At 39.7% G+C, this 249,108-nt stretch overlaps 7 protein-coding genes, 2 long non-coding RNA genes and 3 other non-coding genes across 26 annotated transcripts; 10 read left to right on the forward strand and 2 right to left on the reverse strand.

Moving 5' to 3' along the window:
• Positions 1 to 9,613: 9,613 nt before the first annotated feature.
• On the forward strand, positions 9,614 to 13,600 carry LOC131228093 (putative disease resistance protein RGA3). Its single transcript, XM_058223924.1, has one exon. The coding sequence runs from the start codon at positions 9,854 to 9,856 to the stop codon at positions 13,598 to 13,600; it is 3,747 nt and encodes a 1,248-aa protein (XP_058079907.1). The 5' UTR covers positions 9,614 to 9,853.
• On the forward strand, positions 13,601 to 18,798 carry LOC131226677 (uncharacterized). 3 transcript variants are annotated; one of them, XR_009161977.1, is made up of 6 exons: positions 13,605 to 13,680; positions 15,822 to 15,913; positions 16,045 to 16,212; positions 16,510 to 16,717; positions 16,852 to 17,415; positions 18,672 to 18,798. It is a non-coding gene; the product is annotated as an uncharacterized LOC131226677 (long non-coding RNA). The 3 variants fall into 3 exon arrangements; XR_009161979.1 differs by lacking the exon at positions 15,822 to 15,913 and having other exon boundaries at positions 13,601 to 13,680; XR_009161978.1 differs by lacking the exon at positions 16,510 to 16,717 and having other exon boundaries at positions 17,169 to 17,415.
• A 49,425-nt stretch (positions 18,799 to 68,223) lies between these two features.
• Positions 68,224 to 70,020, forward strand: LOC131226676 (uncharacterized). 3 transcript variants are annotated; one of them, XR_009161975.1, is made up of 4 exons: positions 68,224 to 69,145; positions 69,293 to 69,585; positions 69,724 to 69,825; positions 69,973 to 70,020. It is a non-coding gene; the product is annotated as an uncharacterized LOC131226676 (long non-coding RNA). The 3 variants fall into 3 exon arrangements; XR_009161976.1 differs by lacking the exon at positions 69,973 to 70,020 and having other exon boundaries at positions 69,297 to 69,585; positions 69,724 to 69,854; XR_009161974.1 differs by lacking the exon at positions 69,973 to 70,020 and having other exon boundaries at positions 68,225 to 69,145; positions 69,724 to 69,854.
• Positions 70,021 to 76,036: 6,016 nt separating this feature from the next.
• LOC131228094 (uncharacterized 38.1 kDa protein-like) lies at positions 76,037 to 188,445 on the forward strand. The gene is made up of 10 exons (XM_058223925.1): positions 76,037 to 76,174; positions 77,179 to 77,280; positions 78,849 to 79,036; positions 79,141 to 79,200; positions 79,277 to 79,436; positions 79,529 to 79,597; positions 79,677 to 80,067; positions 80,163 to 80,235; positions 90,066 to 90,369; positions 188,135 to 188,445. The coding sequence occupies exons 1-7, from the start codon at positions 76,037 to 76,039 to the stop codon at positions 79,785 to 79,787; spliced, it is 828 nt and encodes a 275-aa protein (XP_058079908.1). The 3' UTR covers positions 79,788 to 80,067; positions 80,163 to 80,235; positions 90,066 to 90,369; positions 188,135 to 188,445.
• On the forward strand, positions 96,357 to 120,386 carry LOC131228095 (uncharacterized). Its single transcript, XM_058223926.1, has 3 exons — positions 96,357 to 96,474; positions 119,752 to 119,894; positions 120,285 to 120,386. The coding sequence occupies exons 1-3, from the start codon at positions 96,357 to 96,359 to the stop codon at positions 120,384 to 120,386; spliced, it is 363 nt and encodes a 120-aa protein (XP_058079909.1).
• LOC131228477 (small nucleolar RNA R71) lies at positions 135,873 to 135,979 on the forward strand. Its single transcript, XR_009162980.1, has one exon. It is a non-coding gene; the product is annotated as a small nucleolar RNA R71 (small nucleolar RNA).
• Positions 144,373 to 144,479, forward strand: LOC131228406 (small nucleolar RNA R71). The gene has a single exon (XR_009162908.1). It is a non-coding gene; the product is annotated as a small nucleolar RNA R71 (small nucleolar RNA).
• LOC131228301 (small nucleolar RNA R71) lies at positions 154,602 to 154,708 on the forward strand. Its single transcript, XR_009162811.1, has one exon. It is a non-coding gene; the product is annotated as a small nucleolar RNA R71 (small nucleolar RNA).
• LOC131226672 (putative disease resistance protein RGA3) lies at positions 181,754 to 189,248 on the forward strand. 9 transcript variants are annotated; one of them, XM_058222296.1, is made up of 4 exons: positions 181,754 to 185,315; positions 187,242 to 187,521; positions 187,662 to 188,032; positions 188,789 to 189,248. In XM_058222296.1, exon 1 carries the CDS (start codon positions 181,776 to 181,778, stop codon positions 185,241 to 185,243), a length of 3,468 nt encoding a protein of 1,155 aa, XP_058078279.1. In that variant the 5' UTR covers positions 181,754 to 181,775; the 3' UTR covers positions 185,244 to 185,315; positions 187,242 to 187,521; positions 187,662 to 188,032; positions 188,789 to 189,248. The 9 variants fall into 9 exon arrangements, with proteins under 9 accessions (XP_058078279.1, XP_058078282.1, XP_058078277.1 ...); XM_058222299.1 differs by lacking the exon at positions 187,662 to 188,032 and having other exon boundaries at positions 187,242 to 187,413; positions 187,476 to 187,521; XM_058222294.1 differs by lacking the exon at positions 188,789 to 189,248 and having other exon boundaries at positions 187,242 to 187,413; positions 187,476 to 187,521; positions 187,662 to 188,445.
• Positions 187,641 to 208,825, forward strand: LOC131228096 (staphylococcal-like nuclease CAN1). Its single transcript, XM_058223927.1, has 9 exons — positions 187,641 to 188,032; positions 203,155 to 203,257; positions 204,839 to 205,026; positions 205,138 to 205,197; positions 205,274 to 205,433; positions 205,526 to 205,594; positions 205,674 to 206,064; positions 206,160 to 206,232; positions 208,448 to 208,825. The coding sequence occupies exons 1-7, from the start codon at positions 187,641 to 187,643 to the stop codon at positions 205,782 to 205,784; spliced, it is 1,083 nt and encodes a 360-aa protein (XP_058079910.1). The 3' UTR covers positions 205,785 to 206,064; positions 206,160 to 206,232; positions 208,448 to 208,825.
• On the reverse strand, positions 206,620 to 216,530 carry LOC131226675 (protein DETOXIFICATION 25-like). Of its 2 annotated transcripts, XM_058222305.1 has the most exons (4): positions 215,981 to 216,526; positions 212,252 to 212,338; positions 211,979 to 212,035; positions 206,620 to 206,942 (listed from the first exon to the last, which is right to left on the reverse strand). In XM_058222305.1, the coding sequence occupies exons 1-4, from the start codon at positions 216,074 to 216,076 to the stop codon at positions 206,931 to 206,933; spliced, it is 252 nt and encodes an 83-aa protein (XP_058078288.1). In that variant the 5' UTR covers positions 216,077 to 216,526; the 3' UTR covers positions 206,620 to 206,930. The 2 variants fall into 2 exon arrangements, with proteins under 2 accessions (XP_058078288.1, XP_058078287.1); XM_058222304.1 differs by lacking the exon at positions 206,620 to 206,942 and having other exon boundaries at positions 211,704 to 212,035; positions 215,981 to 216,530.
• A 2,395-nt stretch (positions 216,531 to 218,925) lies between these two features.
• LOC131226674 (protein DETOXIFICATION 20-like) lies at positions 218,926 to 230,051 on the reverse strand. 2 transcript variants are annotated; one of them, XM_058222302.1, is made up of 9 exons: positions 229,911 to 230,051; positions 228,650 to 228,899; positions 226,971 to 227,512; positions 225,490 to 225,576; positions 225,218 to 225,274; positions 223,995 to 224,233; positions 222,069 to 222,187; positions 220,844 to 220,930; positions 218,926 to 219,106 (listed from the first exon to the last, which is right to left on the reverse strand). In XM_058222302.1, the coding sequence occupies exons 2-9, from the start codon at positions 228,887 to 228,889 to the stop codon at positions 219,023 to 219,025; spliced, it is 1,455 nt and encodes a 484-aa protein (XP_058078285.1). In that variant the 5' UTR covers positions 228,890 to 228,899; positions 229,911 to 230,051; the 3' UTR covers positions 218,926 to 219,022. The 2 variants fall into 2 exon arrangements, with proteins under 2 accessions (XP_058078285.1, XP_058078286.1); XM_058222303.1 differs by lacking the exon at positions 229,911 to 230,051 and adding an exon at positions 229,656 to 229,824.
• Between the last annotated feature and the right edge of the window lie 19,057 nt (positions 230,052 to 249,108).

Raw genomic sequence — 249,108 nt, forward strand, 5'->3', positions numbered from 1 at the left:
TGCTTTGAATGATGTTTGGAAATGCCCTAGGAAGCCCTATTTATAAGTGGGGAACTCCAACTTTCACACCTAATTGGAAACTCTAAAAACTGCCTCAAATTTACGCAGTTTTTCAAAATAGACTTTAGAGTTTCAGAATATGCTTTTTCAGGATGATTTGAGGATTCCTTTTCTTCACTTCAAATCTTTGATTCTCATCATTCCTCACTTGATTTTCTTGGATCATTGGCATGTGAATTCTTCAATCTTGGTCTCCTAAGATCCATCCCTTGCCTTGATTCTTGATCATCAAATTATGCTTTTAGCACCCTTTTCCATCTAAGCTTTTAAATTCACCTTACAATATAAACATGAGTAAAATAAAATATTAAGCTGATTCATATTCATAAAACCAAGATATAAATAGGGAAATTATGCATTATTTGAGTCTCAACACCTGTCAGCAATCATTCCTTCTTTATAAGGACGGACGTTTCTCTCCGATCATAAAGAGAAAAACAAAAATGAAGAGAAAATATAAAAGGAGAGAGATTGGATAAAGTTGAAGAATGACTTGCAAGGTTAGTATTTATTTTATTTTTTATTTTAAATATGTTATTATGCTTTGGGTTTGCATGATGGACAGTGTAAATTTACCATGGGTGTAATGTGTATGCACATATATCAATAAGTGTGCATATGCACGATGCACCTTGGAGCACCTTACGCATGTAACTAAGAAAAAAAATGAAACACGTAAATACTTCCTTGTTTATTTTACTTGAACTAAGTGTTATGCTTATTTTGCATATGGGGCCCAATCAATTCGGTCCATTAGGTTCTAAGAACCAAAATATGGCAAACCTCCAAAAATTAGGCTAAATTAACATTTTGGTAGGCCATAATATACAAAATAGAAGTCATGATGCATTAGTCGTTGGAATATCCATCGGGGCCGCATGGACTTCCGATGGAGATACTAATTATTTTAACCATTAAAAAATAATTTGGTGAACTAATGAACAACTCAAATCTTATATATACAGTTAGGAGGGTCTAAAATAAGAAATGTATATATTTTAATGATGGAAGAACAGTCAGTGTTGTTCATGATGGTATGACCCACTAGAATCACAAATTTGGTTTAATTTTTTACCAGTGTCTTAAAACGAGTTTGGTAAATTGGTGAAGGGAATAGATTTAATGTACACACATTATGTGTAGACTATAAGGAAAAAATATAATAATAGAAAATAGGTATAAAAACACTATAGCGCGCAAAAGTGAAGTTCGTGTATTTACGGAACGGATTGGTGGGCCTTCTATACCGGGCTTTCTTGATATAAGTGGCAAATCCATACCGTCTATTAATCTTGTCAATTAATAAGAGACATGTGGTTGAAACTTTTATTTGAAAGAAAACTCATATGGACCACAATACCTTAAATAGTGAAAATTAAACGGTTACCTTTGAATATTCATGTGGGCCACAAAAGTGTTGTTTCGAGGAGATTTTTAGGGCTTGTCCTTTTTGAGGAGATTACCCATCTCACCCATGGTTTAGATTATCATGGGACCTATTCAATAAATAAATAAATACAAAAAATAAAGTTTGGTTCTAGTGTGGTTTCTAACGTTAGAGATCATCTTGGGCTATGAGATTGTGGACACAGTGATATATGTATTGTATCCACTCCATCCATTTGATTTGAAAGGCGACTTTGGGCTAGGATTGTAAATTTAGAAAATATCCCAAATTTGTGTGGCCTATACAGTATGAAAACTATAGTGGTTGTATGATAATCTTTTAGGTTATTACGGGTCCTACAAATTTCGGATTGGATTGAAATTTCTTTCTAATGGTTAATATAGTGGTGGTAACTATGTAATCAGTCCAGATCCTTATAGTAGGACCCACATAAAAACATGTGTTATATATATATATATAAAATATAATATATATATATATATATATATAATATGTTTATATGTATCTATATATATATATATATATATATATATATATATATATATATATATATATATATATATATGTATATATATATATATGAGAGAGAGAGAGAGAAATGCTCACACCAACTAATTAATGCTAATAAATTTGTTCCAAGGAAAGTTGTTTCTAAGAGGAAAAGGACTTAATGGCTTGGGTGGGATTCACGGTGGAGTTAATGTGAAATCCCACCAACCATTAGATGAGTCGTCCCATATTGGTCATAGGGGCAAAAATTCAGCTGCATCCATAAATAAGGTGGGCCACACGATAAAAAATAGTGCCCAGGAAAAGCTTATCCTCTTAAATTGTTTCCCTTCATATAGTCAACTTGAATTACAGATCAGTGTGATTTCTTGACTCTGGGTCTAATATGGAATTAGACATCTAATGATAGGAGTGAATCTCATGTAAACACCATGGTGGGCCACATCAAAAGATGAAAGATGTGTGTTGGTTCTAAGAAAAACTCGGATGGCAAGGCGAGGAACGCACAGCCGAATGTGTTGATGTGGCAAAGCTACATGGTCCTCACCATGATGTAAGTGTTATATCCACACCATCCATCTATTTTATCATAATGTTTTTAGGGCATGAGGCCAAAAATGAGAGAGATCTAAAGCTAAAGTAGACCACGCCACAGAAAACGATGAGGATTAAACTCCACTATTGAAAACTTGTTAGGGTGACGGAAGTTCTGGATCATGTTAATATTTGTGTTTTTTTTTTTCTAATCCAGGTCTACGTGACCTTATGAATAAGTTGGATGGAAAATAAACATCATGCTGGGTTTAGGGAGGTTTTAACGATGGGAGTTATTGTTCTGCTGCTTTTTGTGGTGTGGTCCACTTTAGCTATTGTCTTATGTCCTAAAATGATATGAGAAATTGGATGGAGGGTGTGGATATAATACATACATTATATTGGGCCTACAGAATTTGCCACACCGATATTATTGCTTGCCAGTTCACTATTCAACTGCAATTAAATGTACCCACGCCGATAATATCTCTAATATTGCCCATGCCTACAATGGTAGAAGCCTGCCGAGTGCAAATGCGGGTCATTGATATTCAACTCAAGCAAGTGGACGATTTCTATTTATACCCACTTGATTCATCATCAACATCATTGATCACAACATTCGCATTAATTATATTATTTACGTTATATTTCTGATTTTTATACTTGACTGTTATTCTTTACTTGTATGTATTATTTTAGTTGTATCGTGCACGAACTATGATGGGTTCACTCACCGGGCCTGACCAACTGATAATGTATTGATGTAAAAACCGTGCAGATAAAATTGAAGTAGATACAACGACTCAAGAGCAAGAATATGAAGCCAAACCATTGGATGACCCACATGAACAGTAGTCATATTTAACCGAAGACAAGCTTACCTTGCTGGATCAGTAGAATAACTAAATGGGACATCCGTTGCTTATTATTATTTTTATTTCTGTTTTAAAACGACTTCTAATTTAGATTTTATAAATTTTGAATAACTTGATGATTCTAATGACTTAATAAAAGTCTTAATTTGGTGAACAAAAATATTTTAACTTGTATTCTTAATTATTATGAATGCGTGGTGGGGAATGTTTGTAAATGAATTGGTGGTTGATATGAGTGTATTGATGGATGTTAATGAGAACATAGAATTCAGATTATATTATGCCTCTATTAAATAACGTGACTCATTGATTTACGTATACTAAGTGTATGAGTCATGGACCGTAACTTAAGTCTGAGAGTGCACACTTAGTACCTAAATTTCAGGGCATGACACTTAACCACGCTTCGACTTTTTAGCTGTAATTCACTTCTGGACACTCAACCATGCTTCAACCGCTCATTCTGCTTCAATACGCCTTTCGTCCGCTCGTTCTGCTTTTAGAGGCCTCTTTCTAATCAATCTACTTTTTGGACACCTCTTGACCACTTAGCCTGCTTTTGGACACCCCTCGACTACTCAATTTGCTTTTGACATTTCTCGACCGCCTTCTGAAGCTCTCTATCTTATCATCATGTCAACTATGATTCTATAAAAAAACTTCAAGTATTCTTGAAGATCTTTAACATGATATATCTTTTTTTTGCTATAACATGTCGTTTTTAATTAGGTTTTTCAAAATGATTAAATGGCCCACCTAGCTATGGGATCTGTTTCTCATTTTTGGAACCATGCACTAAAATGATTTGGAAGAAAAGGTTAGACGGCCTAGATACAGAATATATAGATCAAGGTGGGCCCCACAGTAAGGGACTAACCCTCTTGGGTAAAGTCGGACGTTGTTTGGCTAGTGACGCGACCACCAACCAGGTGGCCAGTGGTCAGTGCTATGTGGACCCCACCATGATGTATGTGTTTTATCCACGCCGTCCATCCATTTCGAAAGATAATTTTAGGTCTTGATACCAAACATGAGGTAGATCTAAATATCAGGTGGACCACACCATGGGAAAACAATAGTGATGGAATATCCACCATTAAAAACTTCCTAGGGCCCACTGTAATGGTTATTTGACATCTAACTTGTTAATTAGGTCATATTGGCTTGAATGAATGGAAATATATATATATATATATATATATATATATATATATATATATATGTGTGTGTGTGTGTGTGTGTGTGTGTGTGTGTGTGAGAGAGAGCTTGATCCAAAACTTTTGTGGCCCAAGAAGTTTTTAATGATAGGCGTTCAATCAACGCTGTGCAGTCCACTTGAGATTTTGATCAACCTCATTTTCAGTCTCATATTTTATGGAAGAATGGGCGGACGGCATGGATGAAACACATACATCATGACGGGGCTCACAGGGCAGGGACGATTAGTCATTGGCTAGTGGAAGGGGGAGTGGCGAAACCCTTCCCATTAAGTCAGGGTCTCACCTAACCCACTCCCCTCCAATAATGCCTGACATCATTTCAAATGTCTTGATTATAGCTTTATTATCGGCCATTGCGTGTAACAGCACATGGGATACTGTTTAAGCCCTTTTGCATGATTGAATGGTGCGCCTGAGGCATTTGTAAAGGTTGACTTGTTAGCGTATGCTTACTAGTCTGCTGCGGTTTGGCTAGCCAGGGTTAAAACTTTCGGAGCCTAACCATGATATATATGTTTAATCCACGCCGTCTATTTAGTTCTTCAGATAGGCATGAGCCCAAAAATGAGGCAAAATCTAATCTCAGGTGAACCATATTAGAGAAAACAATGGGGATTGGACTGTTGTAAACTTTTTGGTGGCTGTAGAGGTTTCGGATCATGCTGATATTTATTTATTTTTATATTTTTCCTGCATCTAAGTCCGCGTGACCTTATCAACAAGTTAGATGTACGGGTGGATTTTCAATTAAAAATATTTTCCTGTGGTGTGGCCCACGTGAGATTTAGATTTTCCCCATTTCTTGGATCATCCCCAAAATGAGCTAGCAAAATGGATGGATTGTATGGATAAAATATGTAAATCATGGTGGGGTGCAAAGAGCTTTCACACAACATCGCTGGCTAGTACTGTGGTCACTAGCCAAACCGCGTCCAAACCAATCCAAATAGTGGCAGCGAACTGGATATGGAATTTCGCACGAAAATCACACCAGTTAAATAATCCTAACTATCTGGCTGGTGATGGCCGTCAAATGAATGGTTAGATGAGGTGTCAGAGAGGTAGTACATGAACCCTAGCTCCATCACATATTCTTTACACATGGCGTAGAACGTCCAATCATATGGGCCACCATGTTGTAATTATAAAATCCTATCCATCCAGCAGGTTTTATACAGGGTTTTAATTCTGCGGATAAAAAATCAGTGATCCACAACCAACGTAGGCCCACCAAATGGAAAATTGGGAATAGATTCTAATAGTAGGTTTTTGCGGGGTACCATCAAAACCTGGTAGGAAATTCGTATGGAGGTTCATGCACACTGCTTTGATGCTGACTCAATAAAAGTGGAGTTAGTGCATTAAAAGAAGCGCTAGGAATGGAGTTCCTTCCAAGCCGTCCGTTTTAGTGTATATGGTACAGATTTTTCATATCGTGCGTGGGGTCATCCTTGCTGGACTTCTGCTGGGAGAAATCGGATTGCGTACTGAGTTACTCAGTACGCTCTTATCGTACTGAGTAAACTCTGTTGGGCCCACCGTGAATGCAAGTGGTTTATCCACGCCGTTCATTCGTTTTTCCAGATCATTTTAGGGGTTCAACCTAAAATTGATGCATATACAAAGCTCAAGTGGACCATACCACAGGAAAAAGTGGAAGTATTGATTTCCACCATTTGAAAACTTTCTAGGACCCCAGTGATGTTTATTTTTCATCCAACCTGTTCATAAGATCAGAAAGACATGGATGAAGGGAAAACACAAATATCAGCTTGATCTAAAACTTCGGTTGCCCACACGAAGTTTTCAACGTAGATGTTCAATTCACACTGTTTCCAGTGGTGTGGTCCACTTGAGTTTGGATATACTCCATTTTTGGTAGATAGCCCTAAAAGTATGTGATTAAAAAATATGGACGGAGTGGATACAATGTGTGAATGACAATGGGACCCACAGAGTTTACTCAGTACGCTTAGCGTACTGAGTTACTCAGTACGCAATCCGCTTCCCTGCTGGGACGTGGATTGGTTGCCACCTGTCCCTAGCTTGGCACCGACTGGGCCTATGACGGGGCGCAGTTTGCGGTGTAAACCCAAAAATAATGTAGATCCGAGGCTTCCCGTGAATTTTATTTGCCATCTAACGTATTCATATGGTTAACCTATATGAATAGAAATACAACTATCAGTTTGATACAAAGCTTCTTGACCCCAAAAAGGTTTTCAACCGTATGTGTTTAATCACCAATGTGTGGTCCACTTGAGCCTTGAATCCGTCTCATTTTTTTGGTTGATACTCTAAAATGATGCGTAAAAATGCATAGAGCATGTGGATAAAACCCATACATATTACGGTGACCCTTGGATCCCTCTCATATGCCGGGTGGGGACGGACTAGGTAGTAGTACCCAATCCTTGTTGGCCCGCGCACCTTTCAAAGGGACATGGATTGACTCAAGGTTGTGACAGGCAGGGGTCTAACCATGTATGGGTTTGTGCACGCCACCCATCCACTTTATATATCTTTTAGGATATTAGCCCAAAAATAAGCGGATCAAAGGCTCAAAATCACCAGACAACTGAAGCAGCGGTGATAATAACACCCACAGTTGAACCCTTTCTAGGGCTTGCGATGATTATTTTCCATCCAACCTATTCATAAGATCACATAGACTTGGATGAAGGCTCTCAGTTTATTTTTAATTATGTGGGTATGATAGAATCGACATAGCAGGTCGATTAAAACCGATCAGTTTTGACCCCAAGAACTAAAATAAGTAGATACATCCAATATGAAAATATATAACAAAAAAAATGAAAAGATCAATTACTTACTAAACTACTTGCAAAAGTTTATAATGATCAGGCGACAATTAAAAGGTGGAGTTCTTCCTTTGAAGGTGGGTTATTTTATGCTTTCCACAAGAAAAGACTTTCAAAATACTAATACAAATCCGTCAACAGAAAAAATTTACAATCGGTTACTGAGAGCGACTTCAAGAATGTGTCTCTTGAAAGAGCTGATTGAAATTGAATAGAGAACAAATCCAGCGTATGAATTTAGACTTAGATTACAATTAAAAATTATAGCTAAGGATTATCGCTACTTGATTACTACTACTCTTAGGATAAGCTAAAATGAAAGATAAATTTGATTGAATTATAATTTGATAGATTATTTGTTGGTTGTCTATCATATTCATCTGCTATTTATAGAGTTCTTTTTCATATTTTTCTTTCATTATTGCAATGTTACAATAGTAGAAAATCATTTTTTTAAGATCACTCTTTTATCTAAATTCTTCTTTTGTTACGTTTTCGTTTTGTGATTGTTCCTCTTTCATTAGCCAAACTTTGTTTCTACCAATCGCCTTGACCATGCTTTGGCTTCTCAATCGCAATCCACTTCTGGACGCTTGACTGAGCTTCGATCGTTCGTTTTGCTTCCATACACCTTTTGTCCACCCATTCCGATTCTAGACGCCTCTTGCCGCTCAATCTACTTTTTTGGACACCTCTTGACCACTCAGCCTACTTTTGGACATCCCTTGACCACTCAATCTACTTTCGACACTTCTTGGCAGCCTTCCGAAGTTCTCTATCTTATCATCATGTCAACTATGATTATATAAAAATCACTCCAAGTATTCTTAAAGATTTATAGCATGGTATATCTTTCTTTTGTTATAACATGTGTCATTTTTAATTAAGTTTTCTAAAAATAATTAGAAATAGGGTACAATAAGTATAAGCGAAAAAACAAGATAGATTCTCAAGGGGACCACATCACATGAAATATTGTTAATTGAACTCTCACTGTTAAAAGCTCTTTGGGTGTTACAAAAGCTTTCAAGTTTTCAATCACGCTGAATTTTTTGTTTATTTTTTTCTTCTTCTTGCACTCAGGACTGCATGACCTAATCAACATATTGGACGTCAAATAAACATTACAATGGGACCTAGGAGGATTTTAATGGTGGACATTCAATCAATATGTTTACTACACCTGATATTTAAATCTGCCTCATTTTTTGATCTGAAATAATTTGGAAAAATAAACGAAATGTGTAGGTAAAATACATTAACTATAGTGGGCCAAAGTGCACCTACAACTGCCCAATTGGCTAGTGTCACCCTCACCCGCAAAACCTTATCCCCACTGGCCAATTGGCTAGTGTCAGCTTCACCCGCAAAACCTTATCCCTATAAATTGTAAGGCAGGATTTGGGTACTACCAATAGCAGGGTATAGATAGAGACTAATGGTCCTGCAACTGATACTGCGGCCCACTGCAATATATGTGTCTTATCCACACTGTCCATTTATTTTGACAAATTGTTTTAGGGCATGAGCCCATAAAAGAGGCAGACTGGAGGCTTGAATAGACCACACCACGGTAAGTTTTGGTAATAGTAAGGCCCACTGTTGAAACCTTCCTCCTTGAGCCTATTAATGATGTTTACTTGCTATCCAACGGGTTCATAAGGTCACATAGACTTAGGATGAAGGGAAAACATAAATATCTGCTTGATCCATAACCTTCATGACTCCCAAAAGGTTTTGTAACTGTAGACTTTTAATTCTCACTGTTTCTTGTAGTGCGGTCCACGTAAACTTTTGATCTGACTCCTTTTTTGGCCCTCCTTAAAATGATTTATCAAAATATATGAACAGTGTGGATAAAAAGCATACATCAAGGTTGGCCAAAGAGCAACTACCAGGACTGTCCGTCTGTAGCTAGGTCCATGTAAGGGTAGTATCAATCACTACTATTTCTTATTTTGTGGCTCATTTGAATCATGGATCTGGTTCATTTTTCTGCTATAAATGAAGAATGAACTGGAGAAAATGATGTACGGTATGGATTTTACATGGACATCTCTGCGGGCTCCACAGGGTTTTGTTGGATGGTCTCTATTGATGCATCAATCCTCTCCTAAGCTGAAGCATTGGAAAATTCCTCTCAACTTCTTGCCATCTCATCTCTCTCTCTCTCTCTCTCTCTCTCTCTCTCTCCCCTCCAGGTTTCAGAACTAGCTGCAATCTGATCTCTTTCTCTCTCCCACCTTATCTTGTCTCATCTTATCTCTCACATCTCCATCTCTCCTCATTTCTTCTATCATTGCTCCCTCCCTCTCAATTTCCTGCGATCTGATCGCTCATCCTCAATTTCCTGCAATCTGATCTCTCTCTCTCTCTCTCTCTCTCTCTCTCTCTCTCTCTCTCTCTCACTCATCTGGAACAATGGCGCATGCGTTTGTTTCAATGGTTATAAAGAAACTTGAAGATGCGGCTGCTTTAAAGGTTATGAATGAACTTGGAGAAGAGGTTTATTTGGTTGGTAATGCCCGAGCAGAACTTGAAAAGCTATCTTCTACGTTCGAATCCATTCAATCAGTTCTTAATCATGCGGAGATTATGCAATTTAAAGACGAAAGCATCCGAGTTTGGTTTAAAGAGCTCAAAGGTGTGGCTTACGATGTGGAGGACATTCTAGATGAGATGATTCAATGGCCAGAACCTGGATCAGGGACCAACGACGGCGACCATCGACACATGGGAAACCAGGCATGGGCGTGCTTATTTTCACTCTTTTCGTGTTTCGGTCTACCAGATTGGATAAGGTTGGCCCACGAATCATGTACTGATAATGGCAGCATCGGACATAAGGTGCGGACTTTTATTAGCAAAGTCATGTCACAACGTGATTTTGCACATCGGATAAAAGAAGTAAGGGCGAAGCTGGATCAGATTGCAGCTAACAAAAGTACGTTCAGTTTTCCGCCGACGAATCACAGTTCCGGTGGAGCTAGTGAGCTTTACAAGACCGACTTTCAAACGAGTTCGCTCGTAGATGAATCGCACATGCGTGGGAGGGACGAAGATAAAAATATCATAGTAAGCAAGTTGATAAGCGGGAGCAGTTCTGAGGAGGGACGGATTCATGTCATTTCGATCGTTGGTGTTGGTGGGTTGGGCAAGACGACTCTTGCTCAATTGATCTGCAATGATGAAAGGGTGACGAGACATTTCGGTAAGCAGGTTCTATGGGTTTGTGTATCTGATGATTTTAATGTCATAAATCTTACAAAAGCAATTACAAAAGCAGCCGGAGGTACAAGTCCGCCGGATTCTCAGCTAGACTCATTGCAGAAGCAGCTTATGGAAACATTACAGGACAAGCTATTCTTGCTTGTCCTTGATGATGTGTGGAACGATGATAGGGAAAGGTGGAAGAAACTATGGCTTTCCTTGCAAACAGGTGCTCCCGGATGTAAGATTTTGGTCACCACTCGCAGCGAGAACGTTGCAATTACATGCAGATGCAGTGAATCCGCCTACATACATAAATTGAAAGGTTTATCCGATGATGATTGTTGGTCACTGTTCAGTAGCAGAGCTTTCGCTGAGAGGAAAATGGAAGATAGCTTGAAAGAGATTGGAAAAGAGATAGTTAACAAGTGTAAAGGAGTGCCTCTTTCAGTAAACGTAATTAGAGAAGTCATGCGTTCCAAGGAGACAGCAGAAGATTGGCGGGACATCTTGGAAAGTGAAATATGGGAAATACCGGAGATCGCGGAAGGTATCTTACCGGCTTTGTTGCTGAGCTATTATAATCTGCCTGTGCATTTGAAGCCGTGTTTTGCATATTGTTCGTTATTTCCGAAAGATCATGTGATGGAGAAAGATAAATTGGTCAAGTTGTGGTTAGCTCAGGGTTTCATCAAGCCGCAAGGAAGAAGAGAGATGGAAGCAATTGGCGAAGAGTACTTTAATGATCTTCTGAAGTGGTCTTTGCTCCAAGATGCGGATGTAGATAACGGAGTAACTAAGTATAAAATGCATGATGTCCTTCACGATCTCATCAAATTCATTACAAAGAATGAATGTTGCATCTTTGAGAATGGAAAGACGGACATCAGCTCTATTACAGTCCGTCATTCATCATTTATTGCCACCTGGGAAACCTCACACATTCCTGCCCCTCTATGTCATGCAAAAAAATTGCGAACACTGCTCCAAATCGGAAATTCAGTAATTAATACCATCCCTGATAATTTATTCCAATGCGCTAGGACCCTTAGGGCATTGGATCTCGGTGTTATTGGCACCAGCATGTTCAATTCTCTAACCTCCAAAGCCAGTATTAAAGAATTGCCAAGCTCAATTGGGTTGCTGAAGCATTTACGATATCTTGATTTGTCTTATTCAGACATTGTTGAGCTGCCCGAATCAGTGAGTAGTCTCCGCAATTTGCAGACCTTGAAGTTGAATGGGTGTGCATGCCTCCAAATACTGCCGAATGGGATGAGTGCAATGACCTGCTTGAGAGATCTGGAAATTAAAGATACAGGGGAACTAAAGTACTTACCCAAAGGGTTGGGGGGAATAAGTTCCCTTCGGACGTTGAGCAGGTTCATGGTGGGAGGTGATGGAGGATGTAAGATTGGAGAGCTTAAACTACTTAACTCTCTCCAAGGAAATCTAGTAATACAAAACTTGGAGAGAGTGGGTAGTGGGGAGGAGGCTATGAAAGCTAAACTGTACAAGAAGTTACACCTTCGTGTATTGTTTCTTCAAATGTCACGGGATGATAATTTTGAAATGTCAGTAGATGATGTGGAGAGGATGGACGATGTACTTGAAGCCCTCCAGCCGCCCCATATAAACTTAAAAAAGCTAGAAATTGAGAGATGCATTGGTTCAAAATTCCCAACTTGGATGGAAGATTTGCCTTTCTCAAATTTAGTTGACTTGAGATTAAAGGATTGCTATAAGTGTAAGCAGTTGCCTGGGCTCGGGAGACTACCTTCGCTCAAATTCCTTCTAATAGAGGGAGGTCTTATAAAACGTGTGGGCCATGAGTTTTACGGAAATAGCTGTGGTGGGGGCATAAACAGAGAGGCATTCCCAAAGCTGGAAGAGCTCGAATTCAGTGACATGTATGAATTGGAGGACTGGGAGTTGAGATTAGAAGACAAAGAGATAATGACGTCTCTGCAGTCATTAACAATCAGCAAATGCCCGAAATTGAAGGCACTGCCGACATACCTCCCGAAAAGTCTAACGTCCCTCAAGATTCAGGAGTGTTCTGAAATTAGTGGGATATTGTCGATGCCATTACCAAGCCTCCAAAGCCTCAAGACGTTTCAGATCAGTTATTTAGGGAACATGACATCACTTCCCGACGGATGGGAACAATTGGAGTCACTAGAGAGAGTTACTATCAGCCATTGCTCTAGATTGAGGTCTCTTCCTGGTAAATTGGGACAGCTCAAGTCGCTTAGGAGTCTCGAGATCAATGACTGCCCCGAGTTGCAGTCATTGCCTCAAGGGTTGCAAGGGCTTATTTCTCTTCTAATCTTAGACAGCAGCGGGATTTTGTCAAGGCCATTACCGAAACTGCCAAGCCTCAAGAAGTTTCAGATCAGTAATATCGATAACATAAGATCGCTTCCTGATGGATGGAAACAATTGGAGTCACTAGAGAGTCTTACTATCAAATATTGCTATAAATTGAGGTCTCTTCCTAATGATTTGGTACAACTCAAGTCGTTTAGGAGTCTCGAGATCAACTACTGCCCCGAGTTGCAGTCATTGCCTCAAGGGTTGCAAGCGCTTATTTCTCTTCGAATCCTCAGCAGCAGCGGGATTTTGTCAAGGCCGTTACCGAAACTCCCGAGCCTCAAGACGTTTGATGTCAGTAGTTTCGAAAACATGATATCGCTTCCCTACGGATGGAAACAATTGGAGTCACTAGAGACTCTTACTATCAGCGATTGCTATAAATTGAGGTCTCTTCCCGATGAATTGGGACAGCTCAAGTCGCTTAGGAGTCTCGAGATCCACCACTGCCCTGAGTTGTTGTCATTGCCTCGAGGGTTGCGAGGCCTTACCAGTCTCAAAATCAAGTACAGTCGAAAGTTGGCTGAGAAATGCAGAGAGGAGGATTGGAGCATATCAGACATCCAAAACATTGAGATATATTGATTTCAAAGAATCAAATGAGGCGCTGAAGATGAGAAGATCCAACAGGTAGACAAGGTTCAAAGAATATGGCGGGCAACCAGGTACTCTCTCTCTTTTTCTCATCAGATAAATTATTATAGTAGCTATGTAGTTGATTGGTTCATTCAGTTGCTGCTATTTTCATGCTTTCATATAATACAGTGAGGCCCACGCACATCTGGTTGTAGAGGTGGTTCTGAAACCAGCCTCACGTGTGTGCAAGGGACCCCATTTACATGCCACCCACATGTCCGCTTGAGCTTTGGATCTGCCTCATGTTTGGGCTCAGCTACCTAAATAAATGGATGGAGTGGATATAACAAATATTTCACAGTGGACCCCACAAAGCTTAGTTCTGTAGCAACCCCTGCCGTGTTCTGTGTTCCGGCTACAGCAATCCGCCCAGCTGGCAGTGGGCCAGGTCAAGCTAGGCACCACCCAATGTGAAACTAAAGGTTCTGGACCAAGCCCAGCATGTGGCACAAGCCCGACTCAAGAAAGTTTGTTGCGCCCACCACAGGCCAACCCAACCCCATCAGCCCAGCCTGAAATTGATAAAATTCCTATTTCCCACCTGATTGTTTTTAATTTGTCCATTGATCAAGTGGGCCTCACATATGTCTACATTCAATATGCATGAGTTGCCTAATCAAGGATTGGAATGGAGTATTTGTAGGATAAAAATTATACATGCGAAGATAGGTAAGGCCAAAATGACTTGAGCCCAAGGCTGGTCCAAAAATTTGATCGAGCTATGCATGGCAGGCCCAAACCCTGCCCATAGGCCATGCTGACAGTTCCAAGCCCATTCCAAAGCTGGGTTAAGTTTGTCGGGTGACCTGATGTAGAGCAGGTCGCAGACACTTTCATGATAAAGATGGACCAGAAAAGGCCTGATTAGAGGCAGAAGCGATCATGACTGTCATAACCTTAAATCAGCCATATCTCTCGCAAACTTGCAAACGTGATGAGTTTTTCAACATTTAGATATGATTTTGGGGTAGGACCTAGCTAAGAAAACAAACCCCACTATGCCAGTTTGCCCATGCCGGATTTGTGAGATTCCATCGATTGACGGTCAAAAGTCCCGTTTAGTTTCGCTTTTACTATGAATAGTAAGTTTTAGTTCGGGTATAATTTTTTATCTATTGAGCTGTAGAAGCCATGCCCAACATGAAAATGGCTTAGAAAAGTTTGAAAAATAACATGGTTAAGCCAAATTAGACACTATTTTTGGCCAAAAACCAAGAAGTCTAGTTGGAATAGAGGTCATCTAGATAGTAAGTTTACTATTTATAATGAGTCACATTTTTAGTATGTTTGAGTTGGAGTCGAGTCTAAGACTTTGTCCTAGGTTTGAGTTCCTTATTTAAAGAGTTGTAATTTCAGTTTTTTAAAATCATCAATCAAGTTATTTCAAATTTATTAGGAATTATTCCTACTTTTATCCCTCATGGATTCGAGGAAGCTCTCTGAAGAGTCCAAAAAACTGTATAGATTCGGAGTAGTTATCCCCCGAGGAAGATGGCGATTGACCTCATTAGGTCCCACCATGTTCCATGACCCTTAACAGAGGAAGATTCAAGCCATTTATTAATTGTGGCATCTCATCTACTATGCACATAGGTTTATATGTAAATCCAGACTGCCTAAGTTGTAGACCCCATTACATATGATACACAAACAATGCATAATCTTAACAATCCAACAATACCTACTGATTTTTGAAAAATAGACCATTTTCTTCTTAACAGTCCGTTCAATAGGACACCAAGTGCATGGTTAGGCTTGTCCGATCACTACAATTTTAAGGTGTTTTAAAAAACTATGAATTCATGAAGAAATGAAAATTGTTTTCCACTAACAACATTGTTCTCCTTTTCATATATATACATGTTTTATACACAGTAGTCATTTCTCCTGTCCACAGTCAAAAACCTTCTCCACAAAAAATATGGTGACCGTTGTCTAATACAAGATATCCAAACCAAGGTATCAAAAATGTACATGGTGCAATGGTACAGGGTGGTAAGGGCCCTTATTGAAAAATGGTTCTTAATTGTCCTTTATTCTTCACGATGTCGACCATTATGATTGTATCATATGGATAATGATGGTGATCGTAACATTACTTTTATTAAATATCTTCTTTTTTGTAAATTTTTTTTTTTTTTAACCAGGAGTTGTATATTTCATCTATTAGGCTACTTTACAGAGGAGATACAAGTAACGTATGTCCCTCCATAACAAAAAGGAGAGGGGGGACGAAAGAGCTGAAAGAAAGCTGAGATACAGGTAAGTATTTCATCCATTATAACAGTCAATTCCATTTTTGAAATATTATTTTCTATAGCAAGGATGAAAATTCTCATTAGTGGGTCGCTACCATGCACAAATGCTCATCCAGTCCTCGTTTCTTGCGGTAGGTACAACAATCAAGGATGAGCGCACACAAAAATTGATAATCGATGTTTAAAGATTTCATTATCAGCCAAAGTCTACTAATTGTGCAAAGATGCAGAAGGTAGCAGGAGGAGGATGGGCACAAGATAGCACATGTCTCCAATCTCTGAATTGAAAGAAGTCTGTCCAAGGTATAGATGACAGTTTCATTCTATTAGGTCAAAGCTAGCGTAACTCATGTAAACACGTGCAGGTGTGCCTACTGGATAATGTGAATGAGATCCACAACATCCATCAGGTACACTGCCTTACGCTCACCTTGAAAATTAAAAATTATGTTGGCTCAAAATTCAGTTATACCACATCATAGGGAATGGTTGGGATGTGGATGACCACTATTTTTTATTTTTTTTTTCTGCCAACAGAAATGCAACTCTTTATTAATCAGAAGGGAAGCATAAGCACTCTCAAAAGATACATTGGGGTAGCCTGAAAACACAAAAAGCAATCAAGGAGGATACCTAGGGTAGCTTTCTAGGAGACTGGAAATGCCTACTCGATTGGGACTCACTACCCAAGCAAGCCAAGCTGTCCGCAACCCCATTTACCTCAGGCATAAAAAGAGATGGTGACATCGACATTTCTCGCATGTGTGGCTACCTAGGCCCACCAGTACCACATATTCTAGCTCACCAGGTAGTCCTTATTTAAGAATATGAAAGCAAATCTTCCATTAAAAAATTCGCCTCTATTGCTTGTTGTATTCAGTGTCTTCAAAATAAACATGTTGGTTTTTTTTAAAGATCTTATGTTTGTTACACATTGAATAGGAAAAAGCTCAGAATCACCTTTATAAGAAAAAGGTTCTTCCTTAGGGACCTGAGCCCCTTCTAGCTAGAGACTATACATTGATGAGCATGGGATGGATGTGTCTTATTCAATTTTCCACACACACCGAGCCTGGGCTGTGATTGTGGCACAATGTGGTGTGGTGTAACGGTTTTCTCTTCAATCTTTGTAATGGTTTTCTCTTTAATTTTTCATTGTCCTAGAACATTATAGATATAAATTTTAATGAAGTTTAAATCAATGCAGGGAAAACGCCTGATCGCTCTGTCTCATTGTCAAATTTCAAATTATTTTGCAGCCAAAGTCCCCTGTAGTTTCTTGGCTTGATCTAGTAATGCAACCAGAGCCAAGTACACACATCTGAGGTGGGCCTGCTCATATCTTAGGGAAATTTTTGCCATTGATTCAGTGCACTCCTGTGGGGCAGAAAGTAGAACTAAAGACAGTGACCATGTTGTGTTCAGTATCTTCCAAACACACTGCTACTGCTCAAAAAAGCTAAGAGGACTACTGGAGACATACAAACAACCACCATTCTTATATAAGTAAGATCTCTCTAATTAGTCTTTTTACATTATATATAATAGAGAAAAAAAAAATAGTAGTAATAAAGTATGAGAAATAATTTGAATACCTTGTGAGGGATTTGTTTTGTTCATTTTTATTTGATTAGATGTTTACAATGGATCCTACAATATATTTGAGTCATTTGAGCACGGGTACGTGCCATGTTTCCAGTAAAAGGATTGAAGATTGATTTTGGCGATACTGTATCATTGTACTACCAATATGGGGTTGTATCACCCTGTATCATGTTGTGTGAGCGGATGCAGATGTGCAATCTTTTTTTTCTTTTTCTTTTTCTTTTTCTTTTTTTTTTTTTTTTGATGTGGAAAATGATTTACATCCATTTGGGTAGACCCCACAAAAAAAAAAAAAAAAAATTGCCTCACCTATCGTATAATCCACATAAAAAGGAAAACAAACGAGATTGCCTTGTTAAGGAAGTAGCTAAATACGGGGATATACATAGCCACTACAAAACATCTTTATACTATGTGACTCAATTTTTGAAAACAGGACAGCATAAAACCTACACCAAAATTCTGGCCTGCATTCATGAACCTTAGCATAGGCTTCTTCTCAGGTTACTCAAAACCGCTTCATCACCCGCCATAGCAGATCCCAGCAGGTAAACCAAACACCTACATAGAATGATCCCTGAAGTCCCTAACAACCCCTACTTTATTTTATTTTTTAAGTCACTATAAGGGGGCATGCTCTAATTTTTCATTGCAAACTGTGATTGGAGATAATCAACTATTTTCTTGTCAACTCGCAATGACTTGGCAAGAACATCATCTGAGAAGGGTGGATTCGATCCATACACAACATTTGCAATGGTGATGGTTCCAGGGTTCTCAGTCCTGCAATGGTTATGGCATTGGTGTCCCCGATGATGAACTGGAAGTGAATGAGGGCTACTAGGAAGACAAACACATCGCCTTTATGAAGGATCTTGTGGGGCCCTACCTTCAATATGTCCCACCTTTGATTTCAACTTTATATCATGTGGTCCCACCTTCAATGTCCACCATCCATCATGTGGGGCCACATTATGATGCAGGCCCTCCATCATGTGTGGCTTACCTTTGATGTGACTGTGCATTATGTGAGCTTTGATTATATGTTCTGTTCTTTATAGGAAGGGAGCTTTGATTTTTATTAAGCACCAATGTTGAGATACTTCACCCAAATTTGTAAAGCTTTTAATTCTCCATTTTCATTTTCGTCTTGCTAGGTTTTCCATGAAGAGATTGGATGTGATGTTGAAAAGGTGGATCCAGAATGGAAAATTATATTACTAACATACTTCAACCCTGTCAGAGCCCCACATCAGTGGTCAAATTGGTGAAGATTAAAAGGTTATTCCAACCAAGTTATAGGATACGCTATCCAAATCATAGGAAATGATTGAAATGTAATTATTATTATTATTATTATTTTTTGTTATCTTATCTAGCAAGTTGCTGGCAGAGACAGATAATGGTTGCATGGAGGAATTTTTTTATATGTATTCAGAACATTTTCAACTTATGGCGCTTTAATGGACTTATATCGGCACTTTGATATGTGTAAATGATGGTGCTTAAGTAAACGTTTACTGGCGCTTTGTCTGCTTTTACCAGTGCTTCTCCAGGCTTTACCTATAGCCAGCAAAGACTTATACCGGTGCTTTGATATGCCTAAACAATGTTTCGGCAACCTTTTTAAAGATTTTTTTCAGCATTTCTATAGATCTTTTTCGGTGTTTCTGAGGATCTTTTCCGGCGTTTCGACAACCTTTTTATAGCGCTTGCGTCTTTTTCCAGTGCTTTTCTAGATTTTATCAGCGCTTCTCCAGTCTTTATCCGCAACAAGCAAAAGCACCAGTAAATGATGATAAACACGTAAAAGTCTTATTTTTAACGGCGGCCATCAAAAGCGTCGGTAAAAGGACCCGACCGCAAGTAAAGGATTTAGCGACACACTCCTTTACCGGCACATGTTTGGACGCGGGTAAAATGTTTACCGGCAGTTTTTGGGAACTTTATCGTCAGTTTTGGCCGCCGGTAAAGATCTCTGTTCTTGTAGTGTTTGATGTGGAGCATTTATCATGTGGAGCCTCACTTTCAATATGGGTTGCTCATCATGTGGGTGTTGGGAATTTGTCCTGCAGAATTACACAGATCTAGATCTAGGATAGCAATCCAATGACACCAAGCACACGCAAGAGAACATAGATTTAACGTGGAAAACCCTTGCGGGAAAAAACCACGGCACAAAGCGACAGATCTCCACTATGAAAATAGAAATTACAAAGAGAGAGGACTTACCCGATTCGAACAACCTCAAATCTCACCCTTGCTACACCCTTTAGAAATCGTAAAATCCTTTTAGAAACCCTTAGAACTCTTTTAGAAAGCCTTTAGCATACCTCCCAATCCCGCATACACCTCTTTATATAAGTTTAGAAAAAAGTAGAATCGGAATAGGAAACAAAAAAAACGGAAAGTCTACATTTGCGTAGAAATTCTACGTAACATCGTCGATACCATCGAAGGTCCATCGATGTCATCGAAGACAGACCATAACTGTCCAGCGACCAAGGGTGAAAATTCTGTGAATTATCGATGGCATTGAGCAACCTTCGATGTCATCGACGACTACCTTCGATGGCATCGAAATACTGTCGATATCATTGACAGACCAACAGACAAATTTAAGACATCTGTCGATGTCATCGGAAACCCTGTCGATATCATCGATAGACCACCAGACAGATTTAAGATATCTGTCCATAACAGTGGGTCCACCTTAGAGAGATTGTAAAGTGAAAAGAGGATAGTAAGATAAGTATTAACTTAAAAAGTTTAAGAGTAAATTTATCAAAAAATTAATAAAAAATGTAAAGCTCTAAAAGAAAAAATGGCATTCCTATCACTGTGTGTTTTTTTTTTTTTTTTCTAAAGAAAATTTTAATTAGTTTCTAAAAAACTAAGCCTTAAAATTAGAGCTTGACCAAACAATTTATTTTGAAAATAAAAACTTATTTTTTTAGAATAACCCAATGAACTCTTATTAATAAAAATGTCAGACGGCCCTCAGTCACAACGACCTAACTGATTTTCTGACAGTCTCAGCTTGAGTTCTTGCCAAGTCAACTTAACTCACCCGTGTTTTGAGTATAATTAGCTAATTTTAGAACTTTGATGACAAATAAATGATGGGCCCTACTTGTTGAGCGCCTTGATGTTGCATAAACTTTCTACAAGGACACGTGTTGGCCATTTGTGCATCCACGCATGGCATGGTTCCCAACTAGTAAGGGAGAGAAAATGTTAGGACGTGTGACCCACTTTATGCATGGACTGGCATCATATTTGGGCCACTACATTTTAACAAGACAACTCACTTGATGAATGTACGGCACCTGATCTCGAACATCTACCATGTTGGAACATGTGCTGTTAACGTCTCTCTCTCTCTCTCTCTCTCTCTCTCTCTCTCTCTCTCTCTCTCTCTCTCTCTCTCTCTCTCTATATATATATATATATATATATGGCCCACCTGATAATTGGACCATCCTAATTATTGGGCCACAAAACATATAATTTAGGTTCCACGTGATGAATGAGTCCAGTCCAATCAGCTCAGCACCACGAGTCAGAACTGAAAATAGAGGTGACTAAGTGACTCGGTCGGACTCTGCGTGTCACCCTGCTTGTGACTCAGATAAAGATATAGGCAGTTTAACCTTAAGATCCCAGTCATGAATACCACGAAGCGTTTGTGCTGAATGCCAGGTGGACAGGCATTTTCAAATAGTGGGGGTTGGATAGGCAATTTCATATAAGTAGTTCACCACTATTTTAAATATAGTGGTCAATCCTCAACCATATGCGTGGCATAGTTAAACTGAATTCTAGACAGTCTAGAATCCCCTATATTAAAAATCCAGAGCCACACCCAACTGATGGCCTCTATTACAGGTCGGGCTTCAAAATCAGGCCCATAAACAAACCACGGGCCTCTATTAGAAAGATGGTTCGGACGTGCACCAGGCCAGCCCATCCTTCTGTTAACCTAAGTGCTTAGGCCTAACCATAGACCATAACATAATCTGAACATTTATACAATGCACCCCACCATGTGTTGGCCAAAATTTTCAGGTGAGACCGATCAAAGCGAGGCCCAGCAGTTGAATGGTCCAGATCATCTGAAAATTACATCGGCCTCCCAATTAAGTGGCCTTCAATTAATAATAATGGGCGTACATCTTCCAACTTCTAATCGGTTTTTGGGAATCTAACAATCACTTCAAAAAGCAGATTTTTAACATTCAGAAATTCACTCCAAAACCTGACATAAATTAGTCAGGACAGCAATTACAAGTTTCAAGCAGATGGTGTTATCATGAGCCCAATCCTAGACTCGAGTGGGCCGAAAATGTAAGGATTGAATGTCCACGGTTGAAATATTCTTGAGGCCATGGAGGTTTGGATCAGGATAATATTTATGTTTTCAATTCCCGTAAGTAGAAATTTGGTTATGAAAAATATGATGGCCATATAAACATTACTGTGGACCTAAGAAGCTTTCAACGGTACGAATTTCTTTTAGTGCAGCATGTCCTAAAAAGAGCTCAAAAAATAGATGAACGGGTGGATTTATCACAAACATTATAGTGGGCCCACCTAGGTTATCAGTACAAGACCTTCCTGCCAAGGTTTTTCAAGAAATCTATGCCTCTGTTTTTGATATATGCAACGTGGTGGACCCAGGAGTTTCCTTGGTTCATGCAAAATGCTTTGATGCTGACTGCATAAAGGTAGAGTAGTTGTATTAAAAGAAGCGCTTGGAATGAAGTTCAATCCAAGCCGTCCCTTTTTCGGCAGAATCTCAATCCAATCTTAACCCACCTTGTTAGGATGATTGCAAGACCACACAGCGCTGTATATGCTACAGATTTTTCATATAGTTAGTGGGGCCATCCTCGTAGGCTTCTACAGGGATTCTGATTGGGTGATGCCTGTCCCTAGCTCAGCACCGACTGGGCCTCTGAGGTGGCACAGTGAAGTGACGTATGGGTTTCATCCACACCGTCTATTCATTTTTTTCATATTAATTTAAATTATAAGCCAAAAAATGAAGTAGATCCAAGAATTGAGTTGACCACACCTTTAGCACAAGGTTGCTGCACTGGGAATATAGGTGGGACCCACCATGATATTTGTGAGAAATTCACTCCATCCATCTATTTTGTGAGCATATTTTGAGACATGAGATAAAAAAGGTGAGCCGAAACCAAGACTCAAGTGGGCCAAAATCTTAAGGATTGAACGTCCATGGTTGAAATATTCATGGGCCAATGGAAGTTTTGAATCCGTACAGTATTTGTGTTTTCAGTTCACCTCGGCAGAAATGTGGTTATGAAAAATATGATGGGATTATAAACGTCAGTGTTGACCTAAGGAGGTTTCAATGGCACGAATTTCCCTACTCACCTTTTCCTTAGTGCAACACGTCCTAAAAGAGCTCAAAAAATGGTTGGACGGGTGGATTTATCACAAACATTCTAATGGGCTCACTTAGGTTACCAGTGCAGGGACTTCCTGCCAAGGTTTTCCAAGAAACCCGCGTCTCTTTTTTGACATATCCAACGTAGGGTTTTTCAAGGAACTTCCTGCCAAGGTTTTCCAAGAAACCCGCGTCTCTTTTTTGACATATACAACGTAGGGTTTTCCAAGAAATCCGCGTTTCGTTTTTTTTGACATATGCAACGTTGGGTTTTTCAAGAAACCCGCGTCCCGTTTTTTGACATATACAACGTAGGGTTTTTCAAGAAATCCGCGTCTCTTTTTTTACATATGCAACGTGGTGGACCGCGGGGAGCTACCGTGGTTCATGCACATGCTTCGATGCTACCGCATAGAAGTGGAGTTGGTGTATTAAAAGAAGTGCTTGGAATAGAGTTCAATCCAAGCGGTCCTTTTTGAGCAGAATATCAATCCAATCTTAACCCACCATGTTAAGTATGATTGCAAGAGCACAAAATTTCAAAGCCACTCAGTGCTGTATAAGCTACAGATTATTCACATCGTAGGTGAGGCCATCCTCGGGGGCCTTCTGCAGGGACGCCGATTAAGTACGGCCTGTCCTTGGCTCAACACCGACTAGGTCTATTAGGTGGCACAGTGATGTATGGGTTTCATCCACACCGTTTATTCTCTCTTTTTTTTTTCTTTTTTTTTTGTTCATATTAATATTAATATTAATATAGGGTATAAGCCAAAAAATAAAATAGATCTAAGAATTACGTTGACCACATCATAGGAAGCAGTGGGATAATTATTTCCACTGTTGAAACCTTCTTTGGGCCTGCGGTGAAAGTTTATGTACCATCTAACCTATTTCATAGGGTTATATAGACCTGAATGAAGGGAAATCAGGATGCGAAACTTCCTTGGCCCCAAAAATTTTCAACGGTAAGTGTTTAATCTTCATGTGTGATCCACTTGAGCCCTGTATACGTCTTGTTTTTTGGATGACGCCGTAAAATGATATGTAAAAATGTATAAACGGTGTGGATAAAACCCATACACCATGCATGCACCGGGTGAGGATGGATGGGATAGTAGCCAATCCGTTTCAGCGCACTGCACCTTTCAAAGGGATGCAGATTGACCGGAGCTTGGGACAGGCAGGGATCTAACCCACCATGATGTATGGGCTTGTGCATGCCATCCATCGATTTTACATATTATTTTATATATTTTTAGGATATTAGCCCAAAAATGAAGCAGATCAAAGGTTCAAAATGTACCACGCCAACGAAGCAATGGTGATAATAACACTCACCATTAAAACCTTGCTAAAGCCCATCCATGTTTATTTTCCATCCAACATGTTCACAACGGCACATAGGCAACATACAAATATCAACTGGATCCTGATCCCAAGAAGTTTTTAATGGTGGGTCGTTAATCCCAACTGTGTGGTCCATTAAAGCTTTGGACCTTCTTCATTTTTGGGCTTATATCCGAAAATTAGGACATGAAAAAAAAAAAAAAAATATATATATATATATATATATATATATATATATATATATATATATAATATATATATATATATATATATATATATATATATATATAGAGGGACGGTATGGATAAACCCATCATTAATGGGTCGCAAAAGTTTTGGGTCAAGCTGATAATTGTCTTTTTGATGCAGTGGAGGACGTGAGGTCGAGCACCGTCTTCCTCAAGAGGATAACTATTCCGAATCCACGGAACTTCTCTGGACTCCTCACAGAGACTTCTCGAATCCACGAGGAAAGAAAGCAGAAAATAGAAATAAATTCTAATAAATTCGAAATTGATTGATGAATGATTAAAATCGAGTTCACAACCCTTTAAATAAGGGTATCAAGCAATGGGAAAGAAATCATAATCAAACTACAACTCAAACTCCTAGAATCCGCGACTTACTATAAATAGTAAACTTACTATTTATAGACGGTCGTGATGTCTACTAGTGCGCAAGGTTTTCGGCCAAAAATAGTAAGTGTCCTATTTGGCTTCACCAAACCGTTCCCCTAATTATTCTAAGCTCTTTTCACGTTGGGCGCAACTCCTAAAGCCCAACGGATGAAGAGTTATAATCAAACTAAAACTTACTATTTATAGTAAAAACGAAATTAAAACAGGGAAACGACCGTCAATCAAGGGGTTTTTCGCAATTCCGGGCAGCGCAACCCGGCGTAGCTGGGTTGGTTGGCTAAAGTAGCTCGTTCTACCCCCAAAATCATATATTTTACGTCAGCTAACTCATTCCAGATTGCGAGATACGCCCGATCTAAGGTCTGATGGTCCGGATCACTTCTATCGTCGATCGGGCCTTTTCTGATCCATCTTGGCCATGAAATTGTCCACGACCCGCTCTACATCAATTGTGATGCATGTACTTTATCACCATTTGTTCACGTGTTTTTCCAGCTCATTTTAGGGCATTGTTCTTGTGATTGTGATTGTAGGACGACACCCCAAAATTGTTGGGTGGGGATTGGGTATAGTGTTATATGGATAGCAAGGCTCTATGGGGCGTGGCCCACCATGATATATGTTTCTGATCCATGCAGTCAATCTATTTTGACCGATCATTTTGGGGCATGAGCTCATAAAGGAGGCAGGCCACACCACAAGAAGCATTGGTAACAGTAACATTTACCCTTGAAAAGGCCTACCATGATGTTTATTTGCCATCTAACTTATTCATGAAGTCATACAAACTTGGATGAAGGGAAAACATAAATATCGGCTTAATCAACAACTTTTGTAGCCCTGGGAGGTTTTTAATGATAGGTGTTCAATCTCTACTGTTTCTTGTAGTGTGGTACACTTGAGCCTTTGATTTGCCTTGTTTTCATCTCAAGGTTAGCTCAATAGAGCTCCTGCAATGCTCACCATCTCTAGCTAGCCGGATGCATGGGAGTACGGGTCAACCCCAAAATTGTAGCATATTCATTATTCAAAGCTATCGCGTGCACCACACCATAGGAGATAGTGTTTTGGATCGATGGAAGTTTTGGATTAAGTTGATATTTATTTTCCCATCATCCATGTCTGTGTGACCTTATAATGAAGATCTTGGATGACAAATAAACATCACTATGGGCCATTGGAAGGCTCCAACAATGGACACTATCATCGCCATTGTTTCCCATGATATGGTCATGAAAACCACAAAGCGTATGTGCTGCAATGCCAGTTGGACAGGCAATTTCAAATAGAGGGGGTTGGATAGAGAATTTCATATAAGTAGTTTACCACCATTTTAAATATAGTGGTCCTTCCTCAACCATACGCGTGGCATAGTTAAACTGAATTCTAGTATAGAATCCCCTATATTAAAAATCCAGGGCCATACCCAACTGAAGGCCTCTATTACAGGTCGGGCTTCAAAATCAGGCCCATACACAAACCACGACCCTCTATTAGAAGGATGGGCCGGACCTGTACCTGGCAAGCATTTTACCTACGAGCCCATCCTTCTGTTAACCCAAGTGCTTAGGCCTAACCATAGACCACAACATAATCTGAACATTTATACAATGCGGCCCACCATGGGTTGGTCAATCTTTTCATGCGAGACCAATCAAAGTGAGGCCCAGAAGATGAATTGTCCAGATCATTTGGAAATTTCAGGGGCCTCTCAATTTAGTGACCTTCAAGAAATAATAATGAGTGCACATGATCTTCCAACATCTAACCAGTTGGTGGGAATCTAATAATCACTTCAAATGCAGGTTTTTAACGTTCAAAAATTCACTCCAACACGTGACTTAAATTAGTCATGACAGCAATCACAAATCTCAAGAAGATGGTGTGATCATGACAGCAATCATGATGGAAATTATATGATGATGGGAAATGAAGTGACAACATTGGTAGATATGATTGCAATGGGCCACATTGAGTTAGCCCGACTCTGATCCACTTTTAATCGGGCCAAAAATCAAGCCCAATATAGGCCCAATGTATAGGTGGCAATAGCATAACTGTTGTTAGCCATAATCGAGCCCTTGATCCTCCAAAGAAAGACCCACACGACAGTCCCTGACAGGAAAAGAATGTGATAGGCTCAGCTTCAGTGGATCCCCATATTTACTTGGTGGATCCGTGATTGTGGGCCCCACCATGATGTACATTTTTATTTTTTATTTTTCACACACTCGCACACACAACCACACACTCAAACCGTAGTGGGGTTTCACCACCTATGTCCATGTCATTCATCCATTTGCCAGCTGACTTTAGGTCGTGAGCCAAAAAATAACCAGATCCAAATATCAGGTAGACCACACCACAGGAAACAATGCTAATTGAACACCCAACATAAAAAACTTCATGGGGTGCACCGCAGTGTTTATTGCCATCCAACCTTTTGATAAGGTTAAATATACTAGAAAATTACAAATATCATCTTGATCGAAAACTTTTGTGGTACATAACAAGTTTTTAATGGTAGAGACTACCTTAGATTTGAATCTGCTTTATTTTTGGGTCCTTACCATAAAATGATTTAACAAAATGGATAGACAGCCTACATATAAAATACATACATCACAACGGACCATACTCACCAATCCACCTAATCTGTGTCCATGAGAAATCTACTTTGCCCACCCCTTTTCCCAAGTTATTTCATGACATGAGATAAAAAATGGGGTAGATCCAAAACTAAAGGCCACACCACAGGATAGTGCGAATTGAATGCCCACTGTAGAAATATTCTAAGTTTCCATCTTTTCCATTCATAATCATAATGGACCTTATAAGGATCACACATAAACACTAAGGTGGACCAAGAAAGGTTTCACTGGTAAGCATTTCACTTTATTTTATTTTATTTTATTTTATTAATTGTGTGGTCCACTTGGGTTTTGGATGCACCTCATTTTTTTTGTCTCCAAACTTAAAATAATCCGAGCCAGCAAAATGGATAGACTCGCCTCAACTTCCAACGGCAGTAACATCTGGCTCTGAGGGTAGCAGGCAATTATTGTCCAGGGACTTCATGTCTGAACCTTTAAAAGGTGGAGCGGATTGCCGTGACCTGGGGTGTGTGGGCCACAGAGATGTCCAGGGCAAATCCACTCCGTCCATCTATTTTGAAACATCAAAATAGGACATGAGACTAAAAATCAGATAGATCCAAAAATCATGTGGATCCCACCAAATGAAAAGGTAGGAACTGAAACTTGCACAGTTGAAACCTTCTTGCAGCTGGCCATGATGTTTATATGCCAGCCAAACCATTCATAGAGTTATTACCACGCAGATAAACCGTGTGAACAAATATCATCCCGAGACAACTTCTATCATCTCAGGCATTCAATCTCCGCTGCTTCATCTCAGGCATTCAATACCCACTTCTTTGTGCGGTATGGCCCACATGAGTTTTGGATCTTCCTGAATTTTAGTCTACAGTTCTATTGTGGTGTCCCAAAACAGATGAAAGTTGATTTGTCACAAACATCTCTATGAGCCCCACAGAGCCATGGGCATCAGAATGGTTTTTCTTTCTGTTTGTTGTTTTTTAATCACGTGTTATGTGCGAGTGTGCTAAAACCGACTGTACAACTGGGTTCTACCCAAACAATTTGACCCCAAGTACTAACATAGGTAGATATATTGCAATATATATGAGAAGATGGGTTGCACTTTACCTTTTTGGACTAAAAGAATTTTCACTGCCCAACAATTGCCAAATACAAAGGGAATACTTGTAGTTGATTGCAGAGAGCATCTACAAAGCACTTTTCTGAAAAAAGAACCGCTTGTATTGAAAATGGATATAGCGCATTGTAGAAGTGTGGACTTGGATTACAACTAACAACTATTGCTAAAGGATTACCACTACTCCTAATTACGATAAGATAAGATAAATTTGATTAGATTTATTCAATTGGTGTAAGACGTCTTACTTTGGTGAATACCTTTGCTATTTATAAATCTTTGTTGCTACTTCCTTTTAAACGTTCCTTCTTCCTTATTGCATTGGTTATGTTATGAATCGTCGCCACATCAGTCTTTTAGATCCTTCTGTCTCTTTAGGTTCTTCTAACCGTTCGTTCCGCTCGAATGCTTTCCATCTTTTGAACTTCTCAGCTAGGACGATGTGTCTATCTATCTTAGCACCAACTATAGTTTCATAAAAAGCCATTTTCTCCACGCATATTAACATGCTGTGAGCCAATGATGTTTCTTTCCCATAAATTTTATGATTGCTTACTTTGATTTGGAGGTGGGCCACATAGCCGAGGAGAATCCCAAGAGGGACCCCAATCAGGTAGTAGCATCCGATGTTCATGTATGCCATCACGCTTTGCCAACGACCACCCACAGCTACCCTTGCTCACAAATTTCAAGCAGATGATGATGATAAGGACACCAACCATGACGAACATTATACAAAGAAAGAGGTGATGATGATGGGAAAAAAAAGAAAAGAAAAGAACATGGGTCAATATGGTTGCAATAATAGGCCACATCAAGCTAGCCTGAGCCTAAAACACTTTTAATTGGGCCTAAAAGTAAGGCTTATGATGGGCCCAATGTAATTGGACCATTGATTTCAAATTCAATCCCACCCATTAGCATCTAGCCAAGTTCCAAAATATATATGGTATCAGAGGAGGGGACAGGTTCGGGCGCTTCCAGCTCTAGGCCCAACCCTAGGTTGGGTCTAGACGTCAATCACCTACCAAGGGAAGAGGTTCCTTTGGTGGGGGAGGCCCATCCTGATCCTGATCCAGCAGAGAGGCCTGATTCGAATCCATCCATAAAGCCCCATCCATGTTCATAACCATAACCCAGAAACAGCGCAACCAGCTCGACCACCATGAGAGAAGTAGCTTGTGCCTTTCACTCGGTTACTGGGTTGAGTTTTCATTTTCATGCTGGGCTTCAATTAGAAAATTATGCAAAACCCCGGTGTAGGGCTGTCAATGGGCCAAGATCAGGCTAGAGCAAAATCAAAATTTTGAATAGGTCCAGACTAAACAGTTCAAAATCCAGGCCAAAGCTAAACCCATGCCTGGCCGATTGACAGCCCTACCTAGGAGCCATCTTCACCCATTTGTTAATTAGGTTACTAAATCAGACCAGTATCTGACCTGTGGTTATCATTGTTAAAAGACTTAGCGGCTTGGATCGACTTGTTCAGTCCTGAGTTGAGTCAGGACCCACCTAAGTTGGGTCTGAATGGGCTTGACTGATCACCCGAGCTGGGGTGACTAATGGTATCAAACTGGATCCAGTCCGACTCCAGAAGAGTGGCATTAGACTCATCCAAGTCTTAAAACTCCAGCACCGATACAATCAAATAAAAAAGGAATAAATTAGAGATGTATCCGTCAAGGTTCAAAATATTAGAACCGATCATCTAAAAAAGCATACACCAATGCAGGTGATCAGTCCTCTCAACCTCTACCAGCACACACCACTGCGGATGATCAGTTCTTTCTTAGAATATAAGAACTCATCACCTACATCCTACCTGCAACCCAAGATCAGTACAATCCATTTTCAGCTACAAAATCACTTCATGGTGGGAGACGAGAAAACTTTCCTTTTCTTTTCTTTTTGGCATTGAAAAAGCATTGCACAGCTCTTGCGATTCGACTAGCCCGGAGGTGAACAGTTCTCCAGAAGTAATTGGGCTGGGCCCAACTAATGAGTGGTCCTGCTTGACTTTTGAGCAAATGTCTTAGTTGATGAAGAGATAAAATGATCTCTAGGTGTGCATGTTGGCACTTGTAGAGCGATGTGTGCAGGATTAGCAAGCCTCTTATATTGTGTGATACTCATGCTTAGTTCAACACTTGTACCCGCTGGCAAATAACATTTTTCTGTCCTAATTCCTGCCCATCTCAATTTATGATTTCAACGAATGTGGAGGCCTCCCCCACATTCGAATCATAATATGCTATGTATACAATATTCAAATAATTTCTAAATGCTCGAGTGTCGTCCACCCTACTCTAGTAGGAGGAAGCGGATTGCATCCTACCCTGCCGGGACAGTAATCCGTCCGGGCAGAGCTCTGTGGAGTCCACCATGATGCAAACTCTTATCCACACCATCCATCCCTATTTTCAGATCATTATACTGTATTAACCCAAAATTGAGACAGAATCAAGGCTTAAGTAGGCCACAAAGTGACGATTGAAGGCCCACCATTAAAAACTTCTTGGGAGCTGCAGAAGTTTCGGATCAAGCTGATATTTTTGTTTTCACTTTATCTAGGTCTACATGACCTTATGAATAGGTTGGATGGTAAAAAAATATCACAGTGGCCCTTAGAGAGGTTTCAATGGTGGGTGTCATTATCACCATTGCTGCCTTTGGTGTGGTCCACTGGAGATCCGTGCCAACTTTAATTTTTAGATCATGCCATAAAATGATCTGTTAATAGGTATGGATGGCGTAGATAAGACATTTACATTACGATGTCCCCCACAGAACTCTGCCCGGACGGTGGTAGGAGGCACTCGGCTTCCCTACCACGAGCATCAAAGTTGTTTTCTCCGGCCATTTCCTACTTAAAAAATTAGAAGTATTATGACAATTTTACCCTTCCTTGACCAGTCTTGTGAAGACTCATGGCAATTAATGATCGCCCATTAGGTGCGGATCTAGATTAATGACCGCCCATAAGTCTTAGATCCAGATTAATGATCGCCCATTAGGTGTGGATCCACGTTTCCCACCGTGGTTAGACAATTGCCTGGCCTAAGGTGCTATTTGCAGGCCTACATCCATACATATCACCGTGATCCCACTAATGCCATTGTAGGACACATGTGGAACATCCGAGACCTTTATATCTCAAGATCCTTCTTGATGAATGTGAGGTCCACTCATCATGTCAAACGGACAAATGAACTGAATTTTCTCTTATGATCCCTTTTCTCATACATGTGTGGGCCACTTGATAATTGAATGTGAAATGTTTTTTTGTAAAAGAAACATTCACGATGGGGATTGTCTGATGAATGGCCTAGATCTTATGCACGTTATATATCAGTACATGTGAGATGCTTGTGTTTAGCTTAAACACGCGTGGAGTCGTGGGCAAACAGCATTTTTCTGTCCCACCAGCCAGCTGCCCGCGTCTAAGGTTAGGTCACATGGTTTCAAATTTTATTTAGAGAGTAATTTGGTATTCTCACTGACCACCTCGCTTTATACTCACACACTTGGAAGTGATAGATTGTGAAAGCTAAGGTCATTAAGTTACAGCCAAAAAACACATTGGTTGTAGAATCCTAGCCATTAACTGACAAACACTTATTTCTTGAAATAAGATGGGATATTTTTCATTTTCAACTGTCCAATATCTGTCCACCAATCTGAGAGTCAGGTGATTAAATAAGACTAATTTTTTTGTAAATGATAGCACTAAAGTAGTACACTAGAATTGGACACTTTAATTTGAATTAGAGTATGGTGTTTGTACAATCCCTGAGTAATTCCTAAATGCCTGTGTATCATAAGTCATTGTCTGTGAAGAGTACCGGAGTTTCTCGCCCTTTTTATTTTTGAGGATTTTTACCAGACAACTCCCTGAAATTTTGAAATTAGAAAATGATGTCCCACGAGTAAAACAAAATTACTTTCTTTTGTTTTTTTCCTAAGATTGATTAAATTAATAATTGTGGGGACTGCGTTTACTAATAAGACACCCATTCGGTCTAGTGGATGATCTTATGGTAAAGATTGAATGAACGAAGGATCCGCGCCATAAAGAATAACATAAGAACCAATCACCTACAAGCAACCTGCACAGTAAGAGTAGCGTAGTTCATTTACAGGCACAAAATCGATTTTTGTAGGGCCTGTTTGGATCATGGGATTAGGTAGTATGAAATTGCATTTGGTCTCGTGCAAATTTCATCTGGCCTTTAAAATGCCGAAAGGATTGGATTAATTCAAGTATCATATCATTCAATCATAAAGTAGATATTGTTGGATTTAAAATCTACCACATTTTGTGGACTCCATATTGATATATGTGTTTTATACACACCATCTATCCATATCCACTCTTTACACGTGACATCGTCCATCCATATGCACCCTTTACAAGTGACAATCTAGTTGCATATGCATATAAGTAACCGATATCAATTGTAAATTTGATTAATTGATTATATATAATTCCATGATGCACCATGCGTGGGTTTCACTTTTTTTTTCCTCTTTTTTTTTTAATTTTATTAGCTTGTTAGTACACCCCACTGTCAGTTCACAAATCACACTTCACTATTGGCCACCCCGACTAGGGATTGATACCATTTTTATTTTTTTTAACACACGCACACACACCCCACTTGTTATTTTATATTCTGGAACACACATGTATATTCATTTTGTCTATTTTGGAATTATACATGTAACTATTTAACCTGGTGACATGTTCATACTCTGGGGACTTACAACACGTATATGTTTTATATATCTATCACAGTCTTCCGCTTGCGTAATCTAATCGTCTCTGGAGTATGATATGCTATTTTGGTATAATCTCATTCATGTTTAATGCACTAATACGGATAACATTCAATCATCATTATCTATGTTGCATAAGTGATGCGTTGGAACTCAGGAGTTGAGCTTGTGCTTGACCCCCGATTTTCAGGGCGTTACAAGTTGGTATCAGAGCATGATTTGGATTAAACTAGACCTGGGTTATGGTCACACGACGCACACTGACGTACTTTGACTTAGGAGGGGGTGTTAAAACGTAGCAATGATCATAGGTTTCCCAGTTTCGCCGACAGGTGAAACTGACTGTTGAAATTGGGGCCCGTGCGCACTTGAGATCATGCGTGGTGACCCCAGATCTTTTCTAAATTGACAGTCGACGGGTTTAGATGAGAATCTAGCCTATTCCACACTCAAACAAACCCGAAAATCGTGAATATACGTGAGATGGGACTTGATGTGACTCAAACGGATTATGGGGCCCAAACGGAGCAAAACGGGGATCCAAAGTAGACCCCGCACACATACAGTACCCCGGGGGGGGATGTCATCGCCCATGGGGCGAGGGCTCGCCCAGATGTCCAGAGACCGGCGATAACATTGCCGGATCGGCGAGGCCTCGCTACTCGCTCGGTCCGGGCCTGTCGGGCCGGCTCATGTCCAAGGCTGTGGGGCCCACCAAAACGTGTGGGGACCCCTATAACTTCCCCATTTGCTCCCCTCTCTCCTAATACACCCTTCCAAGCTTTCCTTTTTCTCTAAAAGTCCTTTTTCTCATCTTAAATCCCCCCTTCATTCTCATATTTTCTCTCTTTTCTTCATCACATACATCCCTCCACCATCTTCATCAAAACCCATCTCCTATCTTTCTTATTTCCTCCCTTTTTTAGTACACAAAATCATATTTGTGTCTCATACATCTCCAAATTTACCAACCCGTTTCACTTCCCAAGTTTCCTTCATCCTCATGGCTCTTTTCAAGCTTATGGCAACAATATTTTCACTTTCCACACTTCTTTCTCTCATGGGGAAGAAGAAGGCTTCCATGGATGAGGCCGGGCCTAGCCGCCCTACTTGTTCGAGGAAGCAGAGGAGCGTCGGGGCAAGTATGAGCGTCGATCAGGAGATAAGGACAAAGTGGGACCTCGATCCCCAGGCTCCTCCCGAAAGAGCTCTACTAACGGACCTGTCACATGGAATATTTCAAGGCCGTAGGGTCCTCTTCGAAGCACATATAGATGAGAGGCTATTCAGGCTTTATCTGTTGCTGGAACGCCTATTTAATGTTGGATGGGGGCCCATATTTGAAGGCAGGTCACGAGTAACTGCGAAGACTGTTCGAGCCTTCTACACCCATATATGAGACCCATCGTTGGAGCCTCTATAATTCAAGATCCCTGTGGCAAGGTGGGAAGTGGTTGTAGACGTCCGTCTTATATATCGGCTCCTGGGAATACCGTGTGGTGAGGTACACGCCAGTAAGGATTATTTCAGGAGTGAGCATGAAAGGGACCGCCGCATGCGATTCCTTTGTGGCCGACTGGCCCACTGGAATCAAAATCGTACCCTCTTAGCGTCCAAGATAGCCGATGACTTCTGCCTCCTCCACCACATATTCACGTATAACGTGTATCCCAGGTGGAGCAATCGCAGCGACTATACGCGCTTGATGGTGGACTTCTTGTGCCGTACTGGGTAGGGAGACAAGCTGTGCCTGCTTACCTTCGTTCTACAAGAGATAGTCCTGACCGCCTATTCTACAAGAACAGTCAATTCACTTCCATTTGGTTGACTCATATGCAAGCTTGCTTATAAGTTTGGCTACAGACTTTGCCCTGATGTGGTGGTGCTAATTCACTATATAAATGACACCACACTCGCCAACATGAAGATTGGGACACTACAACGACGTGTTGGGTCCGAGGACGAGAAAGTAGTGACGGGGCTGAGGAGAGTGGAGAAGAAGAGGAAGAGAATGAGATAGAGGGAGAAGGAGAGCAGGAAGAGGAAGAGGAGGCCCATGACACTGATGAGGGCTCTCCTCTTGCTACACAAGTGTGTGACAGTGATCGGGCTACTATAAAAGCCCGCTTGGCTCAGATCGAGGAGGGTCAGGTTGTCATACGACAGGAGATCATAGAGACCCGAGCCAAGGTCGAAGAGCATCAGGCCTTCGCAAGGCGAAAATTTAGCAAAGTGTCTAGCACCTTAAGGGTTATCCTATGTTGCCTATAGGATAAGGGTGCACCTCCACCATCGCCAGATTCGGATGGCTAGACGTACATGTAGTTATCTTTTGATTGCCTTGTTGCTTGTTTTTCTTATTTCTATGTTTGGCCTTGATAGGCTTAGTTGTATGGTAGGGTTAGTTGTGTGTTTTAGTGTTTAAAGCTTGTTTAAATTAGCTCGCATGCATCTTCTATCATAATTCATGTAAAACTATATCACATGTATTGTGATAAATTTTGGTAAATGAAATGCATGTAGCTTCTTTTGAGTGGGAATGTGAATGATGTGTGGATAAGTGTGTGTCCTTATGCTGAATCTGACGCGGGTTGCACCCTATGTTGTATATATGGAATGCCACCTAAGGTCTCGCGGAGTACGACACGTCTTTCACTTGGCGAATCGTTTGACGGGGCAACTCCCCTAAGTGATAGCCATACGGACCTAAGTTTGGGCCTGACTCACGAGCTCATGCCGGATTCTCAGCCGGCCACTGGCCCCACCACTGGGCCGGCACCTGTGACACCACCTATTGTATCACCTGTTACTCCATCAGTTCCTGAGCAGAACCTTGCATCTTCCTCGACGTCGCATGTGCCTTAGTCGGCTCCTCCTACTGATAGGTTGGAGCAGTTGATGCTCTTGATGCAGCAGCAACAACAGTTTTTGGCCACCCTTGCAGACGATTGTAGGGGCCTTTGCCCATAACATGGGTGTGGTTCCACCTGTACCACTCGTGCACCCTGCTAGGAATGTGAGTGCTAACGGCCTTTTTGAGCGATTATAATGCTTTCGACCTCCTACTTTTGCGAGTACTCACAGACCCGAGGAGGCCGAGTATTGGCTAAACCGCATCTCTAAGATGCTGAAGCCGCTGCATTGCACTAAGGCAGAGCAAGTGGAGCTAGTCACCTATATGTTCAAGAAGGAGACCAGCCTTTGGTGGGACAGCTTCCTCCGGACTATTGCTGTCGGATATGTATGGACGTGGGTGGCTTTTAAGACCTGCTTCCACGAGAAGTATTTCTCTCTCACTTACCGTAATGAGAAGGAGAGTGAGTTTCTTCGCCTCCGTCGGGGAGGGATGTGAGTGACAGAGTATGAGAACAGATTCACAGACCTGGTTAGGTATGCTTCGTTGAAATTAGCTGATCAGCCGATGCGGATGGGGCGATTTTCTGAGGGTCTGCGACCCAAGATACGCTCAAAGATGTGTTGCGCTAGCATATCCACCTATATTGAGCTAGTAGGCATGTCTTTGCGAACGGAGCAGGATGGGGACAGATTATCCCGCAGTCGCATTCCTATGGTCCCTAGGCCGTGACCAGAGTTGCCGAGCAGGCCGTTCCTCGGCAAGAAGCCCCGTACAAACTCGCCTCCTATGCTTACGGCTCCACCGACACAGTCGAGGTGACCTGATATATGGTGCACCTACTGCCAAAGGTCGGGCTATTCTGACACCTACTGCTTCACCAGGATGAGGGATAACGGTTTCTCGCCGCCTCAGAGGATCAACCGTCAGATGCCACCAGCCATCTTAACCCCACTTCTACGGTCAGCACCAGCACATCCATCCTTTCGACCACCTGCACCTCGTTTTAGGCCGCCACAGCGACCTATGTTACCGCAACTAAACCGTTCTGGAGCGCCTGAGTCAACATCTACGATCCCTTTGGCTTTCGAGCTCACTGCCCACATACAAGGTACACCAGTATTTTTATTGGTGGACACCGGATCTACTATCTCGATGATTTCATGCTCAGCAGTTAAACATTTAGGGTTGAGTACGACCCCTATGGTAGGGGTGCAAGTGATCGCAGCAGCAGGGACATTTACAGATGCTACTAAGCTATGTAATGGGTGTTTGATAGACCTAGGGAGCAGAACCATACGCATTGACTTAATTGTCACTTCCTTATATTATTACGACGTCATCCTCAGCATGGATTGGCTTACCGAAATGAAAGCTGAGATCGACTGCGACACCAGACTAGTGACAGCTCATGGGCCTGAGTGCACAACTTTTACATTTCCCATGTAGGTCAGTTACCCTTTTTGAGTTCTTTGTTACGCTTCCTTGCTGAAGAATGTTGATGCTCTAACACTTAGGAACACGCCAGTAGTTCAGGATTTCTCGGACATGTTCAGGAAGATACCTGGATTGCCTCCTCAGAGCGAGATCAATTTTACTATTAATCTAGTGCCGGGTGCGACGCCCATTTCACTATTGACCTATAGCATGCCTCTATGTGAGATGGAGGAAATGAGGAAACAAATAGATGATTTGTTGGACGCGGGCTTTATACGGCCTAGCGTGTCTCTGTGAGGAGCACATGTGCTGCTTATGAAGAAGAATGATGGATCTCTGCAATTGTATATTGATTATCGCAGGTTGAATTAAGTGACGGTGAAGAACAAGTATCATTTGCCCAGGATAGATGACCTGTTTGATCAGTTGAAGGGGGTGCAGTATTTCACGAAGATCGACTTATAGTCAAGGTATCACCAGTTGCACATCAGGGATGAGGACGTGCAGAAGACAGCTTTCAGGACCAGTTTTGGGCACTACGAGTTCCTTGTAATGTCGTTTATACTCATAAACGCACCAGCCGTGTTCATGGACTTGATGAACCGGGTGTTTCGGCCATATCCGTTCCGATTCGTCATCGTGTTTATTGATGACATCCTGATATACTCCAAGAGTTGGGAAGAGCACGAGGAGCACCTACGAGCAGTCTTTGATACTCTCAGGAAGAACCAGTTGTTTGCGCAGTACAAGAAGTGCGACTTCTAAAGAAAAGAAGTCAAGTTCCTGGGACATGTGGTGTCCAAGGAAGGGATAACTGTAGACATTTCTACGGTAGCCGCAGTGCAGGACTGGGAGCAGCCCAGTTATGTTACTGAAGTGAGGAGTTTTCTTGGCCTGGCAGGTTACTATGGATGATTCATTTTAGATTTTTCCAAGACAGCCAGACCATTGTCTCAGCTGACTCGGAAAGATCTCAAGTTTGCCTGGAATGAGAAAGCAGAAGCAGCTTTTCAGGAACTGAAGGACAAGTTGACGTCCACTCCTGTGCTAGTATTATCAGAGTAAGGGGTCAAGTATACTATATACACCGACGCCTCTCTTGTGGGTTTGGGTTGCGTTCTGATGCAGAAGGACAGGGTTATTACGTATGCATCGCGACAGTTGAGGAAACACGAGGAAAACTACCCTACACATGACCTAAAGTTAGCGGTCATTTTACATTGAAGCTCTGGAGACATTACTTCTATGGAGAGGAGTTCGAGCTTTTTTGCGACCACAAGATCCTTAGGTACATATTCGCACAGAAGGACTTGAATATGAGGCAGCGATGATGGATGGAGACCTTGAAGGATTTCAAGTTCAAGGTCTCTTACTATCCTGGCAAGGATAACCTTGTGGCAGATGCGTTGAGCCGTAAGAAGACTATAACATTTGCAGCTCCGCTAATGATTGGCAAGTGGAACATGGTGGAATTCGTGCGAGACTTTGAGCAGAAGCTTACTGTAAATGAGTCGTTCGAGAGCGTTGCTCATGTTCGTGTGCAGCCACTTATCGATGATCGAATCATTGTGGCTTAGGGGGAAAATAAATGGTTAGTGAAGATAAGGAAACGAGCTAGTGACGAGGAAGACTTCGAATGAAAGGTTGGTTCGGATGAGGGTTTACGTTGTCGAGGCCGCCTATGCATTCCAAGTCTTCATGACTTGAGAAGGGAAGTTATCGAAACCGCTCACAATTCGAGGATGGCGATGCATCCTGGTAGTAAGAAGATGTACTGAGACATGAAGCGCTCGTACTGGTGGGACAATATGTAGGCCCACAAGCAAATTATATGTCCCGTTGTCTCACGTGTCAACAGGTCAAGACAGAGCATCGTCGACCTCCTGGACTATTTCAACCCATGCCCATTGCTGAATGGAAATGAGATTTTATTTCCATGGATTTTATCTCAGGGTTACTGAAGACGAGGAAGAGACACAATTCCATTTGGGTGATTGTGGACCTACTGACGAAATCGACTCACTTTCTCCTTATATGGGTTTCAAACTCGGCAGACGATTTAGCCAGACTGTATATTAAGGAGATAGTATGTCTGCATGGAGTTCTTATGGAGATCGTGTCGGACCGAGACACGCAGTTCACATCTATCTTCTAGACTCGTATTTAAGAAGTAATGGGTGTAAAACTGAAGTTCAGTACCGCGTTCCAGCCACAGACTGATGGGCAGACGGAACGGGTAAATCAAGTGTTGGAGGATATGCTGCGAGCTTGTGTGCTCGATTTCAAAGACAGCTGGGATGACTGTCTTCCTTATGTAGAGTTCGCTTATAACAACAGCTTTCAAGCGAGTATTGACATGGCCCCCTGTGTTCGATGAATCCGAGTCGTATGTTGTTTGTCGACAGTGGTTAGGCCACGCAGAATGCTTACGCACTCCATATCGATTAAGTCAACATACGCTCGTACCAGTCGAGCTTGTCAAGCAACTCGATTGGCCTAATGTATGTTAATCATGTATGGAAGCTACTGTTTGAATCTAAGGTACTAACTTACCAATGAAAAGCCCGTTTAACCTTGGTACCTCGATCCGTTAAGACTCATGAGCCGAACATGGTGGTGTATGGAACACCGTGGTTGAGCTGTCAGCCTACGCTGGGGTGACGAGCCTCCTCGTAGTGACCAGTGAGCAACCCAAACTCACGAGTCGAATATGGTAGTGTATGAGACAATGTATTCGAGCTGTCGGCCTACGATCAGGTGACGAGCCCGTAGTGACCGTAAGTATACCCTAGGACTACGCTAAGGTGACGAGCCTTTTCGTAGTGACCTCGAGTATAAAACAAGCTTGCACTGAGGTGACGAGCCGCTCCGTAGCGACCTGGAACTGTTCTTCGTATGTGATTAACTAGGATTGACGATCCTAGATGAATCAATGTTTAGGTCAATGATATAAAGGGAGGTACCTTAGCTTCTCAATCCTGCTATATGAATGTACTTAATTAAGAACTTGGTGAACCATGCACATGTATTGCAGTGCATGTGCCTTTGGCGTTGGAGTTGAGCACAGTGGGAGTGTTGCATGCCGCGATTGTGAGATGATATTGCAGAGGGAGTGCAGGCGAGCGCATGCATCATTATAGCATATCATTCATGCATTAATCAAAGTACCTAGGATTGCTTGTTATATTGCTTTATCATTACTGTTTAACTGAATTGATAACATGTTAACCTTTGCCTTATAGCTCCACTGAGTTGATCACTCACTCCTACTCTGGGACGGTATTTTAAAACATTAACTAGACTCTGTTTTAGATGCAGATATTGGCACGACGTATGAGGCCGAGCCAGACTTCTACGATGATGAGGAAGAGTTCTCATACATGCAGTTATCAGGCTGGCTTATGTAGACCGTTCTGATCAACGGGGTTTGCAGGGATGTTGACTAGATGCCCTTGCACTTGTTATTTTGTATTGTGGAATATACATGTATATTCATTTTGTCTATTTTGAAATTATACATGTAACTATTTAACCTGGTGACATGTTCATACTCTAGGGATTTACAACATGTATATGTTTTATATATCTATCACAGTCTTCCGCTTGCGTATACATGTCTCTAGAGTATGATATGCTGTTTTGGTATAATCTTATTCATGTTTAATGCACTAATACGGACAACATTCAATCATCATTATCTATGTTGTATAAGTAATGCGTTAGAACTCGGGAGTTGAGCTTGTGCTCGACCCCCGATTTTCAGGGCGTTATAATTAGCCTCGTGCGTAAAGCTTTACGTAGCAACAACAGCAACCGTTCTCCTTTTTCCAATGTTTTCGACCCATGGAGATCTTGCATGCGAGATCTGAGCCATTCAGTCATCTTGGCTTTGGTCGGCCACCCCATGGAGTGAATTTGGACGGTCAAGATCGGTCCCGATCCTGTCCATGGTCGTGGAACGACCTAGATCGTTCCGGGCTCTTCGGACGCGTGAAATAGAGCTAGCGCTTCTTACGTTGTGCTGACGGTGGGACCCATTATCAGATTTGCGTGAAAAATCCACCCCGTCCATCAACTTCATGGAGAAATTTTGGTAGTATGGATGGTGTTTAGACGTCTTTTGATGTTGCCCCCTTGATCTATCATTTGGTGATGATTCGACCCTTCGGCAAGTAAGAGAGCAGATTCTGACGTATCTTGGGCCAAGCTCTCCTAGGGTGCGGTTGATTCCTCCTCCTGAGTGCATTGGATGGCTTGGATCAGCCGTCTGGATGATGGAGGTGGGCCATGCATCCTCCCAGTAGCGCGTTGTGCGGACATTGAAAATGAAAATAGAGTTGTTTCTGTTTTCATCGGTCAAGGCAGTTTGACCGATTTAAATTCGTTTGGTGTAATGCGAGTGCACAGCTAGTGTGCACTCCCACTCACATGAAGTGGGTCCCACCTTGATGTTTCGGAGAAATCCGCTCTGTTCAATTGTTGTGTCACCTCATACAAGGGGTTGAAACCAATTTTGAAGCATATCCAGATCTCATGTGGGCCGCGAATCGGAGATTCATGGGCTGAACTATCCGTGGGGCCACTTCCACAAGGATCGAAGGGCTAAAATTTGACGTGTACGGTTAATTTATGGTCCTCAGGCCATATATAAAGTTTTGAGTCAAATGGATGTTGGGAATTCTGTCATCTTATATTTTGGACGATTTTCGGGCCCATTTAACGTGAGTGGCCTGATTTTCTCGGATCTCTAGCGTGTAAATTCTTCAATCTTGGGCCCCTGGGGTTCGTCCCTTGCCTTGGTGACTTATGAGCATTAAATCTATGTTTTTAGTACCATTTTTCAGTCCAGACTCCTAAATCCACCTTATAACATAAACACGATTAAAATAGATGTTGGGAATTCTGTCATCTTGTATTTTGGATGATTTTCGGGCCCATTTAACGTGAGTGGCCTGATTTTCTCGGATATCTAGCATGTAAATTCTTCAATCTTGGGCCCCTGGGGTTCGTCCCTTGCCTTGGTGATTTATGAGCATTAAATCTATATTTTTAGTACCATTTTTCAGTCCAGACTCTTAAATCCACCTTATAACATAAACACGATTAAAATAGGACGTTAAACAGTATCTTGAATTTTGATGACATCGAATGAGGCTCGATTACATTGAGCCGTCTCTCACCATCCTTCTAAAATGAGAGATTTCCCCGGAGATGTTCGAAGAACCAACTACGATATAGAAGATTCTGAAGCCCAAGGGGTCGAATTGACTTCCAAGCCAATGTAGATGTTATCTCAGACTCAGATCAAAATGGAGTTTCTGAATCTACATCAAGTCTTGTTCTATACAATGATTGAAATTAAGATAATAGAATATTTGGTATGTCCAAATGACATATAAGTATCGGGGGTCAAATCCCTCCAACACTCCCAACCATTACCATTTTGGAAGGAGTTAGTTTAATCTAGATGGTCCAACACCTTGAAGTTGACAAGGCAGAGCATTAATAGAGATGTTCACTGGTCTTGCTCGATAGAGATTAACCATTGAGGTTCTCGGACCAAAACCCAGTTGTCTTTATCAGAGGAAATTTGGTTGTCCTAGGCTTAGTCTTTAGTGGGCTATGAAAATCTCGACGATGGATCAGCTATGGAAGAATATTCGAGAAGCTAACGAGTTTGGAGTCATTTCTTTCCAAGGCAAGTCTCGATTTTCTAAGAAAATGATTACATATCCGGAAAACCCACATGAAGGATCTACAAGCTTGGCAAGGGGGCTCTCACTGCCTTGAGAGAACTATAAAAGGAGCACAAGAAAAAGAGCTCGATCAAGGCCCAATGCCAAACACATCTATATATTTTTACATTTATTTTTCTTTCATATCGAACTTTTCATAATTTAGTTCACTACTACCCAACGGCTCCCACCGTAGTACATTTATCTAAGGAGTAAGCTAAATATCTGTGACCATAAGTCGCTAGATCATCATGTCCATCTAAGTTTTAATTTAGTTGTTCGTACTCCATTCATTTCCTGGTGATCACCTTCCTCGATCGTCTATTTTGATAAGCGCATCAAGTAGTTATTTAGTTTCTCGCATTTGTTTATGTATATGGTTGTAAGACACAATGATTGTAGAAGGGCCAAGTCATTAATAAAATCGGTTGTATTTAACCTAGCTTATTTCTCTTTTATGCAAATATTCCATTCTGATTGATAAATATTATACTAAAGCGCCGGTGTAATAAAATCACTTTAAACCAGTTGATCATGCATCTACTGGCCCAAGGTGAAAAGAACTCATCCGTGAAGGCTAACCCATACCCTTACACAAATTAATTGGTGGTCGAGAGGACCTTGGATCCTGGTCTAGTCTTCAATTTGTCCATCTTAATATGGGGGGCAACAACAATTCGGTCAATCTAAGAGAACCCTTTAATCAAGTAGACTGGTATAACCAATCAAAGTCCTCGGTCATGCGAGTAGCCTTGACTAGCTTAATTGAGGGCAATGGGTTGGACTCAGCCCGACTTGACACTTAAAGTCCCACACTCCAGCTTGGCTCATGGGTGACATAGGCCTAGCGTAACACCCCAAGCCTGATCTAAAAAAAATAGTTGGACATAGACATGAGCCCAACTAAGTTTGGCTAGGAAATTGATAAATTCCTCACTTTATGCTTGAATGTGCCTCCTCGATACACTAACCAAGTCGATATCACACGTGAGAAAAAAAAAAAAAACACATTCTAAAAAAAATTTATTCTATCTTTTTTAATTGTTATAATTTTTTTTATAAAAAGTTAATGTTGTATTTTTATTTTTCGATCTTTAACTATAAATGGGTATCCAATAGGACTAAAAGTTAGGTGCGTTGAACTCGACCGACCCGACATTGGGTTGGGCTTGGGCAAGATGTATCAAGTTTGATCTCGGAGTTAGGCTCTACAAACACCAACTTGATAAAACTTGGGTCGGGCTCGAGTTGAGGTCCTGGGTTGCTCGACCCAACCTAAACCCGATCAATATATAAGTTACTTATAAATTATAATTGAGTGTGGATCATGTGTGCTGAAGACCGAAAATTCTGGTGCTATTGGGCATCATTGGTCCACATCATTTCACTACAAAAAAGTGGAGCTGGGGTGGTTTTAGCTACGGCTAAAATTCGTCGCCGAAACCCAATAATCCGTCGTTCAACCATCCAACATGTTCTCAATTTGTGGTTGAATTGAGAATTAATTAGAGGTAAATTTTGGAGATCAATTCCAAAATGATGTGGAGAAATGGATGGACGGCGTGGATGAATTAAATGGATCATGGTGGGGCCCATAGAGCCATACCAGGTCCAAAGCTAAATTTAACGTTTTCGTTGTTCCGGTTTTCACTGTGAGTTTTGCATTTGATGTAAACTAGTAGTGACTTGTTAATAACAATAGTGGCTAAGATATAGAGTTATCTAGACCATCCAAATAATCGGTATAGTTGTAAATGGTAAATATTTATAATTTTTATTATATAATACAATCTTAACCATCCAGAAACTGGTACCATTCGTGTACGGGCGTTAATAGAGTTTGTGTTATTATACAGTGTAAAACTCACAAGATACGGATTTGAAAATGCTATGTTATTTGAAAGACGATTTCCAAAATTCTCTTTTCCCTCTTTCATCTTCCATCGAGAAATCTTCCATCGAGCGTCATCTTCCATCCTGCAGTCTGATTAGAGGTAGATCTACTCGTCCAAACGCCTGTAATCAGATTTTCGGTCATTCAAACGGCCCCTTAGATTTCTCTCCTCTTTTTTCCTTTTCTTTCATGAGTCTCTTCTCTTCTTTTTTTAGATCACGAAACATTACAGAAAGTAGCAGTCTTCCTCTCTGCTACTGTGATGCTGTGGTGCTGCCGTTGCTGAGAAAAGCAATTCAAAATGGGACAAAGGCAGCATAGATGCATAAAAGAGGAAGGAATCTGATGTGGGTATATCTCTTTTTCCTTCTACTTTTAGTTGGGTTCTTTGGTTTCTAAGGCCTGACTGATTTTGGGGTCTTTGGAATGGGCTATTTTGGTATCTGAAATCAATGTGTTCTGAAATCAATGTGTTTCAATCCATCCGGATGCATGAGTAGATCACCTTATGAGATTACACTCCCAAGTATAATCGCTTGCATAGTCGCATGAGTTGGACGGTGAGATTGCTAGAACACGTGGAAATGTGCGAGACATATACGGGATGCTAGCCATTCAGCAGTCATTTCCCACTGTGAACAATCCAAGGCCCGAAAACGATGGCCTAATCCACTCCTAATCGTCCATTTTCTTACACAAGTGTGGCTTGCTTGATGAATGGGCTTGTTTATTTTTGGGCAATGGCATGTCAATGGTGGGGTGATGTAGAGCGGGTCGCGGACAGTTACATGCCCAAGATGGATCAGAAAAGGCCCGGTCGACGACAGAAGTGATCCAGACCATCGAACCATAAAATAGGCATATCTTGCAAACCGGAATGAGTTAATCGACGTACCATATATGATTTTGGGGTAGAACGAGCTAATTTAGCCAACCAACCTGGCTATGCCAGGTTGCCCATGCCGAAATTTGCGAGATTCCATCCTATTGACGGTGAAATTCCATGTTTAGTTCCGTTTTTACTATAAATAGTAAGTTTTAGTTTGATTATAACTCTTCATTCGTTGGGTTTTAGGAGTTGTGTCCAACATGAAAAGTGCTTAGAATAATTAGGAGAATAACGTGGTTAAGCCACATACGAAACTTACTATAAAAAGTAAATTTACTATTTATAGTAAGTTGCGAATTTATAAGAGTTTTAATTTTAGTTTGCTTCTGATTTCTTTCTTATTGCTTGGTACCCCTATTTAAAGGGTTGTGAACTCGTTTTTATTCATCAATTAATCGATTTCGAATTTATTAGAATTTATTTCTATTTTCTTGCTTTCTTTCTTCGTGGATTCGAGAAGTCTCTGTGAGGAGTCCAGAGAAGCTCCGTGGATTTGGAGTAGTTATCCTTGAGGAAGACGGTGATCGTCCTCATCACGTTCATCCCTGCGTCAATTGGTATCAAAGCGAGGATTTCCCTTGGGCCAATGGCAAACAACGAAGGTATGAATCAAAATCCTGTGGACGGTGATCCAGGGATTCGTTATCTTTCGGAAAGAATGAAAGCTTTCCACCGGGAGAGTCAGTTGACCATGCAAGGGCTGCTGGTAGAGCTGGGCATCGGACCGAGTCGAATCGGATTGGGCCCAACTCGACCAGATCCGAGTTCTGCATGGCCTGACCCGAACTCGGTCAGAACCGGGACCGAGTCCTGGTCCTCTGACCCAATCCGATCCTAACCCTTGTAGCCCTGGACCGATCCGAGTTCGACTCGGTCAGGAAAATCGAGTCGGATCAGATTGGCCCAGTTTCGGATCCGATCCAAGAAAAACCAAAAAGAGGAGAGAGAGAGAGAGAGAGAGAGAGAGAGAGAGAGAGAGAGAGAGAGAGAGAGAGAGAGAGAGATTTTGTACCTTGATATGTAGATCCATAAAAGATTCTCTGTTTCTTCAGAGAGATCCCTTTCATTTTGCTCATATGTGCCATTTGTTTCATCAGTCTGAACTCTCATCATCAGATAAATCGATATCCAACACTTCTGCTTGTGTCCCATCATCTTCTTCATCCTCGACATATGCTTTATCTGTGAGACAGTAATATTTCCCCCGAAGGCCTCTTCCTAAACAGTCCCCACTCCCCTTGCAAGTTTATGATGCTGTCTGTGTTGGTACTGTATCTTGAAGAGACCCCAGCTCAACCTTAAAGAATAAGAACTATGAATAGGAGATAAAAATTCATATTCATAAAAGTAAACTAAATTCTCCAAACATCAAACACATCACGAGTAAAGTAGATATGAATGTGCTAGGGATCCTTGTACAGATTCTATTCATGCGATTGCTATTAAATAATTATGCTCCAGTTGATAAGATCATAATATTCATCCATCTATGGTAGCTGCTGAAACCTCAGCGTCAAGCATTATGAGGCACCAAACAATTTCACAGTAAAAAAGGGATTTCTACCGGAAAATTCTGCAGGAATTCTGATCCCATTCCCACCACATAATGCCTCCATTAATGGAAATTCCTGGGCGGTGCTTTTTGACTGGAGCAATTACCAAAATGCTCTGATTTATCTTTAGAAAGTGGTGAAGACAAGAATTGTGGTGCCCATGTGGTCTGTGTATGATATTCAATCCATCCAACAGATGCACCCATGGGGATGGAACAAGCCAATGATCTAGATTATGAGACCATATTCACCACTCAGAATTGAAAAACTACATATAGCATGCATAGATGCAGGTTGTGTATCATATGATTCCCGGACAACACATATTAGTTAAATTTTGATGCATACAAATGCCAGGGGTCCAGTGGGTATAAACAGAACCACCATTTTTGAATTTTCCAAAAACACATGATGGTGATGGTGATGGTGATAACAGATAAGAGTAGTCGCATCATAACAACCATATTTTCCACATTGGATGTTGGTAGGAAAAAAAAAAAAAAATGGCTGCACAGCTGTACATGGTCATCTCCCCTTCTTCATTTATCCATGCCTCTCAACGTGTTTTTACTATTTCATGAACATTAGATAACCAAAAAAGAAAACAAGAATACTTAATTTCATTTATACCAATTTTACTGGATTAATTCATTACAAAGTTACGAGTCCAGGAGAATAAAAAAAGTCAGAAAATCCACGGCATCAACAAATATGTTCCCTGATGCAGATAAAAAAAGTCAGAAAATCCACGGCATCAACAAATATGTTTCTTGATGCAGATGATCTAGGAGGAATTGCCACTTCCAATAACAATTTCTACCTCTCTTTTCCTGGACTGGGGCCCACCCATCTCTTGTGGGAACCCATTGGTGAGACTCAGCATCTTGCAACCCCCTTTTCCCTGGTGTAACTGCAAGAAGCATTCATTGGATACAATTTCGACCGCAATTGGTGGGGGCACCAAAAAGGATAGCAGATCATTTAGTCAAACAAGCAGCATTTGGTCATCTGCACCCGCATCTGGCCATCCCTCAATAACCTCTCCTTAATCAATGGGCCATTCCTCAACAATCTCTCTGATTGGAAGCTCCTATCCATCCAATCTCAGGCCATTTCCCGTGATCCTTCTTGTGATATTTAATTTAACCATCTGTGTGCAACCCGTTGAAGGATCAAGATCGTTGCATCAAGGAGCACTTTGGGGCATGGTCCATCCACGGAAGGACCTCAAGGCCTGGAAGGATTTGTGAATTTCTTCAGGACAAGGATCATATAATTCCTCTCCAGCAAGGTTCTAAGACTAGGTGTGACTCGGACCGACTTGTTCACACCTGTGTCGAGTTGGCCAGAGTCACCTCCTATTTCTCAACCTGACTCAAAGTGCCGAACTGGATTGGAATCGACCAAATCCAATTCAACTCAAATGAGTTGCATCAAACTTGGACGAGCCGTCAATCCATGCTCTCCAGTTTCGAGGCTAAATAAATCTGCATTTGATGAAGAAGTAGAAAATGTGCAGAAAACGAGAACTTGTAGGAAATGGAATGATTCCCATGGAAAAAAAGAACATCACTAAACTGGATTCTAATTGAAATCCAAAATATTAACAGATTTAGCAGTGATGAATCAATCGACCAAGATAAGTACTGAAAAGAAGCTAAGCAAGAAAAGGCCATGCATTAAGGTGAAGCAAAAATGCTATAATGGAGCTCATTTGTCACTGAAGTTCAATTCAATCCTCCCTGTGGTACGCATGGCAAACATGTAGGGTCGGCACTGTTGATGTGGATGGGTTATAGGCCAAAAACGACAGTGGTCAAACAAAACTAGGACCACCAGTTGTGAGTTTTCAGGTTAAATGTGGGCCATTGCTCTAGTCATTCCTTTTAAAGGCCATTAATTGGATGGCTACCGCTGTAAGGATGGAGTTACATAGAACTTGGAGGACGCGAGCTGCATAAATATCATTTTCTGAGATGAAAGCAGACATTAGATGAAGGGACTTTAAGCTTTTAGGAATACCTGAGTATTAATCTGAGCCACTTTATGAACGTGCAGAAGGCCAACCATGTCCTGATAACCTGTGAGGAGCTTCGCCATCTCTTTGTCCTCATCTGATTCAAAAAGGTTTCCCCAAACAGATCCACAAATTAGCACAGATACAGTTGGGCTGTAGTGCAGATGAACAGATATGTAGAATAATCCCGGGATTGGCCAAGCGTGCCAAACAGACTGGATATAGCAATCCCGGGATATAGCAATCCCATGGATCTTAAGACAATCCACTGACAACACCATCATTACCTTGAAATCCATGCCATCCACCCTAATATCAGCTCGATCCATCATTTCCTAGAAGTTGATGGTGGCTACCTTGAAAATCACCATCAATAGCTCACAAAACAAAAGTTATTGAGACAACGTGTTAGATTGCACCATTATTTCATGTAAATATCATGATATTTTGTGTCACATTAGAAAGAAAGAAAGAAAGAAAAAGAAAAAGATTAGGTAACATGCACATACTAACATAAACCATGTCCAACATCATGTCCAAAATCAAAAGTAAAAAAACCTAACAAGTACATACTGACATATAGATTAGGTAAAACTTTCATACATTCAAAACCCTCTATATGATGAATGCCTTTGTGGCATGTAACTAAATGAACCTTGTCCATAATAGTAACCCCCTCCTCCACCTCCACCTTCGTTGCCAGATTCATCCTTCGGTTCTCTTTTTACTGATTCAACTGCAGGAGAACTCTTGGGCGACTCCGAGCTGGATGTGTCCAAAAAATGGTCGTTCACCTCTGCTGAATCGGATGGTGGGGATCCCTTCCCATCGTCGTCATTCACAGATGCAAGAACTTTTTTTAGACGCTTTTTATGATCCGATTTGTACGGGATTCCCAATAGCCTATAAAATGCTGCAAGACTTTTAACAAACTTTGATGGTCTACTTGTGCCTGCTTCAGCATCATGTTGTCTCGGAGGTGGATGTTGTTGTCTGGTACTTCTTGATCTGTATGCCATTTGCATGCTTTCTTTGATGGCCTCTTTATAATCTCGTTCTTCTTGCTCCCTTAAAATTTTATCTTGTTCCTCTTCTCTACTAATGGTGGTTGTGGAAGGCCTGGAACTAGAGCTAGAGCCAGTTGCAGTTCCTCTGCTAAACCCTTCTTCATTTATAAGAGGCCTACTTCTATATATTCTTTGGTTAGTTGTATTGGTTGTAGTTACAGGGTAAGGGTTGTGGGAAGTCTTTGTATTAGAATCGAGAATGACTCCAAATAAATCTCAGACCTCCTGAGAAGCTTTGCTACAAGGTGCGGCATCTCCTCCCCGACAAGCCAAATGTAATTTGAGTCGATTTGTTTTGTTGACAAACTGTTTTCCACACAACTTACATTTCAACTTTATCTTTCCATCCTGGGAGTAGGTTTGGACTCCATAATCCCAAATATCCGCCGATGCATCATCTTCCGATGACATATTTACTGTATATCTGGTTAGCTTAGGACAAAAAAAAAAGAGTTATGAATGAACGCAATTATCTAACAATATAATAAAAGATTTAAATAACATTATCTAATTGAATAGTATTAATGAAAAAAGTGAAATATTCATCCACCCATGAAACAAAACCATAAAACTTCAATGTAACTGTTTTAACAAAATTACAAATAACATGATATAACAAAATTACAAGACATTAAAATCATATTGCAGCTGCAGGCACTGTCTCTTCTATCTTGTCACTCTCCTCTTCATCGAACTCCTCATCAATAGAGGTCTCTTTCCCCCACATCGGACGTAGCCAATCCTGAGTACAAATGAGCGCTTCAACCGATTCAGGTGTAAGTGAGCTTCTATACTTGCTTACGACCCTACTCCCTGTACTAAAAGTGGATTCTGAAGCCACAGTTGAAATTGGAATTGATAATATATCGCGTGCCATTAACGAGAGCACAGGGTACTGCAACTTACCAGATCTCGTCCTCTACCACTCCAAAATGTCAAAATCATCGCCCTTGTTTAGAACTAGAATATCCTCCTTGAGATACTCTTCAAGTTCTGATCTATGCATCTGTGCTTGAGTCCCTTTCAACTGTGTATAGTAAGACATGAAATCATCTGTCGTGTCTTCTTGCAATTCATCAACAGCAGAACTAGAACCCACATGAGGAGATTGTTCTTTTGTGGCACACGCATACAAATTGTATAATTCACTGGCTGCACTAGAAATCTTTTCGGCCTCAGCAACACCCATCACACCATACAACCTATTACATATGAAGCCAACCATAAACATCTTATACCGAGGATCAAGAACAACCACAACACCCATTAACAGACTACACTCAGACCAATACTTATCAAACTTTACCTGCATACCTATGGTCATGAAGTGTAAAAAGTCTTGTCCACTACTACTTTTACGCAAGACATCTTTTACCTTCCAAAGTTCAGGCAGAAATATATTTGCTGTTGGATACTTGCAGCCTGAAAATTTCTTCGTGCTATTGTAAAAAATAGAAAGGAACTTACGAACTGATTCAGCTTTTGACCAGTCATCTTCAGAAGGTAGCCAAATATACGCACTATCACGCTCCGCATAGTGAGAGAAGGCAGGTCTCAAAGCTATCGCTGAATCCAACATTTCAAAAGTTGAATTCCAACGTGTCGTGACATCTAACTTCATTGTTCTCTGAGTTGACAAATTCAACCGCTTCACGATCTCATTCCATACATGTAATCGTGAAGGTGACTCCCGTATGTACTTCACACTCTCTCTTATATTTTCGATCGTGGGATCGATTGTTTTAAGGCCTTCTTGTACAATCAAGTTTAGGATGTGGGCACAACACCTAACATGAAATATCTTTCCACCAAAATACAAGTCACCAGTGGCCTTAAACTGGTTGCGCAAATTCATTATCACGCTATCATTTGCAGAGGCATTGTCTAGTGTAATTGTCGAAATCTTCTTCTCAATTCCCCACTCCATTAGACATCTGTGTATGCAGTCTGAAATCATCAAACCACTATGAGGAGGCGCAAGATAACGGAAGTTTATTATTCTCTTGCAAAGCCTCCATTCAGCATCAACGTAGTGAGCAGTTAGGGACATATATCCCTTTCGTTGATTGGATGCCGTCCACAAATCTGATGTCAGGCTAATTTGGGAAATCGTGGCTAACTCTCCTTTCAACTTGACCTTCTCACCTTCATACATCTTCATACACACCCTCTTGATTGTTGTACGAGAGACCTTCTCGTATCTGGGGTTAAGGCACTTGAGTAGTCCAACAAAAACAACACTCTCTACCATCTGAAATGGTCTTTCATCTGAAATAATTAACTTAGCCGTCCACTCATTCACTAACTCTTTGTCATACTTGTACAATGACACTGATGGACCCCCCGCAGATTGCGAAAATGAAAGTGTTTGTTGCCTTACCCCACTTCTTGCTTTTTTAAGACACTTTGCTAGATGTTTCTTCAATGTTGTGGTCGAACCATCTGCTTGCTTAGCGTACTGACTCTTGCAGTGTTTGCATTGTATCTTCACTTGGCCGTTCTTCAGGGTTACTTCTTCAAAATCTTCCCATACTGCCGACCTCTTTTTCGTATTTCCCGCAACATGTGACTGTGTGGTACTAGTATCAACCATGTCGACGGGCACCTCTTCATGTCCTAATCTTTCATCTTCAAGGATCATCGGTGATGTAATTGATCGACCACCAGGGGCCGGGGACAGGGTATTGGAAAGACCCTCGCTTTCCATCTGATAGTTGAAATATACTAAATCATATTAGCATTAGCAATCTAATGCTAACAGAGTTACACTAAATCCTAAATTAGTTACCCATCCAGGGTTAGATAGATTGTAATACTTTCATATTCTCATTTAAACATCCACGCCGAAAATCCGGCAGCATCTCCCCATGCCTCTCCAGATAAGTTAATCTTACGTTACATTCCGATGCCAAATATCTAAAGCAATGTAAAGATATTTGGCATTGAATATGAAACGAAAGAAACATATCTAGAGAGAAACGAGGAGATGAACTGCGGATCAGGCATGAACATTTAAATAGGTTATATGAAAGCATACTATCTATCTAACCTTGAACTGTCCAAAAAGGGACAATTTGAACGATTTCTATGTCACCAAAAACACACTATATCTATGTATGGTCACATAGAAATCGTCAAACGGATAACTAATTATCTAACTTACAAGTAACAATTAAATCCTAAATTAGTTACCCATTCAAGGTTAGATAGATTGCAATACTTTCATATTCCCATTTAAACATCCACGCCGAAAATCCGGCAGCATCTCCCCATGTCTCTCCAGATAAGTTGATCTTACGTTACATTCTAATGTCAAATATCTAAAGCAATGTAAAGATATTTGGCATTAGATACGAAACGAAAGAAACATATCTAGAGAGAAACGAGGAGATGGACCGCAAATTAGGATGAATATTTAAATAGGTTATATGAAAGCATACTATCCATTTAATCTTGAACTGTCCAAAAAACGGGACAATTTGAGCGATTTCTATGCCACCAAAAACACACCATATCTATGTATGGCCACATAGAAATCCTCAAACGGGTAACTAATTATCTAACTTACGAATAACAATCACAAGTCACAACTATAAACCAACAAGTCACAATAATAATTTAAGAAGAAAAAATGTAATACATATTAAGCTAACTATATAATGAGAAAAGTGAAGAAGTAATGTAATACAATTAGTTAATTATACAATTGTTAGCCCTACAAGCACCTTTAGACATGCAAGTTATACAATATTTTCATGATTTTGAAAATGATTTTGGATGGTCCATGCACCACATATAAGATAAATCCTAACGCTATATTTGGAACAAAATAAGACACTTAAGAAAGAAATGGATGGAATTGTAGTGAGTGGACGACCCCCAGTGGGACAACATATCATTGGTTGGATCATTGAACCATGAGCCCCACTTGTACAAACTGAAAACCCAAGTTGCTTCCCACTCTCGAGCAGCAGAGTGCTGCTTCTTACTCGAGTGATCGGGCAGGCCCATCTGCACTAGTACCTAAATACTAACCACCCATTTCAGAGCAGGATGAAATGGGAGAACAGGACAAAGACCTTGTCACTCTTTGGCAAGAGAGATTTAAAGAACTCAAAATTCTTGCAAACATCAGGTTCCTGAACACCAACAAAGAGTCATTCATAAAACAAATGTATGAGGCAATCAAGGTCGATAGTGAGACCCGTATTTACCTTATCATTTTTCTTAAAAATAAAAAAGATAAATAAGATGCAGTGTGAACTCTGGAGCTCCAAATCCAATGGGCAGTTTGCTGAAAAAAGACCTGCAAGAAGTTGATTCGCTAGAAGTAAAAGAGAAAGAAAGATTATATTTCCAAGCCAGGAGTGGAAGGGGATAAGGCACCATTGGATTTTCATTTTATATGACAAGCCGCTCTGAATTTGAGCATTGTATAATACCTCTTTATGTAAATACTTATAGAAAAACTCTCAAAGTGTGTTCTTCTTGAGCCACTTGACTCATTATTTCAGCAATGGCACAAGGGCTGTTGGGGCACAAGAAGGAAGGTCTTATGGAGGATGCTATGTTTGTTGGTAGAGCTATTGTCAGTATGGAAAGGAATGATTATCGTTCTGTAACTAGCTAGAGGGGCCAGAAGAGGCTGGTGTGAGTTTTGTGATCTTATCATGAGGTATGAGTAATATCCAAACCATCCCTCCACTCAGTGAACTCATCGTAAGGCTTGAGATGAAAAATAAGAAAGATCCAAAAAATCAAGTGGACCACACTGTAAACAGCAGTGGGGTATTGAACGCCTGCCATTGAAACCCTTTAGGGGGTCATAGAAATTTTGAATCAATATGATATTTGTTTTTTTTTTCAATCTTCATCCAGGTCTATGCGACCTTATGAACAGATTGAATGGAAAGTAAACATTACGGTGGGCCCTATGAATGTTTTAACGGTGAGAATCATTGTCCCCACTGTATTTGTGGTGTGGTACACTTGAGCATTGAAAATTACTCATTTTTCGCATCAAGATCTGAAATGAACTCGCCAAATGGATTAACAGTTTAGATATGATAAATACATCATTGTGGGGCCCATGTGAGTTTGATCTCCTTTGAACCGTTTGTATAGCACTCGTTTTCGCACGACAAGTAATCACACCAGCCAATATCATAAAGGTATTTTAACCGTACTAGCACTGTTGTATGGTCGATTGGAAGATTGGAAGATCAAGTTCAAGATCGAGCAAAGAAAACGAGATCTAATAATAAACTTGTTCATCTACTCTTCTACCAAGATTGTTTATGTTTCTAAAAAAAACACAGTACTGTAAAATGGATGGTCATTCTAATTAAAATAAATAAAATTTAAAAATTCTAGCATTCACAGTGATAGGATTCCTCCCCTTATATGGGATGATAAAGCAGCAGAAAGATGCATACCGGAGTGATTAGAGAGCTTGTAAAGAGAGTGATAAGGAAGATGGTTTTTGCAGACCAGTCTGAGGGCCTGTTTGGCCGGACCGATCCCACGGGCAGGTAGCAGATCGTCGGGCAGCGGGCAGGTAGCAGATCGTCGGGCAACGGGCAGGTAGCAGAACGAATGTTGAAGAAGAAGAGGAGAATGGAGAGGAAGACCGGAGAAGATTGTCCGTCGGGCAGGCAGCAGCGCTCGTCCGTCGTTCGGGTGCGCCGGTGCGGTTAGGGTAAGAAGAGGGGAAATGGAGAGGCAGTAAAAAACAAAGGGGTTAGGGTAAAAAAAAACAGAACGAATGTTGAAGAAGAAGAGGAGAATGGAGAGGAAGACCGGAGAAGATTGTCCGTCGGGCAGGCAGCAGCGCTCGTCCGTCGTTCGGGTGCGCCGGTGCGGTTAGGGTAAGAAGAGGGGAAATGGAGAGGCAGTAAAAAACAAAGGGGTTAGGGTAAAAAAAACTCAAAAGATATTTTATAGGACCCGCCCGCCGTCCGGGTCGGGTCTGTTCGGGTCGGGTCGGGTACATACGGGTCGGGTATACGGGTCGGGTCGGTCCGGACATAGGGCTATCCGGACCCGATCCGAAAATAAACGGATCTGGAAATTCTAACCCGATCAGGCCCGATCTTGACCGTCGGTTCTGTTCGGAACGGGCCTGATCGGGTCTGATCGGGTCGGATCCGGCGGATCGGGTCAAAAATGTGCACCTCTAGCTGCTGGCAACTCTCGACTGTCTTGCGGATGCGCTACTTCCGCCCCGAGCCCTAGGCGGTGCTCCACCACCCATGGTTGCTATACGACACAACCCGAATTTTCTTAGAGCACTACCAGTGGCAAACCGTAGGGCTACACCAGATGATTCAAGTTCTAGCGACGAGGACCTTAATGAGGGGTTTGCTCGACGAACAATCCATGGAGGTGATCATCTAGATCGTGCTGAAAGAGACTATTGAGGTAAGGCTGAACTTCCTAGTTTTAACGATTTATTACGTATAGAAGATTTTCTCAATTGGCTAGCCGAAGTAGAGAGATATTTTGATTACATGGACGTGCCGGATCACAAAAGAGTAAAATTGGTAGCGTTTAAATTAAAATCTGGTGCTTCTGCATGGTGGGAACAATTACAACTCTTACGAGCCCGCCAGAACAAGGCGCCCATCTCATCATGGCCACGAATGAGACGTCTTCTTCGATCACGATTTCTCCCCAGTGATTATGAGCAGATATTATTCCAGCAATATCAAAATTGCAGACAAGGAAATCGAACTGTTACAAATTACACTGAAGAATTTCAACGGTTGGCTACACGAAACGATCTGTCAGAATCTGAGTCACAGAAGGTGGCACGATTTATAGGTGGGTTGCGACCGATAATTCAGGATCGAGTTCAGATGTACCCAGTCGGGACCGTGGATGAAGCAGTTCAATTGGCGGGTAGGGCAGAAACACAACTTGCAAGAGCTCCTGCTCGTCCATATCCTTCAAATCGACCCCCCATGACGGGTCCCACGCAGGATCCAGTGCTGCCACGAGGAAAAGATCCAGTACCTCAACTTCCTACAACCGCAAACCGTGATACGGGGAGCGGCTCATCCAGACCTCAACGTGCAGCACCCACAACAGCAGGTCCGAGTAGGATTCCAAATCCTTATACTCGGCCAAGGTCGAACAATTGTTACCGCTGTGGCCAACCAGGCCACTTATCAAACACTTGTCCTCAACGTCCCGCAGCGCACTTGACTATAAACGAAGGGGGCACTGAAGATGAGGCCGCAGAAGAAGACCACTGCTTTGATGAACATGAACAAACCACTGAAGAAATAGCAGGTGGCGATGAAGTGACGGACGAGGATCGTGGCGAATTTCTAGTTGTGAGGCGATTACTGTATGCCCCACGAAAGGAATTACATCCACAGCGACACAATATATTTCGTACTCGGTGCACCGTCAACGGAAAGGTCTGTGATGTGATCATAGACAGTGGTAGTAGCGAAAACATCGTCTCGAGAGTAATGGTGGACAAGTTGCGGCTACCAACGATGAAACATCCTTCCCCATACTCAATTGGCTGGATAAAAAAGGTGAATGAGACCAAGGTAACTCAACAATGCACTATCTCATTTTCAATTGACAAAAATTATAAGGATCAAATACTTTGTGACGTGGTCGATATGGAAGCTTGTCATATGTTACTCGGTCGACCCTGGCAGTCGAACCGTGATGCGACCCATCGGGGACGAGATAATGTTTACATATTCGTCAAGGATAGTCGAAAAATAATCCTTGTCCCTATGGCACCAGGAACCACCCTGAAGTTTCTAAAGTGGAGGGGAGTTCTCTCTTGACCATTCGGGATTTTATGGAGGAATCCAAGGAAACCGGTGAGGTATACACTGTAGTGGTGAAGGGAGAGGAAGAGGAACCCTCAAACATCCCTCCAAGTTTAAAACTATTGCTAAACGAATTCAAAAAAGTCTGGCCTGAGGATTTACCTGATGGATTGCCCCCCATGAGGGACATCCAATATCACATAACCTCGTCCCTGGGGCTAGCCTGCCCAATCGCCCTCATTATCGGATGAGTCCAAAGGAGTGTGAGATACTTCAGGGGCAAGTGGAGGAATTGATCCGTAAGGGTCTCTTGAGAGAGAGCATGAGCATGTGCCGTACCAGCATTATTAACGCCAAAAAAAAAATGGAAGCTGGCGCATGTGTGTCGACAGCCGATCAATCAACAAAATTACCATCAAATATCGGTTTCCAATACCACGGTTGGATGACATGCTCGATATGTTAGAAGGGCCCAAGGTGTTCTCTAAACTAGATTTAAGGAGTGGGTACCATCAGATTCGTATTCGATCCGGTGATGAGTGGAAAACGGCATTCAAGACCAAGGAAGGGTTGTATGAGTGGCTAGTCATGCCCTTCGGCCTATCGAACGCACCAAGTACTTTTATGCGTTTAATGAATCAAGTGCTAAAACCGTTCACTGGCCGATTTGTGGTAGTATATTTTGATGACATATTGATATATAGCCAGGATGAGGCGTAGCACAGGAAACATCTCAGGCAGGTGCTACAGGTCCTACAACTTAACAAGTTGTACCTCAACTTGAAGAAGTGTAGTTTTTTAACTGACAGCCTATTGTTTCTAGGATTTGTTGTAACGTCCACAGGCATTCGTGTGGATGATGAAAAGGTGCGAGCTATTAGGGAATGGCCGATCCCGACAAACATTCATGAGGTGAGAAGTTTTCACGGGTTGGCGACTTTCTATCGTCAATTTGTGCGAGATTTTAGCACCATAGTCGCGCCTATAACAGATTGCATGAAAAAAGGACCGTTCCAGTGGACCGATAAAGCTGATAAGAGCTTTCATGAGATCAAGCATCGTTTGTCTACAACACCGGTCTTGGTGCTTCCTAATTTCGACAAATTGTTTGAGGTTGAGTGTGACGCTTCATACGTCGGAATTGGAGGAGTATTATCACAGGAAGGCAGGCCGGTAGCCACGAGAAGCTCAGCGAAGCCCGAAAGAAGTGGTCGACTTATGAACTTGAGTTGTACGCAGTTGTTCAGGCGCTGCGACATTGGCGGCATTATCTGATTCAAAGAGAATTTGTTTTGTACACTGACCATCAAGCATTAAAGTTTATTAATAGTCAGACTAACGTGAATCGTGTGCATGCTAGATGGGTTGCGTTTTTACAGGAATTCACGTTCGTTCTGAAGCACAAGTCAGGACAGCAGAACAAGGTAGCTGATGCACTTAGCCGTCGTGCATCACTACTAGTTACAATGAGCAACGAGGTAGTCGACTTCGACTGTCTCAAGGAGCTGTATGCCGAGGATTCAAAGATTCTTGAATGAAGTGTCAAGAGGGTCACCCAAGTGACCTTCATATACAGGACGATTTTCTCTTCAAAGGGAATCGATTGTGCATTCCCCAAAGTTCTCTGAGGGAGCAGATTATTCAGGAGCTACATAGAGGTGGCCTTGGTGGACACCTGGGGTGAGACAAGACGCGAGCTCTTGTAGAAGAGCGGTATTACTGGCCGCAGTTAGTACGCGATGTGGGAAAAGCCGTACAACGTTGTCATGTTTGTCAGACCTCCAAGGGGCAATGTCAGAATACGGGCCTCTACACCCCGCTACCTGTGCCTGACGGTCCTTGGGAGAATTTATCAATGGACTTCGTGCTTGGTCTCCCACGAACACAACGCGGTATGGATTCAATGTTCGTGGTGGTAGATCGTTTCTCAAAGATGGCGCACTTTATCTCATGTAAGAAAACCCTCGATGCAACACACGTGGCGAATTTATTTTTCAGAGAGGTCGTTCGGTTACACGGGGTCCCCAAGACCATTACTTCTGATCGTGACACGAAGTTTATTAGCCACTTTTGGCGGACTTTATGGAATCGATTCGATACACGACTTCAATTTAGCAGTGCTTACCACCCACAGACTGATGGGCAGACCGAAGTTGTGAATCGCACATTAGGAAACCTCCTTCGCTGTATTTCAGGAGAAAAACCGAAGCAGTGGGACTTGTCCTTGTCCCAAGCAGAGTTTGCATTCAACAACATGGTGAACCGCTCGACAGGGAGATCACCGTTCCAGATTATCTATGGACGAGTGCCTCGCCACACACTTGACTTGGTTCCTCTACCCAAGCACCCAGGCACGAGCATTGTAGCAGAACATATGGTAGACAAGATCATGGGCATCCATGCAGAAGTGCAGACCAAGCTACATGCCTCGAACGAGAAGTACAAGGAACAAGCGGACAAGCATTGGCAACAAAAAGTGTTCGAGGTGGGCGACCGCGTTATGGTCCATCTGCGCAAAGAGAGATTTCCGACCGGGACGTACAACAAGTTGAAAAATAAGAAGATTGGACCCGTCCCAATCATCCAAAAGATCAATGACAACGCTTATATTGTTGATCTTCCAGATGACATGGCAATCTCACAGACTTTCAATGTCGCGGACCTGACCGAGTATCATGAACCAGAGCATGACGAGAACTCGAGGACGAGTTCTTTTGAAGTGGAGGAGACTGATGTAGAGCGGGTCGCGGACAGTTACATGGCCAAGATGGATCAGAAAAGGCCCGGTCGACGACAGAAGTGATCCAGACCATCGAATTATAAAATAAGCATATCTCGCAAACCGGAATGAGTTAATCGACGTACCATATATGATTTTGGGGTAGAACGAGCTAATTTAGCCAACCAGCCAGGTTGCCCATGCCGAAATTTGCGAGATTCCATCCTATTGACGGTGAAATTCCATGTTTAGTTCCGTTTTTACTATAAATAGTAAGTTTTAGTTTGATTATAACTCTTCATTCGTTGGGTTTTAGGAGTTGTGTCCAATATGAAAAGTGCTTAGAATAATTAGGAGAATAACGTGGTTAAGCCACATACGAAACTTACTATAAAAAGTAAATTTACTATTTATAGTAAGTTGCGAATTTATAGGAGTTTTAATTTTAGTTTGCTTTTGATTTCTTTCTTATTGCTTGGTACCCCTATTTAAAGGGTTGTGAACTCGTTTTTATTCATCAATTAATCAATTTCGAATTTATTAGAATTTATTTCTATTTTCTTGCTTTCTTTCCTTGTGGATTCGAGAAGTCTCTGTGAGGAGTCCAGGGAAGCTCCGTGGATTCGGAGTAGTTATCCTTGAGGAAGACGGTGATCGTCCTCATCACGTTCATCCCTGCGTCATGGGGACCACTTGAGGAATGGCCCACGTCTCGAATGCATGTGCCATGAACATGGTAACACATTACTGGTTAATAGGGAGTATATCTCAGACAACCTGACGATAATCCTGACAGTCCATTCAGGTAACATTGGAATAGACTTTCATCCTACATCCATACAGTAAATGGAACATTTTGGTAAATTGAAGAGTTAAAACACATTACAGAAATATCATATGTTCCTAGAAATTTTTGGGTAAAAACCACTAAAATAAATCATTTCATATCTTCCTATATATTTTAAACTAAAATTTATTAATTTATAATCGATAATTTTTAAATATTTTATTTTAAGGGAGATCTTTTCAATAACACTGCAAGAAAAATGTGAAATATTGAAAATAACTTAAGAAATTCATGGCTGAGAAATTGCCAAGAACTAGATTTGTCACTGTGATGAAGCTATATGGACAGCCTTGTTTGATTTATATTTTACATTTCTCGTCGCACGGCTTTGTGTTGATTTTGTTGAGATCATTGGACGATAAGTGGAGTAAAATTTATGAACAGAACTGGTGACACGATCTTGAATGAGCATATGGAAACCCGCTACTGGATGATCAAAATTTTAAAAAAAAGTTAATTAGAATAAAAATATAACATGCTTGTTACTGTTTTACAAGATCATTTTACCTAGGAAATGATGCGATAAAATATCCATAGACCATTTCCCATAAATCATACTGATCAGATGATCCTCACTATCTGGTTTCAATCATTGAATATGGGCTGCAGACCATTATCTCTTTCAAACAGTTTAGCCCACGATCTGGATGGAATGGCCCAGTTTCTGTTATTTCTTGAGTAAATGATTTATTATTATTTGATTAGCTTTTTTATTGGATTTCTTCATTCAATGATTTGAATATATTTTCTTATAATTGATGAAACTAGAGGAAAATTCACTTGTAATTTTGTTTAGATCTTGAAACATTTTACAATTCAAACTCAATATTCAGTTGTGATGATGATGATACTCTGGGGGGCACAGGTGAATGGGCTTACAGAATGGATGGTCTTACCAACTACACGAGTGCCATGGGTACATTGGAGATGTTCTCATGTCCCACTTACAGGTGATTTGGGATGCATCTCCACATCAACCTTAGATCTGATTCTCATAAAGTGGAGTTAGGTTCCACTTCGGGGGAATTCAATCTACGGTCTCCCTGTTATGAATCTATGGTTTTTACTTGATTCTGAATTTTTTTTTTTTTTTCTTTTTGTTTTCTTTCCCATTTCTAACACCTTCAAATTTGGACTACTCACTATTTACTTTTGACCATCTACTTGATAGCCATCAATCGGATAGTAAGGATTGCTTGATCAGTGTGATTTTTGAGATGCTCCACCCATAATGAGTTATGAGACCCACAATTTTGATGACCTGTATAGCTGCACATCAGATGTTTTTGGGTTAGATTCGGGCAGTTTTGGATATTCTATGATTTTAGTGTTGCAGTAGGTAATTAGATTTGGGCAGTTTCGGATATTCTATTTATGTGATTTTAGTGTTGCAGCAGGTAATTAGATTTGGACAGTTTTGGATATTCTATTTATGTCATTTTAGTGTTGCAGCAGGTAATTAGATTGTTTTGGGGGTATCATCAGTGTGCCTTTGTTATTGACCCAGAAGATATTGACAGTGGCTTCAATGGACTGGTTTTGCATCTTTCAACGGACAATATCCTGGCTTATTGTCTATTCAAGCTTCTAAATGAGTTGGGTGAGATTATGTTATGGTTTGCCAAAACATCTGTTGGACGATCCATGCATTTCCTTTTGTGACAAAAGATTAGGTAGACAATGGGGTGCGTACTAACAGGCTAACCCAAAACATCTTCCTTCTTCCTTCTTCTTCATTCATTTTTTTTTTGTTTTTTTGCTTTCTTTTTTGGTTTTGTGCTGTGTGCGTGCGCGTGCACGTGCTAGGATCTACATCAGCCAATATGTGCACAATGCATACTGGTTTCGACTGATACTTTACACCTTGCTGACATATGAGATTGAGGGGATGGAATCATTAACTGAAGTGAAGTAAGCCGAAGATCTTAAATCAACAATGTAGTGAATGCATCCACTAGAGTTGCATAGTTAACAGAAGCTTTGTGTTATCTATTATTTTTATATGCAATTGAGCTCAAGTGTGGTATGGGTATGGGTTAGGAAATGCTTTGTTGACTGAGATTGAATGCATGATAACTAAGATCTTAGCATGCCTAACCAGATACTCATTCTGGTTTTGTTTTCTTTAAATGCTTCTTTCTTGTGTTGCAGGCACAATTGTTCCAATGCTTGAAGCTGTGATAGCTGCTGTCCATGTTGAGAAGCTTGCTGTACATTTCCATGACACATATGGGCAATCTCTTTAAAATATTCTCATTTCCATCCAAGTAAGCAAAACTTGAATAAATTTTTTGTACTAATGCAAATTGGTCAATTTGTGAAGATAGTTTCTTATTTGATATGTGGCGCAATGCTGAATGATTGAGAAAAAATGGGAGTTACGAAGAGGACTGCTGGTATTTTTAAAAGTTCAGGTACAGTTAGGATTATCCAAAAGCTTTGGAACTTGTTTATGGATGCTTGGCCATTGAACTCTTGATTCTTGTAGTATTCTTTTAAACGCCATAATAGCTCTCTTATTAGAAAACTGATCACCTACTGGAAGTATGGTATGACGATTCTTTCGTATTCCAATTTTTTAATTTCTACTCTTTTCCCTTGAAAATCTTTTATATTTTCAAGAGAGAATGTTTATAGGAATGGATTTTAAGCTAACCTACAGCCAGTTGTCGGTGCAGTCTTTTTATTTTGCTAAAAAAAGAAAAAAAGAAAAAAAAAGAAGAACTTATTCACTTGTGCATATTCTTTGGTAGTTACGGAACGATGGCTTTGTACCTTAGCTTGTGGCTGCATTTGCCATGGATTTCCAATCCATGCATCAGGTAGGCCCCACCATATGGATGAAATGAACCCTGACCTTAGATGGATGACAGCCATAACATAAAAGTTCTCAGATGGGAATTTTCTAACCATTTAATTATTTGACTCCTTTCCTTTGGAGTTTGGACATGGACGACCTCCTTAACTTTTGAATCAAAGAATTGCCCATGTGGAATGCATGTGGTTTTGGGTTCGAGGATATTTGTTGGGCTTTTCTTGATAAACAACCCGGATATCCCATGTGTGCCATGTTGGCATATGTGGGACACCACCATTTGGTGGTTGTAGATGCACATCTATAGGTAGCATTTTCCCAAGCATTTCTAACATGAGAAAACATAAAATCTCAAAGTGATGTTGTGGTTCTGTTGGTCATTGGGTGACACTGGTTATGTAGCCAACCTCATGAAAAGAGAGCATATATAGCTTTGGTTTGGTTGTTATTGCAAAGATATATCACACTCATCTCTCACAAGAGAGTAGATAAGGGAGTACCAACCAGACCCCTTGTAGTGTTGGGGCTTGAAATTCAGGACAGGGATTCTCCCATATCAGTCATAAATGGCCATGGGCTAGGTTTGGGTTTCAACAGCAATGCTTTTGAACCTTAGACTTGTCCGGCATACTTAATAATCAAGTCTTATTTCAAGCTCATGCATAGTCTTTGGGACCAACCCACATAAAGAGTGAAGCGGTACAGTTGAGGAAACTGCTCTGTTCTTTTCTGCCCACACATTGTCAACTACTCTTCTTCTTGGGGCAATTATATCATGGGGTTTTCTTTGGCCGTTCATCAGTAAACGTGCTGGTGATTGGAACCTGGATAACCTTGTTATAGCAATGACTTCAATGGTCTCTATGGATACAAGCAATGGTAAAATCACTTTTTTGGTAGTGAATGTATAAATTCCACCAATGAAGTTTGCTAAAGGAACATATTGATGTATAAAATCTTATTATTTTTTCCTTTCCTTTCCTTTCTTGTTTTTTTTTTAAATTTTTTTTTTTTTTAAAGATCTAGTTGAACTCATTTTGGATATACTAATCAATCTCTAGTTTTGAACCTCTGATTTGTGACCTCTGATTTGTGGACCAACTGTAAGATATTTTTCATTTCTCAATGTTGTATATCATCTATCACACCCTACCAGAGTATCGAACTGAATTGACTGAGGGTAAACTGCAGAAATGCATGGAGAGCAAAATTGTGACTATAATATTTATATATCAACATCAAGCTTAGAAGCTCCTGCACTTCTCTCTTTCAAAAGGTCATCTACAAAACTGCTAAAGAGATTAATGTCCTTTTTTCAGTATTGATGCTTCACTGTTGCCTATCCATGCACGAGGTTGTTGATAATTATACAATTGGTCATACTTGAAGGTAAAGTCTGCTACTGAACTTGCTTCCAGAGGCCTTCCAGTGGATGAAGTTGAAGCAATGGTTGTTATAGGCCTTCTACAGTATGTTGATATCTTGCAATCTAGCATGAAATCAGCACTCAAGGAAGACCTTTACTAGTGTGCTGCAATCCTTTCCTTTTTCAACAAACAGGTGATGAGTTCTCAAATAGAACAAACACGTGCACACACATACCAATAATAAAACAATACATGCATAAAGAATGCAATTTAAGCAGGACAATAAATAACTATCACTACCACTGTATAACGAAAATGTTTGAAATGTGCATTTAGCTTGATGGATGTTTGAAATTTTTGTTTCTAATTTATTGATTATCGCATGATGAGCCTTAGTGATTGAGACTGCTGTTGGGTAGGCCTATAGTGTATGATCATTGCTTGGAAAAGGTCCATCATTGCATAATCCTATCCATGTGATTTGTTATCTCGTGTCTTCAGGAAGTTCCTCAGATGCCACACCATGTAAATCAAATACACAATCCCACTTTCAGAAAAGAAAACAAAAGGGAAATTTGTGTTTTAGTTTTTGTATTTTTTCTAATTTTGTGTTGTGCTGGTCCATGAATACTAAAATGAAGAAAAAGAATGCTGTAGCTCAGTGAAAGCGTACTAGACCAACCGAAGGCACTCATCTTGAAGAGGTGGTTTGATTTTGTTCTCTCAAATAGCTTGTGTTTTCCATCAATTATATTTGTGAAAAAATAGGTTTCTAGGTTTGTTTACGCTGCATTTGGATGCATCAAATTTCATTATATTTTCCACCAGATTAGATTTATTAATCAACAAAACAGCGAGCCTGCAACTGATGCTGCACCCATGGGCTCAGTTATTTCCTGAAATCAGCCCACAGCTAGCCCATTTAGTTGTAAAGCCTTCAATTGAATGCCCAAGCATGCCCATTAAAGAAAAAAATGGGCTTGTTTCATTGATCGGGCTAGACCTTAATATAAAATTTCTGCAAAACTTGTGCCTAGGCCCAATCCCTTCATCAGTTAGGCCTCAAATCCAGCCTCAACCTGCAGGCTTCTATTACAGGGCAGAGCCCATCCCATATCATGCTGGGACCCTAGACCCAACAGACCAACCTGTCCTATTGCTAGCCTTAAAGACAAGATTGACTTTGTTTCTGAATGTAATGGGTTTGTATTGATGGCCTCTGTAGGATCGTCGATAAGCATTTGAAGGCATTGGCACCAAGGCATTTGGAGACCAAGTTCATCAAGATGGATGCATCTTGAACATTCCTGGTTGGTGCACATGTATGCATTGGGCAGGTGCATGACTGTAGTCCACCAACATGTTCTTCTATTGTTTGAATATATAGGTAGACACCAACATCTTTCCTCTAAAAAAAATATTATTTTGCTTTTAACCTTTTCATCGTGTCATAATTGTTATTGTTTTTGTTGTTAACACCATGCAATTTTACTTCTAGCTCATGTAGATTTTGTTCAAATCCGGCCCTATGACTAACTCATTTATTTCGTGCTGTTATCATCTCGGGTTGGTGCTATTAAGTCAATGCATGATGTTATTTATTTTCGCCATCATCTAGAGAAGGCAAGTTCAGTCCCTTCACCTTTTAGTCCATTGTATGAACTCATTGTAATAGATATTTGGTTCCTAGAGAGTCAAGATTTCACCTAATGGCATTTGCTAACAATATTCATTGCCTGTAACAGTACGACCATTTGGATTTTTCGGGAGTCGTTCCGCGTACCTTCATTGGTAAATATTTGCTAGATAGATGCAAATGTATGTATTTAATTGTCTCTTTCAATGATATTTGAGTGCCTTTTGCTGAAGGGCACAAAAGGCAATTGTGCCCTGTTTCAATGGCAAAAATGCACCCAATTCAGAAACTGTGGAAGCCCCACTCTATATTAGGTGGAAAGCAGAAAGTCCATCAAACTGGCTTCAAATGACAAGTGAGCTCATTTATCCAAACAGAAATGAGCATGTTGCAATCACTTAATAATGTCTCCCTTGCAGGTTCCATTCTTGTTTCAACTTTGGCATCACCATTTACATTAGCCGTGCATTTGCTAAATTTGCCAAAGCTTCATAATCTTTTTGCAGGTTGGTTCTTTAGATCCTGGAAAACTCATAAAAATACTCAAATCATCAATACCCAGTCTGTAAGTGCATTCAACTGTGATGTTTCTCCCTCCAGCATTCACCAAATTGTGACATTCACATTTTCTGTAGTGTGCTATTTCAGTTCTTAGAAAGACATTGAAAACTAAGATAACTCTGAAATGGGCATTAGTACTGGTTAAGTGACTCAAACCCAAGACCGGTGAATGCAACTGCAATAGCTTGGCTATTGTGTTCAGTGAATTGGTTTTCTCTTTAGGTAGACTTTTGCACTAATAACTTCATATATGTTTTTCTGTATCCTTATCAGATTTTACAAGTTTTAAAGAACTGTCTAACTTTTAAGTGGGAGCAGAAAATCAGTTGAGTTTGTTGTCCTGATATACTTTAAAAAGAAAAAAAAAGGTTGGACTGTCAAAAAGAAATGGGTCATCTGATGTGTATCGTAATCTGCCTGTAGTACCGGATTTATGTCGATCTTTATTGAATAATAATAATAATCTATTTTTCCATCATGAGCAAGGATTTTGATGTCTACATTTGACATGAAGGATGAATCCAAGGTCCGTCTCATTCCAAAAGCATGGCTGATTATTTCTGCGGTTCCCTTTACTCTGTTCTTCTTTTGGCATGGTCACATCCACATAATCCATGCCCATGTTGTGAAAAATACTCAATAATTTTTGACCGAATGTTTTATGAACCTGCAGGAAGTGATTTGGCAAGGTGAGATTGCTGGAGTAGATGTGGCTTTGGATACATTCAAGGCTGAAAAGGCATTTCCTATGTGCAAACTCACACGTTTGTTGCATGATTCATGGGGTGGGAGGACTAAGACATTTATAATTGGTGGGCCTGTCAAAATTGGACTGGGCCTGTCCTGTTCATTTGGTGGACTTAAAAATAGGCCTGTGCTTGACTTGCAGGCCTAAAATTAGCTCAAGTTGGGACCATGGGGGCCAGGTTCGTAGAGGCCTTGTCTCTATGGGAACTGCACCAAAATGTATGAATTTAGTTTTCCTTTAAAAAAAAATTTATTTTCTTGGTGATTTTTATTTTCTCAGTTCTCATTTATTGGATATGTTCATTTGATTCCTTTTCTTACGTATATAAGTGTATATGTTCCATGTTAATGGTGGAGATTGTTGGAGACTAGCAAGCCTTGATCTCTAAGGAGACTCGTGGGGCTTCCAACCTTTTCTCGACAAACCTTCTTTTACTACTGTAAAATTCATGCTACTTGGTTAGAGCTGAAGACCTTACTTTCTTTTTTTTTTGGTGAAATGAACTTGCACCATGCTGATCAGCTACCGGAATGATCTCTTTTTGATTATTTTTACCATTGTCATATTTCCAAGTTTTAAGTCCTTGACTTGAGCACCTCCTTTAGTGGGAGGAGTGCTAATACTGGAAAGGATAATGGGGTCAATCAAAGCACCGATAGAGGCCTTACATCACCAGTTTTGCAGGACAGAAAATAAGGCAACCATTCCAACCACGAGGTAAACTTCATTTATAGATTTTTCTGATCATGGGACCGCCAGCCTTTGAATTTGAGGACTTTTAGGGAAAATTACAACAGATCAACCTATGCTCGTCTCACTATCTTTTTTTCCCCTAAAGGAGGTGCTCAAGTCCGAGGGCTGGAATTGTCCAATCAGGGCTCACCTGATTATCAATTCAGATGAACTACACCTTACATGCGTGTGCAAATAATGAATTGTTAATGTGCTATGCAAAAAGAAAAACAAATCCTCTGTGTAATATAGTTTCAGTTTGAACTAGTGAATATCTGATTGTTGTGTCGTTTAATGTGTATTAAGCCACTGAAATTCGATTGTTGAATGTTGTCATATTGCTTTGTGTTTGTTGATGTTGTTCGAGGTGCTAATTACCAGCATCTTTATGGTGTGTGCACATTTGGGTGATCTATCCAATTGAATTGAATACTAATCTAATAAAGATGGAATGATCCAATTGCAATTAATTTCTTTTGTGATACTGAGGAATTGGAGGAACACCACTTGCAACTTTTTACAAACTAGACTGTTTAAATGGAACGTTCACAATTCATCTCACATGCGCATCCAAACATGGCCAACTAGGTCCACCTGTGGAACCCACTACATCTTAGACTGTAGGACCCCCAAGTAACCCATGTATGTTTGGTCCAATTCATCTGTGAGATCCAGAGAACCTATTGGGAGTTGTAAAGGACTTTTTGTATCATTCATATGCATGATTTTGGCCTCTACACCCAAACAGTAAGGCTGTATTTATAGAGATCCATACATAAATATTTGGACTCTATGCATACACTTGTGCCACTACTTTATTCATGAAAGTCTGGGAAAACCTTAAAAGAGTCTAAAATCCTGTTTTAATTCCCCAAGTTTTCCACTCTCCACCTAGAACTTGGGGCAAGATTTATGACCAAAAGGAATTCATGGGAAATTTAGAAACCAACCAAGAGCTGATTTTTATTTTATTTTTTCAAGAAACCAAGGAATTACTAAGCTGAGAAATGTAAAACTCAGCAACCAAAAATTTTCCTCAATGAATGTATTTTATTCAAGCCCACCATTCATCTTTTCAACTCATTTTCAAGCTTGAATCCGAAAATGAGGCAGATCCAAATCTAAGGTGGGCCACACCATAGTAAATTACGTAATTGAATGGCCACACCGTTAAAAACTTCTCATGGGCTACCAAAGTTTTGTATCAAACTGATATTTATGTTTTCCCTTCATTCAGGTCTTTGTACCAAACTGATATTTATGTGTGCAGAACAACAATCATCAATCAAATTTAAGATTACTGTACAACTGAAAAATAGCTGCATTTAACATATTATACTGTAAAAAATATAATATTCAATCTATTTATCCTGCTCATGCTTCTCGAATCCTATTTTGCCACTCATATTTGAAATACGAATTCACTTAGATTTCACCCACTTTCTTTTGCTCTTATATATATATATATATATATATATATATATATATATATATATATATATATATATAAAGAAGACTCTCTGACTCGATTTGAAACTGGTAAAATTCAAATCGTAAAGAGTGGCTAGGCTGTGATATGATTGAGTCGCAGACCTCTTTCACAAGTGCACACTCAACCAGCAAGCTATGCAATTGTTAATTTTTTGATTTCTCATTTTCTAAGGTCAATAGCAAAGATAACTAATTAAAATTTCCTTCCTATTTCAATTTATTGGCATTAACTATCGAGTCCAGTCCTGTTGAGTCTTTGAGTCAACCTGACCCAAAACCCAAATGAACATCGAGTCAACTCGACTTTTCAGGTTTTTAAACTATGGTCTATAATCAAACATGTTGCATGCCAGAAATATGTGAAATTCAGAGGTAATATGGGAAAATATAATGTACATAAAATGATTCAAATGTTGAGTCCCTGTTAAATTCAAGAGCAACTAATCAAATAACAAGCCTTTCTTGTTGCATGATAATACGGAGGAATGTTACTGAAAATTCAAAATAACTTGAAAGAGTTATGGTGTAATGTGCATACTTTGGCATGTCACATCTCAACTTGATAGGGATCATTTTTGCATTGATTAGTGGATATTGCTAATACTTCTCAACTTGATTCGGAATTTTTTAAAAGAATTTTGCAATGGAATTGGATGGAATGTGTTGTTTGGAATTGGATTGAGTCCAATTTCTAAATCAGTCCTATATGCACGCGCAATTTCATTTTGAAATTACATTGATTCACGAGGTGTAGTGGGTTTTTACTTTACATCGTATCCTAAACTATTGCTACTGAAATGACATCTTGGGTTTGTTGCATTTTTTAAAATAAATTGAGGGCTTTTTCTCTTTCATGGCAAGTGATAGGTCTTAGGTGGCCATGATTGTTAGCTATGAAAAAGATAGACTTTTCCGGAATCTCAAGAATTGCATTGTGTGATTGCTATATACAATCAAAACCACATGCCTGTATCTGTATCTATATGTGCATGTATATTTTTATATGTATGTTTGTATATGTGTATGAATTTACAAATGCATCATCATCACTATTATTATCTTAGTCTTCTCCTAAGAATTTGGGTTGACTTTTAGGAAGTATATGGTAGAGGTTTATACATGGAGCACTCTTTATAACCAACTCCAACCATGTGAACTACCAAAGCAACGAGAGCAACATTAATCACATTGGGCATTTATTGAAACTAGGCAGATGGTAGTTAGAAACTGAGCCATACTTCAGATTACGTGAGTTATATTATAAAATATATTATATTGTAATTCAAATATTAGTTTGATTGCATTCTCATCACTGCACCATCCTATTCTGGAATATTTGGAATTATAAGCTACAGTTAATCATTGTTCTCTTTCATCATGTAAAAAGTTGCACATGAAGGAATGTCTTGCATGTTAATTATGAACTAATAGTATTACCCATTGTCAAATCATTTGATTATCAACGAATACATCCAAAACTAGATATACTCATTTCTCAAAAGTCCTGAACGGACCAACCTATTTGAGAAGGTAAGTCTATATAATAGAAAAGGAAGAAATCAAAATCATATATCATCCAAATTTTGGAATTTTTTTTAATTAACGAGAATCATCGACAGTTTTTAGCCGTCGAACACGCTGACGGTTTTAACCGTCGCTCTTCCCGTCGGAAACGCCGACGGTTTTCGCCGTCACCCTTACCATTGTAGCTGTCGAAAATGCCGACGGTTTTTAACCGTCGGAGTTGCCCTATTTTCTCAAGAAATGCATGATTTCTCTCTCAAATAGATTGTGTGCTACACAACACGACTTTTAAATGAGTAGTTATCCTGTATTTTAGCTTGTTAAATATAAATGAAGTTCTTTACGATAAATAACTACATATATAATTAATAAAATTATAGATATAAAAAATATGACATGTATTGAAATATAATAAGCTAATGCAATCATTAAAATATTAGCATATATCCACCCTATCAACCTGATCGTACCTGCTTGGGTTGGGCTTGGATTGAGAATTTCCAACACAAGGTTGGGTTGGGGTTGAGGTACAAGAACCTTGGGTTGGGCTAGGGTTGAGCGCCAACCCGACCCAACTTGCCCGACTTTCAGCCCTAGTACCCAATACCCTAATGGCTGGACCCACTACGTGAAAAGGGGGGAAATAAGATCAATTTTGAGACTATTATAAACAGTCTCTAAAATCCCTTGCTATGAAATGGACCATATGTTAGAAATCAAATCTACGGCTATGTTTCTTTTGACTGTTCCTCTTTTTTCTACAAACTATAGCTAATCTATTCATCATTTGGTAAGGGTATCTACACGTAGGGCTGTCAATGGTTTGGGCTCATGCCGGGTCAAGGTATGTTTAAGTACGGCCCCCAAAGTAAACCCTAGGTCCAAGCCTACCCCAGCCTGTGAACAAAACCGGCCTAAGCCCAGCTTACACAAGGCTAGTTTCTGAGCTTGGCCCAGCTACCCACTCTTGAGAATGATTCGGGTTCTACAACAAGTGTACCCTACCATGCATGATATGTGACAATAACTTCCCTTCAAATGCTAAATAAGTTGGGCCGATCTGCGCTCCATCTGGGCCAATGGGCTCTTAGACACGGCCTTGGCCCAGTCGAATTTAAATGCATTACTCCTGCTGCCTACACGGCTGCTGGAGTGGTTTAGGTGTGGCCTGGACTCAACCAAGATGGTGCACCAGCCTGACCATGGGGCCCACATTGATGTATTTATTATATATCTACACCGTCCATCCATATTGCCAAATCATTTGGGGGCATGAGCCGAAAATTGAAACATATCCACATCTCAGGTGGACCATACGGTGATTGACCATTAAAAGCTTCTCATGTGCTACAAAAGTTTCGAATGAAGCTGATATTTATTTGTTTTTCATCCAGGTTTGTGTGACCGTATCAACAGGTTGGATGGCAAATAAATATCATATAAACATAAAACAGTGGGTGATAGGAAGTTTTTAATGGCTTGGTGTTCAATCACCACTGTTTCCTATAGCATGGTCTACCTCAGATTTGAATCTGCCTCATTATAATCCGCTCACTGTGGGCCCCACCATAATGCGTTTGATATCCAGTCCGACCATCATTTGCACCAACTGGGCTTGGGCTTAAAAACCTTTTGGATCGACTCAAATGGGCCACACCAAAGGAAAAGAACTTTGAATAATTACTGTTGAAATGTTATCAGTGTGACATTAGTAAGCTCAACCAGTCTAATGCAAACATTTACCATACATAAACATATTTATGGCTGTGAGAGCAGATTCTGTGCCTTGCATGTCATTCTAAATATGTGGGAAACATGGAGCAGATCAGAACCATCCATTTTGTATGTTGATCCAAAAAATTACAATGTTTAGATAGATCTAGCCCTTTACTGGTGTCATACAAATTAACAGTAAAATGGAAAACCAACAACGGCTACTATTAAGTGAAAATAGACCCATTTATTATAAGGTTAGAATATTCTAGTCAAAGAAAATTTTGGTTTACTGTCAATTGACCACTATATGCATTGGATGGATGGTTAAGATCATCTAACACTAGTCCCACATACGTGTACGCATTGAATGAATGGTTAAGATCACGCACCCTGCCACTAGCCAATGCCAAGTGGTCAGTGCTCTGTGGGCCCCACCATGATGTGTGTTTCATCCATGCCGTCCACTCATTCTTCCATATCATTTTATGGTATGGGCTCAAAAATAAGGTTGATTCAAATCTCAAGGGGACCGGACAGTGTTGATTAAATGCCCACCATTAAAAACTTCTTAAGGGCCACAAAAGTTTTAGATCAAGTTGATATATATATATTTTTCCTCTTCATCCAAGTCTTTATGACCTAATCAACAGGTTATATGTCAAATAAACATTACAGTGGGCCCTAGGAGGTTTTTAATGGTGAACATTCAATCACAACTGTTTTCCCATGGTGTGTTTCACCTGAGACTTAAATCTACCTCATTTTTATGATCAAGCTCTAAAATTATCTTTCAAAATGGATGGACAGCGTGGATAAAACATATACATCATGGTGGGGTCCACATAGCACCGACTAGCCACCTGGCTGGTGGCAGCGTCACCAGCCAAACGGCGTCCGGAAATGACACCGATCGTGTACTAACCCACCCAACGGCCAACGGTAGGATTGCGTAATGAGTTACTCGTTACCTCTTATGGTACTGAGTAAACTCACTTGGGCCCATCTTGAATTTATGTGGCCTATCCACACCGTCCACACGTTTTTATATATAATTTAAGGGGTTGAGCCCAAAATTGAAGTATATCCAAAGATCAAGTGGATCATACCACAGGAAACAGTGAGGATAGTGATTCCACCGTTGAAGCCTTTCTAGGCCCCACAGTGATGTTGATTTGTCATCCAAACTGTTCATGAGATCGTACAGACATGGATGAGGGGATGAACGTTTCTGATTTGTCAAAAACATCACGGTGGGCCCACCATGCTTCCCGTGGGAAGTTTCGCGCGAAATGCAATCCGTCTAAATACCGGCTAGGCCGGCAAGAAACGGACGGTACCTTATCGGTACCTTATCAAGAACATTCCGGAACACGGAAACGGCTATAAAAATGTTAAACAGATTAAAAATTTAAAATAATAAAATAATAAAAAAAAGCAAAAGAGAAGAAGAAGAAAAAAAATTCAAAGGATGAAGTTGATATATCGAAGCGTATCCAACCAGGTAAGGTTATATGAATTTATTTAATTATTTTTTTTGTTCGTATTGTTTTTAATTTTTGGTTTTAACGGTTCCCACAAACATCACTGTGGTCCCCACCATGATGTATGTGTTTCGTCCATGCCGTCCATCTATTTTTCTAGATCATTTTAGGGTTCGAGACCAAAAATAAGTTATATACCGATATCAATTAAACCACGTGACAGGAAACAGTGTTGAATGAACGTTGATCACTATTGTTTTCCTGTGGTGTGGTCCACGTGAGATTTATATGTATCCCTCTCATTTTTGGGAACAAACCCTAAAATAATCTTTAAAAATGGATTAATGGATTGGATGACACACATACATCATGGTGGGGCCCACAGAGCACTGACCATCAGCCACAGGGCTGGTGGCAGGGGAGTCGCCAAGGCACGTATTGTAATTTCCTTTCTTTTTATTTTGGGAACGCTATTTTGCTTACGTAGTAAGCTATCTTTCATTCGGGGATGGTCGCTTGTGACCCGTGCGTGGGCCCTGTCTAGCCTCTTGACCTTGGCCAACCAGACCAGGCTTAAAATCTAGCTCCCCATGTTCGGGGCTAGCCTGATGAATGACTCTCACCTGGCCTGTTGGCGTGGTCCAACTATCAGATAGGCCATGCTTATGTATGACGATTGTACCGTAAAAGACATTTAATTTAGCTGTTCCATTTACCATAAGATCATGTGCAGGACTCATCATGAATGGAATATCAGATTACTCAAAACTCTATTCTCATTCCTCTTATATATATATATATATATATGGGAAAAGGTACTATATATATATAAGTCACCAGCATAAGGGGTAATTATGAATTTTGTAGGAATTTTTGGGGTTTCATTCCCTGTCCATTCATTCGGGATATGAAGCATCAGATCCAGAGTTGCTGCCAGAGGGAGTCATCTTCCAACTAAAGACACTTCCGGTACGAAGATCTATACTACTGTTGAAAGTGATAATAATTTTTAAATATTTTTAATAAGTTTTGTTTGAGTAATTTACTACTCTTATAAACTAACAAAACTCTCTTAGGGGATTGTTTGTAAATATAAATTTTATATATGTGAATTAGAATCGTAATCATAATTATTATGAAATCTATGTGAAGTAGAATTCTTAATTGTGTTTCTCGCTATATATAGAGATTTGCATCTCTCATTTTTCTGCATGCATGATTTGTATTTAACCAATTTACATGCATAGCCCATTATGATATTTAAGTGAAATCCACCTCGATTGCTAGCTGCATTTCTCCATTTTAGCAATAGGGTCCAAAAGAAATCCTTTATAATTCAGTAGGACCTTATGATTAGAAACAATATATGAGGCGTCTTCTCCCAACTGTTTACCTTTGTATCGCCTACTTGAATCATGGAGTAAGGTTTTGGACCCTATGGCTAAAATGGAGTGATACACCTAGCAATCAGGGTAGATTTCACTTAAACATCACAACAAAGCCCACTAATTCATAAAGTCAAATTTACACGAGTTGCATGCAGAGGCTCTCTTCTGTGAACCTATCCCGATCATCAAGTGCGTCACCCCATTTAAGTCATGGGGCCAAGCAATAGCTAGATCCGTTATTCACATTGGTGTATTTCTTCTTCACCATTTACATGTATCCTAACAAAGTTAATAGCTGTCCATTTCAAAGGACATGGACCATCCATGATGGGAGCCACAAGCTCAATGGTCTAAATTAGTTCACCAAATCCTGGCAAAAAATCTAGCTGGTCCACTAATCATGTAGGTTACAATCTAATGGGCAACATATGCTACCTTGCTATTTTATCCATGGAATCTAGCCCACCGGAACCTTTGATGGACAATTTGGATTTCTCACTTGCCTATGTTTGCATGGACGGGTAGCTCTAAAACTCTCATACTTCAATACAGAGCAGTAGTTTATTCATATGCAATAATTGATTTCGCTGGTGTATATATGTAAATCAAACTAGACCATCCAAATAATGGACCATACTTTGAATGGGTTACCAAAACACAAAATACAATGAGATTGTGTCTAAACCACTATTTATAGACATCCTATGGAATTATGAAATAACTCCAACCATCAATATTCAAAAATTAAATGTCCTCTTATATATATATATAAAAATTTATTCTAGTTTGACTATTTTCCCATATCATTATTTACAACACCCAATACCTTAACATGAAGGGAAACCTTCTAAAATACTTTATTTTTCTTAAGCATCCAAACATCGTAAAATTTGAAATTTTTTGTTACATGGGCTTGTCACTTTACATTTTACTAGTCTACATTCAACTTTACATCCATTATTTTCTACATAATATGGCCAAACAACTTGATTTGTGCTTATGTTGTTTAAAGCATGGCGTATCTAAGGAATATCTAATACATCCAAAGTAGTTGTTATAACGAAATTTATAAGAATTCAGTTCCTTCTTTTCTTTCTTTCTATAAATTGAGTTTGGATAAATTGAATCGATGTGTTATACTACTAATAGGTGGGTGCTAGATTTGTGGCTGATGGAGACACCATCACCGTTTTTGTTGACACGAGTGATTCGAGGGAGTCGTTGAATGTTCCTAAAGGAGTAAAAGAAGCTCTACTCCTAAGATCCCAAGCTCGGGCAGCCAAGCAATATAATGAAGCTGATGACCTTCATAAGAAGATTATGGAGGCCGGTTACAGGTAGGTTGACAAACCACTGTAAGATATTTGTTCCAATAGATTTGTCAATCCGCTTATTAAAATTTCACTTCTTTTTTTTTTAAACTTTTCATTCTTACACACAGAGTCATGGCTGGTACAAAAAGTAAGGAAATACTGGCAAAAAAATATCGCATCAGACTAAGGTAATTTGTTTTTCACTTCAATCATATACACTTTACAATTTAAATGACTATTATTGATAAGTTGAGTGTTCTGTAGGGGGATTGATGCACCCGAAAGTCAAATGCACTTTGGTAAAGAGTCGACGGATTGGTTGATAAAGTTAGTTCAAGGCAAGGTTCTCAAAATAAATGTTTATTGTGAAGATCGATATAACAGAACTGTTGGGGATATATACTGTGGCGGTAAATTTGTCCAGGTATGACTTTTGATAAAATATTCTTAAATAGAAACTTCGAATTAGATTTAGAAGAAATTAATTATTTACATTATCTTTTTCATTATCTACAGGAATTCATGCTAAAAGAAGGTATGGCGTGGCATTATCATCAATACGACAAACGCCCTGAGCTTGCTATGGTAAATCACACTTACTTTGTTCTCATGTTATTAAATGAATCTCTGATATATATTCTAATCTTTAATTTAATTGCATTAGTGGGAAAAAGAAGCCCGTGAAGCGAAAATCGGGTTATGGAGTGTATCAGACCCTGAGAAACCATGGGATTGGAGGAGAAAGCAACGAGAAGCGCGTGAGATTCATCATTAGTGATGGAGATGAAGAATCGATGTCCTTGTCGGAAAAGATCTGTTGGATCCTATCAGGTTATAGGTCTAGAAGAATTAGAGGTAATTTTTATTTTTACTCATAATCATTTGCTTAATTTTTTTTCTTTTCATTTTTCATGTATTTTTATTTTTTTAGAGAGAATTTGATCACCAAGATACGTGGATTGTAGAGAAGAAGAGAAGTCAGATTCGATCCTGCAAAAGCTGTCCATCACAACATGGTGAAGTCGATGTACCGATTATACAATTTCTTTTGGCAGGTACAACAATCAAGGATAAGTACGCACGAAATTTTATAATCGATGTTTAAAGATTTCATTATCATCCAAAGTCTACTAATTGTGCAAAGATGCAGAAGGTAGCAAGAGGAGGATGGGTACAAGATAGCATGCGTCTTCAATCTCTGAATTGAAAGAAGCCTGTCCAAGGTATGGATGACAATCTCATTCTATTAGGTCCGAGCTAGCATAACTCATGTAGACACATGCAGGCGTGCCTACTGGATAATGTGAATGAGATTCACAACATCCATCAGGTACACTGCCTTATGCTCACCTTGAAAATAAAAAATTAGGTTGGCCCAAAATGCAGGAATACCACACCATAGGGAAGGATTGGGATGTGGATGCCCACCATTTTTTTCCAACAGAAATGCTACTCTTTATTAATCAGAAGGGAAGTGCAAGCACTCCTTTGTATTAGTTGGGAGAGATTGTTTTATACTTCTCCTTCATATCATTTCTCCATATGCTATCAGGATTCCTGAAGAAAATCTCCCAAGCCATCTTCATTCTGTGGCTAAGCATAACCTCTCTCAGATTTTTCATCCCTAGCCCTCTTTCTTTCTTAGGCAAAGTGATCCGCTTCGAACTACTCCAATGCTGCTTTTTCCTCCCATTCTCCCAGCCCTAGAAGAAATCCGCCAAGCTCTTCTTCAAAAAAGAAAGCACTGAGACAGGCACATCCAAAGCTGCTAACGTGTGGACAGGAAGGGGATAATCAACGTAACCTTGGCTGCCTGAGACAGTTATCTCTCTTTCCATTCGGCCACTCTATGTTTGATTCTATTGACACAGGGATGGAAGGGGATAATTGCTCTGAATTCATGGAGCTTCTCTCGACTCTTCACAGAGATTTCTGGAATCCATGAGGAAAAATAGAAAGAATAGAAATAAATTCTAATAAATTCAAAAATAGATTGATTGATGATAAAAACGAATTTACAATCCTTTAAATAGTAATCCCAAACCTAGGAAGAAGTTTCAAAATCAAAGTCCCAACTCAAACTCCCTAAAAAACGTGAGTTACTATAAATAGTAAACTTACTTTTTATAGACAATCATGATTCCTACTACATGGTTTTCGACCAAAAATAGTAAGTGCCTAATTTTGCCTAACCACAGTATTCTCCTAATTTTTCTACGCCCTTTTCATGTGGGCACGACTCGTAAAGCTCAAAGGATCAAGAATTATAATCAAACTAAAACTTTCTGTAAATAGTAAAAACTAAATGAAAATGGAGTTTTGACCATTGATTTGATGGAATCTCGCAAATTCGGCATGGACAACCCAGCATAGCAGGTTGGGTGGCTAAAGTAGCTTCTCCTACCCAAAAATCATATCTGGTACGTCAAACAACTCATTGCAGTTTGTGAGATATACCGGTTTTAGGGGTCAGAGAGTCCCAATCACTTCCGCCTCCGATCCAGCCTTCTTTTGTCCATCTTGGACATAAAATTGTCCATGACCCGCTCTATAGCACTTATCCAACATCGGCTGGAAATACTGACCTCTAGATTTTCCATGGAAAATAGGGACCCCAAGATACATGAATGTCCTTACTGGTGCTGAGATCCCAATCGACTGCTCTATTGCTCTTGCATGTCTTGCCGATAAGTTTTTAGCAATGAAACATTCACTTTTGTTCTTGTTTATCTTCTGACCTGAGACCGCTTGATAGTAATATATATGGGGCCCACAAAAATTAGACGCCTCCCATTATATGGGCATTACAAACAAATTCCATGTATATGTTTGTCAATGTATAATCAGTGAAGCTCTATTGGCCTACAAATAAAGCCTCTCCATCTATACCACTAAATGTGGCCGCACATGCCAGCATCTTGCACACTCAGCCTCACTCACAAATGACCCAAATACCCTTTTCTTTCTATCCACACCCACCTCGTGGTCTCTAATAATATCAAGATTCGTTAACCCATAAAAGTAATTCCATTAAAAAAAAAATAGCCTCTACTGCTTGTTGTATTTATAGTGTCTTCAAAATAAACATGTTTTATATTTTTTAAAACTCTTATGTTTGTTACACATTGAATAGGAAAGAGCTCAGAATCACCTTTATAAGAAAAAGGTTCTTCCTTAGAGATGAGCCCTTTCTAGAGACTATACATTGATGAGCATGGTATGGACGCATCTTTTGTAATTTTCCACACACCTAGCCTGGGCTGTGGTTGTGGCACAATGTGGTGTGGTGTAACAGTTTTCTCTTCAATCTTTGTAATGGTTTTCTCTTTAATTTGTCATTGTCCTATAACATTATAGATATAAATTGTAATGAAGTTTAAATCAATGCAGGGAAAAAGCCTGATCGCTGTCTCATTGTCAATTTTCAAATTATTTTGCAGCCAAAGTCCCCTGTCGTTTCCTGGCTTGATCTAGTAATGCAACAAGAGCCAAGTACACATCTGAGGTGGGCCTGCTCAAATCTTTGGGACATTTTTGCTATCGATTCAGTGCACTCTTGTGGGGCAGAAGTAGTACTAAAGACAGTGACCTGGTCATGTTTCAGTACCTTCCAACCACATTGCTACTGCTCAAAAAAGCTAAGAGGATTGCTGGAGGCAGACATGTACAACAACCACCATCCTTCCATAACGAAGATCTCTCAAGTTCTTAGCCTTTTTATATTACTACATCACATTACTTGCGTCATATATAATAGAGAAAAAAGAGAAGTAAAAAAGTATTGAGTAATAATTTGAATACCTTGTGTGGGATTTTTTTTTTTTTTGGTTCATTTTTTTAATTTATTAGATGTCTGCAATGGATCTTACTATTTGAGTCATTTGAGCACGGGTACATGCCATGTTTCCATTCATGCATAAAAGGATTGAAGATTGATTTTGGCAATACTGTATTATTTTACTATCATTATGGGGTTGTATCACCCTATATCATGTTGTGTGAGTGGATGGATACAGTTGTGTCATTTTTATTTTTATTTTTATGTGGAAAATGATTTACATCTATTTGGGTGGGCACCATAGAAAGAAAGAGGTCTTGCCTATCCTATAATCCACATAAAAAGGAAAACAAACCAGATTTCCTAGTTATGAAAGTAGCCAAATACAGGAATATATATAGCCACTACAAAACACCTTGATATTATACAACTCAATATCTGAAAACAGGGCAGCACAAAACCCACACCAAAACTGTGGCCTGCTTTCATGAAACTTATCATAGGCCTCTTCTCAGGTTACTGAAAACCACTTAATTACCTGCCATAGTAGATCCCAGCAAGTAAACCAAATACCTACAAAAAATTATCTTTGAAGCCCCTAACAACCTCCCAAATTTTATTTTATTTTATTTTTTTTAAACTGTAAGGGGGCATGCTCTAGATTTTCATTACAAACTGCGATTGGAGATAATTAACTATTTTCTTGTCAACTTGGTATGCCTTAGCAAGAACATCATCTGAGATGGGCAGATTTGATCCAGACACAGCATTCACAATGGTGATGGTTGGTTCCAAGGTTCTGGCTGCTCAGTCCTGCAATGGCTATGACATTGGTGTCGCTGATGTTGAACTGGAAGTGAATGAGGCCTACTGGGAAGACAAACACATAACCTTTATGAAGCATCTTGTGGGGCCCTACCTTTAATATGGGTCGTTCATCATGTGGGCTCAACCTTCTATCATGTGGTCCCACCTTCAATGTCCACCATTTATCATGTGGGTCCCATATTTGATGTGGGTCGTCCATCATGTGGGGCCACACTATGATGTAGGCATCTATCATGTGGGGCCCACCTTTGATGTGACTGTGCATTATGTGAGCCTACTTTGATGTCGACCATTTATCATGCGGCGCCTCACTTTCAATATGGGTTGCTCAACATGTGGGTCCACCTTAAAGAGATTGTGAAGTGAAGAGAGGATGGTAAGATGGGAATTACTTAAAAAGTTTAAGGATAAATTTGTCCAAAAACTAACAAAAAATATTTATCCCTTTAGATCAAATAAGTTCTAAAAGAAAAAATGGCATTCCCATCATATATTTTTTAAGAGCTCTTCGATTAGTTTCTAAAAAATACAAGCCGTAGAATTAAAGCTTTACCAAACAAATAAGCTCTTATTAATAGAGATGCCAAACGAAACTCGGTCGCATCAACCCAACCAAGTTCTTGAGTTACAAGTCAGACACATAATTAATTTTCTTACAGTCTCAACTCGAGTTCTTGCCGAGTCAACTTAACTCACCCGAGTTTTGAGTCCAGTTAGCTAATTTTAGAACTTTGATAACATTTAATAAATGATGGGGCTTACTTGTTCAATGCCTTGATGTTGCATAAACTTTCTACAAGAACACAAGTTGGCGACTTGCGCATCCACACATGGCATGGTTTCCAACAAGTAAGGGAGAGAAAATGCTAGGACCAGTACATTTTAATAAGACAATTCACTTAGGGGCCGTTTGGCTGGGCAGATTGGAAGGGACTGGATGGTATTGGAAGGGATTGGAAGTTAAATCCCGGGATTGGCCGGGCATGCCAAACAGACTGGGTGATCTGATCCCGGGATATAGCAATCCCATGGATCTTAAGACAATCCACTGACAACACCATCATTACCTTTAAATCTCATCCAATCCACCCTAATCCGTTCAAATTTGCCTGGGACGTGTTTGGTTCGAGGGATTGAAAGGGATGGGAAGGTTTAATCCCGGGATTGGCCGGGCATGCCAAACAGACTCGATATAGCAATCCCATGGATCTTAAGACAATCCACTGACAACACCATCATTACCTTGAAATCCATACCATCCACCCTAATACCATTCAATCCCTTCCAATCCACCCGGCCAAACGGGCCCTTAATGAATGTACCTAATCTCAAACATCTACCATGTTGGAACATGTGCTCCCAACCCGCACACTGTGATAAACAAAACAAAATCATTATAATTTCTTAGATATTTTTAATTAGGAATGAACTAGTGGTTTAAGCCAACTCAATGAGATTTTTGTTGAAGTCCGTTAATATATGTTGATAGGCCATTTTTTAATAGCTCAAATTTTTAGAACAATTAATTATTTGATATGGTATTAGAACAGAAAGTTGAATATAATAAATATCTAATATTCTACAAGAACTCTTGCCTAATATATTTTCATGCAAAGTTTCACTCCACAGTTTTAAAGAACTCGTCATGCATGTGAGTAGCTAAGTTAGCAAACTTGGTAAAACCAACACAAGTCGTGGTGAATCAAGCTTTGTCCAATCAATCTATTTAATATAAGGTCAAACAAGTGATGAAAATCATTAAAAAGGAAAGAAAACCATGAAGTCTAAACCCAACAGGTATGCTAAGTAAAGAAAACAATAAGGGGAAAATCATAGAAAAGGAAGATGTTATCTTTTTATTTTTATTTTTAAAAAAAGGAAATCAATGTTTTTTTTTTTTTATTTCATCTATTGTTTTTCACAAATGAGGAAAAACATCACATCTGAAGAAGTCACTTTTCCTTTTTTACGTTTTGACATCACCAACCCAAGCAACCTTAATAGAGGGGAAAAAAAGTAATAGATGGAAAGAACTTATAAATTACATATCTAGTATGATGTTAAATTCAAATTAAGCTGTCCAGATTATGGGGCCAGTGCACATGTATTGGACGGTTAGAAATAAAATTAATCCACCGGCCCACATTAGAAGATCCTGACCATCCAATCTTTAGCCTTTTCTCCATGGAATATGAACTGTTTAAGCATGGCCAAGATCTTCCGTTTCAAGCAGCTTTTGGGGGCATTCCATCCACCAAAACCCATCAGATCAACGGTCTGGATCACCAGAATATGGACCGCACTTGCATGGATAGATATACTACAAGAGATCCTCTCTATGGACAGGGAATAGATGCATACCATGTTGCAGATAAGAGCCAAAGCAAATCATCAGTATCCAGACAGTGATGTTGAGACTGCAACATTCAAACTTAGTTAGAAACATGGACCGCTCACTTCTATGTTCCCAAATCTCCCACCGTCCATTGTTAATGGTAGTTAATAAAGAAAAGAAAAAAAGAACTTTGAAAATTCCATTTTGGATGTGCGTAGGAATTCCCACTTACCATTATTGGGGATTAGAGATTTGGGAACACGATTGCTGAAAGGGGATAATGAACGATGATCTGATACCAGATAAAAAAAGCAGCTATGGCCACCGTAGCATTTTTCGTGTAACCAGCCAACAAGATGAGATCCGTTGTACCATAGCTCTATGCTGTATACAAAAGACAAGCATCATCCTTTCAAAGCGAACATGAATACAAAGAATTAGTGACCCTCAAATCCAAAACCGTCCACATGGGGCACGTGCAAAACATCCACACCGTTCATATAGTCGATCGGATCATTGATGGCCCATTGCCCAAAATTCGAATATGGGGTGTCTGGTTATTGGGGCCTTTGCTTATGGAATGTTGATCCTCGCTCATTCATTTGTAGAATCATCTGATGTGACACGTGTACCGTTTTAGATCGAGACACGTTTCTAATTAAATAATAATAATGTTATATGGGACTGTTAGTGGGCATCAGCCCAATAGCCTCTTCAGATGAGCCCACAGGTAGCCCCAAAAATGAACATGCACGTGCAATCAACTGCTAACCTCAGCTCGAACTTGGCGTGGCTCAATCCTGGAGTCTGATTGACTGGTGCAGCTCGGTTCTATTAGCAGATCGGACAAGTTCGAACCAAGCTCAAGCTTATGCAACATTTTCTCCAACATACTGAGTTTGTTTTCAATTTCTCATGAAATGCAAATTAATAACACCACATTATATGTATTTCATCAAACACTAGGTGAGCAGTATCAAAATCAAGATTTAAGGGTAATCTTATAATATAAAGTTTTTTTTTTTAGTGATTTGTTTCGTGTCAATTTCTTCCACGCCACCTGTAGATCCGGCGGAGAATACATACACCCAAAACAAAACTTCATTGAGTCAATTTATCAAACACTCGGGGAGCAACATCAATATCAAAATAACTAAGTCATCGAGTCGATTTGAGTTCCGAGTTAAGTAAAGCTCATGCAAGCTGAAACTTGGCTTGAAATTTTTTCAAGAAAACCAGCTCGACTCAGATCGAATCCAATTTCAAGTGAGCTTTTCTCAGTCGAGTCGAGCGAGGTGGCCGAGCTAACTCAACTCGTCTCATATACTAGGTTTGTGCCTGAATTCCAGACCCGAGAAATAAATGGTCGGGTCCAGACAAAAGAATTCGGGTCCATTCCAATCCCTCATTGATCATGATGAGCGATAAAACCAACGGCTCAGATGAAAAGTCAGGAAAATGTCACCCCAAAAAGCTTACCACATCATCACACCCGATGATACCGAGAGCCCCGCAATGGACCACAGCTCCGAGAAAGCACTTTTCGAAAATCCTCGCCACGTCAACGGACACCATCCACCGAAAACATAGATGAATTCACCGATGATCGAAACCCAACATGCAACGATCATCGATCCCATCGCACCTGGAATGCCCCACCCTAATTTGAACACGAAGATCCACGAAAGCGCCACGTGGATCACGAACGAAGCGCTCGATAGCCACGCAATGATCGAGTTCTTCAGCTGGGCCTGTAAGTAGAACTGCAATGTAGCAGAGAACATGAAGTAGAAAACGATGGGGATGAACTAGAGCGCGATCTGACCGGCCATCTCTGATAATTCATCGCTCTCGCCAAGCAGACGCAAGATCTGGGCCGTCCAGATGTACAATGGTAGGATGATGATTGCAGCAAAGGTCAGGATGATCCATGACCGTTGCAGGTAGATTCCCATCATGTGGTACTGCTTTGCACCAAATGCCTGGCCACAGAGAGTTTCCAAGGCGCATGCCATGCCCAACTGCAAAGTAAAATGATCAACGGCTGTAACTGCATTTCCTTTAGATGGGTATTAAGGGAATTGACCGTACTGACCTTGACGTGTGGTCGAATTCCCTAAAGAGATTCAACCTTTCAAATATTCCATAGGTAGCCTTCTGACACACCTTTTGAAAATTATGAGCCCACACCCAAGCTAGTTGTAGAGGTGGTTCTGAAACCAGCCTCACGTGTGTGCAAGGGACCCCGTATACATGCCTACATGCCACCAACATGTCCACTTGAGCTTTGGATCGGCCTCATGTTTGGGCTCATCTACTTAAATAAATGGATAAGAGTCGATATAACAAATATTTCACAGTGGCCCCACAAAGCCTAGGGCTGTTTGAACCCTGTCGTGTTCCGTGTTCCAGCTACAACAATCTGCCCAGGTGGAAGTGGACCAGGTCAAGCTAGGCACCACACAAAGTGAAACTTAAGGTTCAAGGTCTCAGCCCGGACCGAGCCCAGCAAGCGGGCCATGCGTGTAGAAAGTTTGTTGGGCCCACCACAGCCCAGCCCAACCCAACCCAACCCAACCCAACCCAACCCCACCAGCCCAGCCTGCAATTGATAAAATTCCTATTTCCCATCTGATTGTTTTTTAATTTGTTCATTGATCAAGTGGGCCTCACTTAGAAGAACAAAAATCAACTGTCTACATTCAATATACATGAGTTGCCTAATCAAGGATTGGAATGGAGTATTTGTAGGATAAAAAATTATACATGTGAAGATAGGTGAGGCTAAAATGACTTGAGCCCAATGTTGTTCTAAAAATTCATCGAATCCATGCATGGCAGGCCCAAGCCCTGCACATAGGCCATGTTAACAGGTCCAAGCCCACTCCAAAGTTGGGTCAAGTTTGTCGGGCTGGGCGGGTCACCCAACCCATTACTACCCTTACGATTGACTAGATGGAGAACCAGTTGCTGACACTTTCATGACAAAGATGAGAAGGCCTGGTCAGAGGCAGAAATGATCCAAACCGTCAGAACCTTAAATTAGTCATATCTCGCAAACAATGATGAGTTTTTCGACATATTAGATATGATTTTGGAATAGGAGGATCTACTTAAGCCAACCAACCCTGCTATGTAGGTTTGCTCATGCCAGATTTGTGAGAATCCATCAAATTGATGGTCGAAAGTTCCATTTAGTTTTGTTTTTACAATAAAGAGTAAGTTTTACTTTAAGTATAATTTTGTGTTTTGAGCCTTAGAAGTCGTTCCCAACATGAAAAGGGCTTAGAAAAGTTAGGGGAATAACGCGGTTAAGCCAAGAGGATACGACTCCTACAACTCAAAGGATAAAAAGTTATACTTAAACTAAAACTTACTATTTATAGTAAAAGAGAGAATAAAAGTGTCTGCAATCCGCTCTACATCAGCACTTAGATAGGCACATCCGAAAGCTGCCAATGTGTGAACAGGAACACTGCTCAGCACATGATTAATTGACGTAACCTTGAGACATGCATCTCTCTTTCCATCTGGCCATTCTATGTTTGATTTTATCCAGCATCAGCTGAAAATACTGACCTCTATATCTTCCATGAAAAATAGGGACACCAAGATACACAAATGTCCTTGATGATGCTGAGATACGACTTGCACGGTAAGTTTTTAGCAATGAAACATTTACATTTGCTCTTGATTATCTTCTGACCTAAGACTGCTTGTTAATTATGTGTGGGGCCCACAAAAATAGGACGCCTACCATTATATGGGCATTACAAACCATTTCTTATGTATATGTTTATCAATGTATAATCAGTGAAGCTTTATAAGAAAAAGGTTCTTCCTTGGGGACTTGAGCCACTTCTAGAGACTACATTGATGAGCATGGGATGGATGTGTCTTATGCAATTTTCCACACACACCTAGCCTGGGCTGTGGTTGTGGCACAATGTGGTGTGGTGTAATGGTTTTCTCTTCAATCTTTGTAATGGTTTTCTCTTTAATTTTTCATTGTCCTAGAACATTATAGATATAAATTGTAATGAAGTTTAAATCAATGTAGGGAAAGTGCCTGCTCGCTCTGTCTCATTGTCAACTTTCAAATTATTTTGCAGCCAAAGTCCCCTGTAATTTCTTGGCTCGATCTAGTAATGCAACCAGAGCCAAGTACACATCTGAGGTGGGCCTGCTCAAATCTTAGGGACATTTTTGCTATCGATTCAGTGCACCCCTGTGGGGCAGAAGTAGTAATGAAGATAGTGACTGGTCATGTTTGGTAACTTCCAACCACACTGCTACCGCTCAAAAAAGCTAAGAGGAGTGCTGGAGACATACACAACAACCACCGTCCTTACATAGATCTCTCTAGTTCTTAGCCTTTTTACATTACTTGCGTTATATATAATAGAGAAAACAAGAGTAATAAAAAAATATATGTGGGTAATAATTTGAATACCTTGTTTGGGATTTTTTTTTTTTTTTTTTTGATTCATTTTCATTTGATTAGATGTATACAATGGATCCTACTATATATTTGAGTCATTTGAGCATGGGGGTACATGCCATGTTTCCAATCATGCATAAAAGGATTGAAGATTGATTTTAGCAATACTGTATCATTTTACTACCAATATGGGTTGTATCACCCTGTATCATGTTGTGTGAGCGGATACAGTTGTATCATCTTCTTTTCTTTTTTTTTCTTTTCTTCTTTTTTTTTTTTCCTTTTTTGATGTGGAAAATGATTTGCTTCCATTTGGGTGGGCCCCACAATAAAAGAAAGAGGCCTCACCTATGCTATAATCTACTTTAAAAAAGAAAACAAACCAGATTACCTAGTTAAGTGGCTAAATATAAAAATATACGTAGCCACTACAAAGCACCTTGATACTATACGACTCAATATCTGGCAACAGGGCAGCACAAAACCTACACCAAAACTGCGGCCTGCGCTCATGAACCTTAGCATAGGCCTCTTCTCAGGTTACTCAAAACCACTTCATCAACTGCCATAGTAGATCCCAGCAAGTAAACCAAACACCTACACGCAATGATCCCTGAAGTCCCTAACAACCTCTAAAACCTTTTTTCTTCTTTTTTTTTTTTAAATGTGAGGGGGCATGCTCTAGTTTTTCACAGCAAACTGCGATTGAAGATAATTAACTATTTTCTTGTCAACTTGGTATGCCTTGGCAAGAACATCATCTGAGATGGGCGAATTCGATCCAAACACAACATTCGCAATGGTGATGGTTCCAGTGTTCTGGCTGCTCAGTCCTCCAATGGCTATGGCATTGGTGTCGCCGTTGTTGAACTGGAAGTGAATGAGGCCTACTGGGAAGACAAACACATCACCTTTATGAAAGTTCTTGTGGGGCCCTACCTTCAATATGGGTCGTTTATCATGTGGGCCCACCTTTGATGTCAACCTTCTATTTTGTGGTCCCACCTTCAATGTCCACCATCTATCATGTGGGTCCCATATTTGATGTGGGTGGTCCATCATGTGGGGCCACACTATGATGTGGGGCATCCATCATGTGGATGTGATTGTGCATTATGTGAGCTCACCTTGATGTGCACCATCTATCATGTGGAGCCTCACATTCAATATGGGTTGCTCATCATGTGGATCCTAGAGAGATTGTGAAGTGAAGAAAGGATGGTAAGATGAGAATTACTTAAAAAGTTTAAGAATTAATTTGTTCAAAATTTAACAAATTTTTGGGCCGGACGTGCACCAGGCCTATTAGAAAGTGGGCCGACCCACAAGCCCATCCTTCTGACCACAACATAATCTGAACATTTATACAAAGTGGCCCACCAAGGGTTGGTCAAACTTTTCAGGTGAGACCAATCAAATTGTGGCCCAGCAGATGAATTAGTCATGACAGCAATCACAAATTTCAATATAATGTTTACGGAGAAAAAGTTCTAAAATTTTTCCCAACCTCTTCTATTTCTAGAGGACATTTCGATGCCTAGAAAGTGGTTAAGATGTAAATACTTAAGTATATTCATTTTATAAGATGTGTTTAGATTTTATTTTTTATTTTTTAAAAAATCATATGTAAAGTGTTTGAAACTGTAAACCCACCTTTGTGGGTGGGGCCCATCACGATGGGCATATGACATCCAATCAATCCATCATGTGCATTCCTTGATAAGAGCCTTTTTTCTAAAAGAATTTGGCTAACTGAAAATTTAGGTGGGCCGATTAAAAAACCATTGAGCTATTTTGTGGGGCCTACCATGACAGATGTATGCAATCTAATTCATCCATTAAGCTCAAGGCTTTACGAAGATTGGCTTAACCAAATGGCATAACTTATATCCAACCTTGTTATGTGAATTGAAGATTTAAGTAAGATTCATCATTCCAAGATCAATTCTCACCTTTTACCTTGTAAATACTTAACAAGTTGTAAATATGAAAATTTATTTGCCTGTGAATACTTCACTAGTTAAAGCCAAACATGATAGAATGCAAATAATTTATGTTGTCGATGTCTTAAATCTGTCAATAACAGGGTATGTTGATGTCATTGATAGACTACTCGATGCATCGAGCAGATATTGATGCCATCGACAGATGCTCGCTCCCACCGGAAAAAAAATCGAAAAATTCATGTTGGTTACTGGAACATTTTGGTGTTGCTATTCAATACCATCAAAGGAGCTGATAGCATCAAAGGAGTTCGATGCCATCGAAAGTTCCTCGATGGGGTGTTGATGCCATTGAAGGTCCTATTGAAGATGTGCGCAGAATTGCGCGAGTTCGGAATTTGTTTTCTATTATGGTTATGATAGTATATATGTAGGGTGTAATTAGGATGAGGAATAAAGAGGTGTATTGAGGCTTTCTAAATCGTTCATAAGAGTTCAAGGGCATAGCCAGGATTTGAGGAATGATAGAACACAAATAGTTCATTTGTAATGCTTTTTATGGGTATCGAAAATGTTTACAACTAAAAATTCTATAACCATCCAAACATCTTAATTTCTCTGCAAATGGTTTCTTATAAAATAAATAATTTTCATAGAAAATGTCACTTTTTCTCCTTCTAGTTTTCAAACTTCCAAACAGGCCACAGTTGGGTGGAAGGTAAAAATCAACAACAGTAAACTTTCTAAGAAGCCTCAAGAATTTTTTCAACCCGCCTCATGATCTTAAAATTTTCATTTTTAAGAAAAACTAATATTTCTCTTTTTTTTTTTTACTCTTCCCAACCCTCTCCTCGAGTGCTCCCCAAGAGAGAGGATCTTTGATTTCTGACCATCATGACCATCATGGCATGTACCCCATGCTAAATGACTCAAACATATAGTAGGATCCGTTGTACACATCTAATCAAAAAAAAAAAAAAAATGAACCGAAAAAAACAAAAAATCCCACACAACGTATTTACTGAGGCTGTCAAAGGCCAGGTTCGGATGGATAAATTCAAGCCCGTCCCGTGAATTAGGACTTAATCCCAACTCCAGTCTGAGCCCACAAATCTTTATTTCTATTAATAAGTTGTGTAATTTAAATTAGTTATTATATATTTCAAGAAAATATTGAAAATTAAATTAATAATAATAATAATAATAAAGAGATGTAAGTTTTCAATAAACCCTTAAAAACAAAAAACAAACCGGACTGATGGGGCTTTATATACAACCTAAACCCAGCCTAATTAATAAATGACTTCACTTTTAGGTCCCGGCTTAGCCATCGGTTCACATATGCTAACCTTAGTTCAGCCAAAAGAGAACCAAGCCAGGGAGCATGGTGGGCCAGCTTATGGATAAGGTGGGTGTCATGTCTCTGAGAGATTGAACAATCAGGTTCAGCGCACATACTATGGCCCACCTTGCAAACATCACATGGATCCAAAAAATATGAACCATTTGAAAAGTGGTCTTTAATATGGACGGTCAGGATCATTTACATAAAAATAGGTCCAAACGCCTTCATGTTCCATAAATTTTTTACAAGGACGTGTTGGAGTACTTCTGCATCCACCCACGCAAGGGAGAGAAAATGTCAGTGCGTGTGACCCACTTTATGTATGGACGGGCATCATGGTTCGGCTAGTACATTTTAACATGACAACCTACTTGATGAATGTACCCGATCTCAAACGTCTGCTATGTTGGCACATGTGTCTTAACCTCTCTTTCTTTTTTCCCATACATATGGCCTACGCAATGATTGAACCATCCTAATTATTGGGCCACAAAACATATAATGTAGGTAGAGCTGAGCATCAAGTCGAACGGTGTTAGGGCTGACTTAATTCAACCTGGTTTTGAAATATACCCGACCCGAACTCGACCTAACTCGGTACCAAGTCCAGCATGCCTGACCCAATCTAAGTCCAGGTCCAACTTGGACTAACCCGGACTGAGTCCGACCCGATCAAAAATACCGAGTCAGGTCAAGTCAACACCGAGTTGGGTTGGGTGTGGCAGATATCAGCGGGCTGAAATCACAGCTCATAACCTAAGTGCCTACCGGAATTGTATCTTCTCCAACGGCTATACAGCATCTCAAATATAAAATGTCAAATCTGAATTATTTTTTTATATGTATAAGTCTGGTTTTGGATCCAGTCAAGCCAGTACCGAAACGGATTTCGAGTTGAGTCGAGTCGAGTTGCTGGGTGACCCGAACTCGACTCGGTTTGAGTTCGGATTTGATGAATGAAGTGCTTTAGTGAGTCTAACCCTTAACCCAAAACAATCCATCCACACAAGAACCACTGGCCTCTAATAGAAAAGTGGGGCCCACCTGTATTAGTCCAGCAATTGATCCACGACCATCTAGCCCATCCTATTGCTAACCCAAGTGCTTAAGCCCAACCATAAACCACAACATAATCTCAACATTCATAGTGTGGCCCACTGTGGATTGGTCAATCAAAGTGAGAGGCCCAGCAGATGAATGGTCCAGATCATCTTTGAAATTACATAGGCCGGCTAATTAACTGGGCTTTAATTAATAGTCCATGCACAGAGAACACCAATAAATTTGTGGGCACACCTTTCCCAACATCTAAACGGTTGGCGAGAATCTCACAATCACTTCAAAATGAATATTTCTGAATACCAATTTTCTGAAATGATTGGGAAATGCATGCACATCAACTCCTCAATGCATGCTATAAGCAGATGATCTTTCTTCCCCATAAAATGTATAATTGCTTACCTTGATTTGGAGGTGGGCCACATAGCCGAGGAGAATCCCAAGAAGGACCCCAATCACGTAGTAGCATCCGATGTTCACGTATGCCACGACGCTTTGCCAACCAGCACCAATTGCTACTCCTGCTCACAAAATGCAAGTAGATGATCATGATCATGATCTCAACCATACAATGATGGTGGTGTTGATGATGGGAAAAAATGACAACATGGGCCACATTGTGCTAGCCCAAGCCCAACCCACTTTTAATTAGGCCTAAAAGTAAGGTCCAAATAGGCCCAATGAAATAGGATCTTTGATTTCAACAACTATCCCACCCATTAGCATCATCAAGGGCTGAGTTTTCTGGTTCAGATTGGGGTTCAATAGAAAAATCTGCAAAACCCAAGTATAGGGCTGTTGATGCACCGGGCTCGGGATAGGCAAAATGAAAATTTTGATTAGGCTCAACTCAACAGTTCAAAATCTGGGTTGAAGGCAGCTCTAGGCCCGGCCCATTTACGGCTTTACGAGGGCACCGCTCTCACCCATTTGTTAATTGGATTACTAAATCAGGCCAATATCTGTCCTATGGTGATCATTGTTGAAAGACTCGTTGACTCGGATGGACGCGGACTGCGTCCTATCCTGCCTGTCTCTAGCTATGAGCGGGTAGATCTGTGAGGCAGGCCCACCATGATGTATCTATTTATCCATGCAGATCATTTTAAGGTATGTGCACAAAAATGAGGTAGATCCAACGCTCAAGTGGACCACACCAAATAATAATCTATCAGGTGGACCAACCCTATATGGAAAAGACGGACGATTTAAATAAAATTGCCAAAATATCTTATGTTAGATATGTGTAGTGCAACTGATGATGGACGGGCTTGATTGGGTTTGGTTCTTAAAAACCTGGATCTGATCGTGTTTGGGTACCCATTGGGTCTTTGGATCTAAGTTTGGAGTTGGCTTTGGGACAGTTAAGAGCATTTACATGATTGGACCTACCTGCTGGATGGATTAGATCTCACACAAGCATGCCGCTTTGGCGGATGCATGATGTGTAAACAGACTCTCTTACATGTGTGCAGCATAGGGAACCTCAGTTCTTACTAGAATAATCAATACATGGTGGACGTGATGAGTGGGTAGGCATGTGAGATCATTTGAAACCTCACGAGTTCCAATGTTAAGACGCTGAATATTTGTAGAATACTGTGTTGAGGTAATAATGTCTGGCAATTATATTGTGTCGAAGGATGCCCTCCGAAAACTCTGGAGGTTGGCTTATCCTGATCGAGAACTCCCATCTCTTAAGTCGGAGCTTTGGAAGGAGATGGGTTGGCAAGGTCCTGACCCATCAACAGATTTCAGGTGGGTTGGCATGCATGTGAGGATTTTCTTTGGGTAAAACTAGAGGGTTGCAACAAAATGGTGTCTATTTTTTTTTTTTCTTAACTACACAATAGTATGAGTGAGGTCCACTTTTCTGTGTTCCAGATTGTTTATCTAGTTGGTCCCATCAGGGATGGACCATAAGCCAAAAATATCTTCCACCTGACCATCTTCTTTCCAACTCCAGGCCTTCAAATGGAAAGGTCAGTTAATGGTCCACTTTCAACAGGAAACAATCCATGGATCACATGGCTAAGAATTTCTAATGGGGGAAGATTCTTGGGATATGACTCATACATTGTGGACGGACTCCATCCTGTGAACAATTTCAATCATGGAATGGTTGGCCCAATTGTAAATTCTTGGTCAAGCAAAAATACACCATTTTACTTGACCAAAATTGTATGTTTCCTCACATATCAATGCCAAAAGTGAATGAGCTGAGGCATGCTTTTCTTTATTCCCAGTAATGTGGATAGTGTTGAGTTTCCTTTCAGGGGTGGTGGATTTATATCACTGGAGCTTTTTCGCTAAGAAGTATCCGGTTTGTCCCCTTACCTTGTCTCTCCTTTTATTATTTTTTCTTTTCTATAAGCATAATTTTTAAATTGTGAATTCATACATTGGGCCCAAATGAGCCCACCCATATCAACAAAGGTTGTTGGACCGAGGGTCCGGCATGGATTGCACATGGCCCCAATAAGCACACCCTGATTAATTAGAGACCCAAATAAGGGCCGAGAAAATTGATGGTAAGGCCAGTTCTGTTCTTACCATCCATTTTGCCTGCCCTCAATTGTATGGTTGTGATTATCTGGTCGTGATTATTCTTGGTTCATGTGCATCTACACTGGGTTCTTATCCAACATGGTTGTGGATTGTAGCCCTCTTGGATGCAACCTTTATCGTGATAAAATCATCAACTTGGTTGTTTTGGTTTTTTTTTTTTTTTTTTTTTTTTTTTTAAAAAACTTATCGAGTTTTGTGGGGTGTTTGGAGCATGATATTGTGGAAAAATCAATAGATTTCCTCCATTGATATAGAAACCAGTTCAAGCCTAATTAGATACCATTTATGTCCTTCTGGCGGTCTGGTGTGTAGGGAAGTGCGGAAGGTGAGCGCTTAAGATCTGACGGTCTACACGAGTTTTGGAACTCTCACAAAGCAGAAGATTGACTCTCTAATAGTCCGCCTATCTACTACTGGAGCAGATGGATCTATTCACACCTCTGATCCTACGGTATAAGTGGCTCCGGATCGCGATCTATGGATTAGATCGTCCCAAGGACAAGCCAAAATGGACAGACTACTGTGCACACTATATCTCTCTCCTTATACTCTCGGTATTTCTTATAGTATATTTAAGAGAGAAGTGCATCCTTTCATAGGAAAGAACGAGAGATTGGATGAGACCAGATAATCCGGTCTTATCCCTATCTCCCATCTAAAATCAAATTCAAAGATGAATTTAAAATCTCAACAGAAAGGAAAAGGTGGGAAGAAGTTTAAACATATGAGACCCACCCACTAATGATCGCTCACGAGTGGGCCCCACTGGCCTACGTTTAGCATCTCTCACTCAATCACATTATGGGATAGGCATAAAAATTTGTCCATTTAACTCGCCTAATAACAATCAAAGACCAAACATCGCGATCAAAAGAATTAGAGGCGTGGGACCAGCTGGATCACCGTAATCTTCTCATAAGTGCTTCAATACTAAGTGATCACCTAACTAGTACTCAATAACTAAAGCTTTACAATGCCTATCCTAGTCCGTATGACCACACCGGATGGAGTTAACTCCCAATCTGGAGCACTCGGCCAACATATGCACTTATCTAACTTATCGAGTTATTCTGAAAACTTAATTTTTCACAAACTTCGACTAAAACCAATTTAAAGCAATACTATATATATGCTTTTTAAGAAAAATATTGTTTGCAAAAGTCTAATAAAAACGACTCAATACAGCTGGCAGATAAGCCTTCAAGTGCGTATTTATAGTTTTAAAAACTTGTTGTAGCTGTCACGGGATCTTCCCCATGTAGATGTGTAATTTGAAATCAATCAAGCCGCTTTCCTAGCATAACCAAGTCTGGCCAAGCAAGGATCTTTCGTCATAGTACACTAAAGTAGCGACACTCAATCTCATCCTCGTATACACAAGGGGAGGATAACTAAGGACACAAAAAAATCTCAACAGAAATGAAAAGACCGAAAGAAGTTTAAACATATGGGACCCACCTACTAGTGATTGCTCACGAGTGGGCCCCACTGGCCTACATCTAACATGGTGGACGGTTTAGGAAGAGAGAAATAGCAAATGTTTTAGAAATGAATCGCATTCAGCTCTATCCCTTCTTCGAATAGTCAATCACCTCATTATTCAATGGGTGTCTAGTGTAAACAAGCTAAAAGGATGTAATCTTTTGTATCTTGGAGTCTAGTTGGCTCGCTGTCTCAGCGGCCCCAGCCCATTGTTTTGTGTTTTCCCATTTTCTCATCCGTTTTTCCTTCTTTTAATTCAAATTGCGTTACCCTTCCAAAAAGAAAAAGGAAAAGAAAAGAAAAAAAAGATACCATTTATGTCACATGAAGGGCAGTATTCATTTTTATCCAATATTCATCCAAACACAATTAGATCTAACACACTAGCAACCATGAAAACGTGATTTTTAAGGCAATGTTTGTTGGGCAGGATTAATTAGGTCCCGAGTCTCAACATATGTACAGTATTTGATGAGGTTCCCAGTTCGTGGGCTCCACGGTTCAGTGAATCTAGATTTTGGGGGCCACTATGGATAAGGGATGGCCCAAAAATCTCCCACATTGGAAGATCCTATCTCTATTATTGGTGGATTACAAGTAGATATTAAGAAAAGAAAAGAAAAAATACAGCAATAGTATGCATTCAACGAGGAAAGGCCAAAGATCAAAAGAGCAGATGATAGTAGATTTTTGGGGTGTACCCCATCCAAAGTGGGGCCCATCAGATCAAATGTGTATTTGGGGGCTCCAGAAAAACGTGCATTTACTGATGTTCAGGACCCTAAAATGCAGACTACCTCATTTTCTTCTGTTCTGAACAAGTAGAATATATCTTTGACCAGAGTATTTATTTTATGTTGACGTGTGCTTTATTTGGGACAAGCAGAGCGGTTGGGGTGATCTAGGCCATTGGTCCAATTGGCCCTGGGATGGCTGGGTAGGGGAGCTGTCAAGTGATATATAGGGGCGTTAGTGCTTATAGCAGCCAGCTTAAAAAAGGCTAGCGAGCAATAGCTACTTATTTCATAGCAGCCACCTGAAAAACAGACGGCCTCCCGCATGCACCGTCAATAGTAATGGTGCCCGGAGGACCATGGCCCCAAAATTATTGTTGGATTGAGGCCTGCAAATAGTTGTTCTGCTACCCACTTGCACCTTGTCAACATGAAGAGTTACGTGCATCATGTGTGCCAACCTGGCGAGTGCTTTGTGCAAAAATCATCCGGTCCATTTATCAGGTGGACCAACCCTATATGGAACGGATGGATGGTCCACCTTCACCTTGTCAACACTTGCACGCATCACATGTGCCAACCTGGCAAGTGCTGTGTGCAAAAATCATCTGGTCCATTTATCAGGTGGACCACCCCTATATGGAACGGATGGATGGTCCACCCTCACCTTGTCAACAATTACATGCACCACACGTGCCAACCTGGCAAGTGCTATGTGCAAAAACCATCTGGTCCACCTGATAGGTGGACCACCCCTACATGGAAAAGATGGACGGTTTAAATAAAATTGCCAAAACATCTTATGTTAGATATGTGTAGTGCAACTGATGATGGACGGGCCTGATTCTTGGATATAGCATTTCCAAAGGGGAGGCCACCTAATGCAGCCCTTGGATGTGCAACACATTCTAGATTGGCATGCATACTGTGGGGGTAAAGGTGTCACTACGCCAAAACTGCGAAAAAAGGACGGTTTAAAACCGTCTCAAATGATCAAAAAGGACGGTCATGGACCGTCGCAAGGGCCGTCAAATTTTGACGTGTCGTATTACTTAAAGGACGGTCGAAAACCGTCATTTTTATTGACAAAAAAAAAGACGGTCATGGACCGTCCTAAAAAAGGACGGTCGTGAACCGTCCTTTTAAAGGACGGTCTCGGACCGTCTCTTGTAAGCCTTCAAAGGACGGTCATGGACCGTCCTTAAAAAAGACGGTCCTAGACCGTCTCTTATGGGCCTTCAAAGGACGGCCGTAGACCGTCCTTTTAAAGGACGGTCATGGACAGTCCTTAAAAAGGACTGTCGTAGACCGTCTCTGATAAGCCTTCAAAGGACGGCCATAGACCGTTCTTAAAAAGGACGGTCATGGACCGTCCTTAAAAAGGACTGCCATGGACCGTCTCTTATGGGCCTTTAAAGGACGGCCATAGACCGTCCTTAAAAAGGACTGTCATGGACCGTCCTTTTTATCAGGGCCAATATACACCTGTTACAATATATTTCATCGTATTCTTCCTAATATACACCTGTTATATAATATATTTCATCATATTCACATTCACATCCATCTAAACAACCCAAATTACGTAAATCCAACACAAACTACATTCATCCAAACATAAACTACATCCATCCAAACACAAGCAATCTTATCCACATTACATTCATCCACACATAAATACATATAAGTTTAACATCATAAATAAAAAAAGAAAAAAAAATCAGCAACAATTTTCTTTTTGTCTTTCACCTGAAAAAAAAATATTAAACCAACAAAACATTATAATTCAGAATCATGAAAAATTACATAAACTTCTTCCAAAAAAGTGGGCACTTTTTAAAAATAAAACTGATCATTAAAATAGGTTTAGGTTTTAGGTTTAGGTTTAGGTTTAGGATTAGGTTTTAGGTTGTAGGTTATAGGTTAAGGTTTAGGTTATAGGTTTTGGTTTAGGTTTAGGTTTAGGCTTAGGTTATAGGTTTAGGTTTAGGCTTAGGTTTTAGTTATAGGTTATAGTATATAGGTTATAGCTTTAGGGAATTGAGAATAGGTTAGGGTTAAGGTTTAGGTTTAGGAAATCGGGTCCAAGTTTGGGATCAGGTTTAGGTTTGGGTTATCAAGTTTAGGTTTAAGTTTAGGTTAGGGAGTTGAGATTAGGATTAGGTGTAGGTTTAGGTTCAAGGATTTGAGAATATATTTCGATTTTAGGTTTAGGTTTAGGTTTTAAGCTTATGTTTAGGTTATAGGTTTAGGTTATAAGTGCAAGTAATAGGTTAAGGTTTATGTTAGGTTTAGGTTATAGGTTATAGGTTTAAGTTTAGGTTTAGGTTAAGGTTATAGGTTTAAGTTTAGGTTTAGGTTAAGGTTATAGGTTTAGGTTATGGTTTAGGTTTAGGTTTAGGTTATATTAGGATTAGGTGTAGCTTTAGGTTTAGGGATTTGAGAATACATTTAGGTTTTGGGTTTAGGTTTAGGTTATAGGTTATAGGTTTAAGTTTAGGTTTAGGTTAAGGTTATAGGTTATAGGTTATAGGTTTAGGTTTAGGTTTAGGTTTAGGTTATGGTTTAGGTTATAAGAAGTTTAGGGAATCGAATAGGTTAATGTTTTAGGTTTAGGAAATCGGGATCGGGTTCGGGATCGGGTTTAGGTTTAGGTTAAGGAATTGAGATTAGGATTAGGTGTAGGTTTAGGTTTAAGGATTTGAAAATACACTTAGGTTATAGGTTTAGGTTTAGGTTTAGGTTATAAATTTAGGTTTAGGTTAGGTTATAGGTTAAGGTTTAGGGAATTGAGAACAGGTTGAGGTTTAGGTTTAGGAAATCGGGTTCGGGTTCAGGATCAGGTTTAGGTTAGGGAGTTGAGATTAGGATTAGGTGTAGGTTTAGGTTTAGGAATTTGAGAATACATTTAGGTTTTAGGTTTATGTTTAGGTTATAGGTTATAGGTTTAAGTTAAGGTATAGGTTTAGGTTTCGGTTTAGGTTATAAGCTATAGGTTTAGCGAATTGAGAATAGGTTAAGGTTTAGGTTTAGGAAATCGGATTCGGGATTTGAGAATAGGTTTAGGTTATATGTTTTGGTTAAAGTTATATGTTAAGGTTAAGGTTATAGGTTTAGGTTTAGGTTAGGTTATAGGTTTTTGGTTAAGGTTTAGGTTATAGTTATAGGTTTTGGGATTTGAGAATAGGTTTAGGTTATAAGTATAGGTTTAGGTTAGGTTATACGTTAAGGTTTAGGTTTAGGAAATCGGGTTCGGGTTCAGGATCGGGTTTAGGTTTGGGTTTTCAAGTTTAGGTTTAAGTTTAGGTTAGGGAGTTGAGATTAGGATTAGGTGTAGGTTTAGGTTTAGGGATTTGAGAATACATTACGTTTTAGGTTTAGGTTTAGGTTTAGGTTATAGGTTATAGGTTTAGGTTTAGGTTTGGTTTTGGTTTTGATTTAGGTTATAGGTTTTAGGTTTAGATTAAGGTTTAGGGAAAGGTAATAGGTTTTGATTTAGGTTATAGATTTTAGGTTTAAATTTAGGTTTTGATTTATGTTATAGGTTATAGGTTTAGGTTAAGGTTTAGGTTTAGGTTATAGGTTTTGGGATTTGAGAATGGGTTCGAGTTTAGGTTATAGGTTTTGGTTATAGGTTATAGGTTTAGGTTAAGCTTTATGTTTAGGTTATATGTTTTGGGATTTGAGAATGGGTTCGGGTTTAGGTTATAGGTATTGAGATTTGAGAATGGGTTCAGGTTTAGGTTATAAGTTTTGGTTTTGGTTTAGGTTTAGGTTATAGGTTTTTGGATTTGAGAATGGGTTATGGTGTAGGTTTAGGAAATCGGGTTCAGGTTCGGGATTGAGTTTAAGTTTGAGTTTTCAAGTTTATGTTTAGGTTTAGGTTAGGGAGTTGAGATTAGGATTAGGTGTAGGTTTAGCTTTAGGGAATTGAGTTTAGCTTATAGGTTTAGGGAAAGCTTAGGTTTAGGTTATAGGTTTTGGGATTTGGGAATAGTTTTAGGTTATAAGTATAGGTTTAGGTTAGGTTATAGGTTAAGGTTTAGGGATATGAGTTTAGGCTATAGGTTTAGGTTTAGGTCTAGGTTTAGGTTTAGGGAATTGAGTTTAGGTTATAGGTTTAGGGAAAGGTTAGGTTTAGGTTATAGGTTTTGGGATTTGAGAATAGTTTTATATTATAAATATAGGTTTAGGTTAGGTTATAAGTTAAGGTTTAGGGATTTGAGTTTAGGTTATAGGATTAGGTTTAGTTTTAGCGATTTGAGTTTAGGTTATAGGTTTAGGTTCAGGTTTTAGGTTTTAGGTTTAGGTTTAAGTTTAGGTTCAGGTTTGGGTTTTGGGATTTAGTTTTGATTATATGTTTTGGTTTAGATTATAGATTATAGGTTTACGTTTTAGGTTTTGGTTTTAGGTTTAGGTTTGGTTTAGGTTATAGGTTTTGATTTAGGTTATAAGTTAACGGTTTAGGTTATGGGTTTTTGGATTTGAGAATGGGTTCGGGTTTAGACTATAGGTTTTGGCTTTGGTTTAGGTTATAGGTTTTGGTTTAGGTTATAGGTTTAGGTTTAGGTTTAGGTTTAGATTATGGGTTATAGGATTTGAGAATGCGTTCGGGTTTAGGATATAGGTTTTGGTTTTGGTTATATGTTTTGATTTAGGTTTAGGTTATAGGTTTAGGTTTTAGGTTAAGGTTATAGGTTTAGGTTAAGGTTTAGGTTTAGGTTAAGGTTATAGGTATAGGTTAAGGTTTAGGTTTAGGTTATAAGGTATAGGTTTAGGGAATTGAGAATATGTTAAGGTTAAGGTTTAGGTTCGGGTTCGGGATTGGGTTTATGTTTGGGTTTTCAAGTTTAGGTATAGGTTTAGGTTAGGGAGTTAAGATTAGGATTAAGTGTAGGTTTAGGTTTAGGGATTTGAGAATACATTTAGGTTTTAGGTTTAGGTTTAGGTTATAGGTTATAGGTTTAGGTTTAAGTTTAGGTTTAGGTTTAGGTCATAAGCTATAGGTTTAGGAAATTGAGAATATGTTAATGTTTAGGTTTAGGAAATTGGGTACGGGTTCGGGATCGGGTTTAGGTTTGGGTTTTCAAGTTTAAGTTTAGTTTAGGTTAAGGATTTGAGATTAGTATTAGGTGTAGGTTTAGGTTTAGGGATTTGAGAATACATTTAGGTTTTAAGTTTAGGTTTAGGTTTAGGTTATAGGTTATTGGTTTAGGTTAAAGTTTAAGTTTAGGTTTAGGTTTAGATTTAGGTTATAAGCTATAGGTTTAGGGAATTGAGAATAGGTTAAGGTTTAGGTTTAGGAAATCGGGTTCAGGTTCGGGATCGGGTTTAGGTTTGAATTTTCAAGTTTAGGTTTAAGTTTAGGTTAGGGAGTTGAGATTAGGATTAGGTGTAGGTTTAGGTTTAGGGATTTGAGAATATATTAGGTTTTATGTTTAGGTTTAGGTTATATGTTATAGGTTTAGGTTTAGGTTTAGGTATAGGTTATAAGCTATAGGTTTAGGGAATTGAGAATAGGTTAAGGTTTAGGTTTAGGAAATCAGGTTCGGATTCGAGATCGGGTTTAGGTTTGGGTTTTCAAGTTTAGGTTTAGGCTAGGGAGTTGAGATTAGGATTAGGTGTAGGTTTAGGTTTAGGGATTTGAGAATACATTTAGGTGTTAGGTTTAGGTTTAGATTATAGGTTACAGGTTTAGGTTTAGGTTTAGGTTTAGGTTAAGGTTATAGGTTATAGGTTTAGGTTTAGGTTTAGGTTATAAGATATAAGTTTAGGGAATTGAGAATAGGTTAAGGTTTAGGATTAGGAAATTGGGTTCGGATTCGGGATCGGGTTTTGGTTTGGGTTTTCAAGTTTAAGTTTAGGTTTAGGTTAGGGAGTTGAATTAGGATTAGGTGTTGGTTTAGGTTTAGGGATTTGAGAATACATTTAGGTTTAGGTTTAAGAAATCGGGTTTGGGTTCGGGATCAGGTTTAGGTTTGGGTTTTCAAGTTTAGGTTTAGGTTTAGGCTAGGGAGTTGAGATTAGGATTATGTGTAGGTTTAGCTTTAGGGATTTGAGAATACATTTAAGTTTTAGGTTTATGTTTAAGTTATATGTTATAGGTTTAGGTTTAGGTTTAGGTTTAGGTTAAGGTATAGGTTTAGGTTATGGTTTAGGTTTAGGAAATCGGGTTCAGGTTCGGGATTGGGTTTAGGTTTAGGTTAGGAAGTTGAGATTAGGATTAGGTGTAGGTTTAGGTTTAGGGATTTAAGAATACATTTAGGTTTTAAGTGTAGGTTACAGGTTTAGGTTTAAGTTATAAGCTATAGGTTTAGGGAATTAAGAATAAGTTAAGGTTTAGGTTTAGAAAATCGGGTTGGGGTTTGGGATCGGGTTTAGGTTTTGGTTTTCAAGTTTAGGTTTAGGTTTAGGTTAGGGAGTTAAGATTAGGATTAGGTGTAGGTTTAGGTTTAGGGATTTCAGAATACATTTAGGTTTTAGGTTTAGGTTTAGGTTATAGGTTACAGGTTTAGGTTTAGGTTTAGGTTTAGGTTAAGGTTTAGGTTTAGGCTTAGGTTTAGGTTATAAGATATAGGTTAGGGAATTGAGAAAAGGTTAAGGTTTAAGTTTAGGAAATCGGGTTCGGGTTCGGGATCGGGTTTAGGTTTGGATTTTCAAGTTTAAGTTTAGGTTTAGGTTAGGGAGTTGAGATTAGGATTAGGTGTAGGTTTAGGTTTAGGGATTTGAGAATACATTTAGGTTTTAGGTTATGTTTAGGTTATAAGTTATAGGTTTAGGTTTATGTTTAGGTATAGGTTTAGGTTTCGGTTTAGGTTATAAGCTATAGGTTTAGGGAATTGAGAACAGGTTAAGGTTTAGGTTTAGGAAATCAGGTTTAGGTTTTGGTTTTCAAGTTTAGGTTTAGGATTAGGTTAGGGAGTTGAGATTAGGATTAGGTGTAGGTTTAGGTTATAGATTTAGGTTTGGTTAGGTTATAGGTTAAGGTTTAGGGAATTGAGAATAGGTTGATGTTGAGGTTTAGGAAATCGGGTTCGGGTTCAGGATCAGGTTTAGGTTTGGGTTTTCAAGTTTAGGTTTAGGTTTAGGTTAGGGAGTTGAGATTAGGATTAGGTGTAGGTTTAGGTTTAGGGATTTGAGAATACATTTAGGTTTTAAGTTTATGTTTAGGTTATAGGTTATAGGTTTAGGTTTAGGTTTAGGTTTAGGTTTAGGTTTAGGTTATAAGCTATAGGTTTAGGGAATTGAGAATAGGTTAAGGTTTAAGTTTAGGAAATCGGGTTCGGGTTCGGGATCGGGTTTAGGTTTGGGTTTTCAAGTTTAGGTTTAGGTTTAGGTTAAGGAGTTGAGATTAGGATTAGGTGTAGGTTTAGGTTTAGGGATTTGAGAATACATTTAGGTTTTGGGTTTATGTTTAGGTTATAGGTTACAGGTTTAAGTTTAGGTTTACGTTAAGGTTATAGGTTATAGGTTTAGGTTTAGGTTTAGGTTATGGTTTAGGTTATAAGATATAGGTTTAGGGAATTGAGAATAGGTTAATGTTTAGGTTTAGGAAATCAGGATGGGGTTCGGGATCGGGTTTAGGTTTAGGTTAAGGAGTTGAGAATAGGATTAGGTGTAGGTTTAGGTTTAAGGATTTGAGAATACACTTAGGTTATAGGTTTAGGTTTAGGTTATAGATTTAGGTTTAGGTTAGGTTATATGTTAAGGTTTAGGGAATTGAGAATAGGTTGAGGTTTCGGTTTAGGAAATCGGGTTCGGGTTCAGGATCAGGTTTAGGTTTGGGTTTTCAAGTTTAGGTTTAGGTTTAGGTTAGGGAGTTGAGATTAGGATTAGGTTTAGGAATTTGAGAATACATTTAGGTTTTAGGTTTATGTTTAGGTTATAGGTTATATGTTTAGGTTAAGGTATAGGTTTAGGTTTCGGTTTAGGTTATAAGCTATAGGTTTAGCGAATTGAGAATAGGTTAAGGTTTAAGTTTAGGAAATCGGGTTCGGGATTTGAGAATAGGTTTAGGTTATATGTTTTGGTTGAAGTTATATGTTAAGGTTAAGGTTATAGGTTTAGGTTTAAGTTTAGGTTATAGGTTTTGGGATTTGAGAATGGGTTCGAGTTTAGGTTATAGGTTTTAGTTATAGGTTAAGGTTTTAGGTCATAGGTTTTGGTTTAGGTTAAGGGTATGGTCCCTGCAAATACAGATATAAACACGGCCATCCGACGCAAATGCCAGGCCCTTCCAATGCTGTCCATAAAAAATGGACAGCTTCATCATGGTCATAATAGCGGTTCCCTCTTTCCAGGGAACCCCGCTCTTCCGAATAGCTCCGACGCACATCCGGGTCTGCTCCATCAATTTCGAGTTAATACATAAACATGGCCTGTCCAAATGGTCAGGCCCCTCCAATGCTGTCCATAGGAAATGGACAGCTTCATCATGGTCATAACAACAGTTCCCACCTTCCAGGGACCACCGCTCAACATCCGGATAGCTCCGACGCACATCCGGGTCTGCTCTATCAATTTCGAGTTAATACATAAATATGGCCTGTCCAAATGGTCAGGCCACTCCAATGCTGTCCATAGGAAATGGACAGCTTCATCATGGTCATAACAGCGGTTCCCACCTTCCAGGGACCCCCGCTCAACATCCGGATAGCTCCGACGCACATCCGGGTCTGCTCCATCAATTTCGAGCTAATATATTTAAAAACAATATAATTATATCTAAAAACATCTGGATACCTGGGGAAGGCATCCCATATTCGTATTGTTGGTTACTCATCCCTTTGTCTATAAGCCACAATCGACCAACACTTTCTATCGCTACCTGTACTCTGAAACCAACACAAATATAACTGGGAAACAATATAAGGAATAAAAAAATGAATTTACCTTTTAAAAAAAAGGATAAAATAAATTTATAGAGCTTTAAAGAAATGGGAATTAGTCGTCAAAATATATCTAACAATGATTTCCTAAGTACTATTGAAACATGGATTTCATTTTTGGAGTTCTTGTTTGGAAATACCCCTTTTTCCGTTCACTTTTGCTACTCTTATATATCCTCAAAGGATTGAAAAGTTTTTTTTATATATATATAAAAAAAAGGGGCCTAAATATCATTTCCCAAGAAAAGAGGGCCGACTTCTTTTACAATTCACCCCCAGGAAAACAATAGTGATTGGTTATGGATTTAGGTTTTAGGTTATACGTTACAGGTTAAGGTTTAGGTTATAGGTAAGGTTTAGGTTATAGGTTAAGGTTTAGGTTTAGGTTATAGGTTTTGGGATTTGAAAATAGGTTTAGGTTATAAGTATAGGTTTAGGTTAATGTTGTATGTTATAAGTTTATGTTAATGTTGTAGGTTATAGGTTTAGGTTATAGGTTTAGGTTTAGGTTTAAGTTAAGGTTTAGGTTTAGGTTATAAGCTATAGCTTTAGGGAATTGAGAATAGGTTAAGGTTAGGTTTAGGAAATCGGGTTCGGGTTCAGGATCGGGATCGGGTTTAGGTTTGGGTTTAGGTTTTAGGTTCTAGGTTTAGGTTATAGGTTTAGGTTTAGGTTTAGGTTTAGGTTATAGGTTTAGGGATTTGATAATAGGTTTAGGTTATAGGTTTAGGGATTTGATAATAGGTTTAGGTTATAGGTATAGGTTTAGGTTTAGGTTAGGTTATAGGTTATAGGTTTAGGTTAAGGTTATAGGTTTAGGTTTAGGTTAGGTTATAGGTTTAGGTTTATTTTAGGTTTAGGAATTCGAGTTCAGGTTCGGATTCGGGTCATATGTTTGGGTTAAGGTGTAGGTTTAAGTTAAGTGAATTAAGTTTAAGTTATAGGTTTAGGTTTAGGTTTAGGAGTTGAGATTAGGATTAGGTGTAAGTTTAGCTTTAAGGATTTGAGAATACATTTATGTATGTCTACAATGAGACCTGGAATAAGCTGAATAGACATGCACAAGTAAGTTTTGCTTGTTTTAATGTTCCTCTAGAAGTATGTGAATTGGAATAGATAACCCCTCTCCCTGCCCACCCTGGGGAATAAGCTCCATTTTTATGTACACTTGTACGAAGTTTCTCTTTATAGAAGCTTACAAAAAAAGGAACTTTTCTCCAGAGATGCCACATAGTAACAAGTAGTCTCATACATTCTTCCCATTCTCCTATGTATCACCAATGCTACATCTACATGTCAGGAGTTATTCTTTATCTCTGATATATTTCCATGACAAATAAATACTGAGTAGTGACAGTGAATGCATATGTTAAAAATAAAAAATAAAAAAAATCAAAGATCGTAAGGGGTCATTTGGCTCCTTGGAAAAGTACCCACCTCAAAATAGAATCTAAGTAGGGATAAATTCCTGTGATTGGGATTGGGAAAGCCTAGAAACGATTTCTAGTTAGAAATTCCAGCATTTTGCATTTTAAAAAAAAAATAAAATTCCTAGCCACAAGTTCAATTGGAAATTCCAAGCAACTGTATTCCTTCCCAACTGTCACTTCTTTGAAATTTTTTTTATATAAATAGGTACCCACACCATAGAATTCCTTTCAATTCTTTCCCAGTATCCAAACAAATTTTATAGATTCAACAACATCACATTTCCCATGCCCAAATGTGACAAAATGAATCTTTCTCCAAGGATTTGGCTTCCTACAAAATGAAGTCTTTATGCCCTTTGAAGAAAAAAGTTTTGCATTCATACAAAAATGCCACTGAATAGTATATACAATATCAAATTTCAAGATTTATATTTTCAGTAAGCAAGTGATACTGAGAAGAAATCTTTACCTGAGAATGCATATAGCTCATTCCTTGAGTAAAAGAACCCTGATGAGTAATCTAGCAAATTCATTTACCACCGAAACATTCAGAAGACATTATGACAAGCTCATGCAAATAACACTCAAACATACTATAACCATGTGATGTGAACATCACAATAAATAAATAATAATAATAGACACTGCAACCACATCCTTTTTGCCAAATCCATCGCCAACCTTGGTAGGTCCTTTAGTATCACCCTATCAAAAGTTCCACTTGAAGAAATATATATATATATATATATATATATATATATATATATATATATATATAACCTAAAGCATATACCCAAACCTATGTATAACCAAAAAAGACGATATAAATTTTGGTTACCTCTAGCTGCAATGGTAAATCCATCCCTAAGAATCAATATAAAAGAAAACAAAAGGGTGTCAGTTTAAACTCCTAAAACCTCAAAATGCATGTAAATTTTACCAATTAAAAAAAAAATGAAGACCAATATTACTGCTCTTCTCCATTAAAAAATAACATCAGACTTCTTCCCATTGCACACAGGACCATTGGCTATATATTAATTGCAATCGATCATCAATAGGGCAATCAACAAAAAGAAAAAAATAATAATATAGAGACTAAATGTAAAAGATTATGGACAAACAGCCATTTGTTGTGTCACCAAGAGCATGGACATGGAAGCCATGGAGCCCAGGTTTAAGACCATAGAGGCTTCCGGTCACTGTAGTTGGGACATGTCCTTCCTAAGTGAAGTACACAGTGCCACTAACTCCCTCCTTGCTATTAAGAACAGCAACAGCCTTCACAATTGTTATATGTGATCTCAAAAATCTTAATCCTTGATATACTTTCCCTAACTGGATATTCTCCATCTGATGACCAAACAAATTCCAATGCTGAACCAAAGGATCTATTTCTCTAGGCCAAAGCTGTGTATATATAATGTATTCTCCATCCCCACAAACCATAACAAACCTCCCATTTGGGTTGTGTTATAAGCTCTGGATAAGAAATATATAATCAGAACAACAACACAGTCACCCAATCAATATATATTGTCCAGAAACCATAGACATACTGCAATTCAAAAAGTATCAACAAGCATTTACATCAGTTACAAAACCAGAAAGCAAAGATAAGTTGGCATGTAGCCTTTCTAGTATCTAGAGTATTTCTATTCTACCAGCTAGGAGTTCCCTTTTTCAAGAGAAAAATCACTCAAGAGAAAAATAAAGTTCACTTTCTCATCAACAGCATTTGTAAGTTACAGTTGACATAGACCCAAAACACATCTCCATCTTCTATGGTTCTAACGCAATTTTTCCAAACCATCTAATCTAATCTCAACTCTTTTTTTATTAAGGATATCTAATCTCAACTCTTGAAAGGACTGTTAAAACAATCTCTCTCTCTTTTCTTGCAATAAACCAAGAATAAACTGCTTTACACAGTTAAAAGGACTCCTAACTGATACCTTGGCTTTCAGATATCAAGACTAGTTAAACTTGTGACTTAAGTTTCACCATTGTTATGTGTCCCTCCTAAGTGAAGTACACAGTACCATTGTTTCACCTCTAATGGGGGAAGCACCATTAGAGGTGAAACAGGGCTGAGTCCAGCAGGTCAGTGGACTGATTTTGAGACCCAAGAGGTTATTGTTTGGACATGGCATCCTTACCTATATTGATGATGATGGGGTCCATGATGAAGAGGAGATGTTTATAACCTAGGTCTGGTTGAAGCATTTCTTCAAACATGTAGGGGGCCATGTTCTGAAAGTGTACGTGACACAATTGAGAATATTAGTTGAAGCATTTCTTCAAACATGTAGGAGGCCGTGGACAGCAGTGTACATGGCTGTCGCTGCCATGGCTGCTGCCCAATTTCTGGCCATCAAAATGGGAAAATAGAGAGAAAGAGAAAGTACCTTCAAGTGCCTCAAAGAGAACGAGCTATGGTCCTTGATGCTCACCGTTGAGAAAGAGAGAGTACCCTCGATCCGTTGGAATGATCTTCGGATCAGATGCTGGACATCCAAACCAAAAAAAAAAAAAAAAGATGCAGGACATCAATTTTCTTGGCCGTTAACCACTGACCATTGATTAGGGTCCTTGATTGCTTACCGTTGATGACCACATCCGTAGGTTGTCGACCCTACTCGATCTGTTGCTCTAGATCTGATCTAAGAACCCGATAATGAGAAGAAAGGAAGAGAAATAAAAGAGAGAATGAGATGTGGAGGTAAGATGGGAGATTGAATATCTGAATCCAAGATAGGAGAAGCGCACGAGAAGAAAGAGATGAAAAAGCCATGGCGCGCGCTCGTCAAAAGAGGAAATCCCTCTTCTGAAATGAGATATTACTTTCAAATCCGTAGATTGTGAGTTTTCCATACTTTAATACATTAACTGCATTAATAACCATACGTTTAAGGGACTATTTACTGGACGATTAAGATAGTTTTTATATAATAAAAATATAAATATTAATCATTAATTACTAGATCCATTATTTATATGGTCTGGATTACTCTATATCATTGTCACTATTATCATGAATGAGTCACCACTATTTTAAATCAAACACAAATTTCACAGCAAAATAAAAACGTCACTTGTGCTTTGGATCTGGTGGGGCTCTATGGGCCCCACCATGATATATATGTTTCAATCCTCGCCGTACATCCATTTCTAAATATAATTTTAGGATTGATCCTAAACAAAGAGCTTGATATATATCTTGAGTGGACCACACCACAGGAAAACAGTATAAATTGAACGTCCACCATTAAAATCAAGACTTTTACTATGAAATTTGTGGTTAGGCTACGGATCTTATCAGTTGGAAATGGGGAAAATGTTTTGTACGGCCGAGTTCATGGGAGCTTCCCACGAGGTCGATCTGTGTGGGCCCCACTGTGATGCATGCCGACCATCAACACCGTGCATTTAATGGGTCCCCTTTAAATTATGGGATATCCCAAAAATCAGCCGTATACGGAACTTAGGTGGGCCATAACATCTAAAGTCATTTGAAGAAATGCCTAAAACATATAAAATCACTTGGTGGGGCCCACTTAAAAATTTGATGCATATGAAACTTGGTCTAACTCCTCGTCCAAGTGGGACACACATAATGGATGGGCTAGATTTGTGAACCACATCTCGGTGGTCCCAACAAATGATTATGAATATTTTAATGGAGGGTAACCCCTCTCAACTTTTGTACATGGTGTGGCCCAAAAAAGTCATAGATTGACTTGATTTTTAAGCCCCAGGCCCACCATTGAATGGTGCATCTGACTGATTGGGTAGATGTTTGACACCCATCACAGTGGGGCCCATACAGTTCGACCTTATGAGAAGTTCTCATGAGCTTGACCGCATGGAACGTTTTCCCATATATATATATATATAATAAATTATAAAATTAGTATATATCCATTACTAAAATCTTCTTAAGGCCCACTGTACTATTTATTTGACATCCAATATGTTGATTAGGTCATACAAGGTCAGATGAAGGGGAAAAGCAAAAATCAGTTTGATCCAAAACTTTTATGGCCTCAAAATGTTTTTTAATGGTTGACGCTCATTTAACACTGTTTCCTAGAATGTGGTCCACTTAAGATTTGGATATATCTCATTTTGGTCTCATATGGTAAAATTATCTATAAAAATATATGGACGGCCTAGATGAAACACATACATCATGGTGGGGGCCACAGAGCACTGACCACCAACCATTGGTTGGTGTTAGGAGAGTAGTCAATCCGTTCCCAAGCCTACTCAGTAAATCCTATGGGACCCACCATGATTTATTTATTTTATCCACTCCATCCATCCATTTTAACATATGATTTTATTACATAAGCTAAAAAATGAAGCCTATAAAAATCTTAAGTGGACCACATCATAGGAAATAATATAAACTGAATGTCTACCATTGAAAATTTTTGGGAGGCCACTGAAGTTTTGGATCAAGTTGATATTTTCGTTTTCCCTTCATTTATGTATTTGTGATCTATTGAATAGGTTGGATGACAAATAAAAATCACTGTAGGCCATAGGAAGATTTCAGCGGTGGAAATCATTATTCCCACTGTTTCCTGTGGTATGGTCCACTTGAGCTTTGGATATGCTTTAATTTTGGGCTCAACCACTAAAATGATCTAAAAAATTGGATTGGCAGTATGGAAATACCCCTTCTTGTTCTAAATCCATGATGTTAAACTTCCCAATTAGATTTGTTGTTGAAAACAAGACAACTCTATCATCTTCACTCATTACTTCCTTTCCCAACTCGACCAGATTGATATCAAAATGTCTGCCAGGAAAGAAGGAACTAGTCTAATCATAGAACAACATTAAAACCAAAAAAAAAAAAAACCAGATACCATGTATGGGTGGATGTCAATTACTAACAAAATGCATGCAATAGGTACATGTTTAGAAAAAAGAAGCCAATTTCATAGAAAGAACAAAATAAAACACATTATGGGACATGAAATACTATTTGTTGGCATTATATTTCACAACATCTAATAAGCACTTCATACATTACTTGAAGTTTAGTACCTAATGATAAAGAACATTTCTTTCCATGAATTCATTATCTCTCTCTTTTAATTTTTTTAACTTTTTATTACAATAATAACTACCTAAAATCATGGCGTTTTCTCAAGATAGAAGTCTAATCCATGTCAACTTGTGCACCTGTTAGGACAAGTAATTCAAACAACATCCTGCAACACATTTAAATGCCTAATCAATCTCACTCCAGTCTTATATATTGAATGCCTAATGTATAGTCTCTTAAATTGGTACAAACCATACCTGAATTGAGTGTAATGAATCTACATCTCTTCTACTATTGAGTGTAATGAATCTACTCGAAGAACCCTATCCAGGAGCTCTGGTCGATCGATAGAAATCAAGCTTGTGCTCTATTTTCTTTCCAACTGCTGTCATCTGAAGACTTCTCAATAGGGGAAGAACTCCAAACAGGAGATCTTGTTGGTTGATTCAACTCATCTTGTCCTTTGTCTTCATTCCAACCACCAATATATGAAGATCTCTCCATATGGGTACCCTTTAGGTTCTGACTACCCCAGACAGAATTAGATTGACCATGCATCTTGTCCTTATCCCAAACATGTGGTTTGGCAGATGAATCATTCGGTTGGTTCCAACAATTTACATCTTGGGATTTAGCATCTTGATCACCCTCTCATTTCTTACATCATTTGATTTCTAACCTCGCCAGGGAGTAGATTGATCAGATTAAACGGGCTGCTTCATTCCTTACTTCTTTTTCATCAACATTTGCACCTAGACATTCATTGCTTACTTCTTTTTTCACTAGAAATAGTGCTTACCAAATGGAGGAAATCATACGCATCTGTTACAACATCTAAATTTGATGCCACCTAGCAAAAAAGAAGAAAGAAGGTGATTCATATTTATGCTTATGAAACAAAGTCTAATAATTTACACAGCAGGTTATTAAACTAATAAATTCTAAGAAAAATAGCAAGTGTCAAGATCTATGGCATAAAAAATATAATCGTTGCATGAATTAACAATCAAACAACAATGGTAAAGGAAAGAAAACTAACTTCTTTCTTGCTCCACATAATTTGGAAAGGTGTTCCTGTGCCAATGGCGACATGTTTACCCCAATAACATGATGCAACTATACTAGATAGTGAATCTGTGTGACACCTTTTAGCTGCTCTCTCAAAACATTTAATTGGCCTCTGCATCCATAAAAATTATTAGGATTGACCAAACCCTTACCAATAAAAATTCAGTATGGCACAACGGTAATTCTTCCCTTGAACGTCATGGAATTTAATATCAATAGACATTGGCAAGACTCAACATCAATCCATCTTTACTTTAAACATTGGGCTTTAAATCAAGACTTGTTAGGTTGTTTTGGTTGAGTCATATGCCACATGTACAAGGCAAGGTTAGGCCCGGACCTAGGCTCATGCCAGACCAAATTAAGTTTTAGTATATAAAAGAAGATTAATTCAAATGCATGGCAAAATAGTGATATTTGTGCTTAACCAAGGGCAAGACTGGCTTTTTCAGTTGACTAATTAAGGATCTATTAGTGTAAGCAGCTCCAAGTCATGCATAAAATGAGGTGAAGTTTGGGAAATAGAATAAAAGCAAGAGGTTTCTTTTTTTTTGGAATACATTCTAGATTCCTTCCCATCATATTTAGAGACGACGGCTGATACATGCACATTATTTACTACTTTTTTTTTTGATCAAATATTATGTGTGTCCCACTTGGATGAGGGATCAGACCATGTTTCAACCGCATCTATGTCTGTATTAACTTATAAACAGATTGGATCTCAAATAAACATCGCAGCAGGCCCTAAGAAGGTTTCAATAGTGGGTGTCACTGTCCCACTCTTTTCTATGGTGGGTCCACTTGAACTTTGGATATGCCCCGTCAATCAGATGCATCATTCCATGGTAGGCCACGAGCTTAAAAATAAAGTTAATCCATGACTTGGGTAGGCCACACCACATACTATAGTTGAGAGAGTTACCCTCCCATTAAAACATTCATAATCATTTATTGGGCCCACTTAGACGTGGTTCTTAGATCCAGCCCATTCATTATGTGTGTCCCACTTTGATGAGGAGTCAGACCAAGTTTCATATACATCCAAAACTCATGTGGGCCCCACCAAATGCTTTTATATGTTTTAGGGATGTCTTCACATAGTTTTAGATGCCATGGCCCACCTAAGTCTCGTATATGACTGATTTTTGGACTTAAAGGGGACACATCAAATGCATGGTGTTGATGTTCTACACACATCATGGTGGGGCCCACACAGATTAACCTCATGGGAAGTTCCCATGAGGTATTTCCCATGAGGTGACCTTATAGTACCATTTCACTATTTAGGTAACTCCTTCATGAGTGTTACTCTAACCGTGTAGGGCCCACCTTGATATATTTTATGTATATCGACACCGTCCATATATTTTTCCATCATATTTTAAGATGTGATTTCAAATCACAAGAACTCAATAATCTCAGGTGGGCCATACCAATCAAAACAATGATGAATAACCATTAAAAACCTTTTGAAGGCCATAAAATTTTTAGATCAATTTAATCTTTGTAGTTTAACTTCTTCTAGATCTTTTTTACATTATCAACAAGTTGGATTGTAAATAAACATTACTAAAATCTTACGATGGGTTCTTTATAATTTTTAATGGCAAGGTACTATATTATCATTCTTTCCAATGGTGTGGTCCACTTAAGATTTAAATCTACACAATTTTTTATACTCGGCCCAAAAATGAGTTAGAGAAACGTATGGGCGGCAAGGATATACAACACATCATCAAAATCTTACTTTTGTTATCTAACTTTTCAATTTTTCTTGTCAAAATACAAAATCTAGTTTTCTTTTTTAAAATATATATTTTTTTACATCATCAAAATCTAGTTTCGTTATTTTTTTCACAATTTTGTTTAGTTTCTTAAATTTTCTTTTTCAAAATATCATTTTTTAAATCTCACTTTTGTTATATAACTTTTCAATTTTTATCGTCAAAATACAAAATTTAGTTTTCTTTTTTAAAAAATAAATTTTTTTACATTTTATCAATTTTTTCACAATTTTGTTTAATTTTTTAAATTTTCTTTTTCAAAATGTCATATTTTTATTGATTTTTTTTTTCAAAATTATTAACATTATTCAAAGTTCTTAATTTTCTTTTTCAAAATTTAGATTTTTATAAAATTACAGTTTTTTTTTCAAAATTTAAATTTTTCTTAAACATTGTTAATTATTTTTCTAAGCTTCTCAACTATTTTTTTTTTTGAAATTCATAAATTTTTTGAGCTTTTTCATTTTTGACCCGAGCATCTAATAGAGACGGTCTTTGACAGGGCTATAAGACGGTTTAGGACCGTCTCTAATAGAGACGGTCCTTGACAGTCTCTAATAGAGACGGTCTAGGGCCGTCTCTAATAGAGACAGTCCTTGACCGTCTCTAATAAAGACGGTCTTTGACCGTCCCTAATAAAGACAGTCTTTGACAGGGCTGTAAGACGGCTAAGGACCGTCTCTAATAGAGACGGTCTTTGACAGTCTCAGATTGCAAGTAAAAGACGGCCAATGACCGTCTCTAATGCAGACGGCCAATGACCGTCTCAGAGGACCGCATATAAGACGGTCAAGGACCGTCTCTAATGCGGACGGCCAATGACCGTCTCGAATGACCCATATAAGACGGTCAATGACCGTCTTAAATGACTTGTGGACATTCAAAATTTTAAGACAATATTAAGGACGGTCAGGGGCCGTCTAAAATTTTAGAGACGGTTTACAGCCGTCTCTAAAGTGTCTTTAAACCAAGCAATTTTAGAGACGGTCTAGAACCGTCTCTAAATCTGTCCTTTTTTTCCATTTTTCACGTAGTGTGTCTGCGGGGCCGGATTGTGTTGGACAGCAAACGTCTGCAGATAAATGTTGAGAAAAGGAAATGCAGCAACAGTCCACATTCATTGGAAGAAAAGGCCGAGGATCAGATGGCTAGAATTGTCTAATCTGGGAGGGTTTTAGAGCCTGGTGAATCCCAGGTGGGGCCCGCCAGCTCAACAGCCTAGATCACTAGCAATGGACCTCACTTGCGCAAATGCTTTAAGCTGAGTACACCGTGCAGATCCTCGGGTTGAGGACCATATAATTCCTCTGCAGCAAATACTTTAGCCTGTTTGGTTGCCACTTAAAAATGAGTTCATCTCATTTTAGGTAGTTGTAGTTTTGTATTAGAGATCACATTGCTTTTATTGCAAGGTAATCTTGATAACCAGCAATCATGATCTCTAATACATGATTACTATTAAGTAAAATGCAATGAACTCATTTTTAAGTGGCACCCAGACAGGTAGGGCTGTCCAAGGGTCGGGTCCTGTAGTACCTGCACCTGGGTTTACCAGGTTCTGTTCTTGCCAGGTTCGGGTCGTTTTATGTCTGGGTGTGGTTCTTAAAAACCTGGATCTGATCAGGTTTGGATACCCATTGGGTCTATGGATCTAATTTTGGAGTTGGCTTTGGGACAGTTAAGAGCATTTACATGATTGGGCCTACCTGCTGGATGGATTAGATCTCACACAAGCATGCTGCTTTGGTGGGTGCATGATGTGTAACCAATCAACGATCGATATAATAGGGTTGTATCCAAAAAGTGAGACCCAAACCTGGCCTGATTCCTTAATGGGTCCAACAAATTGGACCCAGATCCATTAAAATCGGGTCGGGTTGATTGGTTACCCACAGTTCCTGGTACCATTGACAGCCCTACAAACAGGCCTCTAGTGTTCTTGTGACTATGTTCATTGAAAACGAAAATAACGTGTGATTGGAACTTTCTTGCAGGCAGGCCAACTTCATTGGCAGGGGTTCGCTTTCTAGAGCTGCTTGGAGTGGATGAAATGGCATTCGATAACCTCTACTGTGTGGCATTTCAGATGATGGATGCTCAATGGCTTGCGAAGCGTGCTTCTTATATGGAATTCAATGTAAGCACTGGGACACTCCATTTCATTGACAGTGGCTTCTTATCGGGCATACAAATGGCATACATCTGTATCTATAGATGTCCAAATTGTAGGTCCTATTGTAGATGGAGCATATCCTGGAAATCACATCGATAGGATGAATCTTAACCCTCTTATATCGATCGTTGAATCTATACTGCTGATCATCTCCATTCTATGGCCTCCATTGGATGGTCCACAATTTGGACCGTCTAGATCAGTGCCCACATTAATGGTAGATGAGCCATCACGCCATTTAAGAGATTGTGGAAAGCGTACCTGAGTAACCTAGCCTTGAGGAATTGGGTTCCCTTGAAATTCTGTTTACCTGATTTTTTTCTCTTTGATCATCTGTCTTCCTCATCTTTCTAGGAGGTTTTGAAATCGACACGAACGCAGCTGGAGCGTGAGCTAGCATTGGAAGACGTCTCCAGCATTAAGGATTTGCCGGCTTACAATCTTTTGAACCAATAGCTGGGCCACATTGGTCTTCTACATTTTCTTAGCTTCTTGATTTCTGTAGTTCTCTGTATACGTACGGTATAGAAATTCTCCATCCAAACATGTAAATTCAAGTGCTCAAAATTCTACTTCTGAGAAATCCAATTCACAGTTATAGGAAGTAGTCTGAAGAGTAAATACTATCAAAATGTGTTGTTAATTAAGTGTTGTGCTTGATCGTGGGTGGAAACGTTTTGTTCAGCCCAGAAATGATACAGGTGGGGTCTGCTTTTCAGCAATCTACGGCCTACATGTCTTGGGTCCCTAGATTATAAGATGCGTCATGATCTAATATCACACCTGTTAGATGATTGTAGCCAATCCGACTGCTGGCTTGCCAATGGTGTACATAACAGGTCCATTCCGACAGTTAAGAGGGTGTGATATTTTGTAGTATCTCCCATCAATGATTAGTGGGGAAACCCAACTTTGTATCTTTGGTCATTCCTATAATGCAATGGGCTGAAGGGCTGTTGAAGATGGATTTCTGGAATACAAAGAGGACAGTTTCTCTACAAGTCATTGAATAAGCTTATTCTAAGGCCTATTGGGTTTATGATGTTCGAAATGTCCCGAAGGGTTGCCCCATGGTGAAAGTAGGACACTTAAAAAATCGAGCTAATCCTATCATCATGTGGGCTACCGTGTGAATTTGGATCTGGAAATTTTGGGGTAATGGATTGTTTTTTATGGTGTGGCCCATCCAATGATTGGATATGCTAGATTGTTAGACATGCAGTGCTACGCATGCCACGGGAGTATACGTTCAATTGAAACCATGATAAAAAATTACAAAATCATGTCCAAATCAAACTCATCACCAAATGTGTGGTCCGAATCTAGTGTGATGTCCGTGGACCATTTTGATCAGATCTTCATGATAGAGCCATCCTTTGGTCAATCAAAATCAATAAATGTTTTCAAAGTGTGCCAATTGGGCTAGTTAGTGAATTCTTGGATCTAAGATTAGATTTGTAAAAAAATAAAAATAAAAATCCATAAACATCCTTGATTAATCTAGCCATAAATGGAAAATATCTTTCCAATCTGACCGGACCATCTCGAGAAGCACAACAACAATATCACTCGCACATCAACAATATCACTCGCGCTAAATTTCTTCTCATTCTAACTAATAAATCATGAAATATGGCACACCCAGTACATAATTAACTTTGTATATCCAAAAACTCCGCAAGCTGAACTCTTATATGGACAAGTGACTATTCATTTGAAAGATCTAGACAAATGGACCAAAACCACTAGAACCGATCTCCCAAAGGAATAACTTAATTGGGCCAAAATTATCCTGCAATATGTTAAAAGAAGCAACCAGAATTGACCTGTCCCTTTTGTAGTGAAATCTTGATCACTTTCTGTTGAGGTTTTTTTTTTTTTTTTTTAATCTTTTGGGTTTTCACTGTAAAATTTCTCGAAGTTGATAATATTCCAGAAATATCCTTTGGCTTCTTTTTTTTTTTTTTTTTGAAACATTTTTAGAGTGAAAAGTCTAATTTATCCTTAAAACGATTTACACATGATCTAAAACTTTTAGGACTACAAAATCAAAATCAAGGCGGGTCTTAACTTGATGTGTTTCCGGAATCCAATCCAATCACCATTTACTAACCCTAATCTTAGGTGTATGTCTCAAAAAATTGGTAATTCAAGTGGACCATAAGATTGAAAATAGGGTAAAGGATGAGGAAATAGTATATAAGTGATGCCCACCCTTCAAATTGTTTCCCTTGATGTAACCCACCTAAATCACGGATTGTCCTGAATTTTGAGCCCTAGGTCTAAATGTTTTTATGGTAGTAGATTTCACATAATCATCATGGTGGGCTTTTGAAAACCTTTAATCTATGCTGGACAGGAATCTTCAATAGGGTCAACAGTCCAATATATTTGATTGAGAAAATCCTAAATTTTTTCGTTTATTTGCTGGACGGTTTTTTGGAGGATCTTCGATCCTATCAAGGATGCTTCGATCCTATTGATAGGCACAAGCCGTCGATAGGACTCGATCCCATCGATAGAATTGCACGATTTTGCGTAAGTGCAAGTTTTGTTTATAATTTTGTGAAGGAACTATATAAGTAGCTTTTTAATTTCAAATTAGACTAGTATTCGGAGAGAAAAAACATGTCTAGGGTTTTGGAGAAGAGAGCTAGAGTTTTTCTACTTTAGAAATTCATCTTGGGGGCTTGATTGAAAGTTGATTTCGTCTCTTATGCTTTCATTTTTCGTATTGGATTCTCTCACTTTGTGCAGTGGTTTTTTTTGCAAGGAATTTTTCGCATAAATCATTGTGTTTCTTTGTAATTACTTATGTAATGCATTTCCTTGTTACGTGTTTGATTTTTCTCTAAGGTTGCTTTCGTGCGTAATGTAGGGTGGTCGTGTGCAACAGGTAGTGTCAGAGCATAGGCTATTACGTTGGGATTTTAGATTGAATCTTAAACTTGGCTTCTAAAAAATTGAATGTTAAATAAAAAAAAAATTTACAGGAAATAATAATTTTGAATTATAGAGGTTAAAGATGAAATCTCTCCTAATTCAGTAAGGGCTGTAACATGCACTTCTTGACAAAGCGAAATGTCCTAGAACTAGGAAGGAAAAGGATTGGAAAGACTTAGATCAAAAGATGATGAGCACAATTCAATTATATTTAGCTAATAATGTCTTATACAATGTGATGAATGAGATGATTGCCTCATGTTTACGAGCAAAGTTAGAGAGCATAAATAATAAATATACATGTGACAAGTTCTGTGGGTTCCACAAAAATGCCATTGACAAATCTACTCAAGTCCATCCATTTTTTAAGACCACAATATGGCAGGATTCTAAAAATCAGGCTGATCCAAAATTGACGTGGGCCACCATAAACAAAATGGTAAAAACAGAAACACTAAAACCATTTTAAAGCTAACCATGATGTTTATATGCTACCCAAATCAATCATGTGGTTATTACCACTAAGATAAAATGCAGAACAGATATCATCTTAATACAAAACTTTTGTCATCCTAGGCATTCAATTCCCACTGTTTCAGGTGGTATGGCCCACGTGAGTTTTAGATTTGCCTGATTTTTAGATTATTATTCTAATATGATCTTTAAAAACAGATGGATAGAGTGGATTTGTAACAGACATCTCTGCGAGCCCCACACATCATCAGGGGCACATGCAATCCACTCTCCTTTATAGGAATAGGTGCGATCCCGGCGTCCCCCAAGATGGCGTCCCTTACTGTGGGGCCAGCTTTATGTATCTATTTTAAATCTTTACCATCCATATGTTTTTCCAGATCGTTTCAGCATATGATCCAAAAAATAAGAAGATCCAAATCTCAAGTGGACCATACTCTATAAAACAGTGGTGATTGAACACCCTGCCATTAAAAACTTCTCAAGGCACGCCTTAATGATTTTATAGTGTTTATTTGTCATCCAATCCGTTGATAAGGTCACATAAGCCTGGATGAAGGGGGAAAAAAAAAAACAAACACCAGCTTGATCCAAAACTTTTACGGCCCATTAATAGTCAAGCACCACTGTTTCCAATGATATGGTCCGCCTAGCTATGGGATCTGTTTCTTATTTTTGAAATCATGCACTAAAACGATTTGGAAGAAAAGGTTGGACGGCCTGGATAAAGAACATATAGATCAAGGTGGCCCCACGGTAAGGGACGAACCCTCTTGGTTGAAGTCGGACGCGGTTTGGCTAGTGACGCCGCCACCAGTCAGGTGGCTAGTAGTCGGTGCTAAGTGGACCCCACCATGATGTATGTGTTTTATCCATGCTACCATCCGTTTTGAAAGATAATTTTAAGTCTTGATCCAAAAAAATGAGGTAAATCTAAATCTCAAGCGGACCACACGGTAGTGATTGAATAACTACAGTTAAAAATCTCCTAGGGGCCACTGTAATGGTTATTTGACATATAACTTATTGATTAGGTCATACAAATTAGATGAAGAGAAATGTGTATATATATGTTCAACGGTGGGGCCCTTTAAAAATTCAACGGTAAGTATTCCCTTCTCCCACTCTTTCAGTTATCGTGGCCCACCTAAATCATGAGTCTAATTGGGTATTGAATTATGTGGCTAAATTTATATCACAGACCTTCTGGTCACAGTAGATTTCACGAAATTATTTTGGTAGGCCCACCCCTAGCCTGCAAGCTAGTAAGCTGGCCTCAATGTGCACGAAGTCAGGCTTATATGAATGCCTTAGTACATGCGCACGAAGTATCATGCGGTGCTGTTTGTAGGAGACCACTGCTCTCTCTCTCTTTCTCTCTCCCTCTCTCTCTATGTATATATTACCTTTATCCAAAACTTTTGTAGCCCCAGGGAGTTTTTAAGGGTGGGCATTAAATTAATATTGTGCGGTCCCGTTGAGATTTCTATCAACCTCATTTTTGGAATTATAACATAAAACGATATGGAAGAATGGATGGACGGCATGGATGAAACACATACATCGTAGTGGAGCCCATGGAGCACGGACGACTAGTCATTGGCTAGTAGAAAGGGGAGTAGCCAATTCCTTTCCTGTTAAGTCAGGGTCTCACCTAACCCATTCCTCTCCAATAATGCCTGCCATCACATGTCAAATGCCTTTATTCCAGCTTTATTGTCGGCCATGGTGGCTAAAGGCAGCTTTATTATCTGCCATGGTAGGCAACAGCACATCGGGATACTGTTTGAGCCGTGTTGCATGATTGAATGGTGGGCCAGAGGCATTTATTAGGGTTTACTTATTAGCATTCTTGCTAATAGGACGCGGTTTGGCTAACTGGTGTCAAAACTTTATTAACCAAATGTGTGGTCCGAATTTAGTGTGATGTCCATGGACTAATCTATATGATAGAGCCATCCTTTGGTAAATTAAAGTTAACAAATGTTTTCAAAGTGTGGTAATTAGGTTAATTAGTTACTAAATTTTTGGATCATGCTTGGTACTTAAGGGCAACGAGTATAACAGTGGTTATACTTATGGGCAACGATCATGCTTGTAAGATGGTTAAGATTGATTTGATTTGCATGTGAATATTTAATAGAGCGGATCGTATATTGATAAATATGAGGCACATTCTAGAATTGAAGAAGAATCTGATATCTTCGATAGCACTTGATGCTCTTGGATGCAAGTTCTCCGGCTATAATGGTGTCATAAAAGTTTTTAAAGGGGCACTCACGGTAAAACATACATTAGAGGAGAATGGTGCGGTAGAATATATGAATCAGACTCTCTTGGAGAGAGCCTGAAACATATTAAGTAATGTTAAGTTAGGCAATAAGTTATGGGTTAAAGTCGTTAATAAGACTTACTATATAGTGAATTGGTTTCCGCTTATGCCAATTGATTGCAAAATTTTAGAAGAAGTATGGACTGGCCATGAAGTTGACTACTCAGGGCTGTATATGTTTAGTTGTGACACTTACTCTCATGTACCATCAGTTGAAAGAAATAAGATAGACCAAATGACTAAAAAGTATACTTTTGTTAGCTATTGTGATGGAGTGAAATGGTACAAGCTGTACGATCGGGTTTCATGAAAAATCATTCTTAGATATGATGTCAAATTCGATGCATATATTCTATATCCACTATGTTCATCCGATTTGAAAGATCATTTTAGAATATGAACTCAAAATGAAGCGGATCCAAATCTCGAGTGGACCATACCATAGGAAGTAGAAGTGATTGACCATTAGCAACGTATAATAAGCCATAAAAATTTTGGATCAAGTTGATTTTTGTTTTTTTCCTTTAATCTAGGTTTATATGACCTTATCAATAGGTTGGATGACAAATAAACATTTCAAAAGCATTATGGTGGACCTTGGAAAGTTTTTAATGATGGATGTTCAATCACCATTGTTTTCTAATGTATGGTGGGCCTAAGATTTGTGTTTACCCTTGTTTTTATGTAACTTCATGGACCAATGAGATGTCACCATATATTGGCACTGCGCATTAAATAATAGACAAAATCCTACTCGCGTATCGAGCCCATTATTTACATATGACCTGGCGTGCCTAGATCAACGATCCAAAAGACATCACATGGCAATCATGCCATGTGTGATGTAGATTAGCTTCAAGAGGAGTTAGAGATGTGCTAATTAAATGATATTAAATACTGAATCTTATCAGAAGTAATCTTTGCAAAAAGTGAAAGTTTCGTGAAAATAAGTCTCTCTTTCTCTATTAAATGTCAAAATCTTATCAAAGTATATTTTTATCTAATATTAAATACTCAAACTTTGCCAAAAGCATCTCTCTATGTATATTAAAAAGCCAAGTGATATTGTAAGGACCCAACAACTTTCCTATGTGGGAATTCAGAGACACGAGGACTTCAACTGACATACGCAAAAGTCTCTTTCTTGTACATATAACCAAATGCAACAAGTTACATTGATACAGAACAATCAAAGAGACTTCCACAATCAATCGCCTAAATCCTTCAAGATACTAATGACTACGCAAGGCTACCGCCTCATAAAAGCTTATATAAACAATACTCTACGAAGAGATACAAGCCCTATGCCATTACAATCAAACCCAACTTTATATAATTGTTTACCATTAACATTTTTATTTTTATTTTATTTTAGCTTAGCCCCCGTTGTTGCTCATAGCATAGGGTCATAGTTTTTAATCCATAGTTTATTTCTCCACCCTTCATCCACGACATATCACTGGATTGCAAGGAAGATCACACATTTTCAAATAAAAAGGCTGTGCGGCTTTCCTACTACTTTTTTTTTTTTTCTTGTTAGCTTGTTAGTACACCCACTGTCAGTTCACACTTCACTGTTACCCACCCCCCATTAGGGCGTGTTTGGGCAATGGGATTAGGTGGGATGGGATTCATGTAGTCCTATGCCAATTCCACTCCATGTTTGGAAAAGCTTGGAATTAGATTAGATGGAATTGCATTGGGTCTCATGCCAATTTCACTCAATGTTAGCAAGTTGTGTAGGTCTCACCATGATGTGTGGGCTATATCCACACCGTCCACCCATTTTTCGAGATATTTTAGAGCATGGGCCAAAAAATCAAGTAAATCTAAAGCTCAAGTAGACCCCACCATAGAAAGTAACGGGGATTGGATACTTACCGTTGAAAACTTCTTTGGGGCCACATAAGTTTTGGATCTACCTCATTTTTAGGTCCATACCATAAAATGAGGTTACAAAACAAATGAACGGTTTAGATATAACACATGTGTGTTATTCTCAGTAATTTCAAATGATGGTGGGTATATCCATTCAATGTACCACCGTATTACCAACAAAGCATGAAATTAATCTTATCCCATGGCAACAGGGGACAATCTCTGCCATGGGTAATAATTATGTTTTTTGAATCCCATCCCACCTAATCCCTTCTAATCCCACCGCCCAAACACGCTCTATGGGGCTTTCCTACTACTTGCTAGATAACTTTGCTAGCCATTTCATTACAAAGTTTGGTGTACACCAGAAGATAAAAAGATAATCGAATTACGGCTACATTTCCATGTGCTTGGTTCTTACCAAGTTCTTGAACAGACTGTCACCTCATTGAGTTTTTTGGCATGGAGTTCGATTTTGACCGAGCAATGAACAAATTATCAAAGATCCTCCCTCTAACAGTCATCTTACCACAAGGTCCGGTTTTCATTCGAGCAATGAACAAACAACCATCCCACACATCATGAACGTCATGCTACGAAGCTCAATGCGCGATTGGGCAATGACCGAATCATCATTCCTTAAGCCAATTGTGAGTATCATTATTGTACAAATCGTCAATAGAAGAACGCTTTCCGCTTTTATCATCATGTTCTATTATTTTTATTATTAAGCAACGGTCATTATCACATTAAAAGAATAGGTCCTTAAGACATAGGTAAAAAAGAATCCATTCAAAAGGACTAACTATTATCCTTTTCATGAATTATCTTATTACTGATCGCACTTGATAATTTGAGAGGATAACTGGATTCCGTTTTCAGTCTCTAATCAGACTCAATATAGGGGCATGGATGTTCAATCAAACATTGAGTCGAATATGACTTTGGCATGGCCACACATCATAACTGCATATGAAAATCAAATACGGGCCCTTACTCATGGATGTGACGTTGTGTTTGATTCAATTCGGCTAACAATCTGGATCTCTTCATTTTTTACCTCATGGCCTAAAATGATCTAAAAAAATGGATGTACAACATGCATTTATAATAAATACCTCAAGGTGGGTCCCATGGTAAGAGTTGTACCTAAACTAATGCCATTAAATATCAGTATGATCTCCCAGGCATCCGCCATCCCTTAAGGGATTGCATGTGGCCCAGGGATAGAAATATACCTGTGCTGGGGCTGTGTGGGTTCCACAAATATATCCGTTGACAGATCCACTCAGTCTATCAGTTTTTAAAGGCCACGATGTGATAAGAATCTAAAAATTAGGGAGATCTAAAACTCAGGTGGGCCACCACAAATAAAATAGTGAAAACATAAACACTGAAATTATGTAGAGCTAACCATGATATTTATGTGCTATCCAAATCAATCACGTGGTTATTACCACTAAGATAAACTGTAGGAACAGATATCATCCTTATGCAAAACTTCTAGATATCATCTTGGTACAAAACTTCTGTCACCACAGACATTCAATCCCACCATTTCATGTGGTATGACCCACATGAGTTTTGGATCCGCCTGATTTTTAGATTCCTATTCTAATATGATCTTAGAAAACAGATGAACGAAGTGAATTTGTAATGGGCATCTCTGTGAGCCCCACACATCACCAGGGGAACATGCAATCCACTCTCCTGTATACGAGTAGGTGAGATCCCGGCCTCACCCAAGATCGTGCATCCCTCACCGTGGGGCCACCTTTATTTATCTATTTTGTATCTTTGCCTTCCAGATTGTTTCGACATATGATTCAAAAAATAAGAAGATCCAAATCTCAAGGAGACCATACTTTATAAAACAGTGGTGATTGGGCACAATGTTTTCATAATGTTTATTTGCCATCCAATCCATTGATAAGGTCAAGTGAGCCTGGATGAAGGGAATCCATTGATAAGGTCATATGAGCTTGGATGAAGTGAAAAAACAAACATCAACTTGATCCAGAACTTATTCGGCCCATTGATAGTCAAGCACCACTGTTTCCAATGATATGGTCTACCTACTCACAGGATCTGTTTCTCATTTTTGGAATCATGCACTAAAATAATTCGGAAGAAAAGGTTAAAGACCCTGGATACAGAATATATAGGTCAAGGTGGCCACAAGGGATGAACCCTACCGGTGAAGTCGGATGCGGTTTGGCCAGTGACTCCACTATCAGGTGGCTAGTGGTCGGTGCTACATGGACCCTTTTCCAAGTTATCCATACATTTTGAAAGATAATTTGAGGTATTGATAAAAAAATGAGGTAGATCTAAATATCAGGTGAACCACACCATGGACCATGGAAACCAGTAGTGATTGAATATTCACCATTAAAGACTTCCTAGTGATGTTTTATTTAAACCAACACGATTTAAATGATATTTAAACTCGCAAGTATACGAATCAGATGCAGATACGGTACGTATTACGAGATCGTTCCCACGAGGACTGGTCGTCACAATTCAAATCTATGATTCTCCTTAACTAATTCAACAAATAATGGAATGAATTACTAAGCACAATTTTATAAAAAAAACAATTAATTAAGAACAGGGAAGAAAATTCAATCAGAGAGAGAGCACTAGGACTTTCGAATCCACCCCTAATTATCCTAACCCTTGTTTTGTCTGTGATTTACCTTGATCTAGATTGATACCACTTATATAGAGAAAGCACAATCTGTGTCCTTAATCGGGCATACAAACTGTCTAATTCCTTTAAGCAATGCCATGAATGATATATCCCATATCCTTGGTCGGGCATAAGGGATGTACAATTCATTAAAGCATCCTGTTCTTTCCTCTAAAGGAAACCTGTTCTTACTCAGACACAAGCTCCTATAATAAGCATCCAAACAATATCCATATATATACTTTGGTCAAGTTCATAGATGGAGAAGTATAGAATTTAAACTCATAAAGCCCACTTAAGGAAAGAAACAAATTAATTGAAATTCAAAGTAAATCAACCAATACAAGAGCTAATCAAATTAGGGGCTTCATCTCAGCCCTAGCTGAGAGATTAGTGACCCATAAAATTCATAAAAAATATTAAATAAAATTCATAAAAAAAAAACGTCAAACCAAACAATCTCTCTCTCTCTCTTCTTTCTTCTCTTTCTTCTCTTTCTTCTCTCCCTTGCTCCAGATCTGGAATCCCCTGGTTCTGAATGCCTTTCCCACGTTCAAAACTCCCCTTTTATAGCTGTTGGATGGCTGGGGTCGGTGGCAGAGTCGTAGAAGGACTCGGAGTACAAATTTTCGCAGCTGTGATCGGTGGGCCCCACAGAGGTATTTTATGGAAAATCCACCCCGTCCATTGGATTCAGAACGAAATTTCAGTCAAGAATATGTGGTTTTGAAGGTCCATTAGTTCGGCCCAGAGAAGAAAATACAAAAAGATCAGTTTTGAACGTCCCGGGGCAGTCTACTTTTGGCCTCTGCACCGCACACGTGTGTACGCATGGGCAAGGAATATCAACATGGTTTTGAAGCTCTCGACGCCCTCTACACGATGGACGGATCAGATCTTCCATCTGATCGAAGATGGTGGGCCACAACCGCCCGGAAGTCAGTTTTTCGCGGACGTGCGTAAGCCTTCGCACGTCCGGCGCTGCGATGCTCGGTGGGCCCCACATAAGCGCTTTCAGGGAAATCCACCCCGTCCATTGGATAGAGGACGAGATTTCGTTCAAAGATGGATGGTTTTGAACTTGCGTGGACGCGGCCCAAAGAAGGAATCATGCTGTTTTCATTCTGGACGTCATGGGGCAGCTTGCTTGTGTCCTTTGTACCAAACACTTGTGCACGTATGGGAGTGGAATATCAGCATGGTTTTGTAGTTCTCGAACCCATCTACACGATGGACGGCTCGGATCGGCCGTACGGGTGACGTACGGGCCCACAACGGTCTGTAAAAACGGACTTTCTGTCCATTACACGCGCCAGAAACGGAAGTTTCTGTTTTTGAAAGGATGAAGTCGGGTCAGCGCTGCTGACCGACTTATGCTCGTTCGGTGCACAGGCAGTGCACATGTGCACCATGCACATGTCACCCAAGGTGGGGTCCACTGTGATACTTTTGAGAAATCTGCACCGTCCATCCTTTTTCTCATATTATTTCCACCGTCAGGACCAAAATTGATGTATATCCAGATATCCAGCGGGCCCCACTAAATGAATTAAGGGGCTGATCTGGCCGTTAGACCACTTCCCGAGATTTTCAATGGCTGAAATTTAATATGTACGGTTCATTTATGGTCCCCATCACGTGTTTGAAGTTTCGAGTTGATCGGATGACGGGAAACATGTGATCTTGCATTCTGGACCCTTTTCGAGCCCCTTTGCCTTGCTTTCCTCAATCCCAGGCGTGTAAAATCTTCACTATTGGTTTTCTGGAGTTTATCCCGTGCTCTGGTAATTTTGGAGCGCCAAATCCATGTTCTTAACATCATCTTTCAGTACACACTCCTGATTTCATCCTGTAATAAAAACACGATTAAAATATGGCATTAAACCTTATCATGTACGTAAATTTAGGCAATTACTGGGGTCTGATATGCAATATTTGACCCTGATCACAACCCCCAACCAACATTTTGCTAGTCCCGAGCAAAACATGTGAAAAATAATTTCAGAAATACTTGACAATTCTTGTGAACCCGAGTGACTTGTGAACAGATAGCTGAGATGTGAAAATTCTATGATTCATGAATGGTAAGTAGAATTTTCTCCTGAAATCAAGCTTACAGTAAACTTCATAATCAAGTTCAACATATTAATCCATTAATTAGAACATTCCTAAACATTGAGTTCCACAGGTGTATAGTATAATCTCAGCTTACAATCATTAAGAGTTCCAATAATCAATTTCATGCTAAAACTGGTAATTAACAACAGAATTCTTGACAACCAACACTAGCATTTTAGATTAACCCTTCAGCCTTCAAATTTTATTTTATTTTATTTATTTATTTATTATTATTATTTTTTATTTTCTTTATGAACAGTACGCCAAGGAAGGGAATCAAATCCTCACCTACAGGAAGCAAACCTATGGTGAAAACTCGTCGCCTCATTTTTTATAAGTCAACTATGGAGAATCAAATCTACACCTATAGAGAGCAAACATATGGTGAGGATTATGTGACTTAGCCTTTTAATTCTTCTTTTTACCAAGTTAATCATTCAGTTATCGAACCAAAACTTAATGTGCAAGCGAGATGTGATTTGTGAAATCATGACTCAATCAATGTTTACAACGTCTAATCATGGATTAACAATTCAAAATTGACTGTGAAATCAAGCAGATGGCCGAATCCAAGAGTCATTAGTTACCAACATCATGTATCTTATAATGTTAAAATCACAACTATCCTTCAAAATCACTTTGAATTCAATAGAAATTCAGAAAAAATTTTAAAATTTTCACAAATTTTGCTCAAGACCAAGAAATTACTGATTAGGTACCCTAATCTCCCACCCCCAACCTAAAATCTACATTGTCCTCAATGTAAAAGAAATAAACAAGCAATGCACATGGGACAACGAGAATAAAAGAGGAGTGATGAAAAGATAATACCTGGATGGAGAATCAAGAAGCTTTCTCAAAATTTATGAAAAATTTCAACGTAAAAGCGAGTTAGCACAAGAGAGAAATCAACATAAGCAAAAATAACAAAAAGAAAAAAAACAAAAGAAGATCCTACCTATACCACTTTCGCAAGTGCTCTCGATTGCATTTAGCGCATGCAACAAGCCTTTAAACCCCTAGGTTACCCCTAGTGGACGAGTTGTAGTCTCGTGAGGGTTTGCAGTAATGTTACCCACAAACATTGAAGTAACTAACTAAGAAAATTGAAAATGAATGAAATAAAAAGCAATACAATAAAGCAAAAGGCTGGGTTGCCTCCCATGAGCGCTAAGTTTAACGTCTTCAGCCAGACAAGAACGGACCATGAATGAAATAATCTTTATAACCAGGGTCCGCTAAAGAAATTACCTTAACACTTTCATTAACCGATCCCAGACAAGTGATGTGAGTTCCCATGAACTGTGCTATCTGAAATAAGGCAACTGACACTGTCGTCAAATAATTTAAGGACTTCTGCTCGAACGACTTCTTCTATGTTAGGATCACGCTTCCTTTGCATGTTATGCGACATTTCCACACAGCATGATCCATCCATACAGTGGGGCATACTCCCTGGATTTTTTCTATCTTCCGTTCAATTGCTGCCTTATATGCTCTAAGAACATTAAGCAGCCTGCTCGCCTTTGTCTTCTCAGAGTTACAAACTGTGCTGTCAGGAAGAGTCTCAGAGGGATGAAGAGGTTCCACTTTCGCTCTCCATTTTTCAGTCTCCAATATAGGAGTAGAGTCGAGCAATGCATTGACTTCATGGATGGGACTATCAATGTCAAAATCCATGCCCGATTGTGCTAAGCAGGTCTCAAGAGGATCTTCAAAAGATGTACGGAAGGAGTCCTGCACAAGGCTCTCGATCATGTCCACTTCAAATATGTCATCCAAATCGGAGGATTGTTGTCCTGCATTAAAAACATTGAGTTTAATATTCATGTTACCAAAGGACAATTTCATAACTCCATTCCTGCAATTGATAATAGCATTAGATGTGGCCAAAAATGGACGACCCAAAATGACTGGGATCTGACTATGAAGATTCTGGACAGGCTGAGTATCTATAACTATGAAATCCACTGGAAAATAAAATTTATCAACCTGGATTAACACATCTTCAATAACACCCCGGGGCACCTTGACAGATCTATCGGCTAGTTGTAATGTTATTTTAGTTGGTTTCAGCTCACCAAGTCCTAGCTGCTCATAAACTGAATATGATAACAAATTGACGCTCGCTCCTAAATCAAGTAATGCCTTCCCGATCTTATGATCTCCTATGCCGCAAGAAATGGTGGGAGCTCCTGGATCCCTAAATTTAGGAGGGGTGTTATGTTGAATCATGGAGCTGAGCTGCTCTGCAAGGAAGACTTTCTTATGAACATTCTGCTTACGCGTTTGAGTGCATAAATCTTTAAGAAACTTAGCGTAAGCAGGGACTTGCTTGATAGTGTCAAGCAACGGGATGTTGACTTGCACTTTTTGAAACACATCCAAGATTTCATCAAAGTTATTTCTTTTCTTTATTGGTGCCAGACGTTGAGGAAAGGGTGCTTTGGGCACATAAGGTGGAACATCAGTGGCTCTTGGAGAGTCAGAGAGCTTTTGGACTTTGGATGCATTGGTATGACTCTCTGCTTCATCTTGATCTTCTGTTTTAGAATTTGATTTATCCCCAGGCATCTCTATTCCGTTATCAATCTGCTTGCCTGACCTAAGGGTAGTGATTGATTTGGCCTGTTCATGATATTGCCCTTGGTTGGAATTAGAGCCAATCTCATACTGTCCTTTTGGATTAGCCTCAGGTTGGCTAGGGAACTTGCCCTTCTCTCTCTCACTCAATGTGGCAGCTAGTTGACCCATTTGTACTTCCAGCTTGGCAATGGATTGTGCATTTGCATGTAAGCTTTGCTGGTTGGCCAGTAAGGTTTGTAGGGTGTCTTTTTGGAATTGGAGAGAACTCTGCATGAAAAGATGGAGTGTATCCTCAAGAGATGGTTTCCTTGATTGTGGAGGCACTTGTTGATACTGTGAGAACTGCTGAGGTTGTTGATTGCCCACTTGGGAGTAAGGTTGCATAGGAGGATTTCCAGATGGTCCTCCTTGTTGTGGTCCTTTTGCCCAAGAAAAATTTGGATGTCTAGCCCACCCTGGGTTGTATGTGTTCGAGTAAGGATCATTCCCAGATTTTTGAAAAGTGTTCATAGCATGAACTTGTTCAGAGAGAAGTTCTGGGAATGCTGCACCAGATGGACAAGACTGCATAGGATGGGCAGGACTAGAACATGTGGCATATGCCTCGACTTGAGCTGTTTGTGGTGGTCCATTATTTAATACCAGAGCATCAACTTTCTTTGTCAGGTTATCAAGCTTGGCGCTCAACTCTGGTATGACTCCTATCTCATATATACCACCTCTCTTTTGTGGTTGGGGACTTCTGTCACCTCTATTTGAATAATCCCATTGCTGGAAATTTTCGCACAAGGTTTCAAAGAAGTTCCACGCTTCGACATCACTTTTGGTCATGAATGACCCTCCACTGGTGGCATCAACCATGCGACGGTTCTGTGGTGTCAGACCGTCATAGAAGTATTGAACTTGTTGCCATTTCTCAAAACCATGGTGAGGACATTTAAGAAGCAAGTCCTTCCATCTTTCCCAACATTCATGAAAGTGCTCGCCCTCTTTTTGTATGAAGTTAGTAATTTCTCTACGGAGGGCATTGGTTTTGTGAACGGGGAAGAACTTGTTTAAGAACTTCTTAGACAGTTGGTCCCATGTAGTGATAGATCCAACTTCTAGAGAATTCAACCATGCTTTCGCCTTATTCTTCAAAGAAAAAGGAAACAGGCGTAGGCGGATCGAATCGTCTGAGAAGTTTTGGAACTTAAAGGTGGAGCAAATGTTTAAGAATTCTTTCACATGATGATATGGGTCCTCTTTGTCCAATCCATAAAAGGATGGCAACAATTGTATGATGTTCACACCCCAAGTGCAGGGTTGTGATGTAGTAATAAACTCGGTAAGACCGAGGTCGAATCCACAGGGACTGAAACCTGTACGTTATCTGAAAATAACCAGATCTAGAACTAGGCTAAGATGAAATTTAAACCAATTGTGATTTGAGGAATATGGTGAAATATTAATTTAAACTTAAAGAATTCAGAGAAAGTGAACTAGGGATTCAGAGGATCCACTTGTAGAGATCAGGGAGATCTTATACCTGCTTCATGGATATTATACTGAACTTACTTGATATAGTTTTCAAGAGATGAAAGGTATAAGAATTAGGTATGATTCCATCAAAAATCCATGCCTAAGAGACAAGGTAAACAACAGAACTTAGACCAATCCATAACCAACCAAAAGATGTATGAGTATTAGGAAGGATCCCATCATCCACCCATGTCTATGAGACGATGGCGAACAACAGGGTTTCCGAACATCAAAATAAAAGGAAAGAAATTATTCAAGCCATCACAGATCTACTGTAATTTAAATCACAACAAACCATTAATGACTAAAAGAATTTCTTAAATCAAACAAGTCAATCAGTTCAGTTCAATCAAACCTGTAGAAGCTCCCATCACGCCACAAGCTTCACCTCTTAGCCCTAGCTAAGGGATTTAACCCAACATAATCATAGGAAAAAGAAGAAAAATAAAGAAAAACTACATAAAAATTCCAAACACTTCTCTCTTCGCCTCTCTCTCTCTATCTGACGTCCCCTATTCAAGCATACCCTCTTCTCCACGTTTGGAACTCTTTTTATAACTTTTGGAGTGGTGAAAATCTGATTTGGAAAGCTATCGCACACGCAGCGAAAGCCTTTTCGCAGCCAAGTTCGGGGCTTCATAACTCTCGCGTTCCTTGCATTATTTCTGTAAAATCAGCGTCTCTTGGAAGTGTTTTGGCTGGCCTACACGATGGACGGTTCAGATCTGCCATATGATCAAAGATGGTGGGCCACAACTGCCTGGAAAGTCCGATTTCGCGGACGTGCGTAGCCTTTCGCACGTCCGGCGCTGACGTGATCGGTGGGCCCCACAGGGGTGTTTTCAAGGAAATCCACCCCGTCCATTAGATTGCCCTCGAAATTTCGGTAAGAAATGGATGGTTTTTCATGTTTATTGACTAAGAATCAGAGAAGAAATCATCCAAACATCAATTTGAACGTTGCAGGGCAGTCCACTTATGGCCTCTGTATCGCGCACGTGTGATTGCATGGGTCTAAAAGCTCAGCATGGGTTCGATGAATTCGTGGCCCTCTACACGATGGACGGATTGGATTATCCGTACAGGCCATGGGTGGAGCCCACTTGCGTCCGCAAAAACGGACAGTTTCCGTTCGTTATACAGCTTAATGCGGCAATTGCCGTTTTAATGAAGAAGATACGGGTCAGCCGCGCTGACCCGTTATACACGGTACGGTGCGGCTCGGCACATATGTACCTCATGTACACACTTTGGTTATACGGGACCCACTGTAATGTATATGCAAGATCCGATCCATCCATTTGTTTCCTCATCTAATTTAAACCGCTGAGACCAAAGTTGAGACAGTTCCAGATATCAGGTGGGCCCAGAATCAACGGTTTATGGGCTGATCTGTCAGTTGGGGCACTTCCATAGTGATCCAAGGGCTGAAATTTGATATGTACGGTTAATTTATGGCCCTCAGGCCATGTATGAAGTTTTGAGCCAATCAGATGGCGAGAACTATATGATCTTGCATTTTTTACCATTTTCGGGCCTCTTTAACGTGAATAACTTGATTTCCTCGGATCCCTAGTGTGTAATTCCATCGATCTTGGTCCCCTGGAGTCCGTCCCTTGCCTTGGGTGTCATCAGAGCGTTAAATCCATGGTTTAAGCACCCTTTTTCAGTTCATGCTTGTAAATACACTCTGCATCACAAATACAATTAAATCAGGCTATTAAACGGCATCATGCTTGTAAATTCATGCAATAAATGGGTCTGATATGCAATATTTGACCCTCAACACAACCCCCAACCAGCATTTTGCTAGTCCCGAGCAAATTATGCGAAAAGTAAGTTAAGAATTACAGAACAATTTCTATAAACTCGCGTGATTTTTGTAGAATAATCCAAATATGAGAATTCCCAGATTCATGAATGTTGGATATTACTTCCTCCTAGACTCAAGTGCACGGTAAACTTCATAGTCAAGTTCAAAGTATTATTCCATTAATTAGAAAAATTCTAATCATTGAGATCTATGAGCGTACAGTATAATCTCAGCTTATCATCATTAAAATTCACTTCTCTATTTTAGGATATCACTGGTAACCAATAAGAAGATTCATGATAACCAAAACTTGCCTCACAGATCATCTTTTCATTCCTTCAGCTTTTGATTTTTTCATTAAAAGTAACGCCAAGAAGGGGAATCAAATCCTCACCTACAGGGAGCAAACCTATGATGAAGACTGTACACCTAAAATTTTCACATATCATTCATAGGGAATTAAATCTACACCTATAGGGAGCAAACCTATGGTGTAGATCATTCGCCCAATCCTTTCAATTTCTCAGGTTGGTTCCCTTCAAGCTTAGTGAGTACCAAGTAAATCCTTCAATATCAAACTGAAACCTTAATGTGAAAGCGAGATGTGACATGTGAGATCATAACTCAATCAATGTTTACAACTTCTAATCAGAGATTAACACTTCAAACTTAACTGTGAAATCTAATATAATAAATAACTGAATCTAAGAGTCATAAATTACCAACATCACTCATCTTGTAATTCCAAGTGCCCTAGATGGCCGTCAAAATCACTTCGAATTCATACGAAATTCCATAAAAATTTAAAATTTTCACAATTTTTGCTCAAGACCAAGAAAACACAGATTAGGAAACCTAATCTCCCACCCCCAACCTAAAATCTACATTGTCCTCAATGTAAAAGAAATAAGCATGCAATGCACATGGGACAACAAAAATATAAGAGGAGTGATGGAAAGATAGTACCTGGACGAAAGAATCAAAAGGCTTTCCAAAGATATCTACGTAAGATCGGGTCAGCACAAGAGAGAAACCAACAGAAGTAAAATAAAAATAACAAAAATGAAATCCTACCTACACCACTTTCGCAGGTACTCTCGATTGCATTTAGCGTATGCAACAAGCCTTTAAACCCCTAGGTTGCCCCTAGTGGACGAGTTGTAGTCTCGTGAGGGTTTGCAGCAATGTTACCCACAAACATTGAACTAACTAATTAGAAAAATAAAACAGAATGAAAAGTTAGATTGGCTCCCATGAGCGCTAAGTTTACCATCTATCCTAAAACAGCATAAAGGAAACTACCCTAGTCCTAAGAAAGCAAGGAAAAACTACTAAGTCAAGCCGCAAGGTTCCTCTTGGTAAACAGGATCAGTCAGAGGCATGGACATGTCCTCTGAATTAAATTTCTCGACAAATGGCTTTAAGCGATGTCCATTTACTTTAAACTCCTTGCCATTGTCGGGGTCTCTTATCTCGATGGCCCCATGAGAGTAAGCAGTGATAACAGTGAAAGGGCCGGTCCAACGAGATCGAAGCTTACCCGGAAAGAGATGTAATCGAGAGTTATACAAGAGGACTTTCTGGCCTGGCGTGAATGATTTTCGTAAAATATGTTGGTCATGAAACGCCTTCATCTTGTCCTTGTAAATTCTCGAGTTCTCATAAGCGTCGTTCCGGATTTCTTCGAGTTCATTTAACTGAAGTTTGCGTAGCGAGCCAGCGTTGTCCAAATTGAAATTCAAACTTTTGATTGCCCAGTAGGCTCTATGTTTCAACTCCACAGGCAAGTGACAAGCTTTCCCATAGACAAGTCTAAAGGGAGACATTCCAATAGGGGTTTTAAAAGCAGTACGGTACGCCCATAAGGCATCGGTTAATCGAATTGACCAATCCTTACGGTCAGGGTTAACCGTTTTTTCCAAAATGTGTTTGATCTCCCTATTGGAAATCTCAACTTGCCCGCTTGTCTGTGGGTGGTATGGGGTGCTCACCTTATGAGAGATACCGTATTTCTTCATTAAACTCTCAAATGGTCTATTACAAAAGTGTGAGCCCCCATCACTAATGATAGCTCGAGGCGTTCCAAATCGGGAAAGGATGTTTTCTTTCAAGAATTTAATGACCGTGCGATGGTCATTAGTTCGACATGGAATCGCTTCGACCCATTTAGTGACATAGTCTACGGCAAGCAAAATATATAAATTCCCAAAAGATTGGGGGAATGGCCCCATAAAATCGATGCCCCAGCAATCAAATGCCTCGATGATAAGAATGGGGTTCAGAGGCATCATATTTCGACGGGACAATGCTCCCAATTTTTGACAACGCTCACAAGCTTTGCAAAACTCGTGAGTGTCCCTGAACATAGTGGGCCAGTAAAAGCCACACTGTAAAATCTTGGCCGTGGTCTTTTTAGCAGAAAAGTGACCACCACAGGCCTGTGAGTGACAAAAGGAGATGATACTTTGATGCTCATCATCTGGCACACATCTCCTCGGGATTTGGTCTGGGCAATATTTAAACAAATAGGGATCATCCCAGAAAAAGTTACGTACCTTGGTGAAAAATTTCTTCTTATCTTGCGCAGTCCAATGTGTCGGTATGGAACCTGTGGCAAGATAATTAGCAATATCAGCGAACCAAGGTGAATGGGAGACTCTGAACAATTGTTCATCGGGGAACATGTCATTGATATGTGTTGTTTCAAGGGAATCAGAGGGATTAAGGCGAGAAAGATGGTCAGCCACTACGTTCTCTACTCCCTTTTTATCTTTTATCTCTAGGTCAAATTCTTGGAGTAGGAGGATCCATCGTATCAGGCGGGGCTTAGCATCATTCTTAGACAGAAGATACTTAAGCGCTGCGTGATCAGTGTAAATAATGATCTTGGATCCAATCAAGTATGACCTAAATTTGTCCAAGGCGAACACTACGGCTAAGAGTTCCTTTTCCGTAGTCGAGTAGTTCACTTGGGCAGGATTTAGAGTCTTACTTGTGTAGTAAATGACGTAGGGTTTCTTATCTTTTCTCTGGCCTGGAACCACCCCAAGAGCATAATCAGACGCGTCGCACATAAGTTCAAAAGGAATGCTCCAGTCGGGTGGCTGTATGATGGGTGCACTGGTCAGCATGCCCTTAAGCTTAGTGAAAACTTCTTGACATGACTCAGTCCACTCATATGGTGCATCCTTTTGAAGTAGATTACATAAAGGACGAGAGATGAGACTAAAGTCCTTTATGAATCTTCTGTAAAATCCGGCTTGTCCTAGGAAGGATCGCACGTACCTTATGTTCTTGGGTGGAGGTAGGTTAGAGATAAGATCGATCTTTGCCTTATCTACCTCGATTCCTTTGGATGAAATAATGTGTCCAAGGACAATTTCCTTCTGAATCATGAAATGGCACTTCTCCCAATTAAGTACCAAGTTCTTTTCTTCACATCTTTTCAGCACACATTTAAGACTTTCCAAGCACTCGCTGAAAGATGGACCGAAGACAGAGAAATCGTCCATGAAGACCTCTAAATATTGCCCCACCATGTCAGAAAATATGCTCATCATACATCGCTGGAAGGTGGCAGGAGCATTACATAGTCCAAACGGCATCCTTAGGTAAGCAAAGGTACTATAGCAACATATAAATGTAGTCTTTTCTTGATCTTTAGGGGTGATCTCTATCTGATTGTAGCTCGAATACCCGTCAAGAAAACATTAATAGGAATGATCAGGTAACCTTTCCAAGATTTGATCAATGAAGGGTAAAGGAAAGTGGTCCTTCCTCATGACGGTATTCAACTTTTCTGTAGTCAATGCACATCCTCCAACCAGTAGTGACTCTAGTCGGCACGAGTTCATTATTGGCATTGGCTACGATGGTGATCCCGGACTTCTTAGGAACCACCTGAGTTGGGCTCACCCATTGACTATCAGATATAGGGTATATGATACCCACATCCAATAGTTTAAGAACCTCGGCCTTAACCACTTCCTTCATGTTTGGATTTAGTCTACGTTGTGGTTGCCGAGCGGTCTTCGCATCATCCTCAAGATATATGCGGTGAGTACAAATCGAGGGGTCGATTCCCTTGAGGTCCGCGATTGTCCATCCAAGGGCTCCCTTATGTTCCAGGAGAGTAGATATGAGCATACTCTCTTGTTCTTTCTCAAGGTGGGCAGAAATCACCACCGGGTATGTCTCATCTTGACCTAAGTATGCATATTTTAAATCAGAGGGCAAAGGTTTTAGGTCAAGCTTCGGTGGCTTGAGGTTAGACGGTAGAGGCACTTCATCAGTTTGGGGTAATTCTTCAAATTGTGGCCTCCACCGGTTAACTTCAAGTACCGGTACCGCATCAAGCATGGCACACGTCTCCCTAATTATGTCATCATCAAACTCATGGGAGTGGGCCAGGCACGTCTCTAGAGGATCAGAGGATAAAGTAAGGGGTGTCCTGTTATCCACAAAAGTATCGATCATGTTAATATCGTAGATATCGTCATCCTCCTCTATCCGTCTGGCCGTGTTGAAAAAGATATTCATTTCTAATGTCATATTCCCGAAAGACATACTCATGACACCATTCCTGCAATTGATAATTGCGTTTGAAGTGGCAAGGAATGGGCGACCAAGAATGACGGGAATCTGAGTGCTTGTGTTACCGATGGGTTCGGTATCCAGGATGATGAAATCAACTGGGTAGTAAAATCGATCAACCTGGACCAACACATCCTCAATTATCCCTCTTGGTATACGAACAGAGCGATCAGCAAGTTGTAGTGTGGTTAAGGTGGGTTTTAATTCACCTAAGCCCAACTGTTTATATACCGAGTAAGGGATAAGATTAATGCTCGCTCCTAAGTCAAGAAGTGCGTGATCAATTCGATGGTCCCCAATTACACATGATATGGTTGGGCTACCGGGGTCTTTGAATTTTTGCGGCACATCTTGCTTTAGGATGGCACTCACTTTCTCAGTTAGGAAGATTTTCTTTTGAATATTTTGCCGTCTTTTGGTCGTACATAAGTCTTTCAGGAATTTGGCATATGAAGGTATTTGTTTCACGGCATCAAGTAGTGGAATATTGACATTTACTTGTTTCAACACCTCTAGAATATCCTGAGAGTTAGAGAGCGATTTTGGTGCAACCAACCGTTGGGGAAATGGAACAACCAGCTTTCCTTGAGGTTCCGGTTCTAACTCTGGTGGGGTATGACTAGATCCATCTTCTTTATCCACTTCCGGGTCCTTAGGCTTTTCAGCCCTAACCGGAATGGTTTTGTCAATGATCTTTCCACTCCTAAGAGTGGTGATGGATTTAGCTTGCTCCATCTGATTTGAAGAGCTTGGGTCGCTAACTTCATATTGCGGTTTAGGATTGGGAAGAGGTTGAGCTGGGAAGCTCCCCTTGTTCCCAATCGTATTTTCAGCCTTAAGTCCTTGTATTGCTTTTGTTAGGTCTTGGAAGGCCTGTAGCATACCCTGATTGAAAAGCTCTTGCTTTTGAAAATGTTTCAGAACCGAATCCTCTTGAGGTTTCTCTTGAGTTGGATTTTGATTTAGGTAACCTTGAGGTGTAGCGGTTTGTCCATTCCTCCAACTGAAGTTGGGATGATTTCTCCAGCCAAGATTGTATGTGTTAGAGGTGGGCCCACTGAAAGGTCTTTGGTAATTGCTTACAACATTGGATTGCTCATTTAATACCTCTTGAAAGGCAGAGATAGTTGGACAGTTTTCAGTAGTATGAATGTTGCAACCACAGATGCTACAAACAATTTCCTTAGCCTTATCCTTCTTAAATTCTATGGCCTCGAGTTTCCTAGTGAGATTAGCTACCTTAGCATTAATATCATCATCTTCTCTCAGGAGATACATTCCACCCCTTTCCTTGGAGTGAGTCGGCCTAGACGCAGTACTAGGTCTAGGAGAGATATCCCATGTTTGTGTGTTCTCAGCAAGTTTATCAAAGTAATCCCACACTTCATCAACTCCTTTATTCATAAACTCTCCATTACACATCGTCTCGACTAATTGGCGCATGGGAGATGTCAGTCCATCATAGCAAAAGTGTGTAATGCGCCATGTTTCAAAACCATGTTGTGGGCATGAATCGACAAGATCCTTGAACCGCTCCCAACATTGGAAGAATGTTTCATCTTCCCTTTGGGCGAAGTTCATGATCGACTTTCTTAGGGTGTTCGTCTTATGGTATGGGAAAAACTTCTTAATGAACTCCCTTGTCATGTCATTCCATCTGCCAATTGATCGAGGACGTAGTGAATGTAACCACGTCTTGGCTTTCTCTTTCAAAGAAAAGGGAAAGAGTTTCAACCTGACCGTGTCATCAGATACGTTAAGAAAGTATAAGGTAGCTATGATCTCGTCAAATTCTTTTAAATGTAAGTAAGGATTCTCTGACTCAAGCCCATGAAATTTAGGGAGGAGTTGGATCACCCCTGGCTTGATATCCATGTGTCCTGCATTCTCAAGAAAAACTATGCATGAGGGCCACCCCCGCCGGTTGTAAGTAATCTCGTAAGGTACGAGGCGGGGGTGCTTGATGCACCTCATTCTCATCTTGGAGATCTTCTACCCTAGGTTGGGGTAGAAGAGGTTGATTTCCAGCCATATCCTCCATTAACTCAGGGGATTTCGAGCGGTGTCTAGTCCTACGATGGACAGTTAACCCCTCAACTAATCCTCCTTCAGTCAAGAGACGTCGAGTGTTGTCACGAGCCCACTTGGGCATGAATCACTCGCAGCCCTCAATCAAATTCTAAACCTAATCCTAAGAAGGGAAATAAAAATCTAAATAGAAAAAGAGGGTTGGAAGGAAGTTACCAATTTGGAGTCCCTAAATTGAAACCTGCAAAATAGAACAAAACAAGTTAGTTTCTAAGAATGGCAAGCCTATAAAATTCCTAAGAAGAGAAATATAGAAATAAAAAGAAACAAGGAAGAATTCCTAAATTAGAAAGTAGCAATTTAGAAAGAGCGTACCAAATTTAGAAATTTCTAATAAGCCTACAAAACAGAAAAGTTAGTTTCTAAACAGAAAGTCTTAAAATAGAAAATTTCTAAAAATAAAATAGGAAACAAAATTAGATTCTAAAAAAGTTAGAATTAGAAACTCATTAAAAAGGAATCCTAATCTAGAAATAGTAAAGAAGAGAGAAATTACCAATTTAGAAACCTATTTCAGAATCCTACAAAATAAGAAAGTTTGGTTAGTTTCTAAAAAAAGGAAAACTATCTAAAAGTAGAAAGTTATTTAAATAGAAGATTTCTAAAAATTAAAGGAAAACATGGAATTAGAAAATTCTAAAATAAATCCTAAAAATCAGAAAAGTCCTAATCCTAAAACCAGTTATCTTCAGGAAACGTCAATCCCCGGCAACGGCGCCAAAAACTTGTTCACACCCCAAGTGCAGGGTTGTGATGTAGTAATAAACTCGGTAAGACCGAGGTCGAATCCACAGGGACTGAAACCTGTACGTTATCTGAAAATAACCAGATCTAGAACTAGGCTAAGATGAAATTTAAACCAATTGTGATTTGAGGAATATGGTGAAATATTAATTTAAACTTAAAGAATTCAGAGAAAGTGAACTAGGGATTCAGAGGATCCACTTGTAGAGATCAGGGAGATCTTATACCTGCTTCATAGATATTATACTGAACTTACTTGATATAGTTTCAAGAGATGAAAGGTATAAGAATTAGGTATGATTCCATCACAAATCCATGCCTAAGAGACAAGGTAAACAACAGAACTTAGACCAATCCATAACCAACCAAAAGATGTATGGGTGTTAGGAAGGATCCCATCATCCACCCATGTCTATGAGACGATGGCGAACAACAGGGTTTCTGAACATCAAAATAAAAGGAAAGGAATTATTCAAGCCATCACAGATCTACTGTAATTTAAATCACAACAAATCATTAATGACTAAAAGAATTTCTTAAATCAAACAAAGTCAATCAGTTCAGTTCAATCAAACCTGTAAAAGCTCCCATCACGCCACAAGCTTCACCTCTTAGCCCTAGCTAAGGGATTTAGCCTAACATAATCATAGGAAAAAGAAGAAAAATAAAGAAAAAATACATAAAAATTCCAAACACTTCTCTCTCCGCCTCCCTCTCTCTATCTGACGTCCCCTATTCAAGCATACCTCCTTCTCCACGTTTGGAACTCTTTTTATAGCTTTTGGAGTGGTGGAAATCGGATTTGGGAAGCTATCGTACGCGTAGCGAAAGCCTTTTCGCAGCCAAGTTTAGGGCTTCATAACTCTCGCGTTCCTTGCATTATTTCTGTAAAATCAGCGTCTCTTGGAAGTGTTTTGGCTGGCCTACACGATGGACGGTTCAGATCTGCCATATGATCAAAGATGGTAGGCCACAACTGCCTGGAAAGTCCGATTTCGCGGACGTGCGTAGCCTTTCGCACGTCCGGCGCTGACGTGATCGGTGGGCCCCACAGGGGTATTTTCAAGGAAATCCACCCCGTCCATTAGATTGCCCTCGAAATTTCGGTAAGAAATGGATGGTTTTTCATGTTTATTGACTAAGAATCAGAGAAGAAATCATCCAAACATCAATTTGAACGTTGCAGGGCAGTCCACTTATGGCCTCTGTATCGCGCACGTGTGATTGCATGGGTCCAAAAGCTCAGCATGGGTTCGATGAATTCGTGGCCCTCTACACGATGGACGGATTGGATTATCCGTACAGGCCATGGGTGGGGCCCACTTGCGTCCGCAAAAACGGACAGTTTCCGTCCGTTATACAGCTTAATGCGGCAATTGCCGTTTTAATGAAGAAGATACGGGTCAACCGCGCTGACCCGTTATACACGGTACGGTGCGGCTCGGCACATGTGTACCTCATGTACACACTTTGGTTATACGGGACCCACTGTAATGTATATGCAAGATCCGATCCATCCATTTGTTTCCTCATCTAATTTAAACCGCTGAGACCAAAGTTGAGACAGTTCCAGATATCAGGTGGGCCCAGAATCAACGGTTTATGGGCTGATCTGTCAGTTGGGGCACTTCCATAGTGATCCAAGGGCTGAAATTTGATATGTACGATTAATTTATGGCCCTCAGGCCATGTATGAAGTTTTGAGCCAATCAGATGGCGAGAACTATATGATCTTGCATTTTTTACCATTTTCGGGCCTCTTTAACGTGAATAACTTGATTTCCTCGGATCCCTAGTATGTAATTCCATCGATCTTGGTCCCCTGGAGTCCGTCCCTTGCCTTGGGTGTCATCAGAGCGTCAAATCCATGGTTTAAGCACCCTTTTTCAGTTCATGCTTGTAAATAAAGGTGGAGCAAATGTTTAAGAATTCTTGCACATGATGATATGGGTCCTCCTTGTCCAATCCATAAAAGGATGGCAACAATTGTATGACTCCAGGTTTAAGTTCAAAGTGTGCTGCCGTAGTGGTTGGCAACACTATGCATGAAGGCGCATTAAATTGGACAGGAGCTGAATAATCTTTGAGAGTTTTAACTTCAGTCTCATTCGCCATTTCAACAGGATTATTTCTCAATCTTTCACGAATTGTTCTTTCAATCTCAGGATCAAACGGTGCTAGTTCTATATTCAGAGATCTACGTCCTAGCATAAACTATGTTATCAATATAAGAAAGAAAACTAAACTAAGAAGCAACCTAAGAGAAATAAAACTAGACCTAGAAACAAGTTAAAACTATAAGAATGGGAAGAAAGAACCCGGAAAAGGAGATGATTGATGTCTGAAGAATAGAGAGCTCCTCCTTTTGAAGACAATGTTATTTAGCAGCTTCCTTCCTCAATTCATGTAAACAAAAAGAAAACAAAAATAAATTAAATTTACTAAAATAATGCTAGAAAAAATCCTAAGCAACGGTAAAAAAAAAAAAAAAAAAAGTTTGTAATCTTAGAAATAAAAGCTAAGTTAGTTTCTAAAAAGGGAAAATTTCTAAAAAATAGGAAATTAGAAAATAAGAGAGAAACTTTCTAAAAAAAAAAAAAAAAAAACCTAAAGACTCTTCTAAAAATAATAAAACCTAAACTAGAAAATAGAAAGTTACTTGAAAGAAGAATCAGAATCTAGAATTAGAAAATAGGAAATTTCTAAAAATAAAAAAAATAAAATAGCCTAGAAATATAAACTTTCTAAAAAAATAAAAAATAAAACCTTAATTTTAAAAATAGATATTAGAAAAAAATAGAAAATTTGGAAAGAGATTACCAAATTAGTAGTTTATGTCAGGTCCCTACAAAACAGGAAATAAGTTAGTTTCAAAAAAAATTTAACCTAGAGTTAGTAAAAAACCTAAGACTATAAATTATGATAAGAGAGAATCCTAAATCCAATTGGATCGAAACAGTCCCCGGCAACGGCGCCAAAAACTTGATGTTTTATTTAAACCAACACGATTTAAATGATATTTAAACTCGCAAGTATACGAATCAGATGCAGATACGGTACGTATTACGAGATCGTTCCCACGAGGACTGGTCGTCACAATTCAAATCTATGATTCTCCTTAACTAATTCAACAAATAATAGAATGAATTACTAAGCACAATTTTATAAAAAAAAATAATTAATTAAGAACAGGGAAGAAAATTCAATCAGAGAGAGAGCACTAGGACTTTTGAATCCACCCCTAATTATCCTAACCCTTGTTTTGTCTGTGATTTACCTTGATCTAGATTGATACCACTTATATAGAGAAAGCACAATCTGTGTCCTTAATCGGGCATACAAACTGTCTAATTCCTTTAAGCAATGCCATGAATGATATATCCCATATCCTTGGTCGGGCATAAGGGATGTACAATTCATTAAAGCATCCTGTTCCTTCCTCTAAAGGAAACCTGTTCTTCCTCAGACACAAGCTCCTATAATAAGCATCCAAACAATATCCATATATATACTTTGGTCAAGTTCATAGATGGAGAAGTATAGAATTTAAACCCATAAAGCCCACTTAAGGAAAGAAACAAATTAATTGAAATTCAAAGTAAATCAACCAATACAAGAGCTAATCAAATTAGGGGCTTCATCTCAGCCCTAGCTGAGAGATTAGTGACCCATAAAATCCATAAAAAATATTAAATAAAATTCATAAAAAAAAACGTCAAACCAAACAATCTCTCTCTCTCTTCTTTCTTCTCTTTCTTCTCTTTCTTCTCTCCCTTGCTCCAGATCTGGAATCCCCTGGTTCTGAATGCCTTTCCCACGTCCAAAACTCCCCTTTTATAGCTGTTGGATGGCTGGGGTCGGTGGCAGAGTCGTAGAAGGACTCGGAGTACAAATTTTTACAGCTGTGATCGGTGGGCCCCACAGAGGTATTTTATGGAAAATCCACCCCATCCATTGGATTCAGAACGAAATTTCAGTCAAGAATAGGTGGTTTTGAAGGTCCATTAGTGCGGCCCAGAGAAGAAAATACAAAAAGATCAGTTTTGAACGTCCCGGGGCAGTCTACTTTTAGACTCTGCACCGCACACGTGTGTACGCATGGGCGAGGAATATCAACATGGTTTTGAAGCTCTCGACGCCCTCTACACGATGGACGGATCAGATCTTCCATCTGATCGAAGATGGTGGGCCACAACCGCCCGGAAGTCAGTTTTTCACGGACGTGCGTAAGCCTTCGCACGTCCGGCGCTGCGATGCTCGGTGGGCCCCACATAAGCTTTTTCGGGGAAATCCACCCCATCCATTGGATAGAGGACGAGATTTCGTTCAAAGATGGATGATTTTGAACTTGCGTGGACGCGGCCCAAAGAAGGAATCATGCTGTTTTCATTCTGGACGTCATGGGGCAGCTTGCTTGTGTCCTCTGTACCGAACACTTGTGCACGTATGGGAGTGGAATATCAGCATGGTTTTGTAGTTCTCGAACCCATCTACACGATGGACGGCTCGGATCGGCCGTACGGGTGACGTACCGGGCCCACAGCGGTCCGTAAAAACGGACTTTCCGTCCGTTACACGCGCCAGAAACGGAAGTTTCTGTTTTTGAAAGGATGAAGTCGGGTCAGCGCTGCTGACCGACTTATGCTCGTTCGGTGCACAGGCAGTGCACATGTGCACCATGCACATGTCACCCAAGGTGGGGTCCACTGTGATACTTTTGAGAAATCTGCACCGTCCATCCTTTTTCTCATATTATTTCCACCGTCAGGACCAAAATTGATGTATATCTAGATATCCAACGAGCCCCACTAAATGAATTAAGGGGCTGATCTGGCCGTTAGACCACTTCCCGAGATTTTCAATGGCTGAAATTTAATATGTACGGTTCATTTATGGTCCCCATCACGTGTATGAAGTTTCGAGTTGATCGGATGACGGGAAACATGTGATCTTGCATTCTGGACCCTTTTCGAGCCCCTTTGCCTTGCTTTCCTCAATCCCAGGCGTGTAAAATCTTCACTATTGGTTTTCTGGAGTCCATCCCGTGCTCTGGTAATTTTGGAGCGCCAAATCTATGTTCTTAACATCATCTTTCAGTACACACTCCTGATTTCATCCTGTAATAAAAACACGATTAAAATATGGCATTAAACCTTATCATGTACGTAAATTTAGGCAATTACTGGGGTCTGATATGCAATATTTGACCCTGATCACAACCCCCAACCAACATTTTGCTAGTCCCGAGCAAAACATGCGAAAAATAATTTCAGAAATACACAACAATTTCTGTAAACCCGAGTGACTTATGAACAGATAGCTGAGATGTGAAAATTCTAAGATTCATGAATGGTAAGTAGAATTTTCTCCTGAAATCAAGCTTACGGTAAACTTCATAATCAAGTTCAACATATTAATCCATTAATTAGAACATTCCTAAACATTGAGTTCCACAGGTGTATAGTATAATCTCAGCTTACAATCATTAAGAGTTCCAATAATCAATTTCATGCTAAAACTGGTAATTAACAACAGAATTCTTGACAACCAACACTAGCATTTTAGATTAACCCTTCAGCCTTCAAATTTTATTTTATTTTATTTATTTATTTATTATTATTTTTTTTTATTTTCTTTATGAACAGTACGCCAAGGAAGGGAATCAAATCTTCACCTACAGGAAGCAAACCTATGGTGAAAACTCGTCGCCTCATTTTTTATAAGTCAACTATAGAGAATCAAATCTACACCTATAGGGAGCAAACATATGGTGAGGATTATGTGACTTAGCCTTTTAATTCTTCTTTTTACCAAGTTAATCATTCAGTTATCGAACCAAAACTTAATGTGCAAGCGAGATGTGATTTGTGAAATCATGACTCAATCAATGTTTACAACGTCTAATCATGGATTAACAATTCAAAATTGACTGTGAAATCAAGCAGATGGCCGAATCCAAGAGTCATTAGTTACCAACATCATGTATCTTATAATGTTAAAATCACAACTATCCTTCAAAATCACTTTGAATTCAATAGAAATTTAGCAAAAATTTTAAAATTTTCACAAATTTTGCTCAAGACCAAGAAAATACTGATTAGGTACCCTAATCTCCCACCCCCAACCTAAAATCTACATTGTCCTCAATGTAAAAGAAATAAACAAGCAATGCACATGGGACAACGAGAATAAAAGAGGAGTGATGAAAAGATAATACCTGGATGGAGAATCAAGAAGCTTTCTCAAAATTTGTGAAAAATTTCAACGTAAAAGCGAGTTAGCACAAGAGAGAAATCAATATAAGCAAAAATAACAAAAAGAAAAAAAACAAAAGAAGATCCTACCTATACCACTTTCGCAGGTGCTCTCGATTGCATTTAGCGCATGCAACAAGCCTTTAAACCCCTAGGTTACCCCTAGTGGACGAGTTGTAGTCTCGTGAGGGTTTGCAGTAATGTTACCCACAAACATTGAAGTAACTAACTAAGAAAATTGAAAATGAATGAAATAAAAAGCAATACAATAAAGCAAAAGGCTGGGTTGCCTCCCATGAGCGCTAAGTTTAACGTCTTCAGCCAGACAAGAACGGACCATGAATGAAATAATCTTTATAACCAGGGTCCGCCAAAGAAATTACCTTAACACTTTCATTAACCGATCCCAGACAAGTGATGTGAGTTCCCATGAACTGTGCTATCTGAAATAAGGCAACTGACACTGTCGTCAAATAATTTAAGGACTTCTGCTCGAACGACTTCTTCTATGTTAGGATCACGCTTCCCTTGCATGTTCTGCGAGATTACCACAGCATGATCCATCCATACAGTGGGGCATACTCCCTGGATTTTTTCTATCTTCCGTTCAATTGCTGCCTTATATGCTCTAAGAACATGAAGCAGCCTGCTCGCCTTTGTCTTCTCAGAGTTACAAACTGTGCTGTCAGGAAGAGTCTCAGAGGGATGAAGAGGTTCCACTTTCGCTCTCCATTTTTCAGTCTCCAATATAGGAGTAGAGTCGAGCAATGCATTGACTTCATGGATGGGACTATCAATGTCAAAATCCATGCCCGATTGTGCTAAGCAGGTCTCAAGAGGATCTTCAAAAGATGTACGGAAGGAGTCCTGCACAAGGCTCTCGATCATGTCCACTTCAAATATGTCATCCAAATCGGAGGATTGTTGTCCTGCATTAAAAACATTGAGTTTAATATTCATGTTACCAAAGGACAATTTCATAACTTCATTCCTGCAATTGATAATAGCATTAGATGTGGCCAAAAATGGACGATCCAAAATGACTGGGATCTGACTATGAAGATTCTGGACAGGCTGAGTATCTATAACTATGAAATCCACTGGAAAATAAAATTTATCAACCTGGATTAACACATCTTCAATAACACCCCGGGGCACCTTGACAGATCTATCGGCTAGTTGTAATGTTATTTTAGTTAGTTTCAGCTCACCAAGTCCTAGCTGCTCATAAACTGAATATGGTAACAAATTGACGCTCGCTCCTAAATCAAGTAATGCCTTCCCGATCTTATGATCTCCTATGCCGCAAGAAATGGTGGGAGCTCCTGGATCCCTAAATTTAGGAGGGGTGTTATGTTGAATCATGGAGCTGAGCTGCTCTGCAAGGAAGACTTTCTTATGAACATTCTGCTTACGCTTTTGAGTGCATAAATCTTTAAGAAACTTAGCGTAAGCAGGGACTTGCTTGATAGCGTCAAGCAACGGGATGTTGACTTGCACTTTTTGAAACACATCCAAGATTTCATCAAAGTTATTTCTTTTCTTTATTGGTGCCAGATGTTGAGGAAAGGGTGCTTTAGGCACATAAGGTGGCACATCAGTGGCTCTTGGAGAGTCAGAGAGCTTTTGGACTTTGGATGCATTGGTATGGCTCTCTGCTTCATCTTGATCTTCTGTTTTAGAATTTGATTTGTCCCCAGGCATCTCTATTCCGTTATCAATCTGCTTGCCTGACCTAAGGGTAGTGATCGATTTAGCCTGTTCATGATATTGCCCTTGGTTGGAATTAGAGCCAATCTCATACTGTCCTTTTGGATTAGCCTCAGGTTGGCTAGGGAACTTGCCCTTCTCTCTCTCACTCAATGTGGCAGCTAGTTGACCCATTTGTACTTCCAGCTTGGCAATGGATTGTGCATTTGCATGTAAGCTTTGCTAGTTGGCCAGTAAGGTTTGTAGGGTGTCTTTTTGGAGTTGGAGAGAACTCTGCATGAAAAGATGGAGTGTATCCTCAAGAGATGGTTTCCTTGATTGTGGAGGCACTTGTTGATACTGTGAGAACTGCTGAGGTTGTTGATTGCCCACTTGGGAGTAAGGTTGCATAGGAGGATTTCCAGATGGTCCTCCTTGTTGTGGTCCTTTTGCCCAAGAAAAATTTGGATGTCTAGCCCACCCTGGGTTGTATGTGTTTGAGTAAGGATCATTCCCAGATTTTTGAAAAGTGTTCATAGCATGAACTTGTTCAGAGAGAAGTTCTAGGAATGCTGCACCAGATGGACAAGACTGCATAGGATGGGCAGGACTAGAACATGTGGCATATGCCTCGACTTGAGCTGTTTGTGGTGGTCCATTATTTAATACCAGAGCATCAACTTTCTTTGTCAGGTTATCAAGCTTGGCGCTCAGCTCTGGTATGACTCCTATCTCATATATACCACCTCTCTTTTGTGGTTGGGGACTTCTGTCACCTCTATTTGAATAATCCCATTGTTGGGAATTTTCACACAAGGTTTCAAAGAAGTTCCACGCTTCGACATCACTTTTGGTCATGAATGACCCTCCACTGGTGGCATCAACCATGCGACGGTTCTGTGGTGTCAGACCGTCATAGAAGTATTGAACTTGTTGCCATTTCTCAAAACCATGGTGAGGACATTTAAGAAGCAAGTCCTTCCATATTTCCCAACATTCATGAAAGTGCTCGCCCTCTTTTTGTATGAAGTTAGTAATTTCTCTACGGAGGGCATTGGTTTTGTGAACGGGGAAGAACTTGTTTAAGAACTTCTTAGACAGTTGGTCCCATGTAGTGATAGATCCAACTTCTAGAGAATTCAACCATGCTTTCGCCTTATCCTTCAAAGAAAAAGGAAACAGGCGTAGGCGGATCGAATCGTCTGAGAAGTTTTGGAACTTAAAGGTGGAGCAAATGTTTAAGAATTCTTTCACATGATGATATGGGTCCTCTTTGTCCAATCCATAAAAGGATGGCAACAATTGTATGACTCCAGGTTTAAGTTCAAAGTGTGCTGCCGTAGTGGTTGGCAACACTATGCATGAAGGCGCATTAAATTGGACAGGAGCTGAATAATCTTTGAGAGCTTTAACTTCAGTCTCATTCGCCATTTCAACAGGATTATTTCTCAATCTTTCACGAATTGTTCTTTCAATCTCAGGATCAAACGGTGCTAGTTCTATATTCAGAGATCTACGTCCTAGCATAAACTATGTTATCAATATAAGAAAGAAAACTAAACTAAGAAGCAACCTAAGAGAAATAAAACTAGACCTAGAAACAAGTTAAAACTATAAGAATGGGAAGAAAGAACCCGGAAAAGGAGATGATTGATGTCTGAAGAATAGAGAGCTCCTCCTTTTGAAGACAATGTTATTTAGCAGCTTCCTTCCTCAATTCCTGTAAACAAAAAGAAAACAAAAATAAATTAAATTTACTAAAATAATGCTAGAAAAAATCCTAAGCAACGGTAAAAAAAAAAAAAAAAAGTTTGTAATCTTAGAAATAAAAGCTAAGTTAGTTTCTAAAAAGGGAAAATTTCTAAAAAATAGGAAATTAGAAAATAAGAGAGAAACTTTCTAAAAATAAAAAAAATAAAACCTAAAGACTCTTCTAAAAATAATAAAACCTAAACTAGAAAATAGAAAGTTACTTGAAAGAAGAATCAGAATCTAGAATTAGAAAATAGGAAATTTCTAAAAATAAAAAAAATAAAATAGCCTAGAAATATAAACTTTCTAAAAAAATAAAAAATAAAACCTTAATTTTAAAAATAGATATTAGAAAAAATTAGAAAATTTGGAAAGAGATTACCAAATTAGTAGTTTATGTCAGGTCCCTACAAAACAGGAAATAAGTTAGTTTCAAAAAAAAATTTAACCTAGAGTTAGTAAAAAACCTAAGACTATAAATTATGATAAGAGAGAATCCTAAATCCAATTGGATCGAAACAGTCCCCGGCAACGGCGCCAAAAACTTGATGTTTTATTTAAACCAATACGATTTAAATGATATTTAAACTCGCAAGTATAAGAATCAGATGCAGATACGGTACGTATTACGAGATCGTTCCCACGAGGACTGGTCGTCACAATTCAAATCTATGATTCTCCTTAACTAATTCAACAAATAATAGAATGAATTACTAAGCACAATTTTATAAAAAAACAATTAATTAAGAACAGGGAAGAAAATTCAATCAGAGAGAGAGCACTAGGACTTTCGAATCCACCCCTAATTATCCTAACCCTTGTTTTGTCTGTGATTTACCTTGATCTAGATTGATACCACTTATATAGAGAAAGCACAATCTGTGTCCTTAATCGGGCATACAAACTGTCTAATTCCTTTAAGCAATGCCATGAATGATATATCCCACATCCTTGGTCGGGCATAAGGGATGTACAATTCATTAAAGCATCCTGTTCCTTCCTCTAAAGGAAACCTATTCTTCCTTAGACACAAGCTCCTATAATAAGCATCCAAACAATATCCATATATATACTTTGGTCAAGTTCATAGATGGAGAAGTATAGAATTTAAACCCATAAAGCCCACTTAAGGAAAGAAACAAATTAATTGAAATTCAAAGTAAATCAACCAATACAAGAGCTAATCAAATTAGGGGCTTCATCTCAGCCCTAGCTGAGAGATTAGTGACCCATAAAATCCATAAAAAATATTAAATAAAATTCATAAAAAAAAACGTCAAACCAAACAATCTCTCTCTCTCTTCTTTCTTCTCTTTCTTCTCTTTCTTCTCTCCCTTGCTCCAGATCTGGAATCCCCTGGTTATGAATGCCTTTCCCACGTCCAAAACTCCCCTTTTATAGCTGTTGGATGGCTGGGGTCGGTGGCAGAGTCGTAGAAGGACTCGGAGTACAAATTTTCGCAGCTGTGATCGGTGGGCCCCACAGAGGTATTTTATGGAAAATCCACCCCATCTATTGGATTCAGAACGAAATTTCAGTCAAGAATAAGTGGTTTTGAAGGTCCATTAGTGCGACCCAGAGAAGAAAATACAAAAAGATCAGTTTTGAACGTCCCGGGGCAGTCTACTTTTGGCCTCTGCACCGCACACGTGTGTATGCATGGGCGAGGAATATCAACATGGTTTTGAAGCTCTCGACGCCCTCTACACGATGGACGGATCAGATCTTCCATCTGATCGAAGATGGTGGGCCACAACCGCCCGGAAGTCAGTTTTTCGCGGACGTGCGTAAGCCTTCGCACGTCCGGCGCTGCGATGCTCGGTGGGCCCCACATAAGCATTTTCGGGGAAATCCACCCCGTCCATTGGATAGAGGACGAGATTTCGTTCAATGATGGATGGTTTTGAACTTGCGTGGACGCGGCCCAAAGAAGGAATCATGCTGTTTTCATTCTGGACGTCATGGGGCAGCTTTCTTGTGTCCTCTGTACCGAACACTTGTGCATGTATGGGAGTGGAATATCAGCATGGTTTTGTAGTTCTCGAACCCATCTACACGATGGACGGCTCGGATCGGCCGTACGGGTGACGTACGGGGCCCACAACGGTCCGTAAAAACAGACTTTCCGTCCGTTACACGCGCCAGAAACGGAAGTTTCTGTTTTTGAAAGGATGAAGTCGGGTCAGCGCTGCTGACCGACTTATGCTCGTTCGGTGCACAGGCAGTGCACATGTGCACCATGCATATGTCATCCAAGGTGGGGTCCACTGTGATACTTTTGAGAAATCTGCACCGTCCATCCTTTTTCTCATATTATTTCCACCGTCAGGACCAAAATTGATGTATATCCAGATATCCAGCGGGCCCCACTAAATGAATTAAGGGGCTGATCTGGTCGTTAGACCACTTCCCGAGATTTTCAATGGCTGAAATTTAATATGTACGGTTCATTTATGGTCCCCATCACGTGTATGAAGTTTCGAGTTGATCGGATAACGGGAAACATGTGATCTTGCATTCTGGACCCTTTTCGAGCCCCTTTGCCTTGCTTTCCTCAATCCCAGGTGTGTAAAATTTTCACTATTGGTTTTCTGGAGTCCATCCCGTGCTCTGGTAATTTTGGAGCGCCAAATCCATGTTCTTAACATCATCTTTCAGTACACACTCCTGATTTCATCTTGTAATAAAAACACGATTAAAATATGGCATTAAACCTTATCATGTACGTAAATTTAGGCAATTACTGGGGTCTGATATGCAATATTTGACCCTGATCACCTAGGCCCCACTGTAATTGTTATTTGACATCTAACCTGTTAATTAGGTCGTACAGACTTGGATGATTTATATAGCAAAACTTTTATGACCCCTAAAAAGTTTTTAACGGTAGGCGTTTAATCATCATTGTGCGGTCCACTTGAGATTTCGATCAACTTCAGTTTTAGGCTCATAGCATAAAACGATGCGGAAGTATGGATGAACAGCATGGATGAAACACATAAATCATAATGGGCTAACAGAGCACTGACGATTAGTCATTGGCCAGTTGGACGGGGAGTAGCCAAACCCCATTTCCCGTTAAGTCATGGTCTCACCTAATCCTTTCCACTCCGGTCATGCCTGCCATCATTTCAAATGTCTTGATTACAGCTTTGTTGTCGGCCATCGCGTGTAACAGCACATGGGATACTGTTTGAGCCATGTTGTACGATTGAATGATGGGCCAGAGGCATTTATCAGGGTTCACTTATTAGCATACACGGACGCGGTTTGGCTAGCCGGTGTCAAAACTCGGTCAACCTAGCTACGATGTATATGTTTAATCTACACCGTCTATTCAGTTTTTCATACAGGGGATGGGTTCAAAATTGAGGTAGATTCAAATCTCAAGACGACCAAATAGGAGGAAAAAGGGGAGATTTACTGTTGTAAACTACTTGAGTCAAACTCATATTTATATTTTTTATATTCCCCTTCAACGTCCGTTTGACCTCATCAACGCGTTGGATGTCAAATAACCGTTACAGTGCACCTTAGGAAGTTTTGATGGTGGATTTTCAATTAAAAATATTTTTCTATGATGTGGTCCACCTGTATTTGGAATTTCTCCATTTCTTGTGTCATGCTCCAAAATGAGCTAGCAAAATGGAAGGACAGATATATATCGGTGGGGGTGCATAGAGCTTTGACAGTACGTAGCTGGCTAGTGTCCTGGTCACTAGCCAAACCGTGTCCAAACCAACCCAGGCCCTACAGATGGTGATACCGAACTGGAGATGGAATTTGGCACGATTACACCATTTAAATAATCCTAACTATCTGATTGGTGATGGTCGTCAAATGGACGGTTAGATGAGGTAGGTGTGTGAGAGAGAGGATGTACGGAAACCCTCCATCACACATTTTTTACACATGGCTTAGAGCACCCAATCATATGGGCCACCATGTTGTAATTATAAAATCCTCTCCATCCAGCATGTTTTATATTGGGTTTTAATTTTGTAGATAAAAATTCAATGATCCACAGCAAACGTAGGCCCCACCAAATGGAAAGTGGGAATAGATTTTTTGTGGGGCCACCACAGAACCTGGTTCGAAACTCGTGTGTTCTCAGCGGAGCTTCCATGGTTCATGCACGATGCTTTGATGCTGACTCAATAAAACTGAAGTTGGTGCACTAGAAGCGCCAGGAATGGAGTTCCATCCAAGCCGTCCGTTTTAGGGCAGAATCTCAAAGATTCTGGATAAGAAGGATTTTTTTTTTTCCTTTTATATATATATATATATATATATATATATATATATATATATATATATATATTTCCATTAATGACAAAGCTACTCAGTGCTGTTTCTGTAAATGGTACAGATTTTTCGTATCGTGCGTAGGGAAACGGATTGACTACTCCCCCTCCCCCCCAGTCAATGGACGATGGTCGGTGCTCTGTGGGCCACAACAAAATATATGTGTTTCATCTATACCGTTCATATATTTTAATAGATCATTTTATGTTATGAGAGAAAACATAAGGTATATCGAAATCTAAAGTTGACCACATTATAGAAGATAGTGTTGAATGAACGTTGACCATTAAAAACGTTTTGGGGGCCATAAAAGTTTTGGATCAAGCCGGTATTTATTTATTTTTCCCTTCATATGGGTCACAAGACCCAATCAACAGATTGGATGTCAAATAAAACGTACATTGGGCATTAAAAATATTTTAATGGTGGATATTCATTCATTATTGTTTTCCTGTGGTGTGGTCCACTGTGAATTATATCTCTATCATTTTTAATATAAATCTCTAAAATGATCCATAAATATGGATGAACGGAATGGATGAAACAAATACATTATGATGGGGCCTACCGAACACCAACCAGCAGCCAGGGGGCTGGTGTCAGGGGGAGTAGCCGTTCGCAGGGTCTATCTTGCTTGACTGCTGCTGGGACACGGATCGGTAACCACCTGTCCCTGGCTCTGCACCGACTGGGCTTCTGTGGGGGCACAGTGATGTATGGGTTTCATCCACACCGTCTATTCATTTTTCCATATCAGTTTAGGGTGGAAGCCTGAAAAAGATGTAGATTCAATAATCAAGTTGACCACACCACAGGAAGCTGTGGGATAATTATGTCCACTGTTGAAACCTTCCTGGGGCTCACCTTAAATTTTATTTGCCATCTAATGTATTCATAGGTTCAACCTATATGAAGGGAACATAGATATCAGTTTGATACGGAGCTTTCTTATCCCTGAAAAGTTTTCAACGATATGTGTTTCATCCCCAATGTGCGGTCCACTTGAGCCTTGAATTGACTCATTTTTTATTTTTTATTTTGATGATACGCTAAAATGATCTGTAAAAATAGATAGAGTGTGCAGATAAAACCCATACATCGATCACAGTGACCCTCAGATCCCTCGCACATTTTATATATCCATTAGGATTTTAGCTAAAAAATGAAGCCGATCAAAGGCTCAAAATGTACCAGACAAATGAAGAAACAACGATAATAACACCCACGGCACTCAAAACCTTTCTAAGGCTCATGAAAATTACTTTCCATCCAACCTGTTCATAAGATCACATAGACCTGGATGAAGGCTCTCGGTCACTCGGTTTATTTTTAATTATGTGGGTGTGACAAAATTGATATGGTAGTAAATTAAAATTGATCAATTTTCATCACAAGTATTAAAATAAGCAGATACGTCTAGTATAAAAGTATATGACCAAAATCTGAGAAGATCAATTGCTTACTTAACCACTTGCAAAAGTTTATAATGATCAGGCGACAATCAAAGGGTGGAGTGCTTCCTTTGAAGGTGGGTTATTTTATGCTTTCCACAAGAAAAGACTTTTAAAATATTAGTGCAAATCGGTCAAAAGAAAAAACTAACAATCAGTTACTAAGAGAGACTACAAAAATGTGTCTCTGGAAAGAACTGTTTGATATTGAATAGAGAACAAATCCAATATATAAGCTTAGACTTAGATTACAATTAAATATTATAGCTAGGGATTACCGCTACTTGATTACTGCTACTTTTGGGATAAGCTGAAATGAAAAATAAATTTGATTGAATTGTAATTTGATAGATTATTTGTTGTGTTTGATTAGGTTGTTGGTTGTCTATCACATTCATCTGCCATTTATAGAGTTCTCTTTCATATCATTCTTTCATTATTGCAATGTTATTTTTTTATTTTTATTTTTTTAAATTTTTACACACGCACACACACCCCACACACTCACGCTAGTGGAATTTCACCACCTATGGGTACTTGAACCCTTGACTAGGAGTTGAAACTCCTGGGAGTCTACCACCCGATCAAGAGTAGGGACCCTTCATTATTGCAATGCTATAATAGTCGAAAATCATTTTTTTAAATATTATTCTCTTGTCTAAATTCTTTTTTTTTTTTTTTTTTTTGTTACATTTTCATTTTGTGATTGTTCCTCTTTCATTGACCAAACTTTGTTTCTATCGGCTGCCTTCCATTTCTAGACACTTAACCACGCTTTGGCTTCTCAGTCACAATCCACTTATGGATGCTCGACCGCACTTTGATTGTTCGTTTTGCTTTCATACACCTTTCATCCACTCGTTCCGCTTCTAGACGCCTCTTGCCACTCAATCTACTTTTTTGGACACCTCTTGACTACTCAACCTTCTTTTGGACACCCCTCGACTACTCAATTTGCTTTTAACACTTCTAAGATGCCTCCTAAAGCTTCATATCTTATCATTATGTCAATCATAATTTCATGAAAAGTACTCTAAGTATTCTTGAAGATCTTTAGCAAGTTATATCTTTCTTTCATTATAATATATGTCCTTTTTAACTAGATTGTCTAAAAATAATTAGAGGTAAAGTAGAACAAGTATAAGCCAAAAAATGAGGTAGATTCTCAAGCGGACCACATCACATGAAACACCGTTAATTGAACTCTCACCCTTAAAAACTATTTGGGTGTCACAAAAGTTTTCAATCAAGCTGATATTTAGTTTTTTTTTTTTCCTTCCTTTCATCCATGTCTGTATGACCTAATCAATATGTTGGATGTCAAATAAACATTACAATGGGCTAGAAGGATTTTAATGATAGACATTCAATCACTATGTTTACTCTGTTGGGAGCCGTTGTACAAAACTTTAGGATCTAGCCTCCCAAAAACACCAGAATTATGGGATAATAAAGAAAATAAATAAATCAAAGCACAAGCCACACGACACAAGAAATTTTTATGTGGAAAACCCTCAAAGAGGTAAAAAATCACGGGACGTAATCCAGATCAACAATCCACTATGAAGTAGAACGTTACAACCAATCACAAGCACACACCGCTTGGATCAAACCTTCTTCACTCACGCAGGAGTGGATAAACAATAAGAGAACAAAAGAAAAATGGAGAGATCTCACTGATTACGAGGACATAGACGCGTTAAGATGTTGATTGCACAATAGATCACCTCTACGAGCATAATCCTTATTTCCACGAGCTTCCTCTCTCTCTTTTCTCTCTTTCTCTCATGTTGGCCGTCAAAACCCTTAGCACAATAGCTTTTAAAAAGTCTTCTCAATGCCCTAGAAAAGCCCTAGAGACCTCTATTTATAGTTTTGACAACTTTCTTCCACACCTTGGCAAAAACAGCCTCAAACTTACCTAGTCCGCACAAAATCTGGACATGAACCTACGTAATCTCGACTGGTTGAGAAGAGTCATTGACCGGTCAAGTAGCCCACTCGACCGGTCGAGCACCTCCCTCGACTGGTAGAGCACCACGGAAAATTTCAAACCAAACTCGCTGGAGTTCGAGTCGAGCCAGTCTTCAACTGGTCGACCAGCACCCTCGACTGGTCGAGCCATGAGGAGAAATCCTCATCAAATCTCTCCATTTTCGACTTATGAGGAATTCGCTTTCTTCAAGCCAGCAAGGTTTCTACAAACCTCAAACTTGTCCTTGAGTAATGCCTTAGTCATCATGTCCGACCCATTATCGTCCGTGTGTACCTTCTCAAGCTGTAACACCTTTTGTTCCAAAGTATCTCTGATCCAGTGACAACCAATCGCTATGTGCTTCGACTTGGAGTGCTGATTTGGATTCTTGCTCAAGTGTATAGCACTTTGGCTATCGTAATAGACCACGTGCTGTTCTTACTTTACGATAAGTTCCTGTAGGAACCTCTTCATCCAAAGCATATCTTTACATGCCTTTATGATTGTAATGTACTCGGTCTCTGTCGTCGATGATTCACAGGTATAGGAAGTAGTCTGAAGAGTAGATACTATTAAAATGTGTTGTTAATTAAGTGTTGTGCTTGATCAAGGGTGGAAACGTTTTGTTCGGCCTAGAAATGATATAGGTGGGGTCTGCTTTTCAGCAATCTACAGCCTACATGTCTTGGGTCCTTAGATTATAAGATTCGTCATGATCTAATATCACACCCGTTAGATGATTGTAGCTAATTCAACTGCTAGCTTGCCAATGGTGTACACAACAGGTCCATTCCAACAGTTAAGAGGGTGTGATATTTTGTAGTATCTCCCATCAATGATTAGTGGGGAAACGGTTTGGATCGCCAACTTTGTATCTTTGGTCATTCTTATAATGCAATGGGCTGGAGGGCTGTTGAAGATTGATTTCTGGAATACAAAGAGGACAGTTTCTCTACAAGTCATTGAATAAGCTTATTCTAGGGCCTATTGGGTTTATGATGTCCAAAATGTCCCCAAGGGTTACCCCATGGTGAAAGTAGGACACTTCAAAAATTGAGCTAATCCTATCATCATGTGGGCTACGGATTTGGAAATTTTGGGGTAATGGATTGTTTTTTATGGTGTGGCCCATCCAATGATTGGATATGCTAGATTGTTAGACATGCAGTGCCACGCATGCCACGAGAGTAGGCATTCAATTGAAACCATGATAAAAAATTACAAAATCATGTCCAAATCAAACTCATCACCAAATGTGTGGTCCAAATCTAGTGTGATGTCCATGGACTATTTTGATCAGATCTTCATGATAGAGCCATCCTTTGGCCAATCAAAATCAATAAATGTTTTCAAAGTGTGCCAATTGGGCTAGTTAGTGAATTCTTGGATCTAAGATTAGATTTGTAAAAAAAATAAAATAAATAAAATAAAATAAAAAAATCCATAAGCATCCTTGATTAGTCTAGCCATATATGGAAAATATCTTTCCAATATGACCGGACCATCTCGAGAAGCACATCAAGAATATCACTCACACTAAATTTCTTCTCATTCTAACTAATAAATCATGAAATATGGCACACCCAATATATAATTAACTTTGTATATCCAAAAAACTCCGCAAGTTGAACTCTTATATGGACAAGTGACTCCTCATTTGAAAGATCTAGACAAATGGACCAAAACCACTAGAACCATCTCCCAAAGGAATACCTTAGTTGGTCCAAAATTAACTTGCAATATGTTAAAAGAAGCAACCAGAATTGAACTGTCCCTTTTGTAGTGAAATCTTTCACCACTTTCTGCTCAGGTTTTTTTTTTTGTTGTTTTTTTTTTTTTTTTTTCTTTTGGGTTTTCACTAAAAAATTCCTCCAAGTTGATAATATTCCAGAAATATCCTTTGCTTCTCATATTTAGTAAAACATTTTTAGAGTGAAAAGTCTAATTTATCCTTAAAACGAATTAGGCACGATCTAAAACTTTTAGCACTACAAAATCAAGGCGGATCTTAACTTGATGTATTTCCATAATCTGATCCAATCACCATTTACTGACACTAATCTTAGGTGTATATCTCAAAAAATTGGTAATTCAAGTGGACCATAAGATTGAAAATATTGTAAAGGATGAGGAAATAGTATATAAGTGATGTCCACCCTCCAAATTGTTTCCCTTGATGTAGCCCACCTAAATCACGGAATGTCCTGAATTTTAAGCCCTAGGTCTAAATGTTTTTATAGTAGTGGATTTCACATAATCATCATGGTGGGCTGTTGAAAACCTTTAATCTATGCTGGACAAGAATCTTCAATAGGATCAATAGTCCAATATATTTGATTGAGAAAATCCTTATTTTTTTCTTTTATTCATTGGACGGTTTTTTGGAGGATCTTTGATCCCATCAGGGATGCTTCGATCCTATTGATAGGCACAAGCCGTCGATAGGACTCGATCCCATCGACAGAATTGCACGATTTTGCATAAGTGCAGGTTTTGTTTATAATTTTGTGAGGGACTATATAAGTAGCTTTTAATTCGAAATTATAATAATATTCGGATAGAAAAAACATGTCTAGGGTTTTGGAGAAGAGAGCTAAAGTTTTTTTACTTTAGAAATTCATCCTGAGAGATGGGGGCTTGATTGTAAGTTGATTCCATCTCTTGTGCTTTCGTTTTTCGTATTGGATTCTCTTGCTTTGTGTAGTGGTTTTTTCCTCAAAGATTTTTTTTTTTTTTGCATAAATCATTGTATTTCTTCGTGATTACTTATGTAACGCATGTCTCTATTACGTGTTTGAATTTTCTCTAAGGTTGCTTTCATGCCTAATGTAGGGTGGTTGTGTGTAACAAGTGGTGTCAAAGTATAGGCTATTACGTTGGGATTTTAGATCGAATCTTAGACTCGACTTCTAAAAAATCAAATGTTAAATATGAAAAAAATTACAGAAAATAATAATTTTAAATTATAGAGGTTAAAGATGAAAGCTCTCCTAATTCAGCAAGAGCTGTAATATATGCACTCCTTGACGAAGGGAGATGTCCTGAAACTAGGAAGGAGAGGGATTAAGAAGACTTAGATCAAAAGACGATGAGCACAATTCAATTATATTTAGCAGATAATGTCTTATACAATGTGATAAATGAGATGATTGCCTTATTATGAGCTAAGTTGGAGAATATAAATATACATGTGCTAAGGTTCTGTGGGTTCCGTAAAGATGACGTTGACAAATCCACTAAGTCCATCTGTTTTTTAAGACCACAATATGGTAGGATTCTAAAAATCAGGCTGATCCAAAAATCAGGTGGGCCACCACAAACAAAATAGTGAAAATAAAAACACCATATTGTGGTGTTTCACTAAAAAATTCCTCCAAGTTGATAATATTCCAGAAATATCCTTTGACTTCTCATATTTAGTAAAACATTTTTAGAGTGAAAAGTCTAATTTATCCTTAAAACGAATTAGGCACGATCTAAAACTTTTAGCACTACAAAATCAAGGCGGATCTTAACTTGATGTATTTCCATAATCTGATCCAATCACCATTTACTGACACTAATCTTAGGTGTATATCTCAAAAAATTGGTAATTCAAGTGGACCATAAGATTGAAAATATTGTAAAGGATGAGGAAATAGTATATAAGTGATGTCCACCCTCCAAATTGTTTCCCTTGATGTAGCCCACCTAAATCACGGAATGTCCTGAATTTTAAGCCCTAGGTCTAAATGTTTTTATAGTAATGGATTTCACATAATCATCATGGTGGGCTGTTGAAAACCTTTAATCTATGCTGGACAAGAATCTTCAATAGGATCAATAGTCCAATATATTTGATTGAGAAAATCCTTATTTTTTTCTTTTATTCATTGGACGGTTTTTTGGAGGATCTTTGATCCCATCAGGGATGCTTCGATCCTATTGATAGGCACAAGCCGTCGATAGGACTCGATCCCATCGACAGAATTGCACGATTTTGCATAAGTGCAGGTTTTGTTTATAATTTTGTGAGGGACTATATAAGTAGCTTTTAATTCGAAATTATAATAATATTCGGATAGAAAAAACATGTCTAGGGTTTTGGAGAAGAGAGCTAAAGTTTTTTTACTTTAGAAATTCATCCTGAGAGATGGGGGCTTGATTGTAAGTTGATTCCATCTCTTGTGCTTTCGTTTTTCGTATTGGATTCTCTTGCTTTGTGTAGTGGTTTTTTCCTCAAAGATTTTTTTTTTTTTTGCATAAATCATTGTATTTCTTCGTGATTACTTATGTAACGCATGTCTCTATTACGTGTTTGAATTTTCTCTAAGGTTGCTTTCATGCCTAATGTAGGGTGGTTGTGTGTAACAAGTGGTGTCAAAGTATAGGCTATTACGTTGGGATTTTAGATCGAATCTTAGACTCGACTTCTAAAAAATCAAATGTTAAATATGAAAAAAATTACAGAAAATAATAATTTTAAATTATAGAGGTTAAAGATGAAAGCTCTCCTAATTCAGCAAGAGCTGTAATATATGCACTCCTTGACGAAGGGAGATGTCCTGAAACTAGGAAGGAGAGGGATTAAGAAGACTTAGATCAAAAGACGATGAGCACAATTCAATTATATTTAGCAGATAATGTCTTATACAATGTGATAAATGAGATGATTGCCTTATTATGAGCTAAGTTGGAGAATATAAATATACATGTGCTAAGGTTCTGTGGGTTCCGTAAAGATGACGTTGACAAATCCACTAAGTCCATCTGTTTTTTAAGACCACAATATGGTAGGATTCTAAAAATCAGGCTGATCCAAAAATCAGGTGGGCCACCACAAACAAAATAGTGAAAATAAAAACACCATATTGTGGTGTTTCACTAAAAAATTCCTCCAAGTTGATAATATTCCAGAAATATCCTTTGACTTCTCATATTTAGTAAAACATTTTTAGAGTGAAAAGTCTAATTTATCCTTAAAACGAATTAGGCACGATCTAAAACTTTTAGCACTACAAAATCAAGGCGGATCTTAACTTGATGTATTTCCATAATCTGATCCAATCACCATTTACTGACACTAATCTTAGGTGTATATCTCAAAAAATTGGTAATTCAAGTGGACCATAAGATTGAAAATATTGTAAAGGATGAGGAAATAGTATATAAGTGATGTCCACCCTCCAAATTGTTTCCCTTGATGTAGCCCACCTAAATCACGGAATGTCCTGAATTTTAAGCCCTAGGTCTAAATGTTTTTATAGTAATGGATTTCACATAATCATCATGGTGGGCTGTTGAAAACCTTTAATCTATGCTGGACAAGAATCTTCAATAGGATCAATAGTCCAATATATTTGATTGAGAAAATCCTTATTTTTTTCTTTTATTCATTGGACGGTTTTTTGGAGGATCTTTGATCCCATCAGGGATGCTTCGATCCTATTGATAGGCACAAGCCGTCGATAGGACTCGATCCCATCGACAGAATTGCACGATTTTGCATAAGTGCAGGTTTTGTTTATAATTTTGTGAGGGACTATATAAGTAGCTTTTAATTCGAAATTATAATAATATTCGGATAGAAAAAACATGTCTAGGGTTTTGGAGAAGAGAGCTAAAGTTTTTTTACTTTAGAAATTCATCCTGAGAGATGGGGGCTTGATTGTAAGTTGATTCCATCTCTTGTGCTTTCGTTTTTCGTATTGGATTCTCTTGCTTTGTGTAGTGGTTTTTTCCTCAAAGATTTTTTTTTTTTTGCATAAATCATTGTATTTCTTCGTGATTACTTATGTAACGCATGTCTCTATTACGTGTTTGAATTTTCTCTAAGGTTGCTTTCATGCCTAATGTAGGGTGGTTGTGTGTAACAAGTGGTGTCAAAGTATAGGCTATTACGTTGGGATTTTAGATCGAATCTTAGACTCGACTTCTAAAAAATCAAATGTTAAATATGAAAAAAATTACAGAAAATAATAATTTTAAATTATAGAGGTTAAAGATGAAAGCTCTCCTAATTCAGCAAGAGCTGTAATATATGCACTCCTTGACGAAGGGAGATGTCCTGAAACTAGGAAGGAGAGGGATTAAGAAGACTTAGATCAAAAGACGATGAGCACAATTCAATTATATTTAGCAGATAATGTCTTATACAATGTGATAAATGAGATGATTGCCTTATTATGAGCTAAGTTGGAGAATATAAATATACATGTGCTAAGGTTCTGTGGGTTCCGTAAAGATGACGTTGACAAATCCACTAAGTCCATCTGTTTTTTAAGACCACAATATGGTAGGATTCTAAAAATCAGGCTGATCCAAAAATCAGGTGGGCCACCACAAACAAAATAGTGAAAATAAAAACACCATATTGTGGTGTTTCACTAAAAAATTCCTCCAAGTTGATAATATTCCAGAAATATCCTTTGACTTCTCATATTTAGTAAAACATTTTTAGAGTGAAAAGTCTAATTTATCCTTAAAACGAATTAGGCACGATCTAAAACTTTTAGCACTACAAAATCAAGGCGGATCTTAACTTGATGTATTTCCATAATCTGATCCAATCACCATTTACTGACACTAATCTTAGGTGTATATCTCAAAAAATTGGTAATTCAAGTGGACCATAAGATTGAAAATATTGTAAAGGATGAGGAAATAGTATATAAGTGATGTCCACCCTCCAAATTGTTTCCCTTGATGTAGCCCACCTAAATCACGGAATGTCCTGAATTTTAAGCCCTAGGTCTAAATGTTTTTATAGTAGTGGATTTCACATAATCATCATGGTGGGCTGTTGAAAACCTTTAATCTATGCTGGACAAGAATCTTCAATAGGATCAATAGTCCAATATATTTGATTGAGAAAATCCTTATTTTTTTCTTTTATTCATTGGACGGTTTTTTGGAGGATCTTTGATCCCATCAGGGATGCTTCGATCCTATTGATAGGCACAAGCCGTCGATAGGACTCGATCCCATCGACAGAATTGCACGATTTTGCATAAGTGCAGGTTTTGTTTATAATTTTGTGAGGGACTATATAAGTAGCTTTTAATTCGAAATTATAATAATATTCGGATAGAAAAAACATGTCTAGGGTTTTGGAGAAGAGAGCTAAAGTTTTTTTACTTTAGAAATTCATCCTGAGAGATGGGGGCTTGATTGTAAGTTGATTCCATCTCTTGTGCTTTCGTTTTTCGTATTGGATTCTCTTGCTTTGTGTAGTGGTTTTTTCCTCAAAGATTTTTTTTTTTTTTGCATAAATCATTGTATTTCTTCGTGATTACTTATGTAACGCATGTCTCTATTACGTGTTTGAATTTTCTCTAAGGTTGCTTTCATGCCTAATGTAGGGTGGTTGTGTGTAACAAGTGGTGTCAAAGTATAGGCTATTACGTTGGGATTTTAGATCGAATCTTAGACTCGACTTCTAAAAAATCAAATGTTAAATATGAAAAAAATTACAGAAAATAATAATTTTAAATTATAGAGGTTAAAGATGAAAGCTCTCCTAATTCAGCAAGAGCTGTAATATATGCACTCCTTGACGAAGGGAGATGTCCTGAAACTAGGAAGGAGAGGGATTAAGAAGACTTAGATCAAAAGACGATGAGCACAATTCAATTATATTTAGTAGATAATGTCTTATACAATGTGATAAATGAGATGATTGCCTTATTATGAGCTAAGTTTGAGAATATAAATATACATGTGCTAAGGTTCTGTGGGTTCCGTAAAGATGACGTTGACAAATCCACTAAGTCCATCTGTTTTTTAAGACCACAATATGGTAGGATTCTAAAAATCAGGCTGATCCAAAAATCAGGTGGGCCACCACAAACAAAATAGTGAAAATAAAAACACCATATTGTGGTGTTTCACTAAAAAATTCCTCCAAGTTGATAATATTCCAGAAATATCCTTTGACTTCTCATATTTACTAAAACATTTTTAGAGTGAAAAGTCTAATTTATCCTTAAAACGAATTAGGCACAATCTAAAACTTTTAGCACTACAAAATCAAGGCGGATCTTAACTTGATGTATTTCCATAATCTGATCCAATCACCATTTACTGACACTAATCTTAGGTGTATATCTCAAAAAATTGGTAATTTAAGTGGACCATAAGATTGAAAATATTGTAAAGGATGAGGAAATAGTATATAAGTGATGTCCACCCTCCAAATTGTTTCCCTTGATGTAGCCCACCTAAATCACGGAATGTCCTGAATTTTAAGCCCTAGGTCTAAATGTTTTTATAGTAGTGGATTTCACATAATCATCATGGTGGGCTGTTGAAAACCTTTAATCTATGCTGGACAAGAATCTTCAATAGGATCAATAGTCCAATATATTTGATTGAGAAAATCCTTATTTTTTTCTTTTATTCATTGGACGGTTTTTTGGAGGATCTTTGATCCCATCAGGGATGCTTCGATCCTATTGATAGGCACAAGCCGTCGATAGGACTCGATCCCATCGACAGAATTGCACGATTTTGCATAAGTGCAGGTTTTGTTTATAATTTTGTGAGGGACTATATAAGTAGCTTTTAATTCGAAATTATAATAATATTCGGATAGAAAAAACATGTCTAGGGTTTTGGAGAAGAGAGCTAAAGTTTTTTTACTTTAGAAATTCATCCTGAGAGATGGGGGCTTGATTGTAAGTTGATTCCATCTCTTGTGCTTTCGTTTTTCGTATTGGATTCTCTTGCTTTGTGTAGTGGTTTTTTCCTCAAAGATTTTTTTTTTTTTGCATAAATCATTGTATTTCTTCGTGATTACTTATGTAACGCATGTCTCTATTACGTGTTTGAATTTTCTCTAAGGTTGCTTTCATGCCTAATGTAGGGTGGTTGTGTGTAACAAGTGGTGTCAAAGTATAGGCTATTACGTTGGGATTTTAGATCGAATCTTAGACTCGACTTCTAAAAAATCAAATGTTAAATATGAAAAAAATTACAGAAAATAATAATTTTAAATTATAGAGGTTAAAGATGAAAGCTCTCCTAATTCAGCAAGAGCTGTAATATATGCACTCCTTGACGAAGGGAGATGTCCTGAAACTAGGAAGGAGAGGGATTAAGAAGACTTAGATCAAAAGACGATGAGCACAATTCAATTATATTTAGCAGATAATGTCTTATACAATGTGATAAATGAGATGATTGCCTTATTATGAGCTAAGTTGGAGAATATAAATATACATGTGCTAAGGTTCTGTGGGTTCCGTAAAGATGACGTTGACAAATCCACTAAGTCCATCTGTTTTTTAAGACCACAATATGGTAGGATTCTAAAAATCAGGCTGATCCAAAAATCAGGTGGGCCACCACAAACAAAATAGTGAAAATAAAAACACCAAAACCATTTTAAAGCTAACCATGATGTTTATATGCCACCCAAATCAATCATGTGGTTATTACCACTAAGATAAAATGCAGGAATAGATATCATCCTAGTACAAAACTTTTGTCACCGTAGGCATTCAATTCCCACTGTTTCATGTGGTATGGCCCACATGAGTTTTAGATTTGCCTGATTTTTAGATTCTTATTCTAATATGATCTTTAAAAACAGGTGGACAGAGTGGAGTTGTAACGGACATCTCTGCAAGCCTCACACATCATCAGGGGCACATGCAATCCACTCTCCTTCAGAGGTAGAGCTGGGCATCGGTCCTGGTCGGATCGGATTAGGTTCAACTCGACCTGATCCGAAATTCTACAGGCTTGACCCGAATCCGATTCGATCCGTGGCCGGATCTGAGTCACATGATTCGGACAGATCCGATGGATGGTTTTCGTGACTCGAACAGTGTCCAACTCGGTTAGGAAAACCGAGTCGGATCGGGTTGAGTAGAATTCGGATATATAAATTTAATTAAATTGTTTCATGTGGTGTGGTCTACTTTAACCTTTAATATACCTACGTTTTATACTCAATAGTTAAAATAATATGTAAAAATTGATGAACGGCTTAGATAAAACATACACATCAAGGTGGGCCCTACATGGGTATGAAAGAACTTTCAATCTAACGTACCGAGCGACGAGCGTTTTTATTAAATCTTACGTGTAATGCACGAAAATAAAAGATTCAAAGTACTTGCCTTTTACGCAAGCGGAGCTGTACTGGGTAATTTCTTAAGCCAAGTGAGTAAGGTCTGTACATCTAATCATAGGGTATGTGTTATATCAAAACCGTTCATCCATTTTCCAACCTCATCTTAAGGCTTGAGACAAAAAAAAGACAGATCTAACTATCGAGTGGACCACACGAATGATTTAACAGTGAGAATTATTCTCTGCTGCTAATTGTGGTGTGGGCCACATGATCTTTGGATATTATTTATTTTTTTCATAATACTTTATAATTATCTCTAAAAGTATATGAACGGTGTAGATATTATAAATACATCACTGTGGGGGCCATAACTTTGATCTCCTTTGAACCGTCCGTACCGCACGGCGCTCAAGGAGTGCCTCCTCGCCAGACGTATTACAGTTGTACGCTGGAAACGGACTGGCTACTCCCCTGGCCACTGGACGTCCGTACTCTGTGGGCCCCACCATGATGTGTGTATTTCATCCATGCCCTTCATCTATTTTTATAGATCATTTTAAGTCATTAGAAGAAAAAAAAGGTATATTAAAATCTCAAGTGGACCACATTATAGAAAACAGTGTTGAATAAATTTTGACCATTAAAAACGTTATGTAGGCCATAAAAGTTTTCGATCAAGCTGATATTTATTTTTTCCCTTCATCTGGGTCCTCATGACTTAGATCAACATATTTTATACAATTTATATGTTTTATCCACATCATCCATTTATTTTTAGGAAAATTAGGGTAAAAAATAAAAAAAATATTTTATACTACCCGTTCGCCTATCAGTTCGGGTCTGTTCGGTGCAGTTCGGGTCCCATCGGTTCGGGTATACGGGTCGAGTCGGTCCGAATAGAGGTCTATTTGGACCCGAGCCGAAAAAAATCGGATCTGGAAACCACAACCCGATCAGGCCCGATCTTGGCCGTCGGTTCTGTTCGGAACGGGCCAGATCGGGTCGGATTGGGTCGGATCCACCGGATCGGGTCACAAATGCACACCTCTATTCAGAGGATTAGGTGAGATCCCGGCCTCACCTAAGATGGTGCGTCCCATACCAGGGGGCCACCTTTATGTATCTATTTTGAATCTTTACCATCCATATGTTTCCCGGATCATTTCAGCACATGATCCAGAAAATAAGAAGATCCAAATCTCAGGTGAACCATACTCTATAAAACAGTGGTGATTGAACACCCTGCCATTCAAAACTTCTTTAAGGCAGGCTTTAATGATTACATAGTGTTTATTTGTCATCCAATCCGTTGATAAGGTCACATAAGCCTGGATGAAGAGAATCCATTAAAAGGGTCATATAAGCCTGGATGAAGGGAAAAAAAACAAACATCAGCTTGATCCAAAGCTTTTATGGCCCGTTAATAGTCAAGCACCACTGTTTCCAATCATATGGTCCACCTAATAATGGGATCTGTTTCTCATTTTTGGAATCATGAACTAAAATGATATGGAAGAAAAGGTTAGACGGCCTGGATACAGAATATATATATCAAGGTGGCCCCATGTAAGGGACGAACCCTCTTGGGTGAAGTAGGACGCGGGCTAGTGGTCGGTGCTATGTGGACCCTACCATGATGTATGTGTTTTATCCACGCCATCCATCCATTTTGAAAGATAATTTTAGGTCTTGATCCCAAACATGAGGTAGATCTAAATCTCAGGTGGACCACACCATGGGAAAACAGTAGTGATTGAATATCCACCATTAAAAACCTCCTAGGCCCACTGTAATGGTTATTTGACATCTAACTTGTTGATTAGGTCATACGGACGTGGATGAATGAAAAAATATTTATATCAGCTTGATCCAAAACTTTCGTGGCTGGTGGTCGTTCAATCAACACTGCGTGGTCCATTTTAGATTTAGATCAACCTTATGTTTGGGATCATCGCATAAAATGATGTGTAAGAATTGGTGGACGGCATGGATGAAATATATACATTGTAGTGTGGCCCACGGAGCAGGGACGACTAGTAATTGGCCAGTGGAAGGGGGAGTAGCCAATCCCTTTCCTCTTACGTCAGGGTCTCACCTAATCCACTGCTCCTCGATAATGCCTGCCATCATTTCAACTGTCTTGATAAAAGCTTTACTGTCGGCCATAGTGTGTAACAGCACATGCGATGCAGTTTGACGCTTTTTGCATGATTGAATGGTGGGCCTGAGGCATTTATTAAGGTGGTCTTAATATCACCCATGCTTACCAATCGGACGCGGTTTAGCTGGTGTTGAGCTTAAAATTGAGGCAGATTCGAATATGAGGTGAACCAAACTGGAAGAAACAACGGAGATTGTCGTGTTGTAAATTTTTTGGGGGCTGCAGAGGTTTTGGATCAAACTAATATTAGTGTTTTTATTTTCCCTCCATGTTAGTTAGCGGGACCTTTTCGACAAGTTAGATGGCAAATAAAGTAAATTTTAATGGTAGATTTTTAATTAAAAATATTTTCCTGTGGTGTGGTCCACTTGAGATTTGGATTTTCCCCATTTCTAGCATCATGCTCCAAAATGAGCTATCAAAATGGATGGGCAGCATGGATAAAACATATACATCATGGTGGGTGCATAGAGCTTTGACACTAAGTAGCTGGCTAGTGCTGTGGTCACTAGCCGCGTCCAAATCAACCCCGGCCCTACAAACAGTGGTACCGAACTGGAGATGGAATTTGGCACGAAAATCACACCACTTAAATAATCCTAACTATCTCATTAGTGTTGCCCGTCAAATGGACGGTTAGATGAGTTAAGTGTGTGAGAGAGAGGTGGTACGGATAGGGCTAAAAGTTGGGCGGGTTCAACCCGATCCACCCGTGACCGACCCGACATTAGGTTAGGCTCGGGCAAGATATATCGGGTCCAATCTCAAGCTTGGGCTATACAAACACCAACCCAATAAAACTTAGGTGGGGCTCGAGTTGAGGTCTCGGGTTGCCCGACCCAACCCGAACCCGATCAATATATAAGTTACTTATAAATTATAATTGAATGTGGAATGTTTGTGTCGAAGGCACACTAGTGATGTCGGATCTCATTTGTCCACGTCATTTCCAAGGACTTAAGCTAACAAGATATGCCAGATTTCTCTCCCAAATAGATTGCGCGCTATGCTACATGACTTTTAAAGGAGTAGTTGTCCTATATTTTAGCTTGTTTTTTTAAAGAAAAAAATGAAGCTCTTTATGGCGAATAATCACATATATATTAATAAAATCATAGATACAAAAAATAAATCCTATATTAAAATATAATAAACTAATGTAATAACAAAAATATTAGCACGTATACTCGACCAACCCAATCAACCTGACCGAGTCCGCTTGGGTTGGGCTTGGGTTAAGAATTCCCAACCCGAGGTTGGATTGGGTTAGGGTTGAGGTACAGGAACCTTGAGTTGGGTTAGGGTTGAGCACCAACCAGACCCAACCTGCTCGTCTTTCAGCCCTAGGTACGGACCCTCCACCGCACATTTTTTACACATGGCGTAGAACACCCAATCATATGGGCCACTATGTCGTAATTATAAAATCCTTTCCCTCCAGTAGGTTTTATACAAGGTTTTAACTCTGTAGATAAAAAACCAGTGATCCACAACCAACGTAGGGCCCATCAAATGGAAAAGTGGGAATAGATTCTAATTGTAGGTTTTTGTGGGGTACCATCAAAACCTGGTAGGAAACTCGTATGAATATATTCTAATAGTAGGTTCATGCACACTGCTTTGATGCTGACTCAATAAAAGTGTAGTTGGTACTTAAAAGAAGCCCCAGGATTGGAGTTCCATCCAAGCCGTCCGTTTTAGTACAAAATCTCAAAGATGCTAGGTCAAGCTGTGTGGGCCCTACCATGATGTATGTCAAACATCAACACTGTGCATTTGATGGGTCCCTTTTAAATTATGGGATATCCCAAATATAAGCTGTATACGGAACTCCGGTGGACCATACCATCTAAAATCATGCGAAGACATGACTAAAACATATAAAAGCACTTTGCAGGGCCCACCTGAAATTTGGATGCTTCTGAAACTTGGTCTGACCCCTCATCCAAGTGGGACACGCATAATGGATGGGCTGGATTTGTGAACCACGTCTCGGTGGGCCCAAAAAATGGTTATGAATGTTTTAATGGAGGGTAACCCCTCTTAACTTTTGTATGTGGTGTGGCCCACAAAAATAACAGATTGATTTGATTTTTAATACCTAGGCCCACTATGGAATAGTGCATCTGACTAATGGGGTAGATGTTAGACATACATCATGATGGGGCTCACACAGCTTGACCTAATGGGGAGTTCCCATGAGCTCAACCGTATAGAACCTTTTCCACATATATATATATATTAAAGACAAAGCTACTCAGTACTGTATATGTATATGGTACAGATTTTTCATATCTTGCCTGGGGTCATCCTTGTTAGACTTTCGCTGGGATGCGGATTGGTTACCGCCTGTCCCTAGCTCGGCACAGACTGACCCTCTGAGGGGGCACAATAATGTATGGGTTTCATCCACACCATCTATTCATTTTATCATATCAGTTTAGGGTGGAAGCCCAAAAATGATGTAGATTCAAGAATCAAGTTGACCACACCAAAGGAAGCTGTGGGATAATTTTATCCACTGCTAAAACCTTCTTAGGACTCACTGTGACTTTTATTTGCCATCCAAAGTATTCAGAGAGTCAACCTGAAAAGTTTGATACAAAGCTACCTTGGCCCTGAAAAGTTTTCAATGGTAGGTGTTTAATCCCCAATGTGTGGTCCACTTGAGCCTTGAATCCGAGTCTTTTTTTTTTTTGGAATGATACCCTAAAATGATATGTAAAAATGGATAGATCCTGTGGATAAAAGCCATATATCACAATGGCCCTCAGATCCCCCATATCCCCCGCATGTGCAAGGTGGGGATGGACTAGGTGGTAGTAACCAATCTATGTTGGCCCGCTGCACCTTTCAAAGGGTTACGAATTGACCCAAGGTCGGGGTAGTGATGCGGGGATGAACGTGATGAGGATAACTACTCCGAATCCACGGAGCTTCTCTAGACTCCTCATAGAGACTTCTCGAATCCACGAGGAAAGAAAGCAGAAAATAGAAATAAATTCTAATAAATTCGAAATTGATTAATTGATGAATAAAAACGAGTTTACAACCATTATAAATAGGGGTACTAAGCAATGAGAAAGAAATCAGAATCAAACTACAACTCAAACTCCTAGAATCCGTGACTTACTATAAATAGTAAACTTACTATTTACAGACAGCCGTGATGTCTACTAGTGTGCAAGGTTTTCGGCCAAAAATAGTAAGTGTCCTATTTGGCTTCACCAAACCGTTCTCCTAATTATTCTGAGCTCTTTTCACGTTGGACACAACTCCTAAAGCCCGACGGATGAAGAGTTATAATCAAACTAAAACTTACTATTTATAGTAAAAATGAAATTAAAACAGGAAAACGACCGTCGATCCATGGGTTTTTCACAATTCCGGGCTGCATAACCCGGCGTAGCAGGGTTGGTTGGCTAAAGTAGCTCATTCTACCCCAAGATCATATATTTTACGTCAGATAACTCGTTCCGGATTATGAGATACGCCTGATCTAAGGTCCGACGGTCTAGATCACTTCTATCGTTGAGCGGGCCTTTTCTGCTCCATCTTGGCCATGAAACTGTCTGCGACCCGCTCTACATCAGGTAGGCAGGGTCTAACCATGTATCGGTTTGTGCACACCATTCATTTATTTTATATATCTTTTAAGATATTAGACAAAAAATAAAGCAAATCAAAGGCACAAAATGTACTAAACCAATGAAGCAACAGTGATAATAACACCCACAATTGAAACCTTCATAAGGCTCGTGATGATTATTTTCCATCTAACCCGTTCATAAGATCACACAGGCCTGGATGAAGGTTCTTGGTCGCTTGGTTTGTTTTTAATTATGTGGGTGTGCCAGAATTGATATAATGACTCGATTCAAACTGATCAATTTTGACTCTAAAAGTTAAAATAGGCAGATACGTCCAATATGAAAGTATATAACCAAAATCTAATAAGATTAGTTGCTTACTCAACCACTTGCAAAAGTTTATAATAATTAGATGACAATCAAATGGTATAGTTCTTCCTTTGAAGGTGGGTTATTTTATGCTTTTCACAAGAAAAGACTCTCAGAATACTAGCTTAAATTGGACAAAAGAAAAAACTTACAATTAGTTATTGAGAGCGACTACAAGAATGTGTCTCTTGAAAGAACTGCTTGATATTAGATAGAAAACAAATCCAGCATATGAACTTAGAGTTAGATTTCAATTAAAAATTATAGCTAAGGATTACCGCTACTTTAATACTGCTACTCTTAGGATAAGCTAAAATGAAAGATAAATTTGATTGAATTATAATTTGATAGATTATTTGTTGTGTTGGATTAAGTTGTTGGTTGTCTATCACATGTTACAGTAGCCGAAAATCATTTTTATAGATCATTCTCTCATCTAAACTCTTAATTTATTATGTTTTCATTTTGTGATTATTCCTCTTAAATTGGCCAAAATTTGTTTCTATCGGCCGCCTTCCATTTCTAGATGCTTGACCACGATTCGATTTCTCAGCCGCAATTCACTTCTAGAAACTTGACCGCTCATTCTGCTTTTATATGACTTTCGTCCGTTCATTTCGCTTCTAGACGGCTCTTTCTACTCAATCTACTTTTTTGGACACTCCTTGGCCACTCAGCTTACTTTTGGACACCACTTAACATGCTTTTGACACTTCTCGGCCACCTCCTAAAGCCTCCTATCTTATATATCATCATGTCAATTATGATTCAATAAAAAGTACTCTAAATATCTTTGAATATCCTTGGTATGATATATCTTTCTTTAGCTATAACATGTCCTTTTTAATTAGGTTTTCCAAAAACAATTAATGATAGGGAATGACAAGTATAAGCCAAAAAATGAGGTAGGTTCTCAAGCCAACCACATCACATGAAATGCTGTTAATTGAACTCCCACTGTTAAAAACTCTTTGGGTGTCACAAAAGTTATCGATGGAGTTGATATTTGTTTGTTTGTTTTTTTTTTAATTCTTTCTATCATCCATGTCTGTATGACCTAATCAGTATATTGGATGTCAAATAAACATTACAATAGGCCCAAGGAGGATTTTAATGATGGACATTCAATTACTATATGCACTCTACCTGATATTTAAATCTGCCTCTTTTTCTTGGATTTTTATTTTTATTTTTTTGATATTTAAATCTGCTTCTTTTTCTGGATCAATTCCTAAAATAATTTGGAAAAATAAATGAAATATATAGGTAAAATATATAAACCATGGTGGGCCACAGTGCACTTGGCCAGTGTCATCCTCACCCGCAAAATCTTATACCTACTGGCCAATTGGCTAGTGTCAGCTCACCCGCAAAACCTTATCCCAAAAATTGTTAGGCAGGAATTGGTTACCACCAATCGCAGGGTATAAGATAGAGACTAATGGTCCTGCAAGGGTTCTGCCGTGCCCACTACAATATATGTGTCTTATCCACACTGTCCATTTATTTTGAAAAATTATTTTATGGCATGAGCCCATAAAAAGGTTAGAGTAGACCACACCACATTAAGTATTGGTAATAGTAAGGCCCACTGTTGAAACCTCACTGTTTCTTGTGGTGTGGTCCACTTAAACTTTTCATCTGCCTCCTTTTCGTGGCCCTCCTTAAAATAATTTATCAAAATATATGGACGGTGTGGATAAAAAGCATACATCAATATTGGCCCACGGAGCCCATGTCAGGACTGTCAGTCTCTAGCTAGGTACATGTGAGGGTAGTATCAATCACTACTATTTCTTATTTTGTGGCTCATTTGAATAATGGATCTGATTCATTTTTGAGCTATCAATGTAACAAGAGTTGGAGAAATTTATGTACGGAATGGATTTTACATGGACATCTCTGTTGACTCCACAGGGCTTAATTTGTTGGATGGTCTCGATTGATGCATATCAAGCATTGGAAAATTTCGCTTCCCTACTCTTGCTCGGGTGGTAGACTCTCAGGAGTTTCGACACCCGTTGATAAGGGTTCGAGAATCCATAGGTGGTGAAATTCCACTAGCGTGAGTGTGTGGGGTGTGTGCGCGTGTGTTAGAAAAAAAAAAAAACAAACAAAAGCGTGGGAAAATTTCGCTTACGGACATCTCTCATCTCTCTCTCTCTCTCTCTCTCTCTCTCTCTCTCTCGTTTCTTCGATCATCACTCTCTCCCTTTCAATTTCCCGCTATCTGATCGCTCTCCGTCTAAATTTCCTTCAATCTAATCCCTCTCTCTCATCTCTATCTCTCCTCATTTCTTCGATCATCGGTCTCTCCCTCCCAATTACCTGCAGTCTCATCGGTCTCTCCCTCTCAATTCCTACATCTCTCTCTCTCTCTCTCTCTCTCTCTCTCTCTCTCTCTCTCTCTCTCATTTTTCTGGGGATTAGGAGCTCTCTCTCTCTCTGTGTTCTGGAACAATGGCGAATGCGCTTTCAATGGTTGTGAACAAACTTCGAGAAGAGGTTTATTTGGTGGGTGATGCCAAAGAAGAAGTTGAAAAGTTAGCTTCTACATTGGAATCCATTCAAGCACTTCTTAATGATGCTGATATTATGCAATTTCACAACCAAAGCATTCTAGTTTGGTTTAAAAAGTTGAAAGATGTGGTTTACGATGTGGAGGACGTGTTAGATGAGATGATTCCATTCCCAGAATCTGAATCAGGAACCCACGACGGTGACGATCGAATCATGGGAAACCAGCCATGGGCCTGCTTATTTTCAGTCTTTTCATGTTGCGGTCTAGAAGATTGGATAAGGTTGGCCCATGAATCATGGACCGACGGTGATGATACTGATAATCGCAGCATCGGAGATAAGGTGCAGACATTTGTCAGTAAAGTCGTATCACAACGCAATTTTGCTAGTAAGATAAGAGAAGTAAGGGCGAAGCTGGATCAGATTGCAGATGACAAAAAAAAGTTCAGTTTTAAGGAGATTAACAGTTTCCGTGGAGGTAGTGAGCTTCACAATGCCAGTTCTCAAACGAGTTCGCTCGTAGATGAATCGAAGATGTTCGGGAGAGACATAGACAAAGATATCATAATAAGCAAGTTGGTCAGTGGGAGCAGTTTTGAGGAGGGACGGATTCGTGTCATTTCGATAGAAGGCGTTGGTGGGTTGGGCAAGACGACTCTTGCTCGATTGATCTACAAAGATGAAAGGGTGAGGAGCAATTTCAATGTGTTTCTATGGGTTTGTGTTTCTGATGAGTTTGATGTAAAAACGATTACCAGAAAAATTATAGAGGATGCAAGGGAGAAAGCTGAGTTTTCTGATCTAAACCCACTGCAAAATAAGCTTCTCGAGACATTACAAGGAAAACGGTTCTTGCTTGTCCTTGATGATGTGTGGAATGATAATAGTGAAAAGTGGGATGAACTATGGCTATCCTTCCAAAGCGGTGCTCCCGGAAGTAAGATTTTGGTCACTACTCGTAGCGAGAAGGTTGCAATTACGTGCGAATCCGCCTACATGCATAAATTGAAAGGTTTATCCGATGATGATTGTTGGTCACTGTTCAGTAGCAGAGCTTTCACTGGGAGGAAAGAGGAAGATCGCCTGGCGTTGGAAAAGATCGGAAGAGAGATAGTGAACAAGTGTAAAGGAGTGCCTCTTTCAGTAAAGGTAATTGGAAGCGTCATGCGGTCCAAGAGGACGGCACAAGATTGGCAGGACATCTTGGAAAGTGAAACATGGGAAATACCCGACATCGCGAGAGGTATCTTACCGGCATTGTTGCTGAGCTATTATAATTTGCCTGTCCATTTGAAGCAGTGTTTTGCATATTGCTCATTATTTCCGAAAGATCATGAGATGGAGAAGGATAGATTGGTCAAGTTGTGGTTAGCTCAGGGTTTCATCAAGCCGCAGGGAAGAAGAGGGATGGAAGCAATTGGCGAAGATTACTTTGACGAGCTAGTGGCGCAGTCTTTGTTTCAAAAAGAAGAAGTCGGATGTACAATACATGATCTCCTTCACGATCTCGCCCAATTCATTACAAAGAATGAATATTGCATCTTTGAGATTGGAAAGTCGGACTCCAGCTCTGTTACAGCTCGTCATTCATCTTTTATGGTCAATTGGGAAACGTCCGAAATTCCAGCCCCTCTATGTTATGCAAAAAAATTGCGAACACTCCTCCAAATTGAAGAATCAAATATTGATACCATCCCTGCTAATTTATTCGAATGCGCTAGCTCCCTTAGGGCGTTGGATATTGGTGCTGGCATTCGCGTTAAAGAATTGGCAAGCTCAATTGGGTTGCTGAAGCATTTACGATATCTCGACTTGTCTCGTTCGCAGATAGTTGAGTTGCCGAAATCTGTGACTCATCTCCGCAATTTGCAGACCTTGAAGTTGAATTATTGTCCGGAGCTCGCTAGATTACCAAGAGGGATGGACAAACTGGTTAGCTTGAGACATCTGGAAATTGCAGGCACAATGAAACTAAAGTGCTTACCTGAAGGGTTGGGGAGAATAAGTTCCCTTCGGACGTTGAGTAGGTTCATGGTGGGAGGCAATGGAGGATGTAAGATTGGAGAGCTTAAACGACTTAACTCTCTCCAAGGAAATCTAGTAATAGAAAACTTGAAGAGAGTGGGTAATGGGGACGAGGCTAAGGAAGCTGAACTGTACAAGAAGTTACACCTTCGTGTATTGTCTCTTCACGTGTTACTAGATCCTAGGGTTGAATGGCCAGGTGACCATGAGGTGTCAGGAGATGATGAGGTGGAGAGGATGGACGATGTACTTGAAGCCCTCCGACCACCCCATACAAACCTAGAAAGGCTAGTAATTGGGAGATGCATTGGTTCAAAATTCCCAACTTGGATGGAAGATTTGCCTTTCTCAAATTTAGTCGACTTGAGATTAATCGATTGCTACAAGTGTACGCAGTTGCCTGGGCTCGGGAGACTACCTTCGCTCAAATTCCTTCAAATAGAGGGAGGTCTTATAAAACGTGTCGGCCATGAGTTTTACGGGAATAGCTGTGGTGGGGGCATAAACAGAGTAGCATTTCCGAAGCTGAAACATCTCGAATTCTGTCATATGAATGAATTGGAGGAGTGGGAGTTGAGAATAGAAGATGGAGAAATAATGCCGTCTCTGCAGAAATTAGAAGTTTATTACTGCCCGAAATTGAAGGCACTGCCGCAGCACCTTCCAGAAACTCTAACGTCCCTCCAGATCCTGGAGTGTTCTGAAATTAGTGGGATGAATTGCCTCCCACCATTTCTCAAAGATTTTCAAGTGTTTAATAGCAGTAGGATTTTGTCGATGCCATTACGAAGCCTACAAAGCCTAGAGAAGTTTTCGATCGATGATATAGAGAACATGACGTTGCTCCCAGACGGATGGGAGCAGCTCAAGTCACTAGAGGATCTTTGTATCGGTAATTGCTCTAAATTGAGGTCTCTTCCTGATGATTTGGGACAGCTCAAGTCGCTTAGAAGTCTCCAGATCAACGACTGCACCGAGTTGCGGTCATTGCCTCAAGGGTTGCAACGGCTTATTTCTCTTGAAATCATAGGCAGCAGCGAGATTTTGTCAAGGCCGTTACCGAAACTCCCAAGCCTCAAGGCGTTTTCTATCTGGAATTCCGTTAACATGATATCGCTTCCTGACGGATGGGAACAACTCAAGTCACTAGAGAGTCTTTATATCTACGATTGCTCTGAATTGAGGTCTCTTCCTGATGATTTGGGACAGCTCAAGTCGCTTAGAAGTCTCACGATCTGGTATTGCCGTGAGTTGTGGTCATTGCCTCAAGGGTTGCAAGGCCTTACCCATCTCACAATCCACGGCAGTCCAAAGCTGGCGGAAAGATGCAAAGGGGAGGATTGGAGCAACATATCACACATCCCAAACATCCAAATTGATTAATAATCAAGTGAGGTGCTGCAGATAGAAGATCCATCAGGTAGGCAAGGTTCAAAGAATACCACGGCCAACCAGGTACTCTCTCTCTCTCTCTCTCAATTCTCTCAACAGATAAATGAGTATAGTAGCTATATAGTTGATTGGTTCATTCAGTTGCTGCTATTTTCATGCTTTTCATCAATCCAGATGGCCCAAACGGTTTGGATTCTTGTGACCCATAAGACAGTGGGGCCCACACATATCTAGTTGTAGAGGTGTTTCTAAAACCAGCCTCACGTGTGTGCAAGGGACCCATCTGCATGCCACCCACATGTTCGCTTGAGCTTTGGTTCTGCCTCATGTTTGGGCTCATCTACCTAAATAAATGGACGGAGTGCATATAACAAATATTTCACAGTGGGCCCCACAAAGCTTAGGGTTGTTGAAACCCCTGTCGTGTTCCGTGTTCCGGCTAAAGAAATCCGCATAGGTGGCAGTGGGCCAGGTTAAGCTAGGCACCACGCAATGTGAAACTTAAGGTTCAAGGAGTTAGTCTGGACCCAGCCCAGTATGCGGACCAAGCCCAACTCGAGAAAGTTTGTTGGGCCCACCACATCCCAACCCAACCCCACCAGCCCAGCCTGCAATTGATAAAATTCCTATTTCCCATCTGATTGTTTTTTGATTTGTCGATTGATCAAGTGGGCCTCACTTAGAAGAACAAAATCAACTGTCTACATTCAATATGCATGAGTTGCCTAATCAAGGATTGGAATAGAGTATTTGTAGGATAAAAAAAAATATACATGTGAAGATAAGTGAGGCTAAAATGACTCGAGCCCAATGCTATTCTAAAAATTCACTGATCCATGCATGGCAGGCCCAAGCCCTGCCCATAGGCCATGCTAACAGGTCCAAGCCCACTCCAAAGCTGGGTCAAGCTTGTCAGGCTGGGCGGGTCGCCCAACCCATTACCACCCTTATGATTGACTTGATGGAGAGCGGGCACTTTCATGACAAAGATGAGAATGCCTGGTCGGAGGCGGAAATGATCCAAACCGTCAGAACCTTAAATCAGTCGTATCTCGCAAACAAGGATGAGTTTTCCACATATTAGATATGATTTTGGAGAAGGACCTACTTTAGCCAACCAACCCTGCTATGCAGGTTTGCTCATGCCAGATTTGCGAGAGTCCATCAAATTGATGGTCAAAAGTTCCATTTGGTTTTGTTTTTATTATAAAGAATAAGTTTTACTTTTGAGTATAATATTTTGTCCTTTGAGTTGTAGAAGTCATTCCCAACATGAAAAGGGCTTAGAAAAGTTAGGGAAAAAACGTGGTTAAGCCAAAAAGATACGACTCCTACAACTCAAAGGATAAAAAGTTATACTTAAACTAAAACTTACTATTTATAGTAAAAGAGAAAATAAAAGGGTCTTTTGACTATCGATCTGATGGAATCTCGCAAATCCGGCTTGGGGAACCTGGCGCAGTGGGATTGGCTGGCTAAAGTAGCTTCTCGGACCCCAAAATTATATATAATATGTCTAGAAACTCATCTCTGTTTGTGAGATAGGACTGTTTTAAGGTTCTGATGGTCTGAATCATTTCCGCCTCCAATCAGGCCTTATGATTGACTTGATGGAGAGCGGTTGCAGACACTTTCATGACAAAGATGAGAAGGCCCTATTAGAGGTGGAAATGATCCCAACCGTCAAAACCTTTAATCAGTCGTATCTCGCAAACTGGGATGAGTTTTTCGACATATTATATATGATTTTGGGCTAGGAGGACCTGCTTAAGCCAAACAATCCTGCTATGCCAGTTTGCCCATGCCGGATTTGTGAGATTCCCTCCTATCAACGGTCAAAAGCCCCATTTAGTTTTATTAAATATCTTAATTATTATAACAGTCAATTCCATTTTTGAAATCCTATTTTCTATAGCAATGATGAAAATTCTCATTAGTGGGCCACTACCATGCACAAAATGCTCATCCAGTCATCTTTCCTTGTGGCAGGTACAACAATCAAGGATGAGCACGCACAAAAGTTTATAATCGATGTTTAAAGATTTCATTATCAGCCAAAGTCTACTAATTGTGCAAAGATGCAGAAGGTAACAAGAGGAGGATGGGCACAAGATGGCATGCATGTGTCTCCAATCTCCGAATTGAAAGAAGCCTGACCAAGGTATGGATGGCAATCTCATTCTATTAGGTCCAAGCAAGCGTAACTCATGTAGACACATGCAGGTGTGCCTACTGGATAATGTGAATGAGATCCACAACATCCCATCAGGTAAACTGCCTTATGCTCACCTTGAAAATAAAAAATTAGGCTGGCCCAAAATTCAGTTATACCACACCATAGGGAAGGATTGGGATGTGGATGCCCACTATTTTTTTTTGGCAACTGAAATGCAACTCTTTATTAATCAGAAGAGAAGCATAAGCACTCTCAAAAGATACATTGGAAGGCTGGGCATAGTCTGCAAATGCCTCTCCAAAAAGGAGACTTCTAGCTGCCTTCTGCCGCTTCAATTTGGTTGGGAGAGACTGTTTTATACTTCTCCTTCAAATAATTTCTCCAGATACTACCAGGATTCCCGAAGAAAATCTCCCCACGCCATCTTCATTATGTGGCTAAGCATAACCTGTCTCAGATTTTTCATCCCCAGCCCTCCTTTCTTAGGCAAAGCGATCCGCTTCCAGCTGGTCCAATGTTTGATTTTATCCAACATCAGCTTAAAATACATGAACGTCCCTGATGATGCTGAGATCACAATCACCTGCTCTATTGCTCTTGCACGGTTTGCTGATAAGTTTTTATCAATGAAACATTCACTTTTGCTCTTGTTTATCTTCTGACCTGAGACTGCTTGATAGTTATGTGTGAGGCCGACAAAAATGAGATGCCTCCTAATATATGGGCATTACAAACAAATTCCAATGTATATGTTTGTCAATGTATAATCAGTGAAGCTCTATTGGCCTACAAAGAAAGTCTCTCCATCCATACCACTAAATGTGGCTGCACATGCCAGCATCTTGCACACTCAGCCTCACTCACAAATGACCCAAATTCCCTTTTCTTTCTATACAAACCCACCTCGTGGTCTCTAATAATATCAAGATTTGTTAACCCATAAAAGTAATTCCATTAAAAAAATTTGCCTCCACTGCTTGTTGTATTTATAGTGTCTTCAAAATAAACATGTTTTTTAAAAGCTCTTATGTTTGTTACACATTGAATAGGAAAGAGCTCAAAATCACCTTTATAAGAAAAAGGTTCTTCCTTGGAGACATGAGCCCCTTCTAGAGACTATACATTGATGAGCATGGGATGGATGTGTCTTATATAATTTTCCACACACACCTAGCCTGGGCTGTGGTTTGGCACAATGTGGTGTGGTGTGATGGTTTTTCTTCAATCTTTGTAATGGTTTTCTCTTTAATTTGACATTGTCCTAGAACATTATAAGTATAAATTGTAATGAAGTTTAAATCAATGCAGGGAAAACACCTAATCGCTCTGTCTCATTGTCAATTTTCAACTTATTTTGCAGCCAAAGTCCCCTGTAGTTTCCTGGATCAATCTAGTAATGCAACCAGAGCCAAGTACACATCTGAGGTGGGCCTGCTCAAATCTTTGGGACATTTTTGCTATCGATTCAGTGCACTCTTGTGGGGCAGTAGTACTAAAGATAGCTAGTGACCTGGTCGTGTTCAGTACCTTCCAACCACACTGCTACTGCTCAAAAAAGCTAAGAGGATTGCTGGAGGCAGACATGTACAACAACCACCATCCTTGCATAACTAAGATCTCTCTAGTTCTTAGCCTTTTATATTACTACATCACATTACTTGTGTTATATATAATAGAGAAAAAAGAGAATTAAAAAAGTATTGAGTAATAATTTGAATACCTTGTGTGGGATTTTTATTTTTTCATTTTTATTTGATTAGATGTCTACAATGGATCTTACTATTTGAGTCATTTGAGCACGGGTACCATGTTTCCAGTCATGGAGGAAAGGATTAAAGATTGATTTTGGCAATGCTATATTATTTTACTATCAATATGGGGTTGTATCACCCTATATCATGTTGTGTGAGTAGGTGGATACAGTTGTGTCATTTTTATTTTTATTTTTATGTGGAAAATGATTTACATCTATTTGGGTGGGCACCATAAAAAGAAAGAGGTCTCACCTATCCTATAATCCACATTAAAAGGAAAACAAACCAGATTGCCTAGTTATGGAAGTAGCTAAATACAGGAATATACATAGCCACTACAAAACACCTTGATACTTTACCACTCAACATCTGAAAACAGGGCAGCATAAAACCTACACCAAAACTGTGGCCTGCATTCATGAACCTTAGCATAGGCCTCTTCTCAGGTTACTCAAAACCACTCAATTACCTGTCATGGTAGATCCCAGCAAGTAAACAAAACACCTACGCAGAATGATCTTTGAAGCCCCTAACAACCTCCCAAACTTCTTCTTCCTCTTTTTTTTCTTTTTCACTGTAAGGGGGCATGCTCTAGATTTTCATTACAAACTGCGGTTGGAGATAATCAACTATTTTCTTGTCAACTTGGTATGCCTTGGCAAGAAGATCATCTGAGATGGGTAGATTTGATCCAAACACAGCATTCGCAATGGTGATGGTTCCTAGGGCTAAAAGTCATGCAGGTTCTGGCTGCTTAGTCCTGCAATGGCTATGGCATTGGTGTCGCAGATGTTGAACTGGAAGTGAATGAGGCCTACTTGGAAGACAAACACATCTCCTTTATGAAGGATCTTGTGGGGCCCTACCTTTAATATGGGTCATTGATCATGTGGGCCCACCTTTGATGTCAACCTTCTATCACGTGGTCCCACATTCAATGTCCACCATCCTTCATGTGGGTCCCATATTTGGTGTGGGTCGTCCATCATGTGGGGCCACACTATGATGTAGGCATCTATCATGTGGGGCCCACTTTTGATGTGATTGTGTATTATGTGAGCCTACCTTGATGTGGACCATTTATTACGTGGAGCCTCACTTTCAATATGGGTTGCTCAACATGTGGGTCCAACTTAAAGAGATTGTAAAGTGAAGACGAGATGGTAAGATGGGAATTACTTAAAAAGTTGAAGGACAAATTTATCCAAAAATTAATATAAAAAAATGTCTGTTCCTTTAGCTAAAATAAACTCTAAAAGAAAAAAAAAAAAATAATAATGGCATCTCCATCACTTATTTTTTAAGAGCTTTTTGATTAGTTTTTAAAAAACAAGCTCTAAAATTAGCGCTTTACCTAATAATCTATTTTGAAAATAAAAGTTTATTTTTTTAGAATAAGCAAATAAGGTCTTATTAATAAAAATGCTAAACAGCCGACCCTTGCATCCACCGAGTTCTTGAGTTACGAATCAGACACATAACTGATTTTTTGACAGTCTCTGCTCGAGTTCTCCCTGTGTCAACTTAACTGGCCCCAGTTTAATCCAATTAGCTAATTTTAGAACTTTGATGACATATACACGATGGGGCCTACTTGTTGGATGCCTTGATGTTGCATAAACTTTCTACAAGGACATGTGTTGGCCACTTGTGCATCCACCGCATGGCATGGTTCCCAACTAGTAAGGGAGAGAAAATGCAAGAACGTGTGACCCACTTTATGTATGGACCGGCATAATATTTGGGCCACTACATTTTAACAAGACAACTCACTTGATGAATGTACCTAATCTCAAACATCTACCATGTTGGAACATGTGTTATTAACATCTTTATTTTATTTTCATAATATGGTCCACCCGATAATTGGACCATCCTAATTATTGGGTCACAAAACATATAATTTAGGTTCCACGTGATGAACGAGTCAGATCTTGCAAACGTACATGCGTCATGTGCGTTGACACGTGCATCCATGCATCACATGGTATCCCCTCATGTTAGCATTCTATATCCAATGCTTACATGGACTGACGACTGATCGAACTCGACTCTGTCAGCACCATGAGTCAGAACTAAAAATAGAGGTGACTCAGCGACTACACTTGCCATTTCCTTTCCCAAATGCTTTTTGGCATTGTTAAGGAAATACAGCCAAAATTCGCAATGAGCTCACTCGGCATGAGCCTGTTAATAAACAGCCCATCTCGTCGTCCTGACTAGAACTGGGCCCTGGATAGCCACATCTACAAATCGTACCTTTTTATTTGGGGTTTAAACTTATCAGTTACAAACATAAAATAGCCTGATTAAAAGACTCAGTAACATCACTGACTTGGTTGGTGTAGAGTCGAATCGGGACTCTTTTGAGCCGGGGCTGAACCGGCCTGACTCAGCCCAGGTCGTTAAACTATGATAAACAGGCCTGCCAATGCATGATCAGGTTTTCAAAATATCAAGGCCCATGCCCAACTGAAGGACTCTATTATAGGCCAGGGTTCAAAATCAGGCCCATACACAAACCACAGGCCTCTATTAGAAAGATGGACCGGACCTGCACCAGGCGAGCCCATCCTTCTGTTAACCCAAGTGCTTTGGCTTAACCATAGACCGCAACATAATCTGAACATTTATACAATGCGGCCCACCATGGGTTGGTCAAACTTTTTAGGAGAGACCAATCAAAGTGAGGCCCAGCAGATGAATGGTCCAGATCATCTGAAAATTGCATGAGCCTCCCAGTTAAGTGGAAGCGGATTGGCTGGTGACCCTGATCCATAGCTCAAGTGGTAGACTGAGTGAAAGATACCTCGTTTCAACACTGGGGTCTTGGTATGGATCCCCAGCGGGGGTGGCTAGCAGTGAAGTGTGAACTGAAAGTGTTGTGTACTACCAAGCTAACAAAAAATTTAAAAAAGCCATATAGCTGGTGTGGGTACCTGTTACGCGAAGACCAGCAGTGACACTCCACATGCTCTAAAATGATCTCAAAAAATGGATGAACAGTATTGATAATGATTTTTACTAACACAACAAATAGCAGGAGGGATAATGATTTTTGCCGTTAAAACATTTGTAGGGCCACCATAACGTTTATGTTCCATCTAATCTCTTCATGAGATCACAAAGATCTGAAGAGGAAAAACAAATATCATATTGATCCAAAACTTTTATGACCCCAAAAGGGATAATCCACTGCCTTTTCAGTGTGGTCCATTTGATATTTATGTCTTATTTTGGGCTCAAGCCTTAATAGGAGATCGCCAAATGGATGGACGGTTTGGAAATAACACGTCTCATGATGGAACCCACAGAACTTGCTGACATCAACACGAGCTGGGTTTTTGTGGGGTGACCATGTGTTGTATCTTTCATCGAACCCTTTTATCAGGTCTAGCTCACCAGCATGTGGTACAATGGAAAAAACAGCCAGATAACAAAATCCGATGGACCACTCCATGAGAACTTGGTAGTTACCGGTGCAATTTTACATTGTTCACGTGGGTGTAACTCATATGGTCGGTTCAAATGATGGATATCAGTACATGCGATATATGTATATGGTGGAACCTACTGAGCTTGGATGGCTCACCACGGTTTATGCAAGCTACACAGGAAAGGAAATGTTGGTGCATTAAAAGATGGGAGGAATGGAGTTCAATCGCTATCACCCCTTCTGGTAAAATCTCAGCTAATTTCTGCTCAGTTGCTATATTTTTTAGACAAGCTTACCCTCTTTTAAAAGGAAAAAATAATTGTGAAGACTAATGGCGCAGGCTAAAATGCCCAGAGTTATTTGGGGTAACACATCATATTGTGGGGCCATCTACACACAGATTGCCTGCCACTCCCAAGGTTGGAAGCTAGGTGGGGCCCACAGTAATGTTTGTGAGAACTGGCATGGGTGCCGGATTTGATGGAGTTGGGAAACATTGGGCTGGCTGATCTGTGATTGTGGGGCCCACCATGATGTATGTGTTTTATGTCCATGTCGTTTATCCATTTGGCAGCTCATCTTAAGTCATGAACCAAAAAATGAACCAGATCCAAATATCAGGTGGACCACACCACAGGATACAATGGTGATTGAACACCTACCATTAAAAACTTCATAGGGTGCATGCAATGTTTATTGCCATGCATCCAACCTTTCGATAAGGTCACACATGATAAGGTCACACATAATGGATAAAAGGAAATTCAGCTTGATCTAACTTTTGTGACGCATAACAAGTTTTTAATGGTGGGTGTTCAATCACCATGGTTTCATGTGGTATGGTCTGCCCTAGAATTCGATATATGCTTTATTTGTGAGTTCTTACTATAAAATGATTTAACAAAATGGATAGACAGTGTGCATATAAAAGACATACATCACACTGGGCCCCATAGTCACCAATCCACCAAATCTGTTTCCATGAAAAATCTACTTTGCCCACCGCTTTTGCCAGCTTATTTCATGGCATGAGATAAAAAATGGGATAGATCCAAAACTCAAGGCCACACCATAGGTGATGATAGTGCGAATTGAATGCCCACTGTAGAAACATTCCAAAGCTATAGATGTTTCGTGTTAGCCTAAAAGTTCTATCTTTTCCATTCATCGTGAATGGCCCTTACAAATAGTTTGGACCGCATATAAACAGTAAGGTAGACCAAGAAAGGTTTCAATAATAGGCATTTCATTCCCCTTTTTTCCACCTGTTGTGTGGCTTACTTGAGTTTTAGATGTACCTCATTTATTTTTTATTTTTTATTTATTTTTTATTCACAACTCCAAGTGTAGGGTCACGATGTAGTAATTATCTCAGTATGATTGAGGTTGAATCCATAAGGACTGAACCTTGTACGTATTTTGAAAGTAACTAGAATCAAAACTAAAAGAAAATGTAATCTAAATCAGAGAATGTATGAGAATAATTGTAAATTAAGTAACTAAAAACTTGTAAAATTCAAAAGTATGAAACTAGGGTTTCCAACGATCCACTTGTAGAGATTAGGGAGATCAGAGTCCCATCCTTATCCAGTTAGATGATATTTCATTAAAATCAATTCTGAACTTCCTTTAATCTAGTTCTCAATAAATGAGAGGTATGAGAACTAGAATTGATTCTATTACAACACCATGCCCATGAGACAAAGCAAACAACAAAATTTACCAATCCATAACCAATCTGAGAGAATTATGAACATTAGGAATGGTTCCATCATCCAACCATGTCCAATAGACGATGGCGAACAACAAGGTTTCCTAAATTCATAATCTCAATAATGAAAAAGATATACCCAAAGCTATCGCAAATCCATTGTAATTTAAGTTACAACAAATCATTAAAAACTAAAAGTATTCCTTATAATCAACTAGAATCAAAGAGAGTTCAATAAACATGAATCAAAGCCATAAAAATGATCCCATCAAGCTATAAGCTTCACCTCTTAGCCTTAGCTAAGAGGTTTAGCCCATCATAGACATGATGAAGTTAAAATCTCTAAAATAAAACATCAAGATAATGAAGGAAAAGGGAGAAGAAATATGGCCGTCCAATCCACGCGTCTCTCTCTCTCTCTCTCTCTCTCTCTCTCTCGTTCTTCTCCTTGCTGCTCCACACGTCTGATCTCTCTCTCCTCTTTTTCTTCCCTTTTTCTGTCCGTGAGAGGCCTCTTTTTATAGGTGTTGCAAGTCTGTCGGATGGAGTCGGTTTCGTGCGTAAGCTTACGCAGAAGCGAATTCAGAAACGTCTTGCGCAGCTAGAACGTGGAAGCATCTTGCGCTCGACCCGTGTTTGGTGCGGATGGCCTACCACTTTGCCCCATCTGACTTCTTGGGGATGGTCGGTGTTGGCTTGGCTCCCATCTGAACGATTCGGATTCGCCATCCGATTAAAGGTGGTAGGCCACAACATCTCCCAATGGACAATGTCTGTTTGCACAACGTAAAGCCTTCGAGTTCGTACGTGTGCATGGATCCATATGATTGGCATGATTTTGGTCGATTTTTCCTTCCAAACAAGATGGACGAATCGGATCTTTCATCCTGATCATGAATGTGGGCCATAATGCATCACAGCGAATGCCCGTCCGCTGCTGCGTAAGAGGAAAGAACTTTCGTTTTGGTTGGGCATCGGGTCAAACCACGTTTGACCGACTCTAGGTTCGGTGCAAAGTGGCTGATGTGCGCTGTGTGTGCATCCAACCCAAGGTGGGGTCCATCATGATGTTTTTGAAACATCTACACCGTCCATTCATTTCTTCTGTCTCATATACGAGCTGATCCCAAATCTAAAGAATATCCAAGGATCAGGTGGGCCCCAAATTGGTGATTTGTGGCTAATCTTTCCATTGGACCACTTTCACACAAATCCAACGGTTACAATTTTACATGTACGGTTCCTTAGGCCGGATATAAAGTTTCGTGTCAAACGGATGATGGGAACCCTGTGATCTTGCATTCAAAACAATTTTCAGGCTTCCTTATCTTTAATCACTTGGTTTTCTCGGATCTTTGGCGTGTGAATTCTTCAATCTCGGTGTCCTAGGATCCGTCTCTTGCTTTGGTGATTTTTTAGCATCAAATTCATGCTTTTAGTACCCTTTTCAGTCTAAGCTCCTAAATTTACTTTGCAATATATAGATGATTAAAATAAAGCGTTAAACATTATCATGTTCATAAAACCAAGTAATAAATATGGTCTAATATGCAATATTTGACCCTCAATAAAAGATCTTCAGGATCACTGGACTCTAGTGACTTACTTGTAAGTAGATGAGCTCCAATGATAGCACATGTTAAAGGTGATCTTTCTTATTGATGGAGGGTCTTCAACTTTCTTAATCTGCAACAGCTATGGATGCTTCTTATGCAAGTCGTCAGTGTTGGGTCAAGGTATTCTATGTAATCTTCTCTATTAAATGTTGGTCTTAAAGTGTTGGAGAGATTCTAGAATATTTTCCATTCAGAGGATTTCAGCTTAATAATTTGCCATTAAAATGTTGCTGAAAGATCCTTGAATGGTGGAGTTTATTCTTCAATCCAATCTATTGATTTAACAATGATTACATTTAAGAAGGGATTAAAAGATGAACTCGCATGAGAAGTGAGATTTAAGATGGAGGGTAAATCAACTATAGTAATAACTCTCTTAAATCTCTTTCTTTTTCTCACTGTAGAACCTAAGAAGCAAGCCTCTTTAAATAGGCAATAAACTTCAAATGGTATTAAAAAGGGGGGTAGAAATCTATCTGAATTCGATGTCATCGAAGGTCGTTCAATGTTATTGAAGTTTCCTTCGATGGCTCGAACAGACTCTGATGTCATTGAGTTTTTCTTACCAAGAGAACTTGAGGTTTTGTTTGAAAAGTTATGGAATTCAAATATCGATGTCATCGAAGTTTGAATTTCGATAACATCGAATGAAGTTCGATGGGATTGAATAATTCCTATTTTTCCTTGATAAACTCTCTGGATAGATTGGTCCTAATTTTGATGTCATCGACTTTTCCTCGATGTCATCGAATTTTCCTCAATGTCATCAAGGTTACAATGCCATCGAATCAATCATGATTTTCCTTAACAGCCCGCTGGACATTTTGTGCCTATATTTTGATGTCATCGAGCCTTCCTCGATGTCATCGATGTTTGAATTTTGATGACATCGAATGGATCTCGATTACATCGAGCCGTCTCTTACCATCCTTCTAAAATGAGAGATTTCCCCAGAGACGTTCGAAGAACCAACTACGATCTAAAAGATTCCGAAGACCAAGGGGTCGAATTGACTTCCAAGCCAATCCAGATGCTATCTCAGACCCAGATCATAATAGAGTTTCTGAATCTACATCAAGCCTTGTTCTATACAATGATTGAAATTAAGATAATGAAATATTTGGTATGTCCAAATGACATATAAGTATTAGGGGTCAAATCCCTCCAACACTCCAAACCATTACAATTTTGGAAGGAGTTGGTTTAATCTAGATGGTCCAACACCTTGAAGTTGACAAGGTAGGGCATCAATAGAGATGTTCACTGGTCTTGCTCGATAGAGATTAGCCATTGAGGTTCTCAGACCAAAACCCAGTTGTCTCTATCAGAGGAAAATTGGTAGTCCTAGGCTTAGTCTTTAGTGGGCTACGAACATCTCTGCGATGGATCAGCTATGGAAGAAGATTTAAGAAGCTAACGAGTCTAGAGTCATTTCTTTCCAAGGCAAGTCCCGATTTTTTAAGAAAATGATTACATATCCAGAAAGCCCACATGAAGGATCTATAAGCCTGGCAAGGGGGCTCTCACCGCCTTGAGAGAACTAGAAAAGGAGCACAAGAAAAAGAGCTCGAGGCCCATGCCAAACACATGTATATACTTTTACATTTATTTTTCTTTCATATCGAACTTTTCATAATCTAGTTCACTACTGCCCAACGGCTCCCGCCGTAGTACATTTATCTAAGGAGTAGGCAAAATATCTGTGACCATAAGTCGCTAGATCACCATGTCCATTTGAGTTCTGATTTAGTTGTTCATACTCCAATCATTTCCTGGTGATCACCTTCCTCGATTGTCTGTTTTGATAAGCGCATCAAGTATTTATTTAGTTTTTCACATTTGTTTATGTATATGGTTGTAAAACACGGTGATTGTAAAAGGGCCAAGTCATTAATAAAATCGATTGTGTTTAACCTAGCTTATTTCTCTTTTATGCAAATATTCTATTCTGATTGATAAATATTATACTAAAGCTCCAGTGTAATAAAATCACTTTAAACCGGTTGATCGTGCATCTATCAACCTAAGGTGAAAAGAACTCATCTGTGAAGGCTAACTCGTACCCTTACACAAATCTCCTAAGTATAGAGTGCATTAATTGGTGGTCAAGAGCACCTTGGATCTTAGTCTAGTCTTCACTTTGTCCATGTTAATGCGGGGGGCAACAATAATTCAGTCAATCTAAGAAAACCCTTTGGTCAAGTAGACTTGTATAACAGATCAAGGCCCTTGGTCATACGAGTAGCCTTGACTAGCTTAATTAAGGGCAACTGGTTGGACTCAACCTGACTTGACACTTAAAGTCCTACACTCCAGCTTGTCTCATGGGTGACATAGGCCTAGCATAACACCCCGAGCCTGATCTTAAAAAACATGGTTGGACATAGACATGAGCCCAACTAAGTTTGGCCAGAAAATTGATAAAATCCTTACTTTATGCCTGAATGTGCCTAATCTATCCACTAACCAAGTTAATATCACATGTGAAAAAAAAAAAACACATTTAAAAAAAAATTATTCTATATTTTTTAATTGTTATAATTTTTTTTAAAAAGTTAATGTTGTATTTTTATTTTTCGATCTTTAACTGTAAATGGGTATCGAATAGGGCTGAAAGTTAGGTGGGTTGAACTCGACCGACCCGACATTGGGTTGGGCTTGGGCAGGATGTGTCGAGTTCGATCTCGGTTTTAGGCTATACAAACACCAACTCGAAAAAACTTGGGTCAGGCTCGGGTTGAGGTCTTGGGTTGCCTGACCCAACCTAAACCCGATCAATTTATAAGTTACTCATAAATTATAATTGAGTGTGGATCATATGTGTTGAAGACAGGAAATTCCAGTACTGTCGGGTCTCATTGGTCCACATCATTTCCAATGACTCAAGCAAACAAGAAATGCATGATTTCTCTCTCCCAAATAGATTGTGTGCTACACAACATGACTTTTTAATGAGTAGTTGTCCTATATTTTAGCTTGTTTGTTGAGCATAAATGAAGTTCTTTACAATAAATAACTACATATATAATTAATAAAATTATAGATATAAAAAATAAGATATGTATTGAAATATAATAAACTAATGCAATCATTAAAATATTAGCATGTATCCACCCGATCAACCCGACCGTACCTGCTTGGGTTGGGCTTGGATTGAGAATTCCCAACCCGAGGTTGGATTGGGTTGGGGTTGAGGTACCAGAACCTTGAGTTGGGTTAGGGTTGAGCGCCAACCCAACCCAACATACCCTACTTTCAGCCCTAGTATCTAATACCCTAACGGCTGGACCCACTGCATGAAAAAGGGGAAAATAAGACAAATTTTGAAACGATTATAAACCGTCTCTAAAATCCCTTGCTATGAAATGGACCATATGTTAGAAATCAAATCTACGGCTATGTTTCTTTTGACTGTTCCTCTTTTTTTTTCTACAAACTATAGCTAATCTATTCATCATTTAGTAAGGGTATCTACACGTAGGGCTGTCAATGGTTTGGGCTCATGCCCGGTCAAGGTATGTTTAAGTATGGCCCACAAAGTTAACCCTAGGTCCAAGCCTAGCCCAGCCTGTGAACAAAACTGGCCTAAGCCCAGCATACACAAGGCTAGTTTCTGAGCTTGGCCCAGCTACCCACTCTTGAGAATGATTCGGGTTCTACAACAAGTGTATCCTACCATGCATGATATGTGACAATAACTTCCCTTCAAATCCTAAATAAGTTGGGCCGATCTGGGCTCCATCTCAGCCAATGGGCTCTTAGACATGGCCTTGGCCCAGTCGAATTTAAATGCATTATTGCAACTGCCTACACGGCTGCTGGAGTGGTTTAGGTGTGGCCTGGACTCAACCAAGATGGTGCACCGGCCTGACCATGGGGCCCACATTGATGTATTTATTATATATCTACACCGTCCATCCATATTGCCAAATCATTTGGGGGAAGTTTTTAATGGCGTGGTGTTCACTCACCACTGTTTCCTATAGCATGGTCCACCTCAGATTTGGATCTGCCACATTATAATCCGCTCACTGTGGGGCCCACCATAATGCGTTTGATATCCAGTCCGACCATCATTTGCACCAACTGGGCTTGGGCTTTAAAACCTTTTGGATCGACTCAAATGGGCCACACCAAAGGAAAGGAACTTTGAATAATTACTGTTGAAATGTTATCAGTGTGACATTGGTAAGCTCAAATTAACAGTATAATGGAAAACCAGCAACGGCTACTATTAAGTGAAAATTTTGGTTTACTGTCAATTGACCACTATATGTATTGGATGGATGGTTCAGATCATCTAACACTAGTCCCACATACATGTACGCATTGAATGAATGGTTAAGATCACGCACCCTGCCACTAGTCAATGGCAAGTGGTCGGTGCTCTGTGGGCCCCACCATGATGTGTGTTTCATCCATGCCGTCCACTCATTCTTCCATATCATTTTATGGTATGGGCTCAAAAATGAGGTTGATTCAAATCTCAAGGGGACCGGACAGTGTTGATTAAATGCCCACCATTAAAAACTTCTTATGGGCCACAAAAGTTTTAGATCAAGTTGATATATATTTTTCCCCTTCATCCAAGTCTTTATGACCTAATCAACAGGTTATATGTCAAATAACCATTACAGTGGGCCCTAGGAGGTTTTTAATGGTGAACATTCAATCACAACTGTTTTCCCATGGTGTGTTTCACCTGAGATTTGAATCTACCTCATTTTTGTGGTCAAGCTCTAAAATTATCTTTCAAAATGGATGAACGGCGTAGATAAAACACATACATCATGGTGGGGTCCACATAGCACCTACTAGCCAGCCAAACGGCGTCCGGAAATGACACCGATCGTGTACTAACTCACCCAACGGCCAACGGTAGGATTGCGTAATGAGTTACTCATTACCTCTTATCGTAAACTCACTTGGGCCCATCTTGAATTTATGTGGTCTATCCACACCGTCCACACGTTTTTATATATAATTTAAGGGGTTGAACCCAAAATTGAAGCATATCCAAAGATCAAGTGGATCATACCACAGGAAACAGTGAGGATAGTGATTTCCACCGTTGAAGCCTTTCTAGGCCCCACAGTGTTGTTGATTTGTCATCCAAACTGTTCATAAGATTGTACAGATATGGATGAAGGGATGGACGTTTCTGATTTCTCAAAAACATCACGGTGGGCCCACCATGCTTCCCGTGGGAAGTTTCGTGCGAAATGCAATCCGTCTAAATACCGGCTAGGCCGGCAAGAAACGGACGGTACCTTATCGGTACCTTATCAAGAACATTCCGGAACACGGAAACAGCTATAAAAATGTTAAAGAGATTAAAAATTAAAATTAAAAAAAAAAAAAGAAAAAAGTAAAAGACAAGGAGAAGAAAAAAACATTCAAAGGATGAAGTTGATTTATCGAAGAGCATCCAACCAGGTAAGGTTATATGAATTTATTTAATTTATTTTTTTGGTGGTATTGTTTTTAATTTTTGGTTTTAACGGTTCCCACAAACATCACTGTGGTCCCCACCATGATGTATGTGTTTCGTCCATGCCGTCCATCTATTTTTCTAGATCATTTTAGGGTTCGAGACCAAAAATAAGTTATATACCGATATCAATTAAACCACATTACAGGAAACAGTGCTGAATGAACATTGATCACTATTGTTTTCCTGTGGTGTGGTCCACCTGAGATTTATATATATCCCTCTCATTTTTGGGATGAAACCCTAAAATAATCTTTAAAAATGGATTAATGGACTGGATGACACACATACATCATGGTGGGGCCCACAGAACACTGACCACCGGCCACAGGGCTGGTGGCAGGGGAGTAGCCAAGGCACGTATTGTAATTTCCTTTCTTTCTATTTTGGGAACGCTATTTTGCTTACTTAGTAAGCTATCTTTCATTTGGGGATGGTTGCTTGTGACCCGTGCGCCGGGGCTGTGTGGGGTTCTTGATGTATCCATTCCATTCATCTGCATTGAAAGACTACGATAAGACAGTATTCTGAAAATGAAGCAGATCCAAAACTGCGGTCGGCCGCACCAATAAAATAGTTAGAACAACAATGTCCACCGTTGAATCTTTTCTGGAGTTGATCATGATTTTTTATATGCCATCCAAACCATTCATAGAATTATTACCACTCAGATAAACTGTGGACACAAATATCATCCTGCTGATACAATACTTCTGCCACTGACTAAGCATTCACTCCCCCACTGTTTCGTATGTTATGGCCCACATGAGTTTTGGATGGGACTGATTCTTTATATGTACGGTTGTGGTCTTTCAAAACGGATGAACGGAGTAGATTTGTCACAGACATTGTCCCCATACAGCCTCTGCAACCGGGGTTGCACCATGTCATTTTGGAATGTGGGTCCAAAACTGAGGAGGATGCTGGACTTAAGTGGACCACACCACAGGATGTAGCGGTGATGATGATGCTAACCGTCGAAACTTTTATAATGCCCAAGGCCCACCATGATATTTATTTGTCATCCAACCTATTCATTAACTCATATAAACCTGGATGAAGTAAAAGAACGAATATAAGCTCTATCCAAAACTTTTGTGGGACTCAAGAAGTTTTCAATGGTGAGAGTTTAATCCTCACTGTGTGGTCCACTTTTGTCTTGAATCTGCCTCAGTTTTGAGCCCATATTCTAAAATGATATAGAAAAATGGATAAACAATGTAGATCAATCTATGTGCATGCTGACATTGGATACACGTAATCATGCCTAAAATGTTGTATGATTTTTTAAAGTTTTAATTGATAAGACCCAAAGGCTATCTGGACCCAAACATGATATGATCTATGGATCTGGATTCACTAGACAATGAGCATTGCCCAAGGTCCGATGTAGGGTGGCAATAAGGGCTGGTGCGTGGGCCCTGTCTAGCCTCCTGACCTTGGCCAACCAGACCAGACTTAAAATCTAGCTCCCCATGTTCGGTCCAACTATCAGGTAGGCCATGCTTATGTATGACGAATGTACGGTAAAAGAAATTTAATTTAGCTGTTCCATTTACCATAAGATCATGTGCAGGACTCATCATGAATGGAATATCAGATTACTCAAAACTCTATTCTCATTCCTCTTATATATATGTATATATATATATATGGGAAAAGGTACTATATATATATATATAAGTCACCAGCATAAGGGGTAATTATGAATTTTGTAGGAATTTTTTGGGGTTTCATTCCCTGTCCATTCATTCGGGATATGAAGCATCAGATCCAGAGTTGCTGCCAGAGGGAGTCATCTTCCAACTAAAGACACTTCCGGTATGAAGATCTATACTACTGTTGAAAGTGATAATAATTTTAAAATATTTTTAATAAGTTTTGTTTGAGCAATTTACTACTCTTATAAACTAACAAAATTCTCTTAGGGGATTGTTTGTAAATATAAATTTTATATATGTGAATTAGAATCGTAATCATAATTATTATGAAATCTATGTGAAGTAGAATTCTTAATTGTGTTTCTCACTATATATAGAGATTTGCATCTCTCATTTTTCTGCATGCATGATTTGTATTTTACCAATTTACATGCATAGCCCATTATGATATTTAAGTGAAATCCACCTAGATTGCAAGCTGCATTTCTCCATTTTAGCAATAGGGTCCAAAAGAAATCCTTTATAATTCAGTAGGACCTTATGATTAGAAACAATATATGAGGCGTCTTCTCCCAACTGTTGACCTTTGTATCGCCTACTTGAATCATGGAGTAAGGTTTTGGACCCTATGGCTAAAATGGAGTGATACACCTAGCAATCAGGGTAGATTTCACTTAAGCATCACAACAAAGCCCACTAATTCATAAAGTCAAATTTACACGAGTTGCATGCAGAGGCTCTCTTCTGTGAACCTATCCCGATCATCAAGTGCATCACCCCATTTAAGTCATGGGGCCAAGCAATAGCTAGATCCGTTATTCACATTGGTGTATTTCTTCTTCACCATTTACATGTATCCTAACAAAGTATAGTTGTCCATTTCAAAGGACATGGACCATCCATGATGGGAACCACAAGCTCAATGGTCTAAATTAGTTCACCAAATCCTGGCAAAAAATCTAGCTGGTCCACTAATCATGTAGGTTACAATCTAATGGGCAACATATGCTACCTTGCTATTTTATCCATGGAATCTAGCACACCGGAACCTTTGATGGACAATTTGGATTTCTCACTTGCCTATGTTTGCATGGACGGGTAGCTCTAAAACTCTCATACTTCAATACAGAGCAGTAGTTTATTCATATGCAATAATTGATTTCGCTGGTGTATATATGTAAATCAAACTAGACCATCCAAATAATGGACCATACTTTGAATGGGTTACCAAAACACAAAATACAATGAGATTGTGTCTAAACCACTATTTATAGACATCCTATGGAATTATGAAATAACTCCAACCATCAATATTCAAAAAATAAATGTCCTCTTATATATATATATATATATATATATATATAAAATTTATTCTAGTTTGACTATTTTCCCATATCATTATTTACAACACCCAATACCTTAACATGAAGGGAAACCTCCTAAAATACTTTATTTTTCTGAAGCATCCAAACATCGTAAAATTTGAAATTTTTTGTTACATGGGCTTGTCACTTTACATTTTACTAGTCTACATTCAACTTTACATCCATTATTTTCTATATAATATGGCCAAACAACTTGATTTGTGCTTATGTTGTTTAAAGCATGGCGTATCTAAGGAATATCTAATACATCCAAAGTAGTTGTTATAACGAAATTTATAAGAATTCAGTTCCTTCTTTTCTTTCTTTCTATAAATTGAGTTTGGATAAATTGAATCGATGTGTTATACTACTAATAGGTGGGTGCTAGATTTGTGGCTGATGGAGACACCATCACCGTTTTTGTTGACACGAGTGATTCGAGGGAGTCGTTGAATGTTCCTAAAGGAGTAAAAGAAGCTCTACTCCTAAGATCCCAAGCTCGGGCAGCCAAGAAATATAATGAAGCTGATGACCTTCATAAGAAGATTAAGGAGGCCGGTTACAGGTAGGTTAACAAACCACTGTAAGATATTTGTTCCAATAGATTTGTCAATCTGCTTATTAAAATTTCACTTCTTTTTTTTTTTTTTTTTTTACTTTTCATTCTTACACACAGAGTCATGGCTGGTACAAAAAGTAAGGAAATACTGGCAAAAAAATATCGCATCAGACTAAGGTAATTTGTTTTTCACTTGAATCATATACACTTTACAATTTAAATGACTATTATTGATAAGTTGAGTGTTCTGTAGGGGGATTGATGCACCCGAAAGTCAAATGCACTTTGGTAAAGAGTCGACGGATTGGTTGATAAAGTTAGTTCAAGGCAAGGTACTCAAAATAGATGTTTATTGTGAAGATCGATATAACAGAACTGTTGGGGATATATACAGTGACGGTAAATTTGTCCAGGTATGACTTTTGATAAAATATTCTTAAATAGAAACTTCGAATTAGATTTAGAAGAAATTAATTATTTATATTATCTTTTTCATTATCTACAGGAATTCATGCTAAAAGAAGGTATGGCATGGCATTATCATCAATACGACAAACGCCCTAAGCTTGCTATGGTAAATCACACTTACTTTGTTCTCATGTTATTAAATGAATCTCTGATATATATTCTAATCTTTAATTTAATTGCATTAGTGGGAAAAAGAAGCCCGTGAAGCGAAAATCGGGTTATGGAGTGTATCAGACCCTGAGAAACCATGGGATTGGAGGAGAAAGCAACGAGAAGCGCGTGAGATTCATCATTAGTGATGGAGATGAAGAATCAATGTCCTTGTAGGAAAAGATCTGTTGGATCCTATCAGGTTATAGGTCTAGAAGAATTAGAGGTAATTTTTCTTTTTACTCAAAATCATTTGCTTAATTTTTTTTCTTTTCATTTTTCATGTATTTTTATTTTTTTAGAGAGAATTTGATCACCAAGATACGTGGATTGTAGAGAAGAAGAGAAGTCAGATTCGATCCTGCAAAAGCTGTCCATCATAACGTGGTGAAGTCGATGTACCGATTATACAATTTCTTTTGGCAGGTACAACAATCAAGGGTAAGTATGCACGAAATTTTATAATCGATGTTTAAAGATTTCATTATCATCCAAAGTCTACTAATTGTGCAAAGATGCAGAAGGTAGCAAGAGGAGGATGGGTACAAGATAGCATGCGTCTTCAATCTCTGAATTGAAAGAAGCCTGTCCAAGGTATGGATGACAATCTCATTCTATTAGGTCCGAGCTAGCACAACTCATGTAGGCACATGCAGGCGTGCCTACTGGATAGTGTGAATGAGATTCACAACATCCATCAGGTACACTGCCTTATGCTCACCTTGAAAATAAAAAATTAGGTTGGCCCAAAATGCAGGTATACCACACCATAGGGAAGGATTGGGATGTGGATGCCCACCATTTTTTTTCCAACAGAAATGCTACTCTTTATTAATCAGAAGGGAAGTGCAAGCACTCCTTTGTATTAGTTGGGAGAGATTGTTTTATACTTCTCCTTCATATCATTTCTCCATATGCTATCAGGATTCCCGAAGAAAATCTCCCAAGCCATCTTCATTCTGTGGCTAAGCATAACCTCTCTCAGATTTTTCATCCCTAGCCCTCTTTCTTTCTTAGGCAAAGTGATCTGCTTCGAACAACTCCAATGCTGCTTTTTCCTCCCATTCTCCCAGCCCTAGAAGAAATCCGCCAAGCTCTTCTTCAAAAAAGAAAGCACTGAGACAGGCACATCCAAAGCTGCCAACGTGTGGACAGGAAGGGGATAATCAGCATAACCTTGGCTGCCTGAGACATTTATCTCTCTTTCCATTCGGCCACTCTATGTTTGATTCTATTGACACAGGGATGGAAGGGGATAATTGCTCTGAATCCATGGAGCTTCTCTCGACTCTTCATAGAGATTTCTGGAATCCATGAGGAAAAATAGAAAGAATAGAAATAAATTCTAATAAATTCAAAAATAGATTGATTGATGATAAAAACGAATTTACAATCCTTTAAATAGTAATCCCAAACCTAGGAAGAAGTTTCAAAATCAAAGTCCCAACTCAAACTCCCTAAAAAACGTGAGTTACTATAAATAGTAAACTTACTTTTTATAGACAATCATGATTCCTACTACATGGTTTTCGACCAAAAATAGTAAGTGCCTAATTTTGCCTAACCACAGTATTCTCCTAATTTTTCTACGCCCTTTTCATGTGGGCACGACTCGTAAAGCTCAAAGGATCAAGAATTATAATCAAACTAAAACTTTCTGTAAATAGTAAAAACTAAATGAAAATGGAGTTTTGACCATTGATTTGATGGAATCTCGCAAATTCGGCATGGACAACCCAGCATAGCAGGTTGGGTGGCTAAAGTAGCTTCTCCTACCCTAAAATCATATATGGTACGTCAAATAACTCATTGCGGTTTGTGAGATATGCCGGTTTTAGGGGTCTGAGAGTCCCAATCACTTCTGCCTCCGACCCAGCCTTCTTTTGTCCATCTTGGACATAAAATTGTCCATGACCTACTCTAAAGCACTTATCCAACATTGGCTGGAAATACTGACCTCTAGATTTTCCGTGGAAAATAGGGACCCCAAGATACATGAATGTCCCTAATGGTGCTGAGATCCCGATCGACTGCTCTACTGCTCTTGCATGTCTTGCCGATAAGTTTTTAGCAATGAAACATTTACTTTTGTTCTTGTTTATCTTCTGACCTGAGACCGCTTGATAGTAATATATGTGGGGCCCACAAAAATTAGAAGCCTCCCATTATATGGCCATTACAAACAAATTCCAATGTATATGTTTGTCAATGTATAATCAGTGAAGCTCTATTGGCCTACAAATAAAGCCTCTCCATCCATAACACTAAATGTGGCCGCACATGCCAGCATCTTGCACACTCAGCCCCACTCACAAATGACCCAAATACCCTTTTCTTTCTATCCACACCCACCTCGTGGTCTCTAATAATATCAAGATTTGTTAACCCATAAAAGTAATTCCATTAAAAAAAAATAGCCTCTACTGCTTGTTGTATTTATAGTGTCTTCAAAATAAACATGTTTTTTATTTTTTAAAACTCTTATGTCTGTTACACATTGAATAGGAAAGAGCTCAGAATCACTTTTATAAGAAAAAAGGTTCTTCCTTAGAGATGAGCCCTTTCTAGAGACTATACATTGATGAGCATGGTATGGACGCATCTTATGTCCACACACCTAGCCTGGGCTGTGGTTGTGGCACAATGTGGTGTGGTGTAATGGTTTTCTCTTCAATCTTTGTAATGGTTTTCTCTTTAATTTGTCATTGTCCTATAACATTATAGATATAAATTGTACTGAAGTTTAAATCAATGCAGGGAAAAAGCCTGATCGCTCTGTCTCATTGTCAATTTTCAAATTATTTTGCAGCCAAAGTCCCCTGTAGTTTCCTGGCTTGATCTAATAATGCAACAAGAGCCAAGTACACATCTGAGGTGGGCCTGCTCAAATCTTTGGGACATTTTTGCTATCGATTCAGTGCACTCTTGTGGGGCAGAAGTAGTACTAAAGACAGTGACCTGGTCATGTTTCAGTACCTTCCAACCACACTGCTACTGCTCAAAAAAGCTAAGAGGATTGCTGGAGGCAGACATGTACAACAACCACCATCCTTCCATAACTAAGATCTCTCAAGTTCTTAGCCTTTTTATATTACTACATCACATTACTTGCGTTATATATAATAGAGAAAAAAGAGAAGTAAAAAAGTATTGAGTAATAATTTGAATACCTTGTGTGGGATTTTTTATTTTTTTATTTTTTGTTCATTTTTTTAATTTATTAGATGTCCGCAATGGATCTTACTATTTGAGTCATTTGAACACGGGTACATGCCATGTTTCCATTCATGCATAAAAGGATTGAAGATTGATTTTGGCAATACTGTATTATTTTACTATCAATATGGGGTTGTATCACCCTATATCACGTTGTGTGAGTGGATGGATACAGTTGTCATTTTTATTTTTATTTTTATTTTTATGTGGAAAATGATTCACATCTATTTGGGTGGGCACCATAGAAAGAAAGAGGTCTCGCCTATCCTATAATCCACATAAAAAGGAAAACAAACCAGATTTCCTAGTTATGAAAGTAGCTAAATACAGGAATATACATAGCCACTACAAAACACCTTGATATTATACAACTCAATATCTGAAAACAGGGCAGCACAAAACCCACACCAAAACTGTGGCCTGCTTTCATGAAACTTACCATAGGCCTCTTCTCAGGTTACTCAAAACCACTTAATTACCTGCCATGGTAGATCCCAGCAAGTAAACCAAAAACCTACAAAAAATTATCTTTGAAGCCCCTAACAACCTCCCAAACCTTTATTTTTTTATTTTTAAACTGTAAGGGGGCGTGCTCTAGATTTTCATTACAAACTGCGATTGGAGATAATTAACTATTTTCTTGTCAACTTGGTATGCCTTAGCAAGAACATCATCTGAGATGGGCAGATTTGATCCAAACACAGCATTCACAATGGTGATGGTTGGTTCCAAGGTTCTGGCTGCTCAGTCCTGCAATGGCTATGACATTGGTGTCGCCGATGTTGAACTGGAAGTGAATGAGGCCTACTGGGAAGGCAAACACATCACCTTTATGAAGGATCTTGTGGGGCCCTACCTTTAATATGGGTCGTTCATCATGTGGGCTCAACCTTCTATCATGTGGTCCCACCTTCAATGTCCACCATTTATCATGTGGGTCCGATATTTGATGTGGGTCATCCATCATGTGGGGCCACACTATGATGTAGGCATCTATCATGTGGGGCCCACCTTTGATGTGACTGTGCATTATGTGAGCCTACTTTGATGTCGACCATTTATCATGCGGCGCCTCACTTTCAATATGAGTTGCTCAACATGTGGGTCCACCTTAAAGAGATTGTGAAGTGAAGAGAGGATGGTAAGATGGGAATTACTTAAAAAGTTAAGGATAAATTTGTCCAAAAACTAACAAAAAATATTTATCCCTTTAGATCAAATAAGTTCTAAAAGAAAAAATGGCATTCCCATCATATATTTTTTAAGAGCTCTTCGATTAGTTTCTAAAAAATACAAGCTGTAGAATTAAAGCTTTACCAAACAAATAAGCTCTTATTAATAGAGATGCCAAACGAAACTCGGTCGCATCAACCCAACCAAGTTCTTGAGTTACAAGTCAGACACATAACTAATTTTCTTACAGTCTCAACTCGAGTTCTTGCCGAGTCAACTTAACTCACCCAAGTTTTGAGTCCAGTTAGCTAATTTTAGAACTTTGATAACATTTAATAAATGATGGGGCTTACTTGTTCAACGCCTTAATGTTGCATAAACTTTCTACAAGAACACGTGTTGGCGACTTGTGCATCCACACATGGCATGGATTCCAACTAGTAAGGGAGAGAAAATGCTAGGACCAGTACATTTTAATAAGACAATTTACTTAGGGCCCGTTTGGCTGGGCAGATTGGAAGGGACTGGATGGTATTGGAAGGGATTGGAAGTTAAATCCCGGGATTGGCTGGGCATGCCAAACAGACTAGGTGATCTGATCCCGGGATATAGCAATCCCATGGATCTTAAGACAATCCACTGACAACACCATCATTACCTTTAAATCTCATCCAATCCACCCTAATCCGTTCAAATTTGCCTGGGATGTGTTTGGTTCGAGGGATTGAAAGGGATGGGAAGGTTTAATCCCGGGGTTGGCCGGGCATGCCAAACAAACTCGATATAGCAATCCCATGGATCTTAAGACAATCCACCGACAACACCATCATTACCTTGAAATCCATGCCATCCACCCTAATACCATTCAATCCCTTCCAATCCACCCGGCCAAACGGGCCCTTAATGAATGTACCTAATCTCAAACATCTACCATGCTGGAACATGTGCTCCCAACCCGCACACTGTGATAAACAAAACAAAATCATTATAATTTCTTAGATATTTTTAATTAGGAATGAACAAGTGGTTTAAGCCAACTCAATGAGATTTTTGTTGCAGTCCGTTAATATATGTTGATAGGCCATTTTTCAATAGCTCAAATTTTTAGAAGAATTAATAATTTGATATGGTATTAGAACAGAAAGTTGAATATAATAAATATCTAATATTCTACAAGAACTCTTGCCTAATATATTTTCATGCAAAGTTTCACTCCACAGTTTTAAAGAACTCGTCATGCATGTGAGCAGCTAAGTTAGCAAACTTGGTAAGACCAACACAAGTCGTGGTGAATCAAGCTTTGTCCAATCAATCTATTTAATATAAGGTCAAACAAATGATGAAAATCATTAAAAAGGAAAGAAAACCATGAAGTCTAAACCCAACAGGTATGCTAAGGAAAGAAAACAATAAGGGGAAAATCATAGAAAAGGAAGATGTTATCTTTTTATTTTTATTTTTTAAAAAAGGAAATCAATGTTTTTTTTTTTTTTTCATCTATTGTTTTTCACAAATGAGGAAAAACATCACATCTGAAGAAGTCACTTTTCCTTTTTTAAGTTTTGACATCACCAACCCAAGCAACCTTCATAGAGGGGAAAAAACAGTAATAGATGGAAAGAACTTATAAATTACATATCTAGTATGACGTTAAATTCAAATTAAGCTGGCCAGATTATGGGGCCAGTGCACATGTATTGGACGGTTAGAAATAAAATTAATCCACCGGCCCACATTAGAAGATCCTGACCATCCAATCTTTAGCCTTTTCTCCATGGAATATGAACTGTTTAAGCATGGCCAAGATCTTCCGTTTCAAGCAGCTTTTGGGGGCATTCCATCCACCAAAACCCATCAGATCAACGGTCTGGATCACCAGAATATGGATCGCACTTGCATGGATAGATATACAACAAGAGATCCTCTCAATGGACAGGGAATAGATGCATACCATGTTGCAGATAAGAAGCCAAAGCCAATCATCAGTATCCAGACAGTGATGTTGAGACTGCAACATTTAAACTTAGTTAGAAACATGGACCGCTCACTTCTATGTTCCCAAATCTCCCACCGTCCATTGTTAATGGTAGTTAATAAAGAAAAGAAAAAAGAACTTTGAAAATCCCATTTGGGATGTGCGTAGGAATTCCCACTTACCATCATTGGGGATGAGAGATTTGGGAACACGATTGCTGAAAGGGAATAATGAACGATGATCTGATACCAGATAGAAAAAGCAGCTATGGCCACCGTAGCATTTTTCATGTAACCAGTCAACAAGATGAGATTCGCGTTGTACCATAGCTCTACGCTGTATACAAAAGACAAGCATCATCGTTTCAAAGCGAACATGAATACAAAGAATTAGTGACCCTCAAATCCAAAACCGTCCACATGGGGCACGTGCAAAACATCCACACCGTTCATATAGTCGATCGGATCATTGATGGCCCATTGCCCAAAATTCGAATATGGGGTGTCTGGTTATTGGGGCCTTTGCTTATGGAATGTAGATACTCGCTCGTTCATTTGTAGAATCATCTGATGCGACACGTGTACCGTTTTAGATCGAGACACGTTTCTAATTAAATAATAATGATGTTATATGCGCCTGTTAGTGGGCATAAGCCCAACAGCCTCTTCGGATGAGCCCACAGGTAGAGCTGGGCATTTCTTATCCGATCCGGTGGATCCGACCCGATCAGACCCGATCCGACCCGTTCCGACCAGAACCGACGGCTTAGATCGAGCCTGATCGAGTCTGCCCATCCAAATCCGATTGTTTTTCGGATCAGGTTCGAGTAATGGTCTACCCGAACAGATCCGATCCGAAAATCGAACCGAAATGATCCGACCCGACCCGGCGCGGGTAGTTGGGTAGTATAAATACTATTTTACCCAAAACCCTTTTCCCCAAATCATTTTTACCCATCTTTTCTTACCCTCTCCGCCCGATCTTCTTCTTCTCCTTTTCTTCTTCCTCGCCCGGCTGCATATGGTCATACCGATGTGGTTCCTAGCCATCATCTTCCGCTTCTTCGCTCCCATCAACTCGGCCGTGGGAGCGCTCCTAGTTAGCTTATCCTTTGTGAATCCTCTGTGCACTGGATTGCTTATTGCTATTATAATATCGGGTCTCTGGACTGTTTCTCGTCCCAAAAGTCGGCATTCGAAAGGATATCGGCCGAAGTTTCGTATCGGTGAGAGCGTGTCAAATGCCCGTTACGACAAAGCAGTCACGCCAGCGGCGATCCCAGAACATAGAAGGAGAGTTCTTTGTAGGTAAGAAAGTACGACTGGCTGGACACAGGTGTAGTGATGGTCTGATGATTTGGACCGTCCATCTTCTTGGTGTTAGTATAGTTGAACTGTGGTACAATAATCATGCTTCTAATATCATCCTGACCTTTGATTTTAGGAGTTGAATGTGATCAATTGAAAATGATATTTTCAATTTAGAGTATCATTTAGAGCATGAACGGTTTAGAGCATGGACGGTTTAAATCATTTAGAGCATCATTTAGAGCATGGACGGTTTAGATCATCAGGGCATGTCTGAATGTGTGGCCCAATTGGGCGACGGATGCTGGTTATCTTGAGACGCAAGACATGCGAAATGAATTCGAACCAAATGGATGGATGTCACTGGGAGATCATCCACCGCATGGCAGGATGCAGTTTGACTAGTGACCCCAACACTAGCCAGCTAGTTGGTGTCAAAGCTCTGTGGGTCCCAAGATAATACATCTATTTTATCCAAGCTGTCCATCCATTTTTACATTTCATTTTAGGGTATAATACCAAAAATTAAGAATAATCCAAATCTCAGATGGACCACACCACATGAAATAGTGTGGATTGAATGCTTACCATTGAAAACTTTCTGAGGGCCACAGAAGTTTTGGATCAAGGTAATAATTTTTATTTCCATTCATCCAAGCCTGTGTGACCTTGTCAACAGGTTAGATGGAAAATAAACATTACAGTGTGCCATGGACGTTCAATCAATACCATCTTCCTTTGGTGTGGTCTACATTACAGCAGCAAACAGCCGCTGAAATTTGAAACTTTTATATCATATCAGAACTGGCGATTTGATATGGACTAGGCTTTTTCAGATGGCCCTACATTAATGCGGCTTTACCCTTGCTCCCTTGGGTCTTGTCACCCTCCCTTCTCCCCCACCCGGTAACTCCACGGATTGACCCCCTTCACATCATCTCCTTACACGTGTCAGTCACATGCCTCCACTGGCACGTGAGAGACATCCATTTCACACGTGACACCCCTAGCCTTGCGGCCTTTTCATAACACTCCCTTGCTTCCCATTAGATGACGAGAGGCCGCTTCTTTCCTTGCAACTTCTGCTCCTTGACTCTATCCCTCCCACAGAGAAAAGAAAAGAAACGAAGAGAAGGAAAGAAAATAAGGGACGGACTACATCATCCCCTCAGTTTTATTTACACTTGGAACTCTTCTTCTCTGTAATGATGCATTGCTTCATCTTATTTTCATATCAATATCTTTAAAGTAATAAATAAAAAAGAATGTTTGGAGCCATGTTGGAGGACTAGTTTGTTGATTGAGTGGCTACAGCATTCAAACTGCTGCCCTTTCTTATTTTCCTGTCCTGTCATGGTCCAGATTGCTGATCCGGCAAGAAGCCTGCTCACATGTTAGCATGTTGATTGAATAGGTCCCTATATTGGACATTTCTTCCCATGGGGTGGGCCATATGGTATATGCACCGAATATTTGGACAGTTCATCTGTGGACCTAAAGTGTAAAGTCCATGGACCAAAATATGTCAAGCAAAATTCTTTTGTTGAGTGGAAAAATCGGTGGTGACCATTTTTTCCTCAAATCAAGCAATTTTTGTCTGATAGTTATCCTTCAAGGCTGACTTTCTTCTCTTTTTTTTTGCCAGAGGTATTACTTGTTGTGTGGCCCACCAGAATAGTGGTCCAGATCATTGCTTTTTAGAAAACATATCAGCACTATAACTTACAAGATCCGTAAAGGGCTACACTAGGTATGTTGTGTCATGTTTGCCTTGGAACTCTAAACTCATGACCATGCAGAAATCAGGTATGCCACACCCTCAGAAAAAAGTTGCATGGACACCCAACATTAGTTTCATGAAAATTTGCACCAAATTAAAGTGTGTTTCTTGTATTTTATGATGCTTACGTTTTGGAAGATCAGGAACTTCTGCAGGAAAAAGTGCAACATCTGAGTAGTAGACTGGTAGTGTTGGCATTGAATGGAGAATGGTAGCCCGACAGTGCCACCAATTGCTCATATTTCATCTTCAACACCCAGTTCTTCAGCTGAGCCTTCTGTTCCAGTCTTAGAGCAAAGGAGTCCTGTTGAAGGCATTTGCTAATAGCTTTGTCTTCAATAATGAAGATCAGACTGTTATCCAAGTTAGTGAGTAAATTTGATGTTTCATTTTTGCCAGGCATAAGAAAACATCTTGATCTTGTTTTTCCTTTTCTTCTCTGTGGGAAAAAACCCGATCCGAACCTAGGCCAATCCGATCCGACTCGGTTTTCCTGACCGAGTCAGACTCGGATCGGTCCAGGTCAGCAGGGTTTAGGATCGGATTGGGTCAGAGGACCCAGACTCGGTCCCGTTTCTGACCGAGTTCGGGTCAGGCCATGCAGAACTCGGACCTGGTCGAGTTGGGCCGAATCCGACTCGACTCGGTCCGATGCCCACCTCTACCCACAGGTCCGAATTCAATTTCGAGACCAGCTTTTCTGAGTCGAGTCGGGCTACCTGACCGAGCTAACTCGACTCGTGTCATATACCAGCTCGGTGCCCGAATTTCAGACCCGAGAAATAAATGGTCGGGTCCAGATCCAATTCCAATCCCCCATTGATCATGATGAGCGATAAAACCAACGGCTCAGATGAAAAAGTTAGGAAAATGTCACCCCAAAAAGCTTACCACATCATCACACCCGATGATACCGAGAGCCCCGCCATGGACCACAGCTCCGATAAAGCACTTTTCGAAAATCCCCGCCACGTCAATGGACACCATCCACCGAAAACATAGTTGAATTCACCGATGATCGAAACCCCGATCATCGATCCCATCGCACCTGGAATGCCCCACCCTAAATTGAACACGAAGATCCACGAAAGCGCCACGTGGATCACGAACGAAGCGCTCGATAGCCACGCAATGATCGAGTTCTTCAGCTGGGCCTGTAAGTAGAACTGCAATGTAGCAGAGAACATGAAGTAGAAAACGATGGGGATGAACTAGAGCGCGATCTGACCGGCCATCTCTGATAATTCATCGCTCTCGCCAAGCAGACGCAAGATCTGGGCCGTCCAGATGTACAATGGTAGGATGATGATTGCAGCAAAGGTCAGGATGATCCATGACTGTTGCAGGTAGATTCCCATCATGTGGTACTGCTTTGCACCAAATGCCTGGCCACAGAGAGTTTCCAAAGCGCATGCCATGCCCAACTGCAAAGGAAAATGATCAACGGCTGTAACTGCATTTCCTTTAGATAGGTATCAGGGGAATTGACCGTACTGACCTTGATGTATGGTCAAATTCCCTGAAGAGATTCAACCTTTCAAATATTCCAGAGTAGCCTTCTGACACACCTTTTGAAAATTATTCAGACCAAAGGGCAAAATGCCCTTGTCATGCTTTCATGCTTTCATCCATCCATATGGCCCAAACAGTTCGGGTTCTTGTGACCCACACGAAATTGCATCGTCTAATTTTCATCCGCTGGACAGGTTTGATGGCTTTCATATAAGACAATGGGCCCACACCCAACTAGTTGTAGAGGTGTTTCTGAAACAAGCCTCACGTGTGTGCAAGGGACCCTCTATACATGCCTACATGCCACCAACATGTCCACTTGATATCGAATAGTCTGTCAATGGCATCGACAAACCCATTAACATTGTCAATGTCATTGACAAACCCAATAACATACTTGATTTAAGACATCTATTACAACACCTTTGATGTGATTGTGCATTTTGTGAGCTCACCTTGATGTGCACCATCTATCATGTGGAGCCTCACTTTCAATATGGGTTGCTCATCATGTGGGTCGTAGAGAGATTGTAAAGTGAAGAGATGATGGTAAGATGAGATTTACTGAAAAAGTTTAAGGATAAATTTGTTCAAAAATTAACAATTTTTTGGGCCGGGCTTGCACCAGGCCTATTAGAAAGATGGGCTAACTCACGGGCCTATCCTTCTGACCGCAACATAATCTGAACATTTATACAATGTGGCCCACCAAGGGTTGGTCAAACTTTTAAGGCAAGACCAATCAAAGTGTGGCCCAGAAGATGAATGGTCCAGATCATCTGGAAATTGCATTGGCCTCCCAATTAAGTAGCCTTCAATTAATAATAATGGGCGCACATCTTCCAACATCTAATCGGTTGGCGGGAATCTAACAATCACTTCAAAATGCAGATTTTTAACATTCAAAAATTCACTTCAACGCATGACATAAATTAGTCATGACAGCGATCACAAATTTCAAGAAAATGTTCACGGAGAAAAAGTTCCAAATTTTTTCCACCCTCTTCTATTTCTAGAGGACATTTAGATGCCTACAAAGGGGTTAAGATGTAAATATTTAAATATATTCATTTTATATGATGTGTTTAGAGATTTTTTATTTTTATTTAAAAAAAAAAAAATCACATATAAAGTGTTTACAACTGTAAACCCACCTTTGTCAATGGGGCCCGTCAAGATGGGTATATGACATCCAATCAATCCATCACGTGCATTCCTTGATAGGAGCCTTTTTTTCTAAAAGAATTTGGCTAAGTGAAAATGTAGGTGGGCCGATTAAAAACCATTGAGCTATTTTGCCGGGCCTACCATGACAGATGTATGTAATCTAAATCATCCATTAAGCTCAATGCTTTACGAAGATTGGCTTAACCAAATGGCATTACTTATATCCAACCTTGTTATGTGATTTGAAGATTTAAGTAAGATTTATCATTCCAAGATAAATTCTCGCCTTTTACCTTGTAAATACTTTACAAGTTAGGTAAATATGAAAAATTATTTGCCTGTAAATACTTTACTGGTTGATAGCATCAAAGGAGTTTGATGCCATCGAAAGATCCAGAGTGACAATGCCATTGAAAGTCCTATTAAAGATTTATACAAAATTGCATGAGTATGAGATTTGTTTTCTAATGTGGATACTATATACAATAGTATATATATAGGGTGTGATTGGGATGAGGAATAAAGAGGTGTCTGGGGTCTTTCTAAATTGTTCATGGGGGTTAAGGGCATAGATAAGATCTGAGGAGTGATAGAATGCAAATAGTTCATTTGTAAAACTTTTTATGGTACTAGAAGTGTTTACAACAAAAAATTCTATAACCATCCAAACATCTTAATTTCTCTTCAAATGGTTTCTTATAAAATAATTTTCATAGAAAATGTCACTTTTTCTCCATCAAGTTTTCAAACTTCCAAACAGGCCAAAGTTGGGTGGAAGGTAAAAATCAACAAGGTAGACTTTCTAAGAAGCCTCAAGAATTTTTTTCAACCGGCTCATGATCTTAAAATTTTAATTTTTAAAGAAAAACTAATTTTTCTCTTTTTTCCACCTTCCAACGGTCCTCTCCTCAAGTGCTTCCCAAGAGAGAGGATCTTTGATTTCTGACCATCATGACCATTTACAACTGCAGATTCCAACCTCTCCGATCTGGACATTTACAACTGCAAATTTCTTTGAAGATGTTTCAGCATACGAGTTAAAAAGTGCCCATTTTCCAAGAGATTGAATGAAAAGCTGGCTCTCTGCTTTTTCTTTCAGCATACGAGTTAAGCACCCACCCAACATGTCCTTAACATTATTTTGCCTTCAAAAACTCTTTGGAAAATGAAAATAAAGATCTTGTTATCACTTCTCAGAATTCTCTTGTGGTACGTTTGGATGGCCACTAAAATGCATTTCATCTCTTCCATTTGCTAAGCAATAGATGTAACATCATCTACATCCTTGCTTTCATCAGGCACGAACCATCCTTCAAGACGTGCTGTCGCCTTTTCTACCTGTATAAATCAAGATTGAACAGGTTAAAAACTTGACTGTAAAAAAATGGTAAAGACATTGGCAAGAAGAAGATTAAAAAGGCTGTTTACTAGGGCTGTCAACGGCCAGTTTCAGACCAGGCTAGGGTCAATTCAAGCCCGGCCCGAGCCCACAAATCTTTATTACTATTGATAAGTCGTGTAATTTAAATTAGTTATTAAATATTTCAAAAAAAAAAAATTGAAAATTTAAATTTAAAAGAAAAAAAAAAGAAGAAAAGTGTTAGTTTTCAATATACCCTTAAAAACATAAAACAAACCATTCTGATGGGCCTTTATTTATATACAACCTAAACCGGGCCTAATTAATAAATGACTTTCACTTTTAGGTCGGGCTTAGCCCTCGGGTACATATGCTAACCTAAGTTCAGCCAAAAGTGGACCAAGCCAGGAAGCCCGATGGGCCAGCCGAGGGGTTAAGGCGGGTCCCATGTATCTGAGAGATTGAACAATTAGTTTAAAAAATAAAAAATAAAATAAAATAAAATTTTTAAATAAAAATAAAAAATAAAAAAATAAAAAAATAAAAAGAAGAAGAAGAAGAAGAATAAGGCCAGCTACCTATAATCAAAGTGCATGTGCTGCCACCATGGAGAGGGGACCTACTTGATTTTTGGACCATGGCATTCGGCCTATTACTGGCCCCACATTATATACAAAAAAGCCCACTTCATTTAACACCAACGGATACCATTTGCATTTCAGTAAGTGCTGAAAACATCTACCACTGTAAGTTCCGGGTCATGCATCACCAAAACTAGAAAAATCGACTGGACTGTTCAGCTTGGTCGGGTAGAATCGAAGGCTCGACCCTACTTCACTCGATATTTAACATTATAATATAAGAGATGCTCACACACTGGCAGAGTTAGGCAGCGAGTCAAGTTGGACCGAGTTAGGGCTGACCTGACTCGACCTGGTTTTGAAATGGGTCGGGCTGACCTGACTCGACCTAGTTTTGAAATAGACCTGACCCGAACTCGAATCGACTCGGTAACAATTCCAGCATGCCTGCCACAATCTAAGTCCTGGTCCGACCTGGACTACCCCAGAATGAGTCCGACCCGATCACTGATGCCAAGTTAGGTCAAGTCAACACTGAGTCGGGTCAGGTGCGCCGGATATCCATGGGCTGAAATCACAGCTTAGAACCTAGCTTAGAACCTAGGTGCACCTGCCGGAATTGCAGCCTCTCCATCAGCTACCCAACATTTCTCAGATCTGAAACTTCAAATCTGATTATTTTTTTATATGTACAAGTCTGGTTTCTGATTGAGTCGAGTCGGTACCGAGTCAGATTTCAGGTCGTATCGAGTCAAGTTACTGGGTGACCCAAACTTGACTCAGTTTGAGTTTGGATTGGATGAAGTTTACTCGGTTCAAGTCGAATCAGGTCTGAATGAGTTGGACAGATCGAGTTGTCCTGTGCCCAACTCTAAATGTAGGTTCCACATGATGAGTGAGTCAGATATTACAAACGCATGTGCACCCATGCATCGCAAAGTGTCCCCGTTGATTAGTATTCTGTGCCCATTACTTGCATGAATTGATGACTCATCCCAGTCGACTCGGACTCAGTTGAGTCCAATCCAGTCAGCACTACAAGTCAGAATTGAAACTTGGGGTGACTCAGTGACTCGGTAGGACCCATTCGAGTCATCCTGTTTGTGACTCAGATTAAGATAACGGCAGCTTTACCTGAAGATCCCAGTCAGTTTTCCCAGTCATGAAAACAAGTACAAGCGTTTGTGCTGCTATCCCACATATCATTCCAATCCAAATACCCTGCAATGAGAGAGGGGGAGAGAGAGAGAGAGAGATCAGCAATTTTATATAGTAGTTCACCACCGTTTAAAATATAGGGCCGGGTGACTCCTCAACCATACACGTGGCATAGTTATACAGAAAATCCAGACCGTCCAAAATGTCCTATATTAATCAGCCTGGGCCAGAAGATGGGCCCAGCTCCACGCCTGAGTCAGGGCTAATTGGCCCAACTCGCCTTAGTGGGGGCTGGTCCGGCTTAACTCGCCTGAGTTAGGAAGACCTGTGGTATCGATTCCAGCCAACACTGATTCGACACCAGCCTTTTGGGTCTTAAAACCATGATAAACGGGCTGGCCATACATGGCCAGGTCTCAATACGTTCGGTCACATTAGAAGACCGTTTGATAATATAGATTGAGAGTCAGAATTGTCCAACAAGAAGTCAGATTTAATTCTGAATTTATCGATAGTATCAATGACATCGAATATACCCTAGATATGTCCATAAGAAATTATCGTATTGTTAGTGCACTAATATTTGCACCTGGTTTATCAATCACATTAATTAGTCGTTGTGTTACGCAGTTAGTTGAGCCCTTGGAAAGTAAAGACCAAAGACACATGCGAAGACGGAACATCAAGGGAGTAAAAACTGATATATGAGATGCCTTAGTGACCCTAACTCTTGACCCAAAACAATCCATCCACGTAAGAACCACGGACATCTAATAGAAAAGTGGGACCCACTAGGCTAGCATTTGACCCACGACCATCAAGCCCATCCTGTTGCTAACCCAAGTGCTTAAGCGCAACCATAGACCACAACATAATCTCAATATTCATAGTGTGGCCCACCATGGACTGGTCAATCAAAGTGAGGCCCATTAGATGAATGGTCCAGATCATCTTTGAAATTACATGGGCTGGCTAATTAACTGGGCTTTAATTAATAGTCCATGCACATAGAACACCAAGAAATTTGTGGGCACACCTCTCCCAACATCTAAACGGTTAGCGAGAATCTCACAATCACCTCAAAATGAATATTTCTGAATACCAATTTTCTGAAATGATTGGGAAATGCATGTACATCAACTCCTCAATGCATGCTGTAAGCCGACGATCTTTCTTCCCCATAAAATGTATGATTGCTTACTTGGATTTGGAGGTGGGCCACACAGCCGAGGAGAATCCCAAGAGGGACCCCAATCACGTAGTAGCATCCAATGTTCACGTATGCCACGACGCTTTGCCAACCAGCACCAATAGCTACTCCTGCTCACAAATTGCAAGTAGATGATGATCTCAGCCATGATGAACATTATACAATGATGGTGGTGATGATGATGGAAATATATATATATATATATTAAATGATAACATGGGCATATGCGTCAAAATGGGCTGCATTGTGCCACCCCAAGCCCAGCCCATTTTTAATTGGGCCTAAAATAAGGTCCAAATAGGCCCAATGAAATAGGACCTTTGATTTCAACAACAATCGCACCCATTAGCATCATCAAGGGCTGAGTTTTCTGGTTCAGGTTGGGGTTCAATAGAAATCTCTGCAAAACACAGGCATAGGGCTGTCGATGCACCAGGATTGGGATAGACAAAATAGAAATTTTCAATAGGCCCAGCTCAACAGTTCAAAATCTGTATTGGTGCCAGACCTAGGCCCCGCCCGGCCCATTTACAGCTTTACGAGGGCACCACTCTCACCCATTTGTTAATTGGATTACTAAATCAGGCTAATATGGACGTGGACTGTGTCCTACCCCGCCTATCTCTAGCCACAAATGGGCAGTTCTGTGGGCGGGCCATCTCTACCCCATCCTACCCTGATGTATCTATTTATCCACGCTGTCCATCTCTTCTTTCATAGCATTTTAAGGTATATAAGATATATATGTGCATAAAAATGAGGTAGATCTAATGCTCGAGTGGACCACACCAAATAATACTTTTGGTTTGGATTAAATGCAAGAGTTAGTTGTGGTAGCTATAGTTCTGTCTCATTTTTGTGTTCATACCTTAAAATGATATGAAAAAAGGGATTGACAAAGTGAATAAATAGATAAATTGACACAGGGGAGGATGTGAGGTCGAGCACCGTCTTCCTCGGGAGGATAACTATTCTGAATCCACGTGACTTCTCTGTACTCCTCACAGACTTCTCAAATCCACAATGAAAGAAAGCAGGAAATATAAATAAATTCTAATAAATTCGAAATTAATTAATGAAATGAATAAAAACGAGTTCACAACCCTTTAAATAGGGGTACCAAGCAATGGGAAAGAAATCAGAATCAAACTACAACTAAAACTCCTAGAATTCACGACTTACTATAAATAGTAAACGGACGTGATGTCTACTAGTGCGCACGGTTTTCGGCCAAAAATAGTAAGTGTCCTATTTGGCTTTACCAAACCGTCCTCCTAATTATTCTAAGCTCTTTTCACGTTGGGCGCAACTCCTAAAGCCCGACGGATGAAGAGTTATAATCAAACTAAAATTTACTATTTATAGTAAAAATGAAATTAAAACAGGGAAACGACCGTCGATCTAAGGGTATTTCGCAAATCCAGCTTGCGCAACCCGGCATAGCAGGGTTGGCTGGCTAAAGTAGCTCGTTCTATCTCAAAATCATATATTTTACGTCAAATAACTCATCCCGGATTGTGAGATACGCCCGATTTAAGGTCCGATGGTCTAGATCACTTCTGTTGTCAACCGGGCCTTTTCTGATCCATCTTGGCCATGTAACTATCCGCGACCCGCTCTACATCATAAATCACGTTGAGCCCGCCCACAGAACTGCCTGTTCATGTCTAAAGACAGGCACGGATACGATGCAATCTATGTCTGACTCGGATAGAATTGTTAGGTCCTGAGTTCAGTCATGATCCATCTAAGTTGGGTTTGCTTGACCCTCCCGAGCTGAGGTGACTCAGAGGAATCAAGCCAGATCAGGTCTAACTGAGTCGAGTCAACTCAGATAAGTGAGATTATACTCGTCCAAGTCTTAACTGTGATCTTGTAATTTTGCAAATTTTCAAAATTGGGATTGGGAATGCTTGCCTGTAAATATGGGTTGAATGCTATTTAGAAGAACCGAGAAAGCGAGCAGGACGGAGAGCTCGGACACCATTTTCGCCACTTGTATGCTGCTCGTGAATGCATAAGAAAGTACATTGCGGAGGCCTAGAATCAAAATGAAGAAAGCTAGGCCGATAGCTGATGAAGTACTTAAGGCAACTTTAATTGCGAATTTTGCTGCTTTCGCATCTCTCCTCCCCAATTCATTCCCGACCCGCACACTGCGATAAACAAAACAAAATCATTATAATCTTAGATATATTTAATTAGGAATGAACAAATGGTTTAAGTCAGCTCAATGAGATTTTTGTTAGAGTCCCTTAATATATGTTGATACGCCATCTTTTAATGGCTCAATCTTTTAGAGCAACTGATTATTTGATATAGTATTAAAGCAGAAAATTGAATATCAGAAGTAGCAAATATTATACAAGAATCCTTCGCCCGATATATTTCTATGCAAAGTTTCACATGCATGTGAGTAGCTAAGTTAGGAAGCTTGGTCAAAACAACACAAGTTGTGGCGAATAGAGCCTCGCCCAATCAATCTATTTCATATGAGGTTAAAGGAATGATCAAAATCATAGAAAAGGAAAGAAAACCATGAAGTCTAAAACCAAATGGTAAGCTACGGAAAGAAAACAATAGGGGGAAAGAAAACCATAGAAAAGGAAAATGTTTTATTTTCATTTATAAATTTATTTATTTAAAAAAAAAAAAAGAAAAGCAAATGACTCTTTTATGAGGAAAAGGAAATCAATTTTTTCGTCTCTGTCTTTCTTTCGCAAACGAGGAAGAACATCACATCTGAAGAAGTCTATTTTCCTTTTTTAGTTTTGACATCGCCAATCGAAACAACCTCAATAGATGGAAAAAAAAAAGAGTAGTAGATGATGGTAAGAACTTAGAAGTTACATATATCTAGGATGATGTTAAATTCAAATTAAGCTGTCCAGATTATGGGGCCCAGTGTATATGTATTGGACAGGTAAAAAATAAAATTAATCCACCGGCCCACATTAGAAGATGCTGACCATCCAATCTTTAGCCTTTTCTCCATGGAATATGAACTGTTTAAGCATGGGGGCATTCCATCCACCAAAACCTATCAGATCAACGGTCTGGATCACCAGAATATGGACCGCACTTGCATGGATAGGGATACAACAAGAGATCATCTCTATGGATAGGGAATAGATGCATACCACGTTGCAGATAAGAAGCCAATGCCTATCATCAGTATCCAGACTGTGATGTTGAGACTGCAACATTCAAACTTAGTTAGAAACATGGACCGCTCACTTCTCTGTTCCCAAATCTCCCACCGTCCATTGTTAATGGTAGTTAATAAATAAATAAATAAGAATTTTGAAAATCCCATTTTGGATGTGCGTAGGAATTCCCACCTACCATTATTGGGGATGAGAGATTTGGGAACAGGATTGCTGAAAGGGGATAATGAACGGTGATCTGATACCAGATAGAAAAAGCAGCTATGGCCACCGTAGCATTTTTCATGTAACCAGCCAACAAGATGAGAACCGCGTTGTACCATAGCTCTAAGCTGTATACAAAAGATAAGCATCATCATTTCAAAGCGAACATGAATACAAAGAATTAGTGACCCTCAAATCCAAAACCGTCCACATGGGGCACGTGCAAAACATCCACACCGTTCATATAGTCGATCGGATCATTGATGGCCCATTGCCCAAAATTCGAATATGGGGTGTCTGGTTATTGGGTTCTTTGCTTATGGAATGTGGATCCTCGCTCTTTCATTTGTAGAATCATGTGATGTGACACGTGTACGGTTTTAGATCGAGACACGTTTCTAATTAAATAATAATAATGTTATATGGGCGTGTTAGTGGGCATAAGCCCAATAGCCTTTTCGGATGAGCCCACACAAAGTATGGGCCACTAAACAAAAATAGCAAGATCAGACATCTTTGGGGCACTTTTGTCATATGTCATGGATGATGGGGCACACTTAATCAACAGCCCGTATATTGCCTGTTTGTTTTGGCCCGCAAAAGGCCCATCCGACCTTAGACCCATTGATTTACTACGTGGGCTAGGCTTGAAAATACGTTGGCTTAGCCCGTTGATAGCTTTTCTTTTTATACCATCTGATAGTTGATAGCTATTCACGAGTTCAACTGAACTAGGTTTGGCATAGCTCTAACTCGACTTCGCCAACAGATAACTTCAACTCGAACTCAGCTTGGCTTGGTCCTCGAGCTTGATTGACCAATTGAACTCAATTCCGTTAGCAGCTTCAGTCAGTTCAAGCCAAGTTTAAACCTGTGTGGCATTTTCTCAAATACCCAGTGCATATGCAATTTCTCACAAAATGCAAAAGAGCACGTTACAAGTATTTCATCAACCACTCAGCTGAGCAGCATCAAAATCAAGATACGAGGGTAATCTTGTAATATAAAGTTTTTCTTTTTTGTAATGAATTGTTTCGTATCCATTCCTTGCCACTGGCGGGTTTGAACCTCAACTCAAATCGACTCGGATCAAATCGGCTCTCGATGTCATTGGGTGTGATTTGTTTCAAGTGTATCCATACATTCTCTACGGGATCAGCTGGTGGCGAGGAAGGAATGGATACGAAACAAATCACTAAAAAAAATTAAGTCACCAAGTTGATTTGATCCTAGTCGATTCGAGTTTAACTCGGGCAAGCTCAAACTCGGCTCAAAATCTCAACTCGGATCGAATTCAATTTCAAGCTTAGTGGAGTCGTGCTTTTCCGAGTCGAGTTGAGCGAGTTGACCAGCTAACTACACCCGTGTACAGGTCTGTGCCAGAATTTCAGAACCGAGAAATACATGGTCGGGTCCAGACCAAAATTTCCGGGTCCCATTCCCATCCCTCATTGATCATGACGAGGGATAAAACCAACGGCTCAGATGAAAAGTCAAGAAAATGTCACCCCACAAAGCTTACCACATCATCACACCCGATGATACCGAGAGCCACGCCATGGACCACAGCTCCGAGAAAGCACTTTTCGAAAATCCCCGCCACGTCAACGGACACCATCCACCGAAAACATAGATGAATTCACCGATGATCGAAACCCAACATGCAACGATCATCGATCCCATTGCACCTGGAATGCCCCACCCTAACTTGATCACGAAGATCCACGAAAGTGCCACGTGGATCATGAACGAAGCGCTCGATAGCCACGCAATGATTGAGTTCTTCAGCTGGGCCTGTAAGTAGAACTGCAATGTAGCAGAGAACATGAAGTAGAAAACGATGGGGATGAACCAGAGCGCGATCTGACCGGCCATCTCTGATAATTCATCGCTCTCGCCAACCAGACGCAAGATCGGGGCCGCCCAAATGTATAATGGTAGGATGATGATTGCAGCAATGGTCAGGATGATCCATGACCGTTGCAGGTAGATTCCCATCATGTGGTACTGCTTTGCACCAAATGCCTGGCCACAGAGAGTTTCCAAGGCGCATGCCATGCCCAACTGCGAAGGATAGTGGGGTTAGGGGTAGTGAAAGATCATGATCAACGGCTGTAACTGCATTTCCTTTAGATGGGTATTATTTTCTTTGAAAAATGACTAGGAGGGTGTTTTTGTCAAAAGATTTGCTGCTCTGGCAGAGTGTGAGGGATGACAAGCAGGCATTTAAAATTTGCATAGAGCATACATACATAACAGTAATTAAACTAAAAAAGAAAATAACTGATGGTCGGACGCGCTACTGCAGGTTGAGTAGCGAGACTGCTGAAGTGACGTCAGCAAGTTCTGAGGGCCCCACCATGATGTATGGTTTGTATCCACACTGTCCATTCGTTTGAGAGATCATATTAGGGAATAAGCCAAAGAATGAGTTATATCCAACTCTTGAGTGGACCACACCACAGAAAAAAGTGGGGAGAGTGACGTCCACCGCTAAAATCAATCTAATATCTGTGTTTTCCCTTCTTTCATGTCTGCGTTAACACATGAACAGGTTAGATCTCAAATAAACATCATGGTGGACCTTAAGATGGTTTCAACGGTGAGCGTCACTCTCCCCACTGTTTTCTTTGGTGGGGTCCACTTCAGCTTTGGATATGCCTCATTCTTTATATCATGACTTAAAATGCTCTCTCCAAATTGATGGACGGTGTGGATACAACATATACATTATGTTGGGGTCCACAGAACTTGGTGACGTCACTTCAGTAGGGAATCTCGCTACTGAACCTGTAAGTAGCTAATCCGCCTCCCCAACGGTCGTGCTTCAACAAACAAGCTTCCATGAATCAAAGGCTAGGATTGTTCCACCAATATGATTTTGGGACTTTGGCCTAGGGACAGTGGGTAATACAATCTAGTCTGATTAACATCAGTTATGTATGACACGTGTATAATTTCTGAGTGCCCTCATACTCTGCCAATCCGGCTGCGAACAGCTGAGCCGGGTCTGCATTCAGCCCACAGTACAGGCCCAGGCCTACATCCCATCAATGAATGTGCGTTTCACCTCCACATTCCATCCAATGCAACCCAGCATTGGGATGTTGTAGACTGGAGTACAAAAGCAGAACATTTGCTGCGATCTTATAAACGGTGATGATCACAGCCTAAAAGCTAGCCCACCAAGTAAGAAAATACCATTATCCCATTCGCAAATCGCGTGATGAGGGTGAGAACAAGAGCGTAGGATGAGAGCTCGGTTTCGCCGATATGGCCCATGAATGCCTGTGTTACGACGAGAATCCCGAACGACGAAATTCTTGTGAGGATGGATGGCCCAGCAACCGTCCATAGCTTCTTTGACTCTATCCAAATCCTTCCCTTCAAATCCTGCCGTTCATCTGACTGAAGAAGTTTATCTTCCAACATTCTCTCCATACTTCACACTCTGTACGACACATGAAAATCAACGGACGCATATAACTGAGTACTAATCTTGGATTTTTATAATATGGTAGCGTTTGGGTGTACCCAGATCAGCATTTGGTTAAATACAGAAATGGTAGAAAACGAACATTGTATTGCAAAATGCTGGGGCCCATGGTCAGTAATCCAAACGGTTGATTCTTTTATTTCATGGCCCATCCATCGTATCAACAGTTTGGATAAGGAAACCATGGGCCTCACTTGTATAAACTGAAAACCAAGGGCTACTAGATTTTCATTTTTCTGAACACCCAAATGACGATTTAGTTCATCCAAACGCGACCACTTGATGTGGGGCCCACTTATGTTATCATTGTTTTGATTTATTTATTAATATATTTGAAGATAAAAATAAAAATAAAAATAAAAAGAGCTCACGTATGCATGCTCATGATTCGGGCTTGCGATGAACATGCATTGTCCCGAAAGTCATGGTGGTCCACTCATCAGTTGGGCCACACATGTGAGAAAGACAGACGATCAAAAACAGAAACAAAACAATCAACACACGACTAAAAAACATTCCATATTCAACACACACACGTGGCCAAAACGAGATGTGGAATCGCCTGCTTTCTCTACCATAGGTTGTTCTTAGTGAGCCCCATCTAATAAACGGCTTGGATCTTGCTCATTGATGGCACAGCATCTCCTCCACGGCCTTAACCATAGGTTAGAAGTTTTCATTTCAATTATCAACAGAGAAATATTCACGTACCGTGCAATGGCGCACCGCACCATAAAGATCACCTGAGGTGAAAACCCAGATGGCCCACTAATCAAACCATCAAAACCAATGAACGGCCACGATCCAACTTAGTTTGGGCACGTATGGTCCCACCACTAATCGGTATATTGATCCCATTTTCACCCCAAGTGATGTTTATGATGTGGCCCACCTTACAAAGTTAACATGTTTCATTAGTGATTATCAAGTAATTAAAAAATAAAGTGAAAGAAATAGAGAACTCACTGCATGTATTCAGCTCCGAGAAGAAGGCACCACCGTCGTTGGATGAAAGTATAAGGGGTGCCTTTTTTAAAAGGTGGTGGTGGGCCATTAAAAAATGGACCTTGAATGGTAGGTGCTCTTTCAGCTTTGACTTGTGGTTGGAAATACGCGTTGACATGGTGGGTATAGATTGGTTTGAGCTCAGCCACACAGTTATCTACGGACCTGTTTTCCTTCCATTGGAGAGATGTATATATGGCCATGATTCGTTGTCAATCTATGCTCCATGTGACTACACGATCATCCAATCCAGACCGTCCAACTGATTGGTTCTTATCATGTATGGCTTATGGTGTGAAAACCACTGTGGAATAAGAACAGGGGTACGAGGTTGGGGAGACCCATTGGGTACCTGGGTGGGCCCCACCTTGATCTGCCCAGGATGGTGTAGTTATCAGGTGGGCTACTCCTGTTGTTTTCAACAGCTTGAACGGATGCGTGAACGGTCCTGATACAGTGTGCCTGGGCTTGTACATAGTGCTATCCACCTGATGAGCGGCCCGGATCTTTCCACTCCTCAATCAGTCCAACAGGGTGCGACAACCCAGGTAGAGCTTCTGGAAGCTGGCACAAGAGCACGCACGTGACTCTGCGTGTTGATAGACAGTCGAATGGTACGCGTGTGTGGGACCCAGGCCTTTCATCATATAGGGCCACCACCAATAATGCCTCTGAACTAAAAACCAAAAATCTCTGGTCATCGATCTGGTCATCGAGTGGTCCCGTGCGTACGTTGATTAATTGATCTCACATGCCTATCGCCTTGATAGCAGCCGCACGTGCTGAGCATCCGTGTGCAGATTTTCTCCGTGTCAGATCTCTTTGATGTAGAGCGGGTCGCTGACAGTTTCATGGCCAAGATGGATCAGAAAAGACCTGGTCGAAGACAGAAGTGATCCGGACCATCGGACCTTAGATCGGGCGTATCTCGCAATCTGGAATGAGTTATCTGACGTAAAATATATGATTTTGGGGTAGAACGAGTTACTTTAGCCAACCAACCCCACTACGCCGGGTTGTACAGCCTAGAATTGTGAAAAATCCCTTGATCGATGTTCGTTTCCTATTTTAATTTCGTTTTTACTCTAAATAGTAAGTTTTAGTTTGATTATAACTCTAGTAAGTTTTAGTTTGATTATAACTCTTCATCTGTCGGGCTTTAGGAGTTGTGCCCAATGTGAAAAGAGTTTAAAATAATTAGTAGAATGGCTTGGTGAAGCCAAATAGGACACTTACTATTTTTGGCCGAAAACCTTGCGCACTAGTAGACATCACTACCGTCTATGCGAATTCTAAGAGTTTTAGTTGTAGTTTGATTCTGATTTCTTTCCCATTGCTTTGTACCTCTATTTAAAGAGTTGTGAATTCATTTTTACTCATTCATTGATCAATTTCGAATTTATTAGAATTTATTTATATTTTCTGCTTTCTTTCCTCATGGATTCGAAAAGTCTCTACGAGGAATCTAGAGAAGTTCCGTGAATTTGGAATAGTTATCCTCTTGAGGAAGACGGTGTTCGACCTCACATCCTCCCCTACGTCACTCTTACACTTGGGCCCATCTGATGCTTCTTATGGTTGGCTAGCCCCACCTGATGTGTGGCCTGGATCTTCTTTGCACGTGCCATATTGACAGATGTGCGCGAATATCCTCTTTTAAGTTCGGCGTGTATCCGACAGACGCGGATTAGGTGGTGTTGGGTGCTGCCAACACCACCCCAGCAGTGGTGGATGATGTATTGGGCACTGTGTAGCCCACCCATTTTCTGCTGGTGGATGATGTATTGGGCACTGTGTGGCCCACCCATTTTATTTTATTTTTTATATCCATTCCATCCATCCGTTTTTCCAACTCATTTTAGGGTACCAAAAAAAATAAAATGAATCAGATATTAAGGTCAAGTGGACAACACCACAGGAAACAAATGGTGATCGAACGCCTACCATTAAAAACATATCGGGACCACAAAAGTGTTGGATCAATCTGATATTTGGTCTTCCCATTCATCCAGGTTCGTATGACCTTTATCAATATGTTAGATGGAAAATAAAAATTACGGTGGGCCCTAAGAAGGTTTCAACGGTGGGTGGATGTCATTATCCCTAATATTAACTGTGGTGTGGTCGAGCTTCAGACATACTTCATTCTCGGGTTCATGCTCCAAAATTATCCGAGAAAAACGGATGGAAGGCGTGGATATACATCATGGGCCCACAGCACTCAACACATCACACACCACCGCTGGGGGTGGTGTGGGCAACACTACTTAATCCGCGTCCGTATCCGACGTGAGGCGGATTTCCTACGAAAGCCTTCCGCGACGAGTTCCTGCGCTGGGAACCCAGGTGGGGCCCAGTGTAAAGTTTGTGAGAAATCCTCTCCGTCCATCCATTTTTTGAGTGCGTTTTAGGAAATGAGGTAAAAAATGAACCGTATCCAATACTCAAGTGGGCCGGATAATTGAACGTCCACAGTTGAAATATTCGTGGGCCAACAGAAGTTTTGAATCATGCTAATATTTGTGTTTTCAGTTCATCCCAATAGTAATGATATTATTAACGGTATGGATGGCATGTAAACATCACTGTCGAACCCAGGGAGGTTTCAATGGTAGGAATTTCCTTAAACACCTTTTCCTTTAGTACGACCTACATGAGTCTTGGATTCTACTCAATTTTGTTCTACTCTCCTAAAATGAGCTCACAAAACGGATGGATGGAGCGAATTCCTGAAAAACATCACTGTGGGTCCCACCTGGGTGCCCAGCGCAAGAACTTCCTGCAAAAGCCTTTCGCGGGAAATCTGCGTCCCTATCCGATGAGTATCGCTCGTGCAATATATCCTAGCAATCTATCAGATGGGTCACACATATTTTTTGGACGTGTTTGATTTTTGTGCATAGGGAAATACCCTTAAAAAAGGTCATTATTACCTTTTCCCTTGTTTGAAATTTCAAATGCATTTTCGTCTCAAAAATTGGTCCAAAAAATCTGACTTACATTTGTGGACCCCCACTGTGATGTTCATGACATATCCACACCGTCCATCTGTTTTATCAGAAGATTCTAGGGCTTAAGTCCAAAATTGAGATAAATGCAATGCTCTAAGTGGCCCATACCACAGGAAACAATGACCTTAAACGTCTGTCATTGAAAGTTGTTTTATTTATTGGGCCCACGTTAATGTTATTTGTCATCTAACCTGTTTATGAAGTCATAAAAACATTGATAAGGGGGTAAACACAAATATTAGCTTCATCCAAAATTTCTGAAGGTCACATAAATTTTTATACGGTAAGCATTCTATTTCCACTGTTTCCTGGGGTGTGGTCCACTAGAGCTTTAGATCTGCCTCATTTTTAGGTTCATGGGCTAAATGAGGCTGAATATTGGATGAACGGTGTTGATACATCACGTACGGTATAGTAAGCCTTAGGGCCTGTTTGTTTTTTCAAAGAGATGGTAAATACACGGTAAACGGTAATTCCTCCTATTTCACGTGTTTGAAAATTTATAGGAATTTATGTCTTTAAAATTGATTCAAAAGAGGTAACTTTGATTTTTAAACCGCATGATAATGCATATGATATATCCATTCCGTTCATCTGTTTTACTACAATATTTTGAAGCATGAGACAAATAATTAAGTAGATCCAATACTTAAGTGGCCCATGCCAAAAGAAACAGTGGCCCCACAAAGTTTTTAACGGTTAGTATTCAATTTCCTTTTTCGTATGACGTGGTCCACTTGAGTTTTGGATATGCCTCATTTTTTTTTACCCATCCTATAAATTCAACTGGAATAATAGATGAATGATGTGGATAAGCAAAATGCATCACAGTGGGACCCATGGATATTTTGCAATATTCTTGGTTTTTGTGTCAAAAAGTAAGAGTCAAATCAGGTATGATATAAATGCATAGGGAAATAATAATTTTTTTTTTACACAGTATTTACCATTTCACCCGGAAATCAAATAAGCCCTTATATTCATTTGGCAATTATCCTCAATTTTAATGTCAAAAAATTAAACTATCAACGTCGGCATAAGAAACGATGCGGTAATTACCTGGTAAGTAATTATTACTCGTTTAGGAGGTAATTACCTCTTACCTTAAGGGCATATTTGATTTTTGTGTATATGGTAAATACCTTTGAAAAATGTTATTGTTATGTTTTCACCATTTTTGAAATTTTAAATGAATTTTCCTCTTAAAAATTAGTCCAAAAAATTTGACTTACATTTGTGGACCCCATTGTGATATGCATGACATATCTACACCGTCCATCTGTTTTATCATCAGAAGATTTTAGGGCCTAAGTACAAATTTGAGACAAATGCAGTACTCAAGTGGCCCATATCACAGGAAACAATGGCCTTAAACGTCCACCATTGAAAGTTATTTTGTTTGTTGGGCCCACATTAATGTTTATTTGTCATCTAATCTGTTCATGAAGTCATAAAAACATTGATAAGGGGTAAACACAAATATCAGCTTCATCCAAAACATCTGAGGGCCACATAAATTTTTATATAGCAAGCATCCAATTGTCACTGTTTCTTGTGGTGTGGTCCATTGGAGCTTTGGATCTACCTCATTTTTTGGGTTCATGGCCTAAATGAGGCTAACATATAAGATGAACGGTGTTGATACATCACGTACATCACATTGAGACTCGTATTCATTTGGCAACCATCCTCCACCGAAAAGTTAAGCAGTCAACGTTAACGCAAGAAAGGATGCATAATTATAGGGTTGTTCACGAGTCAAGCTAGCTCGAAAAGCTCGCTCGACTCGGCTCAAGTCAGCTTGGATTGACTCGGCTTGAATCGCCGAGTTGAGTTCAAGCCAAATTCGACCAGGGGGCATTTCAACTCGACTCGACTCAAAGCTCAAACTCGAGCTCGACTCAGTTCGATTAATAAATATATTAAATATTATATATTATATATATTATATTAATATAAGTTTTAAGTTTAAACTTAAAAATAATAAAAAATAAAAAACAAACCATAGAGTCTCTACCCGACTGCACGCACCCCCTTCCCTTCCCTTTCTTCTCTTTCTCTGCCCACTGCCAGCCGCACGCCCGCCCCGACCACTACCACCAATTTTCATTTCAGTTCGACAATTGTATGATTTCAATCTCTTGAGATCTACTTCTTAGGCGAGAAACCCAAGAAATTTGAAATGGGTTCTTCTCAGATTTATTAGAGCTTCAAGGAAATCCAATGATCTGATTGGCTAGAACTCTTTACTTGGATTTCTGATCTGTGTTCTGCTCTGTTTCTTTTCTAGTACTTGGATTAATGCTGGTGGAAGAAGATTAAGAACAGATTGGTTCTTACAGCTTTCCTCATTCGATTCGAAGCTTTGTTTGGTTTTTTCATCGAATTTTGCTTTGATTCTCTTAAGATTTTTGAAATTTTCATCAATGGAGGAGGAATAAGAACAGAATTCATTACTCTCTCACCCAACAAGCTCGAGCTCGACTCGACATAAACTCGACTCGACTCGACTCGAACAACTAACTCGACTCGAACTCGACTCGACAACTGTGGCAAATAAGCCAAGCTTTAGTGTTGAGCTCCAGGCCAAGCTCGAGCTTGAACTCAAGTACATCATGGTCAAGCCAAGCCAAGCTTGGCCCACCTCGACTTGACTCGGCTCGATGCCTAATTACCTTGTAAGTAATTATTACTTATTTATCTCTTCCCTCAAAAATCAAACAGGCCCCGAAAGTCAAACAGGCCCGTCGGATCTGGCCCTTTTCCGTATTTTTTTAGAGATATTTGTGTGCACGGGCTATCTGTTTTGCATCCATCTATCCAACGGTCTGGACGACGATCATGTGTACGATGAAACAGACATCTCTCTCTCCCGTACGGTGAAAACGACAAAGAGCAAAGTAGGCAGAACAAAGAATAAAGTGGGTAGAACACGCGGTCCTCCGCTTCCGGGGGTTGTGCACATGGGAAACGGACTGGCTACTCACCCTGCCACCAGCCCGGTGCTTGATGGTCGGTGCTCTGTGGGCCCCACCCACCATGATGTATGTGTTTCATCCATTCCCTTCATCCATTTTTAAAGAACATTTTATTGATTGATCCCAAAAATTAGAGGGATATAAATCTCAGGTGGACCACACCAGAGGAAAACAATACTGATTGGATATCCACCATTAAAATCCTCCTAAGGCCCACTGTACTTTTTATTTGACATCTAATCTGTTGATTAGGTCATTCAAACCCAGATGAATGGAAAAAACTAAGATCAGGTTGATCCAAAACTTTTGTGCCGCCAAAAATTTTTGAATGGTCGACATTCATTCAGTACTGTTTCCAGTCATGTGGTCCACTTTAGACTTTCATATATCTATTTTTTTTCTCATACCATAAAATGATATAGAAAATAAGATGGATGGAATGGATGAAACAAATATATAATGGTAGTGCCCACAGAGCACGGACCACCAGCCATTGGCTGGTGGCAGGGGAATAGCCAATCCGTTTCCGTGCACATGATGCCAACGTAAGCAGGTCCCAGGGATATCCCTGCTGACCAGAATCTCTCTGTGGGTCCCACTGGAATGTATGCATTTTATGCCATCCATCCGTTTCCCAGCTCTTTTCAGGCCATGACACCAAAATGAGGTAAATCAAAAGCTCATATGAACCACACCACAGGATACAGTTGGGATTAAACATCTATTATTCAAAACTTCCTGGCGCTATAGAAGTTTTTGATAAGCTGATATTTGTTTTTTCCCTTCATCCAGGGGCTCTGTAACATTATTAACAGCTTGGATGGCATATAAATATCACGGTGGGTCCTAGGAAGGTTTCAATGGTGAACATTATCATTCTCACTGTTTCGTGTGTTGGACCACTTGAATTTTAGATGTACCTCATTTCTTGCTCATGCTCTGCTCGGCTTCGATCAAATACAGACTTCACAGTGGGCCCATAGAGTTGGGTCCCCCAGTCCGAGATGGGAGAACCGTACTATGGTAGCTTCATCCCCCTACATTACATGTGGCAGGGTGATGGAAAAATCAGGTCCACCCATATGCACGGTCATATACAGCTAGAGATTAGCCATCTCTAACAGCATAGACTCCAATTAAATATCACTAAGTCACCATATCACAATTAAAGGAGACAGATTGTGGCCAGAGTAAATCTATATTATAGTATGCTAAGGGCCTGTTTGGACGGATGGTTTGGATGGGATTAGGTGGGATGGGATCATGTGATCCACCCTCCATGACCCATGCACGTGTTTGGATAAGATGAAATGCATCGTACCACCATGATGTTTGTACCGAACCTGTTGACTTGGTCATATACAATTGGATGAAGCGAAAAAACAAATATTGTCTTGATCAAGTACTTCTATGGTCCCTAAGAAATTTTCAACGATAGGAATTTAATTCCCACTGTATGGTTCATTTGGGCAATGGACATTCGTTATTTTTGGCTTCATAATCTAAAATAATATGGAAATGTGGATGGATGGTGTGGATAAAACTCATAAATCACGGTGGCCCCTCAATGGTTGTCACGCCCCGAAATTCGAGTACAGAGTGTGTACCCTCAAGCTCGAGTTTTGGCCCATAACACGTACACTGAGTGTACTAATTTCACTCAATTATACAATTATTCATCTACCTACTAGCTCTACCGTAAATCTACATTCCATTCATACTTAACAACATCTCAAAAAAATAAGAAACGATCATTTATTCCAATAATCAATCATAAACATAACTAAGGACCCTCCCATTCGGGGTCTTATGAGTGAAATAAATATGTCCAACAATTTAAAAGAATTGATTAACAATCTAAGAAAATTAAATATAATTAAAGTAAAAATATCATGATTAGTCTAAGGCAGCAACTTCTTCCTTTGTCAAGTAGGGCCACGTGTCCCAAGTCATTTTTGGCTCGACCACGTATTCCTGTTCTTGAGCCACTGGCTCACCCTCATTCACATCTGTACGATTTTTCCATCAATAAAAAGGATAAGATGGTTAGGCCTAGTGAGAATTCTCGACATGGTTCTTTACATCAAATTATAATAGATGCTCAATAATCATATACAATATAAATTTTTTTAAAAAATGCAAATGTAATGCAATAATGCATCAAGTGGAAATCCGTCCACTTGCTTGAGTTGGAAACCCATCAACCCGCATCTGCCCCTTGGCAGGCTTCTATCACTTGGTAGACATAAGCAAGGCCCACATCTACTCCTTGAGTAGGCTTCTATTAGTATAGTGGACTTCTAGTAACAATTCTACTAGGATATACCATCCAGGGAGGTTTTCCAGGAATCCAGCACGTGTTGTGCATGCAATTGATAGATGCACCAAGTAATCATGAATCATTTATTGCATAAATTATTTCGATTATCACATTTGAATTAACATAGTCTAATACATTAATCAAATCATATCATTATTAATACAGAAATCACACAGTCCTTTAAATTAACTAAGAGTACATGTCAATTAAATCATGACAATTAAATCATATCAATTAAATCAGGATAATAATACAACACATCAAACAATTCATCTATTTTAATTTAATGGATGAGAAACACATTGAGATCACTCACCTTGATGTGGTGGAGATGATTCCGTAAACCAATGGTTTGAATTGAATTAGGACTTCCTAAAATCACATAAATAAGAATTTTCTTTAAATCTTACGATTATACATAATGAATAAAACGTATAATTTATTATTTATTCAAATCAATATTGCCCATCAAATGGTCTGATATGTTTAGAATTTAAGATTTTAATTTATTTTAATCTTAAGGAACTAATGAATGGTGATAATTTAATTACACATTTCAAAATATATCATATAATTCTCTATACCAAATTGTATCTTGCGCATAGAATTATTCTTTCATTTTTTTCCGTTAAGTTAAGAAAGAAGATTGATAGATATATGACCAGTACGGTCCATTAAGATGTCGAATTGATTTGATTTTTAAAAATATTATATAATTAATTCTTATAATACCCATGAGCAGTACAGATCATACTGATCGATGTCCATCATAAAAAAATCTCACATTTTACGCATTAGCCTCAAAGTCATACGCATACCTTAAAATTTCACGTTTTATACTTTAGCCTTAAAGTCATGCGCATACCTTTTTACATGAGTGAATTAAACCTACACAATGGATGCAATCCATCCAATGTGTAAATCAGGTCAAATTAACTATTGCATAAAGAAAAATAAATAAATAAACTAAAAATACTAACCTGAATAAACAATTTCCAAAATCCTCCTTCCTATTTTCCTTTTCGTGTTTTTTTTTTACGAAGTTTTCTTTGGTTCTTTCAGTTTTGATAAAACTCTTGCTCTCTCACGTTCCCTTCTTAAGAAAGAAAGTTCGTTGGGAAACTACGAGGTACAGGAAAAATTTTAATAAAGAGAAATAAGAGGAAGTATGATGAGATTAGTGGATCTCTTTCTACTCAAAATTTAAAATATAAAATTTTTAAATTTAAATTTTTTTAATAAAATTTGAGGGCGTTACAATGGTCGTAGGAGCCTCTGCCTGTCCCGAGCTCGGAACAGGCAGGGGTAGTACCTAATCGCGCCCCATCAAGACTAGAGCTGGGCAGAATCCAACTCGATCTAGCGAATCCGACTCGATCTGAACCTAACCGAAGGCCTAGATTAGTGCAGATCGAGTAGGACCACTCAGATCCGATCGTGAGTGGGTAGATTCGGTGGAGGAAAACGATCAGGACTAGGGTTTTGATTGGAGAAAACCGATGAAGAGAAGCACCAAAACCTTTCCACTCCTACTCTTACTCTTCTTCTCCTCTTCTTTCTCTTTCTCTCTCTCTCTCTCTCTCTCTCTCTCTCTCTCTCTCTCCTTTGGCAAAGGTAAATTCGTATGGAGAGATGGGGTGCTCAAAAGAAAGCTTTATATAGTGCCAGAATTGGTGAAAATGGCCCTAAGGGCTAGATTTCCATTATACTATCCCTATGGGAGAATGTTTCTAACCTCTATGGCTCATTATGAGGTGTATATGTCGATATATACTGTAGAATAGTTTGTCCTAATGATGATCTACGTATGGATATAATCGACCTGCCATTTGGATGCGCCGATCGAGGGGTATGATCAGAAGTGTGTTCGATGGTCACTAATGGTCGATCGGGGCCGTTGTTATATGGATATGTGTGCGGAAATATCTTTAGTCGATACCCCAACTTTAGTCATGAATCAACAGTCTGCAAGTTACAACTTCATGAAAAAACAAAGTGGCTAGTTTCACTTAAGTTTCAGACTTTCATCTAAGGTATTCGCACAACTCAAGCACTCGCCTTGTGAGTCCAAGTTGAGCGATTCGAGATGCGATCTCGACTCGATGTCTCGTAATGGACATCAAGCCTACTAAGACGAACATATTTCTATAGCATTGAGTTTAGTGGCCCACTAACGAACAATCTAAAGCTCGTTTAGATAATCAAGGCATTTCTGAAATAAATTAGGTAACAAGATTTGTTGTGTGAAATGATTAGGGTCTAGATTAGCTAAGTTCACAGTGTGTCCTATTCGCAACTAGCGAAAATAACAATTCGATTATAATAACTCTAAATTGTTGATTCTTAGGCTAAAAGGATACTGAGTCAGTTTGGTCTGTTAATTCAGATTCGATCCCTAGTTGTCTCAATTTTAGGTGGGTCTTTATTTAGTTACGGTTGCCTTGTTTAGTCAGTAATAGGTCAGGTAGATGTGGGCCTCATGTAAACAAATCATGTGGCTAAGCTCGGTGTTTAAGTGATCGGTTGGATTCGTTGGCTTCCTACGGTTGATTAATCAGATTTGTATAGTTTTTTATTAGTACCACTCGTGTATAGGCTAACATCGAGTGTTAATGGTCAATAACTGACAATATAAGTTAATTATAATGAAAAATTTTAAGAATTTTTTAAAATTCAAAATAGCGAAAATTCAGGACGTTACATTTATACACACCATCCATCCATCCATTTAGGCCCTTCACACATGACACTCAAGTTATAATGCATATAGTGACTAGCATCAGTTGTAAAATCTGGTTTGATGATTATAACTCCATGGTCCACTAAATGCTGTTTTTACTTAATAGTTTGGGATTAGATGGTCAATTTTTCATAATATTTCAAACATATAATCATTGTGTAGTAATGGTGTTAATTACATCTAATGCAACTTAATACCACCTAATCCTACATTCCAAACAGACCCTAAAATATATATTAAAAAAATAGTGATTATTGGTATGTTTATTGAAACAAGCTATGGAAGAGTACCAATCCACACGCAGGGATGCATACCAAACATGGAATATGTGTGTGTTTTTATTTTCTTTCTTTTTTTCTTTTCTTTTAAACATGCACCCATTCATACACACACCCATGATGTCGACGACGGCATCGAGACCCAGAAACGTAATTTTCATGTTAACCATAAGGCATAAAACAAATAATGGCTAAAAACTTAATTTTGGCAGGTGGCATCTTCTTGGTGCTAACAATCCAAAATTATTATACATGTGTGGTCCACTTTTAGTGTGACTAAATGATGAAATGATGCGTGTCTAAATGATAGAATGTGTGACTAAATGGCACATTCATTACATATATGTGACTAAATGATGGAATATCCCCTCCTGATTTTGATTCATGGCATGTTGATCTCAGTGCTAATAGTCCAAATTTACCGTACATGTGTGGCCCACTTGACAAGTATACTTACCCGATTTTTGGTATATGGGTGTCATAGTCCTCATGCATACCTTGGTTCTTTACTTGCATGACATCCATTGCGGGAATCAGGCCCCACACATGGGAGCTCCACTCAACCATTTTGAGTAGCAAGACTCTCTACTGAAGTGACGTCACCATTCAGTGTAGGCTTAGGCACTTATTGATCTCTAAAATGATCTCTCCAGATGGATGGATGGTGGGATATAATACATACATCATAGTGGGCCCCACAGAACTTGGCAACGTCACTTCAGTAGCGAGTCTCGCTACTCAACCTGCTAGTATCTAATGGACGCGGATTGCGTCTTACCCCCACCCGGACGGTAATTCGTCTGGGCAAGGCTTTGTGGGGCCCACCATGATGTAAGTGTTTTATCCATGCCGTTCATCATTTTTCTTTGATCATTTAAACTATGGTCTAAAAAATGTGGCAGGTTCAAGTCTTGATTGAACCACAAAGTGGGGATTGAACTTCCACCATTAAAAAGTTCTTGGGAGCTGGAGAAGTTTCGGATCAAGCTTATATTTGTGTTTTCACTTCATCCACATCTACATGACCTTATTCATAGGTTGGATGGTAAAAAAAAACATCACAGTGGCCCTTAGAAAGGTTTCAATGGTAGTTGTCATTATCACTGTAGCTTCCTTTGGTGTGGTCCACTAGAGCTGTGGGCCTGCCTCATTTTTAGGATCATATCATAAAATGGTCTGATAAAAGCGATTAACAGTGTCGATAAAACACTTACCTTATTGTGGACCCCACAGAGCCCTGCCCAGATGGATTACCGTCCAGGTGGGGGTAGGACGCAATCCGCATCTAATCTGTGTCCCCTCGCAGGGCCCCGCGTGCTGAATGCCAGGCAGATGCAGCCTTGACCGTGGACCCACGTTCATGTAGATGTTGGGGATTTGTGCTACGGAATCATATAGATCTAGATCTAGGATAACAGTCCAAGAACAACAAGTAATCACAAGAGAACACAAAGATTTAATGTGGAAAACCCTTTCAGAAAAAAATCACAATACAAAACGACAAAAATCTACTATGAAATATAAATTACAAGATAGAGGACTTACCTGATTCGAACAACCTCAAATCTGACCCTTGATACACCCTTTAGAAACCTTAAAAACTCTTTTATGAACCCTTGAAAAAGTTTTAGAAAGCCTTAAAATACATTAGAATAGCCCTAGGGACCCCTATTTATAGTTTAGGGAACTCCCCTTCCGCACATCTTTAAAATTGCCTCAAATTTACACAGTCTGCGTAGAATCCGTGCTGAATTTGCGTAACCCTCAACTAATCGAAGGAGATATTCGACCCATCGAGAGGACCCTCGACCGGTCGAGCCAGTCCCTTGACTGGTCGAGCAGTGCGAAATAAGAAAAACCATAGCCGCTGGACTTCGAGTCGAGCGGGCCTCGACCGGTCAAGCGTCCCAGAAGATGTGAAGACATTTGTTTCTAACAACAATCTTCACCATGTCTTCAATCTTCAGCCATATAGCTTTTTGACCTCTTCTCTTATCTCTACATCGTATCATAGCTTTAATCAACGCTTTTAGTGCACACTTCGTCTTTTTTTTACGTTATCGTCAAACCCTATCTCAATGTGTTTAGTACGTGAGTGATAAACAGAATTTTTAGCCAAATTGATAGCGCTCTCGCTATTATAGTTAACCGGCACAATCTCCTGTTGAAGTCTCAACTGATTTATCATGCCTTTGAGCCAAACACATTCTTTAAATGATTCCGTCATTGCCATATATTCTGCTTCGGTCGTAGAAAAAGCCACCACGGACTTAAGCTTCAATATCCAACTGATTGCTCTACCTACTAGTACAAACGAGTATCTTGAAGTAGACTTTTTGGAATCCACATTATCTACGTAGTTGGAATCCACATACCCTACCAGCTTTGTCCATGTCTTCTCAAAAAGTTAAGACATATTCTGTGAGGCACGTATCTTATACCGTACCGTTCCGTAAGCTTCCGCGGTCCTCCCGGTCGAATTCCGGCCACCCGCGACGTGTAAATAGCATTTGCGCGCATCCCTGAGTCGTATCCCGTATTCCAGAGTTGGCTCAACCCGAGACTTGCACCTTAACGACCGCACCGTCATCGCGATTCCGACGCCGCGATTCTGATGCCGGTGTGATACCCAAGCCAGGAGTTGTGGGCCTGAGAATAGATCGAGGAAACACCGCGGGAATCGTGTGCGCCGTTTCCAGAAAGATTCCTGGTTGAGAGAATGGAATCTCTACCCATACTCTCTCTTTCCACCAAGTCAACCAAGACCTTACCTCTCCCATACATTTCATGCCAACAAGGCAATGCTACCCATACCCTATCTCATCTCATGCCCGAAAAGTCAATTAGCCCATCCCTCACCTATACACTCCATATCATCCATCCTTGCAACTCTCATCACTCTTTCATTTCTCTCTTCACCCCATTCAAGCAACTCCCAAGAGAGCCAACGTCCATGGCTTCCAAAGAGATTAAAGAGCCATGTATGGCCTACCTTCTACCCCTCTCATCTCCCATCTCCACCTTACAAATTTCATCATCCACCCTTAAAGAATGAGCTAATGAGTTCAAGGAGCTAAAGAAGAAGACCGATCGGTGGGTAATTTTGGATTTTTGTATTTCATTCATTTGTTTGATTTAAGGGTTCATATATGTGGGACCCACCTTGATGTATGCTTATGTTTAAGAGGGGCCTATAGTTGCGGGGCCCCTCCGATATTGCCGATGTCTCTCTCCCTCTCCCTCTCTCTTTCTATGATCTTGGCCACCTATGATGTGTGTATTTCATCTATGCCATCTACCGGTGGACTCCATCTATGTGGGACACACCATGATGTTTATATGCCATCCCAACCGTCCATAGGGGGGCCCACGTTGAGGTGGCTAACAGTGGGGATGGCTGCTAGTGAAGTGTGATTTGATGAGGGCCCACCCAGCTCCATAGCACAGGTGGCAGGCCGAGTGAAGGATGCCTCGTTGCAACACTGGAGGTCTTGGTATTGATCCCTGTGGTGGTGGCTAACATGGAGTGTGTACTGACATGAGAGTACTGGTGTGAGTGTGGACTGGTCGTGGGGTCCATGGGACCCATCCACTCCCTCCATCCGTCCACTTTGGTGGGCCACACCATGATGTATGTGTTTTATCCAAACCGTCCACTGCCCTGGACAGCGGGGCCACATCCTTGTGGGGCCCATTTTCCACACCCAAATCCATAGTTCAACTGGTAAACTGAGTGAAAGACACCTCGTTTCAACGTTGGACCCACGTCCCATGGCTCAAGTGGTAGACAGAGTGAAGGATACCTTGTTTCAACGCTGAGGTATGGGCATTGATTGCCATGCAGGTGGTAGGGAGGTGTGTGTGACGGTGGAGTACATGGGACCCACGCACGACGACCATCTAGTTTGGTGGGCCACAACACCGTGTATATCCAAGTCGTCCACTGTCCATGAACGGTGGGACCCACCCCACGTGTGGGGACACCATCATATATGTGTATGTCCAGGCCGTCCAGGGCCTGGACATTGTGTATATAATATAATATATTAATATATTATATTGTATTATATTAACATATAATATAATATATTACATATTATATTATATTATAATATAATATTAGGTATATATATTACAGATATATATGAGGGTGGGCCCTGCGTGGGACCCACCTCTGCCCTCTCCTTAATGTGTAAAGCTGCACTAGCAGCAAAGATACATATATATTAAAATACATTATATTATATATACCTTGTATATATTTAAGGGCGGGCCAGCAGCAACTGCATGCTTGTACACGGCAGCTATATTGCTGCTATGCACAGCAGCAAATGTACCCCACTGCTAGCTGCTGTACACGGCAGCAATTTTCATGGTCCCACCTATTCCATCCATGCCGTTTATCTATGGGACCCACCAATACATGTCTTGTATCCAAACAATCCAACCATTTGTGAGATCATTTTATGGCATGGAGTAAATAAGTGAGGTTCAAAGATCAAGTGAACCCCACCATTTGCAATAATAATGGGGTACAGTAGCATCCATCGTTTAAAGCTTCTTGGGAGCCACAGTGGTTCCCGCCCAAGCCGATATTTGGTTCTCACTTCATCTATCTCTATGCTAACTTATGAATAGATTGGATCTCCAAAATGCATTGGATTTGGCCCATTAGTGCGGCCCATTGGTGCAGCCCACTTAATGTATATAAGGCCCATGTGTAGGGCCCACCTGTGATGTATATTATGCCCATGTGTATGGCCCACCTATTGTGTAATTGAAGCCCATGAGTTGTGGCCCGTGGTGATGTGTTCGAGGCCCATGGGCAAGGCATGATGTGATGTATTTATGGCCCATATGATGAGGCCCATTGAGATGTATTTCCAGCCCATTCGACTCGGCCCATTGATTCGGCCCACCTGATGTATTCGAGGCCCATGAGCGAGGCCCAATTGACATATATGTGGCCCATGAGTGAGGCCCTTCGTGATGTGTATTCAGCCCTTGAGTTAGGCCCATGGTGATGTACATGAGGCCCTTGTGGGCCCACTATATGTCTGGCTCTACGAGGGTCATTCCTTGGGAGCAATGTTGGTTAAATGTCCACATTGATGGGCAATGATGGTTGGATGTCCTCATTGTGACCTTCCCTTTGGCCTTATTAAGCCCATTCTTGCCGATTCCGGTTAACGTGACCGATTTGTCGATTCTGACTATCGATTGATCCCGATTGTTGTGACCGATTACCGACTCCGATTGCCGTGACCGATTTATCGATTCTGATTATCGATCGATTCAATTGTCGTGACCAATTTGCCGATTTTAATTATCGATCGATCCCGATTGTCGTGACCGATTACCGATCCTGATTGACGTGACCGATTTGTCGATTTTAATTTTCGACCGATTCAATTGTCGTGACCGATTTGCCGATTCTGATTATCGATCGATCCGATTGTCGTGACCGATTTGCTGACTCTGATTATCGATCGATCCCGATTGTCGTGACTGATTACCAACTCCGATTGTCGTGACCGATTTACCGACTCTGATTATCGATCGATCCCGATTGTCGTGACCGATTACCAACTCCGATTGTCGTGACCGATTTGCCGATTCTGATTATCGATCGATCCGATTGTCGCGACCGATTTGCTGATTTTAATTATCGATCGATCCCGATTGTCGTGACCGATTACCGATCCCGATTGACGTGAACGTTTTGCCGATTTTAATTATCGACCGATTCAATTGTCGTGATCGATTTGCCGATTCTGATATCGATCGATCCGATTATCGACTCCGATTGTCGTGACCAATTTGCCGATTCTGATTATCGATCGATCCGATTGTCGTGACCGATTTGCCGACTCTGATTATCGATCGATCCCGATTGTCGTGACCGATTGCCGATCCCGATTGACGTGACCGATTTGCTGATTTTGATTATCGATCGATCCGATTGTCGTGACCGATTTGCCGACTCTGATTATCGATCGATCCCGATTGTCGTGACCGATTGCCGATTCCGATTGAGCGAGGCCGATTCCGATTGTCGAGGCCGATTGTCGAGATCTATACGGTGTATATGCGACTCGTAGTTGAGGCCCATTGTGATGTATATTCGGCACGTGTTTTAAGCCTAATGTGATGAATATGAGGTCTACGTGATGAGGCCTATTGTGATGCATTTAAGGGTCAGACGATGGAGCCCATTGTGATGTATGTTAGGCCCATGTGAAAGGTCCATCGTGGTGTGTATTACGCTATTGAGAGGGACCCATGGTGTTGTATGTTTGGCCCTAGTGTGAGGCCATGGGACCACCATTCCTTGGGGGACAATGTTGGTTAAATGTCCACATTGTTGTGATTGATGGTCGATGCCGGTTATTGATACCGATTATGAGTATGTGACAGCATAACATCATGATACATGCCCATACGCATCATCTGCATGTTGGTTATGAGATGTGATTGATCATTGCATATGTCATTGAGCATGTTGTTATGAGACTCCCTGATAGGCGGAGGTTATCTCACTTGAGCACGCGGTATGCGTAGGATTGATGCATGACTGGATTGTATGACTCATGCATCTCACATTATGATTACTGTACGCCCTAGCGACATCAGGGTCGTAGCCTCCACAGGCATATCGTGGATGGCCAAATGGGACACCGAAAATGTTTGGTTCTAGCATACGAGCGCTATAGATGTCCCTAGGTGAAAATTCCTAAACCTCCGTGGCCAGGAGACGCCCCAACGTCGAGACCGAGTGGATATATGAGCGCATGAGGGCCGTATACCAGCAGGCCGGGTCTCTCACTGTGTCGTGGTCGGTTGGGAAGGGGTGTGACCTTACCGGCCTGAGTGAGGGGGCAATGTTTAGGTTGAGTTTGACCAGCTTGAGGAATGGGTCCACTGTTCACGAGCCGGACCCGATATTGGCAGACGGATAGTGAGGTCTCCACTTACCCAGTTGTGCGCTCAGATAGGGGCGGCAAGCTGGCGTAGAGTGTAATAGACCCCGGTGATGATCCCAGAGATGAACTGTACTGATATGTAGATTTAGTGAGCAGGAGTTGCATACTCATTCATGCATTCATTCATTCATTATCCACTCGGGTTAGTGGTGCGCAACTATTTGTTACGTGTGCCTTTGCAATGGCCAGGGTTTCGGTTGGGGCGCGCCACTAACCTGAGATCAGGAGTTTACCACATTGAGTCTGACTATCCAAATTTAGGTATGGGATTGGTTTGGATAGAAGTCCCTTGTGATGGACCCCATAGCCTGCGATACTACGTACTATCATCCCGACTTCACATTCCAGTATGGTCATTCCATTCGCACCGCATATTACACAACATCAGCGGCATACGGCATTTTGGGTTATTGTGTCTCTACATTTATATGGCCTAGGTACGGCTAACGCTATTTGTGTTGCTCATCAGGAATATATGTTATATTGCATCTGATATTTGGCTATCTATGATTCCTCATTTGCATAGTTATTCTACATTGCATGTTCTGACATTGATTGACTCATGGACTTGTCCGTATTTTCGCTTACTCTGTTATCGTATGATTTATGATCTTATTAATATTCTGTTTACTATGATAATTCATGCTCTTGTTAGTATTTCTGCTTATATCGACATTATACAATTTATGGTTTATCAGTACTTTCGATATTGTGTGATTTATGGCATTATATCCTCGGCATCTAATATTTGGCTCGCTTTGACTTCTCATTTGCATATTTGATTTGTATTGTGTACCCTGATATTGTATGATCCATGGACTTGTCAGTACTTCCGCTTAATTCGATTAC

Source organism: Magnolia sinica, chromosome 15 (assembly GCF_029962835.1).
Source record: "Magnolia sinica isolate HGM2019 chromosome 15, MsV1, whole genome shotgun sequence".
Lineage (NCBI taxonomy): Eukaryota > Viridiplantae > Streptophyta > Magnoliopsida > Magnoliales > Magnoliaceae > Magnolia > Magnolia sinica.

Coding starts and splice junctions, on each gene's coding strand:
- LOC131228093 (XM_058223924.1), top strand. CDS start 9,854: ATGGCGCATGCGTTTGTTTCAATGGTTATAAAGAAACTTGAAGATGCG.
- LOC131228094 (XM_058223925.1), top strand. CDS start 76,037: ATGGATGAGGGGATGAACGTTTCTGATTTGTCAAAAACATCACGGTGG. Junction 77,281..78,848: donor TCCAACTAAAGACACTTCCG/GTACGAAGATCT, acceptor TACTACTAATAG/GTGGGTGCTAGATTTGTGGC. Junction 79,598..79,676: donor AACGCCCTGAGCTTGCTATG/GTAAATCACACT, acceptor TAATTGCATTAG/TGGGAAAAAGAAGCCCGTGA.
- LOC131228095 (XM_058223926.1), top strand. CDS start 96,357: ATGTCTGGCAATTATATTGTGTCGAAGGATGCCCTCCGAAAACTCTGG. Junction 96,475..119,751: donor GAAGGAGATGGGTTGGCAAG/GTCCTGACCCAT, acceptor ACTTTCTTGCAG/GCAGGCCAACTTCATTGGCA. Junction 119,895..120,284: donor CTTCTTATATGGAATTCAAT/GTAAGCACTGGG, acceptor TCATCTTTCTAG/GAGGTTTTGAAATCGACACG.
- LOC131226672 (XM_058222296.1), top strand. CDS start 181,776: ATGGCGAATGCGCTTTCAATGGTTGTGAACAAACTTCGAGAAGAGGTT.
- LOC131228096 (XM_058223927.1), top strand. CDS start 187,641: ATGCAACTCTTTATTAATCAGAAGAGAAGCATAAGCACTCTCAAAAGA. Junction 205,027..205,137: donor ATTAAGGAGGCCGGTTACAG/GTAGGTTAACAA, acceptor TCTTACACACAG/AGTCATGGCTGGTACAAAAA. Junction 205,434..205,525: donor GTGACGGTAAATTTGTCCAG/GTATGACTTTTG, acceptor CATTATCTACAG/GAATTCATGCTAAAAGAAGG.
- LOC131226675 (XM_058222304.1), bottom strand. CDS start 216,276: ATGTTCTCTGCTACATTGCAGTTCTACTTACAGGCCCAGCTGAAGAAC. Junction 212,339..215,980: donor TCATCGGGTGTGATGATGTG/GTAAGCTTTTTG, acceptor TTTTGTATACAG/CGTAGAGCTATGGTACAACG. Junction 212,036..212,251: donor ATAGCTGCTTTTTCTATCTG/GTATCAGATCAT, acceptor TAAATGTTGCAG/TCTCAACATCACTGTCTGGA.
- LOC131226674 (XM_058222302.1), bottom strand. CDS start 228,889: ATGGAGAGAATGTTGGAAGATAAACTTCTTCAGTCAGATGAACGGCAG. Junction 225,275..225,489: donor ATAGCTGCTTTTTCTATCTG/GTATCAGATCAC, acceptor TGAATGTTGCAG/TCTCAACATCACAGTCTGGA. Junction 224,234..225,217: donor GGCTTCTTATCTGCAACGTG/GTATGCATCTAT, acceptor TGTTTATCGCAG/TGTGCGGGTCGGGAATGAAT.